Consider the following 288358-nt stretch of genomic DNA (forward strand, 5'->3'; position numbering starts at 1 on the left):
AAAAAGTTAGTTGGTCCACTCACGTAGTAAATGGATGACATCTTTACTATTGATGAAAGAGCACTACAACTGTGCATAATCATTCCTTGTACTGAGTGACATTTACAGCCTTTGTCTTCTAGGAGAACTTACACTGAGAATAGTATAAAATTAGAGGAACTTCAGTGTAATTTTGACGGCAATGTTTGATGTAAGTAGAAGCAAAAATGTTCTGAGGAACATGTTTGCAACTACCTTTTTGTTTTGCTACTGAAAAATAAAAAAAAAATCTGTGATATTTGAATGATCCAAAAGTGACTCACGACATTTTCAAAATCTGGTAGAAAGAAGGCAGCTCTTTTATTAGATTAAGTGATATATCTTGAAAATGCAAATATTTTCGTAAGTACTTATTTGTTTTCTAATAAGAGATTCTGGCTTTGCCAAGAAATTTTATCTCTGGTGTTATTAGACCATCATAGCTACTGCAGTGATTTATACTCCTTTGAAAAACTTTGAATCATACAGAATTCTAATGAAGATGTTTTGATATATCTTCACAAAGTATGAGTTTAATCTGCCTCTTGCAAAAAACAAATATACTAGGATAATAAAATCACTGAATTACTGAGAAAAATGCCACCAATCTCATAAACTCACTACCACAAAATTACATGAACTTTCCTGTGGTTGTTGGTATATGCTTGTGTCTGAGCACTGGGTATTCATTTAAATTATTTTGAAAAGTTCTGAACAAAAAAATAAAGTTAGGTATTTTCGAGATATTTCCAAGAATTGAATGTGTTTGATTTCAGCAAATGTGTAGGAAACCTAAAAAATTGTGAATTTAGCACACAGTGATTTAAAAAAAAATCCTGATGTTACTGCTGATTCCCAGATTAAATGAATCAAACTTTTTTTGCAAATAATTAATTTCGACTTGACCATAATATTCAGTAAAACTCATAATGACAATTTCCTATGCCTTGAATCACAAGATTTGTATTAGTTCATCTGAGTGAATAGATCTTTAGCTCTTTAAAATACTATTTTAATAATGCATGTATTCTACCACCTTGCAATCTGTATGCTTGGATACTGATGGCTTGGCACATCCAGGTTTGTGTTGCTGTTAAATATTAGGAGAGAAGCAGAAATGTCAGAGGAAAGCATCAGGGACAGAGGTTTGAGTATCAAGATCCTGCAAGGTATGCTTGACTTTATTGCCTTGTGTAGATATCAGCTATATTCCTCTTTCCTGTTTATCATTTGGAAAGTAGGAATGCAAGAGTAATAAAAATATGGCTGGCTTAAAGGAAAGGTTAAGCAATAATTTATTCAGTGGATAAACATCCACATTGTGACCCTTATAGAGTGTGCTTTGCTTGGCAGCTGAAGGGATGATAAAAGCCCATCATCTCTTAGAAATGAAATTACACAGGAGGTACGAAGCAACGCATTAACAGTGAAGGTAATTAACAGCTGAGTGCAACAGCAGCTGACAGGGTAGTTTCCCCACTGAGTAGAATTTCAGTTTGAAGGTGAAAGTCCTATGAAGCTTTGCTTCCACTCAAACTTGTGAGCCTTATAAATAGTGGATTCAGAGCTGGACCAGCCATGTGAAATCCTCTGTTCTGAGTGTGTGTACGTAAGATGTTAGTGGGTATCTGATCATCCCTTAGGGGGGATCTGTGAACATGAAATCTGATGCCTAATGCTTGTAATGTGTTCCAGGAGCCTTGGTTAAGAGACACAAATAATCTTTCATTGTGATTATTTAATCTACTTTATATCATACTAGATTAACTAGATCAGCTTGCATGATCAAGCATGATTCATGATTTCAGTGATTGCATGAAAATTAAAAAATGAAATCACAGGATAAACTTTGCTTCTTGCATTTAATTTCTTGATAAACATGGATAAAGGGGTGAATTCTAAAGACCATGGACAGAGTTAAATCCTTGCATTAGAATGAGGATGGACTTCTGATCAGTTAATTCGGAAAGATACAAAAGCACCAAGCACTTGCTGATTCTGGAGGTTTTAATACTGAGAAATCACCAAGGATGTTAGCAGAGTCAAGTTCTCAAATATAACAATTGCATTCAGAGAACGTGAATCCAGCTGGGACGTGAGGTTGTTTCCAGCAGGTGGAGTTGGTGCCAGCAGCATGTTGAGATGGGAGTGTGTTTGGAGTGGCTGGCAGCACGAGTTACTCGTGGGTAAAAACAGTGTTGTCTTATGCCAAACCTTACAAAGGTCTCTGTGTGCCAATGTTCTGATGTCCCAAAAAAATGTGGGGATTCCTTTGATTTTAAACAATCCAACAAGCTGCCAGCAGAAGTGCTAACATATGTGGTTTATTCTTGCTCTCCCCACCTCCCTTCTTTACTACAGGAATTACTGTAATGGAGAGAGATCACCTATAGGCTTCAGAATCCTCCTTCAGTGGTTTTGACCCCCAAATGAAACTTAAGTGGCAAAGCAGCTGCTGCACGGTCTTCCAGTCGATGTTCAGCAAAGAAACCCATTCTCTTATAAATAATATAGATAGGGAATTTTTACAGATGTTTTTATGTTTCTGTAAGTGTTATCTCTATTATGTTTTTAGGGAATTGTGCTATATTCTATTACTTTCTTTCCTAAGCACCAGGTATTCTCTGCTCCAGATTTGAGAAGATGGCAAAACGCTGCAACAGAAGAGAATCCCAAGAGCAGAGATCTTGGGCAGAGCAGAGATCAGTGACTTGTTCCCTAGCACCAGTTATGCTGAGACTGTGCCAGGTAGTAGGGAAAAGGTGAGTGTGCAGCCCAATGCAGCTGCCAGCAGCAGGGGGGACTCTGTTAGAGATCTGCACTGAGCAACAAATGCACGTGAAGTAGCAGGTGGTTATCTGAGCTAAGTTAAGAAAGATGTGCCTAGGCACATTAAATCCAGCTCGAATAATCTTCATCAGTGAGGACAGCAGATTTATGTTCCTATGAACAGGCTGTGTCTGAAATAGCAGACACGGCTCCCAGAAGGGATTTTCACAGGCTTTGGCAGGCAGTCTCCAGAGGGATTTTCACTGGGTGGGTGTTCCCAGAACAGATCGTGCGCATTATTTTAAGGGAAAGTTAAGAAATGAAAGCATTTCCCCTCTACTCGAACACTTGGCCAAGTCCGAAATCCTTCCTAGTCGGGTTCCTGCTCTGCTGACCTGCCTGCAAGATGCCTGACAAGTGTAGATGAGGCTGGGGAAAGTTCTTGCAGTGTAATGCTGGCTGTCCTTGTGTTAGGTATCCAGGGACTGTGCTGTACCTATATGCCTGCGTTTAGGCCCTGTAAAGCTGAACTGAGGGAACTGGATGATGCTGGAGGAACGGCAGCTTACTTTGCTCCCTGAACCACAAACTGGGTGTGCTACCATAACCACACCCCCCCAGCTCTGTCCAGTGAGAGCACTGAACATGACTCTATTCTAAGCCCACCAGCACAAGGAGTCTTGTGGCTGAACAAAAGGAAATCAGTCTAGCAGCAGCACCAAGCACAGAAGCAGGACAGAGGGAGGGCATCTTTCCAAAGGTCACAGCCTCCCTCCTCTGCCCTAAACACATGGGGAAACTGTCTCTTCCAGTAGCTTCTTCCGTGGCTCTTGCAAACCAGTCACTGTGCTGACGAAGGAGGAAGCAGCTCCTAAGGAGTTTATTGAGTGTCCTCCTTGCCAGACCCCGTGCTTCTATCATATCTGTCTGCCTTCAGGCCAGCTGGGTTCTGCATCTTTACTGTGCAAAATCGGATCTTGCCCTGGGAAGTTAATGTGATTGATCTGGCAGGTGATTTTCAGGATCAGTTCCGATAATGCCAGGTAGGTGAGGCAGGACAGACTGTGAGAAGCCACACAGTCCCACATGTGTGGGAATTACAGTGGGTTTTTTCTCCAAGGCCTGAGGAAAATCATGAAAAACTCCTTCAGCCTAAACGTGGCTGCTTTTTAATCCACTCTTTCTTGTCTACACACTAATTACAAACAATCCCTAAAACAATCCCTGTGTCTGGTGTCCTGGAAGTGGAGTGGCTGGTACATGCAGCACTGGTAATTCCTACTGCAGCACTGCCCCAAGGCACAATATCCAGGAAGGATGTGCCAACTCAGAGTGGTACAATGCTCCATTTTTCTATAGTTTCAGAAAACCTGATTAGTTTAAGATAGAAGTAAAGAAGTTTTTTGGTTTGTTTCTGTAATGACCTGCTGTGCCATCTGCTGCTTTTTATTCTTGGGTGCCACTCAGCTAGCCAGCAGCTCAGGTGCCTGCTTTTGCAGTAGCAGTGGGACCTGCAGCTAAACATCAGTGGTCCTGTGCCCTGGGGATTGCATTGGCAGGATCCTGCATTGGCAGGATCCCCTTGCTTCCAGGGAAAGGTGGCCAGCTTTCTCTGTGCTACACAATCCATATCTGTGTCATCTTTCTTAGCTGTACTTTGAGGGTCTGGTACATACATTCATGCTTAAAATTATAGTGAACAGTACCCTAATGATGTCAATCGGCTCGAGTCTCTTGGAATCAGTGAAAATTATTTTATTCTGACTGGCAAAAAGGTGCATTAGAGTTTGGGATGTTGATAGCCACAACCACAGGCATTTTACATCCTCAGTGACCAGTGGAAGTGAGATGAGAGGCTTTGTCTCAACCTTGCGCCTGTTTAATATAAATGTAGTGCCTCTGGTTGTGGTAGGACTACCCCAGATTTGTGTGTGAGGGTGGACATGGGGGCTTATGTTCTGCCCCACATCACTCAGTGACATTGGTACCCAGATCTGAAACTGGGAAAGCAATGGCAGAACATTCATGGCACCACACTGCCCATTGGGGTGGTTTCTCACAGTAGTTTTGCAGCCTGGTCATTTCAGGAGACAGTTAATTATTATTATTATTATTATTATTATTATTATTATTACTATTACTGCTATTGCTATTATTTGTAATTATTTATGAATGCACTGTTGCTTAAAGAACACCTCTGGATAATCAGGTAAAAAAAAATCTTCTGAACACTGATGGATAGTCTCTCATAACCGTATCTTTCCAGTTTAGCTAACTGGAAATATTAGAAAGCCTCTGCACTCCTACACAATTTAAGTTTTGAATCAGTTTAGTTTTTAACAGTTGTCTTCACCCGTATTATTATTTTTGCTATTCTGATCTAATATTCAATGTTTTGAATCTCCTAATAACTGAGGGAGGTCCACAGAGAGTGTTAATGCAGAAAATGTGCTTTAAGGTGTATTATCAATATTAGAAAAATCATCTTGAAGGTATCCATGCCAGTTGTTTGTGTTAAAAATCATAAATCAGTCTTGGAGAATACAGGGTTTAAGTTTTTTATATCTGGATTTTGTCTTCTGGACATGCTGCTCAGTGAAGTACTGCAGTCTTTTAAGCTGGAGGTTTTCAAGCTCCAGTTCAACAAAGCCGTGGTTAACGTGTTCCAGTGTTGGAAACAATCCTCCTTCAAGTGGGAGATTAGACAGTCCAGGAGTCTCCTTCCAATCGAGATTTCTGTTATTTTGAATCTGAATTATGTTTATCATCTTTTTCTACAGTCATGAAAACTCAACTTTCACAACTAGATGAAGTCATGAAAGCATAAAGGAAACCTTCTAAAGCTGAGACTTGAAATAGCAGGGATGGCAGTGCTAAAGAACAGCAGGGCCTGAGAGTTACTTCATAGAAAACTTGAAGGCAGTCTCAGCAAGTTTCTGACTTTACCTTGAGAACTAGCCTGAAAAAGATACTTTGAGACCTTATTTTGGGAATATTGAACACGACAAAATGACACCCAATACAATAATAAAGATCTGTCCCAGCTTTAGGATTCTGTCCAGTGGTGGATTCAGCAAGAATGATTCCCTGAGTAACATGAATATAAACACTTTGCTCTTTATAGAAGTATGTGGGAAAGTAAGGCTGTCGGCTATATAATGTGCTGCGGAATCACCAGCATAACAATTCTGATCAGACCTGACACCTCCCATCTGTTTCTATATGCAGTCTGTTCAGCATAAATCATAAACAGATGGTGTCATGGTGTCAGTGTCTCACAAGTCATGCTGCAGTCACCGGGTGTTAGCTAGGACTCACTCAATGCCTAACTTTGCCACTTTACCCTTAACTGTTGAGTGTGTTTCATCCATAGAAATAACCTTTTATCCCTCTGAAGCCAACTGCTTGCTGGTTTCCATGGTGTGGGTGGCCAGAGAACAGGTTTTTCCACCAGCCAAGCTGTTCATCTTCCAAAGCTCCCTGGCTGCAGCACCATTGTCAACAAGTTTTTCAGAGGATCAGGGGCTGGTAATGCATACTGACTCCCTCCAACCCATTTCCCATCTCTTTGCCACCCACATAGTTAGCCTGATTCTCAGAGCAGCACATGCTTTCACTCTCTCATCTTACTAATTTGTTAGCTGAGGTAGCCAGTCCTTTTGCTTTACTCCACTTGATCTCACAAGCTCTAGGCAGGGCTGGAAGAATAGCCTACCTTCCTGTAAAAAGCCTCCCATCAGTCAAGGATTTTGAAGGATTGGATAATGGTGATGTAGGGCTTAACCCTTATTATTTGTGACTACTGTTGAACATCTGGCACTTTAGTGGGAGTTGTTTCTGGTTCAAAATCCAATCAGCTAAATTCTTCCTCTCTGATTTCTCCCTGAAGTTGCAGCTGAGCATATTCAACTACATTTGAATGACTGAAATTAATTTTTCTCTTCTGTGGTTTCCTCTTTGGTCGCATCAAGGATTGAGTTTGAAATTTATCTTTCTAATGCTCTGACTTAGAGCCCAATCAGCAAAGCTGTAGGAAACTCCAAATTTCTTAATTCTTCTTGATATTGTTGAGATCCAGAGTCCTGGCTGTCCTGTTCAGCAAGAGACTGCTGCTTCAAAGCTTGGATCTGACCGGTTCACATAGCTGGGAATCATCTATGCCTCGGTTTAACTGATACCTCTGTCAGACTCCTGGGCAACTGCTTTTAGCAATGCAGCTGCAACTCTGGGATGGGACATCGGCTATTGATGGCTCTGTCCCAGAACCCATGACACAGGATGGACTTTGTCCAAGGGGGAATGACTCTTAGTTTGCAGAGGCAAAGCTCCAGGATATTAATTCCTCACCTCAGCAGCAGCTTTAGTTCTTCCTGGATTTCTCCAAAGTCCATGTTTGAGAAAACCACCATGTGAGAGTCAACAGCACCTGAAAGTCTTGCAAATCAGAACAGCCAAAGTTCATCTGCTGTCCTGTCACTTTGACATGTGTGTCTGTGTTCAGAAGTGAGGCACTGCATTGCTGATTTATTTCAAATCAAGCAACAACAGACAAAACTCCAAAGCAATTTTAAGCCTGAGTAATCACTGCAAATTTGCTCCAAATGTTGAACAGATGGAATCTGTATATGACTTCTCTGAGTATAAACACAAGCACCCTCTCATATTTCAATTGCTGATGTAACAACACAATGTGGCTCTTACTAAAGGGAAGGTACATGAATTTGGGGGTCTGATTATTTGTTTTCTCAGTGTGCAGTAAAAGATCTGGTGTATTCACTTGCAAATAACACATGACACTTGCCAATTGATTCCTCTCCATTCAAATATTTAATCAGCAAAGCAGTAGCATGAGTTCATTGCAAAAGGAGTATCACTGATATCAAAACAAAATTAGGCTTAATTTGGCTTCCTCTTGCCACATTTGGTCACTTCTGATATGCAAACTGGCCTGAAAACAGAAGTGGAAGAGAGGGTGTTCTTTGAGTTGTGGCCTCCTCCCCAGCTGAAGAGGAAGGACCCTGGCAGTCCCCAAACAGGGCTCATCTGCAGTCTCCTCACTTCCTCTCTGGCTTTAGGAAAGTCTCTTACCTATTCATGGTTGTATCTGTGAACTGAGAATAGATGGTTTGAGATCTGTTGACAAAAACCATACAAGTTAATAATCTGACTGTAGTGGTTTAAGATGGGGATTTCAAATGGGACAGTGAGGCTTTGTTCTACCTCTGCTGCTGGTGTTTGAGGCCCTGCATAAACACTGTTGTAGCAAAGGAGGAATAGGGATAAGACCCCTCTACTTCTCAAAGGAATGGCTGGAGACCCCACAGTCTTTTAGTGGGTTGTCTGGGACAGGTTACCCTGACTCTTCAAACGTGTTCCCCAGAAGGGACCTGTGCCCTCCTCCCCAGTACCTCCAGAGGTGTTTGGGATCACTGTTTTTCTTTGAGTGTGTGGAAACCACATTGCTGCTCCCTCCCTCAGTACCTGGCTTTAACGTCTCTGTTTTCCTTCTACTCCAAGAAATTAGCTGGAATATTCTTCTCACCTTCTTCCCTTTCACTATGGTGAGTCTCTGATACTGTTCTCACCTCCTAAGCAGCTGTGATTGCTACCTTTTTCCCTCTTCCCCACTGTCACCTCCAGACCTGTGCATGATGGGAGGTATCCCAATACTACCCAACTTGTTGAATCCCCAGTGCACCAGGACTCTTCTTTCAGAAAACTTGAGCTACTGCAGACAAGTGACCTGAGCTTTTCCTGCCACCTTTTCCCAGTCACATAAATTCATTACATCCAAAACATATCCTGAGTGGAAGAGGGGCCAGGCAGCCTGATGATTGCTGTAGCTGATTGCAGCATCTGCTGGAGCCTCATTAGTGTTTTAGCTTTCGGACATAGTTGTGGGATAGATTTGCTATCTTCATTTGCTTCCAGCAAAAGCTGCTTTAGGCTTACACATGAGGCCAAGTACCCCAAGGGAGGATTTAACATGGCAGACCTATGTGTTAATGTTTTACATAATGCTTGATAAGAAAACCAGCTGTCATTTGCTCTTAGTCAGTTGACTAGATCTTCAGTAGATTCCAATACTTATGGCAAATTTCTTTCCTGCTGAAGATGCAGAAGGTGTCAAAACCTCACACATAGTATGATGTTTGTCAACATGCTATATTCTGAAATGTGTGCAGGATTTTCCAGCTTCTGCTCTTTCCTTTTAGATCTTACTATTATCATCCATATAAATATAGAGACATGCGGATTTTCACACCTTAAACTTCTTTTTACTTCTCTGTTATCCTTCTCTTCTGTTTAATAGATGCCTTTAATCTCTTCACTGTTGGCAGGTTCTCATCACCAGCCTTCACTCTGGATCTAGTTATATCTGCTTGAATTTTGTTGGAATCTCTCAGCACTGCCCATTGCTGTCATAAAGTGCAGAAGTTGGACTTCTAAGCTTCCTATGGTATCACTTGCTGACTCTGCTGCCTTGTTTGTGAGCTCTGGCTGATTTGTTGTTTATGACAGGCACTTGCTGTCTCCCCTTTGAAATCTATTATACTGATGAGGTGTCAAAAATATATCAATAATATTTTTAAATGAGAAACTATAATCTAGGAGATAAATAGCAATTTGTGATTTTGTTTTTTCACCTTTGCAATTCCAAGTCTGTCTTCTGTGTGTGTGTGCCCTCTGAAATGTGAGCAATTACTTTCAAATGTACAGATTCAGTCAGATTTTTGTTGCTTTGACTTATTTTTTAGTGTTGAATGCTGTGTCATAGCTTGTAAGTCACAGGATGGTCGCCAGATTCTCACATGATCAAGTAAAGGAAATTTATTTTAGTGCCCCAAAGTTCCTGCTAGTCTCTGCATGCTGTGTACCTTTTTCAGTTATGTGCTGAGAGGCTGCATAAATCTTTTCAGGTCATACCATTGCTGAGCCTCAATATCCTTTAACTGGAACCTCATCACCCAAAATGGGCTTTCATCTTTCCTGGCTGCTTTCCATTTGATGTTCTGCTGCTGTGAATTTGGAACTGATGAGTTTCATCACACTGTTGCTATTGGGTGGATTTAATAACACTTTGCAGTCTGATACAGCACCTTCCCTATACTAAGCTAGGTAATTCTTCCAGTAGTGCTATTTATGAGAATTAAATGAAAGTACATTCAAAGATATAGGTATCTTCCAAGTGATGGAAAAAGATAGCCTTGCTTTTCACTCCGGTCCATGATAAAGAAAGCTACAACTGAAAAAAATGCAGACTTCAGAAAATCAGGATAATAAAATCTTGTCGAAAAAATGATCATTCATTTGTTCAGGGCTGAGATTTGTCTTGGACTTTGTGTAATGAATTCTGTGGGAAAGGTAGTACCAAATGTTATTGCTCTGATGCTGTGCTTTAGAGCTTTATCCCTCCTCAATATTGCTGCCCAAGGGCAATCTACAATATCATGGGTTTAACCCAAGCTGCTTGCAGCAGTAACAGCCTTTAACCCTGCATGTGTTTCACCCTGCTCCCAAGGGAGAGGACTTGTCTTGTAGGATTTGTCTGGTTTAATTTTTCAAGACCCAGGTCATGAGCAAGCATTTTCCCTCTTTACCAGTGTCACTGAGAAAGTGCTCACTTTTCCTTTTACAGTTTAGTATCAGATGGAAAATGTTTTTCTGAAGAAAGGGCAAGGAAGAGCATGTCCCTGGGGACCTGACCTCAGTCAGGATGTGGTACTGCAGATGCTGCTGAAAGAATGACCACTTGAAAGATCATGAGATTTGTGTAGTGTTTGAAAAGCTATCTGCTTGCTCAGCCAAATGAAACATAAGAAAGGAGGTCATGCTGTATGTGATCACATTGTTTTTACAAAATCAGAGTATGTTTTTTCAAATGAGGTAAACTGCTGTACGTGTGTTTTGTCATCTGAATAATATTTAGCCCCATTGGCACTTTTTAACTTTCTGCGTATTTTCAACTGCTGCAGAATTTTAAATCCTATCTATTTAATATAGCTTTCACTGTTTGAATCCTTGAAAAAACTTGAAGTGTTCCCTGTACTTACACTTTTGAGAGCTGAAGCTGTGCCAGAATGCCTTCACAGATCCTGAAAATGGTAATTATAGACATGGAAGTTAGATGTATGCACCAGGAACCTGGGGAGCTGCAATGTTTCTAGTTGCAAATATATCCATGGCCTAGGAAAGTTTAGCATGGTGATTCTTGATAACAGAGAGGCATGTAAGAAATGAGGACCAAAGCAAGAACTTTTCCTTCTTTTCCCTTTATTCTTGTTATTTGCAGTATTACTTTAGGGCATGCCAGGCTTCTCAGAGGAAAGCCCCCACTTAAGTCTCCCACTGGTCTGTGCTCTCTACAATTTTATGTGACAACTTGAGCTGCGGAAGGCAATAAGAAATAAGGGCCATACTGAGGAGAATAGGACCAGAAGGCTGCCAGGTAGGCAAATGACAACTTAGACATGGTGAAATCTTCTTTTCTCTACATGAAAAACGCTAATTAAAAATAAAATTCATAAACATCAAATTCATAAACATCAGTGAGATTTTTTTTTCCATTCTCAGCAAATGTACTCCAGGAAACTCACCTTAACCAAATTTGTCTCTATTTTTGCTTTCCGAAAGAAAAATGTACTTTTTAAAAAAAGAGTACCCAGAAAAGTATTTGGCTGAAACATGCTCTAGTTTCTCTTCAGATAATAGAAATCTTTCAGATAAAGGGTATACTCTCTGTTGAATAAGTTTTGGAATAAAATTTCTGGCCAGCCTCAGTCTTTATAATCAGCACTGCAGCTGGTCTGCAGCCTCAAATCAAGTGAAATGTAGATTGTAGTCATGCTGCAAACGACCTTCTTCCTCCAGTGTTTCTGAAAGTTGCTACTTTTTCACTGAATATTTTTGACTTGGTTGTTCCTGGTGTGTGGCAGCTTTGCATGTAACCAGAGCACTTCTCCTGTGCTGTATATAGCTGGTGCTGCAAGTGCTGTCTCTCCAAAGGCAAGCAGGCTGCCTGGGAGGATGAAAACCTAAAGCCTGGGTGTCAGGCTGCGTTGTACTCTCTACAGGAATCTAACCTGCATAAAGAGAGCCCAGCACAGCTTTGTGGTTCCCAGGGTGTTGATGTTCTCCTGGCAAGTGTTAAAGTAGTCTCCGACTTGGCTTTGTAGCAGATTTACTCTGGTTAGATCTCCCCAGGGCCCTTCTGCAGGCAATTTCTCTCTGCAGAGCTTGTACCCTGGGCAATAACAGCACACAGAGTTTGTCTTGTCTTCTCCACACTGCCTGAAGATTTATTTCTCCATGCAGTGACAATGTGTACCTGCTTCTTGGAACAGGTTTGTGGCATCTTTGTGTTCCTGGAGCTGTACATGGGCACTGTTTTGGCAGCCTTAATCTAGTCCAGAGAAAGTTAGTAAGAGAGCCATGAGGTCAGCTTCTCTCTTTAGTGAGCTATGTAATGTATTATGTGACTTAGAGTGAAAGGACACATTTAGCTTATATGATATCTCAACAATCCTGTCTTTGTTGGGTTGTGATGTCGCTGGAGATGAAAGTGTTGCACAGCTGATCTCAAACAAGGGCATTTTCTGCAGCTGATCTTTGAATAGATGAACAGATACTCTAACAAACACCCTGAAGACATTTACATATATTTTGAAACAAATTTAGTTCCTAGATATTTTTCCTAACAAATGATGGCTTGTTTATGATAATTGAAGTGATTGTTTTTTTCTTCTTTCTGCATCATCTTGTGGTAAATCGTTTCTTTAATCCGTCACAAATCTGTTGAGAACAATTGGAGAAACACAAAAATATAAAAAGCCTTCACACCCAAAGTGCTGCTCTGCCTCCCTGATTTTTCTCACAGCCATTAGCTCCTCAGTGCCCCAGTTCAGTGGAGATGGCATCTGAAAAGATTTCTGTTGTTTTCTAGAAACCTTTTTGTATGAACAGTATCAAAAAGATGACAGAGAACATCCACATGTATTATTCACTGTTAATACCAATACTCTCTTTTGGTCTTTTTATAAGTGACACCAGGTGAAGGAATCTGTGCCGACCTGCAACAGAGCAACCTACTTAGCTCTGCTTTGTGGTACTAAGTAAAGGACTGCTCAAAACTTTTTGCAAAAGCTATTCAGTAACTTTTTTTTTAAATCAAAGAGACAATGTTGGGTTTTGTAAATGCCTTACTTGCCTACAATTTCTAATAGTTTTTCAAATTACAAAAAATGGGATTGTTTAAGAAACTCTCACATCCTTTTCTCTCTTTATTTTAAATTTTACCTGGGAGAAAAAAAAAAAACCTGATCAATTTTTAAAATTTTTTGAAACAGCCTCTCTGTGGCATAATTTCTTTACAGGGCCATATACACTGGTGCATTTATGTACAGCATGCTAAAGGCTCTGCATAATTCAGCTATGATCCTTTGTCACCCTGATTTTCAGCCTTCTGATGATTGTTTACATATCTCTAGTGGAGTCTTTCACAAATGTAACATAAACAAGTAGATTATTTTCACATACCAGTCTGTAATGGACTTCTGAAATGACCACTGAGGTCAGAGAGGTGTTTCTTTTGTCCTCCAATCCTTGATCAAACTCCAAATCCTATTTAAACCCCAAACCATAATAAATGGCCCTTCTTTTCCTCACTTCAACCTGTCAGGTGAGTGTGGTTCTTTCGTGTCTGTAGTAATGACAGTCCTTCTCAGAAAAAAACATTTTGATGGGATAAGTTCCACTGCAAAATCAACCACTTGTAGATTTATCCTTCTCCATTGTAGGTAACTAACCTAACTGAGGTTTTAGGGGGATCTTACAAAATTGTACCTCATTTCTCCCTATTATCAGTAGAATCCAGGGGTGGCAGAGCTCTTAACTTGTTTGGCTTAAGTTACATGTCACGAACACAGAAGTGTGGTGGGATGAATCCAGGTTACTGCCCCTTGCCCTTTGTCCATCTGGAGTGGAGTTAAAAACAGCATCACAGAGCACAGGGCCCAATCTCATGTGTTGGAGGCTGCTGTTGTTATTCACAGTAGGGTTTGCAGCAGGATTTCCTGTGTGCTCTTTGAGTCCCCTCTGAAAGCGGAACTGGTGTTTTCTGGACAGGCTTTTTCCTAGTGCTTAATGTCCTCTCCATGCTCTGTGGACTGCAGTGAATTGATTGCTTCATCCCTGATTTGCTATTATTCACCTTTTGCTATTGGAAGTTGAGGGGGGGAGGGGGAGAAAGGGCAAAAATACCAGTAAGATTGGGCTCTTGGGGTTAAAAGGTTATCTGCACTTTTAGAGTTAGTCCCCCTTTTGCTGACATACAGTCCTTTTCTGGGAGGGTGTTTGGGTGTAAGAGTCTGTGTCCACATAGCTAAATAAACCAACATCTGGTAGTGAGCTTAAGCACTGGACAGTAATTATCCATGTCACGTAGTTGGCAGGTTACTGCTGTCTGTGGCTGGGCTATGCCAGTTGGCATGGCTAAGGGAAGATGATGCTCCAGAGACCATCCCTTGCAGGCATGATGGAAAATACTGTGCAGTGTCTGACCCCTCCTCTGTCCCCTGACATGCTTCAGCAAGCTTGGCTTCCTCCAGCACTCTTGTAATGCCCTGCTGCATGGCATAGATATTTCACCTGCACTTTCTATAAAATTATCACTCTGCTGAAATCACATAATGTGTTTAAGTCATGTTATTTCAGGCCTTTTGAATTAAACACCATCACCTGTCCCAATTCTTAAGGACACAAAGCTGCAGAGGACGTTTATGATCTGGTCTATGCAGTGTGGATGTGAAGGTGAGCAGAAGGCTGAAACACCTCTCCTGTGCAGAGAGGCTGAGAGGATCGGGGTTGTTCAGCCTGGAGAAGAGAAGGCACCTTCCAGTACCTTACGTGGCTCTAGAAAGGTGGAAAGAGACTTTTTATAAGGGCATGTAGCAACAGGACAGGGGGAGAATGGCTTCAAACTGGAGGAGGGTGGGTTTGGATTAGATATAAGAAAGAAATTCCTTATTGTGAGGATGGTGAGGCCCTGGAACAGGTTTTCCAGAGAAGCTGTGAATGCCCCACCCCTAAAAGCCTTCAGGGCCAAATTGGATGGGACTTTGAGCAACCTGCTCTAGTGAAAGGTGTGGCCCATAGCATGAGAGATGGAATGAAATCATCTTTAAGGTCCCCTGCAACCTAAACTGTTCTATGATTCTATGACCCACTGTGGTTCACTTGGCCCCAGTCCCAGTCCTGTTGTTGTTTAGGCAGAGAGGCTAGAGGTCTGGAGTCAGGTACCTCTTTGGGGAAGGGCAAATGACAGGTGACTGTAAGACCTGGGACTGGGAGAGCTCCTGGTGTTCAGGAAAAATGGGGAAGAGACAACTTCAACACAGAGGCAAAGGCAAAAGGCTCTTTTTTGGGCCAAAAGGAATGTCATTTTAGAATTTATGAAAGCCGATTGTGCAGCCAAAAATGTTGCTCTGAAAAGAAGGTTGAAAGAGCCTCTTTCTGCTGGGATTTATCTGTGCTGTTTGTCCAGGTGTCCAGCCTATAGTCTAGGGCAAAAGTCACATTATTTATGTGTCCTCTTTTAGGTTTCTAGAAGATCTTTAAATCCTAGTAAATAAAACATACCCTTAAATCAGGTAGATAGCTACACATGGATGAATGACTCTTCCTTTGGGGTGGGGCTTCTGGGGAAAGTTGGCAGACTAAGTGTGTGGGGTTTTTTGTTTGTTTTTCCCCTTTTTTTTTCTCCACAATGCTATTTGGTACCAGAGTTAAATGCAGAAATTGTGCCCACTGGGAACTTGTGCACATTTGACACTTCTCTGAGGTCTGACACTGACCACTAGAACAAAGCTAGAGTGAACGAACTTGAAAACAGATGTGAATTTATCTATCAGATATCAGAATCTGTTCAGAATAACAAGAGGAAAAAAAGAAACTTATTTCTGACAATTTTCCTTCATGCGAGTCTGTAAGCCTTTTTCCCATCAGAAATAGAAAATGGGAAGTACTTTTTGGTCAGACATGTCCTCTAAATTCTGTGGTTTGTTCTTATAACTGCAGTTGCTGACTAGAAACAAGTGATTACTGTTTTCTATTGTTATTTTTAGAACATAGATATAAATGGTGCAATAAAAGCAGAAGGGACAAAATAGTGTACTGCTTCAAACTTTCAATGTTTTGAAAACAGCTACTCAAGTCAGGCTCATGCACTAAGCTGTGGTGTACCTGGTAATACTGTCAAGAGTTGGGTGTATGTGTCTGCAATGTGTTAACAGCAAGTCTGAGGTGACAGGTTTTACAAGTAAGCCAGATAATTGTAGATCACAACCTGTACCAAAACACAGTGCCTGCATTTCCTAAGGCTCACTAGGAGGCATGAGTCTGAAATTTTCAGTAAGCCACTAGCCATAGGCTCCAACAGCTGGAAATTGTGAAGAGTGTTATCAACTAATGAATGCAGAGTTTGCAGCTCATTGGATGCTAATACTGCAATGCTGGGCAGCCCTAAAGGTCCTTCTGCAACCAATTTAATTTTTTAAACCTCTTATTCTTGTCTCCAGTATAGGACAGGGGGTGATCATATTTGCAGAAAAGATCCACTCATGAAGAGAACCAAATTATAACTTGGGGATATGGTTGTTTGCCCATAGGCTGAGCAAGTGTTTTCTTTGCTCTTGTTTTGCAATGGCCTACTTGTCCTCCCCTTCTCCTTGTGTGTGGCATTCCTTTAAAGGGATCCCAGTGGGAAGGGCTGTAGGACATAGCCCCAATGACACCTGTATTCCTGTGCTGAATATCTCCTGTTGGCTGATTCTGCAAGAGTTCACAGTAGCCCAGCGGCAGGCTCAGCAGTGTGTGTGCCCAACGTTCTTCATTGGCTACATACAAGAGCAGTTCATTCCCTCTGAACCACAATGTCCAAGCAGAAGCCAGTGCCTTTCTTTTGCTTGTTTTATGAAATTGAAAGTAATATTTATGTGTTGTTCATTTGGACTCTGAATTCCTCTAGGTTCACTCTCTAGGTTTAATCAGCATTACTCAATTTTAGTAGCTTTCTACTGACCCTCAGGACTATAATAAAACCTGAAACAGAGCAATTTATTTGCAAGCCTTTAGGACAATGCAGATCTTTTCTGAAATGCATCCTCCAGGAGCATAGAAAGTAATAGTTTTCCATTTCACCCACAAAGAAGAATGAAGTTTCATTTTTAGTTAGACTTTCACACATTCACAACCTTTCTCTCTAGGTTTTACTAACAGCCACAAAGCTTTCCAAGCTTTCAGAAAAAAGCCAGAAAGGACTGTAAGAGGCAGAGGTTTCCACAAGACATTTGGGTTATGCATGGAATGGTCTTTCCATAGCTCAAACATTGTACCAAATCCTCCTGGTTCAGCACTGCAGCTTCCCTGGGCAGGAGCAGAGAGTTTGATGGGTGCTTGCACCACGGTGGGTTGGTGGGATGCACTACATGACACCAAGCAAAACTCAGCTACTCTTCCCCCTCAGTTCTGCCACCATTTTTGAGCCTCACCTGCAAGAACTTCTGCTCTAACCTTTGCTGGGATAGCAAATGCCACTGCCTGAAGTTTTATTGCATTAGACAAACATTCACTGATGACTAAGCACTCTGTCTACAGAGTCATGTAGGGCAGGGACATCTTCCCACTAGATCAGTTGGCCTAAAGCCATTTCCAAACTGGCCTTGAACACTCTCAGGAATGGGGCATCTACAGTTTCTCCAGGCAGTGTGTTCCAGTGTCTCACCACCTTAATCATAAATATTTTTTGTCCTATTGCTAATCTAAATCTAACTTCTTATAATTTAAAACTGTTGCCCCTCATCCTGTCACTACAGGCTCTGGTAAAAAGCATCTCTCCTTCTCTTGTATTAGCTCCCTTTATAAAAAGTTGCACTAATGTCTCTCCGGGTTGAAGAACCCCAACTCTCTCAGCCCCCTGACAATTTTTGTGCCCATTTTCCATTTCTTACCTAGAGTGGAATCTGTTTTGCCAAATACAGGAATTACTAAGTGATCTCCCTGTCTTTATCTCAACACATGAGATTTCTTGTTCCTATTTTTTTTCCCCTGTTTTCTACCCCATCCTATTGGGTGTGTGAGGGTGGAGAATGAGCAGCTGGGTGGGAGTTTGACTGTCAGCCAAGGCTAACCCACCAGAGGTAGCATCCTTGAAGCACATTTAGAATACAAATATAGAACGTGTTTCTTCCAAAATGATGGCTCTAGTGTGGAGTGTTTGCCTATTACACACTTTCACCCCCTTTCTCTGCTTAAAAGGAGTAAAGTTTTTACCACCCTTCCCTCTTGGCTGTGTAATACTCTGGCTTTCTTCCTTCCCTATTATAGCTGTGATTTGTGGAAAACAAAATTAAGTATTGGCTGGACAGAGAGAGTAGGAAAGAGTAAGTGGTGCACTGACTTGAAAGACTGGCACTGGCTACTGTCCTGACCAACTGTTTAATGTGCGTATTTCATTAGAGGAAAAGTATAAACAGCCCATGGAGCAGGAATCAGGATCTGGGGAACCACAGAATTCAATTCCCTTTTTGTCTCTTGGGGTTTCAAGGATGTCAGTCTTTAGTTTGAGAGCCAGTAGTGTATGGAAATTATTTGGTGAAAAAGGACTCTGTCTTCTAGGGACTAGAATTTCCTAAAGTATCTTTGGCATGCAGCAGGTCTCCAGAGCTCAAATGGATCATGAAGGCTTGCATCACAGAGTTCAATTCCTTGATCTAAATCAGCCAAAAGTGATGATTTGGAATTATCTAACCATCAGCTGGACCTGTTTTGCCCTGGCTTTGAACAGGCAGTTTCAGAAATGGGCTCACAGCTAACACCTCTAAGCAGACACAACTGCATGTTCTCCTTGGTGGCCTTTGCTGTTGGCTTGGCTCAGCCCTTTACTTGGTGTGCCCATTTTTAGTGAAGCCAGCCTCCCCTTTCTACTGCTCTGTGGCATTCCCTGGGGAGCCCCAAACACCCTGTCCAGACCTGTGAGCTCTCTCAGGCTCTGACAAATTCAGGTCCCCTTTGGATTTAGCTCTCAGGTAAAAATACTGAGTTTGTCTACTTTGTGATTGATCCTAATTTTTAAAAAAAAGTCTCTAGAAAGATGAAACATTAGTGTGTTGTATCCTCTAACTTGGCATGTCACACCGGGGCAGGTTGGAGACTGCATGTTTGAGCTAAACAAATCTGAGACAAACTTCTTCAGAGATCTAACAGCGTTCCTAGCATTCCCTCAAGTCCTCTCTTCCTCTGCTAATCCAAACACCCTCTTTTATAGAGTCAAGAGGCTTGTGCTCTTCATAATCCCAAAAAGACACTGCTAACCTTACTGCATTTCAATACTCTGGACACTATCTGATCAATTGTTTTCTTATGGAGAAAAAGCAGATTTTTCTAGTATTACCATCACTCCTGGAAAATAAAACATAGAATGGAATGATTTCAATTGGAAAGGAACTACAATGATCATCTAATCCAACTGTTTGACCACTTGACGGCATGTTGTTAATGGAACTGTCCAAATGCTTCTTAAACACACTGACTGGAGACATCGACCCCTCTCTAGGAAGTCTGTTTCAGTGTTTGACCACCCTCTTGTTAAAAAAATACTTCCAAACGTTCAGTCTAAACTTACACTGGAGACAAAATATGCTAATAAACTATTTTTGCCATGGCTGTAATGGGAAATACCTCTACTTAATTAGCTCAGTGTATTAAAGGATTTACTCACAATCGCATATAGAGAAGCACTTGGTCTGGGAAAAGGCTGTATTGTAGGTGGAAGGGTAAAACTGGACAAGTTCTTCCTGCAGAGTAGCCGTGTGTGGCAGTTTTCCTGTCCAGACAGACAAACCCAGCAGTACCCCTTTGAGGATATAAATCATGAGTTTCTGTGAAGCTCTGCAGTGCGGACTGTTATGATCCCAGTTTCATCTTTGATCAGATGTGAAGCTAAGTCTGGCAAGGATATGGTCATGTTCTACGTGAAAGGCTTGTTTGGAGGTTTTGGGTGATTTTTTAAACTTCTTCATGCCTTAGTTCCAAATTCCTTAGTCTGCTTTAGTTGTTAATTGCAGACTGTTAAGTGGTGTAATAAGTGTCTATTTTCTGTGACTTTCCTCTGAGTCATGAAGAGCTGGACAGAAAAAACAGCTAGAACTGCTGGAAATGCTGATGGAAAAAATAATCAGAGTCCCAGGTGCTACTTATGGCCTCTTCAGATTAATTTTTCAAATTGTCTTTTTAGAAACAATCAATTATTCAGATACTAAAAAATGTCATAGAATATATTTTAAAGGTTTGAGTTCTCTGTACTTTTAGCAACAATGGCTCTCTGTACCTATAAGCTTAGAGAGATTGGGTGAAAAACAGTGCAAAATACAACATTACTTTTCAGTCACTGGTGACAGATCAGATCAGGCCCAAGCAGTTGGTCCATTTCTGCTATCATTCTTTCTTAGCAGTACTATATCTTATTGAAAACTTTGTTCTCGGGTTTTGAGTATGGCTTCAGTCTGTCTCACCAGGAATGCAGAATATTGAACAATTCAGCAAATTTTCCCAGTGAATCTAGTCATATTTTCTACATCCTAAACTGTCCTGATGTTCTGTATACCTGCTCTGAGGTCATTGTGCTCTTTTGCATGACTCTGACCAGGCACACATGCTCCTACATAAGCAAATGCCCCCCCTAGAGACTGTTACTCAAAGTCCTGTTCTCTTCTAATTTCAGAGAAAACCAAAACCTCTGTGACATAAACTTGGTGAAGTTTAAATTCAGCTTAAACTTTTGTTTAAGCTGAATTATCTTGAAAGACAGAAATAAGCTGAAATTGAAACTTCGCAGCTAAAATACTTTGCTTATATTTATTTTGTTTGGCTGTACCTTCCTTGAAGATAACTTAGAGCCACTGCATTTTTAGTTTATACTGAGAAAGTAAGAGTTATAGCTATCTTGTAGAAACACGTATTTGATTCAAGTGATAGTAGTATTTCTCTTCCATCCTCTCCATCTCTGGCTTGGTTGCAAACTTCTGTTATTGGTCTGAAAGGTTCAGTAGATTGAACATTTCTTTGGTACATCCACTTGAAGCTTGTGGATGTTATTTACTGCTCCTTAGTTTGTAACAGTGATTATATATCAAATGGCAGAGTGGAGCCTCTAGAGACTGGAATTTCCTCTGAAACATTAAGCCTGTGACAATGTTTTTCACCTTGTCTAACCACTTACTTCTTACATATGTGTACATAAACTTCTAATTTTACTTATATCTTAAAAAAGACTGTTTTAAATCTTGTGTTGATTTAAGCATTAGTTCTTAGATGCTGTTCTCAGAGATTTAGTCCTCATCACACTAGGAAATGCTTTTACCCCAAATAACTGATGGAAACCTGCAGCGAGGAACTCCAGTGTGGCTGCCATAGAGAAGGCATGGTGAATAAAAGAGGCCATGAGGGTGCAGGCCTGTGCCCAAGTCCTGTCTAACCAAGCAGAGCTAATGGGTTTTGAATTGAGGTTGGGGATCGTTGGTTCTCATACTGCTTATAAGAGGAAACCAGGAGCCTTCACTCTTTGCTCTTCAGTGACACTTTGTAAACACAGCTTGAGGACCTGGAGAGTGCAGAGTTGGGATGATTTAAATTCATCATTGAAATAGATACAATGACTATCTTATTGACTCTCAATGTCCTCTTTGTGTAGGCACCCCTGTTCGGAACACAACCCCTAATTAAACACCAGGAGAAAAAAACCTTTACATTTTCATTAAGCTCCAGTCTTATTTCATCTCATAATAACTGTTTTGCTATTTTATTTCCTTTGTATTGAGCCTAAGATCAAAGCAATAACTTTGTTAAAAAGCAATCAATTCTAATGAGTTTAATAAGCAGCAGTGGAATTGCTTTCACTAAATGAAGAGGGTGTAGCCAGATGTCTGTGGCTAAGAGCCTGTGCCTGCTGGCACTGTTCTGTGCTTCATGTCTCAGCCTCCCTTGGTCCCTGACCTATTCAGTCCCTGTCCTGTCTCATGGTGTTGTGGGTATGTGCCTGCTTTTCCCGCTCTGGGTGCTTGAGCAGCTTTAGTCTGTTCAGCTCACATGAGAAAGGCCTGAATAATTACACCTTGGAGACTTTCCTGGAGCTGAGGGTAAACAACAGTGAAGCAGAATTTTATTCACTTCTAAGCAGAACTTGCCAAGCTCTTGGTATCCAGTGTGGAACATACCAGTTTCTTTTTTCACTTACCACTGTCCAGTCCAAAATGAAGCAATAAGTTGGTGCATATGCTCAGGCCATTTACTTCCTTTGGCTTTCACATGCCAGGGCTACATTTCTGGAATTCCTCCTATTCTTTAAAACATAAAGCTCCAGTGATCTTCAAGCTCCTGGTGTTAACAACTTAATTTACTTTTCAAATTGTGCCACTGATCTGGAATGCCAGGGAAGAAGGCAATGACTGGCACTGGCATTAGCATTATCCCCAAGATGGAAAGCAGTATTCTTCCAGTCCCATTTGGCTTTTTTAAATAGATGATAGAGCAGAGTATACCCTCAGCAAACTGGGAAGAGTGGCTGATATAACAGAGGGTTGTGTGAAGAGACCCTGACAGGCTGGAAAAATAGGCTGACAGGAACATCTTCAAGTTCAACAAGAAGAGCAAAATCCTGTACCTTGGGGACCCCCCCAGCTGGAAAGCAATTTGGAAGAAAAGGACCTGGGCAATCTGGTGGATGCTAAGTTGAACAGGAGCCAGCAATTTGCCCTTGGAAAGAACGGCTGATGGTATCCTGGGACTCATTAAGCACAGCCTCACCAGCAGGTTGAGGAAGCTGATCCTGGCCCTCTGCTCAGCACAGGTGAAGCCATACCCGGAGCACTGTGTCCAGTCCACTGGATGGGCACAAACTGAAACACAGAAGGTTCCTTCTGAACATCAGAAATTACTTTTCCATGTGAGAATGACTGAATACTGGCGCAGGTTGCCCAGAGATACTGTGGAGTCTCCATTCCTGGAGATAATCAAGAGTTCTGTGGATTCAGTCCGTGGCAACTTCCTCTAGGTGACCTTCCTTGAGGAGAGGGTTGGACTAGAGGACCTTCAGAGGTGCCTTCCAACTTCAATCATTCTGTGATTCTGTGATATTTCCCTGTTACAGACTTTAAGGCAGGGGGTGACCTTGTCACTCAATTTTAATACTGAATGTTTTTGCTCTAGCTCATGTAATACGTGAGAACGATTTCTTGGTGCAATTCTTTTCTGAAATCAAATAGCTTGAGCTAGACTGTAGTAAAAGGAATCGTGTCTCTGAGACCTTTGGGATTAAAGGAAGGACCCACAGGAAGAATTTCTAAAAATAGACGTGGCAGGTAAACCTGAGTATCTCTGGGTGCCAGCTTTCACATCATTCATGTTCTTCCTTTGCCATCCACAGCTTCCTCTGGATGCACCCTTTGGCTTGGGCAGCATGAAAACAGCCCTGGGGATCTTACATTCTTCTTCAAAAGTAAAAGGTGTGAAGCAATTCAGCAAAGGGTGACTCTCAGGCAGCAGGTGAGCGGGCGGGCCCAGGTACAAGAGGGTGCTGTGTGGCAGTCTCAGAGAGAGCAGAGCTGTACACAGACGCCAAGTTCTTCTTTATGAAAGGTCTCACCACACAGTGCTTGGACTGTGCTTTTCAAAGTACACTCTGTATGGTTGTATTTTTCATTGAGAAGCTCTATTAAGCTTTAGAACAAGACTCTAATCAATCACTAAGGTGTTTTCTGATGTTGATGATGATCAGCTGGAACATGCTATTTAATATGAAAGCAGTGTATGCATAATTTCTACTATAGATTGGCACTGAATAACCTCACAGATATATTAAATTGTTAATTTGACTTTAGTTTGTCTAAATGCTTCAGTCTAGGCTGTGAATTCTTTTACTTAGAGAGCATTCATCCCTTTTAAAATAGAGCACACTGCTTGCCTTCCCTTGTAAATACCTCAGCTATAAAACAGTTGCAAACACTAAAACACTACACCAGCAAAATACTGTGGGAATCATCAGGTGAATACTATTATTTTAAATTTACTTTCAAGTACCTTTCCTAACAATATCAGGGATATATTTCTTTTATTTGATGGTGCACATTTGCTAGTAAGTCAGGTACTAATTAACACGCCCTGCACTTAGGATTCCCTAGTGACAATCAAAGAACAAAGGTCTTGGGAATGATTAACAATTAAAGCTAAAGATAACAGCTGACTTCAGATCAATCTGATCTTTACCAGAATGCATTTGGCTACAAAGACATGAAGTAACCCCTGTAATCCTTTAAGTGAGGTTACTCCAATCATACAGAGGCCATAAAAATAGCACTTGAAATTTAAGAGGTTTATGATGGCCAGCGCCCTACATGAAGAAACATCAAAAGAAAACATTCATCAGCTGTTAAGTCTGCTTAGGCTCGAGGAACCATTTAACAACTATGGCACATCCTTCAAGCTGGGAAAATGCGCTTCTTTTTCCTATCCCGTACAAAATCAGTTAACTCTGTTCTGCCTCTCCCTCTGTCCCCTCATCTTCACTAAATCCAAGTGATCTCCTCTTACACAACATTTAGGTGACTTACTTTCTTTCGAGTGTGCTGTTACACTCCACTCCAAATATGATCTGCTCTTTGCTTTTTCACCTTAATATTCTGCTTTAACTATGCTGAATCCTAAAGCATATTCTATTTTGGGAGCATCCTAGCTTTTGGCATGTTTATAAATCAAGTCCTCAGCAACCTGAAAGTAGAGTGATGGTTAGTGTCCAAGGCTGCAAATCAGCTTAGCTTGGTTGCTGATAAATATGACAGAAACACGTGTCTGTAACTAGTAATTTTCTCTTCCTAGGACATTTTTAGGGGCAAAAAGGGAAGATTTTAACACATCCAATTGAAAACATCTCCCAGACATGTTATCTATATCTTCTTAACACACTGTTCTGGGGCTGCTGCTGTAGAAAGAGCAGGGAGAACAATTTAAACCTTACTGAAATTGAGCAAATTGGATTGTGGCGGCTAAGTTCAAGTGAAAGCTTCTTGTAAATGAAGAGCTTACAACTATTTGGCTGGCAGAAAGCCATGTGATCTTACTCATCTAATTCACAGGAGACTTTGATATAGTGACAAATCCTACTGCTCCAGTGGCTGCACGTGTGCAGGTGCAGAATCACAGGGGTACTCCCATGAATAGTGAGACATAAACAGCAAGAAGGGGAGACAGGATGCTGTTGCTCTGTTGTCAGTGCTGCCACTTGCTCCCTGTGACTATTCTGTGACTGTAATTTCTTATTTATCACCTTAATGTCAAAGAATCAGGAATGATGGAGTCAGTTCTTGGTGTGGTAGGTACTCTGCAAACACAGAACAAAAAGGCAATTTCTGCCTCTAACCCCAAGCCTGCCATCTAAGAATAAGATACAGCCCAGCAGGATGCAGACAGCTTAGTAGTAATATATGGGATCCAGGGGAGACATTATGCTCAGTCAGAGGCAGGTTGCTCCAGCTACCAGCAGCCTGGTGGCATCATGGCTTTAGAGATTTTAGGAAATGTTCGATGGCACACATAAGCATAAGTCTATGGAACTTCATTGACCACTGATGTTGTGTGAGAGCAAGATAAAGAAAGATGACATGGGCTCCAAATAAGTGGGTCCTGCCACAGTCAGTTTAGAAGCATATTTTAATCCCTGTGAGAATGACCAGAACACAAGAGCTAGACAAGGATAGAGGTTTGAAGAGCTGGGAGTGAAAAGATGAGAAAGAAAAGACATTGATGCCATGCAAAGAGAGGAGAAAGTGAAGGATCCAAATAGCATCAAAGGAAAATAATTTTCTAGAAGGATTTTGAATGAGACAAATGGATAGCAAGGATATTGGTAAAAACAGCCCGTCAGACTGAGATGTCTTCTGGCCATGGAGACAAGATAAGACACAGAATGGCAGGGATGAAAGGCTAGCACTGTTTCCCAAGCAAACTGGAGAAAAAAAAAAAGGAGACAGATGGTAACCCTGTTGACTCTGTGTTAGATACCACATGTGTATAAGCAGCTATCAGACAGATTTGCATGTAAGTGAAAGGCAAGGCCCAGGTGATGGAGGGCATCATTTTTATGGACAGAGGACCAGAAGAGGTTGAGAACTCTTAGTTTTAATCCAAATCTGGTTCATAGTGAGTTTTAGAGAATGTCTTACCCTCCTCTACGCTCCCTGTCATTCAGCTACCTGTATATGGCAAGGGTAGTGTTAACTGGACAATAAGAGATTTAACTGATACATGTACAGTGCTTAGAAACCTCTGCATGATTCTGTTATCAAAGTGCAAAATATTATTTACCCAAATCTAGAAAATTCTTTCTTTCATCACTTACTTTGGTGATTTCCAGGCACTTGCTATTGCTTCATTGCAGGTAGAAGAAAAATCCCACCAAAACTATGCCTGTGAGAAACCACTAGGTTCAAGAAACCACTGCTCTAAAGGAACAACCTTAAGACCATGTTGTGGTGGGGGCTGAAGCTCTCTTCAATTTCCATTCTGAAAGACTTCTTAATCTAGCCAAACTTCTCACGTGCATTAAGCCAAGAGACTTGCAGTGGTTTCCCAGGTTACAATTCATTAGTGGCTGTATCACAGAAGGCCAGGAAGCACACTGAAGTAAGTACAATGCAGGTTTCATTGTGGTGTGGTGCTGACAGAGAACTTGCTTCTCACACAGAAAATTAGACAGGCTCTGGTACTTCAGGTATTTTTAACTCGTGTTATGATGAGGGTTTTAGAAATAGGAGAGCTGGCATAAAGGGCTGCACGTAAATCCACAGTTCACAGTGTAAGGTGCTGCTCTTTCAAGCTTATGGCATCTAACAGCCACTGTAATAAATACCCACATGAGGGAAGGAACAGTTTGCTGAACACTCTGCTGAACTTTGCTTTCTAGAACATGCATGCTGGTAGATCCCCAACTACTGGGGGGATGGCTTGAGGCCTGAGGGCCTACCCAAGGGTTCAATCACAGAAAGCAAGCACCCTTAGCACTCTCCTAACCCTACTCCAAGGAAGTATCTCCTTTAGCTACGTGACAATGTGCTGCTTAAAGGTCATGAGGAGACTGGGGAGATTTTCTGCATTTTTATGCATTCACAGGACCTGACCTTGGAAGGTGCTTCCTGTGGGAAAACCACAGTGTCTGCACAGGGCTCCAGCAGGCTCAGTGGTCACCTTGTACATGCAACATTCCATGCATACAGAGCATTTTCCAAGGACCAGGATCATCAGTAATCAGGATAGGAGTTGGGACTGCTCATCTGCTAGAATCAGTGCTTGTCATACTAAATCCTGCTGCTTCAGTGGTCCCTGTACTCTGCTCCTTGGGTGTGTCTCTCCAGCTGTCTTGTTCTGGCTTCTAGGGGGATGCAGCTTTGGTGGTCAGTGTTTAATACTGCCCAACACCACTGGCTCCAGCACAGTCTTACCACAGATTAACAGAAGGAACAGGAACAGGCAGAAGAGAATAGCACCTTCTGTGCTTGGTGTTGTTTCAAAAGAACTGCATAGCAATATACACCAAATGTCTGGGGTCTGACTTCAGAGACATAAAAAACTAAGTTTCATTGTGGTTAGTAGCTACTGAATGAAAAGATGAGCCTGGAAAATGAAAACAGGTTTCCTCATTCCATTTTCCAATTGTCCTGAAAGGAGGAAAATGATCTTTGTAGAAAGCCTCTAAGAATATATTCCCTTCCTAGTTACTTTCCTGGATTTTCTGATGGATGGGACAGCTCACTGAAGACGTTATTGGTACATTCAAACATCAGTTTCATAAGCCTGTTATTACTAGAATCTGTGGGATAATTAATGCTTGCATGAGAAGTTAATGAAGGACAAAGATTCTTTACTGCTGATAGTCTCAGTGAAACAACTGTCTGGAACATATGAAAGAGCTATTGTCAGTAACGAATTGCCATTACAGAGAGTCACATGAATATAAATCTTTCAGAAAAGGTGACATGCTCTTTATTTTGTAACTCTTATTCTAGCAGTGACCCTACTGTCCATGTGCATTATCTCTCTGGTGCACTCATTTGGCTTCTTGGTGGGCGTCTGTACATTTGAAGGTCTCATCATTCTGCAGTTCTGACAGAGTCCCATTTACCTGAGTTTTGTTCTTCCGTCTAAAAACTCCTCATCTCTTCTCAGTCCAATTTAATTGGCTTATGTGATCCCTGAGCCAAATACCTAGATGTAGAGGCCAGTATTTTAAGCAATATTGATGTCATTGTTGTTTCACTGAACAAACAAATGTCATGTACCCTTCACCTTTGCACCATGCTCCTTTACAGTGCTGCTAACTTGAGCTTTCATTTGGGTGATAGTTTTCTCTCTAGTGGCTGAGGGCCAGCAAGTCTTTGGATACAAACTTGGAGGTAATTTAACTCGTATACAGTAAATCAACTGGGTAAGAGTGTGCAGAGAAGCACAAATCCTGATTGAATTTAGGCAATATAAAGGTAACAGGATAGAGAATTGTAGGTCTGGTTAACACTGTTAATGTCATCTGCAGACAGGATCGTGTTTGCTATTCACTTTAAATGAAATGTGACCTACAAGCTAGATGTCACCGAAAACTACAATTTCAGTGCCTTGCAACTTCTCTTGCATATTTAAGAAAACAGTCTATAAAACAGAACTGCTTTTCATTCTGAGAAAAAAAAAATCTTCTGAGTTCTACTTGGCTGGTTAATGAAATGACTTTCCATGTGGGTCATGATCATCTGGCTGATTGGGTATGAGTTGATCCTCATCCCATCAGGTTGTGATTTTTCTGAGATTGCTGCAAATCCCACACAAGTGCCTAAAAACTGTTAGTTTTCCACTAGATTTAATTTAGTTTAGGTTTGTAAAGCTGCTGGGGGAAAGAGAGCTCCTTGTGTATTTGGCTGCTTGGAAAGTTCTTGTACATTGTTTATCCCTGCTGGTACCTACAAGGACAAATTGGTCCATGGTTTTGCTCAAGATGTCTGTGCATTGCTTAGGCTTAAACCCTGAAAATGAATACTGGCCAGGGGAAAATTCCTTGAATGAGGCCAATGAAGCTCTTATATACAAAACTAAGCCTAAAATAGAGAAAAATTGCCCATCCTACAAAGCCTGGTCTGGTACTTTTAACTATAGGGGATCCCTTATCTTTCTCATTCTGTTTTGGGATGGCAGTTCATGTGTTAACCTGGATTCTGGATCAAACCTTTACAGTGTCACCTCTCTTGGTCATTCTTCATTGATCTTGCTAAGACAGGAGCCCATACCTTGTTTACAGAGAGGTTATTTTTATGTCATTACTTCAGAGTGGTTACTGTTCAAGAAATAAGTGTTTTTACTGAAGAGAAGGGAAAGGCTGCAATGCTGGCATCTTCAGCCAGGTAAGAGCCCAAAATGTGCCAACACAATCCCATATGTATGGAGCATTCTTATTTATATATCCACACAGGGATAGCATCATAGCGTGACTGATGTTTTATTAAGATTGTTTTGAAAATATCTTTACTGTAATAGTGAGCAAAACTGGCTTGATCTCTGTTTAACCTTGAGGAGGAAGAAGGGGAAAAAATGGGATAATTTTTTTCTGTCCTGCAATGGATCTATGTCTTGAGGGACAAGATACCGGTGACTTTTCTGCTGCAAACTTTATCAACCTTATAATGGTCCCTGTGCATTTGTATTGCTATAGACCAGTCCTTTTTGACATAATTGCAACAATTAAATATTTAGTCATCTTGGACAGAAAAGGTGAGTGAACCCTCAAAGGTCATGCAGGAAGTCTAGAACTGAGCAGGGTACTGACCCGTGGTTTTCAATAGACATTACTCCCTATAGGTGATGCTGTTGAATGATTATACCTCAAAGTTCAAGGAATTCTTCTTTCTGGAAGTGCTAGATGAGTGGCTGGAGAAAGGATTTGCCTGTTGCATGGTGTGGGATGTCTCTCTTTCATAATACTAAATAGCATACAGAAAAAGAAGAAAAAAAATGAAAGAAACATATTTATAGCAACACTGTTCATTTTCTATCCTTGCAGTACTGGACTTAAGGGAAGATCAGTTTAGGAGCACTTGTCGATAGACATAACGCAAATCACAGTAAACTCAGCCACACCATCGGCTGCAACTGGTAAAAACAGCTACATGTGTTAGCAGGAGCATCAAAACAAGACAAACCATAAAATCTCAATGATGCTTTAAAAATCATTTAATCTTTAAAAAAGATGTCATAAAGAAAAGGTTTCTTCGTGAGAAAAGATCTGGAAAAACAATAAACCAGCATATCACAAAACAGTCAGCTCCTGTGCTGTCATTTCTAAGAGGTGAAAGTGTCAGAAATTCTAGGAAAAGACAAATGTGCTTTACTAAGACTGTTCAGGGAGCTCTCATTAATTACTAACAGCCATAGACAGGCACATGTGAACACATTCATCTGCAAATGCAGGACGTAAGTTGTGAAGAGACTCATGTAATTTTCTCATGAAAAACATAGGAAATATACCAATACTTGTGCAAATGCAAATGGCAGAAGCAACTAACTGAATATAAAGAAAAACATGAAGATATGATGGTGAGTGATGGAGAGTGGAAAATGTTTCATGGTTTTGGTCACATGCAACAACAGTTGCAGAGTTTGCGAATAAATAAAATGAAAGATAAATAGCACTACACTAAAACAAAAAGTAGCAAATTCAAATGTGAGACTGGTTATGTCTCTGACATGATGGAAGGAAAATAGTTTTCAAACATTTGACTGGCCTTAACTGCAGCGGTCAGACAGGGATACACAAGTAAAAGCAGTGTAACATCAAAAGAGAGCGTACAGTTCCTATATGATCAAGACGAGAAACTGGATCACCCAGCAAAAATGAGTCATGTAATAGAACCTAGATTTGGAACCACAATAAAGATGGGTAGCTTTCACATTAAAATCAAGCAAAAGCAATCTCTTAGGAATGCTAAGAATCTCATGTGATCTCAGCAGAAAGATGAAGACATCAGGTTCTGTCTTGCCAACAGAATAAAAACACCCTTGACACAAAGGAGGGTGTCCTGCAATAATGTAAGGACTGTAAGGATATGGAAGGACTTAGATTCAAAAATCTAAGGCTGGGGAGAAATTCAAAGCCCTTCAGTGCTGCCTTGTGGAACCCAAAATATTTTTGGCAAACTGCAAATCTGCATTACAGGAAAGAGAACGACAGGTGGACAGACAGACAACTGTTGCCTTATCTAGAAGCAGCCTTCTAGTATAAAAAGGCAGCAACAGAAAATAAACTAAGCAAACAATACAGACACACCTCTTGTGAAACATCACTGAACCAGTGAGACAAGTACAACATCTGTACAAATACAACTGACTCTTCACACCCAGGTCATTCTTTCAAATATACCTGCAAATCATCCAAATATTGATACTTAAAAAATGAGACTATCAGTTTTCCCGGTACGTTGGTACAATGGTACCTGGAAAAAGAGAGAAATTCTTAACTGAAATAAGATGAGCACAGACCCACACAGAGATCTAACAAGGTAGTTATCCATATCTGACACAATATTAAGGCATCTTTAATTGCAAAAAATGAATCAGAAAAAAAACCCTTAGAAGAACGGGCAAAGCTCAACAGAGAGATAAAATTGCTAAGAGTTTAAAAGAGGTCTGCAAAAAGCAAAGAAAATGGGCAGTAAATTGTTCCCAGATAGAATATTTTGAATAGTTCTTGGTAAAAGTAACCTGTCACAATGTCTGATACTGTAGCTGGGATTGCAGTACCAGCACTACTCCAGCTCACAAAAATGGAAGAGAGACACTTACCAATCAGAAAACTCAAGAACTCTAAGTACTGTGAGATCATACAAGGATCTAACTGTTTTGGGGCAAAAAGGGCAGACTTCATTTCATGGGGACATGAATATGAATATGTACAGTCAGTACAAATGTGAAGCAAAATCACAATGATGAAAGATGGTGAAATATTCAAATCTTGAGATTTGAGCATCAATTCTTAGAAAAGACGTAGATCTAACAACAGCTATTGGAGGGAGCACTCAAACCTGAATTGCAGTGGCAGGAACAACCGCCAGGGATGTCCTGCATTTCCCCGAGGCATGCACTCTTGCCACAAGTAACTTCTCTGGAAAACTACCGGGTAATAAAGCATGAAAGAGCTACTATTCTAAACTAAGAGGAAAACATTCTCTGTTGCTAAGGGAAGTCAGGGCTTAGTTAACTCATCACTTTTTTCATAGCAGATACACATACGTATGAGTACAGAATATGCCTCATGATGCACATTCATGGAATGATCGCTCTATGAATTGATTAACTCCTTTCATAGACACGATTCTCAGATTTAGTTTTGCTGTTTACATTCTAGTAAATGCCATTCTTGATTTCAGCATGGGGAGATACTCCTTCTCTACCTTCTGAGCATTGAATACTCTTAGCAACCCAGCATACCATTTGGTGACAGCTGATAGGTGTTGATTTCTGGCTTCTTATGCAGGTGACATTTAGCCACTGGACTATTCTTACTGGTGTTTCTTCTTTAACTCAGTCTTCATAGACACAGAAAAGAATTTTTCTGTCTTTTACATTTTGTAGATATGCCAGCTTTAACAATTTAGCTCTTTCTGGGACAATGAAGTATCATTTGGTGTAGTGAAAAGTCAAATGCACTGGTACTGTGATAACTCTCCAGATATTTCTGGTTGTTAATCTTGGATTTTCAGTCCCAGGCAAAATGCACACACATCATAAATATAGCTACAATGTAATGGCAACACTTGTCTTTTGCCTCCTTGGTACTGAGAAGTTTGAGGCTTAAAATAGTGATGTGCTTGCCACATGGATAGTATTAGATAGACAGATGGTACACTGTTCTCACTTTGTAATCATACAACCCATATTTCCATGGACCTACCTACTGCCTGATAAGTCAGTATGTGAATACAAAAGGTTAACCTGTTAGGCGTGCCCCGGTAATTGGAGAATTGTCAAGTGTTTTCTGCACTGCTGAGCACACTGGTGCATGGTGATTTTCTAGGGTTTTAAAATATATCTTTCTCCTACTCTTTTAATAACTCTTGCTGGAATGGAGAAACATAACAGAAACTGATGTGCCTTCCAAAGAGAATTCCTTCTCTCTTACTGTTTATATATACACAACTGGGAAAGTCGTGTTCCCCTCCTGCGTCACAGTTGCTGACTTAGTGGCATATCCTATAAATGGGGTCCAGTTTTCAGGGGAATTCCTAATTTTCCTTTGAGGCTCCTTCTAACATACAGATTCATGTTGTAAATGTCCTAGCTTGTTCTTTATCACTTTTTGTTGTTGGTGGTGGTGGTTTTGTTTGGTTGGTTGGTTTAGTTTTGTTTGGTTGGTTGGTTTGTTTTTTGGTGTGGTTTTGGTGTGCTTTTTTTTTTTGGGCATTAAAAGTTCAATTCATTTTATAAATCATTCACAATAGTGGCCGCAGTGGTATCACTGGTTTAAGGACCTTTTTCCATTTAACTTTGCCAGGATTATATGACTTTCTATTCCTACTGTGTAAGCTCTGTGGCAGTTGTTCTGGTCCCTTTGCAGCTAAGCTTATCTCAACATGATTTCTGTTTCTTTGTTTCTGAAATATTACCTTTATTAAACTTTTTCTTTCTTAGATAAGGTATGAAACAAGCATTGCAGAGGTGCATAGGGAAACCCGTTGTATAAAAAAGCAGTATCTTTTTATGAAGATATGAAAGAAACTCTTTATCTAGGAACTCCTCAAATATACAGAGAACGAAACTCTGCAGTTTATCTCCATGCACAGTCTACTGGTTTGCTGGGGTTTCTCCAAATAAAAAATCAAATGTCAATACTGGATTATTACCCAGAAATATGTTCACAGGGCACTACGTAAAGGTTTTCCTTAATTTCTACATCTCTGAAATAGTCTTTCAAGCCTAAAAAATGCTCTGGGAAGGCTTAGTGAGGCATATTATCTTTGATCTTTTCTGTTGCCCTGCACACAAGTTTGTCTAATCAGATGGTGATCGCAGAAGCCTGGATCCATCACAGTTGTTAACATCAACTGAGGCTTGCAGAGTCCTTCCTTTCATCTCTCTTAGCTTGTCCTGAGACAGCAGTTCCCAAATTGATCAAAGCAGCTATTGCTGGACTGACTATAAGAAATAGTTGAATAATGATGATAGGGCAGAATTCATTTATTATTCTTATTATTTTCTGCACGGTCATCTCTTTTCTGTGGCTCACTATGGTGTAAGGAAAAGATCTGATTCCTATTAGAAAAGGAAAAAAAAATATTTGCATTGATTTCCCTAGACTCTTATTCAGGTTCTGTAGCCTGTTTTAGTCATAACCTTGTTCGGGTCCTGATCACAACAATCAGTGCATTATACAATACAAAACCAATTTGAATGCTCAGAGCTGTAATAGTTGGCTAACTGACAGGAGAATCCTCAGTTTACATGTTCAAAAATTTTGTTCTATAGAGCTGGGAGCCATTCAAAGTTTTAGTGTTTTGTTGTTAATGAGAGATTTTTATGGTTTTATGGTTGTGTGTATACATAATAGTATGGGCCAAAGAAAATTATCAGCCTTGTAAGGGACTGAGTCCCATCTGTATTCTGCAGCACATAGCTTTCATTCTCTATTTGTCTTTTGTAGGAAAGAGTTTTAATTCCTACAGGAATTCCTACTGTGAAATCACATTTGGAGAAACAGAGAAACTGATACTGATGCAGAGACTAATACATATGCCTTGAGGCTATTCTTTGTTTTTCTTTTTTTTTAGCACAACCATCCTAGCCCAGCAAAAGGAAATAAGATGATAGAAAAAGTAAAATGGTTTCTTCATACTTTCTTTTTCATAAACAAACAAAATGTACTGAAGGATCAAACTGCTTCAAGTATCAGTATTTAAACTAGTCACCAGCTATCTGGCATTAAAAACAAGTCTGCTTGCAAAACCTTGTTTTGCAACCTCCAGTACTAATTGGTGCTCAAGATACATGGTGGACTAGCTGGCTTTTGTATTTGTTTTCATCAGCAAAGTCTCTCTATCTTCAATAAATTATTTAGTTCTTTCTGTGTATGGAAGATCATTAATACTGATTCTTACAAAGCCTCTACATACACACATGCATACATATAAAAAATGTTTTGCTCATTTTACTTAATGGAGTTATAGAGTGATCTATTGAGACATGACACTGCGTGCAGGTTGTAAATAATTCAAGAGTGAAAGAAGCTGCCTGAGCCTTCAGAATAAATATTGCACATCACCTAAAATCAGACAGACATTTGATTTCACTTCTTTAACATTCCTTAGGTAGCAAAAGAGATATGACTGAGAAGTCTGAAAGTACTGCTGAGGTATATCTAAAACATTTTCTTTCCCTCCCTCAAAGTATGCTTCTCAGTGAAGTCTAAGACTTTAAAATATTTTGCTTGCTAAATAACACTAAATTTTTAAAAGTGTGATCATGCCTTAGTATCTTTGAGTTCAACAGAGAAATCATGAGTATTTATTCTAGCCAGATATTTTATCAAGGCAAGGAAAAGATTTTCAGTGTTTTGGATTCTGTTGCAATGATTTCTGGTTGAGGCTTTTTCAACAGCCTGTAAGTAAAAAAAATAGCAGTTAGGATACCTATTGTAAGTTAGCATTTGAAAATCACTGGTGAGCGTGCAAATGCTCGGTCTCTGTTGGTCACAGGTAACTCAGTGTGATCCCCCCACAAAGCTCTCAGTCAGGGGCACTGTCTCAGGGACAGCAAAATGTCTGGATTTCATGTAACTCTAGGCACATAAATTGATTCACCAGCCTGTTCAATTATGAAAAAAGTATCAGAGCCTGAGCATGATTTTTATTTTGTGTGTGTGACTTTTATGTATTTTTTTTTTCTAGATGACTGGCTTGCTTAGAGTTTTGGCAACAAGCTGGAAGAGGTTTTTCCCTTAGGACTTAGTCCAGGGTCCATCACTAGGGAAAGAGTGGTGTTTGTGCTTATTAGCTTCCTAACCACCACAAACCATGCAGCAGTGCAAATCCTGAAAGCTGGGCCTTGCTGCATTCCCACCCCAAACAAGTGGCATCACAGGATGTCTGCCATAGCAGCTCACACAGCCATGGCACATGGCAGAGTCAGCTGTGCCAGGCACGGAGCAAAAGGAAAGCAGGAGGCAGCCTGGCTCTTGAAGCTTCTGATCTCTTCTGGGGGGACAAAAACAACTAAAACAGAGCTGTGCCCTTTTACTTGGTTTTCTTGGCTAAGCCTCTGGACACTTTGTGGGTATGCTCTGCATATAATTAAAAATTCATTAATTAGGGTTAATTTAAAAACTGAAAACAAATTTTCAGGCTAGTTAAATCATCCAGAATTCTTGCCTTTATAATTTATTACAGTTTGGAAGGCTGACATAGGAAACAGTTCAATTACACAATAGCTTGCTACGAAACATTCACCTCAATGATCTGATTTATTTCCATCTTATCAACCACCTTGGTAGCTTGGACAGGAAAATTACAATAGGTTTCCAACAGCAAGAACAAAATATTGCATAAAACACAGCCCCACCTCTGTTCTTTTCTTTTTCATAGTCAATGCCAACAACATAACCAATTCTGTGAGACTTTATCAGTCCCAAGGTTAAATTCAACTTTTTAAAATGATTGTGAAAGGACAGCAGATCACTTTTCTCCAGATAAACATTTATTTCGCTGTATTTTCATGCTATTATTGACAATGTGTGTGCATAGAAATAATTGTATAAATTATTTTTTTTTAAAAGCTGTGGTGTAAATATATTTTATGATGATCATTACAACCTGTCTGATGCCATGGTGCTCTGCCAGCCAGTTGTGAATTGGCCCAACTGTTTGCTTCCATGTGCCTCTAAGCCAGCTGGGTATGGGTAGAATCTGTTCCTCGGGGTTTGCTGGGAGCAAGGTCTTGCCAGTGTTCCAAGTAGACCTCTACTACCAAGTAGTTCCTTCCTCAGTAGACCAGTTCCCTCATGATCTACTCATAGCTGACTGAGGTTATTGGCTGCGTCGAGATCTCAGTTACCATCTGTGTGACCCTCCAGGAGAAAGGTGCTCTCAATACTGCAGGGTCAAACCAGTGTTTCAGGCTTGTAGGATCTGGTCTGCCCTCCTTCACCTCAAAATTTTCCTAATGTGCGGTGGTTGCTGTTTACCTGAGCAGAAAATACTGACAAGTTTGCAGCAAGAAGGTCCACCAGTAACACTTCCATCTTCTTGTGGATCCCTATGAAGAAGAAAACCATTGTTTCAAGGAGGAGGACTTTGGAGGAACTGAAAGTCAGTAAAAACCTCAGTTGGTCCCAGGCAACACCAGAGGCGACATTTTGAGCATATTCTTGTACCTTTCCTGGGGAAGGCAGCTCTGGAGTGGATCCTTTAGGCCACCATGGGCACCAACATGTAGGTGCTTAGTGTACAAGTCAAACCAGAGGCGGTGGTTTCCTAGAGGTGTACCCCACTCTACAATCTGCAATTGCAAAATTTTTCTAGTCGCCACTGATGGTAGGAATGATTCTTCTTTTAATCATCAAGACAATTTCCAGCACAAGGAAAGGTTTTAGACATCTCCCAGGACACTTCCTTTGCCCACAAGTGAAATTATGATGGTCTTAAACGTGGTTTAAAAGGCTATAAAGAACAAATAAAACTCAAGTCTCCAATGCTTTGTTTCTGAACCTGTTCTGAAGAAAACATTTTTTATGGAATATTTAAATGTATTAACTGTTTCTGTGGTCAATTTGCTGATGCCTGAAGTGAGTACGAAATTCATTACAAAGGTTTATTTGAGTTTTTTTGCCCAGAACACTGGATTGAAAACATTGGCTTTTCCTTTGTAACCTTCATGACAGGCAACACATAGTTCAATGAAGCTAAGGCTGAGTAAAGTCACGGGGAAAGGTTTTATGATGCGAGCACAGGCAAAAGCCACGAGTTGTTCCTTCCCATGCTTGAGAGAGGTAATTATGTATTTCAGGATATACAGTGACAGATGGACAAAGGTATGCTTTTATATTTATCCACAAGTATAATTTAATACCTGCTTCTGAGCAGAATTGCTCTGTGCAATTCATTTGCATAATTGGAAGGGGCTTGACATATCTAACTTCATTTTCACTTCCAGTAAGGCTAATCTTCTTTTTCCCATGGTCTGATTAAACTTTGCAAGTATCTTGTACCACAACCCTCCAGTGTTCACACTGCTATCAGGAGGGAGTTTTGATTTGTTTGAGGAAGCTGGTGTTGCTGACCCTTAACAATACCATTTCAATTGCCTGACCTTGCTGATTAAGTAACTCCAGTGGTCATCTCCAAAGAGTGGTACTATCTCTTGTGTCAGAAAGGACTTCAGCTACTGAAAAGTTTGTACAGGGAAGTTTTGTTTTCTTGTCACATACAAAAAGGTGAACTGTTCTCACTTAGAAGAAAGAAATAAGGACAAACAGATGCTCAGTAACAGCCCAATTAATTATCCATTTTATAATTTCAAGTTACCCCAAAGCATGTCTCTGGTTTTACTGACAGATGACTTACTTTTATGTTTAGCTACTTCCTCACTCCATTGTTTCCATGGTAACACCTCTGAAACATTGCTTCTTTCTGAGGAGATGAAATGTAAAGTGGCTGGAATATCTGAGTGTTTAAATATTAAATGAAAACAACAGAAAAATGGTGGAGTGAGTCAGACATTACAGGCAGGTGACACCCACAATACCTGCTAGTAAATTGGACTATGGGGTAGCGCTACCTTTACTCTTCTCCTACTACAGGCTGAAAACATCAGCCAGCTCTTAGTTGTCCTGAACCTGAGCTATCCTGATGTTGAGAGGCAGTTGAACACACTTATGACCAAGCCTGGCTAAAAGATCCTGCTGCTAAACTCTGCAAGGAGTTAGGAGCAGCAAAAAAGTTATTTGACATGAGTGCTGTATTTATTATTTGTCAGTGATAAACATTTCTTGTTAAAATTGGCAATAGGTACAAATTTTCTTGGTATTTTGCTGTAAAATCTGTTAGGAAGCTAACATGGAAATACTGTAAAAAGTGTTCCTGCCAACATTTGAAGATACACCAACATTTGCTTAAACCGTGTCTTTTCACTAAGGCTAACAAACATCAAACATCAGTTATCTGGATCTGGGGGGGCTGTGCTGCAGATGTGACCATTTTTGTAAACTTAAAGGGAACTTCTATGGAGAATTCTTAATGTGCTGCAGCTACAATGATGTGTCTCTCCTGCTACACCAACCCTTTTCAAATTCACAGTACAAGACTTGATCTTCAAAGTAGACATAGTGGTGCTCATTTCCCCAGTCTAGTTTGTTTCACTCACCCTTCTGATCCACTTTGATTCAGGTTCCCTCTGACTGCTCCCACCAATGACTGTGGCCAGCCCACTGGCTTAGATCTCCTGTACTTGAGTACCAAAGCTCTCCCTTCCTTTCCTTAAATGCCTCCTTAGACAAAAACCCTTCTCCTTCCTGTTCTGAACCTGAATTTCAAATCAGCCTTTTCAGTTCTCTCCTCTTGTCTGAACATAATGGGGAGCAAATTAACCCCCCTTTCTTATCTTTTCCATGTGAGACAACATGAAACAGCAATGAAATAAAGGCCCTGAATTCCTCATACAAAATGCTCCATTGAGCACTATTCCCACACACTTGATTTCTCTGACTGCCATTCCCTCTAGACAATCATTTTACATGATTTTATACACTGATTTTATCTTCCTAGGAAAAGGTTGTTTTCTTCCTCCTGCCTATAAAAGAACCTGATTTCTACTAACTTTACAGAAATAAATGATAAGAATATTCTTCCCCTTCTCTGATTGACAGTCACAATTCCTTTTCGCTTTAACATTAGAGATTTTCAATAGAATAAACTTTTGTTTTTGAAAATAAGTGGTCATATGAGGAGGAAAATTCCCAGAACTACCCAAGCTCTGCTCACTAGCAGTGTTAAAAAAAGATGCCAGCCAAAGTAGGAGGTGTAAATTTTCTTAACATTTTTCACCATAATTTTATTTTAAAAGCTTTGATAGGCAGTCAAACAGCAATTTCAGTATAAAAATGGGTATTAAGTTTCAGAACAAGCCCACTCAACATTAGGGAGAGTTGGTGTTGCCTTAGGAAAAGGGACTTAACAAGATGACCTTTCCAGGTTCCTTCAAGCAGGTGTTCTACAAGTCACCGAATAAAGTCAGTTCTCACCTTTCCAATATTGTTGTTTCAAGGACATCAGTCATCAGGACACATGTTCCTGCGCTTGTATATACAGTGTTTGGAGTTGCAGGGTTGTTTTTTTTTTCTGTAGTCACTAAGGATGAATACTTGCTCTTCTTCTCTTTCTAACCTAATGAGGGAAAGGAGCTGTCCTGTCGAATCTCTCCCAGCTACCCCAACAGGAATTTAACTGGACCGCTTTGCCCTTCAGGCTTTCAAGCACTGACACCACCTGAGGGGTTTTTTTGGTGAGAGAATTTTCCAAATACATAGGAAGCCTCCTTCTGTGTATTCATAACATCACAACAGCCTGTGGTTTGGGCTAACAACACATAGCTGTTGAAAGTTTTTCTCACTGTAAGGAATCAGTTTTTGCTTAGTTAATGATCCTTCTCATTCTGAGGGACTAGCAAAGGGTTTTGGAAAGAATTCCCAGTTGGTATGAAAGCTGAAAAAAAGTGTGGTTGACTGAAGTGTGTGAAGATGTCTCCTCAGTAGCTGTTTTGAATTTCACTTATTTCAGACATATTAACTTTCCAGAAAAAAAAAGAAAAAAAAAAAAAAGAGAGCATTTTATGGAGCTGAATTTAGTTCTTCTATCTGGGAGTGGAATGAGATTATGAAGAACAAACAAATGTGTTTTATACTGATGGGAAAAAGTGCTGTGATTAGCCGCAGTCCCTTGTGTTTAGCATGATGTCAGCTAACCTCATTCCTCACAGTTAAGGGTAAGCACAGTCAAACTTCCCCAGTCCTCTGGGACTAGGGCTTAGAATCAATACTAAGCTTGAACCCACGTGTAGATTTGAAGAGGAGAAAAGAATTCTGTTTACAGAGAGAGGAAGAAATGAAAAATTTGCACTGGGCCTAGAAAAATCACGAAGTGGGGAACAAAGTTGTGTAGCAAACAGAGGAAAAGCATAGGGGAAGAAGAGAAATAGGCAGAAGAGAAAGTGACTCTGAGACCAGAGAGGAATAGAAAACCAGTTGACACTGGAATTCACTGGAGACAGCAAACCTGAGAAACTGAGAAAGACAGCATGTGTGTGGAGAGCATATGCTGTGTAACAGTCCCTGCAATTTAACCCCCATATCAGTATGGCTTTATGCACGTGCGTGAGTTCTTCAAATCTGGCAAGGATTTAATCAGATGCCTATATCCCTGAGAAATCTAGAGGACTTTAAACATAGATGCTGTGATGAATTTGGAGGGCTTAGATAATATTGATTTAAGGGTGCAAATATTGAGGTTTTTCTAACAAAATCCCTATTTAGCTAGATGTTGATTGAAACCTTATGAGCAGGACATACTGAATACCACCGATATGCATAATGTCTCTCCTTCTGTCTGGCAAGAAGACATTTTGGTGGGCTTGAAGAAATGAATAGAGCCGATGTACCTAAACTAAAATTTATTAACAGCACATGTGGGAGATAAAGAGTCAACTGACCTTGTTTTATTGTACTTTAAAGATCACATCAAGTGTACAGATCTGGTTGGTACCATTTGTACTTACTGTATGGCAGGAAGATTATATGTATCATCTTGGCTTCTTTCCTGTGCTCATGTGAGGCTGCTCATGGCATGAAGGATATAAGAAATTCTTGCTTGTAGCATCTCTGCATACTGTTGTTAAACTCCCAAGTGGAGTCTTGGTGAGTGTGTGGGTCCTAGTAAGTGTTGAATGTGTGGTGTAACCACAGATGCTCATCAGAAATACAAAGTAGCATTACCCAAAATTATTAAAGAGAAAACAGCAGTAGGAAAACTGCATGACATGAAACACAAGGGAGGACTTGGGTAAGTGAAAGGAAAATGTGGTTCCATGTTACAATGAGAAACTGACTTCTTCATAGTCCTGAGTACTACAGCTGGAACTTCTCTGTAATGTAGTGGTCCTAGTTCTGGGTTTACCCATCAAAGGCTCTGGCTGAATCCACAGTGCTGATGCTAAAAATGGATCTGCTTTCTAAATTTCAAGTATGGTTCAGCAAAGCGTCTTTCACCAGTGCTTAAAGAACCATCTTGGAATATATGTATTTATACCTAAGGAGGTAGGGTGCCTGGAGTTACAGTTCAACACTTAAATATTGATATGCTTTCTGCAAGCTTGTATTGTCAGATCGTATTTGTGTGCCCTTCTTTGCCAGGGACTAAGTCCTAAGTAAACACAGGATTGCTTCTTCCTTAACAGTCAGGTGATTATGGACAGTGCCAAACTAAGGTTCTCTCCATGGTTCCCTCATACAAACCACCTAGGCCAACTAGCAAAGGCAGGATCCCAGACTCTTTTCTCACCAATGCCTTTCCTCTCAGTTAAATTTTTATGGCTTCCTTTTTAAAGGGACCATTGTTGGCTTTTCTTTGATATTACCTCTCTACCTAGCAGACAGGACAGAGGAGCTGATTCTGGGATGCCTGTTGTATCAGTCAGAAAAGTCAGACTTGAAAAGGCTTCTAGGGCTGTTTGGGTACCTGTCACAAACAATCACCTTCTAATCATCCAGAGCTTCATGGCCAACTAACAGGGCCTCAGCTTCCAGTAACCATGACATGCTGCTGCTTTTTCTGCTCCTTTTAGGGGGTGCCATAGAAAATTAATCCAAACATACTTCTCCTTCAACTCTCAGCAGCATCAATATTTTCTTCTCAGATGAGCTGCTTTCATGGATCTCCTGTGAGACACTTCCCTAATTTAAAGCCTTTTGGCTGTTTCTCAGTTCAAGATACTAATTGTGCTTGAGATGAAAAACAAGCACATTTGGCAGCGCTAGATGAACTAACATTAGTATGTGCTTCTAGTGAGACATTTTGGCGTGGGACATACACAAAAGTTAAATTATCACAATGATAAACACAGCAACAAGAAAGAAGATTTGTTTCTTGTGTTTGGCTTAGAGACAAGTGCTATTTAATATTTTCTTCCTCTACATTTTGTTTTGATGATATTTCTCAAATACCTTTAATTTTCAAAATGTAATTCTTTCAGCAGTCCTAGACCTAGTCTGGAAAACATTTTGTTCTGATTATACTGGAAACAGAACATCTGAGGTATCACCAAACCACTCACTGTGAAAGCATCACTCAGAAAACCATGTGTGTCTCACTCTTTTTTTTGAGACTATTAATGGAAGGCTTCACTGAATTTATATACAGTTGTTCTTCTTGCAGTAAGAGATAGCAATAATTTAAGATTTGAAAAATAAATGCAAATTTCTCTAATGTCACCTTATGTGGAAAGCATTTGCTTCATTTTTACCCCCAACACCGTATCACTGTACCCTCATACACAGCATGGATGTCTTGAATCAAAGTGTTGGGACATCATTCCAGTAACAACCTCCATGTGAATGGCTCAAATGTACTCAAACAGACCCTCCTGGTGAGAGGTAACTGGAGCTGAATTCTGCAGCACACCTTTTCCCTCTGAGACATCCTACACAAAGACTTACTTGATGCATCTCTCAAAGAACCCTCAGCAAAATAAAAGTGATTCGGAATTCTGTTCTGAAAGTATAGTATTCAAGAACAATTTTGAGGCTGCCCTGTGATCACCAGACTGATTAAAAATGCTAATCAGAAGCTTGTATGATTAGGAGATTAGTACTGTCTGAACTTTGATCTGCCTCATTTGTGTACACAGGAAAAGGGAGAGACACACACCATCAAGCTGAGACCTGCTTTCATGGGTAGCAGATTTCTCCTCTGTACGGGATTCACAAAAGCACCCTTCACTGTTTTTGTTCTTGTTTCTTGCTTTCAGTGATTCACAGGGAAGGCCTCAGGGTTTCTATAGTCACTAACTGTTAACTCTAAACCAGATAACTTTATAACAGCCAAAAAAAAAAGGAAAAAACCTCTATGTCAAAACAGGCAATATTATAACTGCATTCCTGTTACTAACCATGTGGTTTGGTTTGATCCATGTGATGTTCATAGGATCCGACAGAATAAATGAAAATCCCTCACATGTGAAACTCAGGACCTCTAACAATGGTTCACTTCTATGGTCTTTGTGTAAACAACACATTGATACAAATATGGAATATCTGTGAATGACAGCCTCAACTCCAGACACAAATTTACCTCAATTGTGGCAAACTTGTCATTGTATGTCTTAATATCAGTACCTCTTCAGATCACGCGTGACATGGCTTTGAAAATATCTTCAGTGTAAAGAGTAGATAACTGAATAAACACAGTAAACATAAAAATCACAAGCAACTTTCATCAGTTGTGGGTAGAGACCCAACCATTAGAACAGCCTCTTTGAAGCCCTTGTAAGTGAAGAATGGTCAGGCATTGGAACAAGCTATCCTGGGAAGTGATGGAATCAAAAACCCTGGAAGAGTTCAGAAAATGTGTAGATGTGGCACTTGGGTACATTGTTTAGTGGTGAATTTGTCATTGCTGAGTTAATGGTTGAAACTGATGATCTTACAGGCCTTTTACAACCTTAATAATTCTATTATTCTAAGCAACTTATAAATGTATTTTACTGAAAACCAAACAAATCTCAGCAATCCCCTCCAGTGTCACCATCCTTCTATTGCTAGATAAAATCTTCATACAGAAAACTACAGTTTGTCAGCACTGCAACTCTCATTAAACACACAAAAAGAGGACAGGAGACTAATATTTGCATTGCCACTTTGAGAGGATGGGAAGGTTTTAGTCCCAGAAAAGAGGTGATGGAAAACCATGTGAGGAATTAGCTCCCATCTATTAAGACAGCTGACAGGGTATAAAGTGGCATCTCTACTGACACAGCCAACCAACACCTTCACTGGAACTTAAAGGTCTTCAACAAAAAAACCAAGTCCACTATAAATAAAGGTGCCAATCTAAAGGCCTTCTGTCAAGTTTATCCAGCTTCCATTGCCTCTGTATCTAATTAGCCTGTAAATTCTTTTGGTCAGGGAGAGCTTTCACTGTTCCGGGTTCAACTTTGAGATTTCCTGTCTGGCCATGGAGAGAAATCAAGAGACATAACCTGATTTGTAATATTCTCTACTACCCTCTTTGTAGTAGGCAAGAGCTCTCAGTTACTTTTCCTCTTTCAGCAGCAATAAAGGGAATGAAAGAGAGGAGACTGGAGTGTGTCTCTGCGCCATTCTTCTGACATGCAGTTGTTTTCCTGCTGTAATGTAAATCAGAAAGTCAAAAGCCCACCAGAGCCTAGGTGCCGGTGGAGCTTGGACAGCTAAGACACACAAGTTCCTGCAGCTACGTGCATGTAAAGAAGCAACAACATTAACACCACCGTTCCTCTTCGATTCTCCAGCTTGAGTAACGCCTTTTGCACTTGAGACAATTGTCAGTCTTCAGCATGAATCCAGAGCAATTTCACATGCAGTACCAGAGCATCATGAGCATTGTGATTCTGCATCTTACTATAGTGGACAGGATTCACAAGCAAAACTAGAAAACACATTTGAATGATGGGAAAACAGAGGATTGGTGATATTTTATTTGTGGTTATTTGTTTAGGTAGGCTATTTGTATTGTAATTATGATACCATGACAAACAATGCCAGATACGTGTTGTATGTTCTGAAGAATATAGACAATGATCCAGAGGGAATCACCTGAAAGGCTTTCTTTCGTAAACCACATGCTGTATCGAAAAGAAGATCAGATGAGTTAATCCCATTTTGTCTACATGCGCTTCCTCATGCGTTTCTGGGAGGAATACAGAACCGATGCGTGTGCTGAAGGAGGAAGTTCCCACCGCTCGTTGGCTAACAGTAACCACTTAATTAATGTAAACATAAAATTTTAGTTAAAAAAAGAAATGAAATCGCGGTGGCACAGCCTGGAACTAACCAGCATTTCACAAAATGGGTCATTAATTTGTCATCCTGAACACCACGCGTTCGTTGCAGTGCAAACTGCGCGCAGAAGCGCCGTTCTCCCCACGGAAGCCCCTCTTGAAACGCATCTCCTGAGACAGGTGGAAGAGCCCCGAGACATCGGCGCTCCCCGCCAGCCCCGGGGCGCTGCTCGCGTTCCAGGGCGCTGCAGCCCCTCAGGCGACCCGGCCCCGGCCCGCACCTCTGCACCGCGGCACCTACCGCTGCCCGCTGCCCTCCGCGCAGGGACGCCAAGCGCGACACCGAGAGCGGGGCATTCCTGCGCCGTTTAGGGGAAAGGATTAATTTCGCCAGTTAAATCCTTCTCCCGGGCCCGGCGGTGGGGGAGGGAACATGCGCGTTGCCATGGGTGCCGGAGGAGCACCCAGAAAGTTGCGGGAGAGGGGCGGGGAGAAGGGGCCGAGCCGCCGGCCGGGGCTGAGTGCCCGCTCGGCGCCGCGCTGAGATCCCGCGGGCAGCTGCTCTCACCGCGGTGGCCGAGTCGCCCACCTGCCGCCTACGGCTGGCGGCGGCGAGGGGAGGGAGGCAGCAAAGAAAGGGATAAACTTCAAAGTTGGCCGGGCGGGCAGGGAGCCGCATGGATGTTTCCGTCCCTCGGCGCTGAGTCGCAGCCCGCGGCGCGCTGTGGGGCGGCCGCTGCCCGAGGAGCGCGGGGCGCCGCCGCGCCGCTTCCTCCGCCGCCGGCCATGGGGCGCGGGGCTCAGCCCGGCCCCTGAGCGCGACGCCTCGCCCCCCCGCTCCGGGCTGCCGCCGCCTCCCCGCCCGCCGCCACCTGCCTCTCCCTCCGCTGCGCCGCTGCCGACCTGAGGGCCTGGGCATCGGCTTCTCTTCGCGCTGCAGCCCGATCGAAATGGAGCCGTCCGCGGGAAGCCGCCGGGAGTGATCCCCGCTTTCCCACCGACCCACTGGCCGCCCCCTCGGCGCCCGCGCTCGCTCCGATGGAGCCGGAGGAGACGCCACTCGCCCCTCCGAAGACCATGCTGCTTCTGCTGAGGAAAGTTCGCAAGAGGCGAGAGATGCTGCTGCAGCAGCTGGGCTTCATCTGCGCCATCCTCTTCTTCGCCTGGTGCATGTCCAGCCTGCTCTCCAGAGCGGGTGAGTGGTAGCGGCGGCGGGACCGGCGGACCCCAGCAGGGCCGGCCGGGCGGCTGGGGCGGCCCGGGGGGCTGCAGCCGCCCCGGGGCTGCCGGGGTTTGGCGGATTCAAGCGGCGGTGGCTGTTCCCCTTTGGGGGTCTCCCAGTGGAAATGGCCCGGCGTGCGGGCGATGCGGGGGAGCAGCGCGGCTTCCTCGGGAGAAAGCCCCGCGCCGGGCGGATGCGCGGCCGCAGCCCGGGGAGAGGGGGAAGCTGCGCCGCTGGCGCCTGCTCGTGCGGGGCTCCCCGGCCCCGAGCCCACCGCGCCTCTCGGGTCGGGGACCGGCAGGGCATCGCGGGGCAGCTCTGTGCCTGGGAGCGGCCCTGAAGGAGTTTCCCCCCTGCCGTTGCATCGGAGTGGAGTTCTCTCCAGCCGCCTGTGGTCCCCTCTGCAACTTCGGGCTGCCTTTCGTTTTGGCCTTAGGCTGTAAGCTAAGCTCTATCAGCTATAGCTGCCTCCTTTCTCAGTCTCACACGCACCCCCAACACCTCTCCCCCCCTACAGTATAGATTTAACAGAAAAATCTGCATTTTAGGCTAGGAACGGTGCTAATCTTACGTTTTATGGAGAGAGTATTATAACAGAGTCTTTTGCATCATTTGTGCATGTGCTGTATTGGTAAACTGATGCATTTATAATTAACCATATAATTGCCATTTGTTCCTCTGCCTGCTGGCACAGTTTGGGCTGTAAGTGTGAAGCTTCAAGCCCTCATCCTACAGTGTGCTTCCCATCCCTCAAATACAAAGTCGAAGGTTGCTGCGAGAGCACTTGGGTCTCTAGGTATGGCTGCCAACAGTCCTTGAAGATTTAAGAACAAGATCGACTAAGCCCATCACTAAGCATCTACATTTAATATAAGAAATGCAGATTTCAGCACAATTAGGATGGGTCATCTGCTTAAACTAAAGCAGAAGTTCAAGTGTGTGCTTTAGGGAAGAAAAATCTGCAGGAACTTGTCATAGTTTGTAATGCTCTTGTGCTCAAATTATTGCCTGGCTTGTTTGAGCTGTATCTAGGATGGCAACAAGCCATCCATATAAGAATTTGGTGTCTTAGACCATATTAGCATATTGCTCATCTTATAACTTTCAACTTGTTTTTTCAACTTGGAAACAAGTAATGGTATGAATATGTTTGCATAGCTTGAAGGTTGTTTTGGTTGCAGTTGTTGTTTTCCACAACTTTTTTTGGTTTTCATGAAAAATGTCATGAGTAATGAAAGTTTTTAATCTCCTGGGTTATCAACTAAATCCCTCATAACCTAATTTTTGATAGTATGCTGCATCAGGTAGGGGTTTTTTTCAGCTGGCTAATTTACAGAACATATTATCCATAAACACTGGCCATCTGTTGTCTATGTTTCTTACAATTGTGGCTCAGAATATTTTACTCTGGGAAAACTAACTTCCAAACAAGATTTCTTTTTCCAGGAGTCACTAAGAAAACACAGGCATTATGTGGTGACAGTATAAACTCTAAAATGGCCAAGGAAGAATTTTTGTTGTTATTACAATATGTTCATTTGAAATGGATAAGATTGAGGTGGAAGTGATTTAATTAAGAGGTTCCATTCTTTCTTTGGTTATTGTAATTGCATGAGGTACATGATCTCACAAGTGCTCCTGTACTCTGTTTAACAGGTTTTGTTGAGAATGCTTTTGGAATATGCATTTTGCCAAAAGCTCCATTGACTTCTAAAAAAGTTCTTATTTTTTTTAAGATTTACGAGAATTCACTGTGATTTCCATTTTCTTTGATAGTTATGAATGGTTTAATATTATTAAGCATACCCAAGAGTGAAAAGTTCAGAATAAACTAAAATGTAACTAGAACAGATCCATATGCATTTTAATTTTTTTCATGAAAGCAGTAATGTAATATGTGCAAGTACATGATGACTAAATGGAAGTGTGATTTTTGCTCATGTCAGCATAGCTGGGCTGGTTTCATATATACGAACTGCAAGTGTTGACTTTCACAGGTACAGGCTTCAGCATTTGCTTGCTGCAGAATATTTTCCTGATGTGGGTCACAGCCAAATGTTCTGATAGTTCCGATAGCCGGAACATGCCAACTGCTCAGATGTGGCGCCTAGTTGCGCCCTTTGGAGCTTGGAGCACCCAGCACATGTCTGTTGGCACGTGCTCCAGTCACGCCTTGGATTTTGCCCCATTTGCATTCTGATGGTCTGTCCATGCTCCTTGTTTATGGGCATGTGTGGTCCAGCTGGGATGATGCAGGAAAAAATTGGTGCTGGTGGGCATAATGTCTTTTTATTTAATATAGGCCAAGAATCAGCTCGTCCAGACAGAAGCATTGTATCAGGAATGTGGAGGAATAGAAGGTTGATGGCATCACCTAATGGGACACATGAAGAGAAGAACTGTACAGAGCCAGGTAAGATGGTTAAACTTTGCAATGTCCTATAAGTTTTTGAGATGTATTGGGTAGTTTTGTCATGACCAAGCTGCAGTGATGTGTAAACATCGGTGTTAAACTTTAAAAACCCCAACAAACCTGGACTGTTCTGTGTAGAAATAAAGTTTATTGTGTTACATAATGACATGATTTTATGTATCAAAGGCAAAAGGTAATGTTCAGATAAAGGAATGTCCTGGAGTCATGGTGAAACTAGTGCCGACCATTCAGTTTCTGTAGTTTTGTTCCTATGGTGATTATTCATTTCTGTCCAACTGATGTGTGTGTATTGCACAAGTCATGAGAGGTGTGCTCCTCTTAAAAACATGGGTCGCTAAATATGCAGTGTTTTAGATGTCACCTGGGCTCAGTGATTTATTTTTATTACCTTTACACAGTTAATCATGGTTTACTAGTTTAGTGATAAACTGTGTACTCAGAGTAGAAATTTATGTTGTGTGGAGGGGGTTGATGAGGTAAGTGATATGGAAACCCTGGAATCCATTTTACTTCAGGATGTCTGTCTTGGCCAGGCAAAAAGAATTGACTGAGGGCAGGAATGGATGATGCATTTTATAATCAGTGTTAGTCCACAATGCTTCCATCTTCCCATCTGTCTTTCCAGTGTGTATTTCCTTTCTCTCTCTCTCTCCTTGCCTCTCTGTGGTTTATGGTGTGTGGGAGATGAGACATTTTGCCAATGGCACCAGCCAAGTTGATTTAAAGTTCAGATTTATTTTTTTTTAATGTGACTCTTTGATCAACTCTGTGATAGCAATGGAGTGTGTGCCTTCTCTCCAGCAGTGTCAGCATGAGTTCTAGGATACTGTCAGCCTCAGGCACCAGGAGATTTGGAGCAGAATTCCTGCTCTCACTTACATGTTTGTTGTAATACTGAGGTTCCAGTTTAGACTATTTAGTTTGAGGATCAGTAGTGTGCTTATACACTCCTGAGAGAGGAGTGGAAGAACATAGCTCTAAGTGTGTGGGTCTAAAAGTTTTAACTATATCCTCTGGATGTCCAAGAGCTTCCCCATGCTTTTGTTAAGAACTTTGTAGGTCAGTTTGCCGTGTTCTGCATCTGTAACCTTATGATGCTCTTGATTTGTCTGTCAAAGTTGTTCACAAAAAAGAAAGAACACAAAAAGGACTTTTTGGAAACACATAATGATTCTTGACGAATAGTCAGAAAATACTATTCTTTCCCACTCTCTTTCATTTTCCTCCATATATGTGGATGCATCAATGTGATCATGTCTGAGCACAACGTTGGCAGCCCACTTGGTGTCAAGGCAATGGAGGCCACAAAATTATAGAAGCTAGATCAGAAAGATACCTGTCAAAGTTCTGATGGAGACTTTCATTTAGCATGAATGAGAACTTTTTCACAATGATATGATAAAACGACCAAGGCAAAAACATGCTTGCATGTGAATTGGAATTCCAGAAGCAGTAATGACTTCTTCACATGTTTAAAACAAATAGTTCCACTTCCTCCATTCTTCTAAAGTCATAAGATTAGTTTAAGAACAATTGGAATAGATAAATACAGCTGAGTCATTTTGTTGTGCTTTCTGAAATTTAGGTCTCTGAGGTGCACTTTTTTCTTTAACCACAAGAGATGGACACAAGGGAGGCCCAAATATTCCTCAGGATGCTGAAGTTTTAAGAAAAATATCACAAGACTTACATTAAATTAATAATTTCTAGAGTAATGGTAGTAGCTTTTCTTTTAAAAAGTGTTTCTTCAGTTAGAAGACAGATTTACAGATTAAATCTGTCTCAGGATTGCAGTTGTAGCATTTTTAATCACTTCCTGTTATTCTGCAGCTATGTACTGCTTATCATTGTGTATCTTCTGCAGCTGAAGGAGGAATTGAGATGCTGTAGAAGTGACTAGATGTAAGCTGCAAATAAAGGGAACATCTGAAAATAGCTGACGTTGGTGTTTGTGGGGCAGGAATGGGTCTGTAAGAACCCAATATTTTTATTGCTCAGTAACAACTTCGGTAGATTTGAGGTAGTGTTCTTTGTTGGCTTTGTTTTTTGTTGTTTTCTTTTTTAGTGTATGGGATGTTGACTTGATTTTTTTTCTATTTATTCTTTTTCATTCTTGTCTGGTTGCCAGGGGTTGAGATTTGTCATGTAACGAGAAGGTAGCAATGATCGAACACCTCTGAAAAAGGAGCAAGTAATATAGCTCATCTCTGTGGGAATGTAGCTTGTGTAATCACATGACTACAGAGAGAAGTCCTAGGAAAGGTCAAGAGACGTGATGGAGATTGCATAGAAGATTGGTGAGAGTGTGGATTTTCAGTTGGACAATGAATGCATGGTTCCCTGTAGGCTCCTTTATGAGATGTACTTATTCCTACCTATGTCATTTCTGTGTCTGCTCTATGCATGAGGGGCTGTACACATGCATGGCTGTGTGTATAGCAGTTTCCTTTTGTCGTGTGGATGCTTTTATATTTGTGTTTAGGATATGAGAATTTCAGCAGGTTCTTGTTGAGAGCCTGTTAATCCCTTGTGTCATTGCTGTGCTCCCTTTTCATTAGCTTCCCACACAAGTCTGCAGCTTTACCTCCCTTTTCCAAAGGCTTTCAATGAAATGAATATATTTACCACTTCACTCGATTTTCTTATGTGTAGGTTAAAAAAAAAATATCCCCACTGTTAGAAGTTTATAAGAGCAGCTATAGAAGTTTATAAGACCATGATATCCCTGCACTTCATGACACTGGCAAGAAAGGCACACCCTTTGTAATATATCTTGGGATAAAAAGTCGATAATCTTCTAGAAGTAATGTTAGAAGCTTGTGAGAACTTCTGTCTTCTAGAAGCTCACATAGTCTACACTGTTTGAGATTAGTCTCATTTGCTGAAGCAGATAATTTTGTATTGTGTATTTCTTGAAACATTGATAATGTTTCTGGGACATTTTATCAGAAGAGAAAAAATTATAAAATCACAGCAATGCTGCTTTGAAAAAGAACCAGGGGACTCTGAAAGAGGACAAGAAAATACATGTATGTGTGTGTATGTAACTAGAGAAGAAAAGTTGGGGTTTTTGTATCAGAGGAACGATAATCATGAATGCCTTAAGACGTGCTCCACATTTTTTTTCTAATAGTAATATTCTGCAGTCATGAAGAGCCATAGGTTGTCTCTGTCCCATAGCAGCAAAGGAACTGTAGGTCAGCTGCAGAAAGGAAGGGGAGCCTTGGGGGCATCAAGACAACCTCAGTTCTAGTCTGGACTGAGACCAAATCCTCACCACAGTTAATGTGTTCTGTAGCATTTTTTTATTAAAGATCGTTCCTGGTTTAAACTTCCCCATTGTTGAAAGCTTCTCTGCTGTGATAAGATATTGGTCTTTATATTTTCCTGAAGGTTAGAGGGCTGAAAGATTTTATGTAGAAGGCTCTGGACTTCCAAAATTTCATGAGAACCTGGGATTTTTGAATTATGGATCTTATATTTATTTGGTATTGAGTAACTCTCTGCATGACTTCCTCTTGGAAGGAAACCGAGCTACCTTTTCTTTATGGCTCAGGGTAGGTTTCTGTGGGAGGAGGAGTTGACCTGACCCTCACTTAAAGCAGAGATCAGAAAAGAGTAGTTGTCTCTAACATCTTAACATACCTCATTAGTTTGCAACCGATTTTTTTGCCATATCCAAGCTCTCGCTTCCATCTGCCATCAGCTTGCTGTGCCATCTGCCCAGAAAGTCTGATTTGTAGCTTCTCTGCTCCAGTGGCTTGCTTCTTGTTTCAAAATGTTCCTATGACTCCATGTCCTCCAGAACTCCAAGTAACGTTTCCAGGGCACATACAAGGTGGGGTGACTGGGTGTCATGAGATTTCTTACCACGTGCCTCCACTGTGGCATGTCAGGCTGTTAAACAACTGATCCAGGATTTTTGCTGTTGTGAATATTTTCAAGTAATCCCTGTATATGGATAGATTTTTTTTTTCTGTGAATTAGGCAGGTGGGAATATATTTCCATTGTCTTCTGACACTAGTCAGGGAGGGGCCTTGAAACAGGCAGTGGGATTTTTTGCCTGTGGTTTGTCAGCCATGGACAGTTCATGAGCTACACTGATTTTAAATAGGTGGCGATTTGGTTCAAGCATGTTCCTCCCATTGTTATTAGTGGGTAAAGATGAATTATGGACTGGAGGAACGACAGGGTTAGCATTTCTTCCTGACCCATGCTGCATTTTTAGTTTAGCATTACAAGGCATGTTGTAGGAATGCTTTATGTTCCTGCAGTGAGAAAGAATCAGTCCTCTACAATAAAGTGTTTCCCAGTAGCATGTGTATAAGTGAGTTTTGAATCAGGATCAAAGTCATTAAGTCTGTGTATATTTTACACTTTTAGTTATAACCTTGGGGATTTATGTAAGATTTGATACATTGTAGAGAAACTATAGAAGTCTTAGCCAGTTTTGCTTGTGTATCATGGAGAGAACAAGAGCCTGTTATTTTTTTCTGCAAAAACTGATGATGACTAGAGAAGACAATACTGACTCTTCCAAGGAATTTTCCAAAGGGGCAGAAAGCATTATTTCTTGAACAATTTTAGTAAAGACACTATAGGAACTATTGATTTCTATTAGCTGTATTTAACACAGTGCTTCGTTAAATGCATAATTCTTCATGTGCTGGATTGATGTATCTTTTTTTCCTTAATCCTTTTAGACACCTTAATATATAAGAGCATAAACTTGGAGTAATAAATGCTGGTGGAATATATAATTTTTTGCTGATTTAATTTTTTTTTAAATGATGTGATAATATGTATTTCTTTTAAACAATGTGCTCGTGAGCTTCCCTAGATCAAACTTCCATTTTGTGGCAGGGATAAATGCCTTAGACCTCCACTTTAAGGATGTGGTATTAATGATTTCACTGTAAACCCTTGTTTCATGAACAGCCTAAATTAGTAAGCTCAGCATGACCTGCATGTGCTCTTGCTATGCATTCATGCAATACCTAGCACAGAAGGACCATGGTCTCATTGAGACACTGCAGACAATTATTGTGTTCTGTTATTTGCAGATATTCCTCACATGCATGTTAGTTGGGCTTCCTCTCTGTCTTGATGCATAGAATATGTGAAACTGTTTTAGTATGATACATTTATTGATAGTGCATGCAGATAGATTTAAAATATTTTGTTACTCCCATGTGTTATGCCCTCAAAGACCACAAAAGTTACCAGCCATAAACATTCTATTTTCATGTCTGTCTAAAAGGAAATTAAAATGAAGAAAGATTTAAGAAAAAGTTTTAGTTGCTTTATGCATATGGTATTCACATAACATATAGGTACAGTGTCCTGTGAATGTGTATTCATTTATGTAGTTCAAGGAGTTACTAATTAGCAAGCATGTAGCTTATTTCTGTAGCCACTTGTAGTGTGCTGGTGGGGTTTTGTTTGTTTTGGGTTTGCTTTGGGTTATTTCCTCTTACCCAGTGACTCCAGATTCCCTCTTGTCCCTGTAGATGCTGAGTGGTAAACTTTATTGACTGTGATCTCATTTGTATGACTTCTGATTCTGGGGAAGATAGATGTGTGACAGTTTAAAACCCCTTTGACAAACATTTTATCACAAGTTTTTCTTATGTGACTGCCAAGATCTCCTAAATCAGAATTCACACCTAGGTTGAGGTTGATCTTCTGACATCTTTGCATGGCCTTTGTGTGAGTATTAAATGGTTGTGCACGTAGGTGTAGTTAGTTGGGAAGAGTGGCGGGGTTTTTCTTTGTGTTGGTTTTTTTTTCTTGGTTTCTTTGTTTATTTATTGTTTTGGGTTTTTTCTGGGGTTTTTTGTGAACCAGTGTAGGAAATGTGCTTTGACTGAACATAGAATGTGAAAAATAAACATCCTTCTTTCTGAGCTGTTCATTTTCTAGCAGCGTATTAAAACTGGTATCCAAAATACTAGAAAGAAATGAGAGAAACATCTCTCTGTGCTTTGACTCAACCTGCCAGTAGCATTCCCCGGAGAGCTGAGTACAGAAAATGAACTCCAGGGTAATTTATCCATTTTGCCAGGTCTAGGGGTCTAGGTTGTTGGAAGCAGTTTAACACACTGTAAAGTAAGGTCTGACTAAAATGCAATGTAGAGATGTAGTAAACCCAGGCAAATTAAACATATTAAATGGTATTTTCTTATGTTACTGTATATTCTTAAACATAGTAAAAATATTACTTAATATAATCTTTATTTTATATGACTCAGATTTATTTACAGTTGGCTTGGGTCCAGTTGAAGCACACTGTGGATAAAGACTTTTACAAGCTAAGTCTTTGCTTTGAAACCAAGAAGCAGGCCTGAAACAAAAATCCAAATTATTAAAATGTAGCCACTTCAGAACTAAATTTAATGTCTATGGACACAGGTTCACACTTGAAACATCCAGGTTGAATGCTCTGGAGTACTAGACTAGGATCTCAAGTTTCCTGTATTAGCCCAGCTCTAGTATTTAGATATCTGATTTGCCTGTATTTCAAACCACGTTAGCTAAGCATTCATCAGATATTAATGCAGTAGTAGTGCAGCATTTCTTTTTCTGCTACTGCAGACAACTCAGGCAGAGAGCAGCTGTGTAAATTATTGGTCTGAGGTCAAAGACGAAATATGTGAGAATCAAATCCACTTTTGATTTAGGCTCCTGGAGAAATGATGTTTGGACTAATATGACCTCCTGAAGTTCCATCCAACCTGAGTTATACTGTGATGGAAATGGAAATCAAATGGATTACATTTCATTCAGGACATATTTGAAATCCTGAATTAGGGATTTCAAAATCAAAGTTAATAAGACTTGGACATGCAGCTCTCCATGGTATTGATGACTGACTCAACTTTACTGGGGGATAATGTGTATGTATTTGGATATGTTCTTCTTCAGTATGACTGGGGAGATAGATCATTTTGTAGATATGTGCTCCATGTTCCACTTAGAAAATGATGCTGTTGGTAAAAAAGCTGTGTTTAAATGTACCTATCCTTGTCCATGGCAATTTTGATTTCTATGTCACCTTGTACTGCAGCTGAGACTGAAAGCACTGTTGTCTTGCCTTGTATCACGTGCAGTTGTTACCAGACCTGACTGTGCTGTTGTAGGAAGTGGGTTGAAAAGGCCTTGTACATCAGCCTGTGAGAATTAATCCATACCTCAGGGGTTGGCCTGGCACAGTCTTTATGAGATTCTGGGTTTCTTGACAGATGCTAAAATGCTGGATTCATTTCTCATCTCTGTGCTCTCGGTGTTTCATCAATCTAACTTGGACCACCAGTGTGGAGAATTCAGACAAAACTCTACGGGCGCAGAACTGGGCAGCAGGGAAGTAGATTGTGAAAAGCACCTGGAGGTAGAAGATGGTTACCAGAAGCTGCAAGAGGGATAGAGAAATTTTGGGGTTGGAACAGTGTGGTAGGAAGACAAAGATTATTCTGTCAGGCATCCTGGAGCTGGAGGGTAGATGAAAGAGACATGTGAGTGAAGGGACACTGAATTTGGATGGTGAAAGGTGGGAGAATCTTGGGAATTGCATGACAAAGAGGTAGGCCCTGGGAAGTAGTAAGCAGAGAAAGTGATAGAAGAAAGTGAAAAATCAAAATGTAGAGAGAGGTTGGTTTTGGCTGGGCAAGAAATCTAGAATTTTATTACAGTAAATTAGTTCTAAACTTCGTTCTGCTAATATTTCTGATAAGAACCCTTATTGTTTTTTTCTGAACTAACAAAATTTTATTATATGTATTTATTTCTGTATTATGTCAATGACATTTTACAGAATAGATGTGGTTACCCACCTAGCAAGCTGAAAATACTGCATGAACCTGCTGGCAATTCAGCTGGCATCAGTCCTGTTCTGCAGGGAGGCAAGACCTTCAGGCAATAAAGAGTCGTGGTTTTCTTTATTCTTTGAAGTTGATAGACATTGAAGACACTCCAGTAGAAATTGTAATAGCCTTAGAAACTGAGTCAGATTAATTCTTGCTGGAACTCTACTGGTAAGCTGAAGTACAGCAGAGCAAACGCTTCAGATGGAATGCAGGTTACCATGTGTATGTTGTCAGCCAATTGATTCTTTTTTTTTCAACATGAGATAAACGGTTTAGTGTTAATGACAGGTGCTGCATTAATGGTGCTGAGGGTGAATTATCTACCCATAGTGAGGAACAGTGGTAAATGTGCCTTCCTGCTAGCAAGAAGACGATAATTTGGACTCTGCCTGTTCAGTTTCCACACATACACACATATGTGCTTGCTGGAAAATTCTCAGAGATTGCCTAAACCTGATGAATTACTTTTCCCCTGCATATGATGCATTCAGTTGTTTAGTGGGCTGAGGACAATATGATTGAATCTATTGCTATTCAAAGGTATTTAAATCTTTTAATAGCAAGATGTAAGATATTCACAGATGGTGGGAAACATTTAAACTTCTGGAAATAAACTTCTGAATGAAATTTACGGTTAGATGTTTAAATTGACTGAGATGTGGAAAATAGGTTTATTACCCACTCCTCCCATTTACTGTGAATCAGCTTGTGCTTTGAGTTTTGTGAGCTCCTAAACCAAAACTGACTCTTTGAGAGAGGTAGTTGTTTAGAGCCTCTGGGAACATTTCTGTGCTCCTTTAACTCTACCATCAAACAACCATGACACTGCACAGCAGCTGAGGCTCTGCTCTACAGATTTAGTGCTGGATGGTGGGATGATGTTTCTGGTTTAGTTCTTTGAATTCTAAGAGTTTTCTCCCTTTACTTTTAATGCCTCTGTAAAGGTTGCATTCTTTACTTGGTTATGTTACATGTTTTTAAATCCCTCCAAAGGATCTTTGACTGCTGTTGCCTAAAATTGTAAGCCTTTTTCTTACCTTCTGAAGCCTTTTGCAGGCCTTGCTCCTTCCTTTTGCAGCTACGCTTTGTCTGCTTCCTTTGCCTCCACTGATGCTGTGAGATGTTTCCAGTGTCCATTTACCTTTTCTTGTTTTTTTTATGAACATGTTTCCAGAGCAGAAGGTGAAAGAAACTATCTGGAATATTATCGCTCTCTCCTTTCTTGAGTCTCACTTCATGAGCCATGTGTACCACAGTTCTCTGAGAAATTGGCCAGCCAGAATTGGCTGGACAGGGAAGAAGTCAAAGATAGCATATGAACTCATTCTGTTTCACTGATGTTTGGCTAGTTAGGGTGGGAGGTTTCTATAGAGCCGTAGTGTTGTCTGTCCTTGTTATGAGATGCAGTGGTAGTTCCTAAGAGTGCCTAATCAAAATGAACAAGGAAAAGGAAGAGAAGACTGAAAAAAGGCAAAGTGACTTACCCAAAGTCTGCAGAGGTCAGTAGCTAAGCTCCATTCTCCCCCCCACATAATCATAAATTGTAGCCATATTAAGTTCATTGAGCCTGGTGCTGTTGCTCCTGCCTGAGCACTCCTTCCTGATCAACTCATGATTTGACTCTTTTATTTGGCTTATTAAAATGAAAGATACAACTTTTCACAGTAAGTAATGTGTTAGCACTTCCCAACTAGTTAAAACTGGTAGCTCAGTGCTACACTGCAGATCACTGTGATTTGTTCATGTCTTCCACTTAGAGGGAGAGAAGCCTTGGAATGTATAGTTCTGTTTAGTTGCTCCCTAGAAGGGGATGAGTACATTCCTGCCTGACCCATATTTGGGCCAGCTGCTCTCCACAGAGAATGGAGATGAATTGTGACCAGGGAGGTTGCAGGTCTCTGCTATGGTGATGTTTCTACCACTGGGGAATGCTTTTTGGGCCTGCTGTGTGAGAGGGGCTGTGTAAAATGCCAGCACCTGTGCCCTACCAGGAGTAAAATGAGGACCTCTTGCTGCTTGCAGGCTGAAAAAGGAAAGAAAATGGTCAGCAGTATTTTCTCATGTGTGAACAAACCTGTGCTTGTGCCTGACTCAAAGCCCTTTGATTTTTATTTTTTTTTTTAATTTCATGGAGAGTGTGGGGAGGGTTTATTTAGGCCAATTAACTTTTGAGTGCAAAATATGTACTTCAGATTGGAAGGTAACCAGTTAATCAATTATGTTTTTCAATACTATATGTGTTTACTATAGTTATTTGGTTGTACAGGATTGTTTAGTAATAGCACGTGATGAGGGAGCTCTTACTTGGAAAGACTATCTGGGATCATCTCCAGAACTGCTTTAATCTGTGGATATTTAGGGCAACTAAGTTTAGTAAGTACTACTTAGGTAATTAAAGGTTGGAGCTGGGCTGCTTTCTCTGCAAGACAGCAGACTGGTAATGGGAAATTAGTCAACTTGGTTCAGTGTTGTCTTCTGAACAGCGCCAAGCCTGGTCACCCAACTCAGTTTTATTTTTCTGTTGTCTTGGGGATGGGGTTGGAAAGTCAAAATAATATTATGTTTCATGTAGTCTAGAAGGTAGCAAAACTATCTCAAATTGCTTAGGCTGAAAGGAGTACTTACAGCTGGAAACAGTCACAATACCCATTTTGCACTCTGGACTCTAATTTGCTGTAAAGAAAAAATGCAGACTGGCTAAAGAATGATTAAGTCTCTGCTAAATAAGTACTTGTGAAATTCTTTATACTCAGTGTTTCACCAGTTACTCCTTAGATATAGGTTCAAAACCAATTTGCACATGTAAGAAAGATGTTACATTGAAAAGGGACAGTTGCCCATATCATACAAGCTTTTCTGGGTCATAAAAAGTACTATATAAATTTCTGTATAAGCTCAGTGGCTTTTGAAGTTGTTCAGATTTGGTGGAGTACATGAAGTTATTTGCAGAACCTTTTGGTTTTGTTGAAGACTTTCAAAATTAAATGTTTTCTCCCTCATTCTACCTGTTGCTGGTTTGAATACTACCCAAATGCAACTACACTAGCATTACTATTATTTTGGGGTGAAATTGCAGATGGGATGGGAATAATGATGCATGTGCTCTATGCTCCTTACAGCTAAAGACAGCTAAACTCTATGCTTCTTACAACTAAGACAACTGTAAAGTTCTTACAACTTCTCACAACTAAAATTCTTTCCTTCCATTCAGTGATCAATTCCAAATATTTTGGTTGTGCTGCATTGCTGTCTCCAGGGTGGACTGTGAATGGAGCACTGCAGTACAGCTCTTGAGGAACCTCTGAGGATACTTCCTGCCAGGGTCTCAACTCTGTGGGTTAATTCCGTCCTCCAAAGGGTTTTCAGGTGTAAGAGGCTGCACATCTGGTAACTTGCTGAAGAGATGAGAACCTTCTGTATCCAAAGTGCAGAGAGGAAGTGGCTGTGTTGGACAATGCTGGCTGTGTGCCTGTCTGTGCTAAGAGTTGTGGTATCTCACTGGGCTCAAACGTAACAGGGTGGTATGTCCTGATTCTGGTGTGCCTACAGGCATAACCCCAAACTGAGATCTTGAGCATTGTTATGAGAAACCAGATTGTCATCTGTTCTGTATAGAAGACACAAAGTACTAAGTACTAAGTGGAGACTGGTTTTTTGTTTGCCTTCTTTAGAGCTTTTTAACAACAAAATCTTGCATCTCTTTTTGTAAGTAATAGATATTTTGTAAATCTCTTGTTTCAATGGCAGTTTTAGTATAGGAGCTGTAGAATCAGTAGTTCTGTGCATTGACATGAAATGTACAGGGCTGCATAATAACCCTATACACCAGTCTTTACTGCAAGAGATTTAGATCCAGTGTTTCAGTGTAATACGGGGACCAGAAAGTCCTCAATTCTAGCTGTGCCTGCAGCAGTGGATTTCTTTGGAACTTTACCCTGTATTCCTTCACTCCAGAAAAATACTTTTTTTATTATTCCCCAGGGAGCAAAAATATAATTCAACACTAGCAGGGAGCAAAACTATAATTCAACACTAGCGGGGAACCTTGATCTCTATTCCTTCTACAAATATGACCTAATTAGATTTGGCTCTGAACGTGGAAAGCATCTTTATAGTAGTAAGCCTTGTTCTCCATAGAAAGTGAGTATGATCTTGGACTTCCCAATGGTAGATTTGCAAATACTTAGGTGCCACAATATAAATTCTGATTTAGAATGAGTGTAAATATGGTATAGCTTGTCAATGAGGCACCTGTTTCTTGCCCTCAGATTATTCAGTTTATTGCTCTGATTATTTATTTCTTTACTCTGCAAAAATACCTTTCCCTCTTTTCTTTCTGTAAAATGGATCTCTTATATGGGAAAAGCAAATGGATTGTTTGTTTTAAAGTAATGTGATCATATGAGGCATTTACAGGAGTAACAATTCAAAGTTACAGTCATTATGTTCCCAAAGAATGCATTTCTATTCTACAAGTAAACTTACTTAAATATTAGGGAAACAATAGTAATCTTTTTCTTCTTTATGCAAATGGTGTAACATACCCTTTGGTGTCTTCCTCTTTTAGTTGTACAGTGACATTATATGCTTAATCTTGAAGAGGCATTTGGATCGTATTATTTAACAGCCGTGGGTAAAAGCCTCTTGCAATTATGAGATTAACAAGAGTTACACTATGTTTTGATTCTTCCTGAAGACTGATACGTGAATACATGTGTGCTTTGACTAGATATGTTTGACTTTATTTTCTCTCTCTTTTTGGTTTTTTTTCCCCCCTATTTTCCCTTTAGAGAAAAATTCTGTTAGCTAAAAGATTTTCAAAGAACGGAAAACGCTTAAATGCCATAGGTGTTCCTTCAGATGCTGCTCTGAGTGCCAGACACCTTTACAGCTGCAAAGTAACAAAATCCAAGAATAGAAATTTGGAATTTAGCTTTACTGGCTGTTGAGCTGTATGGTCTATGTTTTACGAGAAGATAATTTGGATCGTTTGATTTTCTTAAGACAAACTTGGGAAAGTAGTTTGTGTTTTCTCCCTTTTCGGAAAACATTCACTCTCCAATACATGAAGTTACAAACACATAATTAAAGCTGTAAGAAAAATCATACTGTTGTAAGGTATTAGTTACTGGTAAGTTTATGCTAACTAAAATAGCTCTGGCTTTTTAGGACATCATGCATCACTGTAATTATTAGTTCTTAACTAAAATATTTAACTTTATGATGTTGAATAATTTTATGGGGAAAAATATCTGCTAATTCAGAGGCTTGAAAATAGCACCAGGTTGGCTTTCATAAATCAGCACTAGGTCCTATTTCTTGATGTTGTGTAACAGCTGTTGATGTGATGCTGCAATTTAAACTTCAGAAAAAGCTGATTAGTGTAAACCTCCCACATAGCGTTGAGGACAGGCTGGAGGCACAGCTGAAGTGAAATGACCCACGCAAACATGGTCAAAATTCAGTATTATGGGAATAGTCCAGTCTCACAAACTTAATCGGAATATATGTCTACGTTTAGATGTTTGTATTTATTTACTTTAGGTGTTCGCTTATTTTTTTGTTCAGTTGACATTGAGGTACTGGCACACACAGCAGTACCTGGAGGGGCCATTTCTGCTTCAGGACAAAGCTGTCTGGAACTGGAAGTTTGTAACAACACTCCATGCTACAGTGTGTTCATTTTGGTTTGAAGAGCAAACCAAAGATTTTTAAGTAAGGTGGATCTAATTCATTATTTCACTTGGCTCACTTGAGCCAATATTCAGATTTAGTACAGCATTTATGCAGAACTTTAACACTGAACATGTAATTGACCTGAAGTTGTTGATCTTGTCGTGAGCTGAGACCTTTCCTATGCCTTGAGTATCCATTGGGAAGGATCATTATTGTTTCAGACAAAACAGGGTCTTAGGCAGATATCAAAGGTTTTGAGTTTGTTGGAGTTTTTTCTTCTTCAAAGGAGTATTTTGGTGTTGTACTCTGGTAGGACCCCTACGAACACCCCCTCCCAGCAAATTCAGCACTGGACTGCCTCATTTAGTGGAAGTTAGGATCTTGCAATTGTTGTCTGTGAATATTATCTGCATGCAGGTTCTATGATTTACAGGAGGGATGATATGTTCTTAAGAAGCACTGCTACTCAAAATGGGGAATGGAGATTTTACATGCTTTTTGTCTATTATATTTACATGGTCTGTAAATCTAGTGTGTGAGCTGACCATCTAATGACCTTTAAAAATGCAGCCTTTGGAGAGATGAAGAGGGATTTGTTAGTTGGCAGATTTGTGCTAGCAAGCTTCAGGTTATTTACGGAAGTCTGGAATTTTGTGCTCTTGGATTTAAAGAATACTGTGTAATTCAGATCAAAGGCAAAGTATTAAAATCTTAATTCCACTGGGAGGAATATCCTTTATTTTGGCATTCTCAGACATTATTCTCGATTCATGTTACTAATGTACCTTATAAAGAGGAAAAAGTTAAAGTTTTCTCATAATTTTCTGTGAAATCATTTTTCTTTCACAATAGGACTACGTGGCAGTCTGTGAAGGTTATTAGTAAGTTTAAAAAGTGAAACAGCTCTGATATAAAGTCAGACAAAATCATAATTACTGATTATATTTTCCCCCTTAATTATATAGTGAATAAATTGATGTGCTCAATTTAATTGTTAAAATACTGAAATATCCTTGTGCCATCAAAGCTATTAGTGTATAGATAAGGAGGAGAAAGGAAGGGAGCTTATGGAAAGGACATTTCAAAACTATTACAGTTGCTGTTCTAGAAGAGTGTTTAAATCCGTACAGATGGAAGACGCTAAATTGCATTTCTGTGGACTTTTACAACTGACTTAAAATTCATGGGTTATGCATCTGAGAAAGATCACAGTGAAACTAATTTGTCTAGTGGAAAGCAAACTAACCATTGCTTCAAGTGTTTCCCTCTCAAATGATGAAAACTGATCTGATTGTTCTGTCTAGTGCACAGAAGTACCTTGAATCTTGTTAGATGACTTCAGATGGTAAAACAGAAACTGTAAATCTCTGTATTTTAAGGCTGTTTGTAGTCCTTGGCCTGTGGAAAAGTGCCAGATGATGTTAGAAAGTATTCTATGTGGTCTGAAAACACTGTCATCCTTAAAGTTTAATTTCTTTGCCTATTTCTGTGCATCCAAACCTGTGGAACGGATACTGGCAGTGTAATAAAGCAAAATGTTCTTGTAGTGTGAGTTGCACCCATCCATAGAAATTGTATCTCTGACAGTGAAATAACTGGGTATATTACTGAAAACTAACAGTTTCCATTCTCATAAAAATCAGTAAGGAAAATTCTCTTGAGCAGGAAAGGGAAATGAGATGTAGAGTGGGATTTTAAGGACCTCAATACTTAGGTATAGGCAGATTATCTATGAAGTCTTTGGAGTAAATGTGCTCAGTTCTCTGGGTATCAGTTGAAGATAGATGTCTTCGGCAGTCTCACTAAGTGCATCCTTAGGTACCTGGATATCTTGGCACCTCAGCAAAAGGGGTTAAGTTAAATAAAACTTTCTGCCCTGTTTCAGAAGAGCTGTATTTTCTTCCTGAAATGATGTAGGCCTCCAAACCTGAATCATACCTGCAGCGCATCCACTGAAGTTGGTGAGGACTTTTGAATGCAAAAGGAGCTTTTGCAAGTGGATGAGTTGCCAGCACTACAGAATTTTTCACAGTAAACACAAGGAACAGGTGAAGGACCGTGAAGTAGCAGAGAGCAAAAGTCTCTGACTGTAGAATACCCATATTCAAAAGTTAGCAGTTCCTGTGGGGCAGGCTGGAAACTGTGGAGCTCTTTTGCCTTGCTGGCAACACTTTCTCACAACTCATTTTGGACTGATTTATTAGTAAATGTGCAAAGATGCAAAACTGCTCTGCCGTATGTATCAACTTTAGGACTGTAGTTGTCCTAAAAGACTGAAGTCTGTACCTTTTGGGTTTTTTTAAGGAGAGCTGATACTTCCTTGATTTAGTGACCAGTGAGCTGTGAGAGAACTAGTCTGGAAGTAGAAGGATTTAAGTTTATTTTTAATTAAAATGTCTATGGTAACAGTGGCTTGTGCTGAATTCAGTCTTACTGAGGTGTATAAGGAGTGCTTTGAATACTCCTAATTGATCTAGTCTCTCTGGAGACTTTGGCAGATTTCAGTGCTGTTTCACCTTGCTACTGGAGTGTAGTGTTGCTCAGGTGGAACATAGTTGTCTCTTTCCCCATGAAGGCAGTAGCTCTATGCAGGTGAAAGTGCCTAGGGAGCTTGCAAGATAAATAGAGGGGTGCTGTATTCGTGCTTCCTCCAGGGATAGGTAACTGCTAATGCAAACTTTCTGGATCATTTCTTTATTTACTCAAGTTCTGTATTAATCCTGGTTTAGCCCAAAATTTGGTAGTGCTCATCTAATCCTCTATGTTTCGGGCCTCATTTGTGGACTTTGACTAAAAGTACTCTTATGTCTCACGAGCGTACAATGAAGTTTCATGCTTTAGACAGAAATGCTATGCTAGAGTGATGGAAGCTGCAGAATACTACAAACTGAAAGACAGCCGTAACCACAGAAGGCTTGATACTAGGCAGTTATGTTATACCCAAGATACACTTAAATTGTTTCTCAAATGGAACATTGCATTTGAAATAAATCCTCCCTGAAAATACTTAATGACAAAATTACAGACTTTTCAAATTATATACCACATTTTATTCTATAGTTATTTTAGCTGCAGATTTTCAATAATGATCACGTGTTCAGAAACAGTGGTGACAGTGTTGTTGGATTTTTTTTTAACCTGTTGAATATTTGGCTCTCTAGACAGTAGTGAACACTTACCATTAAAAGTCTGGTTCCCTGTAGTGCATATTATGTTGGTTGTTTATGGTGAGAGTAGTTTGCAAGTGACATTAACTGTTTAAAATTGAGACTGTTAGTCATGTAGACCATGTTTATCCTCAGTGGAGACAAGCATTCCAAATGATTTGTACACTGATAGATGAATTTGGGGTCTTACTTTTCTGTTTTTAAACAAGGATCCTTTTTGTTATGTGAGTGAAATTCAATCTCCAGAGTCACAGTTCTAAGTACGTTTGGGTAATGGCCCAGCTAAGATGGTAGAAAGAAATGTGACGCTTAATTTGCTGTTGCATTGTATTCCTTTATATTTTGCCCCTGACTTTTCATTTTCCTTTGACTTGTCTTAGGTTTTTGTGGGTTGCTGTCTTCAAGAGACTCTTCTATGTTTTTAGAGGAATCTGTGTATATGTGACTTTGAATGATGTTTTGTTGTCTCATTTGTTGCTGCAGCAATCACTAATCTGTCTCATGGAAGTGACAAGAGATGTGTCGTATACCTGGACATTTCCTTTATTCATTTCTTATTGATTACATATAGTAGAGGGAGGTAATTTAGGAGGTAAGAATTAGTATATTATGCATACTGTCACCACCTGCAAACAGAGAATGTGATTTAAAAATGGCAGCTGATGCTTTCTGCCAGATTTGGATCTTGTATTGGACACTAGAAATGATTTAAGACTCTTGTGATCTCTTTGCTCTTCCAGAGTGGAAATTCATCCTCTAAGCATTGTTAGTATAAAATGCTCCAAATCTGCTTTTCTCACCAAGCAGTCATTGCTTACTCCCTCCTCAAATGCTGCTCATCACCAAATCTGTCACACAAGCTCCTTTCATCAGGCAGCCCAGCCACTAGTGCTGCTGTTGCTCACTGCCCCAGGCTCCGGCTCAGTTCTTTGCACTTCTGATTGAAACCTGCACTGAAAGATTCAGTTCTTTAGAAGACTGAGTCTACAGAAGCTGAGACTGAAGCCCTAGACACTGTACTGTCCATCATCTTACTGGTTATCTTCTCTCCAGTGTACCTTTGAGTGTTTTTTTTTAGTGATTCTAGTTCTTCTGAGCGTGCACACATGATCTGTCAGTAGCAGCATTATATATCTTCTTCATACTATATATTTTTCAATTATGTATTTAAGTAATTCCCATTGTACATTATCAGTAGGTCCTGTGTGAATGTCACTAATATGTGTGGACTGCAGGCTTTCTCCATGCTTCATTACTTACTGGTTTCACTTGCAAAGTATCTTTCAGCTGAGTAGGGAGTAATTAGATGTCAGAATTTTTAGGCACACATAGTAATGCTTCTTCCATTCATAGAATGTAAACTGTATTAAACTTGGGGCACTTACTTTAGTGTGGATCTCTTTTTAACTAGAGGAGTTGAGAGAGTGTATTTGTGGGAAATCTAAAGAAATCAGTCCATCAGAAGAAGCTGATGTGGTGTCATTTGTGCCTCTCTCCCTCTACACTTACAGCTAGCTCCCCCCTCATGTTCAATTATTTATCTTATCCCTTTTGGGGGAATGTCCCTCACTGCCAAGAGCTGTGTATCAAAACTGGCATGGTTCTGTCTGTTCAGTAGTATGGATGTTCTATATTCTGATTCAGTGTATTTGACTAGAAAACAAATGTTGATGTGGGGGTTTTTTAATGTAAGGAAATGTGTATGTTTGTTGAAAATAAAAGCTGAAATACTTTGTTTTCTTTCTTTATAGTCTTTATAGTTCTACCATGTTTTCTGTTCTCCTTTCTGTGAAAAACAAGTCCACCTGCCCTCAGTCAGATGGGTGCAGTGTAGCACAGGAAGTCGAAATTCATCTGACCAGCCAAACGAGTAAAAAGGGAACATACAGTACCTGAGTAGACACATACAAGAACAGTGCTTATAGCCATGTTCCTCTGCTATAGGAGAACATTTCCGTTATGTCCTCTTACCTTTGGAACTGCAACCAAGCCCGTCCTTTTCAGACACTCAGTGGTCAGCATTACTTTTATGGTTTTGGACACTTGCATGTAAATTGTATGCCTTGAAGCACTTGTTAGATATGGATTTCTTAGGGAAAGAACTCAGTATTTTGAATTCTGAGAGACAAGATTGCAAGAGCAAGCCATGTTGCTTCACCCTTACAAATTAGTGGGCCCTGACAGTATCTGCCTGGGGATGTTAAGGGAACTGGCTGATGTCATTGTGAGGCCACTCTCCATAATCATTGAGAAGTTGTGGAGATCAGGGGACATCTCAGAAAAGTGGAAGAAGGGAAAGGTCACCCCCATCTACAAGAAGGGCTTGAAAGAGGATCCAGGAAATTGTAGACACATCAGTCTACAATTCAGTCCTTGGGAAAATTGTGGAATGAATCCACCTGGACCCTGTCAAGTCAGATGAAGCACATGATTGGGAAAAGACAGCATGGATTCACCAAGGGCAAACTGTGTTTGACACACTCTATCATCTTCCATGACAAAGTAGTAACCTGCTTGGCTGATGTGGGTGGGGGTCACAGCAGGCATCGTCTGCCTGGATTTCTCCAAGGCTCTCACTATGGTTTTCCACAGCCTCCTTCTAGAGAAGCTGGTGCATTGGGGTCTGAAGAAGTGCTCTCTGTGGTGGGTGGGGAACTGGCTGCCAGACAGCAGCAGGGTTGGGATAAGTAGCTCCTTTTCAAACCAGCAGCCTGTCAAAAGTGAGGTCCCCTGGGATATTAGGGACAACATTTTAGTATCTTCAGAAGTGAGCTGGAAGATGGGATCAAGTGTACCCTGGTGGCGATGGCTGATGGTACCAACAGTGGGAAAGTAGACACATGAGAAAGGAGAGCCACCCTGCAGGGTGACTTGGATTGGCTGTGGGCTAACAAGAACCTTAGGAAGCTCTGCTAGGCCAAGTGTTAGGTTTTTGCACCTGGGAAGACATTATCCAGGGCTGCAGCACACATTCGGATCTAACTAACTTGAGAGCAACTCTGTGGAATGGCCCTGGGGATCCTGGTGAACAAGCTCCGTATGAGTGAACAGTGCACTGCTGTGGAAGCATAAAGATGACAGGATGCTGGTTTTCATCAACAAGGGCAGCAGCAGAGGTAGAGATGTCACTATCCCACTCTAATCAGTGATTTTCAGGTAACACCTGGAATAGTTTGTTCAGTTTTGGTCTCAGCTATAAAAAAAAAAAAGTTGTGCACAGGCTGCGGAGGGTCCAGAAAAGGCCCACGAAGGTAATCCAGGGACTGGGAAGCTGGCCATATCAGGAGGGGCACAGAGAAAACTGTGTTCAGCCTTGAGAAAGGAAGACTTAGGGAAGACCTTATCACCACTATTTAAACGGTGGCTGGAAAGACAATGGAGACTCACATTTTACAAGGAGTCATGTGAAAAAGACGAATGTAATGTGTAAAGGTTACCTGAGGAGATGCTGATTGGATGCAAGAATGTATTTCACATTGCGAACAATCAGCCACTGGAAGCTCTCCGGGGATGTGGTGAATTCCCAAATGTTGGACCCTTAAGATTTGTCTGGACAGGATGCTGGGACATCCATCCTACATTATTTGTACCATGTTTTTGCCAAAAAAGGTTGGATCAGGTTCACTTCCAGCCTGGTTCCTAAGATTTTATGTTCCTCTGACATAATTGTCTAAAATCCCAGAGGGCTAATTTGCCCACTTGAGAGATCCTGCAGTGTATGTAACATGCCTACTATCACCAAAATATGCATGTGTGGTGAGTGATCTAAGCAAGACCAGACTATGGAGCTGTGTTTTGTCATGTGAACGTTTTGTTAGTGTTTGCAATGTTTGGATCTGCTAGTGGGAAATAGATGTCATCCTGGGTGGATACAAATAAAGCCTGTGTAATATACTGCATCCTACTCTGTTTTTGTTTACTCTACATATTAAACCAAAATTGCCCTAAAGGAAAATGTTTAGAAGGTGGTATTTTTTCCACAAATATGTATTTTCCTGTCTTCATGTTCTACTAAGCAGGCAGCCTTAGTAACCATAAGTCCAAGACCACAAGCTTCCAAGTGATGAATTACCATTAGTGCATTTTTGCAACCTCATTAAATAATCTAAAAGAGCTTAATTATATAAATCTACATCTGTGGATGTTTTAAGGAAATATTTCAAAATCAGCTGCCAGCTTGATTTCATGCAATAGATGATCAAGTTGTGGCCCTAGTTCAGGAGAGCATTTAAGCATGTTGTTAACAGGGTCTGCTGAAGGTAGAAGATTTAACTGCTCTTTAACAGAGGCCTTGGAGAAAATATAGTTTATATTTGAACTGATGTTACTATGGAAGAGGGATGCTCTTTCCTAAACCAATGAAAGGTGAAGCAGTACCCTTGAAAAGAAAGATTTTGTTTCTTCTTATACAAGCAGTCTATCTTGTGAATATTAGACATTTCATGCATATATTGAATTATACTCAAGATTAGCAAAGAACAGTACTTTTAATCTTAAGAAGTGAGCATCATGCCACCATTTCTTCTGATCTGAGTTTACAGCCAAAGCTGGAGGTTTCTTCTTGCATGGACTATTGATTTCATTCCAGCTATTCCCCCCAGGTCCCCTGGCCAAGCCCTTCTACAGATTATGAAGCATCTGCAGAATTGGCCAGCAAACAATAAATCAAACATTTGGAGCTTGCAGAAAGAAAATAAAAATGTTGAAAGAGTATGTACCTTACCCTTTTTAGGGATCACCCTATCAGTATTTTTGTTTTTCTTGGTGATCTTTCTGTTAAGCAAAAGTATTAAATAAGTATTTGTCAGAAATTTGAGTCATCTGTGAACACATGCTAAAAGAGAGGAAATTGCAGAGTACATTTTGATCTAAACCCCATTGTAATTGTGAACCATTTTCCAAATGTCTCTTGAAACAGTGTACCTGCTGTACTGCAAGCAAGATAATGCCTGCTGTTTGTTACTACTATGGATTATTAGATGTGCTGTCTTAGAGTGTTAAAGCACCTAGGTGAAATTTTGCTCTCAATATATTATTTTCCAGCTTATAAAGGGGGTATTTGATTCTGTTCATGTTGTGTTTTTTGGTCATATATGCAGCAGAAGTGCTGATAGTGAAAGAAAACGGAGTTCCCAATTACTGAAATGCACATTAATTGCATACACGTGCATGGATGTCACACATCCATTACACAATTACAGCCCACACACATGAGATACGATAGAACTGAATGAGAGAAGAAAATCCATCTAACCTAATAAAAGAAGGTATGGAGATCTATAGCAAAGCTTACTTTTATTTTTATGGCATTTGTGTCTGTATGGGTGAGTAAGGGGATTTATACAGCCTCCCATATGCCAGTTCAGGCAATCTGTCAGAACCTGGCCTTAGGCAAGAGTAGTACGCTCAGGCTACTGCTCCTGGAGCAGTGCAGCAGGGTAGGAATTGTCTGTTAGCAGATGAAATCTTAAAGCTCCTTCTGTAAGATGCTGGTTCTTGTGATAAAACTGACTTAAGAAGTCCTTTGTCCGCTTGTTTATGACTTGTTACTCCCATTGACTTCTATCTTCGTTGTGCTCTAAGGCAGCTGAGGTAAAGTTCTAGGTAAAGAGCTATCCTTATTTGAAAGTATCTCAAAATAGATGTACATGCACAGCTTTGATGCTAGGGAGAAAAAAACAGGAAAAAATGGAGTGACAGGGTACATACAAGGCAGGAACTTCTTCCTCCAGCTTTGCCACCACCTGAAACTCAGTGGGGTTTTTTAATTGTATGTGGATTTACATCAGTAGTGCAGCACCACCTAGGAAGGCTCATCTACTCTCCAGCCCTGCATAGCTGGGGAGTGCAATACTGAAATGCCCACAGTGTGTCCTCAAAAGTGTTTTGCTGATTCTGGAACTTCCAGAAAACCTAAGACTACATGTGATTCTTCCTCTAGCAGGATAATACCTGCCTCCCTGCCCCAGATGAACCAAGGACTGGCAGACACTTTGTATGCTGAGGTTTAAATCCAGAGACATTGAAAGCAAGAATTACTTCAGTGTCCTAGAAGGAGAGTAGATACTGAGTTTGGATCTGACAAATACTGTATTTTGTATCTGAGCATACATGTGCAGGTCAGGATGGCAGTCATGAGCCTCAGTTATCTTACTGCCTTAATCATGAGTACTTCAAATGTGAACTGTTTCTTACTCTGGATGTATTTTTTAAGGTTTAACATTTTTTCAACAGCTCTGATAAATGTAATAGTGCAGGTATATCAAGTGACCACGTACCTAGGGCAGTAGAGCAGAGCTGTTTCTTTATCCCTCATTACTATGATACTTTATTTTCCTTTTTTCTCCTACATGGTCAATAAAGTTTGCAAACTATTTACCCTTCTCTAGACTCTAGAGCTTTGAAAAGTTGTTCTTTTCTTGTGGAAATTAGCAATTAATTACTTTTTGTGCTGTGTTAAAATCAGTAGTCCTGCAGATAGTTTCTTTCTGATGACATGAAAATTTTCCACTTGAGATTGCTCCATGACAATATGAGGAAGCTCTGAATATTGAACAGTGAAAAGTTTGTAGATGTGCTACAGGCAGGTGTGTGATTTAGTTGAGGCCATTGTTGCCATTTTGAAGACAAACTTAAGGATCGTGTTGGTCTGGGAAGTAGTCTACTACATAATCGTCTTTTCATTCTGGGTATAGGTGTTCTCTACTCAAAGGAACTGTCTTAGGGCCCAAAAAAAGTTTCTAGATATTATTTAAACTAATGTTATTTAGCCATTTTAGTGCTTTGTTGAAATGGTGTCATAAAGAAATGAAGGCATAAAAGTGATATGCAGGTGTCTGCACTCAAATTTTTATCATTGAAAACTGTTAATAGATTATTTCTTCTGTTGATTTAACACAAAATTCTATACAGTTCGTAATAAAGTCAGTCAAATCCAACTCTTAATTTTGCTCTATGATGGCACACTGATTACAGCACTTGTCTTCTGGAGGATGACAGTGCATTTCAGAGACTTAAAAATACTGAAATTGCTACTCTATCTGAGGTCCACTCTAGTTTTCTTTCTTTTATGGACCAGATTACATTATGCACGGTACCTTTTGCATTAGATAGGATCTGTCCATGGTCGTTTCTCTCCTGCCTTTTAGAAAGAAGTTGGACTCCAATGTCTATGAAATTGAGTCTATTTTATATTGTATTCAAATTCCATTTTGGCTACATTCAGCCTGGGTTTCATGTGGATTTTTTTCATGCCTCAAACCTTACGACAATGGTGGTGGTGCTGTTGGGGTATTAAGATGAAACTCACGTTGTAACTAAGGAACATTACTGATTTATTTTGTCATCTTGTTCCTAACTTTACCACTGTTGGCCATGCTGTGGCTCTCACTATTTGGTTGTATGTAGTAATGGAGGTATGTGCATAAGCATTTTGTTTAAGGAAACAGCTTGCTCTTTTTTCTTAGTAGAATGCTGGTACTGCAGTGATAAAAAGTAACTGCTTGTCTACATTATACATGCTCTCTCTGCAATTAGAAGTATTTTTAATTTCTGGAATAACCTGGACTTCAGTGCTGCATGTATGCTTAACTCTCTTAACTCTTTTAAATTTATGGGTATCTAGTTGAGATGTTCTAGTAGCTCTTCAAGCTTATATATTTCTCCCTCTGGCCCGTAAGTACTTCTCAGTATGGTCTCTTCACAGTAGTGCCTATTTCTCACTGAACACTGCAGTTACTTCACGGGAGTTCCTGTACATCCAGCCATCTAGCTAAAGAGACTAGGAGGAATGTCTGTGCATGAGGAGTGAAGAGCAGGATCTCTGCATCTATTGCTCTCTTAAATGCGTATATTTAAAGGACCTTCTCACAACATGTAAATGACATTTTTTCTTGTTTTGAAGTACTATTAATTCATGTTTTTTTCTGAAGTCATTTGTTACTGCTGTCATCCTTAGGGATCCCTCAGGTGTCTGTCATTGGTATTCTTTTTTCTCTTCACTTCTTCGCTGCCTTTATAACACGTCTTTCTTTTCGTGTTGTTTCTTGACTGTCATAAAAATGAAACTGCTCCTAAGTTGTCTCTTCTCCAGCAGTGTTGGAAACTTTGCTTTTGTTCACTGAGGCTGTCACTTTTGGTGAGATCTCAAGAGAGAGACAGCTTATTGTTTCATCTCATATAGCTTGCAGCCAAACACATATTATTATTATTATTATTATTATTATTATTATTATTATTATTATTATTATGTGACAATAAGAAGTGGGGCATGGGGAAGGTAAGCATGCCAGTAAATGTGTTTGGAAGGCCCATTTTCCAGCAAGTCTGTGGCTCTTCTTCTTCCTCTCCATGCCCCAAGTTGTTTTCTTCACTGTCTTTTCATATCCCTGCTAATGTAGATACAAGTGATGAGTTGCTGAATCTGACCATTTCCCTGTTATTGCTGAATTTTATCCTTCTTTTCGTTCCCAGTATTCATTCCCCCTCTACTCTTTCTGGGCTTGTTACCATTCATGCCTGCAGCTTCAGCACTGTTTTCAGCACTTATTTTCAGATATGGAAAACAGCTAGAACATGTAAACACAGCAGTCTCCTGTTACATGGGCATGTTTTTGATTCATATTAGTGTATTAGTATTAGCATATTGGTAATTAGCATATTAGTATATTAGTATTAGCGTATAAGTAATTGGTTCGTAATTAGCTACTATTAGCTAATTCAGATGTATTTTTTCTCTTGGCATTGAAATCCTCACTCCTGAAATGTTCTTGTTGTCAATATATAAAGTTTGTTAATGATGCACAATATACCCTACCTTTTTCTTATTAAAATAATTTATGTGCTTGATGGCAAAATTTGGCATTTTATTAAAAATAAGATCTTTTAAAGTGTGCCATTGTCACACCAGCCTGAGATGACACTGATTGTAGAAAGTTTTTTGGATCCAGTTATTTTCCTAATTTTTCACAACTTGGATTCAGTGCAGTATAAACTATTCTGCAGTTGTGACACTTGAGTGGTGCATCTGGCATTCAGCATCTCAGCAGCAGCCTGACAGGGATCACATGGCAGCAGCAGCAGCACTCCCTGACAGGGGAAGCTGCAAGCCATGGACTCCTTCAGTCTTAGTCACTGCACCCATTTCGCTGTGGTTACTCTCCATATCTGAACTGCAAATCAGAAGCAGTTATCCAGCTGAGGTTTTGAGGGTGTTCTGAAAATATGTGTGGGATGCTGCTTTCACAGAGCAGGTGTTTACCTCTGTGTGGAATGTATGGGCATATGAACCTGGCAATTTCCCTTCTGAAACAACAAAGAAGAATGCAGATAAAATTATCTGCTTCATGTATATAAGACCTAGGTAACTGTTAGCTTGCCTAAAAAACAAGTGAATTAATTTGCTGCATTTGATAATTGCTTTATGTTTGTGCAGTGATGTTTAAATATGGGTTTGGAACTAAGTTATTCTAGTGTAATAAGATTTTATAGCAGTAAAATGTAATACTGTTTGTGTCTATAGTATGCAGATACACTACATTGGCCACCAAGAGCAGGAATAGAACCTGCTTTTTACAATTATATATGGATATAAGCTTGGGTCTGCATCTGTGACTCAGGAACACAGGAATACCCATTCCTGACCAAAATGGCTCAAGATCTCTTTTTTCTTTTTCCAGAACTGAATACTTCAATGAGCATATGCGCATAAGAAATTTGAAATAATTAATTTGATAAGTTTTTGAAAATCCTGCTGTTTTATATCTCATCATGTCTTAAGGAGTAATGATGCAGAGCTATACCCTGGGATATGAGATCCTTACTTGATAGAAATGAGTATAACTGTCCTGAAGTCTTTGAAAAACTGGCACTTTTATCTGCCTGAAAATGGAAATTAACATCAAGTCTATGATAATTTCACGGTGAAAAGCAAATGAATGATTTAACAATGAGCATAATCCAGCTTCAGAATAGATTACTTAGCAATATAATGTATTGTCTTTAAATCCCCAGTGGATTAATAAAAAAATGATTGTGTGGGGTTTCTTGGCATAACCTACCCTGCTGTAGGCTAAATTGAAGATTAAGATACCTGATTAGAAAGGTCCTTTCTGGCTCCAAAGTGCAGGTCTATGAAAACTAATTGGAAAGGGAACAAAAAATAGCATTTGCTGTGATAGAAACTTACACTAGCATATCACTTTACTAATTTTTGTATGTGTTTTATAAGTTGTTATGAAATATTCAAAGAACAAACAATACTGCATTTCTGATTTGAACACTAGGAGAGTATTGAAAAAATAAACCCCTCTCAAAGGAACCATTTAAAAGAAACCACACCAGTTGCTCTTTGGAAGAAAAGTAGTTAGCATTTAGAAGCTCCATTGTAAAAAAAAAAACTAAATCTTGTCCAACATGTGAAAATTGATCACTGCTTGATATTTTGTCTTCTTTTTAGTTTTTTGACTTTGTTCTCAGGAAATGGGAAAATGCACTGAAACTAAATTAAAGAGTAACTGAGGAAATGGGCACTCTGCTGCTTCCTTTTTGAAGACTGTGGGTCTTCAGATTCTTGGACATACGACTGCAGTTGACTTTTTTGGGGTTTTTTTTTTAAGGTTTCCGCCTTTCTGAAGCAGCACCGCCCACAAATGGAGCGTGTAATTCTTGTATGAAACTAAATGGATTGCTTTCTCTTTTCTAACATCAAAAGTAGCGATGGGTAAGCTGGAAGACGTTTTTCCAAGCTCCTTGTGTGCTAAGAGTGACCAAGGTGTTTCATATGGGTGACTTTAAATCAGTAGGCAAAACATTATACCACAGCAACTGGACACCTTCTATGCAGTTCCATGAGACTTCTCTAAACCTAGTTTTGCACATATGTGATGTTTTTAGGTAAATGTTTATATTCTATTGATAGATAAGTAGAATGGAGTTTGTGATTTTAACCACTTTTCAGGCAGTTTGTACTGTTCTTGGTTATAAAGCATTCTTGAGTTATTTTTATGGTAATTTTGATTGATAAACTGTAAGTTTAGATTTAGAAAATTTATACTATGGTTGGGAAAATGATGTACATTAGTACAAGTCCAAAAGCACTTCATCTTTCATTTTCTCCTTTTTCTTTCTTTGCTTTGTGTATCAAAAGAGAAATTAGAAATTTCCAAGGCAAATTGCATCTTACAGAGGAGGTGAAAGGTTCTTGTCAGCTTACTTTATCAAAAGCATAGACCTAATTGTTTTTTCAGTACACTGACAAGGATTTACAGATACTTTGTTCCCTTCATTTTCTTGCAGAGGGGGTAGTTTCTTTGAAAATTATTTTCAAAATTGCCTTATATTCTTTTACCTGATTTAATTGCTGGCTGTTGATGGTGTTCTGGCAACACATACTTTCTGCCTCAGAGGAAGGAAGCTGAGAAAGTAAGAATAGACTGGTCCCAAAGGAAACTTTAATGAGTTATATATACATAAAATTAGACATGAAGGGGATAAGTAAACAGCAAAATGAATTTTTAATTGCCACTTGAGCGTAGTGTGTATTTGTGACTAACATTCATGATTTTTCTTTCTTTGAAACATGCTCCTCTGTATTTCAGAAAAACTTGACAGGTGGTGTTTTTTTTGTGTAACAGATCTCCAAAATGAAAACTGTTCTAAAGGGAATTTACTGGTAGCTTAAGACTGTTCCAGCTTGAGTGACAGTGTTAATGCTCAGTGTGTTTTTATGGGGTCATCTTACAGGATAGTGGGTGATGTACGTGCACAAGATTTTTGCATGCAGACTCAGAACCCGTGGAAGGGATTTAACTTAGGTTACTTTTTGTAAAAGCACTGCAATTGCAAAAGAATCTATTTAAAAATTGCCAAAAGTGTCTGGCAGAATTTGAAAGGTAATTAGAAACTTAGCAAGCTTCTGGTTGTAAAGAAAGGCCTGTCTGCAAGTTGCTTGGCCTTTGTTCAAGCTTTTGACAATGACAGCAAGACTGTTGATAGTATTACTGTTGAGTGTTTTAGAAAGCAGCTCTGTCCATCCTTCAGTGTTAGTTTCACCTTCCCTTTTGTTTGTATCTCTAGTGAGATATACCAGCTTATTCATGGAAGTTGTGTTATTATTTGTTGTCAACAATGCTCTTCCCTTTGCAGAACTGAGGACAGTGGGTTACCGTGTACAGGAAAATCCATTTTACAGAATATTTAGGCACTAGGATTTGGCAAGAATAAGTAAGATTTGTGTTCTGTACTAAATCTTGGCACTTCTGTTTGACTAGACAGATGCCAGCTTGCTCTGTACCTAGCCAGAGATGCACCTCCCTGCCAGTAGCCTTGGACAAAAAATAAACATAAGCCTCGAGCATGTGCAGGACAAAGAGAATCCAACAACTCACTTCTTGTCTTTGACGAGAGACTGGTCTGGTTGATGGAATAGAACCTTTTGGGGCAGATTTTCTGCTAAACTATAGCAGTTCACATTCTATTGAATTTCATACACTTTGTCATTTATGACAACAAAAGACATAAACAAGGCCTTTTGCTTTTTGGATTATGTGTGTCATAGTAACTTTTCTTTTTTAACAGAGAAAGCTAAGGGGAAATGGAATACTTTATAATGCAATGTGTTGGGTGTGCCAGACACTTGAGACATACTTAAGACATTTTAGTGTGTTCCTGACCTTCCTTGCTAAGGCTGTCTATCCTAATATTGATAGAATAACTGAAGTATTAATTTATCTTTTATGACTTGCCAAGCAGCTAAGCATGTAAACAGGTAAGCACAATGCAATTAAGTGTGCTGTGTAATCCTCTGTGTAATCTCAGCAGAATGCCCCTTCATCACCTGATAGAAAGATCTTCTCTCGTAGGATTTGAGGGGTCATGCTGCTTTGTATCTTGATCTTTGCTAATCCACCTTACATTTTCACATTGAGATTTCACATTTTTCTGCTTGCAACACTTAATCAACTTATATTTCTAAGAAGATAGTGGCATGTTGTCTTGCGCGCTAGACAGTCACCCTGAAGTGGGAAGTCATGGAGTCTATGAACAGCTTATTTGTTAGTTAAAACTGAACTATCAGTCTTGTGACTGGAATTTTGTTTGCTACTTCTGCATGAAATACCGCTCAGAAATCTGATTAGATATGAATTATGTCTTCCAGAATAAGTAATAAAGAGAATTAAAAGCATGAAATGTATGTTACAGTGACATATGCTGCACTGGTTGACACGTAAATTAAATGACCTGGTAGGTTTTGTCTGCTTAACATCTGTATCCATGGCAATCCACACCAGGTGGTGCTGTAATACATAAGCTTTGCAGTTCTTATTCCTAGCGAGTTAAGGCTTTCTTTGGAAGATAGACTCTATATTGGCACTTTATTTTTTATTCCAGATTCTCTCTAAAGAGAATAGTAGAAGCAGTAAGGGAATAATCCTGAACCTTAATTTTTTAATCAGAGATTCTGGTTCTTTACATAAAATACTGGGAGCTGAACTCTTAGACTGTCAGTATGGCAGCTTCTTAGCTGGAAATACTTATTCTGTTTTACATGACATTTTCAATTGTATTCTGAGATGATTGGCATGTTAGAATTGTTACTTGAAAACTTTCAAAGTATGGTCTTAATGAAATTTCTTGTTAGATCCACAGCTTTGTATCTTGCATTACAGTGCACACGGTAATTAGAATTTTCGACATTTTACCTCTAGTATCATGGAATCTGAACTTCCCAGATGAAATTTTAACAGTTGAGTAAGGGGTTTGGATACACAATTTGAATAAAGTCAAAATAGGACTAAATCATCCAGTCATCTTTGAAAACTTGCATCTTCATTCTTTTGCTACTAAGTTTTCCTCTTTTGTCCTGAAGTATTTTAATGGCAAGAATCATGCTTCTGCCTTCTTAATTGCTTTTTTTCATTGTTTCTCAGTTCTTCTGTATCCTGTTGTGACCAGACTTAAGATGACTGGTTTTGAGAACTTTTAAAAGGTGGAAGTAGGAGGAGAAGGGGGAATTATTAGATATCTGGGGCTATATTGTAGTATAAAAGAGAGCTGTATATTGAAAAGACTAGGAAGAATATATAGGAAAGTGTTACCCTTGCTCTGGCCAACAGTCTGTTAAAATAAAACGCCCTAAACCAGCCCCCAAATGCAGTCTCTAATGTTTTCTTACAGCTGTGTTTCATAACCACTTTCAAATATGTTCTAATTCAGTAAATTAAAAGCAACCTGAAAATTGTTCTCTGATGATTTTTTTCTTCTAAGGGTCTGTAAGTTTACAAGATGTCAAACAGGGTACCTAGAGAGATACTTATTCCTGTGCCCTGCTGCAGCTTTTAACATGAAGCACAGCCCCAGACTTTAATATCATGTGTTAATGTCTATCCTTACTAGAAAAGGCAAGTTTAACCATGTTTAAAGGTGGCTCCCGAGATTAGGATCTAAAATAAAAAGTTGGAAAGTGAGATGAAAGAAGGTCCTGTGAGGTCTGGAGAGACAGAAAGGCTGTGGATTAGAAGTGCAATTAACGAGGGGCTGAGAGCAAGTTTGGTGCAAAGAGAGTGAGATGCTGAGGTAAGCATGGGTGGCAAGATGGAAATGTGAAGCTGAGAGCTCAAGAATTGACAGCAAATGGTCAGGTTGGATAATTACCCAGAGAAAGGCATTTATCATGATGCTCAGACTTCATTTGAGGCACCTGCATTTGAATAAATTAGCCAGATAAACCTTCCACACCCCCAGTCACAGAAATACAGGGCCAGAAGTCAAGTTTTGGGCCATCTAGACTTTGTTTTTGGGACCAAACTGGAACAAACACTCATTTAGGAGAATCAAGTCTTAAAACAGTATCTTCTGTAAAACAAGCACACCCCCAGCCCTGAAGTTTTATGATGGAGGTCAAATGGAGCTTAGCGGCTCTTTCATTGTAAATAATTGCAAGATTTCTAATAATTCGAACTTTGGAAGTGGTATTTGATAGTCATTAAAAATGTTCACCCTACGCCTAAGGACGTCTTCTTTCTTTCTTTCTCATTGTGATCTGGAGTTGATCTGGAGTATTTGTCATTCAGCACAGCACAGTCTTCTAATATTCTCTGGCACTCCCTTACATTGCTTGTTTATGTATTAATAAAAGCTAGAATGCAAATTATTTTACACTCTTCAGTGGGATTATATAATTTATATGGTTGAATGGGAGAGGGAAAGTAAATTAATATTGACTTATTAATATATTAATATAGTGAGTTAAGTAGGGGATTACTTGTATGTTGTAGCACAGGTGTTTCAAACCTGAGCTAACATGCTATTTTACCTGGCTATGCAATTCAGAGAAGTCCAGGTAGAAGAGCATGCTTCCCCTTTATCCAACTCCATTTTTCACGTGATGTAGTCCTTCTGCTTCAATCCACCTGATTAAAAGCAGTATTGTTTCTGCCTCTGCAATTCAGTGATTCTTTTTGCTGCTGGAAAGGCAGATGCTAACAGGATCAGATAGTCTCGGACTTGATAGAGTTTAAACCTTCGAAGCATGAAATGTAACATTGTCTAATAATATTTTCTTTGAGATCACAGTGGCTATTTTGTGACTCCGCACAGCATGTACTCACATTGGAGTGGGTTTTTTTTTTCCTTTCCTGAATTTTTGTTTAAGAGGCAAAATCTTGAGACTGCTATGTTTGGTACCACTAAAGTCTGAAATATTTTCATCAAAATCACCTAAATAATGCACACACATAAGTGTCATAGATGCATTTATCAAAACTAGAAAAACATATCTGTTTGACAGTGTTAACTGAGCTTTTACAAAAATTGAAGTAATAGCAAGTCCACCTAACAAATGTCTAAATGATCTAATCTCCAGCATCTCAGTAGATCTCCTGAAAGTGTATTCCTTACTCTTACTGGCATGTTTAATAATGAGGAAGGTATTTTTGTAGCTCATCCTTTCATGTAGACACTATTATTTACCAAGTCTTCAGTTGTGAAAACTCTTTGTGTCTCTGTCATAAAAAGTGACAGAATGGTGAGATGTGAAATGGGTGACCTGAATGATCTGAATCCAAACGGTTTATTCAAGATAATATGTCGGGGAAGTGCCTGAGTTGAGGACAGAATAGTAGCCTAACTGTTACAGTTTATTAATTAATGCTGTTCAAAAGTCAGCCAACAAGTAATTTAGATTTTGGCAGAGAAAAGATTCTAAAGTCTAAAGAAAAATGATGAGCTGGGCCAAAACGTGCAGTCACATTTCAGGGAAAAGCCACTGTGAAAATAATTGGGCTTAAGTAAGTACTGCTGGGTTTAATTTACTGTGTTTTAGAAATCACTTTTGGAAATTATTGAAGTCTTTCTGATAATCTGATCTGAACTGCAAGTTTTACCTGACTGATACTGTTTGGTCAGGCTCTTTACACGTTAGTTTTTTTTGTGGGTTCTTTGATTGGAGTTACATGATTGGTGTGTTGTTAGAATGTTTCTGTGGTTCCCGTAGGTTCACTCCTAATGAAATATGTGGGGTAATAGTGATTTCTTTGTGTGTCTTTAGTGAGATCCCTGGGACAGTTCTTGATCTGTCTGTATGTTTCTGCTGATACTGTTTTCACTGTTTATTCCTTTCGCTTATCTTCTTTGGTGTCATGCTCTGTTGGATATCATATGCTTGACTTGCCCTCCTTTTTATTTTTCTTTTGGTATAATTCATGTTCCTTCTGTTGCCTTCTTTATAACATCTTCATCTCTGCTGGTTTCAATCATCACTTCATTGATGGTTAATTTCCAAATGTGTGTATCTTTGCCTGATTCTCACACATTTTTCTGTTCTCAGATCTTTAGACTTTTCTTCCTGGCTGTCCTTGCGTCTCATTAGCACATCCCTGAATGTTTAGTCAAAAACGGCATTTTGCCTCTTAGTAATTTTTCCTTACTGTGCATGTTTTGTGTAATTTCCCGCTCCTCATTTAGTTTCCTATACTTCTCACTCTATGTTCTGCACTTGTTTCAGTCTTCTCTTTCTTAGCTCTTTGTGCCTCTGTAAAAAGTCTTTGATTTCTTCTTCGAAAACCCTGGATGTACGGATGGATGGAGGAACAAGATGCTGGAGAGTAAGCACTATGGAAAGGGACCTGGGGGTCCGTGGCAAGTTGAACATGAGTCAGGAGGGGCCAACCCTCTCCTGGGGTGCATCAGGCCCAGCATCACCAGCTAGGCAAGGGAGGGATTTGTCCTGCTCTGCTCTGCACTGAGGCAGCCTCACCTTGGCTGCTGGGGACAGTTTTGCGTGCCACAGTATAAGAAAGACATCGAAGTGTTAGAGAGTGTCCAAAGGAGGCCACAAGGATGGATGGTGAAGGGCCTCGAGGGGAAGCCGTATGAGGAGGGGCTGAGGTCACTTGGTCTGTCCAGCCTGGAAAAGGGGAGACAGAGGTGAGACCCCATTGCAGTTACAACTTCCTGAGAGGGGACAAGGAGGGGCAGGCACTGATCTCTCCTCTTTGGTCCTCAGTGACAGACAGCACTGAGGGAATGGCCTGAAATTGTGTCAGGGGAGGTGAAGATGGAGGTTGGGCACTGAACAGGCTCCCCAGGGAAGTGTCACAGCCCCAAGCCTGACAGAGTTCAGGAAGTGTTTGAAAATGCTTTCAGGCACATGGTGTGACTCTTGAGTATGGTCCTGTGCAGGGCCAGGAGTTGGACTCTGTTGGACTTGGTGATCCTTGTAGGTCCTTTCCAACTCAGAATATTCTGTGATTTTATGGTTCTTACATGTTTTGTTGTTTTGTTTGTTTGGTTTTTTTTGGTTTTTTGGGGGTTTTTTTTGTTGTTAAAACCCTTTACTCTTGTAGCATTTACTTTATCATAATCTCTTAATCCTGTGTAGTGTTCTCTATGGTTTCTTTTTGGTTTTATGACGTTAACTATTGTGCTTTGTTGTGTTACTGTGTACATAAGTTTTATAAATAGTGTATTTGGAATAATGAATTTTAAGAATTCTGTGAAGATAATCCACCACTTCAGCTGTTCTTAACAAGGACAACATTCCATCATGGTGGGATGTCTTCTGTGTATACTGTTTAGCAGCTCTACTTTGTTGGACTCAAATAGTGAGAAGTTCTTTCCAAAATTAGGCTATTACTTTGATTATTTATTGATTAATATATACAGGCCTGTGATCTCATGTTCATTTCCCTAGGATATCAGTATGATAGTATTTAAAGGCTTGTTTAAAGTGCAGCTGACATTTAAGCCAAATGCACATAAACAGGCTTTTAAACACTTCCCCTAAACACTTCCCTCCTGTATCCCTTAACCCAGAGCTATACCAATGGGGTGGCTTTTTGGGTGGTTTTTTTGTTGTTGTTGTGGTTTGTTTTTTTTTTTTTTTTTCTTTTGGTGGTGGTTGGGGGGAAGGGAAGAATTGGGTTGGTTTTTTGCTTTTGGTCTTTTTTTGGTGTGGTTTCTTTTGTTTGTTTTGTTTTGGGGGGCTTTTTGCTTTAGGGTTTGTTTTGGGTTTTTTGTTGGTTTTGTTTGTGTTTTTTTTTTTGTGGGAAAATGAATGTATGATTGCATATCAAATGTGTGGAGAGCTTCGACTTCATAAAGACTGTGGTTTTATTTTTTTTTCTGTAGGCATTGTTTTCTATCATATATCTAGTTTTCCTACAGCACTCTTACTGTCAATACCTATACTCGTACTTTATTTGGAAGGTTATTCGGTGTTCTAATTCCTTTATATGGCTGCATTTATTATTAGGGAAAGGTTCTACTCATCTTTTGACGTTCATGTCAGTTATTTATGGTACATTATTCCCTCTTTACATGTTAATTTTAGACAATTACCACCTGCTCCTCAGCTTCTTCCAGCTGCCACTGACACCTCCTGAGCCTGCTGGCATAGCTGTGCAATCCTCCTTTCCTTGGAAGCTGTGCCTTCTTTAGGTCTTCAACCAATTTTCTTCCAGCTTGATGAGATGGCAGAGGAGCCCTGTGGAAAGTACCCCATCACTCTTCCTTGGCTGCAGCCTCTTCTATCATTACTAACATAGGTTAAGGTCTACAGTTATTAAGGTATGTGTCAGAATGTGTCATTTCCTTACATTTTTACCATTCACAACTCGGTCTTAAGTGTGGTATGTCACACCCAAAAACCAGGGCAGGCCTCTTCCAGTGTGAAACACCATTTGCATCTGAGTCCTCTGATGATCTCCTGTGTTCCAAAAACTTCCACAAATAATGGAGTTTATTTCAGTCTGGCAATCATTTTCCTAAGCGCCACAGCGTCCCTTGAGTAAAAGGGGCTAGGCCAGCTTGGGCTGCTGTCACTGTATGTTACAGGGTATGGCTGAAATTCTCTGACACTGAGGCGTTATTCTTGCTTCCTTAAGGGGGCATGGTCCAGCTGCTTTCCATGAGACATTCATCTTGGGTGGGGCACCACATTTTATTAAGAGTGGATGAGCAATTCAGGGTTGTCACTGCTTCACCATGCAGGCAGCAGAGCATAGTGCCCACAATGCCTGGGTTAAGGGCTGGAATAAAGAGCCCAGTCTGACACAGATGTCTCAGTGCTTTTCCCCCCTCAGTTGTGTGGAAAGCCTTACATTATGGCTTTGAACATTATGGCCTGTGTACTAGCTCAGCTTTATTCTACAGTCTGTGCTGGTGTGTAGCTGCATGGACTGTTACTGGTGTGAATCCATTGGAAAAAGGGCACCTGTGCCATTGAGTATAATGAATTGTCAACATATGTTTCTCAATATTTAGAATTTTGGTTTGCCTACCAGTGGTATATATAATATATATAATTGGTGTAATATATAGGTATAATTATTTCTCAGTGTAAATAGTGCTGTCTAGCAGAATGTAGTTTTGCTGTTTAGTTACAGCTGGAACTGTCCTCAGTGAAATAAACTGCAAATATGTGTTTGCTTGGTGGCTTTATTTTAGATAAGATCATCACAGGAACTTTATCAGAGTAGTTAAATAGGTGCCTGACTCTAAAAAGAAGTAGTTTAATTGAAATGAGACCAATCTTAATAGGAACTTCTGTGACTGGTGGGCTGGATATGTGCTGGTGGCCTTACTTGGATAGAGCACTCAGCCCATTATGGAGTCTAGGTCTTTGATTTATACCATGTAGTTGCTATGAAGCACCATAAAAACTTTTTCTTTTTTGAAATGTATTATCCAAACAGTTTCTCTACTTCAGAATTCTCTTGTCTAATTCTAAACTCAAACTTGAGAGCAACATCATGCACTTACAATATTTGCACTGTTTATGCCTCTGTACCTTTCTAATTAAAGCAAAATATGTGGGCTGGAATCTCAAACTGATGTAAATCAGCAGAGCTCCATTAACTTCTGTAGAGCTATGCTTCTTAATTTCAATATTAGCTTTTTAGCAAAAATGTGCTTAGGAAATGAGAGTTAAAGGGAACCAAAATTGAAATGAGTTTTACTCTAATTTGTGTCTGCAAAGTGCAAATATGTTAAAATCCCCATGTCGACCAAAAAAAATCCATACAATTATTTTGCTCACTGAACCATTTAAGCTGTTGATTCATCTGCAGGCACATTTCAAAGTCTCCCAACTGTTAAATTTAGGAAGAAAAAAACCAAACTGATAAAAACAAGCTGTTACTTGGTTAGCTGCCCAGCCATGTATTAAACCACAATATATGCTTTCACTGAAAGAATGGGAAGAGGTTTTTCTAGTGGATGGAACAACTGCTGGAAATCAAACTGGTACATATCATTCCCAACTGTGGCATTAATCACACCATGCAGTTGGGGAAATCATGTCCTATCATTCAGCTTGTGTCTTCACTGCAAAATTAATTTGAATGATCTATCTCAAATTAGTTCAACATCGATGAGAGGAACTGCACTGGAAAATAACGCAAGAGCTTCACACAGTGATTGAATGACTGCAGTGTTTGTATCAGTGGCTGATGAGAGGTGCTGAAGTAAGCAGTAACTAGTGCTTTCTGCCAGACTAGCCAACTGGAATCAAAGCACTGCCATGCTCAAGGATTTTAAAAGGCATAATCCATTATTAAGCAAGAAAGGTTCATCAGACCTTACTGTTTCACAGACCAGGTGCAAGATTTTATGCCCAGTATTTGTTGTTTTTCAAGTACCAGAAGAAGCATTTTCACAGAACAGGAGACTAGAAAAATGGTGCTCATCTGGTGGCATCTGGTGTTTGCAAACCCTTGATTCCAGGTAAATTGAAATACACGAACAGGTCAGTCAACTTGCTGTCTTCATCAGCTACGTTGTGCCAGGCTGTTTAAGGGAGTTACAATGACACTATTAAGTCAAGTTAATAGATTTAATAATCCAAAATGGGCATATAAAGAAGTTTTGAAATGTTAGGTCTGGCTCTCTGGGCAGATGAGATATAATTTTTCAGATCAGCAGTTTAACGCTCTGCTTGCCTTACATCAGGTGAAAGCAGATGAAGTTTGTGGTGAGGCTCTACTGTCTTTAAGTACTCACTGTCCTAGTCCACATTTCGTCATTTTCTGACCACTCTTTCAGCCACCTTCTGCTTGTGCAGCCATATTCTATCAGATTTCTCTTTGTGACTGTCTGTTTTCTGGTGCACAGCAGGAATACAAGTAACCATCTTATTTGTGCATGTTGGGTTTTTTTTAAGTAACTGTTTGAGGAAAATCTAAATAGATACATATAGAGAGGATGTGAACAGAAATATATATGTATATGTTCTGTGTATTTCTAATATATGTTAGGAAGGTGGGGTTTCCTCTTCAAGTCATCTAAACTAGTACTAAGAGAACAAAATCAGTTTCTGAACCACGTGATGTAATGAGATGAAGATGATACAAGCTTATTTTAAGGCAGAAGAGTAGTACACTGTTGTTCCTATGTGGGCAGAGGTGAAAGCAGTTGGTATGTTTTGCAGCTGTATGTTCAGATTCCTTGAATGGCACTGTAGAGTGTGATGTTGGTAGCACAGGAGTCTTGCCTCATTTAGACAAGACTCAAAAACATCTTTTGAATGAACAATTTCCACGTGTGTTTTGTGGGCACCATCATGGTGTGATGTTTCTTAAGAAGATTTTGGATGGTGTTCTGAGAGGTTTTTTTAATTCCACGTATATGGTTTCAGAAAGTGCTTTATAATATATGGCCTAAATATGGGCTACTATTTGGTTTGATTAAATGAATATGTCATTTTCTTATTGCTCCTCTTGTTGAGAATTTTGTGCATATACTTAACTGATTTTTTTTTCTGCCTTCCTTAGCTTTCAGATGCTGATTCTTTTCCTGCCATGTTCTGAGACTCCATAATTCCCAGACTTTATTTTTGTAGTTATCTCAGTGATATTTATAGACAGTGATTATTTTCCATGCTGCCTTTCTGATGGTCCATGTAAATGTACCCTTCTTGCTTCTCAAGTTTGGACACTGTAGTTTGGTGCTTGCTAAGTATTTTGTGAGCATCCATCAGATACAAATATATTTTTGGTGTGCTGGTTTGGTATTTTCTGCAGAATGGTACCTCATAGTCTGTATGCGGATTGAGTAATACACCAGTGCAGAGTAAGCTGGAGAGAGCTCATCAATTTGCTTGTCAGGCAGTGATGTTTGGAAAAAAAATAAAATCTGCTATCAGTCTTTAAATTGTTTGCACTATTGATGGCTACTTTGGCATGAGCAGGGCATGCACACAGTATATGCACACAGGATAGTAACAGTGGGATGACTGGTTTCACAAAGCAACACTTCAAACTTGCAGCTTGAGAATTTTTGTAGAAATGGAGAAATACCTGAGTTCAAGTGAGCTATTTGTAGTACCAGCAGCAGTGAAGCAGGAGCTTCAGCTATGACCTATATATCCAGGCTTCCAGCTGGGCTTGTGCCATATGAGCTGAAGCTCGTGTGACAGTAGCTCCCCTTTTAATGGTATCTGAGCTGGCTGGATTAAAGAGAGATGTGTGATGTTTAACTGTACTTTCTTCTACGCTTAACTTCTAAGGTCTAAAAACAGCCTGTACAGATCTTTCATGACAGTACTAAATTGGTGTACCTTTTTCCCCCCTTCCTTCCTTCCTTTTGCTCATTTTGCTTTGGTGGCTTTTGGCCTTGTATTCCGCTTTGTGTAGCCTTGCTCTAAGTAGGGTTTGTCTCTCCTCCTTTCTGTGAATTACTGTGAGCAACATTTCATTGCGACATTTATTTACAGATACTGAATAGCCGTGGAGTAGCATTTCATGTGATTGAAGACAGTGTGAGCAAGACTGTAATTTCAGATTGTGAAATTATTGTAAAGTTTATCTTACTACTTTACAACAGTGGAAAACTCTCCTGCTTTTTGCCTCTATTCTACATCAAGATCACTTTTATTCTGGAATAATTACTATGCATTTAGGAGATAAATCAGTTTCCCTCCCTCAAATCTCCAGTGCTGCTTAATAGGCTACTAGTATGTGGAAGTCTCCATATCTTCTAAGAAGCTGGTGTTTACTTACCAGATTTCATATCAAATGTGAGGGTATTGAATAATGTAGTGGAGGCTAGAACTTAAAAGAGACTGTTCTTGAAGTACTGCAGTACTGTTTACAGCTTCTTATTGAGTTTCCAATGAGAAAATGCTCCAAGGGATGTTGTCTGGGGAGGACAGTGCAAATCTGCCATTTGAAAAATTATTTATGCAGTAAATGAATTGTGACATAGGAGCTGGAGGGCTGAATCTTGGTTGCCTTGGATAGGATTACTTATGTGGAAAAGGTGAAATAGATTCTTTGTCTGTGGCATAAGAAACATGTTAACGTCATTTTTTATTATTGAGCAGAAACTGCATGCTGGAATATTCATGTATTTGTGACTTTGAGTTAAAGCATATGAACTGAGAAGTAATGCTAGTAATCTTGTGTGCTCAAAAAGTGTAAACCTGGCCCCACAAAATTGTGATGTTTGTTTAAAAGATAAACAACAAGTCTGGGTCTCTTTTTTGTTTGTCTTCTGGATTTCGTAAATCTTTTAGGTTTTTGGGCTCTTCTACAAACACATAGGCTAGAAGCAGATTTTTTTGTTTTAAGTGAAAGCTGATGTTCTTACATAATTGCATGATTTCAGGACCATGGTTTCAGAAAAAGTAAAAAACCAAATATTATATGTTTTACAAAGAAGTAATGACTCTTGGCTATACCACATAAGCGTGACTCACACAGAAAAACTGTTGTGCTTCTGATTTCCATATGAAAATGAGTCTTTCAAAGCACCCAGGGGTATGTGGAACCAAAAATTATACTTAATGTTTGACTTCAAGGCTTGACTTCATCCAGAGGTTTTTAACACTGTTGGAGGGTTTTTTGAGAGCTTAGTTGGTGCAACTTGAAATAACTTTTCAAAATTCAACTTCCTTCCAAAATAGAAGCAAAATATGGAGAACTAACCAGCAGATCACACTTGTGGCATCAACAGCCTGATTTTTTTAAGGGCTGGGTAGGATGTCTGAGTTCCATGAAAACGTTGGCTTGCCTGTACTTCTTACCTGTATCTCTTCAATATTCTGACCTCAGCAAGGTCACCAAAGAGGCCTTAAGGCCTCTGCCTTATTGCAGCATCTTTGAATTTTACCTGTTCATTCTTGGTTAAAGGAATTTTTTCAACAAAGTACAAGAAAACTCACTGTTGGAAACAAACCTAAATTGGCAGGGGTGGAATAAATATTTGAGTTGGTCTTTCTACAACTGCCTTCTGTAATTTTCTTTCTATATCTAGAAAGAGAAGCTTCTAAGTTAGAAAAGTTTAAATAATATCCATGCCTGACTTCACTGGATATCTTTCTCTGGTCTTTGTAGGCCTGACTTTAGGTCTGCTGTTGCTCTGCTGTCTCATGCCCATTTGATTCTAGAAAAGCAATTTGTTGAACTTAATCTTACCCTGGTAGAATCTTAGCCAGGTATAGTCTTTGTACTATTTCAACTTGAAGAATATCACAATTTTTCTAGATGGTTAAAATCCCTGCTTGGATGGAGTATATTGTGAGTATTAAATGTGGTTTCCTTTTCTATGCATTTGGGGGAAAAGAATGGTGTGTGCCAATACAGCTGCTTTTAAATGAGCCATGCTGAAGCTTTTACTGAAGTTGAAGGGATTCAAAGGCTTATTATTATGCATTAACTGTACTGAAGGCACAATAGCACAGTTTCATTTAAAGTGCACTTCTGTTCTGAATGATAGCTGCTGTGGCAGCTCTTGTGATAGCTTAATTCTTTCTTCTCAGTGTTTTCTACATGTGATCTGTTCAGTTTTCACGTAGCCTGGTAGCTTTTCTGGTTGGCAGCAGTTCAGACTTAATCTGTGGTCTGACTTAGATCAAGCCAACTTTGCCAGTCATTTTGCCATTTGAATGTGGTTGTCACTTCTACTGAGGGTGTACCTGACAGGTAATAGCCTCACATTCTGTGTTATTGGAGGTCTGTCTCCAACATATATAAGGAGGTAGTAATCACCTGATTTTATTCACTGAAGAAGGGGGGGTAGAAGGAACTTGGTTTTACAGCAAAGTACTTTTGTAGTCATTTTACAAGCAGAGATGTTTTTCATGGAACAGGGTCAGTGATATTGTATAAGGAAAGAAGTTATTTCCTGTGACTTCATTTATATCCATTCTTAAATGTAATTGTCTTTCTTATTAGCTCTGCCATGGTGGCCAGCTTTTACTTTTAAAAGGGCAGTTTTGATCCCATTGTTCACGTGGCGTCAGTGGGTATTGTTGGAATGGACTAATAATGCATCCCTGTGTCAAATGTGGTCTTCAGATGTTCAGAAAAGAAGATTGCTACCTTGGACCAAGTTCACTTAACTGATCCCTCTTGCTTGCATATTCAAGCAGCACAAGGAAGATTTTCTTCCTGCTATGAAATTCTGTAGTGTGGGGAAATCTGCCAACGGCAGCTTCTGTGATGGTTGTTCCTCGTATACCACGTGCTGACAGAGTAATTTTGGGAATCAAGGAAGAGATAGTGGTCTGCTCTGATTGTCAAGCTATTCATTAGGCATAATACAACAGTATATGTAAGAGCAGCTCCAGTGCATACTCAGTAAAAAACCTGGGAAGTTAATACCCACAATGTGTAAAAGTGTCCTTTTGTGTCAAATGGAGTGGGTCATTTCAAAGGAGGTCACTAGTCCACAGTGTCTTAAAATCATTTTACACTTTTCATAATCATTTTAGTGAGGTGCTACATCTTGTCTGGTTGATTTCAAAGCCCACTGAAATCAGATTGTCATTTTCCCCCTGGCAATACAGTTTATGAACAGACCTGCAATGAAATCCCCTTGGAGATGCTGTTGACATGTCAGACAAAGCAGCCTCTTCCTGGTGTTATTGTGAGGTGAATAAACTGAGTTTATAAGTGATTAGGCTGAACAATTAGCATTAATACTTTCCATCCTTTAGTTCTGGAAGAGATTTTTGAGTCTGATTTGGGAGTAAAAAAATTCAAAACAAGACCTCATTGAGCTTGAGCTGAGGATACCAAAACCTCATAGTGTGATGTTTGATTCTCCAGCTTGTTTGCAGCTGGAAGGCTTGCCTGTGAAAAACATAAAGAATGATTCTTTTCTGTAGGGATGAAAAGTTGCCTGAACTTTAAATAACTTCCCTTTTTATGTGAGTCACAGTATTGATTGTTAATCCAGTCATTATCTTTTTCCCAAAAGATAGTGATCTTGCCAGGGGCATGACTTTTTATCTGTATTTAAAAAGAATACAGCCAAACTGACTCCAAAACCCAGCTCAGCCAGAAAACTCTCTCCTTCAAATGAGACAAGATGCTGTAGACCATAGAAATTACAGACTTTCAGGAAGCAAAAAACAAGCAAAAAAATTGGAGAGGGAATGTCAAATATATGAAGCTTAGAATGGGAAACTAGAGGCAAATTCCATGCAGAAGACACAATTATTTACTGGTAACTGATGTCCGAAGTTAACAGTCAAGAGGTAGTACAATATAAACCATTCACATTATTCACGGTGTTTATTCAGTCCTGAGAAACAAAATTATTCTCCCAGAGCCTGGAAATGACATGTCGTATCTGATAAAGCTGCACCAGTGCTGGACCCTGGCAGTGTTTGAACTGCTTTGCCAGCCTTGGCTCAGAGTAGTGTAAACAGAGCTGAGGCAGTATGAATCAGCAGGTAAAAAAGGGGAGAAGGTGAAAATTATTTTAGTGCCCTGGTTTAGGAATGTGACGTGTAAAATAAAAGGGTTGGTGTCGATAGGTGGTGTTTTGAAGACTAGACACATTCTTTGTGGAAAACCAGTGTCCTAATAAAAGAAGATGTTAGAAGAGTTCAGATATCGTGTGAGTGGCTTGGATGCCAGGGAGGAAAAAACCAAACAAAACATGATTCCAAACCTTGGGAACCTTTTTGAGTTACTTTGAGGACAGAAAAACCATTAACACAAAGCGTAATACATGAAACGCTGCTCTCTGGTATGCGGATGCATCCTCGTGTTGTAATCCTTGTGTATTCTTGTGTCATCACGGAGTCCCTAGATCAGGAATTGGGATTTCATCATGCCTTTCAATTTTTTGGTTGATAGATAATGTGTTTTTGCATTGTTTGACGTTGACTTAATGAGTGAAAATACTTATCTTTTTTTATAAGAGACAAAAGAAACTCAGTGTAAGTCTAGGATTTAATAAGGTATTAATTCTACTTTTTATTGTAGCTAATCCAGTTTTGTATAGATACTTTCATAACTTCATACTGATGGGAAGAGAATTTTCAAGCTATCTCATAAATAATACCATTCTTTACAATCATACATTAAATGGATCTCATGGTTGAGAGTTGAGTCAGTTATTTGCTTCATAAGCTGTCAGTTTTCCATTGCACATATAATTGCACTTGGGAGTCCTCTTTTGGTTGAGCAATGCAAATTGAATTAATATACCAGAGAGATAAAATTTGCTCATTATTCTACTGTTTATGAGGTGAGGGGTATGGAGGAGGATGCTTAGTGTGCCTCTTGCCAGATGGTACTTTGCCTGCAAATAGAAAGTTTGATCTTCAGCATCACAGTTTTACATGGATGCACAAATGCTCTTGAAGAAGTTGGGTGGTGTTTCAGATAATTTCATTGCACTTCATTTGGATTACTGTTATTGCTCCCTTATTGTTGCTTAGGTAGTATAATCCATGAGACAAGTTTACTAAGGAGTTACCTCTACTAAAGGGTCCTTGCAGAATTTTTCAAATAAATGTATATTTCTTTGAATAAGCCATTTCTGATTTGCTGTAAGACTGCTGTCTAGGTTGGTATCCAGCAGAAGCTGAACTGAGCATGGGGGAAAACGCACAAGTCATCCTGCTACAGAGAACTGGAAACAGCTGTCTAATGGGAATAGGAGCTTAAAGCTTGATAACTCCTACTTTTTCCAGAGGGTGTCCAACATGATCAGTGAGCTATTTTTTATTCCTTCTTTGGCCCTTTTAAGACTTACATGTTACCGGCTTTCATGTTTAAATGCGCTTGCTGACTGTACCATTTTACTTCACCAACAATTTAGAGTTAAGGGCCTGTTAGCTTGTGGAAAAAAAAGAAAATCTTCAATGTACTATGGCACATTTATGCTATTCTAATGACTACTCAAATCCATTACATCCAATTTAGGAGCTATTATTGTAAAGGAGGTCTTTCATGTGACACATTTTATATTTGAGTAAACTGGTTTCACTGTGATGGTAAGATCTTTGGGTTTGACTTTGTTTCCAGCATTAATACTACATTACATAATTAAAGGCAATACTTTTCTATGAGCAAAAGCTATCTGCTATCCTTTTCTCAAGTACACAGTAACCATCACAATATTTACAGTGCACAGGTTGTGCAAGAGAATCAGCTGTATGTTATGTCATTCCCTGAGACTACCTACATTATCTGAGGTCACCACTGTCCTTCTGAGACTGTACCATTTCAGCACCTGAAGAAGTACGTGAAACATGACAGGGGTCTGAGCCTTTTGACATTCATGATAAAGAAAATGTGGGAGGATGCTTTCAAAGTTGCTAACCATCTTTCTGTAAAAATCTTCCTGGTGCACTGACTTTGAAGAGCAGTATGGGCTAAAGTCACAAATGTTTTAAAAGCAAGTGTAGTTCTAAAACTTACCTTATTCATTGCAACTCAGCTGATACTGGACCCTGACATTCAGGGAGATGTTGTTGGAAGGAGTGATCATTTTCTGACTTTCAATCAAATCTGCGGCAGATTAATACAGAATTATAAATCAGTGCAATTTGCATTTGTACTGAGTACCATGAAGTCTGTTGTAAATTCAACTCCTGTCACACAAACTGTTGACATTTTGCTGCTGACACCAGGTAATGATGCATCAATTCACCTGACAGGTACAAAGAAGCTCACTTCTGCACACAGTGATGGGTTTGTTCCCTGTCACTGAGGCACAACTGCATGTGTATGAGCACAACACCAAGCCTGGTGAAGATCAGGATCTGGAGTGTGAGAAGGGAATTGCACACAAGCAGAAATACACTTAAGTGCAGAGGTGCCTAAAGCTGTTTGCAGTGCTTAAACAAATGCCACAAACTTTAAATATTCAAGCTGGCTTGTGAATATGATTATTGAAGGGGTAAAAGTGGATGGATGTAATTCTGTCTTCTGTCTATCCTTCATCCCCTTACACATCCGTTCTGGGTGAGCCTGATGATCAGCAGGCCCTGAGTGCCAGTGTGAAGGGGCAGACATTGCAATCTGTAGCTGTAATGGGTCCTGGAGGGACTGAGGAGCAAGATGTAGGCATTAAAAGGGGCACTGAGCTTTTATGTACATCATGTGCCTAACCCCCTTCCTGCAAAGGCAGAGCTGATTGCACATAGCCTTCAAAAATCTACAGATCCATTTTCCCTGTGAGGAAAAATGTTGAGAGTTGTAGCAGGCTTGAACACTTAGCAGGTGTTAAGACTTGGCATGTTTGTTGTGAGTAAATCAACTGCTAATAAGGTGAAGAAATCACATGTCAAGGCAGGTTATAAAACCAGAGATCCACGTGGTTGTTGAGATGCTTGTCAGGCTTAGGGGATTCTGAAACTTAACTTTATTGGCAGCCTGCCTGTCAGAGTATGGGTAGGGCATGTGAGAACAATGCTCTCACGGTCCCAGAATTAATCCCTACCAGCCTACGTCAGGGCAGGTGTCACCAGCCTGCCGGGGTTGCCCCAGCTGCTTTGTGCCAGCTCTTTGCTCCAGAGCCGTGCAGGCAGCTTATGCTGTGCAGCTGCTCTTGTCTTCTGTTCTGAGGCATGCTCTTTGCATGCCTTATAGCTCTTTAGCCACAGACAGCTCAGCCAGAGCTTTTTATCAAAGGTAAATCATCCTTTCTGTCATGCCATAATCAAGGATTTTTTTATGTCCATGACTTGGAGAAGAAGGTGGTGGTGTCCCCTTCAAGTCCTAAGTGGATAAGCTGCTTTTGTTTCCCCACTCATTTAATGATTGGAGAGAGGGAACAAGCTACCAAATGATGGCAATTTCAATGTAGGCTCGGCTTTCTTGGTGCCCTCCCTTCCTCCTGGGTAAGATGAGCTGCAGGACCCATGAGTTTGCAACAGTACCAGCAGAATAAATATTTTTGTATTTCTATCTGGTTTTAAGATGATGGGTGTATGTTCCCCTCCTTTTTTTTGGCAAAGGTTAGCCCCATTAGATGTACTGCTCTTCATTTCATCTCCTTCTCCCATCTGTTCTGTCTCTTTTCAGTAGAAACCAAGGAGTTTTATCTCCCACTCAGGCAGCCAAATAACTCCATCTCCCATACATGAGAAAATATCTCTGTGTGAAGCAGAGCAGTGCCTTGCTGTGCGCACACATCAGATTGTACCACGAGGGCAGACTGCTCTCTCAAACTCTGATAATGTTGTATTCCCTCTGTCAGTTTATACAGATGAGGGAATGCCACTGCCCCCTTCAGTTAAGTGTTGTTGAATTCCCAGGCCTAAAATAGGACCTAAGGGAATCCAAACAGCTTTTTCCTGAGAAACCAGGTTATCACAGCGGTAGGTAAGAAAAGCAAATAGTTTAAAATACTAAAGCCATGATACAGCTAGTAAATAAAGAACAGCGCAGGTAGATAAGGCATACAGAATTTATAGATTTATAGACCTAACCTATGATTATTTGGATAATAAAGCCATAAAGACAGTAAATGTTTTTACAGTAAAACTCCATACTGTACCTTGAAACTCACTGGGTAGGTGGCCATGTCATTAAGGAAGATATCTTGCCTTCCAAGCTCCAGAGCTTTGTTTAATTTCCCTGACTTTTAAAGAATATTTTGAATTGTCTCATTGTGAGAAAGACTGCACACCATGAGTTCTTTGTAGAGAGGAGAATTATCTTTGAGAAAAGCTGTCTTCATGTTAATTCATGTAGTATTACCTCTGTGAGACAAGCAGGTATTTATTACAAGTAGTTATTTATTACTAATGCTGTTATCACCAGAATATACCGTTATCACTGTCTATGAATCAAGGCAGTTTCCAGTGAAGCTGCTTTGCTTTTGGTTTGTGACTAGATGTCTACACTTGGTTTTATTTTTTGGCTCTTACCTTTGATGTCCTCGGGACTTCTGATTTCCTATTTGGTATTAACTTCAGATAAGTAAAGTCACCTTAGAAAGATTAGAAAAAATGGTGATTTTTCTTCCTGTTTCTTAAAACTTCGGTTTATACTAACTTCACCAGTTTTAACATTGTACTGTGAATATTATACAGTCATCTGAATGAGATTACCAGGTAGATAATGGCTTTCCAGATGTCCCATCCAGTTTGCCACGTTAGGGGGCAGTGATATATTCTTTCTGCCATGTGGTGGCAGTAAGGGGATGGCACAAACACCTGTGATGGGAGGTGCACACCTTTGCATCCAATTATGTGAAAAGATCTGCCCCATGTTCAGGGTCCTGTTATCATTGCTAGAGACTCAGGCCAAGGCTCTGTTCTTTGCTGTCCAATGTGTATTGTCACAGCCACAGCTTGAATGGAGGAGACAGAGGATAAAATGGGGGTTGCAATGACAAAAGTAGTATGTGTGTCCTGAATATATCCATGTGGGCATGGTATTTTAACCAGTGATGTAAGAGCAACCGTCTTGTGTAAGATGCCAGCAGCTGTAGATGTGGATCTTTTCTCCCACAGGAGAAGTTTCCTTAATGCGTTTTTAGTTACTAACCACTTCAGATAATATTGGTTTTTAATAGGCAGAATTCATTAAAAACATGTGCTTTGTGTGCTTACTAATTTTTTACTATACATTATTTCATTTGGTAGAGAATAACTTCTCTGAAAAAGTTTTGCTTTTGTCACCTGATGTGACTGACAAGTAGTTCTTAAAACTGGTGGTATTTCAGTACTATTCCAGAAGAGTACTCCACTCTCGTGGAGGGAATGGTATTATATGGAGGGAATGGTATGATATGGAGGGAATGGTATTTTATTATACTAGATATTACTATGTTATTATATATAGCAGTGTATTACTACAAGGAACCTACTTGGCTGTTACATGCATGTATGCTTCTGTTGACATCTTAAAATGTTTACAAAACATCCAAATAGATTAAAGCATTGCAGATTGCTGCAATCTTGACCAATAGTTTGTGAATTATCCTGTACTGTATTCCTGTAAGTGTCAACTGTGATTACACAGTGTCTCAAAACTACAGAGCACTAAAGAAATTCTGAAGTGGCAAGCTGTAATGTAATACATCAGAAGAGGCACTTATGTTTGGTCATATGTTTCTACAGATGCTTCCTTATTTTTCATTCTTCTGTTTATACACGCTGTACATTTGTTTTTTAAAAAGTATGTTTTTCTTTCAGCCATTAATGAGTTTCCTGAAGATATATTTACAAATAAAGAACGCCAGCAAGGAGGAATTCTGCTTCATATCATTGCTGTAAGTTTTTCTCTACTGTGCTTTTTGTTTTCCTTTTGCGTTTCTTATTCTATTTTTTTATAAGATACTAATCATCATAGTGATCTTACTAAGTAGAGTTCTGTATATATCAACAAGTTTTTAATACTTTGTTTTGAGTATTTCTAATATGTCTAAATGAGTACAATTTCTTAAGAGGTAACACCTTGGGGACATGGTATAGTGGTGGACTTGGTATTGTTGGATTAACAGTTGAACTTGATGATCTTAAGGGTCTTTTCCAACCTAAATGATTCTATGACTCCATGATTTAAGAAAATGGTGGAAGTCTGAATTTGTAGTACCTATTCATTCATCTTCTTGGAGATAAAATCCTGGCAGAATGGATCACATGACTTGTATATCATGTTGTAAAGACAGAGTTTGGGATTCCTTCATTGATGACATTGAGCATGATGTGGAAGTTTCATGAGTCTCTTTCTTTTTTTTTGTGCTTCTATGCAATAGGTGCAATCATAATTTAAAAAAAACCCCAAACCAACCCTGAAGAAATACAGAAAATATCATGTGGAGTTTTATTTCCTATTGTATTAAAAACAAAGCAAGTGAGGCTTGCAGGCTCGTTTTTCATTCCCAGCTGCAGGAAAGTAAAGTATAGAGGAATTGTGTTTGATGGACAATAGCAGGATTAAGTCCACTCCATGGGCACAGCACACAAAGCTGCATAAGACAGTGGGAGAATCACATGTATGCAGGGAACCAGGATCATTTCTAAGTGTTTTGGTGCAGTGATCCATGGCCAGGGCCCATTTATTTCCAGGTGTATATTATTTCCTGAATATTGTTAATCAGCCTGGTTTTACTTTCTATTTAGTTACTTGGTCTGATAATTAGATAAAAATGTAGAGGAAGACTACCTAACTTTGTAGGTCTACCTGTTACTTTTTGTTATATGAAATCTGTCATGGCATCTTGTTCTGTCAAAGTGTGGTACCTTTCGTATGGGTCTGACAAACATCCTTGTTCTAAATGAGATCTTACATTCAAAAATCTGGTTTTATGTCATAAATTTATCAACAGGGAGATTTTTATTTGGAATGGAATAAAAATTGAAGCTGTATATTTCTGCTAGTTTGAATAAAAGTAGCATTGCCTTTTTTCATCTTTTCATGTACAGGAAAAATCTGAAGTATTCTTTGAATTTATTTTCTTTACAGGCTCTTTATATGTTTTATGCTTTGGCCATAGTATGTGATGACTTCTTTGTTCCATCCTTAGAGAAAATCTGTGAGGTATGTTTACAAACTTTATTACTATTTTAGAAATTTATTTAGAGAATATTATTTAGAGAATCAAAAATTTTGTATCATCATTGTTCAGAGTTCTTTCCTGTCAACTTTTTGGCTTCAGTCCTTTTCAAATGATTTGAGCTTCCATCAAAAAATGAACAAGTAGCCTGTGCAGTCTTGTTTCTTTGGCCACACTCAAGGAGAAGAAAATCAAAGATTTAATGAGATCAGATTGCAAAACCCACTCTTAAATACCTGAAGCATGTAACTAGGAGAGGTATGGGTTATGGATGAGTTTGGTTTATTATTGTGCTCCTTTTTTAAGAAGTAACTTGTGGAAAGATATAGGTAGAAAAGGTAATGTGGTGGCTACACAAATCTTATGGCACATCTACCACTGTGTCAGCAAGGAGAAAGGAAATATATGTGGTCCTAGGATAAAGTGGAAAAAAGAGAAAATGCATGAGAAAAGTATGTACCTTGGATATGGGATCAGAACTCATATTTTATATGAAAAAAAAAAAAGAAAAAAGTAATGTAATGCCTTTACATAATTTTTGAGAAGACTTTGCAAAATTACTGTAGGATTCTAATTGAGTTGATTGTGACTGAGGAGAATTTATACACGGCATGTATATGTTGTATTGAGTATGACTTTGGTGACCGAAATAAATACATAACACAAATGTAGATTTTAACTCCTTTTTAAAGGCAGAACAAAAATCTCATCTCCTTTGCTTTTAAATAAAAATAAGAGTGGCCTTTTTCTGAAAAACTCCTGGGGTTTTTTGTAGCTGGTTTAAAAGTCTGCATTGCTGTTGCTAAATGTACTAAATATCTGTAGGTGTTACTCAGAGTTGTAAGCTTACGGTTATCAGTAGAAGAACAAATAGAATAATAAGGGATGGGATCAGTAGTAGTAAAATACTCAGTTGGGATCTTTTCTCCCACTTTCCTGATGTTCTGTATTCAGCATGTACCTTAGACACCATATTTAAGTTATACCAGTTGGTTGTACCAATTACTGGTTACTGATCCTTCATAAAATCTTTGTATCTTATCTCATGTTCTGCTGAACATTTAAACAGCTACTAGGAGTTCAGATAGCACACTTAGGTTTGAGCTCCTGCCAGCAGTTCATTGTATGACTGGTAATAGATTATATTTGTGTTTATGTTTTGTCAAAGTGTGTAGGACGCCATTGTTATCAGCTTAAGATGTTATCAGACAAACTGCTTGAAAAATACAGGATTTTTTTGCTTCTTCTTTTGTCACTATTTACTTTTCTTTCCTTGAAAGAAAAATAATATGCTGAAGATGTGCCTCGAGACTCTGAAAAAGGAGAAAACTCCTCCATAAAACTATGTCTATAGTTCAAGGGAAAGATCTTCAGACCGCTAAATTGATGCAACCCACTTGTGCACCTGCATGTGTTTATGCTGGTCTGAGAACTCTAAGTTATCTATATCCTATTAGAGCTTAAGAGACCCCGTCATAAAAATAGATCTCTCTACCATACACAGGCCTCTCTGTGTGTAACTGGACTTCTGTGTCTAACTGAACTAATTTTATCTGTGTCAGCGGACTCACTTTTGATTAACACCGTTGAAAAGTGAAGCCAGAATCAAGCCTGCTCTTTGTAGGATTTATTCACAAAGGTTATATTTTTCTGTTGCTGATTTTCAGTTTTAAATTTTAGAAGCCCTAAGAGTTGGGGAATTGAATGACTGTGTTTAAAGTTATAGAAGTAAATTAAGGAAAACTATTTGAGATGTTTACAATCCTTTTGAATCTGCAGAGATACTTGTAAGCCACAATTGACTATTCATTTACATATATAACTATAGAACTCCACAATGTAAATACAGTAGCAGTGCTGAAAGTACTGATTGTGTTCTTCTAGAAACTACATCTGAGTGAAGATGTTGCTGGAGCCACATTCATGGCAGCAGGGAGCTCCACCCCAGAACTGTTTGCATCTGTTATAGGTATGGAGCCCACATACAAGCTTTTTTGAGATCTGCTGTTAAAAAATCAGCAGCAGATCAAGCACAGGTACCCATTCTTCTGACAATTTATAATCAGCAATTGCAGCTGTCAGGTAGTCTGTGGTTCATGGTATAATTAACTACTCAAAATATCTCATGAAACTGTGAGTCTTCTCTCAAAACACAGAGGGGAATGTCTGATTCTGAACGCAGGGCGCAAAAGAAGAGATTTATTAAAGTCCCTTGAGAAGTAATTTGATATATTTGGAAATAGATTAAGAGCAGCCCTGAGGAGAAAGACTTGGGGGTGTTGGATGATGAGAAGCTCATCATGGTCTGTCACTGTGCAGCCAGTGCACTTGCAGCACAGAAAACCAGCTGTATCCTGAGCTGCACCGAAAGCAGTGTGGCCAGCAGGTTGAGAGAGGTGATTCTGCCCCTCTGCTCCACTCTCATGAGATCCCCATCTAGAGGAAGAGACCTTTGAAGGTCGTCTACTTCAGCTGCCCTGCAGTGAGCAGTGACACTTCCAACTAAATCAGGTTGCTCAGAGCTCCATCCAACAAACCCTCAATGTTTCCAGTGGTTGGGCCATTTTTGTGCCAGCGTCTCACCACTCTCATTTTAAAAGATGTATTCTTTTTTTATCTAGTCTGAATCTTTTGGGATTTTATCTTTTTATTTAAAAGATTCATTCTTTTTATCTAGTCTGAATTTACCCTCTTTAAGTTTAAAACCATTGCTCCTTGTCCTAGGGGTCCTAAAAAGTTTGTCCTCTTTCCTGTAAGATCCCTTTAAGTGTTGAAAGGCTGTAACAGCGTCTCCTCAGAGCCGCCTCCTCTCCAGGATGAACAAACACGACTCCCTCAGCCTTTTCTCATAGGCAACCACCCCCACCACTGTCCTCAGCTCTCCCTCTGAGCAGCCCATAGCCCTTGATAGCAGCACTCCAGCTGTGGGATTTGTCCTACCAAATTTCAGTAATGTCAACTAGGTTGCAGTTTTCTAGCAGCAACAATGGCCTAAATTTGTTAAATCTTTAGTAAAGCCTTTGTGGGCTTTATCCCGACTGACATTTTTACAAACTTCAGGAAAATACTGTCCAAAGGAATGCACCATAACCTCTCATTCACCTTCTTGAAAAGCAGTGAGTGTAAGCCATTAGTGTTAGCCTTTCTCCCTTTAGAAATCAAGTAACTTTAGCAAAAGTTATCTGGTTACTCACCTTGGAGAAAGATTTCCGTGCTTTAAATAAAATCCATGCTTCTAATGTGATTGGAGATGTTTTATGCTCATTTGAATGGATTATTGCACAGCTAAAAACTAAGCTGTGAAACAGAGAATTTACTGGTGAACTAACTAGTTAAGTAATTATTTACTAGAAGTATATACGTGGAGGTTTTAAGCCACAGCTGGGGAGCTGCTAGCTAGACTAAAAGCACAAATTACTACACAGAGAAGTGAGTCTTAATTATGAAACATATTTTGGTTAATCTTTGAAACAGTCTCTACTTTACAAGTCATACATGTTCTGAGTGACCTAAAATTAGATGACAGAGGTAGTTATGTATGTTTTGCTCCCTCTGCAGGTGTATTTATCACTCATGGAGATGTAGGAGTTGGGACCATTGTTGGTTCAGCAGTTTTCAACATCCTCTGCATTGTTGGTGTTTGTGGGCTGTTTGCAGGACAGGTTAGTAAGAGACTTGTCTTTATATAGTTCAATTGCTTACAATTTAGGGGTTTCCAGGAGCATATATTAAAAAAACAAAACCAAAACCAAAAACAAAACAAAACAAAAAAACAAACCAAAAACAAACAAACAAACAAACAGAAGACAAAATCACAGACAAAAATGATGTTGTGATAAACCTCAGAGATTGGGAAGAATTTACAAGTAGTGAAAAAGTTTCCAAAAAGTTCAGCTGTAATGTCAGCACTCTAAACATGTAGCATACAGAGGAAACTGGTTCCTCTTCATACAATACTGTGTTTACAGTCAACTGGTCAGTGGCATCTGCTGATCCTTCATGGTACTGATGACAGTCAAAGAATCAGAGACAAAAGCATGAGATTGTCTCCATTTACTCAAAAGATGGCTAAACTGTTTATCATATTTTGTCAGGTAGTTAGTCAAATCTATCCGCAAACAAAAGGAACAAGGAACAATTGATTTGCTGCAGGACAGTGAATTGTACTTTACAATTGAAATTATGACCAAATCAAGTGTCACTAGTAAGAAATGTATTTCAATTATGGAAGTTTCTAAATGATTTTTATTACTGATGCTTATTATAGATCCATTGTTTAACAGACTGATACTTCTTCATGGTAGCATAAAACTGCATTTGCTTTCAGAATTGTTGCTAATAATAATAATTACTCTGCTCACACACTGAAGTTATTTTAAGATAGGAGCCCTTTTTTTGTTTGTTTTTGAAATTCCTTTTTTTTTTTTTGACTGAAGATGTGGTATTTTTCAGGTGGTTTGTCTCACCCAGTGGGCTGTGTTCCGGGATTCTGTATACTACACAATATCTGTGATCATTCTTATTATTGTAAGTAGTTCTCTTATCAGCTGCTGTGTTTCATTGCTTGAATTTTTGGAGGACCAGCCTGTTAACTATTGATGCACACTGACAAATAATTATTTTCCTAGCTAGTTCCGGTGACATCTGGAAGTGAGGGCTGAGCTCCACAATGTTGTATAAATATGAAAATTTTATACAGCCCCATGGAATATGTTCCCACCATGTCCATCAGTGTCCATTCATTTTGTACCTAGGGTTTGTAAAGTTCTGCAGGCTAGTAGGATACTGTTACGCAGTGCATATAGCACTCTCCTCAGACCCAGGAGACTGCCTGTTGTGGAGGTGAAAAAGTTTGAGCTACACATCTATTTCAAATAGAGAGGGTGGCTGTTTCTTTCTTCTACACAGTAATTTTATTTCAGATTCTGGTGAAGTTTTTCCTTGTAGAGCACAGGTGAGATACCACTTTTTTCATCTAGAGCAGTGCAGTTCCTGAATGTACACATTTAATGGGTCTGGTGGCAAGGCAGGGAAGAATCCACTTAGTCTGCATTTTGTAATACAAGTGGATCACTGCCTGTGTGTTCAGTAACAGCAGCTACACAGGGTGGAATAAAATATATATAACCACTTCACCCAAGAGGGAAGTAAAATGTCTGCCTGTTCTGCTAAAACTAGTCTAGCTGTTAGATGGACTCAAGAATTAAGTTTTTTTTAAATAAGTGATTTTGCTGCTGTCATTTGCATAGCATAGCATGTGGGTACATGAGTGTGTATCTGTCTTTCACATGCTTGCACCATTTCCCTTAATAGTACTTAAAACAGCCACTGACAGGGATACAGGCCTTGTTCACAAGGTTTGTATTTTGTGAGGGGCCCCATCCATACACTGTAAGTTCTGGTTAGAAAGGGTCAAAACTTGAGTAGGTCTGTCTGGATATGGCTGATACCTGCTGAAAAAATTTGACGGTTTTTTGAGATTGATCAGAGAAATGGTCAATTAATGTGTTCCCTTTTTTTCCTTCTTCTAGTTCATATATGATGAGAAAATAGAATGGTAAGTTGTGTAAACTATTCCATGCAGTCCTGTATTTGCCATGAGGCTCACCAGTAAATAGAGTTGTAGTGTAATTGGCTTTCATTCTACACACTGAGAGTATGAGCTGGATTGAACACTTAGGAAATCCTATGTATTTTGTTTGGACTTAGTTTTTATGACGACCATGGAAAACTAAAAGAAAATGTAAGAACCAGGAAGCATTAGGGAAATACATAAGCTCTGTGTAAGGCCTGAAGATTCCCATGTGCAGAGAGAGTCATCAGAACTCTTCTGCTCTGATTCTGGCTGTTAACAGTTATGGGGATGCCAGGTGTTCCAAACAACACTTCAGTGTGAATCCTAGTGGAAGATCATATGCACCTTCTAATGGTGCTCTCAGAGTGCCTGTCCCGTGCTTCAGCATTGAAATGACAAAAGGCCTTGGTGTTATGATCCTCAGAGGGTAGCTGTGGTTTCAGTCTGCATAGCATATTTCTGAAATACATGCATTGCATTTTATTTGCATGCTTAGTGAAACTTGAGAGTCGGCTTCCCCTCTCATTCTGCTGAGACACCATCTAATCTTAATGATGTGGTCCTGTGTGCGCAAATCTGACTTGTACCAGATGTTTAAGGCACACTCCTGCATAAAACTTGTGAAGCATACAGCTGTTTGAACGGCCTTCTAACACTTCTTTCTGTCTTTTTGAGGTGGGAGAGCCTTGTACTCATCATTATGTATTCATTCTACATACTTATCATGAAGTAAGTATTTCTCCTTACCTTTAGATGTTAACTGACCATCATTCTTTTGGTCTTGTTTTGTCCTTGGCCTTCCTGCCTGAGGGCAATACAGCCAGCTGTGTTTCTGTGTAAGATCTGTTGGGTTTTATGCTTAACCAGTTTAATTCTAGGTTTGTGCTCAATCAGCAGCAAATACTTCCATGCATCCTTTTCACAGTGCACAGAGGTAAAGTAGCTTTCAGAAAAGGTTGAGAAAAATGTCATTTATACAAAGGTATATGAAAAGTTTGCAGGGTACTCTGGATTGTAATCACAAATTGTGTCAGCTGTTATACATATTTTTTACTCCCTGGAGAACAAGGTCAAAGAGCATTAGACAGAGTGCTAAGCATGTATTTATCTTCAGACCGTCTCATACGAGGCTGTTTACTGACATCTTCTGTTGTGTCACTGCCTCTGACAGGAGAGTCAGGGGTCTGACTGTTACTGCAAGTGTCTGTGAGTCCGCCCTTCTATTGCAAGTTGCTTAGACTTATAGCCCTTGGTGCCTTCCCTTCACAAATCACCCTGTTGGAACTGCCTTTTCTCTTACATCAAGTCTTAGCACAGTTCATTAACAGCCCTCTTAGATCCCACCCTTGTGCTAAAATAGATATATGCTGTCTTTAGAAGGGTATGGTCAGCAGTCCCAGAAATGCTCAAAAACCCTCTCACAGGGAACACAGTACTGAAAGGAACAGTGAGATGAATTGTGAGCTGATGCAGGAGGAAAGAAGCTGCTGTATAGTGAATGTCCTGGCTCCAAAAACCACGGCTCCAGCGTTTTTGCCTTCACTAAATCTGCTCTAGTGTCATTTTGCAGTTTGCTGTATGTCATGAGAGATAGGTGCAGTCCTTGCTTTCCTATCAGCTTGCCACTGAGTTGGACAGTCCTTTCTGTTCACGTCCTGTTAGTTGTCAGAGAACATGCATCTAGGCTTTACTGCTTGCCTGCATTAGTAGTTCTCAGATGACTTAAAAGTTTGCCAAGAAAATGCAAAAATCCAACCTTTTTAGACCTTTCCTTTGCACTTTCAGGTACAACGTGAGGATGCAAAATTTCTTCACCCTTAAAAGCAAGAATGTTGGAAATGGTGACACAGTCAACAATGAGCTGGAAGATGGTAATAAATGTTATGCCTCTAGTTGTGATGACCCATCTATTCCATTACTATGGAAAGGTAAGGCTGAGCAGACAGGACTTGGAAAAAGTTCACAGGATATCCTTTTTGTTTCTTTAATGCGGATCAAAACAGCGTCGCTATTCAATCGTAAGCCTGGTTAACTTGGTAATTCAGCAGTCAGATTGCCACATTAAAAAAAAAGTGTTGAGTTTTTTTATATATTCTGAAAACAAGCTGCTTTGCACATTGGCACTTTTGCTGCCTTTTTATCTCCTGTTCAGTGATGAGCTACATCATTGTGAAAGAAATATATATATTTTTTTTTACCAGGAAAAAGGCAATTTTCACTTCAAAAATTAGTTTGGAATGAGAAGCTGAAATGTGGATGTTGAAGGAAAGGACATAGGCAGATCAGTGGGCAAGAGGGGTTACATGTTGAGTTCAGATCCTCAGAACACTGGTTTTCACATGCCTAAATAGTCTGTATACATCACCAGACACATATGTAAAATTGAAAAATACAGGTTCTTTGCTATTTGTGTCAGTCATAAAGGAAAGAGGATGGTATCCAGCTTCTGATACTGAAAGTAAGCAAAAATACCTGGGTATTTTTGGCTTGTTTTCTAATCCTGTTTTTATCTTTGTCTAATCCCTCTTCTCTTCCATTCTCTCTTTTCTCTGTAGAGCAAAATCATTCCACTTTCAAAGCACAGACCATGTGATTTAGTGACTTGGGCTGCTCTTAAAAAGTGAATTCTCCCCACTTTGTTCTTGGCAAACATCTCCCGTTCTAGGAGACTGAGCTTATTAGCAATGTCGGTAGCATTTGAAAGGTCCTCATTTAATAACAAATAATGCCCAACAGAAATTTAGAGCAAACTCAGAGAATCCCACTCTTTTCTGCTTTTTAGTGTTTAGGCTGGGATTTCTTTAGGGTAGGTATAGGTAGCTACAGGTTTATTCAGTGACAGCACACTGCTGCTTTGGTCCTAGGGAAGGTGTTTAGACAATACTCTTAAACTTTCTTCTCATAGGACATTGTAGCATAATTAAATGGTGGTGACTTTGAAATACTTTCATCTCGTTTTATAATGAACTTTTGGGAGCATTGGCTCTGATGCAGTGAGGTCTGTCACTTGGATGTAGATTTGTGTCCATGCAAGTTTTCGTAGATGCCTCCTACATGCAAGTTGAGACATGGGAGAAGGGTAATCCAGTTAAACACCGCAGATATTACTGGTTTTACTTTTGAGGAATTTGCTGAGTTCTGGTTCTGATGTTACTGGTTTTACTTTTGAGGAATTTGCTGAGTTCTGATGTAATCTCCCAGCAGCCTCTCCTCTCTGGCCCTTGTGGTAAAAAGACGATAGCACAGAGTGCTTGCCTGTCCACCTGCTTTCCTTTCCAAGGAAATGTGTAGATTATTGAATGCTTGTGAAGAGCATGCAGAAAAGAAGCAAGAAAGCTCCACTAGCAACTTTTCACATCAGATTTCTTTTCTGTTTTTCCTCAAAGATGCACTGATACTGCAGTTTCAGTCAGATTCCTTTTGCCTTCTCCAGCACTCATTACACAAATACATGCTGCATTGGAGGGACAATTGTTCAAAGAGTGAGAGTGTAGATACTGTCATAGGCAAACATGCCTGGGATGAGAAAGTACAGAAAGAAGAGATTAAGGATTTGGAGTGAGCAGTGGGAGGGGAGGATGGCAGCGTTGGTCTACCTGCTTTATGTGTTAAGATTCTGTCCTAGAAAACTATCACATGGCTGCCTCTAGCTTCTTCCCTCCTGTTCTCTTAAAATATGCCGTGACCCATCAGTGACTCCCTCTTAGTTGACACATGCTGGCTTCACAAGCTGAGCTGCATTTTCCCCAGCAGCAGCTTTCAGAAAGGAGCACTGCTAATAGCAAGGAGAGAACTGGGGCTGGCCTCTGCCTTGTTTTCAACCACTGGTTAGCAGCTTTTAGGATCCACCAAAAAAACCCTCCCTTGGCTTCACCAAGGTGTAGGTTTGACCTTAAACTCATTTTCCACAGGAGGAAAGCCTGATTACTCCCCATACGAGAACAGTTGCTTTGAGTGAGGAACTTTGTTTCCAGGAAGGATAGTCTGTTGCTCAGGGTGCAGGTAAAAAGTGTAACACTGCAAAACGCTTTTATGCTTGTGAGTTTCATTACTTTCAAGAGCTTCCTGTGGTACCATATAAAACCTTTTATCACTCAAGTTTCAGAAAGAAAAAAGAGAGATTTTGGCCATAAGAAAAATTTCATTTCAAGGGTGAGTTCTGCACACACAGTAAAGGCAAAATGGATGTACTTTGTGAATACTTCTCTAATTTTCAAAGAACAAATTTGTATTACCCTTGACTTTTATTATGTTGATGCAAATTTCCACCAGGTGGCATGGTTTGACCCCTGCCTGAAACCAGAAATGTGGGTTTCTGTGGGACTGAGTTTCAGAGCTAAAGTCATTGAGAAGCTTTCTGTTGATTTTGACAGGGTTATTGGTGATGAACCTTTGGTGATGAGCAGTAAGTTTGTTGGAAATAAAAGCTGTTCTCAGTAGATTTTTTTTAAGACATGCAGAAGGCTTTTCTCCTTTTCACATTTCTTGAAACAACTTTTAGGTGGAGTCCTTATTATATGGGGCTAAGGTATGTATTTTAACAGGCTAAGGGAGTCAAACTGAAAATAATAAGAGCAATGTGCCACAGTAAGCCAGAATAGCTGTTACTTATATATACATTTAGCATGAGGTATTCTACATCAGTGCTGAGTTTTTAATTATGGTACTTTTATCAAAGCTGAGCGTTTGCTCACTGTCTACACAGGGCTCTAAGAAACAGTTTCAGCGTAACTTTAGTGCTTCTATGTTTTTTATGTCCCTGTAAGATGAAGCATTTTGGTTAATCCTCTGGAGGAACTCACTTGGGAGCAGTTAATCTGATGAGACTGTTAATATCTGGCCTTTTTGCCTTACCAGCATTGCTGTCAAACATTTCTTTTTCTTTAACTAAAGCAAATGTACGACTTATGTAGTTGACTCCTGTTCTGTGAGGGCTGATTCCTAGGAAACCTGACTGGCTATATATTCCTTCACAGGAAAACTGCTACACACCAAGAGTCACAGGAGTGGATGAGCTCCTTTGCATCATCAGTCACAGTATTCAGCGAGGTTAATTTAGTTTAGGTGTTGGGATCGAGGAGGATAATTGCTCCTTTACATTTAGCAAATGTAAAATGATTACTAGTTCTGTTCTGTATTAGAGATGTTAAGCTGGAAGCAAGACTGCAGAGTGGATTCCTTGAGTAGGGCACATTTCTTTGTGAAACCAGAGGTCTCATATTTATGACACTTCAGGTGACCCCAGTGTACTCACTGAAACCATTTTAGTGAAACAAGGCAAGACACTCAAATGCTGAAGGGTAAAAGTTACAGATGTTTATTGGTGATTTACAGGGTTACTCTTTCTTTCTTGTTGAAGCATTATGGAGGATGTATTTCTTCAACTGCAAATATGCTAGAAGATACTTGAGACAGCAAAGCCTTTATTGCATGATGTGACTTAGATGCATGCATGGATCCAGTCTTCTTGAAAAACAAAAATATTTCAACACCGTAACAATGCAAAAGTAAAAATATAGACTTCTCTGTGTTTAGAACAGGTCCATTTTAATTCCACTGTTTGAGTTGAATGTTTTCTTAGATTTCCTTTGCTTCCTGACTGGAACCATGCACTAATTATCTTTCACTTCTACCTCCTAAATTCTCCTCCTCTTCCTAATGTAAGTAACAACACAAAAGGGGAGGGAGAGGGGGAGGCCAAGCTGAGCAAAGCAGAAAACAAGCAGCAAAAGAAATTTTAATGTACATAATATTTTATGTAATAATTAATATTTATTACAGTCATGTATGTATTTCCTGCCCTGCTTTCTAACACCACATGGGTATGTCTCCTGTCTGCTGAGCCTTGCTCTGCTTGCTGTGTGTAGTCTGTAGCATTTGTGAGAATATTGGTTTGTTGGTGAGCTCCTAAAGTCCCTGCCTGTACTTGTGTTGATTCCCAATAAAATTTTGTCTCTACATGTTCTTAACATGGTAGAATTTTGTTAACTTTGTAATTCTAAACTTGGTATGGGTTCCTTTATATTAACAAAGGCTTACTTATAGCATAGATTTGTTCTTGACAGTTGTTTTTTTTCATCCTTTCAAATCTTTTCATGTGAGAGATACTGGTAATATTCTGGGAAGGTAAAGTGAAGATTTCCCGGAGGAGGGAGCACAACATTAGGGCCATTTGGATGTGCAGCACCTTGATCCAATGGAATCGCTTTAGAGGTTTCAGGAGTGCTGTCTACACTGCCACAGTGCAAACACTTCTAGAGAAGGGGTACAAAACTCTAGTGGGACATAAGCAAAGAAAACTGGTACTACAGCATGAACAGCTGGGGAAAAACTGCTCCCACTAACCTGACAGTGGCTTGGTAACTACCTTAGTAGAGTGAGATCCCTTTCCAGCATGTGATCTAAACAAAGCGCACAACTGACGAGCAGATTCACCAGACTGCAGAAATATTAAAGGAAAATAACTCAAAAATTCAGGCATTCACATCAATATTTCCCCCACCTGGGCCTGAAAATACCTGAGTCTAGGTGATGGGATGCATGGTAAGGTCAATGACACTGCTAACTCTGTCCATTGTGGTCATTAGTGAAGGGGATACAGCAGTATGGCAAAAACAGTGTTGTGATGGTGGATGAGATCATCTGCTCCAGTCCTCCCAAATACCGGTTCCCTGAAGCTGGATTACGGATTATGATTACAAATAAATTTGGACCACGCACCAGAATGCGGATGGCAAGCCGACTCATCATTAATGAGGTACGTTCATTAGGAAAACAGAAAATGGCCGTGAGGCAGGGGGGTTACCCAAAAGCTGTGCTCAGAGTGATCCTGGAATTTATATTCTCCCATGTTCCTGCAGCTGGGATAGAACTATGTCTTTCTCAAGCAGCTCTATGGGAACAGATTTGAAGATTGATTCTCAACTAGTGATGCTGCCTGTTTTAATGGGAGAGCAGTCAAAAAGGAGAGACTATCTTATCCCCCTGACAGAAGATGTTTATTTCTCTGTGTGTGTGTGCATATGTGCACGTTTAGGTTTAGATATAGCAGAAGAACTGGTTTTGATTTTTACAAAAGTGGTCAGGTTAAAATAGGATAATGGACAAAGCAACCAAAATTCTTAAAAACTGCTCTTGTTGTATTAACACTTCAGGATCCCTTCAGAGATTTGCCTATCTCTTTAGTATTGACTGTAATCCTCAACTCAAAATAAAAATGGACCAAAATATTTTCATGAGGGGAGTTTGCTCTGGACAGTTTCAGTTATCTCTTACTTGTTACATTGTCACACTGTATATTGCTTGTTCCATACCCTGCAGCTGAAGTGGCAGGACTTGGCAAGTGAGGCTGTTCTGAGCTTGCTGAAGTACTAGGGGTGAAGTCTTTGGCCTACCAACTGTGGGTTTTATGAAGGCAGGATTTTATAGTTTGCTCCGACAATATCAAATATGAGAGGTATTTCCTCTGCCAAGTAAATAGATTTCAATATCATAACACAGTTCATGTGTTTAGCCAGCCTTATGAATACACAGTAAAAGAAAGCACCATTAATATATTTGTAACAAGAATCTAGTGAAATAGTGAAAGGTGTTATGGTCAGGAGGAAAAGATCAGATAGGGCACATGGCAACAGTTGACTCTGTAATCCTTGAAGTCAATTCATTGATCAGAGAGAAATTCTTAATGGCTGTGTGGATAGAAAGCTGACACTTGTCTCTTTCAGCATCTGCAAAAAACATTCTCCAAACTTGAGCATTTTGGATGTATGATCTTACGTATTCTCACTTATGTTTCACAAGTTTTGCAAAGGATTCTGATAAGATTTTTCTCTATTTTTCACTATAGTGTGTTGATACTGCTTTCAGAATTTTTTTTTTGCATGATGTGCAGTTATTTTATTTTTCAAGACATTTCAGAGGACTTGTTAGGAATTTGCTAGTTTGTCAGGAAAAGAGAACACTTATCAACCCTGAATTGCCTCATCTAATGAACTAAAAATATTTTTTTTAATATAAAAGTAAGAACTTACTGTTGCATCTAACATTCTCCAGTGCATGTTTTAAACCTATCCCTGTAACTGTTGTGCTGTGTATTGGAACTGCAGCAGTTCTTAGGCATGTTTGCAGGGCTAATTATGAGCTTCATGTACTTGGACAAGGGCAACAGGGATTAGTCTTGCTTTTGAAATTAAAAATAGGAAGTTCAAATTTACCTCAATAAATGGAGTTGAGAAGGAGGAAGAAGAGTTGGATCTGGAAAGGAAAACTCCTGGATAATGAGTCATTCATACGCCAATTCTAATTGTGCAGAGATGTCGAGTGTTACCATTTGATTATGGTGCTGTTGCTGGTTTGAGTGGGAACTGTTGAGTGAGAAGTTCTTTAGAATAGCCAGATTGGTTAAAACATGGTGTGGAACAACAAATATTACAACATTCTCCACCATGGCTTGAAAGGCTCCTGCCAGTAATTTTTGTGTGGATGGTTAACCTGGTGAAACCTGATGCCTGATGAAGACAGGTAGACCACTGGCAGGTTTGTTGTTCACTGGGAGGAAAGCTTTGAGGAGAAACTTCATGTCTTATGTGACTGGGACTGGACAGATTTCACAATGTAAATTGTGAACTATGAACTGCTTTCTGAACTATGGCAGTTTTGTGTTTTGACACTGCAGCGCCAGCGGTTGATCCAGTCTGCCAATGGCTCAAGCAAAGCACTTCAGAACAGGAGACAAGAGAATATTGAAAATGGAAACATCCCTGTGGGGAGCCAAGAGGAGGAAAATGAACAGGACAGTCTAACTCCATTTTCAGTGCCAGGTAAGGCTTACTTTCTAGATGTTTATAGAACTGAAAAAATAAGATATTTTAAATGCCAAACACTGGGTTGTAAGAAGGACAGGATATCTTGGGGGAGAGGAGGAAAGGGATTGGTTTCACTGAAGGATGGATTTGCTGACAGTAAAACTGGGCTGGAGGCTGGGTTTCTAAAAGCAGATCTTAGGAAAGTGTTTTGCAGTCATCATGGACAGCCATGGTAGAAGTACTGATTTGCCAGAGGTGAAGGGAAAGCAGGAAAGGGAAATTTAAATTGAACCATGTCAGAATGACCTGATGAGCACTGCACTAAGGTAATTTTGAAGTCAACAGTTAATAGTGACTTGCTGGAGATTGCTAGGTCAGAGGCACCTTGGTGTATAAATATATAAGAAATTGTTTTAGTGGCTGTAGCATGGGAGACTTCTTGGATGAAAAGTAAAAAATATATAGGGAGAGAAAGAGTGTTTAAAATTGTTAGAATAAGTGTATGCAATGGTATTCATCTTTTGAAATTTTTTTTTAAATTCTTTGGTGTAAAGAGCTATGTATAACCCACCTCTTGTGCTGGTGCCCTTGGCACATTGCAGGTTGACTCTTGCAGATGCTTTGGGGATTAGACAGCAGAGATTAGATCAGCCTTCGCAGACATGTAGTCTGTCACATAATTACTGTTTAACATCAGTATTGCTTGGCATGGATAAATACGACAGCAGTGAAAAAGAAGGGTTTTTCGTGTTTTATCTAATTTCTTAGCAATCCCATTGCTTCAGTTGCTATCATTGTAGAAGAAATGTTTGTGATTGAACAAGCATTGAGGCATACTATGTGAAGACTAGATGATACTGTGTGTGTTCCTGTGTTACTGTGCTCCCACAGGAGCTTCTTGCAGTCAGCAGTTATGGGTTGGAGTGAGGAATGGAAGCAAACTAATTCACTGAAGATAGGCCCATTTAGATGGGCTTCTGTTCATTCATGAGATAGTGATAAAAATATTTTTATTGTATGGTGAATGAACAGGATCCAAATCAGCAACATGTTTATGCACATGAGCATGTTAATGATAAGAGGAGTAGTAATAATAATAGTAATAATAATAATAATAATAATAATAATAATAGCAACAGAAGTTAATGAACAACTTCTAAAAGGAAAAAAAGTCTCCCCAAACCATCTAAACATCATCAAATTCTAGAATCATTAAGGTTGGAAAAAAACCTCTGACATTATTGAGTGCAGCTGTTAACCCAAGGCTGCCTTGTCCAACGCTAAACTTTGTTACTGAGCACCACATCTGTGCTGCTTTGCGTGCTGCCAGAGACAGTGATTCCACTGCTTCCATGGGCACTCTGTTCCAAACCTTGACCACCCTGGCATGTGTTGGCAAAGAAGACTTTTAAACTGAGATTTTTTTAACAAGTTTTTGGATACAAGTTTTGATTAGGTTAGGCGATCATGAATTTCTTCTTATGTTCCAGGCAGCTTTTTTATGAATAAAACATCGGTAAATTTCAGATTAGAGCTTCTCAAGTGTGTGACATTCACAATAGACAAAATGCTTTGAACTAAAAAGGGAGTTATTAGTTATGTCTCTGGTCTTCTTTAAGTGCATTTTTTCTGCATTTTTGAGAAAGTCTTTAGAGATAAAGGGAGGTTTAACAGGCCAGAGTGGAACCACTGGTGATTCAGTTCATACTGAATGGAGCAACAGTTCAACATGAGCTCAAGAGAGTCATGTGAAAGTGAGCAAGTGATTGTATAAAATCCTCATCATTACCTTCAGGTATTTCACTCCTGTTGTCTGGAGTTGGTTATCCATTGGTTGGATTCTCATTGCTCCACTCATGTATTCTGACCAAGAATTCTTTCATTATGCTTTCAAAAGAACCACTTTAATAAGTTTGGTGAAAATGTGAGGACCCAGCATCATGCTTTGTTGTTGTTTACATACTGTGGCACAATCAGTAGCCTAAAAAAATCCTGACATTTAAAACTGGCTTCAGGGGAAAGGTAATTTGCAGGCAGTTTCCAAGAATCCCCTCTGGTTTTCTTTGATATATTTTCAGTACAGGAATAAGGCACATACAATTTCTAAAGATCCGAAGTTCGTGTGTTTTTTCAGTACTGTAAAGTGTTCTATGAAGAATAGGCTTTCAGTTTTCAATAGGACTTTCCAATTCAACTTGTGTCCTAGGTAAAAAATCTGTTCTTGTATTTTAGGAGCTGCAACTGCAATGACTGTGAGTTGGCCCAACCCCTTTCTTTGTGCCGTTTTGTAGTCACATTTTTTAGCCTAATTTGGGATTTGACTTTCTTCCTTCAAATTGCATATTCTACATACTTTTGCAAGAACAAGTTTGGGTTTTTCTGAAACAGAAGTTGATGTAAGTGAAGCATAAAGTTTCATCTCTGAGTGATTCACAGTTATTATTTGTCATCTCAAAATGCGTCTTTTGCATTTTGTTCTTTTTTTATCCTCTGTCAACAGGAGTGCTCAGCAATAAGTGTAGGGCTTTAGCAGGCAGAAATAGAGAATATAGTTGTTGCATGAAAACAGTCTCAAACTCTTTCAGGATATATCCCTTTTGTCAAACATCCAGAGAGATTCATTCCTGGGTGAGGGTGTGGTTCAGGCCCATCCTGAAAAAGGAGACAACATACAGTTTTTATGGAAACTAAACATTTTATCATTCAAACAGCCTTTGCCTTTGGTTTCTGTGTGGGAAAAACACATTCTCTTTAAAAGAGGTATTTCTTTCTTGATGTAACCTTTAGACGATGATGATTATCTCCCAAGAGAAAGGCTCATTTGAAGCTTTACAATTTGATTACTCGACAGTTGTTTGAAAACAAGTATTAAACTTTAAAAAAACACAGATCAGAATAAAATAGGACAAAACTGGGCAGGCATATGTTGACAACAAAATGGTGTGTTAAAGCCCTTGCATAGGTCAGTGGTCTTTTAGAGCCCAGACTCAGAAAAGCACTTCTGTGCAGCTCTTAATGGATGCTTAAATCCCTTCCATTGTCACATGTTCAGCACCCTTTAAAATACTCTGTGATCTCAGCTCGTGATCATTTCACAGGAATGAAGAACTACTTCTCTTACAGAATTGGAGCATGGATGCTTTATATAAGTCATGATGGTGTTAGCTAAAACAGGAATAATAATTCCTAGAGCTAAAATGAGATGGCAATAAAGGAGATTAGCAATCCTATCCATTTTTGTTTGGATCCAAAATATAAAGATAACATGTAGGATAGAAGCAAAAAAAAAAAATAACAGTGTCTACTAAAAACATTTAAAATGTTTGTACTTGGTCAAAACAAATGTTTATCTCAATATTCTGACTCCAGCCATAATTTTATGAAGAAGCCTGGGGAAGAATGAGACAGGACAAGTTAATGTTCAGCTGTTTTCACCTCAAGGAACTTCCTGGACTGGATGTAAAATTTTGATCTAAAGTTCCTTGGCGTGTTTCTTCTTCATTAACCTAGTGTTAATGTCTAATTGTCATTGAATCTTCGCAAACATTTAACACCCACAACATCCTTTGGGAAGGAGCTTCGTGATTTTGTGAAGAACCTTTTACTTACTTTGAACCTGGCTCCTACTTGCTTCACTTAATGTCTTCCTTTATTGGGAAGACAGTGGACGAGGCAAAGCCAGTGTACCTCACTTGAACACTCAGGATGCTGTGGCTCTTTTTAAGACAGCAAGGTTAAAAGATATGAAATAAACCAGGCCAAAATCCAGCCAAGCCTTACAAGATATGGGGAGTACCTATGCTCAGTGACATCTTATTTTTGTTGAATGTTGGCTTGTGTAAACCTGTTCTAACTCTGAGAGTAAAGTTTGTTTCTGTGTACTGGAGCAAATTCTTTTTTATAGACCAGTTTTTGCTGTACCAAAAATGTCTGTTTAAGAAAAAATTATTGGCATAAATCCAAATGTTCGAAGTGTGGTAAAAGCACAGGCTGAAAATAGAAGTCTGAGTTGCTTTGGACAGATTTCACAGTCTGGAATTTGGAACTTGTATTCTGGAAAATGAAACTTCCGAGAAGAGTATCAGTAGGTTGAAAAATAGTCTGGTTTGGATGAGGATGAGAAGTAGAACCTTGGTATTTTCCAATAGAGAAAAAAAAAAAAAAGAGTTTCCAAAGGTCTTTTGCAGGAGACCTGCAATAAAAATATTTTAATATGTCTGCTGCCCACTTGGAAGGATGATAAAGACTGAACCTCTTTCCATACTGTTTTCCACACTGCATAGCCTTTTTCTAGTGTGCTCATACAGAGAATCTCTTGCCTCCATGATTTGTAGGGTAATTGGCAGAGCTGAAGTCAATAAGAATTTTCCAAGAAGTTGGAGAGCCAGCTGCTGTGTTAATTTTTCTAATGAAAAGTTGAAAGCTATTTTCTAACTTTTTATTTAGTATTTTGCAACAGACATTTTTCAGTGGAAAATAATTCTGATGGAAAATCCACAATAGATCTAGTTTGTTGGATCTGTTTCAGTTGTTTCTATATTGAGTACCAGACTTGGGAGAAAAATTTGGATTTCTCTGTTGTGTTTTAGATACTGCACATGACTAGAAATCAGTTAAATTTTCAGATAGTCTGACTTAGATTGAAGTTTTCCAATCAGTCTGAACTGTGATGAACAGCATTTTGTAACAGAAATTTACTTGCTCTGTGGGTTATTACAAAGCTCCTAGTGTAGAGGCATATGTGTTACTTTTACACATTTTCGGGTTGACAATTGAATTGATATTGATGATAATATGTGGGTGTAAATTCATCTTTGTAAATACAAAGCTTAATTAGAACCAAGGGGACAGGTGTTTGGAAAATCATTTTTAATTGGAGAAAAAACAAGTTGGGTTTTTTTTTGTTTGATTGGTTGAATTTTGTCCTTCCCAAATGAAAAATGATAGAGGTATTTATAAAGATTTAAAAAAGGATTAAAAAAATTTTAAAATATTAAATGAAGCGTGAAAAAAGTTTGCAGCAATAATCTTTTTAGGTGAGCCTGGATGTGCCTCATTTTTACTCTTAAGTTTACCATCAGCAAAAAAAGCCCCTGGAAAAATAGCGACCTATAGCAAAATTCAGAAAGCCTTTCTCATTTCAATTAGAGAATACTTTTCCCAGTTTTCAAGTTACCTTAAGTAAGACATTTACATGAATTCACAAACATACAGTTTTGAAGCTCCTGTGTACCAATTAGATTCATGCCTTTCAGGGATGTTATAATTTTTTTTATGAATTATAAAAATTTATAAAAGTCAGCTAGTCATTGCTTTGTGTAAGGAGATGCTTCTTTCATTTGGGAAGGTTTAGGCATGTTCTGAAGTAACAAATGAACGGAGCTGAGATCTGTGCTTGGCTGACATGCTTTTAGAGGGAAAACTAAAGGGAAAAGCTATCATATTTAACTAGCTACAATAACTTAGATGTGGTTCCTGATGGTGTAGTTACAGACTTCATTCTCTTTAAACTTTAAGAAGTGTTTTCTCTGCAGGTTATTTACTAGGACATGTGGGCTGTCTTCACTATGTACCTTTGGAAGTTCTGTTTCAGACAGAACTAGCTGCTCAGTTCTAGCTTGGTCCCCTGGACAAAATGCCCATTATTACTTGGAGCGCTTTTAATTTTGTGCCACTGGTGCAGCTTTATATCAAGGGAATGTTCCTGGTGTGATACAAGGCTGCTCCATGTTGCAGTCCAAAATAGAGTAAATCAATAAGTGGGGTCAATCAGTACATTTATTTCAAGAGTACACTTCTGATCTAAAGGTAAACACAAATGCCGTTTCACACTTTCATATTGAGCTCCTCTCAGCTCTCTGTGAGTGTTGCAAATAGGACTCTACTTTTTCTGTAAGAAGTGCTTTCTTTAGCGTCTTGAGGAAATACTTGTTTCTTCTCAGTGCTGTGATGTGTGTTGCTTAGTTCACCAGACACGATCTAATGTAAAAGTAATTATTGTGAGTATAACATCTGGAAAGATGACTAGCCCAGGAATGTATTGAAAATTAGCAGAGCTCTTTGTTGTAGGGCTGCCACTTCATTTTCAGAAACATTGTAATCAAGCTCTTTTGTAATGATACTTCTCTGAAATACTTGGCGTGCTTGGCTTCCAAATACCTGTGGAAACAGAAAAAATGGATGTATGAAGCAGTGAAAACAACTCATTGCAAAAAAACCCCTCATCATCTTGTTTTATAGCAGAGTGATGTGAACAGAATGTAGACCAGCGTTGCTTTCTGTAATAAAGCAATATTCTTTCATTATTGTTGGGAGGTGCAGAATACACCTTTCCTCAGTTCTGTGAGTTGCTGCAGGAGCCTTTAAACCCAGGTTTCACAGGAGTGGGTGGTAACACTCTTAAAACAACTGTGCTGGGGTCTTGTGATGGGACAGAACAGCTGTGTATTGAGTAATGGCCTAAATGGGAATGCTTATTTTCTTCCTTGCGGGTGTACTAGGGAGCTACTCAACAGTTGTAAAACAATTTGTCATGGACTATAAGCATACTTTAACATACTTCACTTCATCTTTACCATTAAATCTTTTAAATTATTGTTTTAGAGTGGGTGGTCAAACCCAAAACAACAGAACAGCAAAAGAAGTACTTTCAAAAGAACTAAAAAAATACATTTTTCATCTTCTAGCTGTGTATTCATAGTGCATTCACCTAAGCTAGGTGAAATGAATAAAGTCATTATTTCCTGAGGAAATAAAGTCTCACTTTATTGAGGTTGCTGCTAAATGTTCTTAAAGTCTTAAAAAACTGCCAGGTTACAGCATGAGAGTAGACGTTTGTGCCACACAGGTTCCATGAATAGCAGGAGTTGAATAAAAAGGCCTGAGGTAAAACCAAGGCCAGATATACTTTATATAAAAGTTTATAAAAGCTAGAAAACCAAAACACAAAAGAGAAGCCAATGTAGAATGTGTCGAGTAAGCTCCTTTGGCCATGCTGGTTCTGAACTGTTCCAGGCTAATTGCAAACGGCCTCTTGGCTTCTCTTGTTAACCCAGCAAAGCCCAGAATTACACACTGCTGTTCCCCAAAGTCTCAAGCCTAGCTGCCATGTAATGAATGCAAATGTCACTCCCACAAACTGTCTAGCTAAGCAGTTTCAACTCAAGACGTTGTGTGGGTAAAACATCACCACTAATAGAGCCAGGAATTTAAATCTGACACATATCCATTCAAACTCAGCAAAGATAATGGAAAGGCAAGTCCTCCTCCACTAGTACTTAGGTTTTCCTGGAAGTGAACAAACATAGCTGTGCCAGTGGTAAGGCACTATGCATTCTCAGTTAAGCATTTCTTTGAGTAATTCAGGATCTAAACAGGATCCCAGACAAGATACATATTCCCCAGCAGAGGCTTTATTTGTTCTTAAGGCAATTTTGTTTCTTTTATATGTGTTACTGGAAAGAGAAATGGGACTGCCTATGTGTAGCAGTACCAAAGGCAGTCAGATTACATCCACACAGATCAGAATTGGATCCATAATTTTTTCAATTAGTCATCCACTGACCCTGCATTTGGAATTACATGCTGAGGATATTACTGGCCTGGGCCATGCTGACTTATTGGACTATGAACCAAGCTTAGAAGCTTGAGTACACAGAGTACAAATTAACTATCTAGGAGTCTTTAAGTAAGCCAAACTGTAACAAATTGAGCAGGAGGAGGTATAAATTGCCATAGGATATTTTGTAGAATATTTACAGCCTTGTTAACAATTAAAGAGAGAAGTGAGCCAAGAAGTGTCATTTTCTGGACAGAACAGGTAACAGATAACTGTTTTAAAAAGCATCTGTGCAGAAGTATATGTAAGCAGAGAGAAAAAGGTCTTTCCTGTAAAATTTGTAATGGATCCTCAGTGATATGTAAAAGTCTAGAATTAGAAATGACCCTGGGACACTTCAGTAGTTTTATGCACTAGAAGTTCCACAGCCACAAACTAAAAATGGGAATAAAGAGCAAAGCTTCGTCCAAGATTTCCTAGTGAGTTGATGACATCTCAAAATTCAGAAGGAAATCTCAAGTTAGAAAGTTGTTTCATAACTCAAGCAAGAAAATTTAGTTCTAGAATATATACAAAAGTAAATGAATAAAGACTTACATTTGGACTCAACACGTTAAATTAGACTAGTAAGTAACCTCATAAATGATAAAAGTATTACTAATTTTTAAATGTTAAATATTAAATTTCATTGGATCCTGGTGCACATTGGCCCAGAGGACTGTGTTCAATCCAATTAAAATCCCTAACAAAAATTCCTGTTAAACACATCTTAAATCCCAGAGTCTTTGGTGAAAGAAAATTACTGGTGAAATTGATAGGAGATGGTTAGTAACTGTTCTTTATAATGTAGCTAAATAACTTCACTGGAAGATATACCTGATAATTTCCTTCAGTGTGATCAATGATTTTACTCAACACAGCTTATTTTAGTAGATCCCAAGCATAACATTATGAGTTAATGATGGAAACCCCTATTTAGTTCTAGTGTAAGTCTAACACAATGCAAAGAAAGCCCAAGCCAAAATGGCCACAATGTTGATTGTGATACTCCCACTTAGCCTGATAGACAAATTTGTCATTCTACTTGAAGGATGCCTCCTGAACCGTATAAATAGTGCCCCATTTACTTATGGTCTAGTTACAAAATAATTCTGTTTTATGTATTGAGATTACATTTGCAATACTGTAAATTTTAAACAAATGACGAAGGTATTCACCGGTCTTCAGCCATGACAGTTCTTGGGTATTTTGATTTTGGAGAGCTGTACAAGGGAAGTCACCACCTTGTTTCCTTTTCCAGAAGTTTTCTTTTACTAGCCCAAGGTGGTTTTGTATGCAGATGGAGAGACTTTACAAATCTAAATCTTCTAAGTATCAGTTTATTTAAACTTCTGCCCAAGTTTGAACAATGAGGCATGTGAAAAATATTCGCCATGTTTATAGGTTGGGTCTTGTGCTTCTGTTTACTGTTGCTGCATAAAATGTACAAGTTATTTTCACCACTTGGATTTTGATTAAGGTGAGAGGGTGGGGTTTTTTGGTTGGTTGGTTTTGTTGTTGGGGGTTTTTTTAAATTCTGGATTTGTAGTAATACATTTGAAAGATCAACAAACCTGACTTAATTTTGGTTTTAATATCAGTCGTGATTTTAAATCATTGTAATTCTTCCATGGATTTTCATAGCTCTTGGGAGGCTTAACTATAAGAAGATTCTGAATGAGTATGCAGAACTTGGCTGAAAGTGACGAGGCCAAGTATAGCTGAAAAGTACTCTGGAAAATGAGCTGACATGCACAATTGTAAACATCCTTCTGGGATCATATGTTCTGCTCAGAGGTGTAACTGAGCCTGGGATAGTGATGGGAAAGCTAAACTGTTTCTTTCCTTTGTCCTGCAGATGGAAAAATGAATAAAATTAAATGGCTTTTGACATGGCCATTGATATTTGTGCTGTTTGCCACAATTCCAAACTGCAGCAAACCACGCTGGGAGAAGTGCTTTATGCTGACATTCATCTTGTCCACTCTCTGGATTGCCTTGTTCTCCTACTTCATGGTGTGGATGGTAGGTGTATGTAGCAGGACTTCATACTGAGTGAAACGTGCATCTCAAAGTCTGTAAAAATCTTCTGTGCATTTGTTAAAGAAAGGCATATAATTGTAGTGCAGTCTCTTCAGCTCATACAATAATTATTATAATTTTAGATTTGCTGTCTTTTTTCTGCAGAAATAATTGAGCCTTTACTGTATAGGGCATGATACAGTACAGAAAGGTAGCAGAGAACATTTCTACTTTCATCAAATGCCTCTCAGACATTTGAAAACTGCTTTATGTTTCTTCTCATGAAAGATTGTGTTTTCTATACACTTTTTGCAACTTTCTATATAATTTTTGCATTGTAAAGCAATCCTCTAACATAGACTGTGTCTAAGAATTCCATTTGCCAGCCAAAGCCACACATTTGTATCATATTATATGTCCTTTGGAAGGTCATGCTCTGTACCTTGGTTCCATGTGTAGATATTCCCTTCACAACTGAGAGAGGTACTCATTAAGGCTGCAGCCCATAGTACTTTAAGAGGCAGCGGGACCATAGTACTTTGTTACCAGTCTCAGCATGAGAATCATGCCGACTTCTATTCCTGGGTGTCTGCTTGCCCCTGAAGATAAGATTTGTCAGTGAGTTCCTAAAATGCACCTTTTCTTTAGTGAAGGGTCCAATTTTCCTCATGTGATAGCCTGGCAAACTGTTTCAAGAAAACAATACATAGCCTAGAAGACTTCCATCCTTAGCAGCCTCAGCAGGGAAACAGCTGTCTGTCCCTGATTCAGTCTTCTCACTCTCACAAGCCTGTTTCCTTTTCAGCTGCCTTTTCTTGGTATTTTTTCAGCCCTCTTTGGTTGTTCCAGCCAAATAGAGTTCCCTGTCCTTTCTAAGAGCTCTGCTGCAGTCTTCAGTGATTCCCTAAGCTCTTTTCATGCTGCATCTGGAATATCAGGGGACAGTATAACCAGACATGCTCCCTTCATGATTATATGAGAAGACATGCAAGAAACTAGTTCCTTCTTTATGTGTTAGGTTATAATAAGTTCTTTATAGCTCTGCCACTATATTACTAAACAATCTTGGCTGCAGTCCTTTTGAGAATAGAACCAGTGAGAATCTGCTATTTGTGGAAACCAAAAATCCCTAAACCCACAGATTGGATTGTATCTTCTTAAAACAGCAGTATGTCAGTTAGAACAACAAGAAATGGATATTTTGTTTGTCCATAGAATGTTGAATAATAAGACCCAAAGTCTTTTTCCTTCACACAGGGTTGGTTTTAGATTGGTTATTCCAACCAAGTATTTAATTTGCAGAATTGGATAAGTGTTCTGAGTCTGTTCCTGTTTCCACACCAGAAATCAAAGTTAAGAGTATACCACAACTGTATTGGAATGAGGAGACTTTCCAAATATGATAAGTTTATCTACCTTCCTCTTTGTTCAGGTGACTGTGATTGGATACACCCTTGGGATACCAGATGTGATCATGGGAATTACTTTCCTGGCTGCAGGAACAAGCGTCCCAGACTGCATGGCCAGCTTAATAGTAGCAAGACAAGGTACTGTGTTTGCTGAAGCATAACTGCAATCTTACCTATATGCTCTGTGATTTGCTTCCTCCATACACACAAATTGTCAATGCAATTTTATAATTTTATTTTAATCTTTACTGTTTCAGCACCTCATTAAAAGCCAAAACAGTTTGCTAATTAATGTGAACCAAAAAATTATCTTTTATTTATTGGGATGGGGCATTCTAGCATTCTAGAAGGTAATTCAACCTCAGATGTCCCATGCATGGTATGTATCAGTCAGGGTAAAAAGACAGAAGTCATAGGCAAAACTAAAATATCAGCTAGTAAAAACTACATTGAAGAATATATGCTGACCAGCACTTCTCCATGTAAAACTTGTACTGATTTCTAAAAGAGCTCTCAAATCCAAGGAAGTGAAGTGGTTTGAGAGGATCTGGCAGAAGTGTTGTTGCTCCAAGCAGCATTCTCATTCAAATGCAGACCTCTTTCCCACTGGAACATATGAATAGCTGCTCTGGAAGGAGTTTTGGGTTACTGATGTCTACATCCTCCTCAGCTGTCCATTTAAAATTGTCAAAGGCTTTCTCATTCATCTTTAAATTTTGTTTAAGTTTCTTTATGTTTCTTTTTTTTATTTGTAAAATGCTGGTAGCAACATCCCTTCCTGTTGTTGAAAAACGTTAGAGCTGACTGTGATCCTCTGTACAGCAGTAGAATAAGAAAAACGTGTAATTTTATTCTTTTCCACTATTTCAATTCCCATAGCCTTTTTCTAATCAGATAATGACATCTCCAGCACACATCATTGGGCAAACAACAAGGGCTTCGCAGTGATAAATTAAGTACTCAAAAGCCCCACCTTTGTAATTTGAGACAGGAGTAGTGTAGTTTAATGTTACTTGCTTGAAAAGTGTTATATATTTAAAATATATGATTTTCCATGTTGCATTATTTGTTGTGTGCAGAATATTCTCACAAAAACAGTACCACAAAGTCTTCAGAATTATTATGGAACAACCTTCCTACTAAAAATACTGCAAAGATTGTTTGCTCTGAAAGTTAAGGTGAGCACTAGATTGACAAAAAGGAGCCCAATGCCCTTAAAGACAGTACAGGGACTCTCCACTGCTTGAATTCAAGAGAGTTGTTCACTGGCAGAATGCAGGCAGATATAGATGGACACTGGCATAATTTGGATCCAAAACATTACCTTTCAGCAGTAAGTGAACACTGGAAAGGAAGGAACTGAAAAGGAACTCTGACATAAATGGGACATGTCCCAAAAATAATTTCAGAGTAAACGGAGTGGAGATAGACACTACCATACTGTAAATACATGATCTTCAGGTTCCCTGTGGGTGAAGATTACCTAGAACAAGAGTTTGACGTAAGCCTCAGGTGCTGCATGGATACCACACACCCTGTAAAGTCTTTGCAAGACACAAGGAAGATGTAGTTGGAGTGAGCAATTTTTGCACGTTTTTTTCGGAAGTCAGGCCGATGTTACGGAAATTGTCTCCCTACCTCAGGTACTCTGGCCAGTTCAAGGGGGGTTGGATCAATGCAAATCATTCCCCTTTGGTTTCCTTCAGTACACAGAGTAATGGCCATATACTTTGATTTTATCAAAGAGTTGTTTTTTTGTTTTTTTTTTTCTCTGCAGGCCTTGGTGACATGGCAGTATCCAATACAGTAGGGAGCAATGTCTTTGACATTCTGGTGGGACTTGGTGTTCCATGGGGTTTGCAGACCATGGCAATCGATTATGGATCAACTGTATGTATACTTGGCAAATCTTTAATTTGCACTTCTTACTCTGTTTTTTTAAAAATCCTAAAGAGAAAGCATGCAAATAGAATGCAAATAGAACAAATTTAAAACCAACCTGTTGATCATGTTATTAGTTGCTAAATAAGATGTTATTTCTTTGCCAAGGAACCCAGTTAATGTAATTCTTCTTCCACAAGCTGCAATTAATTTCCAGATTGTCAACTAGAGTACATTACACTGTGTAGCAGAAAACTATTTCCATGGATGGTTCATGGCTCTATCATTTTTTTGCTGCACAACTTCCAGTAAATCTGTCTCCATGTACCTTAGCATTTTTGTCCCTAAGATCAGAATAACAGCTTATCTTTCTCTCTTCTGAGGATTTTTTACATAAAATCCATTATAAATACTCACTTCTTTTTTAATGGAGATGGGATTACTTTACATTTGGTTTGATTCCTTAATCTTCATTAGGACACATCTGTTACGGATTTGCATAGTTTAAAATATGTAAGGCGCTATTTAAAGCGGAAGGTGGACTTTAAATCAGTAAATTGATTTTTGATCTCCAAAGCACAGTTATATGGTCAGCATTTTAAAAGTCTTTTCTGATTTCCACAGGTTAAAATAAACAGCAAAGGATTGGTTTATTCAGTTGCACTTTTGCTAGGATCAGTGGCACTTACTGTAAGTATTAGACCATCTACAAGTATTTCAATTTGAAAATACTTATTAGGTATTTACATGTTACAGTAGGATAAACTAGAAATAGTTAGCATTGATTCTTGTGAAGTATCATTCTCCTGGTAATACCATGAGTTGAAGAGCTACTGTTGTCCTCAGTGAGGACTGAACTCTGGCATTTGGTGCAAGTGATGCTGGATATGTGTAGGTCCCGTGGATTTCAGTGTCAGTGTTAAAGCCGTGGAATCCAGTAGCAGTTCTGTGGTCCTGTGTCCACACCCTCAGCCCGTCTCTGTGCTGAGACAAGACCTGGTGTGCTTCATCACCCTTTGCCCTTGTCTCTGATTTCCCAAACCAGTCAAAATCAAGTGCTGTAGCCTAAACCCTTAATGAAGACTAGTCTGTGAGGACTGTGTACCCCAGGACTTGGAATAGACATGCTAAATGTCACTCAGCATTAAGACACCCTTGTAACACATGACTTCTCAAGGTGAAACAATAACTCTATTTGTAAAGTCAATTTTGCTGGTACTTAAGGTCTGATCCTGCTTAACCCCCAGGGAACGCTCTGTAGGAAGAATCAAATCAGATATAAGGAATCAAAAAGGTATAAAAATATCCACTTATACTAACGTCTTTCACTGATTGCCTGTGGAGGCTTTGTAGAGGAGATGGTCACCACTGGAGATGTCACACGGTTGCATGGCTAAGTCTTAAAAAGCTTCACATCACCTGTGCATGACTTAAGTGATAGAATGACCAGGGCTGTTCACTCTGATACTAACTTCCTAATGTATCTGATCTATAAGGTGTGTGAGAACGTGTTCTTTTCATTTCTTATCTCCAGCCTGCCACACTGCACAGTGCCTGTGAAACAGCACAGGTGTTCTGTAGACATTTGTATCTGATGTTGCTGCATGCATATTGTTAATCATCACTTTGGGAAAAAATGGGAGGATTATGCAGAGGTGTTACTGTGCTAGCCCTTCTTGCTATTCTGAAGAGAGTCTTCGTAGCAGAAGCCAGATCAGCTGAGTTTGAGGCATCTATTACTGTCTCATTTGTTCTGCTGAGTACCCTGATTTGCACAGACCCCCTCCCACAGCAAACTCAGTGGAAAGTTTTGAGCAAAATAAATAATAATTCAGAGGCACTGAACACCACGGAAAATAGATGCCTTCATGAGAACTTTGTTGCTTTGCTACCTGTACCTTGTAACCCTTTAGTTCCGGAGTTCAGCAAATAAGCAAGGAGAGCACCTCTTGAGAAGCTGTTGAAGGAATGAGCAGGTGCTGGTGTACTACTAGGACATCAAGGATTTGCAGGGGAACACTTGAGGGAGGGACATTAATTTAGTTTAGTTCATTGAATATTTTGTGAAGCAGTCAACAGACAACTGAGACTCAGGACAGAGTCAACATATGTTGCCTTTCTGGTCTATAAAATACTGAGAATATATTTTTGTCTTCCTGCAAGACCTCTAATTCAAAAGACTCTCATTTTTAGTTTATAATGGTTGTTTTCAAAAGTCTGCTTCAGAACTTAATTAACTGACACTCTGTTTGCTTGCAGGTGTTTGGAATCCATGTAAATAAGTGGAAACTTGACAGGAAGTTAGGCATCTACGTGTTGCTTCTTTATGCTATTTTCCTGTGTTTATCTATAATGATAGAGTTCAATGTCTTCACCTTTGTCAACTTCCCTATGTGCCGAGAAGAACTTTAAACTACAACAAGGAGAGAGACTGAAATTCTTCTGATTACACATGCTGTAAATGACAGGAGGCATTTCACATCTCTACCTTCTTTCCATCAGTAATTTGAGTGTCATTCCTGCTTAATCAGCTAACGAGCACTTTTACTTAAATGGAAGGAAAACATACCTTTCTTTTAACATGTTAGCTGAAGGCAACCAAAGCATTTTCCTCATCTTTGGATATTGCTGCTCAGTCATAAAGCTTCATGGATCTTATGCAGAACTCTAAAAGGACCCATTCCTGGGCATTCTGTTGTGGTTTTCATTCTCCTTTTGCAGACAATCAACCACCACCAAGGTTAGCAAGAGGATGGGAGAAAAATCTTTATAGTTCTTTTGGTTTTGACATTTACTTTCCATGGAAGGATAAGAGGCAATTTGAGAACCTTTCTTGGCTCAGTCAGAATATTTAAACTACAGGACCAGAAGGTCCAAGACACATATCATGGCATGCACTGTTGAGGATCATTTCCCCCTTCAAGTGCTCTGCTTATAGAGAAACTACACTGACAGTTTTTGATGGCAGTGTTGGATATTTATCACTCTGTTCGATGGACAATGTGGCAGAGAAAGAAGAGGAAATGGTTGTATGTTGTATCACTTGTGATGATGCACACTAGAAGTCAGAGTAACTGCATACTGAAGAAGAGAATTTACATGCAGAAATTCATACTTGAAATATATGTTTTAATGTTAATGAGGAATGCTGTATACATAGATATAAACTGACATTTGTGGAATATTACACCACAAGAAAAACTTTACATTGGCCATTGTAAGCCCATTGTGTAAATTTAGAAGAAACTAAAGAAATAAAATATAACTGGGTGCTCAGTAACTATCAGTTATTGTTATCATATGGGAGTTGTAGCTGAACATAAGCCAGACTTTCTGACAACAAAACCCACCCTGATTATGATTTGGTTTGATTCAGTTTGATTGGTGGGAGGAAGAAGCTTATTTCATCAGTCAAGAAGTTGGTGTATTCTTCACCATTTTTTCTTATTCCCAGAAGCTTAATGAAGATGAATGTCTGACATGGAGCAGTGCAGGTTAGAATCACCCCGACAAAAGCAAGTCTGTCAAGAGAATATGGTCCTTGATTTGATTGCATGCAAGTTTTGAAGCATGATATACTTCTTTTTAACCCCATGTAGAAACCAAGTTTTGATATCCTTTCCACCAGCATAAATCTGATATAATGAATTACTCTGGATTTAATTGACAGCAAGATCCAGCCCAGAGTATTAAAATAGCGGGTAACATTCCACATTTTACCACTGATATAATTGTAAATCACTGAGACAGCATATTTTGAATTGCTACTAAACTTTAAAAATATTTTGAAGCTGTATGTGAATGATCACGTAAAGTTTCTAAAGAAGCACAGTTACCTTTATACATAGATTTTTTTAAATTTTTTAATGTTTATAAGCCAAACCAAACCTATCAACTAACAGTTGATGTGTTTTTAAATATATTAATATTTTCCATTAAGACTATATATTAAAAATCGTGTCAATGAGAATATACTATAAAAACTTAGCAAATAAGCACTTACTCAGAAAGTTCCTTCTTTTGACATATATGAAAAACACTTATGTTTAGCCAGCTGATGCGCAGAATACTGTTTACACCAGGCAATGAGTTTACAATTAAAACTATTTTAAAAATTATTTTAGGGTAAATTAAAGAGTGTATGCTGCTGCTGGTGTATTTTTTAAGAATTGGGTCCTAAAGAGAAAAAGAGCAACACATTTGTTATTTGCTTTACATTTTGTTACAAATGTCAGTAGTAGTATCCATTTAGGGTTTCTTACCTTAATTAAATAGTTATGTTGTTAAACTAAGAACTAAAGATGGACACAAATGCAGCATTACTAAAATGCTTTATTGAATAGGCATGAATGGCAGTAAACACATTTTATATCGTGTATGCCAATGACCCCATTTCCAGGCATTCACAACATTTTTGCTGCAGTATAAAGCTGAGGAGATGGAATTCATGCTCATCTTTGAGTCTTCTGTTGCAGAAAGGCTGTGAAAATGCAGCATACTGCTGCATCACTGTAGGAATATCCCTCTCTAGTCTTACTCTCTACCCTGCTGTCTTTCAGGAGGATGGTTTACTGCTGAAAATCTGGTGGTGGCTTAGATATGAGACTGAAAGGAGCAGAGAGAGAGGCTGAGTAAATGTTTTTTTCCCATATTCTGTTTTTGTAGTCTTGGAGAACTGTCTCCAAGCAAACATTTGTTCTCCTGTGCACAGTTCAGGCAGCTCCTTATATAATAGAAGAGTAGTTCCAAAGTCTGGTTTTGAATGCGTAGTGATCAGCTGCATTGACGGGGATGAGGGCATCAAAGTTTATGGTGCCAGATCTAGAAAATAGTACTGTACCTTTGTATTTCTGAGCCAGGCAACTTTAGAAGAGTATGGGCACCACTTTTTTCCATAGCAGCTGACTCTGAGCCCAAATGTGCATGAATTTTGTTTGCTAATTCCGTAAGCCCTTCACACATCATTTAAAATTACTCTGCCTAATCTGAATATCACCTGCTCCAGAAAACCAGTGTTGTGTTTTAGTAAGAAACAGTCTCAGAATCCAGAACAGCCCTTAAAATCTGTGGCTAGTTCCTGCCGTCTACAGCTCTCCCTGTCTCACCTTAGGACAATTTATGTCGAATTCTAATGCTGCATTTCATGGGGTGTTCTCATCTGCGTCTACTGCTATGAGACAAGTATCATGCCGTGCTTATCATTATAAATAACATTTGTAGGATTCTCCTTTGACACCACCACATGACCAAGGATGTATTGTTTGCCAAAGAATAATGAGATGCTGTGTTAGGGCTTTGGTGACACATAATCATATGAAGTACTTTAGGAAGCTCCTCAGTAGTCCTTGTCCATATGCTAAAATAAATAGTTGTACACTGAGCCGTGCAGGTAAACTGAATGGTCCAAGAAAGATCTGATTGGCATATTGTTGTGTTGCAGATAAACCCACATCAGAATGTATCAGTAATTCAGGAGGCTGTTGCTGAGTAATAACAGACTAGTGCCTTTCACATGTATACAAAAAAAAAAAAAAAAAACAACAAACCAAAAACAAACAAACAAACAAAAAACCACCACCGAAAAAAAATTAGCTTGTCTGGTCAGGAAACCATTAAAAATTTTGCCATTTTCTAGTCAAGAAAAGGAGTGATTTGTGCTTGGCTCTCCACTGTTAGCACAGTTCTATACTGCAGCTGTTCAGATTGTATCTCTAAAATTTTGTAGCCATTTTGTTTCATTAACCACTGCAAAAGTTAGCTGGCTGAGTTTGGAATGTATGTCACAATGTTCCGTAAGTTAATGTTCAGCTCAAGAGTGAAAAGAAAGCTGGTAGATGTGAGAGAGAAAACTGTTAGTGTGATCTGAAATTTGCCAGCATACTAACACTGAAAAGTAGCACAACTCAGAAAAAGATATCCCATATCCAGCAAAGCTTAACTTCCATAGGTTTAATTCCACTTTAAAGCTAAGCATCTATCCAAGTGCCTTGCTGGATTGTGTCCTAAGAAGACAGCAGAGCATGGTATCTGGGTTTGTTATCATACTCAGCTCTTTCCATGTTCTATTGGTTTTGTAGTCTAGAGATTTCACTTTCTCAAATTAAAAGGTTTAACCAGAATCTGTGGACTTCTGCTCTGCTGATACCACTTTGGATTTCCACTCTTGTAAATAAGGAACACATTTCTTGTCTCAGACTTCTCAGCTGTGCATCCGCCCTTGTGTATGAGCAGGATCTAAACTGAGTTACAGCTGGCTAAGGAGGGCTTTTAGCAGCTCTTTTGTGCCGCTCCAGGGGAACCCGTGGAGTGTAATCCTGTCTGTAGCGAGGAACTGGCAGTGTTTCCATTGAGTTCAGCAGTGTTTGATTGCATTTATTTACCATAACAATTGTACTGCATTGTCAAGTATTGCTTGAGTGAAGATTTCAAGCTCAGGATCTGCATGTCTAAGTCTAAGAAGCTGCAGATATGATTATCTTAATGTCTCTTTGATGGTCTAAGGGCTTCTCTCTGGGTTGAAGTCTAGCCTAGAAGAGCACCTTAAGTCTTCCCAACAGGTACAGCATAGTCAACCATCTTTCTCCTGGCTCAGTCATTGGCGTGCCAATTTTTTTTTTTTTTATATGCTTGCTGCAGCTGTAACAAGCAAAGTTAGCTTCTGGTTTTAGATTATATTTGTTAACTTTCTGTCAACATGTAAACGAATGGCAAAGGTCTTTACTAACCTAATACTTAGCAATTTTAGAGAAGATTCTATTCTGTCTTTGGTTTCCCTTGTGACTCTGCTTTGATTACACTTGTTTCTATTACGTTTGCTGTAGTTGCACAAATGCCTCATGAGTTTTGTTGTCTTCCTATCTTTGACTTCTTGCAATTGTAATGGCATTTACTTGTGTCTCACTGTTAGTTGCTTTTGGTAGAGTTCTTTAAGCTGTAGAAATACTGTCTGATTATTCATGCCAAGGAAGGATCAGACATTATGTAATATGAAACAGACACTAAAATAATTCTGATAGCCAGGTGAAACCAAAGAATCTTCCTAATTGAAGTACCTTGGAGCATAATGTTCTGTCATTGCAAGCCTCAGATCTCTGTGTTATTTGTGTTCAAACACTCAGAAGAAAATCTCTACAGCTCATGCATTTTCTGCACAATTTTCTTTCTATTTCCATGAGTCTGAATGTCACATTTGTCATTTTATTGGATGGTGAGATTTATGTGATTGTTACACAGGTAAATGACAGTGTTTAGTTCCAGCAATTCTTTACCAAACCCGTTATCAACCCCTTGAACCATTTGGAAAAGTCTGTATGCAAGTGATCCCACTGAAGAAGAGAATGCCATTCAACTGCTGTGTGCATTCCAGTTTCTGACCTACCATGTACATGTTTAAAAGCCTCCTTTTGAATAATTTGAGCATACACTTTCCTCACATTTCCCCACATGTGAGGTCCTGATGGTTTCTCCCCAGAGAAGTCTGTGAAATCCTGTACATGCCCCCCCTGACACATGAGATGTGTGTGGCTGCTTCTCCACAGGCCAGGATGTGTAGTGATTGTGGCAATTTGTTCATCACGTGGTTCTGCTTGCTACCATACAGTGCACTGTCTGAAAGAAATGAATAATTATGGGGAATTAACGCCATTTGGATATTTTCTTAGAAGAATTGCCGGTTGGAATTGAATCCTGTTTTTCTTTTTCACTTGCACAAAGAATGTAGGCGATCATTGCTGTCCTATCACTGAGATGGTCTTGATAAACTTGAACAACAAGTAAAAAGATTGTTTTATAGCACTAGGATGGTAACAAATTCCAAAGGTATCAGAATATATGAAAACCAGACATAAAATCTCTAGAAAGATGAATAACAACTGAGACGCTTCCTTTCAGAGGGTTTTTGCAGAAAGATTATGGCCTTTATTCATATACCAGTTTTGTATGCAAAGAAAACTTGTAAATCTGCTTCCCCAGCAACACCTGTGTTTCAAATGGCTGTTACTGCAGCAAAGTTACGACCAAATTCTTGCCTTCATGTTCTTGGGAGTGGTGCCAGTGTCCTGGTAGTTGACACAAATTAATGTCCTGGTGGTTGGCACAAATTAGTATCAGCAGAACTGAGCATAGAATTTGGCTCACGGTATCTCCTCCATTGCCAGAAATTCTTCGAAATCATTTATGGTCACTAAAATAACTTCTGAACCTTTTAAAAACCTGTGTTTCATACTTGCAGGCATTTGCAGTGCACCCTTCAGAGGTGCAATACCTCTTTAAATATTATGAAAACTTTCTAGAACTGCTTGCTTTGAAAAAGAAAGGGATGGGTTTGTAAACTGTAAATAACAGAAATCTCTCATGTTACTTATTTTTTCAATGACTGTGACCTTATGCACTGTGAATGCTCTGTGATATGGGGTCCATTGTACAGATAAATATGTCATGAAATCCAGATGGATTTAATGTGATAATTTGTTACAAAATGTTGGCATGATATTGGATTATTTTTGTTGTGAGAATTTTAAAAAATAGTTAACTCAGCATTTATAAAGATTATAGCAGTCAGTATTATAATGCACTATATAAAAATATGTACACTATCAATAAATTATTTAAACAAGAGTGTTTGCTCATTTTTTTTCTCAGATGATGTAGTAGGGTTTTTTCTCAGGAGATGTGAAATGTTCTCGTATATATTGTTGAAAATCTAAAATTTTGGGACCCAAATAGGACATGTACACCTTTTTGGTGAAATCTGGACCCTGCTGAACTGAGTGACAGAATACTCCCTAGAATTCTGTGTATTCTAGGGAGTATTGTCTGGAGCAAGCCAGTATTTGGAGTGAGTTAAGTGTATTGGCTTGATTTGCAACAATTCTGAAACACACAATTTGCTCTTTTGGGACTAGAAAACTCAGTTTGCTGAGAACACATTTTGCTGTACTGAGGCACTGATCCAGAAGCAATTCTGGCATCCTCAGAAAAAACCCTGATCAAGAGCATTTTGGTTGCTTCATCATGTGGTATATTGGTGTCCAGCAGGTTCACACTGAGTACTGCATGCTGATGAGAGGCTGGAAATAAGTTCCAAAGTCCACACAGTACTATTTTACTTCCCCAGTTCCCTAGGCTCTGGAGATACTCCTTCTTACCCTTGACTGTCCTTTTCCAGGATCCCTGTAGTCCACTTCAGTGTGTGGAGACTCCTTGTGGGAGTATATTGTATATAGTTGATGCTGGGCTTAGGAAAAGCTTAAAATGCAGTTCTTGGAAAAAGAGGAGCTGAGAGTTTATTTACTTCATCTCATGGCCTGGTGTATTGGCAGTTTCATTAGACAAGAGTCTTCTCATGAATACTCCTAGCCAGTTTGCCACCAGGAGATGCAAGTTAAAACAAAGCTTGATGATCTTTTTCTTAAGCACTGTGCATGAGACTGGAATCCCTACTGCTGTATAAACCTGGCATTAGTCACTGTGGGGTTTTTTGCGTCTAGAGAAAAGTCTTATGCAAGTGGACAAAAAGGATGCATTCTCTGCATTCTCTGAATTTTGCAAAAGATTTCATTCTTTAGTGAGTGCTAGGCTAAAATTTTCTAAGTTGGGAAAGGAAAAAGGTTCCTTCTTATACACAGAATTAATTTCTAAAAATCAGAATCTGAATGTGAAAAGTGCCTCTTCATTTAATCCTTCCATCCTTGACACGGTGACCCGTCATGATCTGTTATGTAATAGGCTCTATAAAAGGCACATAATCTATGGATTAGTGACACAATAGGCATGACAGTTCCTAAGGGCTTCTTTCACAGGCCATGTTATTGATGCAGCCTCTCCCTGCTGTACGGAAAGCAGAACTGTCGTGTAATCTGGGCATATTCTGAAAGCCCTTTTTTGTAGCTCAAGTGCTCATTGTACTTAATGGCCTCCCCCATAAGCCATTTTTAAACCTTTCCAACACAGCTGCATAAAACTACAAAAAAGGGCTGCAGGATGCTGTGGCTTAAGATGGAAAGGGTGATTCAGTCCTAGAAGAGACATAAATTCCTCTCATTTGACTTGAACTTATAACAGAGGAATGTCAATTTGAAGTAACTGGATATTATTTTGTCGTTTAGCTTTTGTGTAATTTTTTCTTTCCAGAGCCTGATTCTAGAACATGTTGTCACATACAAAGCCTATCAAATCTCTGGCTCAAAAAGACACCTAGTAAAGCTTGGACAAAATCTGTCTTCTTTTTCATATTTTGAATATTTTACAGAAATACTGAGTATTTTGCAGAAAATATGGGACTTTTTAAATTAAATTGGGTCAATATCTTTAACAAAACAAATTTCAAAACTTCAAATTTCTGAAACTTCATTCTTTACATTGGAAATAGTGTGAAAGATTTCATGCAAATCACATCAATCTGAGATAGCACCAAAATACTGGAATTTTGTATTCTGTATTTTTGCCATTTTTTTCCCTGGACCTTTTAAATAGTGTTGGTATTTTTTTTTTCTTCTTCCCTAAAAAAAATTATTGTGATTGTCTAACTCTGTTGTGTTCTGCATTTGCAAAGTCTTTGCCTAAGATGGCTGCCCATTTGTGTGAACAGTTTTCTCTGTGGGAGCAGGTCCATGCAAGGCAGCAGGACTTCACAGTTTTTTGTCTCAGCAAACCATTTTTTCCAGCAGAGCGAGGGCAAATGCTGAGTGGGCCTAGTCCCTGCTGAATTGCAGGAGAGGGAAGTGGAAACTGGGGTAGAGTTGAATTTGTGTGGTGGATGTAGGCGATTGTTCTCATGCCAATACCTGAGGTGGGTTTCAAAGGTGCCCAGATGGTGAACAAATCTAGAAGATACTTTTTTTCTTGGACCTCTGAGCCCAGAACCCACAGAAGGATTCAGAGCTGAGATCTGACAAGTGTGCAGTAGGGGATGAGTGAATCTCAGCCAACCAGTTTGTCTAAGAGGACTAAATTTTTCATTGAATGAGTTCGTCATTGCCTGAAAACGACTCCAGGAGTAGGAGCAAGGAGATCCTTAATATAGTAGAAAAGAGTGTTACAAGATACAGTAGCTGAAAATTTAAAATTAAATCAGGCAAAAAATCAGGCATGAATTTAAATATTATCAGCAACTAAGCACTAACATACCTTACTTAGAAGGGTGGTGAATTTTCCACCATGAAGTCTTTCAATAAGGCACTTTCTAAGATAATAGTTTCTAAGATAAATCCTTGTAAAAGCTAGAAGATAAATTTCCTAACACGAACTGAATTTACAGTTTCTATTAAAAAAAAAGGGAAAATTTTGTCCTGTGTTATGTCGAAGGTGTGACTTTGTGGTGGTGAAAGTCTCCCTGACCCTCTCCCTAGCTCAATGCCAGCAGAATTGGCTCTGTGTTCCACACTGAGGTCTGGATTCCCTCTTTACGGTACACTGACAGCTCCCTGGCATTTGCATTTCCACTGTGGACTGTGTGTCACTGTCAAGTTTTTAGAAGGCTGAGAAATTCCTTCTAAAGATAAAAAAGGCAAAAAAGTTACTTTCATCTCCCACTCCATTCCATGCGGTTGCTTTTCTCCACCTCTTCTTTCTACTTCTGCCTTATTTTTTTCCATGATGTATTCTCCTCACATCAAATATTTCTGGAGCAATGGGTCTGCCAAACAGGAGTGCCACCAGCGCTGTCTGACAGCACATCTGTCAGCCCCCAGCCTCCACAGCTGGTGTGTGTTTGCTTGGGTTTCCCACACAGCAAACCCTCGATCCCTTCAGTGACTGCAGGTCAAACGTGCACAGAGCCCGACGGGAGCTTCCCAGCATGGATAGCTGTTCCTTTGCCAGCAGTCACACAAGCTTGCCATTAGCTTTTGCTTTAACTGGGAATGTTTTTGTGAAGCTGTCCTCTGCCGGCGTTGGACGTTTCGTTTTCTCCGGTCCTGTGTAAATATAAAGGTTTCCAAGCTCCATCTGGTTCCAGTTACCCAAGCAGTAGAAATACACATGCTTCAGGAATTTGCAGACGGAGACTTACTGCTTTGCTGCCTTACAAAATCCTTTACAAAGTTCACTGTGCTCTGTTGCCTCCTGATATACCTGTAGTCTGTAAAATGATTTCCCCTGAAAGTTACTTAGGTTAGAGAAACAAACTAGTTGAAAGTCTCAGGCCCTTCTTTCTAATAAGGTTAACCTGCCTGCACTACTAAATATGGCTTAATAACACGCACACACACACACACACACACTCACACGCACACCCTTGACCACCAAAGACTGCCTCTTCCTGAAATCCCCCGTTCATATAAATACAGGAAGTGGAAATAAGAGAGGCTAAAATCGGATCTTCTTGGTAGTTTGCTTTCATTTCAGTGCTTGTTTAGTCTCTGCCCTCTGATACTACTGAACCTGAAGCTGGTTTTAAACATCTTCCCCCTCACGCCCTTGAAATACCATCTTCAGTACAAAACCTGAGTATGTGGAAGTTCTGCTCAGCAATGGGAAGGAATTGCTTTTCTGACCGAGGAACTCTCAAGCCACTGTGATACAGAAAGTGACTTAAAGTTTGCTGTAATGATGAAAACATCAGCAGGAGAGAAAGGAGCCAGGGATGACTCAGGGTAAGTCCTGAATCTTTAGTGACTGTTCGTTTTTAATAACTGTTGCTTTCCTTTTCCTACTTAACAAAGAGTTCTCGGCTGCATTTGTGAGCTGACTGCTGAGTTACTAGTTACACAGTCACAGTGGTGTGGCATAACTGTGTTGTAATTTACAGTATTTCCTTTAACTGACATCTTCCAGCTAAAAACCAAATGGCAATACCTTTATTTAGCTTGAACCCTAGCTATTTAAGGAAGAGGGTTGAATCCCAAGCTGCAGTTTGGGGCAAAGGACAGAAGAAGGGACTTCTTTGGTTTTGAAAACGTGACAAAGCTTTTCTGGAAGACTTGCTTTGTTTCTGCTGAAATGCAGAAGTGGATTAGGGCTCATCCCTGTGATGGTCACTTCAGTGCCTGCACACCAAGGTGTACACAAACCCTGTCCCCAGACTCCCAGGAGACTTTAAGTGTACTTTCTGTCAGGAAAAAAATACAGGCTTTCCTTGTTTCTGGCTGAAACACTGCACCTTGCAGGACCAAATCCCAGGAAAACAGCGGGAGAGAAAGTGGGTTTTGACACGGAGGACAGTCAGCAAGCTACTGGGATCCCAGGATAAGGCTGGAATCTTCCCAAGGAAGTCGTATCATAAAGCCCATGCTGAAGCTGGGCATTTCTGTTTCCTGTTGGAAACAAGCAGGGAAAATTGCATAGCTGCTGAAACAGCTGGTCACACGACTCCCCACTTGGAAAACCATAATAATACCAGATACCGAGACTTTTTCTTATCTGTCTAGCAACCTTAGCCTGTTTTCCGTGAATAAAAGCTCCCAGATATTTCTGTGATGGATCCAGTAGAAGCGGCTGTGTGGATAGGTGGATAGATATGGGATACTTGCATTTCCAGTTGCTAAGGGTGCTGAGCACACTCATTCAAAAAGGGGGAAAAAGGGGGAGAAATTGCTGCTGCCAGGCCGTTGTGTGATGGTTTTACCATAGCACTGCTCCCAAATACATGCATTGGGGGGGGGGGGGGTGGGGGGGGGGTGGAGGCAGCCTGCATTGCAGTTGTCACTGCTTTTGCCTTGTTCAATTGTTTGCATTAAGTGGAACAATGCCACTCCTGTTTCAAGATATAATTCCTCAGTTCCATGGAATGTTAAACACTGAGGGACAAAGATCGCACAGTTGTCAGAAATAAATGTAAGCATCCAATCCCTGTAGACTGGCAAGAGGAACATACGTACTATAAGGTAAACCAAAGAATTTGCACTTTGCAGATATTCCCTGCATTTGTGACAATTTAGATGTTAAGTATGATAAACTGGAAGATATATTCACTTGTCTCTTTCTGAGATGTCTGAAAGGAGCCACATGCTTGCAAACATTTGTTTTCTGTCTAGAGTTTCAGAAGAAAGTAAACAAGCCATACACCCTGGATTAGGACTATAAATCGATCCGTCCTCAAATTGGAGGAATATTGAAGCATCAATGGACACGCTGCTTGCATTCTTCATAGGTTTTTGAACATCTGAACAATTTGACAGAATGACTTTTTATTTCATTAACCGATTGTCTTTATTTTTAATCTGTCTCCCACTCATAAAAAAGAACTTGGGTATTTTAAAATCTATTTTAACTCTTTCTGTTTACATGCTATAATATTGCTGAAGATTCTCAAAATTATATTTCAGCATGCATACGTTGTGGCTTCCAACACATTACAGAATTAGAAACATTTCTAAATGGTGTTTAGCTGATTTCCTGTTATGGTTACACTGAATTAGGCGCAAGTTACGCAAAGTCTTTGGAGTTCATACTTTTCAAAAGAAGTGGTAACCTAAGGCAAGGTGTTGCTGGAGAACCTGGACCTGATTTTAAAATTCTGTGCACAAAAATTGCATGAGAAATTGCTGAGATTGTCCTTCTGTTCATCATAGTTTTAACATTAGTTAAAAGGGAAAGGTTACTCACATGCACAGAAACTATGGCAGTGCAAATTATCATGGAATTACCCTAGCAACTTGGAAACATCCATGCATTCATTCCTAGTAAGGACTAGGGTCTATTCTGCATGTAGTAAATCCATAAGCAAGTTTTGCCGATTTATAACTGTCAAATGTCAGAAAGACACTGGGGAGAAATCTGCCTCCAGAATTAGTAGCTACTCAGAGAGGAATGAGGGAGAAGTGCAGCTAGGGGCTGGATAGAAGTCAATGTAATCAAACTCTTCCAAAATGCTATGAAGAGAAGCAGGGAAATTTAACCATTAATTCTCACCTAGAGTCAGGAAAACTCCTAGGAACATTAATAAGTGGTGAGATCACAAAACATCTGGAGAAATGTGAGCTACTTGACCATGGTGACCATGGTTTCATGTAAAGATATATGCCTTCACTCCAACATCTGCCAAATGTGCGGAGGATATGATGAGTAGAGCAGGCAGGAGCTGAGACAGAGATGTTATGTGCAAATATTGAATCCATCTTTGAGAAAATGACTGTTTCAGATAGCTGGGATGGGTTACAGTGGGTCTCATTTCTGGGACACCAGATTACCTAATGAAATAATGATTGTGCATCTTTTGGTGACACTTCTTTTTTGGCATGAAACCCACATCACTGTTGACAGATTCCATGTGATGAATGCAGCCATAAAGAGGTCAAGCACTAGAGGAATCTGTAAACTGAATCACTCTCATAGATTCACAGATTTTAGCTTCAGAAGGGAATGTTTAATTGTCTAGTGTGATCTCCTGTGTAGACCAGACCAGAGAACCTATGAAGCACGCTTTGAAAACCATGACTTCTGCTGAAATGGGAGTTTTCACAGAATCACTGAATATTCTGTGATCCCACAAGGATCATTGAGTCCAGCTCTTGGGTGAATAGCCCATACAAGGATCAAACCCATGACCTTGGTGTTATTAGTTGGCCACAAGAGCTTTGTGATCAAGGGATTCTTCTATGCAGGCCACACATACATCTCTGCAATGCAGTAAATAAATCTTATACCAACTTTTACCAAGTTCAAGTTTGAACTGAGAAAAAATTCTTTAAAACTTCTCGAGAGCCATCCTTTGTAAAGGGCTAAATCTCAGATTATTTGAATCAGTGGAAAAAGTCCTGTTGGCCTCAGGAAGTCTTGGACCCAATGCAAAGTACTCCTCAAAAAAAAAGGCGTACTCCCACCAGAACCTGTGAGATGTGGTGTTTAAATGGGGAAGGGTCAGTTCAGGCAACTGGAAACGAATCAGTGTTATTAAATCCCTGCTGTCTGTCAAGGTCTGATAAGGGATAAACTTTCCAGTTGAGGAGGATGGTGCTTATCAGGAGGGAAATCTCTGTGCTCAAGATGCATTGCACCAAGACTGGGACATCACTGTAAAGATACAAAGAAGGAGGTGCTCTCCAAAGCTACCTGAATTTGGTAGGGAGGAGACAAAAATCTCCTGAAATTTGTTTAACTAAAGAGCATGTTTACAACCACACTTCCTTGTTACATGGTTTTTCCAGCAGTTCCAGTACATGAGTCCTTGCCAAACGTAGTGGATGCTTGGAACACATTGTGCAGTGGTACTGGTGGTAGCAGAGAGGGCAACTGTCCTTTTGGTTCCTAGAGGGCTGACCACACTGGGAATATTGCCCCTGAGCAGGAACTTCTCATCACTGCAGTCTTATACCAGTGCTCACAGGAATGGGAGCACAAATGTCAGCAAAACTCTGATCATCTACTTTCTACTACAGGTACAGCTAAATATAGTTTTTCACTTCCTGTCCTAAATGGCTACGTGCTGGTTTGTGCTGCTGGCTTTCCAACCTAGAGGCAACACAGGCTGAAAAGTGTACACGTAAGTTGCACACATCTCCCTTGCTCTGTGTGCACAGGTAAAAGCGGTGGGTTCTGGAGACCAGCTGGGAGAGTTGCTTTGCACAAATTTGGGCTGTCTCTGATGGCCTGGGGAGGCTGACTTGGAGCAGAGACTGAACCGAGCTAGAGAATAAAGTAGATATTTATTGAAGGGCTGTTAAGGGTACACCTTGGGCAGGACAAGAGTCTGACCAGGGCTACACCCAAGGTGAATTTAAAGTGGTCACAAAATGGACGACCCATCATGAGGTCTCACAGTTTTCTAAGTTTGGGTACATTTGCATTTTGGGGTTTAATTGTCCAATTACAGCTTCAGGTCGTGAGGTCTCATCCTTCTTGTTTCTTTCTTCAGTCCACTGTTGTTTATGCTGTTGGGCCTGAAACTTGTACTTGTTGTCCTTGGTCTTCAGGAGGAAAAGGATTTGTTTTGTCTACCTACTCTGTGAAGAGGGCTTACTGGCACTTAATATGAGGCTCAGAACTACACCCCTAAGCAGCACAGAATCTGAAAAACGTAAAAGCTAAAATATAAGGCATCAGCTCCATCCCTTATCAAACCATGTGTGCATAGTCCAGATACTTTAGCAATTATCTATTTTATAGCATATTTCCAAATGATAGTAGGACTATGTTTCCACTCATTCATCAGTAAATATAGATGGTTTCTCTGATATCAACTATATAGGATTGTGAGACTCAGAAAAATCTCCAAAATTACCTGAATAATAGACATTAAAGAAAATACCTAAACTAAATCCATTAGGAAGAAAAAAGCTGGAGAGTTTTAAATGCTTGTCTGGATCAATTGATAAAGAGCACAGAAACCAAAGTGCCTTAGTGAGACTTGGACAAAATATTGTCCATCACAGACCTTCAACCTTTATAATTTTGAAGGGAGAAGGTTTTTTGCATTTGGGAATAGAAAGGAATAGCTCTTTGAAAGGTAATTAGAATGAACAGGCAGCTGTTTGGAATGGCTGGTCAAATTCTAGTGTAGATGGATCTGTGGGTAGAGTGAAGATATGGTCATCAAAAGCCCTTGGTGACCCAGAAGTTTGTGACAATTTTCCAGTTGTATCAAAAGGCATTCCTCCTGTGTAGGGAAGAGTGTCTGTATGTGTGTGATTGTTTCAGTTGCCCTTTGTGAGGAATTACAAACTAGTGACAATGAATTTAGGTATTTATATGTCATTATAATCTTTCTAATTAAATTTAGGATTAGAAAAACCAGGGGAAGGCATGTTTAGCACATACTCTGTAGAAGACCAAAGAGAGGCTATGATGCCTCTTGTGATAATGTCATCAGTTCTGGGTGGTCATAAAGTCACAGGGGATGGGATGTGCTGGGATGGACCTGGTCTTGGCAGTCCCAGTGTTCAGAGCAGCAGCTGAATCACAGATAATTTTGCGGACCGGGAGCCTTTAATTCCTTCTGAGGAATAAAAGCAGAAATAGTTACAAAGCTGAGATGTTTGATCATTATAAAAATTTTTTAGTTTTAAAGTGCTTATAGTACCAAAGAAGACTTTCCGATTTCTCTATACCAAAACTGAGAAAACAAGAATGAGAGGAGACTGTGTTTCACTGCAGAAGCGAGTTTAAGCAGGCATTCAAGAACCAGAGGAAGCAGTTAATGCAAAATCATGCTACAAGGGCAAAGAACTGGCCATTCTTGGATCTCAAAGCAGGCATTTGTCTGCAGTGGTCTGCAATTTAGTCTGTGTCCTACCTTTCTTCCTAATCCAAATTTTGAGATTAGTTTTTCTCTGTGGTGTTGGATAGGTGCTTCATGATGAGCAACAAAGAGGAATCTCTTGAGTAAATCCTCATCTGGAGCCAGGTAGGAGCTAGACAAAATCATGTGTGCCTGTCTGCCTGTATTAGAAAATATCTTTTTAAAAATCTAAGCACAGGTACATGAGAGGTTTAGTGAAGGTGCTTTCTTCTCCAGAATTTGCTGAATGAGAGGAGGCAATGCCCACACAGCCCTGGTAGGCATGGCCTGGGTTCCTGACTGTGTTCTCTGAGCAGTAGAACTTGTTCAAAGCTAGGTCAGGTTACCAGAAGTACTGGCCATGGACCTCTGAGGACATTGTATGGCACTTGTGGGGTGAAATCGCTGGGGGCCACACGTGAATTTGAAGAGCAAGGTGCCTGAGGGGGATGTATATGCCTGAATCCTGTCCTGCTTACACACCACTTGAACAAGGATGCACAGCTTTTCCAGCAGAGCCAGCCAGCAGTGGAGTACTCTGGAGTTCATTGTTACAATGTAGGACGTGTCTATACTGCAAAGTGGGAGATGTGAGGGTGCTGGGCACACCCTGGCTCTGACGCTGATCTAGCTACACAAAGGTGAGAAGGCAGCTGAAGAGGCAGGCAGGCATCCATGGAGAGCTGTCCACCAAAAAAGGTGCACGAGGTCAAAATCTGTCAAACTCTTTCCATGCTTCCCAGCCAGTGAGGGCTGCCTGTGGTACACAAGGAAGAGGAGGGTTGTCCTTGTGCAGTGGTTGCACGCTGTCTGCTGTGGAGGGTAGGGCTGCTTGTGTGTATGCTGTATTTTCTTGGCAGCCCACTCTCCCCCACCACTCTGGTAACCCTGATCTGCTCATACAATGCAGGAACACAAGTGCCATTCCCTTCCCCCCACCCTGGCAGAGGGAATTCCTAAACCACACAGATGCACATGGCTTAGTTGGAGCCATGCTCTGGTGTCAGTCTGGAGTAACTCTCCAGAGTTGGAGCTAAGTTCAGAACCCACCGCAGGCTGTCAGGTGGTTGTATCTCAGAGAGGCAAGGCAAGCTTTCAGCTGGTGTCCTTTAATTGTGAAGTTTGGTAACACAGCAGTGTGAAGCAGCTGTGGTCAAGGGAGCAGTGCTGTTTAACCTGTGCAAATGAAATAGAGCTACAAGCGTCACCCAGTGTGGTAAATATTGTAGCCACAAGCCTTTCCTCTGTCCATTCTGTACCTGTCTGAGCTAATTCTACCCACCTCCAGAAATGAGATCCCTCTATACTCTGCTGGAGGAGACCATAAAGGCAGTACTTCCCTCAAGATAATCAGTTGCAAGAGTTTTGAAGTGCTGAGCTCCTCTTCGCCTGCACCCAAAACGGTATAAATCTTTTTGCAAGTGAAGATGATTACTTGAGCAGTAAAGGATTAGCAGATGTGAGCATTGCATAGCTGGTTGTGCTAGTCACATTTTCCTAAATAGATATTCTGTTAGATACACGCGAGCCAGGGAGTGCTATGGAATGCAGCTCTTTTCAAATAGACGAATACATACATGCCTATGTGTGTGCCTTTCCCAGGCTTTCTGTAAGCTTTTTGCTAAACAGAGAACGTATTTATGTCTGAGTAAAGGATTTCTGCTTTCTGCATTACTGGTACCTTTAAAAGGGACAAAGCGTTTTCAGTAACTGTAATCATATTGGGTGATTAATATAAAGTCCTTGTCTGTATGAAAGGATCTCTGGGTGTTTCATGGGTATTAAGCCTCCCAACAACCAGCTGAAGACAGGTACTCTTACTATAGGAAGGGAAACTGAGGCATGAGTTCATGGAGCTGATCTTAGTCACTTACTTCGTAGCCCAATCCCCTGGGTTTTTGTTGAGCAGTGAAACTCTGGTCTTCCTCAGACCATCCTTTAAGTTTGGGGTGATGCTAGGAGCAGAATCCATTCCTCAGAAAGCCTTTTCTCTTTGGTGGATGAGTTCCCTGCTGGATTATGGAGCTAAACTAGCTTCCTCAGTGTTTACCGAGCCTCTACAGCTGAAGCAAAAGTGGTTTGTTGGGAGGGTGTGGAAGTGGTACTCTTCCTGCAGTACCTTCCATTGCCCTGGATGAGGAGGAGCACAAAACCCCACCCTGAGAGTTGTTCTCTGAGGCAAGCCTGGAATCCTGGCTCTGAAAATGATCCTGCAAGGCGTGGGACTGCTGGAATTTGCTCTAGGTGACTTGGGGTCTGTGTATCAGCACTGCTCCTGTAGGGTTGGAAGACCTGTCTTACTGCTTGAAATTAGCTCCTGACCATGTTAATTAGTACTTTCCCTTTGCTTTTGCAAGACTAATGAATTGTTGGGGAATTTCAAGTGCTTTGTTGAAAGCAACTGAATACAGACAACTTTCTGGATGCTGGGGAAACTTAGGTAAACATAGGGAATCCACACAGCTCATGTGCATCCCTCTCATGGCCCTTCTGAGAAAGCCAGTCTTTTGAAGTCTCTCTCTTGTAAAAGCAGTTGTTGGGCAGAACAGCTGCAGTCTCTTGTGAACTGGATTAAATTTTCTGCTGCTTGGAAAAATTCACCAAGGAAACAGAGAGAGACCAACAAATAGCAGAGTCTGGAGACAGACAGCACTGCTGGCTACCTGCATCACTGTTCTGCAAATTGCTAGCAGACTTCTAAGCAAAAAAAGGTTGTCACACATACTTGGCTAAATGACAGCCTGGGACCCAGCCCAGCCTTTCATCTTGCCTGCCAAGAATCTTTCTCTTCTCTCTTTTCGTTTTTGCCCCCCTTGAGTTCTCTTCAAGGAATTTGTCATTCCTGATACCCTCCACAAAACAAGAAACCAGGCAAAGCTCAAAGCTTATCCTGCTAAATCAACACACAGGAAAGATCTTGGCTTTGGCCAACTTTCTTTTCTGTCCATAGGGCAAATATGTAATACAGAATGTTTTTGTGTAATTGTGTTCTGAACTCCCATTCTAATTCTTTTTTAGGATTAGAAAGTAGTTAATTTTAAGCTGGATCTCACAGATAACCTTTCCAGCAAAAAGGGAAAATTACTGTTGCCCTCCCAGCAGAGATTGCAGGAGGGGCACTGTGAATAACAGCCTGAGACAGGGATAGATGATGGGTTTAGTTCCTTGGCCTGGAATTCTGCTGTCTCTCTTTGCTATTGGAACTAGCTGTCTAGATTTAGTCTGGGTTTACCCTGCCTAACTTTAGGTGTTTAATTGTTGAGTCCATTTGGGAACCTATGCACCCATGGTGACCTCTGGTCTTACTGGAGAAGCAGTTGTTCTGGGGAGTAGTTTGGGGTGACTGGTGCCAGTGGACTGAATCCAAGTCCTAAATTTGTTCATGCCTCACCAAGCTGTGCAGGGAGCCAGGCAAGAGAACTGTATCCAGCACTAACTTTCTTTCCCCCTCTGCCCCCAGAGTCAGAGTGCCCCAGTGTCAGACAAGCAATAGCAGCCTGGAGGTGGGGGTGGCTGCAGCACGGATGTGTTGGGCAGGACATGACCGAGACAGCCGTGTTGTGGATTGTCTTGTCTTAAACTACCATGACCACAAAGCCTGTGGCTCATGACTTACCTACATTTTAGTCTTGGCAACACAGTGACCATAAACACAAAGGAACAAGCCTGAGGTCCTAGAAGTGGTTTGGTGGGGTCTGGGGGAGCTGACAGGTTTGTCTTGCTGCTTGGCAGGATCTGTAGTCACATGCTGAGCTGCCAGTCACTGCAGGGACATTTTATCAGTTTCTGACACTGCTCCACTAACCAGCCCTTTGGTCCCAGGCTGTCCCACCAGCACAGGAGCATGAGGGCCATGCCCACCCACAAGACAAGTTGCTCAACTTAGCAAACTAGAACACCTCTCCCACCCTGAGTTGTTTCTAGGTGTTCTGGAGGTGTTGACCACTGGAAGATGACAAGGGACCATGTCCTTTCCCCACCTTTCCATATCCCTGATGTACCCAAATAAGCCCTTTTCTTCTTCCTCTCTTTCCCTCAGGAAGGCAGATCTCTAACCTTGTCCCAGTTAATGCAGGAAGGAATCCCATCAGGTAATAAAGCAAGAAATAAACATATTTATCTAATGCCTAATCAAAGTTAGAGACATACAAAATTGCTGGAGTAAGGCTTAAGGAGGACAGCCAAAAAGTAGGTTCACAGATTCAGATATTTGGGGTTTTTTTCACTAAGAGCACTGCATATTGAAATCCATTCACACTGATGCTGCGAGGAAATCTTACACAAAACATGAATAACTGTGTGTAAGCAAGCCACTTTGAGTGGTGCCTTATGACAGGAGAGACCTCCGAAGTCCTGTGCTCTGCTCCTTCAGATACTGCAGAATGAAAGTCCAGTGGATTTATTTCCCTTGGCAAAACAACCATTTCTAGTTGCAAATCATGACTGAGATAAGCGTTTGCAGATACTTCTTAGTACGGAGGAAAACTGCTCAGCATTACGCAAGTTTGTGTGGTTAGCCTCTCATGCCTTGTGTGCTTCATGTCTACACTCAGTCTACTCACAGGGTGGGCAAGGCCATAGCTTTTTGTCACTGGTCTGATGTTTCTCTAAATATTTTGCCCAGGTTTTTTGCTGTAACACATCACGCAGAATTTTAAAAATATATGGAGTTTGAAAGAGAATGGCTCTATGAAAGCTAAACTGCAGTCTATTCTTAATGAAGTTTGAATTGGAAATTTGTCCCTCCCCTCTATTTTCCGTTTCCCTTTCCCCTCTTTGTTAGGTGATTACAATATAGAAAAGCGTTCCCAGGGTTTCCATTCCTGTCTTCCTTCCTGTCCAGATGAGCTGGAAAGGGGCAAAACCTCTGCCCATCACCTTGACCCTGCAGTGAAAGCAAGGGTGCTCTGGGCTTGCAACATTTCAAGTGTTTTTGGAATGCAGAGAATAAGCCTTCCTCTCCGGGTCATGGCTCGGCTGGGCCCCTCTTGAGCACTGACATGGGAGGGTGAGGGAGGTCTGGGGTTTCCGTATGGTCTTAAAGCCTAGGAAGTTGTTTCTCTTCTTAGCATCATTTGCTTCCGGTTTCTGCACCACCCAAGCCTTTCCAGAGAAGTTGAATTATCCACCAAACACATTTGCAGTTTTTTGTTGAGGAAGATGTCTGTTCTCGAGCCACTCTGACCCTGCCTTTCAGCAGCTCTCTTCTCTTTGCACTCAAAGGGCCTTGCAGAGGTATAAATGATCCTTCATTGCCTGCACACAAAGAAAAATCTTTAGTTTCGCTGATATTTTGAAATTCCTAAGAGAATAATTTGGGTTTGAAATAGGCAAAGGACAAATGCTCTGAAAATCTCTGACTGTAAAAGTGGGGGATAACAACATCATGAACTGATTGTTGTTAGGAAGGGAGTACAGCTAATAAAACCTGCAACGTGGTTTTGACTTGACAAAGTATGTTTTGAGCGAGTAAAAAGAGAGACAGTTGATGTTTTTGAGGCAAATTGTTGACTGCAAAATATAGATGCAAAATAAATATAAAATAAATTTGCAAAAATAAATATGCAGAGTTACATAAAGGCAGCAGTACAGTTTGTGAATACTAGCCAAGACATGTTACACCAATAGTGTATAATAGCCCCAGTCCAGCGTGGGGCCACAGGCAGCATATTCCATTGGTGTTAATGAATGCAGGAAATGGCTAGACTGAAGGGGAAAGAAAAGCAGGGGGCCTTTGAAAGAAGGGCTCTTCCTTCAGGAAATTTTCGGATGTTTGTTTTTCAAGTTGTTTCTGTCCATGCCATGGCTGTGTGTGTGTGTGTGAGAAGGCTTGTTTGTCAGTAGAGCTGACCTGGGAACCATCAGTTATGAGAAGTAGCTGGTACTTTGAGGTTCTATGGATCTGCAGTTCTTTATAGCATACATGACTCTGTGTATTTAAATAGACGGACAGATCTTGTGAACCTAGGAAACACAGAGAAGCTGGGAACTCAGTAAACATTTAGTTGCAGCTCCCCACCCCATGAGAGAACTCTTCGCTCAAAGGTTGTTGACAAGGTCAAACAAGAGGGTCTGACAGGGGTATTGCTGCTGCTTCTCTGTAAGTACTTACAATTAAGGTTGATAATTTTAGGAGGAAGAAGCATTGGAGGGTTTATTGGAAACACTGCAGGCACTCCCTACTCCTCTGTTCCTGAGTTACTTGGCCCTGCTGCTCCTGCCCTTAGAGGACCACCACTGGTCCTGAACACCAGGTTGGTGCTCTGCTGAGGGACAGTGGTTACACATTCCTCACATCATCAGCAGGTCTCATCCAGCAAGGCTCCTGCAGAGCTGACCTGACTCCTCACCTTTCAGTGTGGGCAAGACACTACTAAGTTCAAATGCAGACAAGCTGCAGTCAAGTCCTTTGCCTGCATTATGGAAGTAATGAGGAAATACATGTGTTAGCTTTAAACCTGGTGATGGCAGTAGCCAGGGGACCAGGGCTTAGCACAAGTTCGGTCATTCTGCCAGCAAGCTCCATGTGTTTGTGCAGAGGCTGCTCCTGAGGCTTAGCTCCTTCAAGCTAGCCCAGCTATCCTTGCTGTGCTCTGCAGGCAACGGTGCATGTCCACACAGCTCCTCCAGTGCGCTGGGATCCATCAGACCTCCAAGCCAAGCCATGAATTCTGTAAGACACCAATCTGGTGTCATATGTGAACAGAAAACTCTGTGGCTACTTGTTACTTAATAAATTGTCACATGATTTAGAATTCTGCCACCTGCACACATGGCCATGAAAACTTTTTGCTCTTGAAGTATAGTATAACTTGTTCATGTTTGTGACTTCCTCTGTTGGTTTTCTCCAGGGTGGTGAGGGCTTGGTGAACTGATGCGTGGTTTAAGGGTAGGTGAGTTGTCCCACACCTGACCACCTGATTCCTCTGTGCCTTTAATGGACCTCCCTAGCAGGGTGATGACTTGCTCCACTTTGACAAACTTTGATGAACATGTGCAAACAGAGTCCAGCTGCACACAAAGCTGCTAGCCTTCACAGAAGTGGGTATTTGGGAATCCCTGACAGGTACAGAAGAGCTCACCTGAAGTGAGACTTCAATTGCAGTGTGCAAAATTCACTGCTGAAATGGACGGTGCCTGTAACAGAAAGTGGAGCAGGTGGGAGACAGAGAGTTCTTCTGAGCTATGAGGTGTCAGGATATTTAGGAGACCCTTGGTTTGTCTTACCATTTGGCAGCTGGAACAGCTGCTGCCTTGGCTATTAAGCTTGGTCCTTCCCAGGCTGAGCCAGAACTCCTGGACGTGCAGAGCATCAGCTGTAGACCGAAGACCAAAGAGTCGAAGGGTGGACATTTAAGTAGAGTAGGAACAAGGGGACCAGTGAGCAGGAGGAAGTGCTCTGCCAACCACAGGCTCTCCACAGACCACAGGCTGAGAAGCACAACTTCCTGAGCTCTAAACTTGTCACCAGGGTGGACTAGTAACAGAAGCATTCTGCAAGGTAGGGAGGACACTGGACAGGCAAGCCTGCCTCATGGGACACACCAACCTTCTCACATCATTTCCATTATCCAATTTTTCTGTACATCCAAGAACCTTACAATAGAGGAAGCTCCCATGGCTTGCTTTATATCCTACTACTTTTCCCCCTCTTTCTGCCTGTCAGACAACAAGAAACCTATTTATTTCTGACTAGAGGGTGATAATTAGCTGGGTGTGATCCCTGCAGATCTCAAGAACTTCTCTTTCTACTTTCAGGTTTTTCATTGTTGGCTATTTTATTTCAGGTTGTTGGTTTGACTTTTGTCAGATCCCTTGGCTCTGTTATGAAGAAGCACTTATTAAGACCTGAATTTTCCGCAAATCAGGGTTCACGTTTGGTGCACAAAATCAGCTTTTGTGCTATGGGTTTTCCAATATATCACTTTGCTGCATTCCCATCTTCTTAATACTCAGTTTTATGATGAAACAGCTCCAAAATTTCAAAGATGTTGGGGCTCTTTCTGCAGCTAGGTTGGGTTCACAGTCTCACTTCCACCATCTTTTGGAAGAAGGAAGAACCCAGCAAGGTGACTAAAGGCAGGTCCAGAGAGTAAATGAATCCTTCTCCTCCATCTCGGATTAATTTGATCTGGACTGATCAAGTGATCAAAGATGGGCTGGCTTATGAGAGTAAGTAGATGGCATCAAAAAATGGCCATTTCTAAGGTGGAAGCAAAATGAAGCTTGATGTCATCTAGCTGTGGCACTGCATGACTTCCCTCACAGTGAACTGGAAGTAACAGCACATGAATTCACATGTCTGAACAAAGATTTTTAATAAGTCTGTGTAGTTTGGACACCGAGCTACCTCCACTCAATGTGTTCCTCAACACCTGTCTAATCAGAAGTGATACCAAACCAAAGAAACCATAGGAAGCTCTGTTTCTTGCAATGGGTGAAACCTTGTACTTATTTGCTGTTCAGGTAACTCCAAGTATTTCTGTAAGGAAAGAAGGTGACTATGATAAAAAGGGATACAGAGATCTGCCTCTATTGCCAGTGGCACAGAGCCCTGCAGCTGAGTCCAGCTGGGTTGGTTGTAACACAGGATGTAAACCAACCCTGGGAGTCTTCTTTCAGTCTTTTAATCACAGTACTGTCATCCCACCCATGTCCATGAAGCTCCATGCTCTCAGCTGTCTCTTTTAACCACAAGAATTAACAGCACTGTGTATCAGCTTCCATCAGGACTGCTCTGTTGGCTCCAGCAGCTTCTGTATTTTTTTCCCGCTTCAGGTGCTCCTTACAACCACTGTGCTTGAAGGGTTTCCTCATGTCAGCTTCAGTCACAAGCTGGCTTGTCCCAAATGGTATCCCGTCAGGTACCAGGTAGCTTTGGTGCAAAAAGTTGCTCTATCACCCGGCGCATGGAGTTTGTGACTGTCGGTGTTTCGCCCTCAGCATCAAGCCAGATGGCACACATTTTAAGACCTGTGCCTCCTGCTTTGCTATAAACATGAGTTGTATCATACAGAGATACCATTGTATCTCCTTCCTTGAGGACAGCACAGTAAACATTTGCTCTTGCTCTTTCTTGATGTCTTCTCATTTTCGGAGGGGGAAGTAAAAGCAATAAAACATAATAATAAAAGACTAGCTCCTAATCCTTACATCTGGTCTATTTAAACAATACTAAGGCACTCAGACACTACTTATCAGTGCACTACAGAGCATTTAATTTCCAATTTAAGATTTAGTTTTAAAACACGTTATGTCTCTTCTAAGAGCACATGTGCAGGAGTGAAGAATTAATCTGGCAGTACCTGCTGCTGTTTCACACAATTGCTGTGTGTCTCAGCTGCCTCAGGGAAATTCAGTGATCAGCCGCATATAGTTCAGCCAGGAAGCCCTTAGTGTCAGAAGGTTTGTGACAATACTTTTAAAACTCCTTGCAAAGGTATGCTCAGGCCTTCTCCTGCACAAAATTCAGTGGATTATATCTCCTTGCCAGTCTGCTGATTTCTGGGAATATTCAATTGGCAAGTGTGGCTCCTGGTTTCTAAAGCAATGAGTCATGGCGGTCATTACGGCAGTGTACTGTCACTGTGCAATAATTCAAACCACCATTGTCATTATTATTGCTTCCAACAAGCAACCTGATACCTTCTGTAAGCCCAGGGCAGGTGTGTGAATGTAATCACTGTGCAATTAATTAGCTTGTGCCGCCAGTTAGTATGCAGCACACAGCTCCCTGCTTCCCAACTGAATTCAATTTAGCAGAACCACTGCAAGATTTAAACATATTTTGCAGTAAGAACTCAATAAAAGAGAAGAAAAGCAGGCAGCTCTAGGGACAGCTTTTCAGTTTCATGTCACACCTAGCAAAATGAGCACCTGCCTCTATCAGCCAAAGGGTTTTGCAGAGCTGTGGGACAAGAGGAGAGTTTTATGTTATTTTTGAAAACTGAGGCTTTAGAAATCATCTGATGCATGAATTCTGAGTGAGCGAAGCAGAAAGGGTGGCTGCTCACTGTGGTGGCCCTGGAAATCCCTTCAACTGGCAGCACAGCAAGAACCCAGGAGCTGCCTGCGCTCCCTCCTCTCTGTGCAGCCACTGAGCTACTGCAGAGCCAGATTAAATTGCTGGATTAAACATTCCCACAGCCCCATCCAAATCTTTGTGACAGCTGTGCCCAGGACAGAAGTCAAGCATCGGTGCCATAACTGCGTCAACTGGTGTGTCATGGGTCACAGCATTACAGCTGAAAAAGGTCTGGGAGGTCATTCACTCACATTTCTTAGCCAGCACAGATTTGATTCAATAAAGTATGTGCTACTGCTCCAAACACGGAATTTTAAGTGATTTGAGCATTGCAATTCTCTTCCTCTTCTTCTGGGAATTTATCCATCATCTCTTTTAACTCACTGACAGGAAACATCTCACCAAACATTCCCCTGATTCCATATGATCCCGTTAATGACTCTTCCTGCCTCTCCTTTTGCCAAAGTCTCCCCTTTCACTCATCTGTGATTTTCTCCCTCTCTACAGGTACAGGAGCCTGCTTAGCTCCTTTCAGGCCGGTCTGGCTCTTGAGAGGAGAATATCTCATCCCTGAGGGCCCACAAAATATTGGACTCCTGTTATGCCAAAAAAAAAAAGCTTTATCCACTCCCCTAAATTTTCTGCACTGAAAGACTCCACACACTCAAATAATGAGATTTTCCATTAAGGCAAACACTTTCAGGCTCTTACTTTTTCATCTTCTATTTCTGAGTTCGGAATTATTTTCTATTTTCTATCCATTCTTCAAAATTTAGAACCTAGATGCAGCCGCATGTACTGGAAGGTCAGTTCTGTTCTTTTTCTTCACCAGTCTGTTCTTGCTGCCAAACCCCAGCTGGTGCTGTGAGCAGGGCTCTCAGATGTTGTGCCTGTGGGAGGGAGCAGAGGGATGGATGCCTGCACCCCCTGTGGGGACCCCTGTGTCAGGGTCACTGTGTGCCTGATGCTCACCATGTCCAAGCTGCTTTAGCTACTTTCCTGGCTTTGTTGATAACCCTCATTTCCCTCCAGGCAATGGGATTCCTGAGCATCAGTGCTTTGCTGGCCCCACCTTACATAATTAATGGCTAACGAAGTCCTGCACCACAGGAACTATGGCTGTACATGTCACCTCCTGGTGCCACAGTAGGACATTATCAGCATTGACCTCCTTTTGATTTAGACTTCACGCGTCATTCAGATGTGATCAGGTTCATGCCTATGTGACTGATTAGGGGAGTAATTTTTGCTGTTATGGAACATTTCATTATATGTCAACTTTCTTTCCCTTCAATTCATTACTTCTTTCCCACTACTGAGTATGAATATTGCCATCCAACACATGTTTTCCTTTCACATGGTTACAAGGCTTTTTTTTTTTGGTTGTTTCTTCTGTAAAAAAAACCCCAAAACTAAGAGATGACTCAGGGTAACTTCCAAAAGCTGTCTTCCCTCACTTTACTCTTTATGTTCAGATTATATTGATTAAAATCACATGCTGTTACATCTGAAAGAAATTCCCTCACCCATGTGACAAGCTGGGCTTTTATTACAAGTAAAGGGAGAGTTTCACTTATTTCAAATTGCTTTTTTTTTTTTAAGAACAGTTCTCTCATTCCTTCTGTCTTGACTATGATCTTTAAAAAGTATTGATTAAAATCAAGATTCTATGAACTAATACCCTTTAATCTACAACTGGAATTACAGAGGCACCTGTATTTTATGAGAAAGCTGTCTGTGAAGGGTTGAAAAAGAGAAATACTGCTAAATATAAAATCTCTGTGTTGCTTTTGGGATTTGAAAGGCTATTTTTACACAAACTGATGTTTGGGACAGACTTGCTGTGTTAAGTTAGGCCTTTGAAACTACTCTCTTTTAGTAGTTAAAGACTGACCTTATTTGAAATGTAGCACCTTAAGATCTGGATCTTTAAAAATAAAAGGAAAGGAAAAATATTTGAAGTAGGACTGTATAAAAATTGAGAGTCCCATTTTCCATTCTGACATCTATGCAGAAAGTTAGAGCAGCAAAACACTTTTTGCATATGTTCTCTTACATTTTCTTTAAATGTAAAATAAATTAATCAAATTAATGACAAGCCTGTATCCCCATGAGTCCATGGTCTTATCCAGCAGAGCTCTTGTGACCAGACTATTCAGCACAAGTATTTCCACTGCCTGCAGCTGTAAACACATGTATGAATATTTCGTCACATCAGCACCGTGGCTTGAAGCCAGTATTTAACGCCAGTCTGCCATTAGACTGCAGGGACTTATTTGCTACATCGCTGCTTTTGAAGCCATGAAAACATCTGTCAGACCCCTCAGCTGTCGGGTGGCATCTAGGGGATAGGCATGCCCAACCCTCTGTGACTCTGGCCACCCCTTACCCATGTCTGTGGGCACCTGTACTTTGGTGAACCGAAACCAAGAGAGCTCAGCACAAGGCACCCTGCCAGCCTGCTGTCAGAACAATGTGCCCATGGTTTGATGCCCCTCAAGGAGCATTCCTGATGTCTAAGTGCCCCTGTGTCTGCCTCTGTGTTTGCACTTACAGTCCTTACTCCCCCCATTTTCGCAGTTCTGCTTACCAGGGACTCCTTTGCTGTGTTTCAGCCCTGACAGAGATACCACTGAAGAGGGGAAAGAGACACATCTCTGTCAGGCCACTGCTGTGCGAAATTGCCTCCAGCTTCCAGGGATCAGCATCCTTGACAAACTCATCAAGACGTGTCCTGTCTGGCTTCAGCTGAACATGAGCCAGGAAAGAGCTGGGGCCATCCTTGGCAAAGAAACAGCAGGGGTAAGTCCAAAGTGATTTCAGTTCAGACAACCACATTTCCTGTCCTTGGTTAGGAAAGCAATGCTTTTTTTTCATGTGGAAACAAAAATATTTAGCAGACTGTTCTCTGTTTCCATTGCCATTTGATGCTTTACCTCTCTCAACAGCATAAAACAGTTATATTTGCTTTGGGAAAACAAGGAATATTATCTCTGGTTTTATTTGCTTACCATGTAGATTCGTGGAGATGGCTTCCCATTCACCGCCATACCCACAAGTATGGTGATTATCCTAATCTGGAGCAATGAAAAAAAATCTGTGAAGGAGAGGACCTTAGATTCAGGGAGCTGCTGGGAGTCATTTTTATTGCAACAATGGGTATCTGGTTTGTATCAACTGAGTATTAGAGAATTGTACACTTGTGCAAAGCTCAGAGCTTGCTTAAGGAAAACAGATCTCTGCCAAAGGGAGCTGCTCCCCTTTCCTGAGAGGTCTGAGCTGTGAGGCATAGCAGGCTGTAGATGTGGATCCTTTGGAAAGGGCAGGTGCAGATGACCTGAGCTCACCTCACACCTCCTCTGAGGACGTTTGGACCTGTCCCTTGGCTTCGTCAGTCTATCCCAGGGCTAAATGCTGGCACAGCCCAGTGACACCCTCCAGTGGGAATCACCTGAGCAGCCTGGGCTGTGCAGTGCACCTCACCCTGAATCAGATTTCTCAATTAGATTGAGCAAGTAATTATCTTAGTTTTTCTGCTCTGTCTGTAAGTGGAGATGTGCGTGACTGTCTGTGATGTTGCCATGCGTGGCCCCAAGCCTCCTCAGCCATTATCCATTCCCAGAGGCAGGGGGTCCCCCACCTCTGAGTGGATTTGGGGAAACATCTTGCCTCTGTTCCTCCTGCTCACACTGCCCTCGGGCACAGCCTTCAGCTGCACTCAGAAGCAGGCAGGAGAAGAGGTGCTGTATCAGCGGTGTCCCATGGCAAGGGCAGAATCTCTTGCCCTCTGTGAGCCCCCCTGAAACTGGGCAGCACCATTCCCACGTGCGGTGAAAATAGAAGAGTCTGATTTCAATACCAGTCCTGACCCAGGCCGCAGGTTTAAGTACAGCTCACAAAACCCACCTCCTACTTCTCTGAACTGCCATAGTCCAATTTTAGCCTTTGGATCCATGGCAACCAGGCGTGCCAATCAGGAAAAAAGAAGTGATTCATTTCCAGGTTTCATTTCCCTGGTTGTTTAGATTAAATTTCAGATGTAGCAATATAAGATGGTGCTGTCTGACAGTCATGGATAGAGGGATGGCACTGCCACGTGGGTGATAGGACCTGGGCAAGGGAGAGCCTCTCCCTGCAGATGCTATCTGCCTCCTACCTGCAGATCCTTACTGTGACAGAAGGTGGGGGCTGCCTACTCTAGAAATCAGCCTGTTCAAGGCACACACCTGTGCTTATATTTGCATTTTCTCTGCCCTGATGGTGGACCTGAGCCCCTGGGGCTCCATTTCTTCTGAACTCAGAGGCCAAGAAGACAGCACTGTGTGAGGTTGTGAAGCAGCCCCAAAGCTGTGTGTTCAGCATGGGTGCTTCAAAGCAACTGGAGATGCTCTTATGACTGGGACTCATGCAGGAAAGGGTCCTGGCTTCTAGACAAGCTTTTAAAAAATTCCTCTGCCCAAGAAATTAATGATGTTTTGCTAGATTTCCATACATTACAGTTGATTAATGATTTTATCAACTCACACTTCTCTTTCTAATATTATCCAGGTTACAAAATTAATTTTTTAATTCAGTTTTTTAAAAATACCTTGGATCCTTTCTGCCCAAGCTTACTGTCAAAGAACAGATGAAGGTGAAGATTATTTTGTCTTTGTATCTGCACCTTCAAGATACAAGCTAAAAAAATCCCTGACAATGAATTTTAATTAGAAACACACTTAGGATCTCACACAATACAAAGAATGAAGCATTTTTTCCTTTTTCTTGGCGGAGCAGCTCTGTGGGAAAGGACCTGTATGGATGGTGAGCACTGACCCACTGAGGACAGGCTGTGGAACCAGGGCTTGTTCAGCCAGAAGACAACTTCAGGGGACCACACAGCAACCCCTGGTGCCTGCAGGGAGGTCACAGAGAAGATGAAGCCAGGCTGTGCTCAGCACTGCAGGGTGGGAGGACGAGAGGCAACAGTGTACATCGAAACCAGAGGGGTTCAGACTGGGTGCAGGGAAACATTTTCTCCCTGTGAGGACAGTAAGTGATGGGACAGGTTGCCAAGAGAGGTTGTACAGTCTCCAGCTTTGGACATTCTCCAGACTTGTACAGACAAATCCCTGAGAAACTTGGTCTGGCCTCATGGCTTCACCCGGGGGATTGGAGAAGGGTCCTCCCAGGATACCTGCCAGCCTGAATGATCTTCTGGTCCCAGAAAAAAAGTTCTGCCACAGACACTGTGACCACCAGAACCTTTGGCCTTATGTTCCACTCATGGACACTCAAATCCTTATCAACTAAATGTACAAGTGACTCCCTTGCTTTAGACCTGGACTGGTACATTCTAGGGTGATATCTGTAATTTATGACACTGATGTGAGGACCATCACCTAAATTGTGAGTGCAGTTTTAAACTCTTCAGTTAGGGAAATAGCTTGCTTTAGGCATAAGTGGGACATCAGTGATGCATAGAAACTTTGTGAGTCTCTTCGCAGGTCTGTATTTCACGTAGATGAAATGTCCCTTTCTCCATTATTTTTGTTATATAAAGCTTAACTAAGTGGAACAAAGCTAAAATAAGGCTATTTAAAGGTGGATTGTACTGATAAAAATCTACATAGCCAATGACCTAAAATAAAGTTTAGAAGCTCACATATTGTACCTGAGCTCTTGATTCTTTTCTCCTTTTTCAGATATTCTTAGTTAGGAAAGAGGGTAATGTGAACAACATGGTCCTTGCAGTCCGCCTGCCAGTGCAGAACGAGTCTCCTGGTGTGCTGGAGTACAACATTAAAGAAGAAAAATCAAGTAAGATCTTTATGTTTTCTGGTCTTGCTCTGGTTATTGTACTGAGTCTTCTTGTGATCACCAATATTTATGTAATTGCACTTGCACTGAACAGGTTCCTCTTGTGACCGGCAGCAGATCTTGCTTTTATGATGTAGTTCAGTTAATATTTCCTGCAGCTGCTTTACCTCAGCTCCTCTGTGGTTCTGCACCTTCTGTTACCATTTACAGACTAACAATAGGGAAATAAAGCACCTCCAGATGAGGAGGCCAGTGCTTTGATCGAGTGAGAGGACCTGGCTTTTACCAGCTGGAAGTCCTGAGGAAAGTGGAAAGCATTGGCAGACTAAGCCTTGTTAACTCACTGACTCTGTCTCTAAGCCACTGAATTTGGGGATCACCAGTCATCTGACATCTGCTACTTCGCCTTTTCATGCACCTCGTACAGCCACACTGAACAACAAGTTACTCTTAAACTGTTTTCAAAGCCAACCAGGGAAGCAGGTGGTTGGTGGTACTGGTGCTATTCCCGGCTGGGTAGCCAAGTCTGCCATGATCAAGTGAAAATTAACCCAGTCCACAATCGGCCATGTCTAATGCAGCCCCCTGTGTAAATGGATGTGTAAGGCACACGTTTTCCACTTTTAAAGGAATATTTGGAAACACCTGAGTTTTAGGGTAGTCATAGAAACACACACTCAAAAGAGTTTATAAAAATAACTTCACATTATTTATTTATCTGAATACATTTAAAACCTCTGCCACTGAGCTCTCTCCCAAAGCCAGCTCCCCAGAGAAACTGTTTTATTCTCTGCTAAAACACTTGTGTGTTTCTGCAGATCAGTGTTGCAACATTACTTTCCCCTTGTTCATATGAACTTTTACAGTTGCTCAAATAGTTTTTCCTTCTCCTATATTTCTTTGCATATCTCTGTGTTGTAAACAGACTTCAAAGCCAGAGGTACAACTGAACTTCTTAAACTGTTCTAATCTCAAGGCCAGACCACAATCTGTCACAGCATTGCTCCTGCACAGGGTGCAGTTCCCTGTCTGGTTGCTGCGTCCCCCTGGGAAATTTTCTCTCTCATCTGCCTGCTCCTGGGAGCACCCAGCTGCTGAGATGTTCAGTGTTCAGTGCTCCCGTGTGAAGGCAGGAACAGCAAACCTTTTGCCACAACTTCAGGTGTTCAATTAAGAATACAAGGGCAAGGGTTAGCTGCAGGGTAGGGAAACTTTTCTTTATTTAGCTATTTGAACTTGACCTAGGACTTAGATTTTTCATGGTGGGGAATCTGTTTTTGATGATTCAAGCTTTCCTTTGGATAAAAGTTAAAAAATCAAATCATGTCATCCTAAAAAATGTCATTTATAGAAACGTTACTTCTTGACTTACGTTCTGTGGCATAAAATCTGATTTCTTTTAGGACAGACAAAGTAAAATGTAGTACAAAAATGTCACTGAGCTAGCCTATCTGGAAAGACTTTGCTGCCATGCTTTTCCAGCTTCCTTGCTTCTTCTAATTTTTCACTACCTTAATGCAAAGAGTGTATTGGGAGACAACCTTTGTGGTAGAAACAAGAATTAAATCAGTTGCCACCACTTTCATACAAGTTGCAAAGTAAGTGTAGGAGGGTAATTAAAATTCAGCTCTCATTCATAAAGCAGGAGAGCTGCCATCCCATGCAATAGTCCCAGCAGCCATGAGGCTCATGCATTCCTATGGTGGATATTCACATTATTTTTAGCTTGAGTTCTGTCACTATTGTGTGTCAGTTGGTAGAAAGCCTCTCGGTTCTCCATCCTACACTGTGTTGACAAGAACACGCTGGGTACAGAAGTGGTCACTCTTTTTCTTCCTTTCTCATTTAGGGTAAGTACCCTGGATTTGAAGTTCAAAAGAAATTGAATGAATTCTTGTTAATAAAGCTGAAGGGCTGTACCTAGTACAAGGGGAAATGGTAAATCTTGTGTGTCACAGAGTAATCTAATACCTTAGGTAATTAATTAAGTCTTTAGCTTTACAACTACATTCCTACACTGCCTTCTAAACTTTTTTCAGAAATAAAATTAAAAGATGTCCAAATGCTTTAAAAGAATTTAAGCTTCCTTGACAAGTAACCTGGTATGTCTGGATTGCCTCTGATCAATGATGTGCCCTTCACTCATCCCTGGTATTCTTTAAGTGTCAGGGTAGGAGACCTCTAAGCACTCCCAGAGATACTCTCTTGCTGTGGAATACAAGTTGGAAGTTTGGTGTCACACTCATGAAAGTATGTAGAACACCCCAACTGCATAGTCTGAGGGCCACTGTGGACTGGCAGGGTTTTTCCAAACATCTATTCTTGAACTTCAGAAAATCTCTTTCCTTTCTGAGTTGACACATAAGGAGTGATCTGTGTGACGTGCTCCAGGGAGAGCTGTTTGTCCTTTTCTGAGAACTGGCTCCTCCTAAAGCGTTCAAAGAAGTAAGAACAAATTCTTCTTGCTACTGCAGTTCAACTCATTAGACTCCACACAGTTGACGCATTCAGATGTAAACTGAAATCTGGATTTGCCTTGACATATAGAGTTCTGATTTTATGGAGAGCCTTCCATCAGTTGAAATTCAAATTGCAACCCAGCAAAATTCAAGTTGCAACCAGCTTACTGTTTTGAATAATCTTGCCAGCTGCTTCTTGTCCTTGGCTGTTTGTAGAGCCGTTCTTATTCCATCTTATTTTTCAGTCAGGATCTGGGGAGACTTTCCCTGGTATCATGATGATGGCACAGAGGTTGTTGCCCAACCCCTGTGCTCCACATAGAGATGGCCATTCAATGAAATACAAAAAAACCCTTCAAAATCTTCTTGGCATTGCACTGCCAAAAAAGAGTGCTTCGTTGTTTTACTATTTCGTTTCCCCATATCAACTTTGTTGATATTTGGTGAAATATTTAGGGAAGTATGGTTTTCTGAAGGGAAGACTGCATTTAATTGTGATTTCTCTTTTTAACTGGAAATCCCCAATGAACCCACTAGGCAAGAGAATAAAGAAATGAAACCTCTTTCCTTTTTTTTTTTTTTTTTTGGGGGGGAAGGAATTTTCTCTCCTCTGTGAAGTAGTCTTTAGAGAGAACAGGAAAGAATGGAGTTTAAAAATATTCTTCTGGTTCTTTTTCTGATTCTTTTTGGTTGTAATTATTCCAGAGACAGGAAGGTTAAATCCCAGTGGTATGAGTAGCTGTAGAAGAGACCAAAAAGCTGATACCAGGTACCATATGGTTCATCAGAAAGCTGAGAAACCTGGCAAGTGTCAAAGCCTTGGATCTCTGTGGTTTTGCACTTGGCCTGCAGGATCCCTTACTGCTTACTCAAAGAAGTGGAAATCTCCCAGACCTAAAGCTTGTTACAAGATTTCTACCATTTAGAGATGCAGTGTTGGCAGCTGCCTCTCAATCTTTGCCAAAACCTTGACAACTTTGTGCACTTTCTGTTCCGAGAGTTGCCCCTTCTGTTTTATTCTGAGATGGAGCCCCAGCCTCACAAATTTGAGCACCCCTTCCTCAGCTGACTGCTGCCCTTGGCTCTCTCAGTAAACTGGTGGCAACCTCAGGCCTCAATTCCCCCTCCTTTTCATGTATTTCCTTCAGAAGCCATCCTGCTGACCTCAGCTCCATTGCAGCAGTATGAAAAAAGGAAGAATCAGATGTTTAAAGTACTTGTGCATTTCTGAAGTAGTGTATACTGAGAGCTGGGAAGAAGCATCTGAGTACCATAGACCATGTGGTGCAGGTAGTGGCAGTAGCTTTTACTTTCACAAGGAGTCATGAAGGCACCTGCCACAGGGGTAAAGTCCTTTAACAGAGGAATACTCTATCACCTTAAACTGAGGTTAGTAGTTTCTTTTTTTCTGGGAAATTTTGTGAATAATATCTGAAAATAATTTGATTTCACAAAACACATGAGTTGATCACATAATTCCCAGGAATCTTTTACATATGCTTTGGTGTGGGATGTGTAGTAATTGTTTTCCAAGCTCTTCTGTACCAAGAAAAAAGGATGTGATTCCTTTCCAAGTAAGCAAAATGGCACTAAATCAAAGTATCTGCAATTTCACAGAATAAAGAATATATTGTTCATATATTGTTAGATTTTTAAAAAATAGAAATAACAATAAAACTGATATACTAAGTCTGTCTTGAACTCTTCAGGTTCATGTTGTAAGGGCTTTGAGGCTGGCCTGATCCTGCCATAGCTGCCCATCTCCTGTAATCATGCTCCTGCCTCCCCCCATTGCTGCAACTTGGTTTAGCTCACTTGGAGGTGTATTTTCAGAGGCAGTCCACACGAGCCCATGTTGTGGAGTTGCTGTCCTTGATCCTTATTTAAGCTATACCTGTGGGGGACAATCTGCCACCAGACACAACTGTTCAGAAACATCTCCTACAACACATGGGGCCAAGGTTGGGTTGACCCCCACAAAATCAATGAGTGCACAGCTGAAGGAGGGGTTTATAGTGAAGTCTTGGCCTTAGTGTGGCTATTTGATTTATTAGAGGAAAATTATGAGACTTAAAGTTCTCTGTGCTCTCACCCTCCAAGCTTCTCTGCAGACCAACTCTGAACAAGCTGGAATATAACAGAGGTCTTGAAATAATCTTAGCAAAATCAAATGGGAAAACCAAAATAAATTATCTCCAAGTAATACAAAAATGTCCAGAACATGATTAATACCTCCTTTGAAGGATGAGACATGGTGCCATTGGACATGGTAGCTTATACTCAATTTTTGGTTTATGGACAGCAGCTGTACTCCAGGCTACGTGTTATGAGCTTGTGATAAGGACCCAAAATATACCTTGACAGAAAAGGTGCAGGCAATTACTGCACTCCAAAGCAGTTTAAGAGCAATCACTGAGTGTTGCTGCAAAATTGCAAGTCTGGTAGCAAAAAGGATGTTGATAAAGAAATCCAATGTCTGCCCCGGTCACCTTATTTGACCTTTCTTAAAGTCAGACTGAGCTCAGGAAGAGCAGACTGGAGTTTGATATGAAATGCTTGAGACAGAAGGGATTTAGGGAAGGATCACAAGTCAAGTAAAACACACAGCAGCAGTTTAACCTGCCTGGTTAATTCTCTAACTGCTTTTACCTGTTTACCATGAAAGTTTGTGAGGATCTGACCACTTTGTACACCCACCAGCAAACTCAATCAGGACAGAAAAAAGAGTTACACGAGATACAGAGGCAGCAGAAAGGCAGGCCTTCCTCAGGAGGCCAAATGGAAATTTAGATGAACAAAGGTGTTCCTTTCCATGTTAGATGTTAGGAAATGTGAAATCAACAGGAAAAGATTGCTGAAGGGCGAAGATTTCACAATATACTTCCTTGTCTTAATGATCCCAAATAGGTGCAGTCTAAAGATGTGAAAGGAAGCTTAATTCTCAAAATCAACTTTGCCAATCATTACAAGTCACTTCCGTCACTTCAGCACCGCCATTCCTCCTTCCCAAGTACATATGGGGAAAAAAACCCCACAGTTTTTATTATAGACTAATGCCGTTTGCACAGATAAAAAGGACATGTGCAGCCCTTCTGACCATCCTGTAACAGTAACAGATGGAAATTAAACGACAGTAATCAGGCAGCAGCATGTTTACAGAGGGGCATTAGAGCAACAGGGGGATGGACTTTGTTCATCTTTGCAGGCTTAGCTCTAAACAAAGCTGCTGAAAGCCCTGGTCTTTACATCCCAGCCAGCCTGAGGTGAGGGCTGTGGGCGTGCCTGGCATGATGGCAAAGCTCAGATATTCCTGTGTATGGGCCTGCCTGGGTCAGTGTGTCCCAGAGCTGTGCAAGGACTCTCACTCACAGGGCAGGGAAGAGGAGGCAGATTGAGTAGGAACAACTCAGTAGATGCTCTCTGTTGACTCAAGCACCTCCAGATGCTGACAGCAGACTTGTCTATTACACTTCTTTGTCACCCCAGCTCATATGGCCAAGTACAGTCATTTATGGCAGATTTCCCTGTTTAATTTTGTTAATTTTAATACATAATGCTGAGGCTGGATTAATGAACTCAGAGACTAAAGTACTTGCTGCTAACATGTCACAGTATGGTCAGGTGGTATTTTCCCACGTGAGCTACATTGTAGTTCTGCACAAATGAGGCCATAGGACAAAAATAGGATAGCTAGGTTACTGCAACCTACTCACAATTTAACTCCTTTAATGCGAGTGGCCAGTTGTGCAGATGAACTTTGTGATATGAATATTTTTGTGGAAGTGTTGACAGCTCTTGCAATAGCTTCTTCAGTTTTGCAAGTCTTTTGATAACATTCTGTCTCCTGGAATCAGGAAGTAGAGTGAAGATAGGGAGAATTTTATTTTTTTTTCCAGAAAGAAAAATAACCATCACAAATGCAGGAAAAAATCTTACAATTTTGGTAATAGTCTGTCTTGGTTTAGAAAAAACCCATGACATAGTCAGAAAACAGAAGATACAGGAAAACAACCTCTACGAAGACAATCTGCCATTTAAAAAATAATCTTAATTGCATTTATTTTGGATCCCTTCTGAACTAGAATGAAGATGGAAGAGATAGAAATCTGTGGTACAGACTGAGATCAGAAATATGGGATCCTTCACTTCATAGCTGAAGGGAATAAACTGGTGTATATGTGCTGGTATACCTGACTCTGACTTCTAAGATAAAGACATTTATTTGGGTAACACTTGCAGATTTTCATGGGAGGTTTTAAAGATTGGGCTGGATGAAGCCTTGAGTGACTTGGTTTGACCTCATGGATGGCCCTGGTTTTAGCAGGACTTTGGGTTAGAGATCTCCTACTGTTCCTGCCAGCCTGAGGGATCCTGTAAGTGATACTGAGTCTGGCTGTGGAAAAGCTCAGGGCAGACAGCAGTTCTCAGAAGGGATGTCTCAGTAGAGCAGCAAAAGCACTTCCCATTCTCTAAGGTCCAGGTTCTTGAAGAAATACTGCTATTCACAAAGGAACAGTGGTGAAAAATAAGTAAAACAAATATTTTGTGTACTAGTATGTCACCTGTGATCTCCCCAAAACCCGTAACCTTCCTTTCTTCAACTTCTTCTCCCTTTATGTATAGGGAAAGATAGAATGTGCTCAGTTCATTTAATCAGTGCAGATTTGCAGTTAACTCCTATCAGGTACTTGAATGTACTTGAAAAGACCCAGTAATGCCCCACAGAGGTAACCATATGCCCCTAGGCATACTGGGGAGCTGAGCTTGCTGCAGGCTGAAATAGACTTCATCATGTGCCATTAATAACACTGAAATGCCCCTGGACTGTTGTTGCACAGATATTAAAGGGAATTTTCAGTTGGCATGGGGCAATCCAAGGAGTAAATATATATTCCACACTTCCCAAGTTGAGCCTCTCAAAACAATCTCTGACTCATCAGACTGCAGGCAAAAGGGCCCATCAGAAGGTATATTTGGTTACTTCTGTTATCATTGTAATGGTACCACAGCTCTTTTTTAAGTGGTCACTTTAAACGAAGCAGTTGGCCTTCTTCAGTGGAGGCCCTGCAGCATTCAATACCGGAAAGAAGAATTCTTAATTCTGTAAACTAAGGTGTGAAAGCAGGGTAGGACTATTTATAGCTTTGATTTCCTCTGAATAGATGAGAGGCTGAACCCGACATTACAGAGTGAAAAGATCAAGGTGGTGCTTTTTTTGGTTTTTGGGTTGTGTGTGGGTTTTTTTGATAACCCATTCCGGCATTCAGCGATAAAGCAAAGAGAGGACTGATTTGGCAGCCACCTCATGAACTGCCCTGGGGACTTGTCTACTAGTCAGGAAGGTCACTAAGCATCTTCAAGTTCACTCCAGAATATGACTTTACTGAATATACATTTATGTGTATAAGGAAAAAACATCAGTTGTCCCAGCAACTAGTAAGTGAAGGTACTGCAGCCCCATGGGTACAAGTAAAATAGGTGGAAAAGGGCATGGGCCCTCTCCTGGTGAGAAAGAGTCAGGTTTTATGTGAGTTTAGGCTGTAACTTTGTGCTGACAGTGCTGCCACAGGAAGGGCTCTTGCCATTCCTCATCTGTCAGTGTCCCTGTCCTCCAGCCGCTCTGGTCCCTGTCTTTCTCTGCCTCATGAGGGTTATGGCTGGGAAGGAGTGAGCAATGTGGATGTGGGGGTGTGAAAGCAGGACAGTGTGGTTGGGAAATGCTTCCCTCGAGGTGTCACCATATGCTGGGTTATGTGGAATAAAGTCTGGAATGGAGAAAAAAGTGATAAAGGGCTGAGGGGCTATGGGTGACTTTGGGAAGGGTTGGTGGCAGGCTGGAGAGAGAGGTCTGAGAACAAGCTGGAATGGGGCAGCAGGTGAGCAAGGATGGGGTCACAACCTGTAGTGCTGAATAATTGTATGAGCCTCCAATGTGCTCTAGGCTGGTCACAGAGGCAGGAGCCCAGCAGAGCTGCTTTATGGTGCCAGGAGAGGAGGCTGCAGGCAGGGCAAAAGCACTGTTGGGATGGGTGGGAAGTCAGTGCAAAACTGTGGCCAAATTGCCCCATAGCAGCCAACCTGCCTGAGGCAGAGCATTGCTGGCAGCAGGATGAGGAACTGACCTTTCCCTTCCCTTCCAAGATGAATTCAACTGACTTTTCCAAAGGAAGTCACTGATTTTACAGGCTGAAGCACAGGTTGCTGAAGTGGCTTGGCCAGCTGTGCATCACCAGCCCTGCATAAAGACCTTTTGCTTGCTCAGCTCTTGACAGTGTCCAGCACTGAGATATCAACACAGCTACTCAGACTTTGGTATGCTTTTTGTATAGCCTGACAGGCAGCTCAGCTGCTGTACTGTGTGGAGAGTCAATTTTTCCAAATTACTTAAGAGGAATGTTTTCCTTTATTGTTGCATGATCAAGCGTGTGATTGAGGCAAAGCAAGAAACTGTTGTCAGCTCTGGGCCTGACAGGCCTGAAAAAAGAAGAAATATGCTGGAAAAAATAACAAGTTATCAACACCCTTGGGACAGAAGATCCCTCTTCCCTTCTTTCCCCAAAACTGGCTGATTCCATCTCAATTAAGCAAATCATACATTGCAGCAGCAAAACTTGTCCAAGACTACTTTTTTCAAGGATTAGCAAATTGATGAGTAAGAATTTGTGTATTTTTAGCAGGGGAGACTGGAAAAGCTGAATATGTAGTTAATCTTCAGGTTTGCATTTTAAGGAGTTCAATTGCATTTAAGGAGGCCTCTGAACACATTCCTCTTTGTCTCCTTTTCTCCTATTTTCCTCAGTGTAAAGGACTCTGTTCAGGGTGGCAACACCTTGCCATTTAGGAGAATAGACTGACGAATGCTGTTGCTTAACTCAGTTCCTGTTGCTGCATATAAAATGCAGAGCTACCTTAGTTATCTTCAGATTAGCCTCTCTCAGACATAGATAACAATCTGCCTGCATCACCGGGGGCTCTGCATGGGTTTATTTCCCCTGTTCATCCATGTTCTCATTAGCAAGAAGTCTGCCATCACCTACACAGCTTCTTGGCATGAAAAACCTCCCACTGAGCAAGCTGGCTCCATGGCATGGGATAACTGGGCAGCTCTGCCCCAGCCCTGACCTTCAGCTCTGGGAGGGCTGTTTTACTCTTGCTTTCTGCTGGATCTCATCTGCCTCCACAGGCAGTACCAGAGCAAAGGCCACCTCTGTGTGGGCTGTAATAAGGACACAGGAGACATTATCTTTGTCTAGTCTGCTGTCTGTGGTTTGATTCGAGATAAGACACTGAATGATTTCTAGTCCCCTAAGGATGTCTAAGCTAGACATCTTCCCAAGTTCAGTCTGTCTGCCGAGGATGAGCTCTCCATTATCCACATCAGTATTAACCCTGCAAAGTGGGTCAGAATCAAGGAGTTCCCCTTCAGGAGACTACTCTGAACTAGGAACCCCGAATTTTGGTTTGGCAAGAGCAGTGACGGTGGGCCTGGGGGATACTGTAAAACATGGCATGAGGACACAGTTTATAACTTGTGGTGCAGGTCCACCATTTCTCTCCTAAATGCAGACATGCACAAGGAAAGCAGAAAGTCTCACCAAGTCCTTCTTGTTTGAGCTGAGTCCCACATCACTTTGACACACTGCTTATTTTAAAACATAAAACACTTGTGCAGCTGCTTTTTCAAGATTGAACAGTGCCGGGTTTCTCTGTGGTTTACAAGTTGTTTTGGAAACATTCTCATTGCTCATAGTGGGTAGCTTTATTCTTTTTTTTTTTAAACTCTCATCCTGAAGAGTTACCTCCCCTCTCTTGATACAAATACTTTCATTTTTACTCTAAGCTTTAAACCGATGGGATTGTAGAGAAAGCCTTTTGGAAAGAAGCCCTCAGGGTCTTGCTAGCTTTGTTAATCCTTACTTTGACTTTTTTTTTTCCTTATTTTTCACTCTCAAGAGGCATAATGCAAAATCTGTGTGTAATCAGAGCTAGAGACTATGCGTGCTGTTCTAGGATAATATTGTCTTACCCTGCTCTGCTTAGTACCTTGAACACAACCCAAAAAGCTTACTGGCTTTAAAACAGCTACTCTAAATCAGTACTCATAATACAAGTGCCCTTGTCTCAGTAGCTAAACTGAAACAAATGATAATTTTTTATCCTTGGACAGTGCTATCTAAAGATCTTATAGTGAATAATAAATGAGAGTTTAGATTTGTAAATGAGGTAAAGAAGATACTGTTTGAAGTGAAAGGAGAGCGTTAAGGACCTCACTCTCTGATCCTTGAGTGGGACCCTCAAAGTCAGTGGCAGTGCAATCTATCCCACTCAGAAGGAGGAAACAAAAGAGCTTCTTTCACCAGGTTGGCAACTAGGTGGGATTAAAGCTCTAGGAAGAAGAAGTGTATTTTTTTTCCTGTTTTTGTCCACCCTATTGACCTCTGCCATTTCAAAGTGAGTTATTCCCTTTTGTCACTCACCCTTGGAAATTGTCTTGTTTGTAAAGGCTTTTTTTCCTTGAAGTCTCTCCTGCAGAATGTGATTCTGAATACTGGATGGCTTCCCTTAAAACACTCGGCAAACTTCCTTTTTCTGTATGATTAACCTCAGCACTATGGTATTTCACAATGTATCTCAGAACCAGAGAAATAAACTTTTCTCCAAGGTAAATGGAGAAAAATGCTTTTTAATAAAATACATCTGTATGATAGCATGCATTTTCACATAAGGATTTATTCTCAAGAGTTATCCATATGACCCGGAGACTGTTGCTAAGAACTAAATCCCCAGAATTTCAAATCATAGCACTGTTTCCTGCTACATGAGACACCCTTTATATATCTGAATGCTTTGTTTGCTTCACAAAGTTTTACCAAAGAAATTTGTCTTTTGAGATTAACTTACAAGTATCTATATCCAGTTTGTCTTGTCAGCCATGGGCCTCAGCCCTGACAGTTTTAATGGACAGCTGGGCAGCATGAATCTTGTACTGCCATCGTAATGTACAAGTGGATGCTGAATGACCTGCAAAAATGTGACTTCCCCAGCAATGATCCCAACTCCTGCTCTGCTGCCTAGTGCAAGGCCCACATTATTTGAATATGTTATCCTACTCCCCTGGGTGTCCCCCTCGGTCCTCAGTATTTCAGAAAGGCCATGTTCCCTCCCTTATTCCAGCAAAAACAGACCCTGTGTGGTTACATCTAATACTTCAGCTGTATCTCATATTGACGTCCGGTCCTGGGAATTCCCCTGGAAAGAAGTCCTGGATCTCCTCTGGCTGAAGAAATCCTGGAATTTCCACAGACTTTAAGGTGTTATTCCATACCTGGAAGGGGGATATGGGCTTGAGGACCTAGCAAGAAAGGCAAGGGCTTTGAAACTGAACAGCCACTCTCCAGCATGTGCTCTGCTCTTCATCCCTGAAATAGTTGGCAGTGCTATCCACATGGATACCTTTAAGGAAAACACTGAGGAGCTGTGACACTTTTCTTCTAGCTGAGTTGGCTGTGCTTGAAGTATGTGTGAGAGGCACCTCTCATCCCCTGCTGAAACACTGATTACAGTGAGGAGGAGATAGAGCAGCAAAACGCCTGTAACAGGTTCCTGCAGCATCCTGCAGCAGAGACAAGACCAGGCAGCACTGGGATTTTGAGCTGAACTAAAGGCATTAAATCTCAGTGGACACCAAGGTGCTGCCCATATGCTTGGGTGAATGTGGATGAGCCAAAGTACAGGGGAGTGGTCAAGACTCCTGTGGCTTTTAGGTGTGAGAGCAGTTCCTTATCTTAGGAGCAGAACAGGGTAGAGGGGAACCGTCATCTCTACCGAGTGTCCCTTCTACTCAGCTCCAGCCTGAGAAGAGTACAAAAGCCTGTGATTTGCATCGTCTTTAATGACACCTTGTTCATCACAGCATAATTATATTTAGTGAAGAACATAGTTTAAAAATAGATTTCTCTTATACTCGACTACCAAGCTCATTAACACTTTATCACTTTCATAATTCATTAGTTCCAATTTCCCAGGAACTGCCATGAGCAGTGATTTTTTTCATCATGGCCAGAAAGATTAAACTCGGTAGGAAGCCACAAAATTGAAATCTTTTGAAAAAGAATTAGTTGGATGCACAACAGGAGACTCAGGCAGAAGTTAAAGCCCTTCCTTGATGAGGGAAAAAAAAAACAAAAACAGAAACAACTGGTAGTTAAGTAAAGAACACTAGGAAAGACAAGAAAGACAAAACAGACATAGGCTGACCAGGACAGTCTAGAATTGTGCAACCTGTACTGAAACTGCAGCTTCGACATCATGTGGAAGAAACAGGCACCAGATTGCAGAATAAATAAAAAGAAGCCTTGAGAAGAGAAAACAGATAAACAGTGGCAGTTTTTTACCAAAACACAGCACTAGAAGGCCATACAGCACCGTCCACAAGGTCATCAAGAAATAACACAAGAAACAATGCTGAAGACAGATACTAGGAACTTCCAAACAGAGGTGTTGCAGAAAGGTACCATAAACACTCTTAGGACTTCTACCAATGAAGTCTAAATTTCCCTTCTTTAGCATCGTCCATCTGAAGCTCTTTCTCTTAAAACCACCACGAGCCAATTGCATGAACAAGGGTCAGAACTGGGGAACTGAAACAATAACCTGAAGGAATTACATCACACTCTCACACATTTCTGCAAAGTACAGTTGGTAGGACAAGCATAGTGTATAATGACAGACACAACAGCCTCAGCGCTGGGGCTATGGCAGTCACTGTTACACTCCATTAAAATACCCAGGGCTCATTCCTCAGTGGCAGGAAATGGCTAACCTGTAACAGCTTGAACTGTCAGTGTCTGGGAGAAGGAATTTTGGTACCTTCTGCCTTGGAGTAATCCCATCCTCATAGCAAGGTTTACTCACTAAGGGTAGCAAAACAGCAGCAAAGTTGGCCTGTGCTGCTTACTGCAAAGGTTGTGGCAACTGTGGTATCAAACCAGAGACTTATACCAAAGGAGAAAAACACCTCTTGTTAGGAGACTATGTATTTATAATCTGAAAATAGAAATAGAATACTGGAATCACATCCATAATGATAAATCTCACAGTTTTTCAGAACCTGGAAGAATGAGAACATCTAAGCACATCGAGGCAGGACTTCTGAGGATGGTTGTATTCTCAGTAGTCCTCTGTCAACATAACTGCTCCAGAATAAGGAATTCATGTCTTTGAATTCAGATGTCTCTGAAGGACTACACAGATACCAAAAACAAATGAAAAACCAAGTGGATAGTGCCAACAGTACCACTAGAGAAGAAGAAGCTGAAGTAATTGAGTCCCATGAGCCTGTGTAAGCAATAAGATGGAAATTGGCTTGGTTTGTCCATGTGACCAGAACAATGGAACTAGCAAACACAATTCTGTGGGGAAAAATCAGAGACGAAAGGAAGGCAGAATGCTCAGGGACAGTGTGACTCAAAGACATCTGCATCTGGATGGAGAAATGATGGGGAGATACAAAGAGTAAAGGGAACATGAATACAGATTCCAGTCAGTGCCTAAAGATGACAGTCTTGAGAGCATGCTGATGTTTGAAAGAGGAAAATGAGACAATCATAAATATATATAACAGTTCATAACCTGGCTATGTTCTGTTATTTTACTGAGTTGCCAAAGGACACCAAAAAAAAAAAAAAAAGTAGAGTCACCAAAGAACCACTAATCATGTTGTTAATGCTTCTGTCACACATAAGAAAAAATCAATCATTTCTTATCTCTTTGTTTCAGACTACTCAAAATTGCCCACTGATCTACACATTTCCCCTTTATTTCCTGAAGGTGACAGTTTTCAGTGGGGTTCTAAATATTAGGTAAACTCAATATGCTGTGGCAATATGTTTGGCTCACAGAACCCAGCGTATTTTTTCTCTTGCTTTTGATCAAATTCTTGACATTCTGGCACTGTTATGGTGAGATGTAGATATTTCTTTGCTCTTCAGGTGCTCTGGATCTAGTTTTACAAACCCAAGAAAGGTGATTTTTTTTCTTTGCACTTTTCATCAGGATTACAGCAGTCTGGCAGATGTCTGCTTGTATATTCTGCAAAAGTCATGAGTTCCTATAAATGGCAGCATCACGATCCCTCCCTAAGCAGCAGTTCTCATGTCAGTGAAATGTCCCGAGCTACCCACAACACGCCCACAGCCAGAGAAAATCACCTCTTCCTGATTGTTTTCTTGGAGCAGGGTGCCTTGAATGTAGCAATGGCTCTGGGGGAGAGAAATATTGTCCCCAACAGTCAGCAGAGCCCTTTTAGCTGCACAAAATTGCTATTTTCTGTGTCTTTCCAAGAATTAGAAACATGCAGCAGGATGCCCATAATTGTCTCCACAGGTGAATGACAACCATTGCCACTAGAGAGGTTCCTGTATTGAACCCATCATCTGCCGTCCAAAAGAAAAGCACTACTTATCAGTGATGTCTGCTGGTGCCAGCAGGTGTTTAGAAAAAAAAAAGTTTTAAGAGAGAAGTATTACATTTTCTCCCAAGGAAGATGTTCCCCACTGGAGTTTGCAAAGCTTCCCCCACGGGTGCTGTGCTGGGAGCAGATCCAAGTAGCCATGGCAACCCTGTGCAAGCTGCTTGACATGGCCACTGTTCAGAATAAATTTTGGGCTGAGCATTGGTCCTGATGGTGTTAGTACCTCGAGTAATGACACATCTAAAGCACTATTCTTACTATTCTTCCATCTGTTCTTACTTCTTTGCAGGCTGCCCAAAAATGTCCCAAGAGAGCTGTGGGTCTCTGTATGATGAATTCCAGCCTGCTGAGAAATATGCTTAGTTTTGTTACCTTCTATGACCTCCCAGAGCAGGGACAGTCCTATTTATATATACCACCTGCTGAAAACTTCTGTCTTTGAGCTTCAGCAGCTTTTTGTACCTAGTCTTCTTTAGTTGTATAATTCCTGGTGATTTGTGGTGTTTTATGCAATTTAACTATGTATGTGAGGAGAAGTAGCTATGCGGTAGCAAGGCACTTACGTGTGGGAACTCCTGTCACACAGCCACTCAGGCTAATACTTTGTTTTTTGTCTAACATTCAAGCTCCCAAGTGGCAGAACTTCCTGGCACAGAAACAATCAATAGTCCTAATCCAAGCAATTTGCTCATATATGTGAGCTTGTACAGGTGCAGCCTGGTCTCTTATGGATACCTGCAACTCAGAATGCCGAAGTGAACATGTGGTTCTTGACAGAAAAAAACTCCCTTAAAACCATCATCTGTACAAAGGGCTTTATTTAATAGCTGGAGATTCGAGTGAATTCAGACTCTTGGGTTTTGGTTCATTCTCCAGAACAGGACTGGGTTTTGTCTTTATTTTTGTTTCCTGTGTCAGAACTGCAAAGCAGATGGGTTTCAAACTACAGAAATTGTTCATGGTAGATGCTTAATGAAAATTCCTGACTGAAATATGATTCTTATTACGGAAAAAGAAAAAGCTCGCCAAACATGATTTTTCCAGTTGTGAGAGAAAAGCGAGGGAAAGGGATTGTTTCGCTCCAAGTATGTTTTAAATTCTACATTGCAGTCTGGTATGGGCACATACAATGAGGTTGAACTGTTCATGGTGATCCAGCATAAACTGATGTTAGGAATGACTGTGGAGAATTACATGGTCTTTGTCTCCGTATAAAATGCCTACATTGGAATATTCAGCCCAAAATAGCAACGTGCTGGGCCTGGGCTAGAACAAAGGGAGAAGCAAAAGGAGGAAATGCCTGGTTTGGGAAATGAGATATGAACGTGAACAAGAAACAATCTTGAGCATTTCCTTTCAGGAGGATTATCTGCTGGCTGGAAAACAAGAGGCAGGGCACAGAGGCTAGGGAGAGGAGAGCCAGGTGGATGCCTCCTTCCTGCAGAGGCTGGAGGCCCTTCTTTGCAGGAGACCAACCACCAGGCAGGCATGGCAAGGGGCTGACAGGGCTGTGAATCATGGCTGACTGAGGAAGCTGAATCACAATAGCTGAGCTTTGCATCCACAGCTCTGACCCATGGCCTAGAACAGTGTGAAGAGGATGCACAGCATCTGTGGGCAGTGCCATGGGGGGTGGGAGCTGGTGCTGCTCCCCAGGGACTCTTGGCATGCTCCTGTGGCAGCTCTGGGGTGCAGCTTTGGGATGGCTCTTTACCACCAGTAAATGGGCATTTCTGAGAATCCACTGCAGATTTCCTTACCCTTGCCAATGTCTGCTGTGGGGGTATGTTGTGCACAAACAGGCATCGAATTTGTGAGACTATAAGGCTGAAGCAAAGATGGACACATCTCTCCTGCAGATCCAGGTCTTTCTGCCTTGAGTTATTGGTCTGTGAAGCTTTCTCAACCAGCTAGTGAATTTTTTCTAGTTTGAAAGCCAAAATCTCTATAGTAACATGTGAGATTTGGACTACACAATGCCCAAATGCATGTTGTTATAAAGAAGGTCAAGTTAAAAAACTCTGCAATATGGTGGATTGTATTTTGCCACTTAAAAGAGAGTGCAGTCACTGAATAACACCATGGGAGGGAGAAGACAGAGGAGATACAAATAGGCTGTGCTCACACTGCCTGTGTGACCCAGGTCAGAGCCCACACACACAGTAATGAAACCGCAATTTCTATTTTTTTTTTCCTTCAAAGCACTTTGTCCATCCAGGCCAAACCAGATTCCAGCATGGGGAGTCACAAGGTCAGCCCTGAATGTATTGCAGATATGCACATCCTTAGAGACAGATGGGCTTGTAACAATCAGTTTAAAAGTGACCTGGGAGGATCTTTTCTTCCCATTGTTTCTATTAGTGTCACAACATTTGGATATCTTGAGCTAACTTTTCAGAAAGCCAGGCTGAGATATTTCTTCTCTAGTGTCTCCCTGAAGAATCTTGTTGCATTTGGCCACCTGAAGCCAGTTCTTTACGCTGCGTCATATTAGTCCATGCAATTACTGGACAGTCACAGAATACAAGATGTGTCAGCCAAACTTACCTGGAATTTTTATCATATAGCTCAAAGAAAACAGCTGCTGACTGTCTTTTCTGTTTTCCACCAGTCCTGTACCTGGAAGGATCTGTCCTTGTATTTGAGGATGTTTTCAAACTGGTTGCCTTCTACTGTGTCAGCAGGTGAGTTGGATTCATTGCTTCTATGGCACAGTCATTTTGCCCTCCCCTCTGGTCTGCTCTTCCCCAGTCCCCAGTCCCCAGTCCCCAGTCCCAGCACAGACTGCTCTGTTTCCTCTACTACCCTTCAGCCTGCCAGACCAGAAGGTATTTCAGATGCCTGTATCTACAATGGGACCAGATCACCCCACAAGCACAGCTGTTCCTGCAGCTGGAAGCTATTTCCATAGGGCTGCTTCCACAAAGAACAGAGGCACAGAACTGGGGTTAGGAGGGCAGGGAGGAAGAAGGGCTCCGAGTTAACTATTTATTTAAAGCTTTAAGCATACACACACACTTGGTAGCAACTCAGCAAACCTGCTAATGGACTGTTGCCTGATGGCGACTCAAAGCACTTAGTCACCTATGGGGAATCTGTCAAGGAAAGTAGACCTGAAACAATGTACATTCTTTAGCTAAAATTTAAAATGAAAACAAAGTGTTTGCTCAGCACAGAAATACCAAGAATAATGAGTACGGAGATGGGAAAGACCTGTAATGTCATTTTCACTAGCTCAAGGTTTGATCAGTGTCTGATGAGCCCCTCTGTGTAATTAAACCCACATGTCTGCAGCCTCCGCTAATCTGTGTCCTTCTGCTTAGCACACTGCAGCAATACCTCCACCTACTCACCCCATCCCTACTGCAGTAGGCCTGGTTGTGAGTTGATTGTAGACTTTTGACTTCCTCTGTATAAACTTACATGACTCTTAAAGTAGTTATTTCCTTTTAAGAGGAGAAAGCAGATTCAGGATATGTTTACAAGGCAGTCACATTAGTCACTTGGTTAGGTCACACAGTAGGAACATTCTGTCTGGGGTAGGATACAGTGTGCTACAGCTTATCCAGCCAGCCCCCCACTGTTCTGAGGGCTGCTTCTGCAGCCAGCTGAGTTCAACACTACTGAGCCACAGCTTCTACCTGCACACAAGAAACCATGCTCCACCTCACCCTCATCAGTTAATAGACATTTAGCCATCTAGATGTGTATAGAACCTATAGAATGAACACAAATTAACCCCTAGACCTTTATAAAGATTTTTTTTTCTCATCAAAGCAAAGAACAGCCCAAATGCAAAATAGAATGGGGTATTTCTAGTAAGTGGCTGGTGACCGAGAAAATATGCTCACTTCTGCTTTCCTGCAAAAAGGATCATGTCCTGAGAAAGTCTCAGAAAGAAAGAAAGAAAGAAAGAAAGAAAGAAAGAAAGAAAGAAAGAAAGAAAGAAAGAAAGAAAGAAAGAAAAGTTCTTCTATTAGCTCCTATTATAGATGTTATTTCTGAGTGTCAAGCACACATTCAGATGGTTCATGTGATTTTCCAGGCTACTGTCAAAAAACAAGATAAAAAGGGAGTAATTTTCTGAGGGAAACAGATAATAAAAAGACACTCACCTATCATTTGCTGGTAGCTCATAGGAGCTCTCTGTGATGGTGAATGTAGAGGCCTGAGAACAGGGATGTAGTAAATTCTCTATGAATAGCTGGAAACAGCTTTTCAGGGCTGACAGGCTCTTCTCAAAAAAAAAATTTGGCCTGTATATTTTACCTATCTGTAGTTAACAGGTGACTTGGTGGCTGGTCTGCAGGCTGCTGCCCCATTAATAAAACTGGATTTTTTCTATTAGGGCAGTGTCCTAATATTTGACCTTAATATGTTAAAAAAAAAAAAGGGAACTATTAATGTATTCATGCATATAAAATAACAAAGAAAGCAGAAGGTACACGGATCTTCTTCCTCTTTTAATCCTCATATCTGCCATAAAAACAATAATAAGCCAGGGATCATATCAGTTTATGTCAGTGTGACAACAGTCCTCTGCGGTGCACAGAGAACCCATGGAGAACACAAAACATCAGTAAGGTATGTATCTGTTAAAAAGGTCAGAAATAGGCCCCCTGCATTCATCTGTCAACCGATTAGGTCTGCAGTCATCTGCTTTATGTGAGGAGCACATTTGTATAGCAGAGACTTCCTACTTACAAGGCCAGTTTTTTTCTATAACGATTCCTTGTACCATGTAGAACATTTTGTAAAACTTTTTATGTGTGAAATGATCCTGCACCATTCCTTGCTATCATCTAGGGACTGACTTTTCCAGTCCTTGTTAGAATGGGAATTGAGGCAAGAACAGGATTAGCGAATTGTCACTGGGCAAGAGGCAAAACTGAACAGTTCACTGGCAGACACCGAGTGCTCTGTTAAATCGCTTGAGATTTGGGTGTGTTTCAGTGAAACCCAGCCAACATCCTCTGAGAAACTCTTATCTTTTTTTTCAGTGGAAATACACCATCTTTCCAGAAACCAAGTACTCAGAAGTCTGAGAGTGGAGAGTTAGAGGGATACGTGTTTTCTCAGTGTCATGCAGCACTTCCTCACTGTCTGTCCCTTCACCCAGGGGTTGCCCTTCCCCGGGCGGGGTCTTCCTTCCCCAGTCCCTCTGTGCCTTGCTGTGTACCTATGCCTTACACTTACAGGGATTTTTAAAAGAGGAAGCAGAATAGTGAGAGACAGTTGAAAACGGAAAGAAATCTTTCAGAATTTGCAGAATTCAGAAAACAGAATCAAATCCTTTAAGCATGAAAAAGATTGGCTTTTCTAATTAAAATAATTACAATTTGCAGCACCTGACTTTTAATGGAAAGATATTTCAACCCTTGTGGCCTCCCCTGAGGTGAGAGGCATTCCTGCTGTTTTCAGAGGAAAGAGCCCAGACACAGTGATTTAGTCAATGTTATGGCATAAAGCATCACCACAGAAGCTGGTGATCTTTTGTGAAATCAGAGCAATCCAGGCTGGCACAAAAAGTCCCTAATTGCTTACCAGCCACGACTTTGCAGAACACAGCTGAAAATGTGAGCCAATCCAATCACTAAAATCAAGTGAAATCTGGAGTTCCTAACAATTGTGGGGTTTATCCTTTTGCTATGTTTTCATTGTGTTTGTTTCTACAGGGATTTGCTGCCCTTTACCTTGAAGCTGCCACAAGCAATATTAGAAGCCAGTAGCTTTCAAGACCTTGAAATTATCTCTAGTCTGGGGATAGGTAAGTCACTCAAAGCAGTCAGATTTTCACTGGGACTTGTGAGAGCAATGGTGCCTTGCACAGACATAATGCAACCAGAAAATAGATGAACTATTGTCTTTGGAACAGCTAAAGAGGTCTGAATGCAAGAGGAAGATGTTTATGATCTTTATGTTCATAGCAGGATGCTGAGAAAAAGGGCACTTGCCCCTTTGGCCATAAACCTCCACCTGGATCTCTGTCCAGGGTGTGGAACCTTTGTCTGGGTAAGCTGTGGCTTTCACCAGCCAAAGTGCAGCACGGCCTCTCAGGATAGCTTACGCACACTGGAAGTAGCTGGTATCTGAGCTATATGGAAAACACCTTTGCAACTTCTCCTTCTGATGTGTGGGGGCAATGCTGATGAAAGTGTGATATTTTTGAATTTTGATATTTCTGCTTCCTCCTGCAGGATTTCTAGTTGGTAGAGAAATATGTATCGTCCCAACATGTTCTCTCACCTCACACTAATCACATGCAAAAAGGAACATTATTTTTAGTGACAGCACCAAACAAGCAAATTTTAGATGAGATGTATAAAGTTAGAGTTAGAAAAAGCAATTCTGTCAACTAAAGGAAGTCTCCTTTCTATTCCTTTTCATTTAACACACTCCACTTGAGACAGCTACTTCAGTTAGCCACTTTCATGCTCCTTGGTTTTTCAGTTTTCTTTCAGGTGTTGAAAACAGCCAAACAATGGAAAAAAAACTGAAGAGTCAGCTCATTTAGAGATAGTTATTAGAGCACCCTCATTATTTTTGGATCTTCTGCATCATACCTCCCAGAAGACATGAGCAAACCCCACTCATTTCAGTTCAGGCAGCTTTTTAAAATTTCACCTACAGATTTGCCTCTAACACTTTCAGCATCCTCTATTTTGAATATGTTCCAATTTGTCAAAACATCCTTTTATATGGATGTCCAGCCAGCACTTATTGCTGATGAAATTATTGCTGATAAAAAGGTACTTTACAACTTGAGACAACAAGTTGCAAACTTAGTTTTTTATAGCAAGTCCAAAAATTTCGATTAAAATGTAGGAAGTGTACCATGAATCTGCAACCTTCAGTCTAATTTGAGCCAACAGAGGCAATCTTGATTCAGGCAACAATTTCCAGCAACTTCTGAAAGAAGAGGTTAGTTAAAGCACAAGGACCAAAGCAATATTGGTTGTCTTTTTTCCTTCTCTCCTGTACTGGTGGTCATAAAAGTAGTGAGGCTTGGAAATTAATTTGTATTACATACTAGACAAGTTTCTGACAACAGAAGAAAACCTCCCATTGAGTGCAGTCTTCCTGGGAAATGAAGCTAGCTTCCTGAAGTGTCATGCTGTCTCAGTAGAGCTGAACAGGCTCAGCTACTGGCAGATGCTGGCTATTACTTCCTGGAACAAAATTTTGTGGATACAAATGGGTACACAAACAACTAAGTGCTGCCCAAGGAGGCACTTCCAAAGGAAACAAAGCATTGCCTGAAATTCTCACATGTTGCTTTGTATTTATTTCAAAGTAATATGTGTTTCAAGGGGATAGAAGTGAGATGTCTATCTGCAAGCTGAATTGTTTCACAAATGATCTGGCTGTTCTGTATGTTGTCACAGAGAATGTACTGCAGGCCCTCTAGTCCTGACCTCATTGGTACAGAAGTTATTTTAGCAGGAGAATTAGCATGATTGCGCTGCAGAAAGAGCACATACCATCACAGACATGCCAATGACTCCAAGAATTGCTTCGTTATCTCTCCCAGAGTGCAAGATAGGGGAAGATCCAGGACAGCAATGGGAGATGATCAAATGGCCTTCTCTGCAGTGTGGGGCAGTGTGGCTGTGCTGGGAAACGTCTGTCTGAAGCAGCTGTGTTACTTGGTAGAACCACCTCATCTATTCCTTCCTAGCCTGAGTGGAGCTTTGCATTTTCATCACAGTGCCTTATCCTGACCACTACTAAGAAAAACGACCAACTTCCCCTCTGTAGATTGGTTTACTCACCATTTCCTCAGCCCATGAGACTTCACAGCATTATATTCTGATTTGAAACAACTTCCCCTGTCCTGCATTTGCTGATACCGAGTAGAGCTGGAGAACTTAAGGAAAATAGTAACCCAGCCAGTCTCAGATGTGAGGGGGTTGGCAACGTGGTGTTGTTAGTGTGTGTGGTTGCATCTGCATGTCTACTCCCAAATTCTGTTGTCAAGAGTGCTATTGTTCCTAGAAACACTGTTATTTTAAGTGTTCCTAGAAACACTATTATTTTAAGCTCCTTTGTTCTCCCCCCCTCTCACAGTAAGAAATCAGAGAACAAAGCTATTCTAATGTCAGTCACCCTAAGATAATATGCTGACATGCTTATAAAGCTGAATTTGCTATGGACACTAGCCTAGGTTGCGAGAAGCTAAATAGGCAATTTTATCCTGATGGGAATAGACTGTCTTTTAGCTCACCTCTTGGCCTGAGACCTGTACCCCATGCTCAGCACAGAGGGCCATGCCATCTGTGTGCAGCCCCATCCATCCTCTCTTGGGCTCAGCATGTGATGCTTTGGCAGGGAGACACTCCTGACACTAAGCACAGGACAGAGTTCAGGCACTGTGTGGCAGGCCCATTTTGTCCCCTGAAATCCACATAGAAAAGAGTGCCATCTGTGACAGCTCTCTGTTTGGGGACCAAGCATGCTGAAATAATTATTTAGTTGTCTGCATCCTTGTGTTTCCAGGATTTCCCCTCTTCCCCTTATCCCTAAATCTATGGGCATCTATATCTATATACAGTTGTCAGCCAGTGAATAACCTCAGAGGTTTATACCCTTTTCCTTGGTCAGAGCATATGAGGTTTGCTGGCTCCTGTTTCCTGATGCTTCCAGTAGTGGACCCTGGATCAGAAACTTTAATATTGATTAAAAGCAATCAGACTTGTAAGACTTGAACCCTCACCTTCAAGGAAAAGGAAAAAAGTTGGATGTGATACTGAATCTATTAAAAAAACATATCAGTGCTTTGTAATTTTTTAAAAAAATGTTATTAAAACACAAATTATAGTAAGAGATTTCTGACAGAAATGACTACATGAATGTGAAACACCATATTTCTTTTTCCGTCATGGTTGAAGGCACTGAAGTAGTTAACTATTAGTAGTTAACTATTCCTTAGTCCTTCATCCTTCCTGTGTACAGTCTTTTGCATCATCTTTTCTCTCTGACGCCTGCAGGCAGACAGTCTCAAGGCCAGGTGCAAGGCACAGTGGCCATGGCGGTAGATAACAGTCATCCAGAACTGTAAACTTTAATGGTAACACTAATCTGGAGAAGGTATTTAAAATCATATGTTTCCAGACAGACAGTCTGGAAGGATCAGACCTCTGTGTAGAACAGACGTGTTCTACATGAGCTTGTTGCATAGTAATCTTCAGCTGTTTTCTCCTGGTGCATGTTGGATCCTGTCTGTCTATCTCATGCCTACACCTTACTGTTGTGAGCAAGAGGCAGACACAACTTGCCTGAGGTCTTCACATCCTGTCCCCAAGTATACAGAGCTATTTGCATTTGGAGGGCAGTGATCACTGAACAAGTATAGATCCCTTTACACAATCATTTGTATTTGTTACTTGCACCTTCCTGCTCATATGGAAAATACTGAACAACCTTCACATCTTTCACTAGGTAAGTGTCCTAAAATTGACAGGGGAGAGAATTCTGGTGAAGCTTCTGAGCTTATCCCCTGACTTGAAGAATTTCACATGCATAAAACAGGAAACTAGGCAACCCTTTCTTCACACTGTTTTTTGCAGAGGTTTGAAATTTGACATTGAAATTTGTGTACCATTTCTTTTAACAAGAAGTAGGTTTTCTACCTATTGTTAGCAGCTAAAATTCTCTCAATTTTTTTTTTCATTTTTCTTTTTGTCTTTTTTTTACAGATTTCTGGGACTCTTACTTAAACCACAGAAGACAGGACTTATCCCACCCTGCAAAAGACTCTGCTTTCAGCACTGCCCAGGCAGACAGTTTAAGATCTACCCAGTGTTTTGCAAGTAGCACAAACCACTGCTCATGTGAAATTGAGCTGTCAATAGGAAATGACAGGCTGTGGTTTGTGAATCCTATTTTTATAGAAGAGTGTAGTAATCCTTGTCCTCCAGATGTACCTTCTCCTAAAGACCACTCTGGGAGCACTGATCTCCCCCCTGCCACCATGCTTACTGGAAGAGGGTCTCCTCGACGGCCTCCTCCACCTCCACCTTCTCATGCTCTCATTCAGAAATCTTCCCTGAAACTCCCACAGGACCCCATGACTGCCGGTGAAGAAAACAAGCTACTTATTAAGCCACTAGGAAAGAGCATCGAGGAAATGAAAATTGAGGGCAGTGCTGACAAAGAAGAAAGGAAGCAGAGCTGCTTGGCCAATGAGCCCTTGGCAGTGAGCCCCAAGAAGGGTTCCCAGCCCTCTGTTCCCCCACGGAGGCGGGTGAGTGAGAGGACCTCAGAGGAGAGCTGTGTGGGTAATTCTGAAAGTGGTGAAATGCTGAAAGGGGAAGGGACAGAAGAAAACCAAGATACAAGTGCAGAGAGCAGAGAGAAAACGTTGCTGTGCAAAAAGGCTGTAGAAATGCCTGGGGAGGTTCCCAAGAGGGCTGTATCACAGTGTCAGGAGACAAAGCCTGAACCTGCAGAGAAGAAGGAGGACATGCCTAAGATACAAAGCAATTCCATTGAGAAAGGAAAGCCACCTCCTATCCCACCACCGAGAAGGAAGAGGGTTTCCCAGGTACCAAGGATCCCTAGCTCCTGCCAGCCAAAGCAAAAAACAGTGGGAGAGATGGCCGTGGTCACAGGGCAGGCTGTGTGCAAGAGCAACCCAGCTATGGTGACGGGTGGAGCGGCTTGGACACACACCAAGACGGAACCAGGACATGGCCAGAAATCCACCAGCTCAGCTGAACTGGAAAGTTCACACTTGTCCCTGGAGGACCTGGGAGGCAGCACCATGGCTCAGGCATCAACATCTGAGCCAGACTCCTACTCCACCAGCAGCACAGAGGATGACCTGGAGCTACTGAGTGGCTCATCCAGTAAAAAAACACGCTCCGTGATCTTGGCCAAGGCCAAAAACAGGCTGTCCTTGGTGAACCTGTCCAATGTCTTTACAGTCTTTTTGTCTAGTGACAGGAAGCTGCAGAAGAAGATAGTGGAGCTGGCACAGGACAAGGATTCATACTTTGGCAACCTGGTGCGGGACTACAGAGTGTACAGTTTAGAGATGATGGCAAAGCAGAGCTCCAGCACGGAGATGCTACAAGAGATCCGGCTGATGATGACACAGCTGAAGAGTTACTTAGTGCAGAGCACTGAGTTGAAATCTCTGGTAGACCCAGCCTCCTACACCGAGGAACAGTTAGGTAGGTAACTGTGGTTTATTCATCCCTGGGCGTGGTTTTGGAAGGTGAGGAGGGAGACAGAATTATGCAGACACAGGCTCTGCTTTACAGAATTATAAACCATCTCCTAAAACCTGAGTGGCATGAATTGAAGTCTGCTCTGTGGTTGCCAGCACTTGGAGGAACAGCTCAAAAAGCTGGAGACCAATGAGGGAAAAAATCCCTTTATGAATGTTTTAAAGGGAAGAGTTTAAGCAGAAGAGATGTGTGTATGAGAGACACACATGTGTGTATATATGTGTGTGTGTGTTTCTGAGTACACATAGGTTTGCACACACAGAGCTGAATTCACTGGAAACATAAAAGGCAAACTTTCCCCTTCACAGCTGTATTCCCATGGCCTTCCATGTCCATTGCTCTGTTACAAGGGTGGAGAACTCCCTGCATGTGACATACAGTTTAGAGGTCAATCACTGTCTCACAGGGAGGGACAAGACTATGATGACTTTGAGTGGTAGGTTGGAGGAATTTCTTGATGCCTTTTTGTGCTTCTCAAAGCTCAGAGGTACAGAAAAGCTGTCTGTTGCAAGACTACTGCCCAGCTCCAAAATGAAGTGTTCACCTCTTTGCCATAGACACAATTTGCTTTTGGGCAGAAAAAATATTATTTGTAACTGTTTACAGGTGTTTCATTGCTTCTCATTCATATCCTGTGAGGGAATATTGTGCTACTTCTCTCCTTGCATAGGATTGGACTGGTCTGTTTAAAGTACATCCATGAGGGAATATAAAAAGAATTGTAGGACTTTTTATCCCATGAAAGATGTACAGCCAGAAAAAGCATGCATGCGTGCACACACATGCTTCTTTGAAAGCTTAAAACTGTTTCTTGAGGACCTGAGAACCAATACAGAGCTATTTGTGGATCCTTAAGTTGGCTTAAAACAAGCTGGGAGCTGGAAGACCCAGATAATGGAGTGAACCACAGTGGTGACCAGGGATGCCAGGAGACCCTGCTCCAGTATTAGGTGGGACTCAGCTAAGTGGTGAGCCAGGAGTAAAAGGCAATCCACTGTTGGTCTCAGCAGGGTCTGCTGATTTCCTTCTCTCTCAGCAAAGGCTTCACATGATCCTGCAGATCCCCAGCAGAACAGACCTGCAGCCAGCCCTGCCACAGCTAGGAAAGGGAACTTGCAGTTTCACTTCTCTTGCACTTTGTGTAACACCTTCAATCTTTGTCCTAATAACATCTTTCTTCAAGGTGGGGAGTGTGGGGCAGCACAGAGAAGTCTGTCTTGAATTTTGATTAGTGAAAGCGGAAAGGAAGAAGAAAGAATTGTCCTTGTTATGCTTGGTAGAGCTCCATGTGTGGAAGTATCCCACCACCTTCCCACAGACATGCCTGGCTCTAACCCTGTATCTAACCCTGTTCACTGACAGTTCCTCAACAGGATGATGTGGCCCAGTCAACCTTGATAGGACTATCTTCTTCTGTGGAGGACAGGGATTCCCACTGGAAGATTTACCACTTGAATTTGCCCTGCTTCAGGCTCATTAGTTCTCTGGATTTTTTAAAATAGTTGCATTTTGAATACATAAATATTACTGCCCTCTGGTTCATTCCTCACTGCCTGAGCAGATGAACTCTTTTGCCAATGACCTTTTTGCCTCAGTGCAACAAGAGGATCTCTTGCAGTCCCTCTAGTTCTGTAGGAGTTGCCTCTGGTTTCTAGGAGTCAGACAACAGACTTCCTCACAGTCTCTTGTGCTTCTTTTCATCTTCAGCCAAATGTTAAGCAAATGCTCAACCCACTCATACTATTTCCTCCTCCACAGGTGGCATAAGAGGTGTCTTATAGGATCAGTAATTTAGACTCCCTTGAGCAGTAACCATGAGAAACTTCTGACCAGATATTGAGGTCTGTCTCTGAGCTGGTGGCTGCAGGTGCTTTGAGGAAAGAAAACGGTGCTTTGAGGGTTCAAATAATTTCATCCCAAAGTGATTATCTCAAACAAGTCAGAAGGAGAGGTCAGAAGGGACATGAGATGAATTGCATCTGGGCATCTGTAAGGGCAGGGCTATGAAAAAAATCAGTTAGGTGAGATTCCTCTTCTCTCCCCAGAGTTGGCTTTCCTGCTGCCTGGCAATGCCATGCTGGTCAGCCAGGATTCAGGCAAAGAGGGGAGGGCCTGCTGGTAGCAAGAGATCTCCTACAGCTCCAGTGACAGAGACCACACACTGATGCTCATCTCAAGCCCATCTAGGACTTCTGGATAGTGTTGGTAATGAGATGTTTACTTTCTGGGATGTAATTTCTGTTTCCTTCTCACAGCTATGTAGTAGTGCTTGAATAACCAACCACATGTTTCATTAGGACTTTTACTTGAACCTGTACTACTGTATTGTTTATTTATTATGTGCTTTTGTGTTCTCCCTTCTCTCTGCAGAAGTGATTGCTGAGACAGCTTTGTACAAGTGTGTCCTGAAACCTTTAAAGGAAGCCATTAATTCTTCCTTAAAAGAAATACACAACAAAGATGGATCTTTACAGCAGCTGAAAGAGAACCAACTTGTGATACAAAACACAACTACCACTGACCTGGGCATCACAACCAGTGTGCCTGAAACTGCTGTGCTGGAAAAGATCCTTCACAAGTTCACAACCATGCACAAGACCTACTCTCCAGAAAAGAAAATTGCTATCTTGCTGAAGACCTGCAAACTCATCTATGACTCCATGGCACAGGGAAATCCAGGTACAGGAATCCTACTGCAATGGTATCCACCATGGGTCTTTCTTCATGTATCAAAGGAACAGAGTTTATGATACAGCTGGCATGACAATATTCATTCTGGAGGTAGCAGTGATGGTTGATGTGTTTGGTATCAGATGTCCACAGGTTGTTCAGAATGGAATGGTTAGTGAAGTTCTCTGCACTAATAACAGGTATAAGATGTTATTTGGTTAACTTTAAGCTCCATAGGACCAAAAACTAGTTACCTGTAAGTGTGTGTTTCATGGATGTCCTTTTTGCACAGGTCTTCACACAGCTCTCCAAATATCCTCAGGGCTCTGTCCCAGCTTGTAGCAGAGTAATGGTAAATTCTAGGAATGGGTCTTCAGGAAAAGACTCTTGATTTGGCCTTTACAGAGTTTTGCCTAAACTGAAGAGGAGATGTAGAATGCTAGTAGTTTGTTACTAATTTCTGATGCTCCAGTAAATTCTAAAAGCCACTTCTTCAGTACGAGGCATTATGTGATCTGAGTACAAACAGAACATGGGCCTCAGGCCAACCACTAATGCAGAAATTAAACCCTTGGCCTGCAGACAGGATGCATCTTTGCAGATAGACCAGCAAGTCCCTTCCTCCAGCAATCTGCTTTGCCAGTTTAAGAACTTTTCTGGTATACTGTGAGCTGATGACCAGCCGTGCCTGAATTTGGAGAAAAGCCAGGTATTAATTTGCAATAACCTGTGGTTGTTCAAGATCCCACAGACACCAAAGGTGCTTTTAGCTGTTCTGCTTTATTTTGTACTGGCAACAGCCTTGGAGCACTCACACAGGGATAGTTACATCCCTGCTGAGCCTCACCCCAAGGTGAACTCTTGGATAGTAAGCAGCAAGTTTCAGGGGCCAGTCTAGGCACATTAACAGCAGAGCAAGAAACCACCCCCAGGGCTGAGTCTTAGCTGCAGGGTGGAAAGGACCTCTCACACCTGTCTTCAGGTGTTATGAGATATGGACATTTGTAGGGGAATTTGTTGTAATGTTGTTAAAACAGTTGTGTGAAGTTGAGAATAAATTTGAGAATAAATTTGGTTTAGATCAAGGACTTGCAAACCTCATTAAAACCCACATGGTCTCCTTCTGATGCTGGTGGTATGTTATGTACACATCACACCTTAGTTAGCTCTGGGCTGGAATTTCTCTGTTGAAGGAAATATTGCATCACTTTATGTAACAGAAATGAGAAGTCAGGGAAATAATTCAAAAACCCTATATGTTTAAAATATTGACATTCATGAAATCAGATGGTTTCATTGCGGTTTTCTACACTAACCAAAGAGCTGCATTTCAGCCAGTTCAGTTGTTTTCTCATCCTGAGTACTATTGCCAGCAGGGTGTAGTCTGGAAGCTGATTTCACCCCTGTGCATCCAGTCCCCTCTCCCTTATATGCAGTTCCCTCTCCCTTATACATGATCAGTGATGCATATCAGAGCTTGGCCAGAAGGAAACTGGCCTGGAATTATGGAAATGTACTCCAGTGAATTCAGACCTGAAAAAGGGGCTAAGGGGAGAAGAATGCTGTATCTAACTCTTGGAAAATAGCAGACTTGGAGAGAAATAGAGTGAAATGCTCTGTTGACCCACTTAGAAGTGAAATGTGTAAAACATCTTCCACAGATGAACCACTTTCATTTTCCAGTGGCAAAAAGAAGTTATCAGCAACCTGAAATATTTTTCTGACAGGGAATTCCAGCTGGTGGCATGCAGAAGAGCATGCTGTGGGCTGCTCAGAGCAGATTTCACCAGGTGGGAATTCTCCTTCTGCTCTCTGCCCATCTCAGGAGCAATAGCACAGGGGCCCTTTTGCTTTCAGCCAGACGTGAGGCAGCACAATGCTCTTGACACAGGAAGAGCAAAGGCCATGCTCAGCTTCCTGTGCAATAGCTTCTCCTTTTCGCTCCTTTTCCTCGCTGCTCAGTTAAAAAGTTCTCTCCTATTCCAAGATCAGAGCAGGTGAAACACAAAACTAATATTTCCCTCTGCTACAGGACCAAAATCAGTCTACCTCTGTCAGAAACATTACCTGTTCAATAACATGGAAACTACTTGTGTTGTCTGGATTACTTTGCAATTTGTCAGCTCAGGCCAGGTCTTTATTCACTTTAGGCTGGCCACAGGATGAACCGACCTAATAATATGGTTTCATTCCTCAAAACAAAATGCAAACACCACCTAATCAAGCACCTTTTCTTTTCAAATACATTTTTGTAGACATTTTAAGACCCACATACAGCAGCCCAGGTTTGGCCAGGATGTCCCAAGAGGTACCAAGTTTCCTTTAAAACTAAGGACAGGCTTACTCAGGAACATCTGTACCTGTGGTGCTGCCCATCTTTGCCCTGCTGAAAGAGTCAAGAAACTTTAAAGTCTGCCTTGCTTGACTCCATGTATATCAAGACATTTTAAGAAAGGAGATCTTTGGTTTGGTTACAACTGATATTACATGACAAAATCTGTCTGATAAATTTGCTTTGGTTGAAATCCCTGATATTTAAGACTAAGAACTGAATGGGTAAAATCCTGAACTGGTTTAAATTAGCATTTCTTCCTCAAGCTGAAGGCAATCAGCTTGTGGGAGTGATTCATCACAAGGGATTAGGAAGGCAAGATCACAGTCTTTGTCATACACCTTTCTCTCAAGAGACCACTGAGTACAGCTCCATGATAGAGCTGAAGTAGGATTAATCTCTGGCTACATCTTGCTGTAGGTGGCCACAGAGGGGTATCATGCCCAGCTTCCCATCACACACATTGTGGAGTCAGTCCGTGGAGTCCAGATGATTCATCTGGCTACATAAAGATTCCTGCTTTAGAGCAAGATGACTCAAGGCAAACTCCAGTGACAATACTGATTAATTCAGTACTGGATATAAAAGAAATTAAGGGGCCCTGGTTCAGATGCTCATATGTACAATGTAGGCAGTGATATTAGTAAGTGAATCCTCACCAAAGGCACAATTATGATAGTATTGAGGTGTCTCACTGAGCTTTTCCAACTTCTATGCAAACTTAAATAACTGAAACATGTGCCTCCAAGAATATAACTGACAATCTTAAAATATGTAACCTGCCTCCTAAAAATACTAGGAATGGTTAGTAAGAATAAAATGCATTTAAAAATAGAGTTTGGAAACCCATGCCCCACAAAATGGATGGCCTTTTTTTGGCACTAGAAGAAGCAAGAGGCAGGAATCATGCAGCTCTTACTTTTGGAAGGCATGCTGCAATATGCACAGGGACAGCTGGGCACATAGCTGATTTACGTAGAAACACAGTAAAGTTATATAGAAAAAAACACTTATTACGTGTCCTTCAGAAATACCTTTACTCAGATAAAAGTTTAAAGGTATATTGTGTGATATGAGTAGAATGAGAATCTCTGCTTTTCATCAAAAACACAGGGGACACCTGTAGAGTGAGAAACAATGCAAACCTGCAATATGTGAGGTGTGTACTGGCAGTGGTGTGCCTGGGTCACCCAGCCTCGTGCTGCCTGGGAGCTGCCAGTGTGGAAGAGAACTGATGGAAAAACAAAGCAGCAATAGGCATTGGCTTATGGAGACAATCTGTGGGACAAACAGGCCAAATTTGTTCAGTCCATAGGTGAGGAAGATCAGGGATGGAAAAGCTCTAAGTTCAGGCTGGAAGTTTGGAAGATGGGCAGACTGCTTTCAAAGGAGATTCAAGAAGAATGGATGTAAAATTTTCTTACTGCAATATTTCTAACTTGTGAACTACCTAAGATTATGAAACTTCATTTTTGGACTACCTCTGAACTGCACAGGCATCTGGACTATATAGTTCAAAACTATAGTTTGTACTAGTTATGGAATTGGCTAAGTGACCAAAACATATGACTTAATAATTTCTTTTTCATAGTTTTACATGGAAATGTGCATAGTTTGCTTTTGGAAAAAGAGGATAGATAGGATATATATTCCATTAGAATATTTCTCTTCCTTAGCTTTTAGAATGAAATCTTTCACCCCTACAGAACTGAGCAGCCAGATGTCAGCTGCCTGATGCACTCCTATAAGGCTCTGCAGTTGGCAGAAAGCAAAGCTGAGTCTTCAGTGGGATAGCTGAGCTTGTAGAAAGGAAACTGGATTCCACCACTTCAGCAGTCAGTGAAGAGCTCATGCTAGAAGCTCCTAAAGCTGTCAGAGAAATCCCATTACACTGCTTATTATTATATCTCACTTCTAAGAAGGAAAATAAAGCTATAAATAACAGGTTTACTTTGATATCTTTTGGAAGAGAATATTTGTATTTAAGTTACTTTTAATGAAGACTGATGGACTAGAGATTTTGGGTTTTCTGCCACCTAGCACAATTTCTACATTTGAATCAAAGAGCCAGTTCAAATTTTTCATGGGGAGTGAATTCCTCTGATCTCTAAACCATACATTTTTGAAGTGAATTCATGCTGTCTGCATCTATTAACTCAATTCACTATATCACAAATTAAACCTCGCTGAAAGTATGGGATAGACAAGAGACAGCAAAATGCTAGTGTGTGGAAGGAAAGTCACAATCTTTTTTTATGATCTTGAACAAATCCCAATTAACCTTTCTGCACCTCAGGTTTCCCAGCTACAAACTGAGGCTAAAACTCATATTTTGTGGAGATCTGCTTCTAGACATCAAGTTAGTGTTTGTAACATATTAGAGCAAGGTGCAGGACATCACCCCGTCTGCTGGTTTTCGGAATACACACAGAGAGAAAACAAATGCATGAATGTGTTAAAATGGGCTGTAATTTCTTTATGGAGGCTTGGGCAGAATTCCAATTGCTTTAAACCATGTATTTAATTAATACTCATCTATTCAAGTGCTGCATCCCAGCCAGGAGCTGACGTTGTATTTGCTTTGCTATAAACATAATAGGATGAGTTTGTGGCAGAAGAGAAAGCTTATTTTAAGCTTCTTAGAGATATTTATGAAATAAATGTTTCCTGACCCTGCAGGGAAGAAGGGGAAATAAAGCAAGCAAGTCATATCTGGAGTAGGACACCACACCTTGAATAGGCAAACTCAGTCTCACTGTCACTGAGAGCAGTGGCAGGGTCAGAAGTAGATTTAACTCTGTCAGCTGCAAAAATTCCCCTCTGTGAGAGATCACAGATGGAGCAAGCCACGCAGGTCTAGGAATTTGGCTCGGGCCCAGCTTGAAAGTAGGGATGAGGAGGCAGCAGCCTGCAGAGAATACCCCTGCTGCAGCTCCCAGATGAACACTGGTTAGTGCCCTTGTGCCTTTCATAAAACAGGAAGCACGTGGGTTATACAGTGCTGAAGCAACCTCTCAGGTATCTTGGTTCATAGGCATTATTTCATCTGTCTTCGTAGACTCCTTCTTCTGGTTATATTTGAGTTGCTGACAGCACTTTTTATCTCCATGGATGGACTGAGATACAGAGCACCTCAGGGCCATGCTTGGACTGATGGCTGTACATGTCAAAGCTCAGGTGCTTCTCCTTGGCTCCATGTGCCAACAGTGAGAGATGCTATTGAGATGCCTACAAGGTGCAATATACCATGCCTGACCTGCCCCTGGCCACACAGGAGGTTTGTGGCAACACATGGAATCAGAGCTAGATCACTGGTGATTAGTTTTGCTTTTCCTTTGTTGGCATATTGTGCTCCTGCTGACTTCAGCTTTTGCTACAGAGGTGGGTATTTAAAATTGGATGTTGTATAGTCACAGGTGGATTAAGATGGTGTCTAGTAATTTACATAGGTTGTGAGCAAACAGCAAATGGAACATGTGTTCTTCCCATTACTTCTGTCAGACATCCCTGCTCAGCACTTACTACTCAAAGAGAAATTGTCGATCAGATTTTCAGATTTAAGGCATATAACAGCTGGGAGTCTAACAATATTTCTATGAAGACTTAAAGTTGAGAAGACTTTATACCAAGGACTGGAGGGCAGAGCAGCTAAATCAGCTTATAGAAATGAAATAAACAGCATGAAAAAGAATTGTCTCCATGCCTGATTGTATGTAAAACCACTTCTCAGACAACAAAAAAGAAACAGAGATACTCTGAGAATTTTCCTCTAACTTTCACTTCTGTTGACACCAGAAGTTGATGAATGGGGATATGGAATTGTTTAGTTCCAAGCTGCTGTTTCCATCCTGCATTAGTTGGTCAGTCTGTTCTCTGTTCATGATCTATTTTGGTGACACGTAAAAAAACACCAACCAACCAACCAATCAACCAACCAACAACCCAGGGGTTTTTTTCCAGTGAATAGGAATTTATAGTGTGAAATAGCAACTTTCTTGGATGCCCTATCAGACACGACATGAATTAGTCATGAAAGAGAAGTAGTAAGGGAAATTCTGCTATTGCTGTTGCACTGGAAATTCCTTGGCCTTCAGGAAATTAGAATAATTCTCTCCATGCCATTGGTCAGTAACCACTAGATCACAAAGAAGAAGTTTTTAATGAAGGGAAAAATGAGCCTAACAAATCTTTGGTACTTTGGTATTTTGTATTCCTTTATACTAGTTTGAATTAGAACTAACTCTGCTGGCTTCTGGTGTACCTGGAGTAAAAGGAGAATAGGGCTTTTTGCTGCAAAGTTTTTCTACCACATTTTCATGTCTCAGTTTTGTAATCTTTTTTTTTTTTTTTCCCCTGGAAAATATTAAACAGCTGTAACATTAAGCTGCTTGTATTAAGGTATGGTATATAACAGTAATGAATTAGACCCTTCACAGAGCTAAAGCTTTCACAAAGACATAAGCCAAGGGAACAACAGACAATAAAATGTCCATCCAGATATTAATGGAACAGTGAAGTTCCTTTATAGTTTCACTGAAGACCTAAGGCTGTGTCTTTTAACTAAAGGCATCCATAACAAAACAATCAGAACTGAAAACGTTAATCCAGCTTTCATTAAATAAATAGTCTATGTTGTGGCATGTGTGGGCTCTGTTAGAAACAGACTGAATTACAGCCCTGACGATCTCTCACTCTCCAACGCTTTGTTTTAAATGGATCAACTCTCTGTTCACTAGATGTATTACTGGGTTTATTTCAAAGCCACACTTTTTTTTTTTTTTTTTTTTTTTAAATCAGGGGCTAAGCTCGTGTTTATTTGAGGCTTCAGAAGAATATCTTTCTTTGCCAGTGGAGAATCTGCGTCAGCTATGAATGACAAAAAAAGAAATCTGACTCATGGCAAATATTTGAAATAAGTCAGTGGGAACATTTGAGAAGTAGGAATGTATGCCCTACCATGGAAGTGCATGTGTGCTATGGGCCAAAAACAGCTAGAGCATAATTTCACCAGAACTGCATCAAGGGTAGTTTTGATTCCTTGAGGTGAGACAACCAGTTCTCAAGTGAGACACACACAGTCCATGAAACCAATATATCCAAGTGCACAGGTGAGAAAAAAATCCCCACAGTCTGAGGAAAGACATTCAGAAGGAAAGCAGATTAGATTAAGAGGAATGGTCAGCTCTGAGTGTTAAGAAGATAGGTCTTGTAAGAAACTTGCTATTGTGGGTTTTCCATGATGAATTTATGACATGTTGGTTGAAAGTGAAAGTATCTTTCAAATGAGAAAACTTATCCTTGTGTTCTTTGTGGTTTTACAGGGAAGCTTCGGTTTGGATCCTATTTTAAGTAGTAATTATTTATAATGATGACTGTTAGCATTTTTTTTCTGTCCTTAGAGATCCCAAAGAGCTCTTATGGACTGTATATTAGATCATTTTGTTAAGTTAGTTGATATGAATATTTTTAGCACAGAAAATATTGAGCATCTGCTGCACACCAATTTCAAAAACTAGGTTTAAGTCTAAAGTGAAAATCTTACTGTTTTCTTAGCTAGGAAGCATAGTTAGAAAGATGTTTCCTCTCGGATCCTAGCTCCTGGGACACTATGTTAATTAGGATCAGGTAGTGTGATGTTTTGCCTTCTGAAGGGACATAAACATTGAAGTCAGAAGTCCTAAAACCACTGTCTCAAAATCTATATTTTGGCTTTTAGTATTACACACAGAGTAAGCCTAAGAGAATAAATACCCCTAATGCATGTAGACAACTTCCCTTCTAATACTGCCAACCTGAACTACAGTTGTGATGTCAGTATCAAATTAGAGCGACAAGCTGGAAGCCCTTGCACTCTTCAAAAATTGCCAGTTGTTTGTGATCAACGAAGTTAAGTTTATATTCCTCCAGAAAATTTTCAAGATCCTATTTGGGGCTTGAAGCAAGTTCATTTACTTTTCCAGTGATCTAAATTTCTGTTTTCAGCATTTTTTTCTTTGCTGGTGCTTTTGAGCTTTAACTCTTCAGCTAACTTAAGCTAAAGTCTGCAAAGGACTCCCTGTGTGAGAATCTGACACTGTGGCGTGGGAAGATGACTTTGTGGTGTTATTGGGATCACACTGTGATTCTCTTTGCCCAGGGAAGCCGTATGGTGCAGATGACTTCCTCCCTGTGCTCATGTATGTGTTGGCCCGCAGCAACTTGACAGAAGTCCTTCTGAATGTGGAGTATATGATGGAGCTCATGGACCCTGCTCTGCAGCTAGGAGAAGGTAAGAGTACAGTGTTTGCTAAAGGGATATGCACTTCGGAAATCACCATTTGTCTCACTACAGTGTTTGTGAAAGTGGGGCAGCAGGGCTCTGGCTGGATTTTGTGGATAATGCTTTGGCCAGTCTTTTCAAATCTGAAGCTCTAAAATTTTTGCCAAACACTTTAACTCCTTTTAGTAGTACAGTGTCTTAAGACACAAGGTAGAAAGGCAGGGACTCATCATAAATGGTAACTGAGGTGCTAGATTAGCAACCTAAACAGAGACATCTTGTGTTCCTTGGCCCAAAGACTGAAAAGCCGGAAGGCTTTTGCTAAAATTAAACAGCTGCTGCAAACAATTGTGCAGATACTTTTATTTTTTCCAGTGAGAAAAGAGCACATTTCCTAAACTGCATTGTATGCCTGAGGGCTACATTCTCATGATCACTCTACTCCTAAATTTGAGTGCACCCTCTGACAGTGTTCTCTGACTGAGCATCATAGCAAGACAGAGAAAATAAAGTTAGACTGGTTAGAGATGAATATTGAGTTTGGAAGTGACTAAAGACCTCTGTTATCAGAGAAATAAATACCCCAGGGAACTGTGGACCTCTAGTTTCTTAAATATAGCTTGGAAAGCATATACTTCCCAAGTGACAATTACACACTCTGAATTAGGAACACAGATCATTTATCACCAAGAAGACACTAAACCAATAAAATGGGGTTTATTTTAGACTTTGCTTTGGTAAGTACTGAGAAAGGAATCCTGGATGAACAACAGCAGAATAATTTTATTTATACTAAATGAGGATATGAGTCTGAAACCAGGAATGTCATCCCAGCACAGTGCAGAGTGGGACAAAAGTAAGTACTAGTAGGATGATTAGTAGCAAAACAGGACATTAGTAAGGTGTTTCTGCACAGGCTAGTTTTTCTGATGAAAAGAATTCTTAGCAGAAAAAAATGTTAGCTGAAGCACTGCATTTTGTGGACATAACCAAGCTTTTTTTGGTGACTACTCCGCACACAGGTACTTCATTCCAAAGTAGCATACTACCAGGCTAGCTACTGAAGTCATCTGCGCTGGGGAGCTCAGGATATAGAAAGCAAAGCTGGCTGGAAGTTCTCTTAGCTCAAAGATGCAAAGACTCTGAGAAATGTGCACTCCAGCCAAAAGGGAAAATTTTGTGAGGGAGTTCCAGATCAAACTGGCTGAATAATCACATCAGAAAGAACACTGAGAGTAACTGCAGATATGAGGAATGGGGGGCAAAGAAAGAGCATTCCAGTGAAGAGAGTTCTGAAATTACAAAGTGTAGAACTGGCAAAGGTTTACCTGTAGGTTAGGCCTTTCAAAGTTGAATAGCAAAAGGTATAGGTGTTCAGAAATTAAAAGGAAAGAAATAAAGCAGAAGTGATAAAACTGTAATTGCATAGGTCAATATACAAAATCAATTTTGCCTCCAAATGAAAAATATACTTTGAATTCATTTAATGGCAATAGTGATGCTGTCTGCTGGGGCAAAGGGAAGGACAGATTATGGGGAACAACTGGATGGAAACAAAGAAACTGGAAGTGGGAAAAAACTTAATTCTTAAAAACATTGTAATGAATTCCTGTTGTGGGGCACTCAGAACTCTTCCTCCATGGGTTCTGAGGGAAGGGATATACCCCATCCTGGGTCCCATCCCAGCTACCCTCTGACACAGCCAGAAGAGGAGAAACATTGAATGTCAGACAAAATAGGGTAGGAACTGTATTTAAGAGGAGAAAAATGGCACTTTTAGGCTTCTTAGTCTATTCTCAGCACCTCTTTGTGGGAGACTGTAAAGAAAAATGAGTGTTCTGGGCACAAACCTTTGAAACTGTAGGACACTCACTGATCCACCAGAGTACAGGAAGTCAAATGGCAGTGTCTTGGTCTCTCCTCTCCTACGCCAAACTCTCATGGTGCTCTAAAAATATTGCTCTTAAATCAAGTGCTACCTTGGCCTCCCTGAAGCAGCCAGCCACGCTGACCATGGGCTGAGCAGCGCCCGAGGAGCCGCCGGGAACCGCGGGCTGCCGGAGGGAAGGGTGATGTGCGAGTGCCATCTGGAGGCGCTGCAATTGCTGTGAAACTCCGTCCCGACAGGAGTTAGCTGTCCCCGTTTGCCGAGCAGGGGATGTCCCCTGTCGCCGCTGCCGCTCTGCAGCTCCGCGGGCTGACTCTGCCCGAGCCTCCTGCTTCCCAGCCAGGGCGGAGCTGGGAAACCAGCACTTCGTCAGCCCCGGGGCTGCCCTGCGGCCAGAGCAGCATCTCCGGCTTTGTCAGGGCTTATCTCTGCGGCTCAACCGGGTTTTATCGTGGCCCCGCTGCCACCCTGTGGCTGCAGTCGGTTATGTATTCCCTGCTGCGAGCAGCGACGCGGCAACCGGGGCGTTCGGAGGGAAAAGGGGGTTTGTCACTTTACCCTGTTTCTCTGCGTTACCAAGATTCCTCCCGGAGCCCTGAACAGTCCAGGAATTATAGCTGAACGCCTGGGATGGCTGTGGAGTCATTAGAGAATGGAGGGAACACAGGATGAGGACTTGTTCCTGCAGGTCTGAGACATCCCTCAACAGTGTTGAGCCCACAGGAGCCCTGAAATCCAAATATTCGAGCAGCGTATCTGGAGCTGGGGGGCTGGATCCGGGCTTTGTGCTTCTCCTACAGTAATGTACTATTATTTTTATTTCCCTGCATTGCAGGGACCGCTCAGGATCCCAAGTTACAGACCTGTTGCATGGGCCCTGTCAAACAAACAAAAGATGGCCATGGCCTCAAGAATAAACATTTGTGGCTTGGGCTTGTTTGTGAAAGCAGTTTTTGTAGCTCTTTCCTTTCAGCCTGTGCTCTCCGTCAGGACATCTACAGCCCCAGCAGCCTGGCCAGCAACACTGACGTGGAGCAGGAGGGGCTGGAGCATGCTGTTCATTAGGTGTCCTTCACTGGGTTAACCCCAGTGACCCCTGCAACCCCTCCAGCAAGGCACAGGCAGTGCGAGGGCCAGACAGCTGCCCCTGTGTGGGCATCGGCAGGCACGGTGGGGGCAGGACTGAATGGCCCACGAAGGTGTGATGTTCATACAAGGCTTTCCCCTTTTGCAGGCTCCTATTATTTAACCACCACCTACGGGGTCCTGGAGCATATCAAGAACTATGACAAAATCACTGTGACACGGCAACTGAGTGTGGAGGTTCAGGACTCCATCCACCGCTGGGAGCGACGGAGAACGCTGAACAAGGCCCGGGCTTCCCGCTCATCAGTGCAGGTAGCTGACATTATATCCTAGGGGAAAAGCCTACATCCTTTCTCCATACTTAGAAATTATTTTGGTAATTATTTTAAAATGAAATTAATTGAAATTACTATTAAAAAAGAAGAGTACATCTGGGCCAAGATTTCCAAATCTTAAAAAAACACACTACATTTGAAATACATACTACTTATGAAACAGATCTTGAAATCTTGAAGTACCCATATAATATTGTAGTTTTAAATATGACTGCAATGTGATTTTTTTCATTCTCAAAGGAGGTGTGCTAGGAGCCTTCACGTGTGGGAGCTGTGGTGGGGACCCAGAAGCCCCTCTTAGTTTAGCCCCTCTTTCCCCACCTTTAATGCCTGGGGAAATCATGGGCTAAACTAAGATGTGAGCAGGCAATGCAGGGGTGCGTCTAGATGATGTAAAGCTATAGGAGGGTCTGAGACATCCCAAGAGCCAGGCAGTCGAGCATCTTCCTTTGCCTGTCCAGCAGCAGGAAAGACCCATCAAGGTCTGGTTAGTTTTGAAGCCCATGCTGTGCATGGCCTGGCAAAGATCTCCCTGTGCTCCAGTGGGAGAGGGTCCCAGGACAAATGGGTGCTTTGGGCCTCCAGCCCAGGTGAGGCTGGTCCAGGCAGGCAGGATACCCTGCCAGCCCCATGTGCTGTGATCAAACTGTCACCCACAGGGAGGCAGCAAAGGCCACGTCTCACGTTCTGCAGAGCTTTCACAGTGCAGAACTGAAAATTGCGCATGCAATGGAGTTGAACAGATTTCCCATATTGCAGTCAAACCAGTCCGTGATGATCTCAGAAACTGAATGGTGGATGAGATACAGCAAATATCCATCCAGCCCCGAATGCTGCTCTGGCAGTAGCACATAGCATGGAGCATAATTGCTGAACAAGCAAATGACATATTTTCCAAGAAGATTCCCACCACCTCCAGCAGCTGAAGGGCCTTTGAATGATCGGTAGTATCAGAGACATGAAAGTCCATTCTGTAAAAACTAAACAGCTTGCTGATATGTTCAGCAGGCCTCTGTCCATCCTTCTGCCTGCCTTAATCAACTGCAGTGATACTCCTTAAATGTAGTTTGGAAGCCCATAGTCCACATATTTGGAAATTCCCCTTCTGCCAGGGAAACTCATTATTTTCGGAACAAAATGGTTGGGATTTCGTTTGAAGTTCACAGATGCAAATTAAACACACAGGTTCCAGTTCTCCAGATTCTGTTAGTTATGTGTTTGGCAAGATGAAAGTTGTCACAACAATCGTTACTGCCTGAAACAGTAAATCAACCTTCTCAGCATAACTTCTGCTATTTCCTTACTGACGGAAGGAAGTTCAGAGGACACTCTCTCAAGGTGCTGTTTGGGTGACAGTGAAGTTGCAAGGTCACCACACTGCTAGTCCTATCCCATTTCTGGGAAACAGGGGGTTTTCAGGCCAGATCTCTGACATTTGTCGTCTGTTATTCTTGTCTGTCACATCTTTGCAAACCCTGTCTTCAGGCGCTGTAAAAAAATGGGAGAATGAACCATTGCAGATCATTCCCTAAGAATATTCACCAAAGTCAGAAAAAAGTGCTTTAACTTCAGTGTCTTTATGGTGGTAATTATTTGGAAAAGTGTTTAAGTATTTGCTGATTCAGAGCCTGTCAGAGGGAAGAAAGGAGAGAATAACTAGGTCATTGGAGAATGACTGGAGGGTATGTGGGAGATCTAGGCACCTAGAACTTTGTGACTGAATTCTTCCTCCTTCAGTCCTAGGTTACTGTGTTAACTGCAAGGTCTCTCCTCATGTTTCTCTTCAGGATTTCATCTGTATCTCCTTTCTGGAAATCAGTGGTCAATCAAGGACACTTGCTTCCCGTCGCGACACCTCAGCTGAGCAGCTGAGCCAGCAGTGTGCCGAGAAGTTTGAAGTGCCCCATCCCAAGGACTATGGACTCTTTGTTTATGTTGATGACCAGTGGCTGCAGCTGGATAAAGATGCCCTTCCTCACCATATCAAAGCCTCCCTGCTGAAGAGTGAAACCAAGAAAGATTTCCATTTTATTTATAAACCAATAGACCATAAAACCCCACCAGTTCCAATTGTCACAGAGTCAGACTTTTCCTAAGGGCCATGCTGCTTTTCTTCTGGTTTTGCTGTCATCCTGGAAGAGCTGGATAATTTACCTTGTGAGATCCTCTGTTATCTGCAGACCTTGGAAGTTCTCTGGCATGTGGTTTTCAACAAACAGCAGATGGGCTAATTGTAGATGGTGTCTGAACACATGGCATTTCTCGGTAGAGGTCATTTGCAGAAGTAAAAGGAGCATTCAGGAGAACATTCATCCTCTGGAAAACTTGAAGTATCAATCCTCAGAACCTATCAGCTGCAACCAGCCAACACTGCAGAATGTAAATGAACAGTAGAGAAAATACAGAGATCTTGCAAAAAGGTGGTCATCTACTTCATAATAAATGATGGCAGGTGTGAATCACATCTGTGCACAAGGCCTTTGAAAGGCCTGCACACATCTCAATCTGTTTGAAGGTAAGACTGTGTTTGTGCCTTACGGTATCTGTTCACCCAGTTTGAATAAACTGGGTCTTTTCTGATGTATTCAGTGGCATAGGGTTGCCACCTGTAGCAGAACTCCATCTCTGTCTTGCTGTCAACAACATATCTTTGCCTTTGAAATCCACATAATTACAGACAGTGCAAGATGACCCTGTACTTTCACTAAGAATATGTTGTTTGCCTTCTATCTATTTGGCACTCAAATCAGGTAGCATAGGTATTTTCATCAATGTATTTTTCCTAAAGATTGAAAATCTTCACCATTGGTTTTACATGTACAGCAGTTTTATTCACGTTGGTTGTTTGATACTGTCTGGTTAATTTTATATTTATTTCAATGTGTGATATGGTGCAATTATTTTAAAATAAGCCTTTGTAAAGAACTTTATAATTTGCCAAGTGTATCAAACCAGATTAAAATTTGAAAGTCAAAAGGAATTAGAATTAAATACCAATCCCTTTTTACATGGTTGTCATTTCCACAAGTGTTATCCTAGCTATTAGTCCCACCAGGTTATTGCTTCAGTAAATTCAGGCTGTTGCAGACAGAACTTTCTAATTCTCCTTTCTACATGTGCTTTTCATCATTCAGTCATTGCAGACTTAAATTTCTCTGAACAAACAAATTCCCACAGAATATATTGAATCAATGCAAAAATGCATTTCATTAAATTTGAAAACAATTTTTCAGGATAGGATAATGGAAGCAGGATCCTTAATTGCAAGAAAGGTCCATGTCTTCTGGGTGCCTTCATAGAGGCAAGATTCCCACTGCAAGCACAAAACACTGGATTGTTTGCATGCAGGAAGCCAGTAACCTCCATTGTAGTTTCACCAACTTGGAATCAGGCCTATTAAAGCTCTGATTACAAAAAGGTGTTTTACTCTGGGTTTTGCTCAAACTTGCTATTTTTTTCCTCCCAATAACATTCAAAAGAGATTTAGGGCACCTAGGGCCAAGTTGCCCAAGGTCTCTGACCTATTCCTGAAGCTCCAAGGATGAAAGGGAGGTATTACATGTAGCTGAACCCTCTCTCAGTCTCTGGGGTGTGAAATAAAGGTCCATGTCTGTGCGCCTCAGCTGCAGCCAAATCTGCATACAGATAGCAAACCAGTGCTGTGTATCTGCCAGCATGGGCTGTGTGCACATCTTGTTGGGAAGGGACAACAACCAAGAATGAGGAACAGTGAATAACAGCAATCTCGGTTTTGAGGATATCATGTGCAGAGCTTGCAGTGTGTGACAGCTGACTCCAAATTCATGGTTATTTCTGCTACGTGCAGCTGTTGGCATCTCTGCCCTGCCTCTGGGCAGCACATCTGCAGGATGCCAGAGCTGAAGCCCTCCTTCATGCTGCCATCACCCTCCTGCAGGGCTGTGTGCTCCTGCTGGGAGCCTGGGCTGCTCTCAGGGATACACTTGGGATGCTGGGGCTAAACCGGAGACAAAAGTTTCCAGTATCGATCTGGGAGGTGATGCTGCTCTCAGGGCCCCGAGGGCACTCACAGGTGTGGCTGTCTCCAGCGCCTCCCCAGTGCCTCCCCCGTAGCTCCCCACCCTACCCATGGTCCGGGACTCCACTTCAGCCTCCCAGGGCTGTCAGCCCCTGCCTCAGTGATGCTACAGCAGGAATAGTCTCCAGCTCCCCTGCCCTCAGCCTGTCCCCCAGCCTGTCCCCACTCCCAGGGAGGTGCTGGATGTCCAGGACTGGGGCTTCCACAGATGCTCCCGTGATCCTTGGCCTGATCAGATTATCACTATACTATAACATTCACAGCCAATGAAACCAAAAGTAATTGGATGGGTAAGAGGTTCAAGGAGAAACATGGAAGAAGCTAGGACTGATCTGCTGGGTATTTGTGCAGAGCAACTGGACTTTGCACCAGCCGGGGTCAAGCAACTGATTAAAGAAGTGAAGCACTCCAGCACTTCACAGTGTCCTGGGACATCTGAGTCACCAGCTGGACCTTGGGGCTAGGGAGAAGTACAGGATATAGAGGTGGTCAGTGGAGCCTGTGGAAACGGTGCTAAATCACTGCAATCCAAACGGGCGCAGACCTAAATTTACTAATGTCTAGACCCAAAATCAGACCTGCAGATTCCAGTTTTTGAAGTGCAAGGAGTGCTTTGAATCTTTGAATTTATGTGGGCTTTTCTCAAATTGCACATGCACGATTTTCCTCTGGCATAACAACTGCAAAGCTCCGATTTGATTTGCAAGAGTTGTCATGGCTTTTCCAAACCCAGAGATTATTGACAGTAAGGTGAATTACTGTGCCTGACTGTGAGAAAATCAGGAAGGAAATCCCAGTGCTAGGGCTCAGTGCGGAGCAGAGTGTGATCACAGGCTGTGGGGAAACTGGCTTGTTTGGTCCCATCATATAAACCACCAGAAACATTTCATTAAATATACATTTCTGAGGTACGGGGGTGAGATGGCCACAGCCTTCCCTTATAAAGGAATATAAGCTGGGAAATGACCTGTATGATGGTATTTTGGATGACACAGGACAGAGAAGGATGCTGACTCTCCGAGCTCACAGCTCAGTGGTGGCACTCAGGTTCTGGCTGCCACCATGGCCATGCAGACACAGCCTGCCTTGAGCAAACATGCCGTTGTTTTGATGACTCTGGCAAAGTGCTGATTCTCCAAAATGGAGATTGCTGGAGCAGTTCAGCATGTCCCTTCCTCTGGATCCTGCACTGCCTTGGGCAGGTATCTGGCATTTTGGATGGTGTGAGAAAAAGAAGTCCAATGTGGGAATGAAATGGGCAATTTTAAATGCTCCATGGGATTTTGTTAATTGGCTATTCCATGGGGTTTCCTCATGCTGCAGCCCAGGTGAAGAGGAAGCAGCCCAGCCTGGTGATTTGTGGCCTCCCCTGGTTAGTCAAGATGGTCACGCTGTGACTCACATGCTGGCCCTCATGTGAGCCCTCAGCAGACAGAAGTGTTCCAGGACTTTTTGACTAAGTAGGGTTGTGCAATCCAGCCAAGGCCTCTTCAAACACTCATTTGCAGAGAAACGTTGTGCAATGATCACTCATTGACTCACAAGGAAAGGATCCCAGTGTGGAAGAGAGGAACAGGGAGACCTGCTGAACCCAGCAACTTCTGCAGAGAAACAACCAGCCTGTGTCCACTGCACGCACAGAGCTGATTTAACGCCAGTTGGCACTCAGTGACACGATCTGTCAATAATTCACTGAAATAATTATACTGGCAGGTCAAGTTTATTCTAAAATAAAAGCCATTGAGATCAAATGGAGTTTCCATGATGAATTCAAGAGCTTTTGGGCCTCCTCATGCTCCAGTCACCAACTGTACTTTGAAACCTGGCATAAGACTGGCTTTTTACTATGGCCTTGTAGAATGATTGAGGCTGGCAGGGACCCTTGGGGATCACCAGTCCAATCCCTGTTCAAACGGGGCTGCCTCCTAAGGTTGTTCAGAGCTTCATCCTTTCAGTGCTGCAGTCTCCAGGGTCATGCAGCCTTCCTGGGGCCCTAGTCCAGTGTTTTAACACCTTGCAGTGTGGAAAATATTTTCCTCCTATCCAGCTGCTGTGCAGGCCCTGCCTGTCCCACCAGAATCCCTTCTTGGATGGGTACTGCTAGTGTGGGAGGGATACTGGCCAGCTCTGCCTGTGGTGCAAGGCTTACAGAACTGTAGGACTTTTGTTGTCTTCTTTCTTTTGGGTATCGTGCCTCTAGGAAGGAAACAGCTTCCGATTCAGAATTGCCTGAGCTCTTGGCACAAAATGCTGCTTTAAGTCAGCACTTTAGCTTAAGCTTCCTTTTCCTCTGCTGTCCCTCCACCCCTGTTCTCACAGGCAGACGCTAAGCACAGGAATTAGAGGCCTTCAGCCTCCTGCCCTGAGATGGCCACAATGCTCAGCATTTACCCTAAACTGTCCTGATGAGACAAGATGCAACTTGGTTTGAAGAGAGCTAAAACAACACTAAAAAAGTGCATTATCTTCAACTCAGGTGAACTGCTTTCTGCTTCATTGCTGGTAGGGAAGGGAGGGTGGTTATCAGTGCTCTGAACAAAGCTGTGTCCATCTAAGTTTGCATTGTACAGAAGTAGCCAGCACACAGTGTACCGTGGAGGCTGATCATGGACCTGCCCTCCAGATCCTCTCCAAGGAAAGGTGGTGAACTCCTGTCCTGTGCAGCAGGATGTTGGGTAGAAACACAGTGGATTTGGCACATGGGGCGGAAAAGTGCCTTGGACTCCATTCCTAGCAACAAGGAGGAAGAGAGGAAACCTTGGCTGCAGTGAATGACACTCCTCCCTGGGGCTATGGATATACACAACTCTTCTGCTGTTTTTGTAAATAACACAGCCTCAGCTTTGCCCTGTTTTGCTTGGTGGTGACAATTTGCTAGAAACCTGACAGTTTTTCATATTTTGCATTCCAGCATCCCAACATTCTAGGAATGATAGGCTGAGCAACTGCATGCCTGCAGGAACAGTGAGGGTGTCTGTACTTGCCCAATTCACCACAGGATATTCTGATGTAAGACTGAGCTTGCACAAGCCTAAAATTATTTTCTCATTAGATTACCATCACAAAATAAACAGCCTGCCATGCAGGTACTAGATCTGTGAGATGTTATTTGGAGGCCTTAAAACAAATCTATTGATCAGTGCAGGTGAAGGTTATTGGTTTTTTCTTTTGTGGGGCTGTTCCCTGAGTGACTGAAAAGGAAATGGGTCTCTGGCTAGGAACAGAAAATTCAGAGCATGGATGACAACCTGCTCTATCTCAGAGAGCATTGTGGGTGCAGTGACATCTTCAGTGTCTGTCTTTCAGTTTGTCACACACCTGAGGGAAGAGGTAACAATGCCATGTAGGATGGTGAAGCTATGGAAATCACTTGCAAGAGGAACACAGAACAAAATCCCACTTGCACGTTTCGGCTTTGCATCGTCAGAGCTAAAAGAGTCTGCAGGAGGGTTAGGGCACATGATGATAACAAGTGCCACCTGGGTGTCAGTTATGTGTGAAAATAAAAACATGCTAGCAGCTGATTTCTCATCTGATAATTGCTTTTTGAAGTCTACTTACTATGGCTGGAGACTCTGGGTCATAACATGACACTATCTATGAGGAACATGGAGGCCTTTTTTTTAACCTCTGCATTCTAGATGTGAAAATCCAAAAGAAAAAAGCCTCTTCTGAATACTTCAGCAGAAAAAGGGGCATATATAAAGGGTGAAAAAAATGTTAAACCTATGAAATGATAATGCTAATTGCTAGAGAAGCAGCCTGGATTTCTAAGGCAGAGAACAACTCTAAAAGCAGAAATGAGTAAAACAGCGGACTGAATGTATACATTCAGACAGGGCTTTGAAAGAGTAATTTCTCCTACTCTTTCCAAGTGTTTGGGAGCTCTTAATGTGCTCTTTCATGATAGCAGGCACAATGACTAAGAGCTGTCTGTGAGGCCAGCTCTTCCTCCTGCCATCAGGGAAACAACTGCAACACATTCAGGCAGTCATGAATTTCATACTCTTATTTTTAGATTTCTGCTAAAAAAACCCCAGCTTTACAGCCCAGAAGAAACAAGAAGCAACTCAAAAGCAGCACATATCTGAACTTTCAACAACCCCCAAGGTGCAAACTTTCATCATTCAGTAAAGCCTACTTCCACAGGGTTTTACCTTTTCAATTCATCCTGACACTAGCTGTGCTATGGGATCCATCTCTCTCACAGCAGACAGTGTTCATGAAGCTGTTCATGTTCCCCCTGGCTTTACCTAGCTCTTCTTTATATAAAAGTAGCAGTTACATCTCTACAAACCCCTTTCCTCCATGTGGAACGACCCAGAACTCTCTCCGTCCTGGTGATGTTGGTTCAGTTTTTGTCAGGCTTCATTCTTTTCGCATGGAGATGAGGTAATTTCACCTATTTTAACATACTGTTAGAAAATAACTCTGAAATATTTCTGTATCCTGTCTCCACATGTAAAAAGGTGAGGGCAACCTGAAACTTTTGTGGATCACCTCACAGCCTCCAATTTTGCCGTGCTAGTCCTTCACTGAGTCACCTCCAAGGAGTGGCACCTTCAAGTGTGATCTGGGGCTTTACATACTTTGTTCCTGCTTTTAGGCTGGAGTTTTGAGGTTTGTTTTGTGTTTTGTTGGTTTGCTTGTGCTGGTTTTTTTTTTGAGATGACCTGCCTTATGAAAGTCTTACAGGAACAGATTAACTTTGTAATCCATATCATAGAACTAATTAGCTCTCCTTCATTTTCAAGACACAACATGTCCAACACTGCATTGCACTGTGGGTGGATGAAACTGTCAACTTTATTTTTATTCACAGGCCATTCTGGTACTCTGTGACTTCCCATAGGTTTGTGAGTATACACAATTAATTAGAGCATACTGGTGCTAAATTTACAGCATTAGATATTTCTGTTTTTCTTTGGGAAATAGTGATTTCTACTCACAAAGATTTTTACTGTTCAACATTTAACTATGCCATCCACATCAAATAGCTCCCAATCGCAACTCATTTCTTTAAACTGTTAAGGAGTTAAAACTTAACGAACAAACTTTGGTTTCTTCACTCTTCAATCTGCAAATTAGTCACTGTAATGGAATTCATTAACTTTTTCTTTAAAGTTAAGAGTTAGCAAGAGTATTAAAAAAAATCCAGAATTAATGACTCAATGTTTAGATTTAGGATGGACTTAGCAATCACACAGGTAGCTTGTAGTGTTCATCCAGAGATTCGTAAGAGTATTGTGCTTTGAAAAAAATTATCCATCTTGAAAGTTCCAGGTGGTCTGCCAAAATGTCTTTCTCAAAGCAGCAGGCTGTCAGCAGGTGGGGATGCAGGGGAGAGCACTGGCAAGTGCTGTACTGCTCACGGTCTGGTGCCTCAGCTCCCAGCACAGTTCCAGTACAGTGGCTGACTCTCTCCAGGTTGCATGCACATAAAGTCTGGATTATGACAGCTATGAAAAGTTATCACTTGTAGTAAGGGTTACATTCAGGACTGTTGTTTCCATCAATACCCAAGGCACACTTGATTCATGGCCAGGCATATTCTGCAACAGAGAACAGTAATGATGAATAACTTCTCAGGTACTGTGCTCTCAAACTATTTCCCAAACTGACTGCAGTGGGCTGCCACCAGGAGTGGGGGCAGCAGTTCTTCACCTTCTGAGTTGCATGTGCACACTGTCTCAACTACCAGTCCATGCTCACACTCCCTACCTTCCTGCTTTCTTCTCTCCCTTTAACTTCTCTTGCATGACTCATAAGCTGGGATCCCAACCTCTACCACAAATGCTTAAGACAGAATTCCAACACCGCGCTGCCTTTGGCTCCACTGCACCACCACCGGGGTCAGCCTGGACTATTACTTCCCTGCTTTCCTACCCCACACATGAAGGACATAGCACCATATTCCCTCTCATCACCAGAACCCAGCAGTGCTGTGGTGTTTTTAGCCAGCAGCTGAGGGGGTAGCACAGAAAACACAGCAGTTCCCAACCTGGCTTCAGTCTAAGCTCATACAGGAGTTACACGGCAACGCCCTTGCACCAGTCATGCTGTTTTGTTTGACGCTGTGTGGTGCAGTGGGATCCTCTGACTGGCTGTCATTTGCCCTGAGGCTCAGTATGGAAATTAAAGGGTTATGGGGACATGGACTATTATGAGTTCGAGGGAACTAATAACAATGTTTGTCAAAATAAACATTTCCAACTTTAGAGTGATTTACTGACAAAATGATAACAAGTGCAGAACAAGTGAGAAGCTTTTAGGATTAAGCTTTATCTGCCTATTAGCTTTTGTTCTTTTAGCCGCAGTTAAAACCACAGGGCATATCTGGGAACCTCATTACCTGTCAGTGGGGTATCCTCCTTCACAAAGGTTGACCAAGGCATACAGCTGTCTCAGTGCATACTCATACTGAAATAAATAAACATTGTTAATAATTTCAGTGATGAAAAGCAGGTATTGTTTATCCAGACTAAACAGTGGAAATAATTTAGAGAGGCTATAATATCCAAGGTGTTCAACTGATGATCTAGTACTGGGCTAAATGGATCTTTGTTCTGCACACTTCGCTCTTTGAACTTCAGGCAATCCAGCAATTCAACTTCTTTGTACTTAGACAAATTCAGCTGTGCTGTACACTGGCCTCATGTGCAAGACCATCTAATCCATTACATTTTTCAAATCCCACAGAACAAACCCAAAAAATCCACTCAAGAGGACTTTCTTATTCTTATCTAAGCAGTCTAACAACAGGACTTGATCCTCAACCGCAATCCCAGGAAGAGCAAACAGTAATAAAGCCCCTAAACTAAAAAGTGGTTCTCAGGAATTCAGCAAGATGATGGAAACAGCAGTGAGGCTTCTGCAAGGAATTTATACATAATACTATACTGTAACACAGAAATCTCAATGCACCAAGATTATGAATTCACAGTGGTGGTGCTTGTGTTTCTGTTTTGTCAGCAGAGGTGTTTGAAGCAGAAATGCAACATGACTTTTTTAACATTGGGATTTCTGGGGAGAGAACTGATGCTAGCAACAGCACTAACTAGCAAAAATTACAGATTATTTTTGGGGTTGTTTTTAGTAAACTTCTTACTTACCTCAAGGTAATAGAAATGGTCTCCTGCTTCCAAAAGCATTACTTACCCTTCCTCCAAATCTAATCTGTATGACTGCCCCAAGGTAGCTTTTTAATAAAAGTTGATTTTTGCAGATGTGCCTATGACTGTGCTAGTTTTTCCAGCCTGTTTATCAGGTTATATCCAATGAGTGACTTACCACAGGTAAGTGCCAGTTGAAGCAGTGAGCTTTGAAGTGGTTCACTGCTGACTGGTAACAGTCATAATTGCTGATGGTCTGTTTGTCTGACAGAATCTGCTTGGCCTGTTCTGTTGATCCTGTTACTACGGTGACTATCTTCTGCATGGATTCTTGGATGAATTCTTTCACCTGTACATAACACAAAAGAAACTTAAAACATGCTTTTTCTAAATTCAATCTAAAGACTTTGAATGGAATTTCTCTTTCTTTAAACCTCCTTTAACTTCTAGGCTCTTTAGGGAACCAAATTTTGCCATTTATTTTTAGCACAGTCTCTTGGACTTGCCTCTTAACACTCAAATGAAAACTGACAGAAAGTCAAGATTCCTGGAACCCAAAATCACTTACTGTCCTTCTACTGTTTACCAGGTAAAGAAAGCACCACCAACACCCATACTGACTTCCATTCTGCAGGAGCTATTTGATTTGGGATGTTTCAGTTCTACTGAGACATGAGTTTCTCTAACACCTAAGATTAAGTCTTCCCCACAAGAATCCCAACGGATGCAGATGAGGAATTTCCCATCAATAAAAGCTGTGAGACTGACTTTTGCATTTGCTTACCTTTGGCTAGATAATCACTACTGAATGTGCCTTGTGGAACAGATCACTTTATTTTAAAGGAAGAATAAACCATCAACTAGAGGTTACCAGTCTGAAGAGTAATTTTATTGACTTCCAGGGATTTTCCTTCTGCCATTGCTTAGGACAGAAATTAATCTGGCCTGATGAGCAATTATTTTTTCTTTTCTTACCTCCAGGTACACCTTCATCTCTGCAGCAATCTTCTTAGCCTCAGTAATGTCATTAGTAGCCATCAGCTTTCGTTTCATGATTGCAAAGGGCACATCAGGACTAGGTGTCAGGTCATAGTGCTCCACAGGTGGCAGAGAAATGGGCATAGCTTTCTTCCCCATGCCCTGAAACTGCATCACCTTCATGGTGGAGATGCTCTGAAGGATAAAAAGTAAGCAGATGGAAACTGTTAATCACCCTCAATATGTAGTTCTGTCTTGGTCTGCCATGCAAACCTAACTCTCTAAACTTGTTTTATTAGAGAAAAGAAAGGACATCACAGAGTTATAGGTGTGTGTGTCTGTGTGTATGCATATGTTGGGTTTTATAATACAATGAGGCAAAGGCTGCCAAAAATCAGGCAACTTTTATTTCCAAAACACACTGGGGGGAAAAAGTGAGTTTTTCCCCAGGTAATGTAAATGCACCTTTTTTTTTAAACAAGTATTTAATCTGTTGCATAATGGAACTATTGTAAATGCTGTATCCCCTCTTAGCTCTTCCCATTTGAGGAATCATTGTATTTTTTAACATTTCACTAATATTCATATATGCCTGGAAGTGGTAAATACCTTTCTTATACTTTACTGAAGTGTCAAATCACTGGCAGAGCTTGGAGAACAACTTGTACCCTGATTTCTTGGATAAAGCATATGCAAGGCTGATTTCCTTTAGCATTAAGATGCTAAATTATTTTAAATTAAATAATTTAATTTAATTAATTAAAAACTAAATTAAATTAAATAAAAATTAAATTAAATTAAATAATCTTAAATGCTATGAGGTCTTCTAAGAGAAATACCTCATGACTAAACCAACCCTGCCAGTTTACAGCTCGTTTTTGTTTGGGTTTGTTTGGTTTAAGGCATGGAAGTACAGGGTACAGAAAGCCTGAAGATCTGTTTGAGCAGGAAGCCCTCTCAAATACATACTCTGTTTCCATACTGCATCACATGGCTGGTGTTGGTGCGTTTCTTCACCAGCTGAAACTGCTTGTGCAGTGTTTCTTTTCTCAGATCCTCCTGCATGAAGAAAGTTCTTTGAGGTCAAAGACAGTTAAACTCAGCTATTCTAAAAATGCTAGGGAAGCTGAAAAGGGTCTTAGCTGCCAATGGGTAGAAGGAAGTACAGGGTTAAAGCTATACAACCTTTGAAAGATGTAGAAATAAAAACTGAAAAGAAGATTTGACAGCATATTCTCATATTGCTTTTAGTAATTTCATCTCCCAGCAAATGGGCAAGAAGGGAGTGGATTAGCATACAAATCCCAGCTTTGTTTCATTAACACTATTCTCCATTATACTAACAAGTGGGTTAGCCACAGTTCAGTATTTAAGCACCCCTGAAGAAGACATGCAACTTAGTGAATTGTCCAATTTGTTTAAGACATTTGGAGATGTGGTCTCAGATTAGCAAATAAAACTTATGTGGATCTGGAACTGGAATTTAGGTATTTTCTATCCTATAAATAACAAGACAACAACATTTTTGTAAGTTGGTATTGGAAGTAAATTCAGTGGCCCAAACAAATAAAGATTATATATATGGTTCTGGATAGTAGATAAATACTTTTACCAACTTAATTTGTTGATTTAGGTCTCACATAAAGCTAAGAGTTATGTAAAGAGCTATGTTTAAAAATCCTAGTGATCTTTTTCATACATGAAATGAAGAAAGTTTGTTTAGGTAAATTACCATATCTGAATCTTCCATCCAATTCACACTGTACCAGTCCCCAAGATAAGTCTGCCTTTCATCATCATAGTAACATGCGTAAGATGACTCTCTGGGATTAGCAGCTGTTGTTGCATAAACTGTAATACAAATAGTAAGGGGTTTTTTATCTTTTTTTTTTTTTTTAATGTCCCCTCCCTCCTCCATAATTTGATGACTTAGCTGCACATGATATATTTGTCTAAATGTGGAGCAAAACTGCCTGGCAGTGGTGTCTCACAGCTGCTTTGCTACTCAATGAAACTGAGAGCAGGAATTTCACACCTATTAGCAGTGCTGAGGCTGAGAAATGTCTGCATCACCAGGGCAACCACCTGGTTCCTGAAAAGAAATATTTTTTCAACTTCTCATTTCCAAGAAACTGAAAGCCTCTTCAGTCTTTTGTAAGACTCTATTAACATGAACTTCCTGTAAACGGAAAGTATTACTTTCTGCTAAAATTCTACATAAACATACCTTGAATCTACTCTTGTCACAGTCAATACTTGTTTAGGTCTGTGACAAGTTGTGATATTTAAGTACAGTAAGTTAACTGATTGCTCACCATTGATATTATCAGCCAAATGATTCATCATAGATCCAGACTCGCATGCTTCAATGTAGAACACCATCTATAAAATAAAAAAAAAATAAACCAGAGACCTTAAGAAATTCCAAGAGGAAATGGACGGAAGTTGTTTGGTGCTTTTCAGCTACAGCTCGTTGGCCTATACTGCTATTCCTGAAACAAAAGCTATCCATATAATGCTACAAAACAAAAGACAATTTTTCATTTTCAAGAATCAAACTCTGTAGAAAGTGGAAAGAAAAATAATGAAAAGGTGTTATTAATCTCTACAGAATCCACAGGGATCTACTGGCTATTTTACAAAGCACAGATCAAATACACAGTCACACTACAGGCACAGCAACATGTTAGTATTGAATGCAGTATCGCTGGAACTGGTGCCAGCTGTGTGTTCCTAAACACAGCCAGCCATAGCAGACATTGCCACAAAGAACTGCTCAAAAAAAACCCTAATAAAATGTTCTAAATATTAATTTTTCTGCTTAACAGCACATGTGATTAAATAAATTCACAGAATTTTCTGACAAGAGGTAGTCTTTTAAACTATATAAGTAACTGTAAGAAAAACATGAGGTATATAGAAACTTCCTGTAATAACAGTGAAGTCTGAAGTGAACAAAGCACAGGAAGAAAGAGTCAGGTACAAATTACGAGGGAGCAGCAGTTACAGATTTTTTTTTTTCTAGTCAGAATATGCAGCACTAGCAAACAGCAGTTACACTACATATCAGCATAGATTGCAAAAACAAGTAAACTATTTATGGAAAATTTGGAGCAGATCAATCCTTTTAACTGCAAAATCCTAATGCAAATTTAACTGCATGAAACAGATTCTTCCTACTTTGCACCAACTCTCAAAATAAAAAAGCATCTCTCTTCCATGCCAGCTGCTCTTTAAATTTCAGAACTTCTTGTTATGCTTGGAATGCTTGTTTACCTTCCGGTATTTCTTGTGATGATACATGTACCAAATAGTCTTATTCAAGTCCTTCACATGAAGCTGTAAAATAAGAAGGCTTGTATTAAGACCACTTATGTTCAACAGACACACAATTCACCTAAGAATAAATACTAACTGTTGTGAATAGGTACACTATTTTCCCAATAAATTTATCCAGTCCTTTGCCCTTCTGAAGTATAACATTCTAGCATTTACCACTCTGGGAAAGATGAATAATGGTCCCAGAGGATATGCATGGTGCACCAGAAAGCCAAGTCACACCTGTGTGAAACAGTCTGCTTGGACCACCAAAGTCTGGTGAACTATGGAATGACATAACTTAAATTTCAACTAAATGTTACAGATTCTAACAGGAAAATTTCCAAAATACAGTGATGACAAAAATAATGCTCTTTTTCGGCCTCTCCCCTCAACATAGCAGTGCACTAAATGGTCTCATGTTTTACATTTATTAGTTATTATTTTAGTGTGTCACTAAAATGATAGGCTTTACGTTATTCCCAAAATGCTTACATCATCATCAGGAAAAGCCAGAAGTCCTGGAGCTCCGTGGTCAGTGAAATAAACAAACACATGGTCTTTGGGCCCACTGTAATGAAAAAATTACAAAGAAAGCCTTTTTAGCTACTCCAACCTAATCTTCATTACAACAATCATCTGCGCCCCAGTGCCAAGACATGTCAATATCTGAAAATAATAGAGCTGAAGCACCTCCTCCTCTTGGTAATATGTTTTTCTCCCAAGCATATTAGTTTGGATCCTTGTTAGAGGAGATGAGTGCCTGTAAAAGGAACGTGAACAGGGATATAGGCTAGTCCCTCAAACATGGAGAATTTGGCAATCACACTTCACGTTCCAAACTGCAAACTGATTGTGAGACAGGAGCTGTTGTGTAGGGTATGGTGGAAATAGAATTGGTTTTTAATGGCTATGTGAAGAATTGGTTATACTGTGTGGACATTTGTAGAAGTTTGGTAAAAAAAGAATGCATTTATAAGTAAGTTATACCAAGGCACCAATAACACAGGGATGAATCAAAAAGACCTCTTTGCTAAGACCCTCAGGTATGTGTAAGGACTACAATGGCCATAATCAGCCACACAGATCACCCAGCAGTGTCAGCCTACAGCTCCCTGAGGAGCTGCTGCATGTGCACACACACCCATGAGGCCAAACTGGCTCTGCAGTCAGTTTGAGCACTGAGTGATCACAGGCTTTGACACCCTCACCTCTGTGTACTACAGTTTGCTGTACAGTCTGATTCCACTCTAAATCAAACAGATCATGCTTGGGTGATAGAAATGTCTTGTCCTAACAGCCAGCTCTACAAAGGAATTTTCCTTTTAAATAGTATTCAGGGACAATTAAATATAAAATGTGTAAAAATATCAGGAGTGTCCAGGCCCTCCTCTTTTCCTCTGTACCAGAGTCCAGAAATCTTTACTTCCTTTTGCACTTTCCTCAGAGCAAACAAGTACAACTGCAGCTGCTCAATGGAACATTGTTCAGCCTTCTATTTGGCCAGTAACCTACTGGTTAGGGGGACCACCTGAAAGTCCATCTGGAAGCCTCCCAGGGAAAGGATAATTGAGTTCTTGTCCCACCCAATTGCAAAAGTCAGGCCACTTGAAAATTCAAACAGAGCCTAATAAAGAAAGTTGGGTGTTACTTTTTGGGTTCCTGCTCTTGATCCTAAGTGCAAAAAATCTGACCAAGGTGGAATGTAAACAATTAAGATTTTTATTAGTGGGTTCAAGTTGTCTTCCTGAGTACATCAAGAGACTTTGGCCCTCCGCATGGCTACTCCCTTATCTGAATGGGAACATCAAGTTTTCACAAGTAAGGTGTGTTCAGATGTACATTTTTTTAAAAGAAAAATTGCTTCATAGTCACCTCTTGACTCATTCAAGATACCAGAAGAGCACAATCTGGTAATGTGCAGTAATTTATTAACATTTTGCTTATATGCGTTGCACATATAATTTTCAACCTCAGCTTTTAAGGATGACGCTTAAACAACTCAGAGCAATAACTTATTTAACTATTGTCCAGCTCCTTCTTTTTTACTGTTCTCCTCAGTGCCAGGGTGGGATTCTTCTGTTCTGTTTCATTGCTAAGCCTCTAAAATCAACTGTCAGGTGAAGACAGACTTCACAGCTTTTCCTTAACAGGGTTAGTCCTTTCAAGTGGTTAGATTTAAATTCTTAAAGGTTTTACAGTAACTCCTGTACATAGAAAAATATAATATGATATAGCTGTTCACCAATAGCCAGAAACATAGTACAACTTAGTAAGGAGGTATCATACTTTCACATCTCAAGCTCTGTAGAAGCAAGATGAGTAACTGACATCAGGTATCCCTCCAAGAAGACTTCTTATTAGGCCCTGAAATATATTAACTACATTCTTGAATCATCTAAATTACGTAAGTCTTTATAACCGACCATGAAATAGAAATCTTACATTCCACTTAGCCAATCTATAACTTATTATTCTTCGTATATTAGAATATTGCCAAACTTAGAATCATTTGTGCAATTTAGTTTACAAATAATTTAAACACAATATATCACTTACAAGTTTAATTGCTTAATATTACTTTTTCAGTCACAAAGATTTTTTTTGGTATTAATTATAAACAATAGTTCCATTTCATTAGGAGTAGAATTACGGTTTATATTCAGCCCCAATAACTGTACAAAGACCAAGGTTGGGATTAGACAGGCAATTCTTCCAGCTGATAAGCTGGTTAAGGTCCCTCTGTCCCTCCGCCACTCACTGTGAAGCCTGGCCTGAGTTTGACCTAAATCTTCAGCTGATCAGTAAAACTGTTCGTGTACATTGAAACAAGCCTTGGAAAACCCTTTCCAGAGGTCTTCAAAGTTTGGCCACACTTTCCTCCAAAAGACAATAGTCTAAATAACAACTACCTTAATACAGTTAATACTATCCTCTAGAACTTTTATACCTTAATCAGTCAAATATCAGCAGTTGCTTTTCTGTGATGCATAGATTAAGAAACTAGAACCACTGTATTTGTAATGTAAAGGACCTGGAATTGCCATCAATAATTTTGCTGGATTCTCCAGTTGCTAATTTACTCTATTCTTTTGTTGAAATCAGCGTCCATTTACAACTACACATGCAATTATTTTCTAAATTAAATTTCTCTTACCTTTTCAATACTTTTCCTGATCCGACCCCCTTTACTGCTTCCTCATCTCCTCTGAGAACTGCAAGAAAATTCTTAGGAGTAACATCCTAAGGATTTGAGAAGATTAAAGTTAGTTCTGATCATAAAAACAACAGCAAAATCTTCATTTAGAAAGATAGCTTCTTAAAGCTAAAATCCATACATGGATGACAAATTTAGCTGGCCATCCTTTTCAAGACATGTTTATCTAATGAATCACTTGGCTGCTGAATCATGAAATCACTGAGTGAGTGGATTACTGTATTGATTTAATGAGACAATTAGTTTTACATAGCTGTTCTTTCAGATTGAGCTATAACTCTCACAATCCAAGACCTTTCTTCCTCTTGTTTCATGTGTCAGCTTGGAAACAGTGTAAAGGTTCCCTTTTATGACCACTGCTTTACTTCAAAGAATCTATTGTCTATATTCATCCTGTGAACACCAAACTTCATGCCAAACTATGCAGGTGAATAAACTTGATGCTTTATACTATGTGCATTTTGGAGTGTAAGTTACAGGGTGAAAGAATTTATTCAGACATTGGATAATGCTGAACCTTCCCCAAGGGCAGGAGTTTTGTTCCTACCTCCTTTGTATAGTCCTTGGGCACTCCAGCATACACATCTGAGCCATTAGGTCTATTGATGACAATGCCTTTGGTTGGATTTCTTAGAAGTAAATGGAACATAAACAGGAATAATTAGCCACATGCCATGCAATGGCCATAGAACAACTAGGAGCCAGCTCACCCCAGAGTACAGGAACTTGCACCATTTGTCATTAGGGATTTCAGAATATAAAGGGCTTGGCACTTCACTCAGGTACATATGTTTGTCTCAGGTGTCCTTACCCTCAGAGTACATTCAAGTATTCTACCTCAGATCATGTCAATTAATCTGAAGATGTAGGTGGATGGTCTCTCTCTCCTTGCAGTCTTGCCTTTATTCCCCTTAACACTTTGCTCCCACTGCTGCAGTGCCTGTAATGTCTGCTGATTTTGGGGGAAATTGTTTCAGAATTAGAGACTGTATAAATCAACTGTTTCACACAGAAAGCAATGATATGCTCTAGACAGTCACCCAGAATGGGACCTATCTTCATTGAAAGTACATGCTGGGAATTAATCTGATAATATCCTCCCCAAAAAAGCCCTGAAAGTCATACACAGACCTCCCCTGTGTTCAGGAGTTTAGGTTATTTATCTGCAGCACACTTTTATGCCTGGGAGTTAATATCCTTTACTCTCATAACAAAGCTCTGCAGTCCTCAGTGCCACAGCTGATGCTGAGCTCTGCACTAAGGCTTAGAAAGCTCATGAGCACATTTCAAAGGAGAATTACTGTGCTGATGGCTGACATCTCTATGTATATCACAGGTGGTTTTAAGGGCTTTTCTTTCAAAACTACTACAAACTCAAAACACACTGGTGACTATGGCATGTTTGTAGAAACCATATCGTTTGTGACCACTGTACATTCATCACTTACTCCTCATTATCAGCAATGTCATCATACATCATGACAATGATCTGCTCGTCTGGAATTCCATTTCGGTGTACAATCTGGTATGCATGGCACACATCTGCCTGAAATTAAGCAAATTTTCATTACTAGTTTTAACAGAAATTTTATCTCTGATACCAGAAGCAAAATAGCTTTTCAGACCTAAGAGCAGGCTATTGCCCAAAACAAACTGTGTTCCAGTATAAGAGACTGAGGGTTGCTACGGACAGGTTAAACCAGAGCTCATTGCCTTTCTCTAATTAGGAGCAGTTGCATTAATAGTAGATACTATGATTAATATCTCTCCCTCATTACCATTATAACCATTAATAATTACCAATTAATATTACCAAAATAATTACCATTATTGTGATTTCTTATTTAAACAGAAACCAGAAGTTACTTCAGACTTGGTAGAGATAACAAATTTTACATTAAGTTCTCAGCAATATTCTGCATTGTATGAGAAAATCAAACTAAAAATCATCTGCAATGACAGATAAATCCAAAGTGTGCCAAACAGACAAAAAGAGTTGGATTTCCACCAATTTTACTTAGTTCTGCACCAAGGCTGCACAACTAAGCATTGAAGACTGCCTTGACTTAAGCAAGTATTGTTTACCAATCTCATCTGTGCAAAGATTTTATTAAATCTTGCTTACTATGAGATGAAAATTTGGGTTAAGAAATACTTTCTTTTTAATTATGTAATTCTTACTCTGGAGAGCAACAACTTCAGGGCATAACAGATTTCAGTGGAAAACAGAATAGCAGAATTTCTATTCAGGCTCTTTTCCTGATTTGTACAGGATATGAATAAGCACATTTTCTTTGCACAACCATCCTCCTGTGATGCAGAAATAACAATACCCATTAGAGTGATATTACAGTAAATGAAGAACTCTATCAGAATAATAACTTCTTAGAAACCCCAGCCCAAATGATCCTCTTCTTTAAAACTTACAGTCCCTGAATGCCCTAATGATACGTTAACAATCATTCCTAAACTTGAGAACTACAACCCACCTCATGCTAGAAAAAGCTGTGCAGGTTTAATGGAAGAGATATCCTCTAACAAATGCACACTCCGAATGCAGGCAAGAAGCAAGTTTTAAATCTTACTTGTGTTGAACTAATCTAATTCGCTAATTTGGAAACCAAATTGACGTGGTTTAGGTGGACCAATGTCTGTTCATATTACTTGTGAGTAACAGTGATTTTGATTAGTTTAACCAAAAGGACACTGTAAAATACTGTAACTTATAATCCTTGGTCTTCTAAGTGCAGATGAAACTGAAAAGAGAAGATAGTTGTACAAGATTCTGTGAAGGGTGAGGTACATTCAATGCTAATGAACTCTTCAACAATAAAATCTCTTCATGTGACTAACCCTGAATGTTAAACTGTTCTTACTAAAGTAGTTCCACTTCCTGCTTCGCAGATCAGCAGCCTATGTTCTCTTCCACCTATCCCAGACAAGATCCAGTTAGTTTTCCATTTCCTTATATGTCATTATACCAGCTGCTGCCTCAACAAGTCAAAATGTTGAGGTTAAACAGAGTTAGGAAGGTATTGCATATAATAGGAAACAGAAGAGCACAAGTTTGATCAAGAACACATTTGATTTTCACAAGCAACTCAAGCAGAAGAAAACACTAATCAGGGCTTCTCTACACTGATTGACAAGTAGATCATAGATCCTTTCTCACTCTCAAAATATCCCACACCTCTGTGATGCTGACAGGAACCTTTACAGGCTGACAACACACAGAAATGCTTAGGCAAGCAGTGATACAGCATCACCATACTCAATCAGCAAGTGTCTGTGCTCCCACAGACGTGGGTGGCCAGTAGGGACTTTAGAGGTGTTTTTCACTGATGTGAAGTACCCAAAATGAGTTAAACTTTGTAAATGCATATTATCAGCTTTTTTGGTTTCCTCTCCTTCCTTCTGGTTCATTCGCTGTTTGCTCAGTATGCCCTGTCTTAGCAAATAGTAGTCATTAGTAAAATCCTTACTGTAAAAGAAGACAGATCAATGTAGACCATTCCCTTCAATCTTCACTTATGCCTGTTTGAGGGTTGTCCCACCCTTTTGAGGCTTTTGTTAAGGGAACTGTACCTGCTGGTAGCATAATGATATCACCAGCAAAGGCTAGAGCAGCAAAAACATGTTTTCCTCCTAAAACTCCATTGACTAAAGTAGGACAGTTGTGAGTAAACAGTTAGGGTTTATTGCATAGAATTAGCTGACCTAGTCACCTTTGATATTGCTCATGACTGGTCCATATGTACACATTAAAAAATTAAATCTCTATAAAACCAGAGTAAAAAAGTTGGCAGCTAGAGCAGGGAGGTGTGTGTGAATCTAGAGTATTTCCTGTTGATGTGTAATTGCCTCTAAATAGTGCTATTTCAGCCTGTTCCTCTCAGAAATATTATTGGCATATCTATACCTGTAAACCACTCTAAAACAGAAAGCTGTTCACTTGTTCCAGATATCTTATTGTACTATTCTTGCTGGTTTAATATGTGAAATGTAAGCTATGAGCATTTACTGCAAAAATTGTCACTACATCATGTTTGTGTGACTATTAATGCAACTAATTTGGGGTAGGGCATCAGCAGCCCCACACAGCACAGGAAAAGCTGCGGCTGTACAGCTCCTGCTGCACACTGACCTTATGGGCAGCTGCAAAATGGACACCGTTAAGGGCATGGTTTAGACCTTTCACCCCCTGGTTAATCTAAACCTTCTGCTACATCAGCAAATTTCAGTGGAAGATCTGATTAAATAATTAACTCCTAGATTTTGAAAGCATAGGGATCAGAAAGTGAATTACCTTGTCTCCCTGGCACCACCCCTATTTTCCTCTGCCACACAGCTGTTTACATATTTGAATGACCCAGCTTTTAAGCATACTGCTTGATGAGATTTTTGGAAAAATCAAGTTGTTTCTGACACAAGCCTGCATAAATAGTTCCTAAAGGGAAAAGCTCAGACCTGTGTGAAATTGGTTGACTGCTAGGCTCATGGCTGAAAGGAGCACGATTCCCACTACAGCTGTGCTGAAATGTCACAGCCTAAACAATAATGAACTCTAATATATAAACAAAGTAGAAGAATATGTCTAAAATGCCAGCCATGTCTTACTCCTTTGCTTAAACATACATCAGTGAATCTGCCCAAAGCTATAAGTCTATCAAGAATTTAGGAAAGGTTTCCTGAGAGTTCAGTTTAAATTTTGTAAGCACAGTGAGGAAATGTTAATTGAAGCCACAGCCACGCAGCCAAGGCATCCTTAGTGTCTGTTACCTAAAAAAACAGGTGAATTTACGACTCTCCTGGAATAAGATACTGCTCTGGCTGGTAGTGTCTGGAACCCTGAATAAATACTGTCTCTGACCCACAAAGCTCAGTAAGAACACGACTAAAAACAACAACTGAAAACAGACCCATGTATACAAATTCATATTTTTTAAATTTTAATTTTTCCAGACGTTTTCAGTCTAGTATTTCTCTTGAGGATGCACTCCAACTTTAATAAGACTCTTGTTTCACATCAGGCTTGTCCACAGACTATGTGGTTTTGAGTATCCAGGAAGCACAGGTCAGTCGGTTTCTTTTTCTGATCTGATGTGAAGCCAGCTTTAGATTTGAGTTAGCTGGCATGTCCATCTCACAGAAGAGCCAGACTATTTCTTGTAAAGAGGGACTAGTTTGTAGAGTCATTCTCTAAACCTGTCTAAAGCATTTAGTACTGCATTTGCAACTTAGCCACTGTGTATGCCACTAAACTTTCCAGAGGTGTTTTATCCAGCTCTTTGTGCAGTAGAGAACTGAGCCACTTTCCCTAGGAACAGGGGGAGCACTCTTGAACAGCAGCCAGTCTGATAATAGAAAAGCTGCTACAGAGAAGTCAGAGTAACCGCTGAGGAGCAGAGAGGAGCACACCGACAGCCCTTCCACAGCCCAAGCAACTCTAATCAAAATGCCTAAAATAAGGATAAAAACACCAAAGAACTAAGAAGCCACAAGGATAAAACAATATACAAGTTAGCACTGCAACGACAGTAAGCCTATCACACTGGGCTCTACACTACACAAAATACTTATTTTAGGAACTTAATGAGATAAATGTGTAAGACAAGTTTAGATCATCATGATTAGGAAGACATCCCAGCTCAGCCATTACAGTGGAAGCAACTGCCTGCAAGGTGTGAATCTTGCTCATATTAAGTGTAAAGGGTGGTTTTTTCCTATATTTTCTATCCTTGATCTGTACTGATAGTGGATCCTGACCACTGACAGTTAGATAACCAGTCTTACACAGAATTTCAGATTCCTTGAGGTTACGGATGCAAACTCAGTGTTTCCCGGGTCTGCAAAGTCTTTACAAACTTATTATTCCTGGAGTTTGTACAGCATTTCATGTATGGAATGAGACATTTTTGAATATGTAATCTATTTCTCCTGCTTTTGTGGTTGCTCAGTTGGATGAACACAATTACCACCAGATGATTACTGGGGCAGACAATACAGTATGTTTTGACTGTGTTAAAGCAGGCAGCATGCAAAACAACTGGAGCTCAAAAAATAAAAAACGTAATACAAACATGCAACATGATGTATTAAGTGTACCCTAGACGGCTGAACTGAGCAACTGAAACCCAGAGATGTGTCTGCTGAGTTCTCAGATTACAAAGGGACATTATGAATGTTTAGTTGCATGTAGGGAATAGCAACAAGTCCAGCAATAAAAAAAAAAGCCACATCGAATAACTACTTACTGGAACACATCTACAAATCCACTTGTACACAGACTACGCCAGAGAAGTTCTGGGGAAGAAGGGTGATGGCAGGAGTGAAATGAATTAGAGGACAATGTATTTTCCTCGGCAGTTTCTCCCTTAGAAAGCGAAAAATTACAGAGCGCTGCTTTGACTTCTTATAGTACAGGTATGATTCTATTGAACAACACCATGTGGTTCGTGTGTTCACTATATGTTCTGAAGCACAGAAGTGAAAAACCAAGTCCTACTCCTGGTTCCACTGTATGTGACTGGGCAAATAATTTAATTCCTTAAAATGTTCTTGCGTGCACCTTTGGAAGGTAGGGAACACTAACACACAAAGACATGGTGATCAGTCTGCATAATGTTTTCAAAAATCTGTTAGAACTCCTCAGATTTCTGTAGCATCTTTCCTCCTCTGAATAACTCTCCTAGAAATCTATCATTTTGCTTGTTTTGCTGGGAACAAATTTCTCCAATTTTTTAATACCCAAGGCACCTTTGTCCGGACAACGCTTCCTGGCATACACAAGAGGATTTCCCATGACTAACTGCTAGGATTGTCTCACCACATGGCACTCCTACCACGCATGCTCACTCCCACCAGGCCCTTAAGATTGGCCACCAAAGGCCACCAGGCAGAACAGCACAAGCAGCTGATGTGATGCATCTTATGGGAATCCAGCTTTTTCATAACAAGTTAAGTATCTTGCTCAGGACAGGCAAGTAAGAACACAGCCTCATTCTGAAGGATCCTTCATACAGACTCATTTATGATGATGCTTCTGTAACTTTATTAGGATTGTTCGAATTTTCTTATTTCCAAATGTTAATACCTGAAGCAAGTGGTAGTTTAAAACACAGAGATTTCTAGTATTTAAATTCAGAACAATCCGACATGGCAGATACTTTGCATTGTTAGTTGCCATTATCTTCAAGGTATTTAAAGAAATCCTGTTCCCATTTTTCTAAGACTGAAAAGGAATTACTTAATAGCTATCTGCAAGGTAGGATCACACTCAAAAGTTAATAGGCTACTGTGAAACTGGCATGTTCTAAAGACTCAATTACTGTTGGACACAAATTTGAAAGTGTGGGTTTTGTGTTCTTCATAACCCTATTTTACCTGGCAGATACACTTGCCATTGAAGGCTCACTGACACAAAGATAAAATCTGTGCCCAGGCAACCTAGAAAAGGAATTCTCATGAGCCACAGCTTCAAAATTGTAGTTTTATTTAAAGAATGAATGTTGTGGTATTAACTCCTCCTGGAATGGAAGGGAGCCAGCTAGACTGGTTATACAGCAATAGCAACAAAAAGAGCACAACTCAGTAATTAAATTTAGACACCCCAAGACAGGCAGTAATCAAGTACAGCAGTAATATTTTCATTATTGTTTCCCACTTTCAACTTTAAAACTCTTCTTTAAGATTTATTTTGGAAGAGGAATAGTTTATATTAAGGCAGTAATATTCCAACTATGATTATCAGGTGATATCCACAGTGTAAGGAGCTGGCAAAATCCCTAAAACCTGTTTGTCAAAGTGTTGAGCTAGCACTTGCCAGTAACAGGTTGTTCTTCAGATGCAACAAGATTGTCAGTCTGATTCATTTATTTTTTTAAGCTCATCACTGTGCTGGAAGCTACAAACTGATTGTGAGCTGAGAAGGAGCAGAAACATACACAAAACCCAGGGGGCCCAATATACAGAAGGCTCATTTGTTCCTCAGCTGACCAAGAGGATGAAGCCTCTCTATATTTTACAGGAAGTTACACTAAAAAAAAATAAATATTTTAAAAGTTCCAGCATTCAGCAGATCAGCCAGGACATTTCATACAACTCAGTTTTAAAAATGCTGATTTTGTACACTAGTATTTAACCAACAATACTATAATAACCTATTTTTCTAACATTTAGAAATATATAAATGTACACAAAAATCAGAATTAAATTGATCCTGTTCTCCAGGAAAGCCAAGTTGCAAATTTAGAGCAAAGATGGCATTTGCATAGATTAATCTGTTTAAGGGATTGTTCAGCAATTCCCCAATGGGAAAATGCTGCAGAAGTTTCCTGACTGATGACTATAAATCTTGAACTTAATCAGAGTTAAGTCATTTGGATTTATTCCTGTCCATAGTGACACCCACACTCAACCCACAATTTCACAACACACTGGCTTTCCCAGCAGTGTTAGACTCAGGAGTTGCAGTTCCCTTTCCTCCTGTTTTTGCCACTCACTTTGTTCCCTGCGCCCTGGTGCACCGTATTTTTCTTGTGCCAATGTAATTCTGAGGTCACGCTGTTGAACACAGTCTGCAAATTGGTTCAGGTTAAAAAGAACCACCTTCCACATGTCCTCCACTCCTCAAAATATATAGTGCATTTGCAGCCTTCAGAGATTTTTTAACTAGAAAAAATAGAAGCTTTTCATAGCATAATGAAGAGAGGAAAAAAAATGAGAAGAAAGATGCATGTGTCTCAAAATGAGGTTTACCTCTAGATATCATTTGTACAACTGTACGGGGTTAGATCCTCTAGCTGACTTAGTAATAGAGTATTTACCCTAAAACCACAGGTCTCCCAGGATGCAGAAGTGTGATTAGAGGAAGAATACTTCTGTAATGACAGCTTTTTCAAGAGGTCTGAGGCAGGAAAAGGTTGTATGCAAAAACAAAATCACATAGTGAAAGGAAGCAGTGGAAGAGAATTCTTGGGCTAGTAATAAGAACTAAAAGCAGGTTCTGAATGAATCTTGCCGCTGTTTGCTTTGAAAACTTCACACACACCTGGGAGTCTAGAAGTAGAAGCACTAGCTCAAATGACAAAAGGTCTAAACTAGATAATAGGCAGTTATCACCTTCCTGCAAGTCTGGGAGCTGGCATTTTCTGGAGCATGGACAGCATCAAGATGTGCAACCAGTGGTCCTTACCTGGTGGCGATAGTTGTACCAGCCATTCGAACCTGCAACAATCACCACCCAGTGCTTGCCTCCATCCTCAGGTTCTTCCATGGGGAATGTGCTGATGCCCAGAGCACAGCCCAGCAGCACAACTGCTTTCAGTATCATCTCTCTTCTTTATTTGCTCCACAAATACGAGAAAATTTTCCTAATGAAGAATTTTGAGAGACAAAAATGAGAAGACATCAGTCAATAAACAAACACAAAACATCAGAAGTATCACTTCTAGATGCTTTTCTTGCTTGTGGAGTTTCCATGTTTGTTTTACAGACCATTTAACCCATAGTACAATTTCTGGTTATATCTTTCTTTAGCACCCAGCTGCTACTAGTTACAATAGTTTCTCGTCAGCTTTCAAATCTGACTGAAAGTAATTCTGAATAGGACAACTAAGTTGTTCAGCTCCCTCTGGTTGTTTTGCTCTATAATAGCTGGCAATGAATAAGTCTCAAACACAAAGCAAGCCTCGCTATCAATTACTTCACAGATAAAACTCTTTCAGATTAAAACTATTCTCTTGGTCTCTGCTTTATGTGATTCCCTGATTTCCACTCACTGGCAATTAGGCCATTATTACGGAGTCAAATCCCAGGTGATGTAGGATACTAAAAACACGGAGATGTCCTGAGGAGTTAGAAGGTCAGAGTGTCACAAAAACTCTCTGTGCCCACAATACCAAAGAACATAAAAAGAGGACGTGCCACTGCTCTGCACAAGATCCAGCCCTAACTGCTGGGGCTGGGGGGAAGTACAGGCTGTGAGAGCCTCACACTATTTGTGCAACCTGTTACGCTAGGGGAGAGCAAATGTTAACCAGTACCACATGAAAGAGAAGCATTTTTGCCTCTTTTGCTCAATGGTTAAGTGTTTGCACAAGGTGCACAGTGAGAAAATTGCATCTGAGCCTATGAATGTCAAATTTAGAAAAACAGATCACAGGGGAGGTTTGAGGCCACATAGAAATGGCTTCTACTTTCATGAGAGAACTAGAAGTAGGGTCCTTGCTCGTGAATGTCCTGAGCACCTTGATTGTCTGATAAAGCATTTACTCTACAAGCAAACTATCTGGCCATTTCTAATCACAGGATTAAGGTCTGCTTTTTGAATTGGAGTTATGGGGGCAGGCAGGTTCCACTTAGTGGTCACAGTCTCAGGTCTGCTGCATCCAATGTGAAACTCTTAAAACAAATTCCCCTGACGAATTGCATGCTCCTGGTCCATGCATGAAGATTACACATCTCCGCATGCACTGAGAGATGGAATTTTACACCCACCTACTCACAGAAACAAGACCCTGGAAGTTAATCATTGCTGCTAAGTATGGAAGAGGTGTTGCAGTAAGAGGCAGAGTAGTCCTCTTTAATATGGCTTTCTCTGGATTAAAAGCTGGAAACCCCCAAGCCATTTAACATGGTTGCAAGGCAAAATGTCAAAACTACCACTAAACCAAGTAAGGTATCTAAGTCAGCCTCAGCACCCCAGTCAAAACCACCCATCTGCAGCCACTCAGATGGGGCTGAAACAGAGAAACAGCCAGTTCCTCTCCAAAGCAGATGTGCTAAACTAGCACAGGTTCACTGGTCACTAAGATTTAGTCTTGCAGGCAGTAGTATGAAAAATATATATATGCATATATTACACTATATATATATACACACATATTTAAAAGTTGGGGGGTTTTATCCTTTTTAGTAGAGCTAGCACCAAGTAAAGGAAGTCATGACAGTCAAGACAGAACCAAACATTAACGGTTACAAAATTGCTTCTTCCAAAAACTTATCTTTCAGGAAGAAGCCACTCCTGTCACTGCCTGTAACACTTGGAGCAAGAATAAAACACAGTAACTTAACAATTTAGGGTTTGTTGAATTATTAGCTCCTTCAGCAGTCAAGCAGATATGAAGGAATAAGCAGATTTTTTTCATTAGATGATTATACTCTACCATGTTGAGCCGGAATTGTAAAGCTTTGTCATTGTTGCCAAAGAATGTGGCTCTGTATGGCAACTCTGCCTGATCTATCTTGTCACTTCTTCAGATGATAAGACAAATAACATACTAAGCTAAAGATGCTCCGTGTGTTCAACGTCCACAAAACCTGCCTATTATGTTGCCTACAACCTGGCTAACGTTCAGAGCAACCTGCTGAGAACTTTTGTAAAGTGTCACAACATGACACAGGCCAATGAGCCCATTCATTTCCAACATTCAATTTCATGTACACCTAACTCCTGAAATATTAGGCAAGAAAATTGTCTATTGTTTAGACAATCTGCTTATAAGTCTTAACTGAGTTTAATGCACTGGAATATTGAGCTGAATTTCCTGCAAACAGATCCCTCAGAGCTCAGTGTCAGTCTCATAATATTTCTCCAATTATAACATGAATTATATTTACATGAAAAAAAAGAAAAAAAAAAAAAGAAAGTTAATGGTTCAAATAATTGCTGGAGATCCTTTCACATGATGCTTAGCTCTTTGAGATACCATTCATTAGAATCCAGGGCATATCAGTAGAAACTGTATTGCTGCCAGCTCTTCACTGGGCCACATAACATGATGGCTAATTTCCTGGCACACAGACATCCATCACAGGGAAACAGTCACTGCCACTATCCGTTACTGATATACCAGGGAACTGGAAACAGTTTGATGGGATTGTCTTTCCTGGTGAGTTCACACTCCTGACTATACCAACAAGGATCTACAGTTCTCAGGACCCCAGCCAGGACCTGCGAGTGGCCCATGCTGTGCCACACACACGTACCACACATGTACCACACACCAGCACTGCACTCTGCCTGCAAAAAGCCCCACGACAGAAAATCCCTGGGGCAGACCAGGAACAGAGACTTAAGCTACCAGCCCCTCAGGCAGTCCCTCCTGACTTCAAGAGGGACTTGATTCTAGAGACTTCCAGCTAGTACAAGGGTATCTAGGTCCTCACCTTTCTCTCCTCTGCTGAGACAAAAGTTGTGACCAATGCAGAACACCCAGGAAAAAAAAAAATAACCACCAAGAAACATTGCACTGTACTAGCAAATCATACATATTTTGTCATGGATTATTTAGAATAGAAAAGAACCTCCTCTTTGGCACAAAATAATGACATATAATCTCTCTTATCTGTCTTTTCCTATACTATAATTAAATCAAATTAATATCAGAAAGAAGGGAGGAAATAAAAAAAAAAAACCCAGATATACCACAATGGACTCCTAAACCATAACTAATAAATGCTCAGCTCCCCAAAGTTTTCTAAGCAGCGCTTGAAATAGTTTTAAACACATGTGCAGTGGGAATGGGTCTTCACTGTTTGTTTCTAACTACTGCTTTAAAAAAAACCCAAACCAAACCCAACAAAGTACAAAAAATCAAACAAACACACTCAGTCACACACATATTTCTACTCGTTTTAAAGAAGGCCTCTGAGTGCAAGTGGGCAATTTAAAAGGCTGCGTTCAGGGTTGTGTGGTACGAGTTCTTGATCTACAGTTGAGAGGAGAAAGTTTCCGATCACATGCTTTGTCTTCAAGTCATATTAAGAGAGCAGCTCAGCTGACCAGCTTACCACAGGTACAGAAAAAGCCTCTCTCTGAAGATCCGTCACATGCAATCAATCCTAAATCACATGCAAGATGAAGACTGTGGAAAAACTAAAAATTCACTACAACACCATCTTAGAGCTTTGGTTCATGCACAAAACATCATAAGATTTGATCAGCTCTGCCTAGTCTTTCTGACACAAGAGTTAATTAACTTTGCCTTGAGACCATGCCAGGATAAAGACCCATCTCAGATGCAGTGGGTTTAGCATCAAACCACCACATACACATGCAGGCAAGGCTGCTACGCAGTTTGCACAATCTGTGGAAGAAGCACATCCAGAATTGTGTAGCTCTTGCAAGAACAATTCACTCTTAGAACTAGACTATCCTGACAGAGGTACTTTGACCACTGCCCACTAGATAGCTGGCATACATCTCTAACTTGGTAAGAGAGGGATGCTTAAGAAAGACCACATGTGGAAGTGACTGGCTGCTGCTAGAACAACTTTTCTGGCCAACTGCCTGTTCCCTGAGTTCACAACTTTCCTTTGGGAAACAGTTCTTTAAGATCAATACTCTTAGGACAGGACAGCACTCTAAAGAAAGGGCTTTGAGTTGATCAAAGTATTTTCCACTAGCTTTTAAAGCAATATTGACACTTCAGTAGCTTGCACTCCAAATACCTTCAGCACATTCTCCACGAGCTATACAAACAGAAACCATATCTCTATTTTACTTGCTTGAGAAGTACACTAACAGTAACCTTGCTGAAAAATAACAGCCTTAAGCTGATCAGACGACCATTACAGCTTCTCTATGAAGTCTTTCTTAACAGCTCACTTCTTACAACTACTAGCCTTTCAGATTGCTGAATCAAGCCACAGTTTCTTTCTCCACAGAGTGCTTCCATACTGCCTGCCACTGTAATACTTAGATGCTGACTTCCAAAAAATATGTGGCAGTCTTCCTCACAGGAAACTGATGTCCACAATTCTGTCAGCAATGTTCCACCTACATGCTGTGCTGGCTGCTACACAAACAGAAGCACCTAAACCTGTGATTAGGCCCCTGCATAAATAATCTGATTTTCTTTCTGCACTTGTGTCGTAGAAAGAAAAAAAATCTTTATCACTATAAATTCTGACAAGGTACATTTTGAAGGAGATTATGGTCCCTGTTGCAAAACATTTCCTTACAAAGTCTGCTAGTAACCATTCTATGAACTGGCTCAGTATGATTAGAACTTGTAGTAAAATTTCTGTTTAACTCCTGAAGACGCATAAGCCATTTTTACTGTAAAAACCCATGAATCTGTAGTTAACTCAGAATGATTCTTGAGATTTTAAATGCATTTAAAAGTAATTATAAATAAAGTTCATTCTCCTGTTAGCAGGTTTACTTTTCTCAGCAGCAGAGATGGTACTACTTACCTGAGGGTAAAAAAAAACTCAAAATCATTCCTAGAATAGTGATAAGATAATACACCTGGTTTAGGGGATTTTTTTTTCTCTACACATTTCAAAAAATCCAGATTCAAATCCTGCAAATCTTAAGGCTTCAATAAAACTATTTCTGCTATTTACTTCCTTATCTGTCTGCAGATGTACAAAGCATCTGCCATCACATTCTGATAGCAAGAAAAAATAGATACTGCAAAACTGCATGAGTAACTTTAGTTACATCGTTTGAATTAGCATGGGGGGTATAAGGGTAAAAGAGTAAGTTAGGTAAGGGTAAGAATGTCTGCCCAGCAAACATGGAAATGTTGGGAGCACGGAGAGAATGAAATTCTGCAGAAGTTATTACACAGAAATTCCACTGTGAGATTATACGAGATTCCCGCACTTCACATGGCTTTTACTATGGTTTATCTTAGCATTTCAGATCTTGGCTACAGTATTTATGTTAACCGCCAAATCCAGACACCTAAAACAGTGTTGTTCCAGCCTAACTGGGAACTAGTGGTACTACTACCTCCTAGCAGAACCTCATGTTACGGCAAGGCTGTCTGCCAGCTATAAATAACCAGCCACAGCGCAGCACCTTTCAGGCATCACCAGCTCTCTGCAAAAACCCCGTAGTTTCTCCATTCTTTTCTCCCGTTAAAAACGTATTACGGGTGATTAAACCTAAGCAGTCGCCACTACATCCTCCCCCACTCCCCCTGATCTCCCTCCTCTCCTCTGCCAGCCCTGGGCAATGCCCCTCGGAAGGAGCCGCTCTGACTCCGGTCTCTCTTCCAGCACGGAGGGAACAAACACCGTTCCCGGGCCAGCTGTGCCAGCCCCAGGGCCAGACCGGGAGCCGGGCGAAGCGGCGGGGGCTCGGCAGCGCCCGGAGCCCGGGAAGGAAACCGGCACCCTCGGCCGCTCCCCTGGAGGCGGCGGGGCCGCTCCCCCGCCTCTGCGGCCGGGCAGCGGAGCGGGCCATCCCCTGCTCACAGCTCCCTTCGTTCAGGCGCACCCCGCGTCCTACCCCCCAGCCGGAGCCCCCGGACAGCGCAGCCCCGCCGCCCTCACCGCGCCGTGCCGAGGAGTCGCCGCCGCGGCCGCTGTGATTGCGGCGAGCCCCGTGCGGAGCCAGGCGACCGCGGCGCGCGGGGGGTGGACCCGGGCCCGGCCAATCGCGGCCGGGCGGAGGCGGGGCCGGACATCCGCCCCGCCACACTACGAGCCCCAGCAAGCCCGGCGCCCCACTGGCCCAGGCGGTCGCGGGCCCTCCGCGCAAAGCTTTTCGGGAGTTGTAGTTCCACGGCTGCGGGGCGAGTCGCGTGGTCCCGGGTGTCCCAGGAGTCCCGGGAAGCTCCTCTCGCGTAGCCCGGGACCGCGCTGCGGGCGTGTCGGGAGCCGCCGGGAGCCGCGCGGGCCGTGGCGTTTGCGCAGGTTGTCCACGGGAGACGAACAGCGGCGGCTGCGCCTTCCCGTTGGAACTGCCCGGTGTCTTCGGGGCAGGATGGAGGCAGAGGCCCAGAACGGAATGTGCCAAAGGGATCCATGAAATGACGGAAGAAGGCGAAGGGCCGCACGTGATCCTTGCGAGTCGCGGCAAGGACGGCCGGATGGCGGAGCGCTGGCTGCCCGCTGCGGGCTGCCCATTCCTGCTGCCAGCTGCGCGGGGCGGGGCAGGCGCCGTCCTGGATCGCACCCACCAAGGGGCTGGGGCCGTCGTTGTGCACTGACACCCCTGCCAAGTCTTCTCCGTTTTTAACGAGGGAAGAAAAAGCAAAAATCCTGTGTGAAAAATAGAGCGTCATGTTTCTTCGCCTAATAAACGGCATAGAAAGAAGCACATCAGCTTCCTCATTGCATACTATAAAAACCATTTGCATATCTGTAAAAAAACCCCAACAACTAACTTTGCATTTTGTGACCAACTGACTGTTTCTGAATGTCTGCAGAAAGTCACGGGTTTGCCCTGACTCTGGTATTTGCATTGTCTGCACCGACTCAGCTTTGCTTATGGTCATAAATGTAAAAAAGGTCATTACAGGTTAATCATCAATACTTTTCTGGAGCTGGCGTGCCCAGTGACCTGACATGTCTCCTGACGCAGTCAAGCTGTTGGAATTTGAGTCGCTCCAGGAATCACCTCTTTGAACCGACAAAGATCACCGTGCTGATTATCCAGCAAGAAAAAAACAAGCCAGAAATCTCAGGTTCACCTCATTTAATTCCAGCCTAGTACCCAAGTGGGTTATGCTTATGTTTAATTATCCTCCTGCCCTAAAAGATATTTAATATCACTTAAAAGCATTGCCGACCCACCATCCAAGTCCAAAGGTGTTTCTCATAGTGAGGCTACATGAGATAAGTACACCTTGTGTCAGCTGTCACTTCTGAGAAATCTAATACAGTCAATGCCAAGTAACTTGTCTCTAACTTCTGCGTTAATAAACATCAGCAGATTGTTCCTTTTTGCGAGATAGATGGGAAGACTGCTACAAGAATCCTAAAGCTCTGTTGAAACATATCAGGCAGGTACTAAAGACACTTGAGTAATACACAGATTTTTACTACTGATTGTGCTAGAAATTTAGGAAGCCATCCTGGATTGAGAGGGAAGTCTGTCTAAGGGAAAAATAGGAATGGTTTTGCTGGGTATATGGGCTAACATAAGCAGAGAGATTGGTAAGGTACAGTTGTGTGGCTCAAACAGAAGCAGCTACATCACCTGCAGCGGGAATCCAGCACGATCCTTGTAACTGCTGCTATCGTGGAAGAGAGGAAATGGACTATGATTATATAAACAAATGTACATATCATCTTTTTCAAAACAGAAGAGCACTTAAGTGGGTAAAACCATGATGGATTTATGAAATTGAAATGAAATGTTATTCAGCCTGCAGAAGAGAAGGCTCTTTGGAGACCTCATAGCAGCCGTCCAGTACTTAAATGAGGCTACAAGAGAACAGAGAGACAGACTTTTTTACAAGGATATGTAGTGATAGGACAAGGGAGAATGGCTTTAAACTGAAAGAGGGCAGGTTTAGATTAGGTATTAGCTGCTTTGCTGTGAGGGTGGGGAGGCCCAGATTGTCCAGAGAAGCTTTGGATCCCTGGAAGTGTTCAAGGCTGGGTTGGATGGGACTTTGAGCAACCTAGTCTAGCATGGCAGGGGGACTGAAACAAGATGATCTCTTAAAGCCGGAACCATTCTGTGATGCTATGAAACAATTTGCTCTGGCTGTGACAGTGCTAAAAAGCAAAAGTAACCACCACCCATGTCTCATAACAAAACTTTGACGCTGTGGAAGGCAGTTCCAGCAACCCACCAAAGCCACATGCTACAAATGGTATCTAAGATGCTACCAAATTCTGAAAGTGTTTACTAAATGAGAACCAAAAAAAAAAAAAAAAAAAAAAAAAAAAAAAAAAAAAAAAAAAAAAAAAAAAAACCCAAATGTGAAACTTCAAAACTACAAATAATGTAGTTTGTTTCTTAATAGCTTTCCTACAAATCAGAAAGCTGCCATAAGCTAAGGATGGGTAGTTTAGCCCCAGTTCTGTTTTACTGAGAGTGCTCTGAGAGGATTGTGACTCCTGCTTCCAACATTGCTAACACCAGGCTGGAGTGGTAGTGCTGGCGTTGCAGTAATAGTTCTGGTAATGCACAGGTTTCCCCAGAAGAGATTTTCCAGATTTTTGGCACAACTCTGGAGATGTCTTAAAACAGGTATTTGTGGTTCCATGCCACTAACTTAGCAGCTGACAAAATTTGGACTGCAAAGTTGATTTGCTTTTAATCTAGCAGAACAGATACTTCAGGAAATATATAGGAAGCCATTCTGGACTGCACCTACACTTTCTTGTAAGAGCAGCTGAATAGACCAAGAATTTTTTAAATAACTCAAGGACATTTTTTAACTGGGGAAAAATGGACTGGCATCATTAATTGATCATATTTAGGGTGTGTGCCTTTTAAGCTTCCTTAGCCTATTTTAAACATTTTAACAAATGCTTATTCTTTGTAGTTGCACTAACTTGATAACTAATGGCAAAACAAAACAAGAAATTCTCAGAGGAAAAAACTAATATTTAGGGTGAAGAGTGGAACAGGTTTATGATAAATGAAACAGTGTGCTGAGCCTGGTCTTTCCACATCTTCACTAGCAATGAGATTAGATTAGTCAGTCTAGCACTGACAGATGACTAGCTGCCTTGTAAAGGCAAACATCAGACATGGTTGTTCTGTACATTTGAAACAAGGGAAGAGTCTCATTTTAGCAAAATTAATAGACTAACCATGGGGTGATCTTAGCTCTCAAATGATTAAAGGAAAAAGCAATGTTCGTCTTTATTTTGGGAGGAAAATCAGAAGATACTTACTTAAAGTGACTTTAATTCAGAAAGAAAGAAAAAAAAAAGAAAAAGTTAATGTCTGGGAAAAGGGGATTCAAAGATTCAGTTCACTTACTTCCCTTGGGGAATATATACGCATACATTTTGAAAGTGAATGAGAGAAAATCTTATCCTTATAGCTTTGTACATGATTTCTTCAACTGTTCTGATAGTCTTGACAAACTACATTTGACCATGTTCAATATAGTGGGTTTCTATATCTTTGTTGAAAGTAGTGGAAAAGTAGAAGGAAATACTTGAGACAGCACCAAAGAAAACATTGTTTCTTTCAAGACCAAAAGAAGTTAGGTATTTTTTGTTCTTCCTGTCTTCTATGGGCTTTATGAGGAAAGACAACAATATCCCAGGAAATGTAATGTTTCTATCAGGTTGTTTCTCTGGGCAGAACTCTGCTGGGGAAGGAGAAGCTGAGATTTACTCTGTGAACGGGGGAGTAGGAACATATACAGGCACATATGCTGAAGACAGATCTTAGAGACATCCTCATCGAGGAACTGTCTGCATGTAGCAGTTTTATATTTGTGTCTGGGGAAGTCTGAATAAGTATTCCAGAAAGTATAAGTGCAGGACTGTGTGGTCAATGCATGCAAAAGAATGTCAGTTGCAAATGAAGAAATGCTTCCTTGAGCACAAGCTTGCTTGGAGAGCTGAGAAAAGGCTCATCAGGAAAGCTAAATGCACTCAGGTTAGGTTTCTATTTTCAATCTACAGATAGAATGAAAATAACTTTTAATTTTGTGCACATCTTCTGCAGATGACACTTTCCTACTTTTGTAGTGAAGTGTAGTCAAGGGAGTTGCAAAAAGCAAGAGTTTGGTGTAGGATAAAGTAGGTGTGAGGTGATATCCTCAAATATCCCTATGATCAGGAAATTCAAGGGAATGACAATGTGTACTAGAGAAAACAAGCAGGGAGGAGGAAAAGGGGAAGAATCTAAAAGTTAAAATACTACAAACAAGTCCTTACTGGGAGTGGCTTCCAAATAACCTGTGTGACTATGCCATGGGGAATGTATTTTAAAAATTGTGAAATAAGATAATGGCCACCAACACTTAATGGTGTTATTTATTGCAAATCTAGTTCACCAGCATTTTCATACCTACAGAATATCCACTGAAAACTGTGGAGGAAAAAAGCCAATTATAAATAAGATAGCCAGAACGGGATTCTCTGAAATTGACTTCTATTGTCTATTTAGTTCATTGCAGACAGTTGTGGATATCCTCATATCTGACCGACATATTTCCTAAACCTGACTGCATGCATCCTCTTGATAGTGATTTTTTCCCTGCACACAATTAATGCCTAAATATATGATACGTTTGCAGTATCACTGTGGATATCTTCACTTGGATTCCAGACAGTTGCATTACCCATTGCCACTATCTGGAATAATGCTCTTTTCTCTCTCTGTTGGTAAACTATGCTTCCCTCCATTATGGTCAAGTTTGCCCTGCTAATCTATACATTTGCAACCCCAGGATTAATCCATGTTATCCACAATTAGCCCAGGATGTTGCCAAACTGGCCCAGTGAAGATCTTTTACCCAGCACTCACATCATGAGCTGGTCCTCCATTCTTTACATCAAAATGCATCTTCTTGTTAGAAGTAAACCTCTACCCTTTCAAAGACCTATTCTGAGTACCTTGAAATCATGAAAATGCATGAAGAAAGGCATATGACATATTACTAATAACCCCCTGAATCCTTAAATGGCATTTTACTATCCAGACTTGGTATTCCTTAAGCTGCTAATTTTTAAACATCACTAGACATTTTTGATGTCCTAACTTTGGTAATTCTGGCAGTGTCTAGGAGGGCTGGCTTTGTTTCCTGTCATTCTTATATAGAGGAATGTTGCCTTAACTTTGCCTACTTTTCAGAGTTTGCATTTTGTTCTCACGCAGTTTCAAGAAAACAATGTATACTTTTAGAATTTATCTTTTTGTTTACATATTTCTCCTCTGGGAGGAGAAAGGTGACTGATAGTGGTCTTCAGCGAGGTCAAAGAGGTGGCAACCTATGAAGCCAATCTTGTGCCTTCTAATAATTTTGTATAAAAAAAACAGAGTCAGAAAATTAAAGATAAATTTTTCCTGCTAGCCCTCTTGCTGCCTACCTCATTCTTTCGTGTCCCAAAGTGAGACAGAGGAAGGAAATAAGGTAGTGAGGACAATGTAGAAAAAAGTGTCACTGTGATTTATTACAGGAAAATAAAGAAATAGGGGTAACAAAAGACAATAGAAGCAGTAACAACAGAAAGATTGAAAGAATGTATGTGTGTGTGTGTGTTCCTAATTCTGCTGTGTTACACTGAGGAAGAAGGAATCATAACTTTGTGTCTTTCATTTTGACACAAAAGTGAGGATGCAACAGTGGAGACAGAGCAACCTTTCCAGGGCAAAAATGAGGAGTGATCTAAGTCCAAATATTTCAGCCATGAGTCAGCTACATGTTCTAGCCAGGGTCTATTGCTTTGCACCCCTGCACCTTGTGTAGACTCCTGTGCCAACAGTTACAGCCGCTAGGCAGAGTTAAGAATTTCCATCATTTCATGTTAAAGTGGAGTTCTTATAAAAGTCCCCCTCAAACTCCTGTCAGTTTATCCTAACATTTTCCATGCTATATGTTTATGGAAGAACTGTTTTCTGATAATTTTCAATTTATAAGTCATTCAGCGATACCAAGGAAAATAAAAAGGGAGGGAGGTGGGGATGGGCTGTGGGAGTCTGGAGGATTTAGCAAAAGAGAACAGAATTGTGCCTCTGTTTACAAATTCTCTAACTGAGATGCTTTTGCACCTGAATGCTTTGAAAAGTTCTATTAATTATTAAATAAATAAAAATTTTAAAACATCTTTGTAAGCCTTTTAAATGCAGATACCCCGTTTGGCTTTGGAAGTCCCTGAGTCAGAATTCTAAGGAGAATGTAGCTGAGAAATATGTCCAGTCCTGTTACTGTACCTTCCCTCACTACTTGCAGTTGGCCACTTTCAGAGAGGGATTTGTGCTTTGACTGGCATTTCTAACCAAGCAAATGGTTGTGTTCAAATCATGGCTGTGACTTTTTGCTTGTTTGTGAGAGGCCAGTCCCATCTGGACAGGTTCCATACCTTCAGATCCCAGAAGTGCATTGAAGGCTGATGATTGAAATTCTTACACATTCATTAGCACTGAACATGATTCATCCCCAGAGTTTGTACCTTTTGACTGGACCAAACCTGCTTTGCTCTCTTCAGGCACGGATGAGGATTTCGTGTTTAATTCCTCCTCATTATACCTCCATTCCCCCCTGGAATGTGAAGATAGTAACAGCAGTTGCCTCAGAGGCTGTGGGTGTGTGAACTGTGCTGTGACAGCTGGAAGGTAGACGCCCCTGGGGACTGTGGGTGAGGCCATGCCAGGCAGCTAAAGGAGGAGGCTCTGTACCCTCCTTTACTATGGGCATCTGAGCCAGCACAGAGCTGTTTCACAGTAGCTTTTCGGGCAGGACCTGATTTCTCTGCCCCCATACAGTCAGGCAAAGTCATAGACAATAGTATGAACTTATGGGCAAGTTCATACCATTTTATTCAGTGCTGCAGTGAAGTGATGAATGGCATGAGGCCACACAGTGAATGCTGAGAATGAAATAGAAGTTTAAATAGCAACTCATCCAGTGACCATCGCCTTGTTTTGCAATACTTCATATTTGGCACATTTCCAGTATACTGCATTAATCAGAGACCTTAGACCAGATACGTTGCTGTGTATTAATATATCATGACACATGAAAAAGAAGGCTGAATGAGGATGACATAACCCATCTTTTTTTTTTTTTTGATGCTGTATTTTTTGTGATTTTTATGGTTTTCAGCACAGTCTTTTACAGAAGCTAACCACCAAAGCTCTATTTCAGTATACTTAGAGAAGAGATTAACTTAGTACAAGTCACATGACTACATATCTCTTTTGTCTCTTCTATGTAAAATTTACTTTAATGAGCAATGAAGAACCTGTGAATCAGCTCAAAGTGGGAAATAGTAATTAAAAAAAATTTTTTTTTCAACTGCAGAGTCTGCCTTTTTTTTTAAATTAAAAAAAATCAAACCTAAAGCCCCAAATGATATTTTCTAGCTTCATTACTTAAATTTCCTTACAATGAGATTTATAATAGGCAAAAATAATGTCTGTAAATAATAGCTTAAAATTACTTCTACTTTGAGTATGAATAGGGATCTAAAGGCTTTGTACAGAAAGTCTAATTTTTTGTCTACAGCTAGATATGAATCTCTCCCTTTTCGTGCCTGCAGACAGAGAATTGCAGCCAGACCCTGTCAAACTATGCAGCCAGAAGTGTAGCATCTCAGATCAAGGCCTGGACCCTGGGGAGGGCACCTGTAAACTGAAAAGACACCTGTAGAGTTTTCAGTGGTAGTTAATGAAGCTGTATGCCCCTTGTGACAGAATTAAATATTCTCACCACTCAGCCTAGCAGTCACACAATTCTTAGAACTAAATGCCGATACAGCAGACATAAGGGACTTTATAAATAGGTCAGTGGAACAAGCAGCAGGTTCTCTTTCATTCTTCTATCTTCCTCACCACCCTGCAAAATCTGAGAACATCAGTTATGGGAATAAAAATACAGATCTTAAAAAAAAAGCACCAAGGAAAGAGATATCATTACTTATTCAGGGTCTCAGCCAGTAAAATTTCTGCTATTTTTTTTTCTAATTTTATAAATGGAAACATTATTTTTGGAGACTGTCAGTGATTGTAAAAATGTAAATAGAACAAATTTTATTGTAATTTGTAACAACTTTGCTGTAATCTTTATGTCTTCTAGAAATCAGGCAATTGCAAAGATTACACACCACATGTGAGACACTAAATAGAGGGGGAAATGTAGTGGAGTTACTACATTTTATCAGAGCATTCAGAGGGAATAACTGTTTCCCAGTTATTATAAAGTATGATTTCTCTTATGGAATGATTCTATAACTGAACAATTCAATATAAAATCTATAAAGGACTTAAAGGATTTGTTTTCCCCCACTCTTAGCCAATCCCTTTGTCAATACAGGATCCCTGTTTTAAAGATTTTGTATGAACTGGGAAAGGGAATTGCCATGGAATTTACTTTGAGGTAAATAATGATGTCCTCTGCAAGAAGTGGAAATTCTTAGGCTGTGGACACTTCAGATGTGATCCTAGGAGTCTGCCTATGTAATCTTGAATAAAAGGCACTTCTGTCCAACCATTTACTTATCAAAACTGGTTTACACTTGTAAGATGATTCAGTCAAACAAGGACCATGCAATGGCTCTAGAGTGGAATGGGGCGTGTTGAAATGTGAATTTAACTCCTCTTGCTGGTTATGCATTTTTGCTGTGGGTATATTTCCTAAACAGGTTTTCAGACTCTAATGCAGAGAAGGGTTTGTTAGATGCAGTGGTGCAATCGAATATTTTCTGGGTTGAAACATCTTTGTTTCCATCCCCTCTGTAAAAGACAGAGATAATCTAGGGCATTGACTTTGGCCCTTCACGTTACTTTTGAACATTGTTCATGTCACTTTGATGTGCAGTGATCAAATTCTTCAAATATTCACAATCATATATGAAATTTCCATTGAAGGGATTTGTAACATGTTTTTATAACTGAACAAGTTGAGTAAAACAAGTATGAACTTGTAATTAATAAAATATCTTTTAAATCTCTCCTTTTTCTTAGTGCCTGAGAAGGTGATACATTCACATTAATTGAAATGATGCTTATGTGCAGCTGATTCACAACATGTAAAAAAGGTTGTGAATTCATTTGGTTTATTACTATTATTTCCAATGTGTTGCCTAAAGGCAAGATGGATTTTCTATTAACTCATGCCAGTATTAGTGCCATGAGTATGTTCTGAATAGGCAGCAGGGCTGATGTCTCCTGCTTGGGCTTAGGTCCTAAGGGTGCCCAATGAAAATTGATAATTCATATCTGTAGACAAACATTTTGAAGCCTTTGACCTACACAGGAACTCTACATAATCTTTCCAAACATTTTATGTTCCCCATTGGAAGAGGATTACCATGATAAGATGTAAGGAAACTTCTGTAAACCAGGTAACAACATTCAGACAACTTGATAACAGCACACCGGTGAATTTAACCAGAGAGTACTTGCAAGGTGTGATCTGACAAGATAACTAGAGCTCTGGGGAAATATGAATGTTGGTCACCACCCGTGCATTCAGCATTATAACCAGGAGGACAACAGGTCTTCAACAGAGAGGATCTGAAGTGGCAGGAGGTGTAAGTGTTGTCTTCATTCTCATTCTTGCTGATACTTCAGGCATGAGTAGAAACTCTGTGAAGCAAGTATGGTGGTTAACTGTGATCCATTGGTATAGAAGGTTGAGGAAACAAAGGGGATGAGAGGATGAACAACAGCAAAACTTAACCTTATGTAATGCCTTAAGCGTATCTTAAGTGTAGCTTATGTACACTTTAACAGCTATCCTTGCTAAGAATAAGCATTTAAAGAAGAGAGTTAACAGCCATAAATCTTGAAATGGTTGAAGTACTGCGGGTTGCAGACACCGGGTCACAGATGACAGGGAAGGACGTCACATTGAGAAGTACGCGGCACCTGGGAATGTGGATTTACTGGTGGATTTAGCAGTGCTGGGATAACAGCTGGGCGCACTGATCTTTGAGATCTTTTCCAGCACAGATAATTCTGTGATCCTGCGGCATTGGCAGTTCCTCTCAAGTCTCACCATAAGACGACCGAGAGCACCGCCGGGGGGCGAGCGCGCCCGGCGGGGGGGCGGAGCCTGAGCGGTCTGGGGGCGGAGCCTGAGCGGTCCGGGGGCGGGGGCTGAGCGGTCCGGGGGCGGGGCCTGAGCGGTCCGGGGGGCAGGGCCTGAGCGGTCCGGGGGCGGAGCCTGAGCGGTCCGGGGGGCAGGGCCTGAGCGGTCCGGGGGCGGGGCCTGAGCGGTCCGGGGGGCGGGGCCTGAGCGGTCCGGGGGCGGGGCGGCGCCCCCTGCGCCTGTGCGCGGCGGCCCCGGAAAGGCGGCCACGTCTGCCGGAAGCGATGGCGCTGAGTCGCCCGGGCCGGCCCGCCGCCCCGCGCTGACCGCCGGCCCCTCACGGCGGCCCTGGGGCCGGGGCGTCCCCCGTGCTTGCAGGAGGTGAGGCCGGGCCGTGCTGAGGCTCCCGCCGCTCCTGAGTGGGGCCGGGCCTGGGGAGGGCGGCGGACAGGCGGTGCTGGGGTGGGGGGCAGCGGCCGCTCTGAACGTCGCCTTCCCGGGAGCCGGGGTAGAGGCACACGCCGCCGCTGTGGTGTCGCAGGCCCGTGGTGCAGGTGAGGGCACCCACCTGTCCGCCGTGTTGGTGTCACGGGAGAGACAGCGGGCTGCAGAGTGTGTGAGGGAGAAGATCTGCCTGAGCCAGGTTGGGAATTTGCAGGCCAAATGTCTAAGGCATAGTTGTTTTCTCTTTGTGATACTCTGTAGCGGCTGATCGTACCAGAAACCGATGTAGTGATCCGTTTTTAATAACCTTGATTTAAAAAGTTTTGTCTGTTTTCCTCAGAAACTGATTTGGTGTATTTCCATTAGCTACCGAAACAGCAAAATAACAAATGACTAGAAGAAAAATATTATAATAAAGTATTATAATAAAATAATCACGGCACTAATAGCTTAACACTACAGTTGTTTAGGTAAACAGTACATCCTGCCTTAGCAGCAGCAATCTGATTTGTAATCCTTCTGTCTTTCACAGTATATGGTCCTGAAATTTTAGTTGTGCAGAGTTCGTCAGCAGACACTCATCATGTCTTGGCTTGCTGATCTCGCTGGAAAGGCAGAGGATCTACTCAACAGAGTTGATCAAGGAGCTGCATCAGCTCTGAGCAAAAAAGACACATCAAGCAGTGCAGTTTATGATAATAAAAACTTGGACTCTGCCGATGAATATTCTGAAGTGCGCCAGCATACTGGAGAACTGAAATACCAGACATCATCCAAAGCAGCCTACATCTCCTCAGCAGCTGAAAATATTAAACACCAAAAGGCCACAATCCTGGCAGGAACAGCAAATGTTAAAACAGCACGTAGGACATCCTCAGAGGCAGCTTCTCCAGTAGAAAACGCTTCCGCACCCAGAGCTGCCTCACATTTTGTGAGAAGAAAAAAGTCAGAACCTGATGACGAGTTGCTGTTTGATTTTCTCAACAGTTCGGAGAAAGAACCTAATGGAAGGATAGATTCTAAAAGGGAGAAGAGCAAGGCACCTGTTCTTCAGAGTCACTCTCGGACTTCAAGCATTAGTTCTGTGTCTGCCAGTACGCAGAGTGCCAAAACTACTGAAGAGAATTCCATCAGGAGCCAAGGCAATGGTAGTTAAATAGTATTGAACCTAGAGATATTTAAAAGCCAAGTATGTCTAGGGTGAGGCTAGGTAATGCATGAAACTCCATGTCACTCCATGAAACATGTAGTGGTGGTAGTATGTCAAGTGGGTGAGGTACAGCAGGGCCTTTGACGTTTTTCCCTCCCTGGGATAATACTAGATACCGTGCTAATTTGTCAAACTGTGTCATTTTGTGCTCTGGATCTCCCTAGTTGCTACTGCTCACCCTGACCTCTCTGAGCTGTGGTCTAACCTTGTGTCAGCCCCATATGTCCCCTGTAGAAGCACAGGTGCTGCTGCTTTTGTTTGGTCACTCGGGCCCTCAGCTGTTGTTGCCACGTGGGAGGGGGAGTGACTTTCACCCAGGGAGTGATGGTGTTGGCTACTGCCCAGTGCAGCACATGGGGTGAGGTGTTCCTTGTTCCACCGTGCAGGAGGAGTCAGCTGGCAAAATTGCTTGTCCTGCAGGAAGCTGGATGTGGACAGGCTGGTGTAGAGCTACAGGCATGAGAGAGCCAAGAGAGATAAAGCCTCTGGGTTTGCCAGTAGGAGTTCATGACTTCAGTCTGAATCCAGAGGCCTGAATAAGCCTCGAGGGCAGACAGTCAAAAGCTGGGGCTGGGCTCGTCAGTCACACAAAAGAGCATGTGGCTGGGAAGGGTCAGGAACTTGTGTTCTCTACCAGACTGTCCAGTCTACTCCATCCTTGGAGCTGTGCTACTTTGCTGCTAGTTATTTTAGAAAATTGAAGCAAGTGGTTCTGTTATTAGTAGTGTAGTTAGAATACTTTATTATTTGTTTAGTACTTTGAGCATGTAAAGTATTGTAAATGCCAGTTTTTTACTTACTACATTAAGTATGCTGAAAAGCTTTAGACATAAAAAGGGATAATTTCCAAATGTGAATATTTTTCTATTTCTGAGTCCATGACTTTTTAGTATGGTTTACTACTAGTAATAAATAATACAGATATGTTAGACCTGGCTCTATGGCCTTGCTGATTGGTGCTTAAGAAACGTTTGTTCTGCTCAGTGTGGCTTGTTGAATTTTCTTCTGAGGATTTTTGAGCTGAGTTTGCATCGTGGAGCTGCTAAATAAGAAAGACTGCAGTTACAATACAGGATTTGCACATGCTGTTTTCTGAAGTCGATTGTACAGATATATCTGTGTCATTTAAATATTCAGCACAGAATCTGTTGAAGTAACTTATGATACATTAGCTATAGACAAAACCAATTAACATTATACTTTGTACATTGCCATGGTTATAATTAATCTGTGCAATAAATGGTTCACTTATTGCTTCATTAGCTTAATTAATCTACTGAGTTTTTCAGATAAAGAAATGAGCCTAAATTATTTCGTAAGTTGGAAACTGTAAATAAATCAAAGGAAAGATAATGACACTTCTTAGGATTGCCTTAATTGGAAAAGGGCTTGAGAAAATGTGGAAGAAATCTTCCTGTCACTGCTGCTACTTGGTGGGTGTGGTGTTGCTCAGAATTAATGGTGTGGCCCCATTCCCTGGGCTTGGGTTGTTAGGGGCTGCTGCAGTGGAAAGAAGAAAGGTGAAGCAGATTGCTTAGTGATCACAAGGGCAAGTAAATAATGTTTGAACAATTGCACTGCAGTCTTGCTTAGAATTAGTTGCAGTCTGGCCCCAGGGATTTTCAGCAGTTACTCCCCTGAGACATTCTAAATTCAGCAGTAATATGTTTGGATTGCCTGCTTGTTTGTTCACTGCTTGCTATGTCATTTTATCTTAACATTGCTGCAAAGCTTCCAACTATCTGCATGGTGGAATCAAGACTCTTACAGCTTTCACAGCATTAATCAAAGATACTGTGTGTATGCATGATGGGAAAAGGCTGTTGGTTCCTCCTTCCCTCCAGGGGACTGTTGTTCAGAATATCACTAGGAGTTCTTTTATTGTTCTCTCTTTTAAAATAAAATTGGCACTTGCAGAATCTGAATGGAAACCCAGAATGATTTTGTTCTAAAAATTTGTGCAGTTGGTTGCTATGTATGTCTAGTGTTTTCTGTTATTCTTCAGCTTTTGAAAACTTCTCTGAACAGCAAAGTCATCAATAGTGTTAATATTTTGAAATCCTAAAGCTGCCATTTATGTAATAAGAAATTTTATAACTACTATGTCTTGTCTTGCAGTGTTAACAAAAACACTGCATGATGCATGTAAATAGTCCTGTTTTGTGCAATCCCTTGGGAGAAGGAGCTCCATATTCCATTTCAGCATAAACTATTTTTATTTATTATCACTGTTGTTCCTTAACCATTGTTGCAGGACATGAAACTACTGTTTATAGAAAGGCAGTTTACAAATACATGCATTTGTTCTAAGCTGCATCTCTCTGTGCAGAAACTCCAGACAGTTCAGACTCTGGCCTGGGAGCACAAGGGAATGGCCTGAAGGATTCATCGCTGAGTGCAGTGACCAGCCCCAGCCTTTCAGCTAATGATGATTCCAAATCACATGAGCTGTCCAACCTTCGCCTGGAGAACCAGCTGCTGCGAAATGAAGTTCAGTCTTTAAATCAAGAAGTGGCTTCATTGATACAGAGGTCCAAAGAAACACAAGAAGGTACTTCAGCTATAACATTAGTAAAATGCCACTGATTGAGGAAACAATGCTCTGTGTATTTATAATAAAAACTCTCCAGGTATGTTTGCATGTATGACTTCCCATGTAATGAGATGGGAGAAAATAAAAGGCTTCTTCAACTACAAAGATAAAACAAATGTTGATTAAAACGATGTGTTCAAGTTAGTTACAAAGCTTACATCTTAGTAAAACGCTGGCAGAAAATACCATGTTTAAAATACTTTCCTTGCATTTTAATGGCTTTTGGAAAATACTTATTTTTAAATGAACAAATTCCTTTGAATACTTCAGACTGACTACTTTCTGCCTGTAGTACACTATAGTCTCTGATGCCTAGAAGCTGACAGCAAAAATATAAAACTAGTATTTTTAATATGGTATCACTGGCTTTTTCATAGCCAAGTGAAGTGGCAAATGTAAAAAATGTGAGTACAGATGAGACAATAAAACAGAGAGCAAACTGCTACTGTTAGGCATAAAATCAGGGTATCACATTTTTTTACAGGAACTGCATAAACCAGATAACTTTTAATATCCAGTGAAATCTAATGTGTGATGTTAGATTAAAAACAGAAGCTTCTAAGTGTTCAGGCATTAGTCAGGACTGGTGTATTTTTCTATTGTTTTTTATGTGACAATAAACTCAAACTAGAATTAAACTAGATGCTTTATGCAAACATTTCTCTTGGCACAGGGGTATTTGACAGTAGGCCATAGCAGGGGGTGGGATGGGTGAAATCTGTCATCTGCAGTGTGACTCAGAAGGAAATGCCTATTTTGAGATCACCTCCAAAATTTTCTGGGTTGTGCTTTGACAGCCAGTCTGGCATTTGTTACTTCCCAGTAGCTCATAAATTTTCAGTTTTACTTCAACTTGGTTGTATTTAATTTTTTTCTTTAAGAAATGAGATAGGTGCATCCTGACTGCTTACAAGACCTTGCAATATCTACTTTTGTAAACTTCAAAGAAACTGCTTATTTTGTAGAGCTGAACAAATCCCGGGAGAAGGTGGAGAAGTGGAATGCTGACCATTCAAAGAGTGACAGGGTGGTTAGAGAGCTTCAGGCTCGAGTGGATGATCTGACAGAAGCTGTTGGTGCCAAAGACTCACAGCTAGCTGTGCTGAAAGTACGGCTGCAAGAAGCTGATCAGCTCTTAAGTGCTCGGACAGAAGCTTTGGAAGCACTGCAGAGTGAAAAGTCACGGTACTTCGTAATTTCATACTTTGGAATTCTGCAAATAGTAGTAAGTTTGAAAGAATCGAGGTAGATGATTTAGTGTCTTCAAAAATAAAAATTAATAAACTAATGAGGAAAGATTTGAAATACAAGGATTAAAGTTTGCATTAAAACTGCTCTATCGTAGTTGGCAGTGGGAACGGGACAAATGAGTATTAAATAGGGCATCTGTTGGTATCTGATCATTGAAATCCATTTTGTGTAAAGTATTTATGTTTGTGTCAGAGGTGTGAAGCTAAAGGTCCCAAGACTTTTTTTTTCCCCTTGAAAAATGGACTTGCTTATCCACAAATATAAAGATTCTTCTGAACTTATCTCACTGCTAGGATGTGGATATTCCAGAATATAGGCCAGGGAGAAGTGTGAGTCATTAATTCCAGGCCTCACACCTGTTGTCTGTATGTAGTAATCCACTGGGCAAATTTTCAAAGCTGGTCTGGAAGCCAGGAGGTTATATTTCTACATGAAAAATCACACTAGCTTGCTTCTTTTCCAATTAATGTGTGTCTCTGTTTCAGGATAATACAAGACCACAGTGAAGGAAGTAGTTTACAAAATCAAGCCCTTCAAACTCTTCAGGAGAGGCTGCGTGATGCAGACTCTGCACTCAAGCGAGAACAAGAGAGTTACAAACAAATGCAGGTTAGCCATGAAGAGTAAGGAAGACTTTAAGACTGCTTTTGAGATTAGATCCATAAGGTTCCATGTGCTCTCTCCTCCCTTTGACTTCAGTTCCTGTTCAGGGTACTAATTGCTTGGAAGGATGCACTGTCTGCTGCACTAAATTCCCTTGAGATGCTAATTTATTTCTTACGTTATTTTGAGTAAAAGTTTTTGAGGATTAATGTTTGCAATTTTTATTGGTTTTTTTTCATGTTAACTTTAATGTTAATACATGTTTTAAAAGTATATCAGTAATCAGTTTGATTTTCCATGGTGTGTTATTACACAACATATTGTTACACAATTTTACTGTGAGATCTTAAGATGAAGGATCAGTTCTGTGGTAAAGATGTGAGTACATTATTGATAGAGAATGTTTTCTACACTTAATTTGGCCTTTTTTATATGTAGTAGCATCTCTGAAAATCTTTATCAGTGTCTGTTTTGGGTTTTTTTACAGTACTTCAAAATATGTCATACTACAATTGATAATATTTTTTGAGGGGCAAGCTTGCTTTTAATTTGCTAAATAAATGTGAATAATAGGAAGATTGTTATTCCCTCACTATTTGTGGTGAGGGAAAAAAAAAGCATATTCTTACTCGGATTATTTGCCACTTGCTTAAGCAAGCAGAGTTTCTTTCCACATAGCAATAGTGTGTCTTTAGGTTGGAGATGGTAGGTAGGAAGTGATGTGCTCCGTGTAGCTACTTTTAAACTTTCTTTTTTCCTTCCTAGGTTAAAGTTGAGACTGTGTTTAAACACAAAGTATTGTTTCTTTATTGCTAATAGAATGAGTTTGCTGCTCGTCTGAGTAAAGTGGAAGCTGAACGTCAGAGCCTGGCAGAAGGGATAACTGCAGCAGAGAGAAAGTATTTAGATGAAAAGAGGCGAGCTGATGAGCTTCAGCAGCAGGTCAAAGTAACTAAGAGCCACCTGGAATCTGCAAAACAGGAACTGACAGACTATAAACAGAAAGCTACTCGCATTCTCCAAGTAAGCATTGTTGTGAAGAAGTACTGTGTGATTTGTATGCTTTAACTGTTTTAAGGTGTTTTGCTTCAAATAATCTAACTTGTGGTATTTTTTTTTTTTTTAACGTGACCTGTAATGTGTTCTGGGGCATGTCTTTAATGTTACATATATAGAGCAGGTACCAGTCTGCTTTTTGTAAACTTAAGTTTATAGATGAAGTTATGGAATTGAAATGATAGTTCAGGTCCTGAACCTGAAAAAAATCCAGGTGAACTGTTGTGTTTATTGTGCATCATTTGTCAGTGTGTTCCTCATCCAGGAGTATAGATAGTTAAGTAGATGAAACCTACAATTTATTCCATATCCAGTATTCTTGATTCAAGAATATTGCTCTGTTCTGCTTGAGGCTGAAGCATAGCATAGAATGGATATTTAACATGTAACCAGAGAATATTTTTCCATGTCCTGAAAGGTGGCTTGTGATTAATGTTAAATGAATAGTGGCAAAATCAGGTATTTTGTGCCGACTTCAGTACTATATAAATGGTCAAAGATACTATGTCCAGATGTGGTTGGTTTGAGTCTTGTTTATAAATGTTAGCAAGATGTTGAAGATAGAGATCTCTTTTTAGAATAGTTAATTTAGTAAAGTGTTCAAGGACAGGTTTTAAATCATCTTGGTAAGTATGAAAAGCCTAAAATCACAAGTCGATGTCGAGGTAAGACTAGGCTGACTCTGAATAAAATGGTTTATTCTCTTTCCTGGAAGAGTTGTTGCTGTATTTGATTCTTGATTTTGTTGGCAGGAGAAAAAATAGGTCAGGTTTGTCTGTATTGTCTGTTGGTGTGCATCTTGTCTGTTTGATTACTGAGAGGGCTGAAATTGTTTTCCATGACAAGTTTAACATCCCAGACACCTGTAAAGAACAAAACTTGTACTCTTTCACAGATAACACAGGCTTTCAGTAAAACTGGTCTTATGGCGTACAGGAAGTCAGAAAAATTATCAATATGCAAGCGTTTTCATTTTCAAATGTCTAGGGTCATTACTGGATAAAGAACAGAGAAACCAGTCATTATAGCATATTCTAGTTGAGCACTTCTCCAGTACTGCTAGAAATAATGTATTGACTTTTTTTCAGTCTAAAGAAAAGTTGATAAACAGCTTAAAAGAAGGCTCTGGTATTGAAGGCCTGGACAGCAATGCAGCAAGCACGGTGGAACTGGAGGAGCTGAGACATGAGCGAGACACTCAGAGAGAAGAAATACAAAAACTAATGGGGCAAATACAACAGATGAGAACAGAGCTGCAGGTAGCTGTGCCCATGTACACCTGTATTTGCAGTTAGCTGCGACAGAGGACTGTTCTCTTGTATACTGTGCGTCAGTTGTTTCTAGTATTTATTACCCTACTTCTCTCTGCCCTCACTACTGTGTACTCCTTTTGAGGGAACCATTTCTTTCCTAACAATCACAGTGATTTCTCTAGCCATCACCTATATTATTTCTTGCAAAGAGCTACTAATCCTTGAAGCACTGTAATCCAAGTCATCTGCTAGTATAATGGGCTCAATGCAACAGCTGCATGCAAAGCCCATTTCACACAGTTTTAGCCTGTGGACAGTAGAAAGGAAGAAGTAGAGGCTTTTTGTGTTCACAAAATGCATTTATTTTATTACTGTGTTACTAAAAATATTCTTTATAAAATGACCAAATGTAATTTATCCAATTCACCCACACCTTCCTTTTCCTTTGAAGAAATATTGCATGTATTACTTCTTTTGCTGTTACCTGTGACTGATTTGCAGTAACGTCTGAATGTTAGTGAAATTGTTATGTTTGTGTTCATTTCAGGATATGGAGACACAGCAGGTAAGCGAAGCTGAGTCAGTGAGAGAGCAGCTTCAAGACCTACAGGAGCAGATATCAGCACATAAAATGGCCAAGCAAGAGGCAGAAGCTGAACTAGAACGGCAAAAACAGGTAAGGAATTCTTGAAACCTCGATCTGTTTTTAGGCCCCATATGGTGCCATCAGCAAAGCATTTGGCTTAATAAGAAAATATTTGGATACTTGGGCAGTGTTTGATTAAATTTTTGTCTAGTACTACAAATCCCCAAAAGCTTGGTAAATGTCACTAGGTCAAGGAGATGGTCAAGGTCGGGGCCTTCTGGATACAGCTGATGAACAGAGATCCTGCTGAATAAAAGGACCCTAAAGGGAATGCACAGAATTGTTCAGGATCTTGAATTTTATTCAGCAGGGAAACAATCAAATAACAGGGATATAGTAACGTGTAACATTTTTATATCAAAAAACCCTAATACTGAAAGTGGCTACTGTGAAACTTCCTGTGCTCAATTAATACCTAAGTTGTAGCTTGTAAAACAATGTCATTGTAGTATCAATTTAGAGGTAATTCATTTAGTCTATTTGTTACTCCTAGTTTTGAATCTAATTGTCATTACTTCTAAACTGCTCTAGTAGAAAAGTTGCTAATAAAATTATGTTAATGAATTCTGTCAGACTGTGTCATCTGTTTGAAAAAAAATTCTGCCTTGATTTAAGCAGTTTTGTGCTTTAAAGAGAGCAGGGATAAAAGGCAAACACGTATTTCATGTGAATAAACTTACTATGCAGTAGGACTTGGACAAATACCATGCACCCTGTTAAAAATTTTCCTTGTAAGAAAAAGCTCATGTAAAGAAAATTAATAACAAAGAAAGCATGAGTCCCCAGTATCTGCTAGGAACAATTTATCTTACAGGATTATCTATCCTTTCCAAAATTACATTTTAATGGGGTGCTCGCAGCTTGAACTGATTAAAAGGCAAAAGTCGAGGTCTGCTCTTGATGGGTAGCTGATGTTTATTATTTCAAAGCAGATGGTAGATTGTATTTTGTTACTCCTGCCCTTCTGAGGAATATGCTTGAAGTCAATAGAAAGAGTGAGGTGAATTTAAAAAAGCATCAGTTACTGCAGAAACTGAAATCTTCCTTTTGATGACACCCATTTATGTGTGCTTTTAACATAATTGCTTGTGTTGATACTTAATGTAATTATGGTTAGTTCTATCTGGGAGCTGCTTTAACTATTGTCATAAGGTTTCTGAGACTGAAGATGGAAAATAAGTAGAGGTGTTATTTTTTTGTGCATCTGATGGTTCAAAGGAAGAGCAAGATTATCTGTTTTCTGTAGCAGCTGACAGCTGAAGTGATAGTGATTTGAAGATTGTCTTAATTTAAAACATAAGCTTGGCAGGTCTGTAAGTGGGAGCTAAAATAGCCACTAAATCATGGGAGTAACAAAATTTACAGTTAGATTTACTCTTCAGTAATTTTTTTTAAATAATATTCCTTGTCCTTTCACATCTGTTATGTTAATTTATGCTAAACTTTAGAGGAAGATGTCATACAGAATTATAGATAGCTGTGCCAAGGGTTTTCAAACATTTTTAAGGAATGATATTTTGAATTAATGAGTTTGTTTTAGGAATACAGATACCCCCTAAGTATTTTGTAATTGTTAGTTTTAAGATTGCACTACAACAAATAGTGAAAGTGTAAGGAAGATAAAATTGTGGTCCCAAATTGTGTGACTCCTAGGAAACTAGTCTGGATTGATATTTATATTAGGGCAGCCTCCACAAAAGAATTTAATTGGCCTTGTAGGTTGTGTCTTGATACTCAGCTCTCTGTATCCCCATACCCTCCATCCTAGCAAGACATGTAACTGGGATAATATTTCAGTTTGTATTTGATTGCAGCATATTGCTTTCTTGTGTTCTGTTGTGCAACTCTAGATAACTAGAGTTTGTCTTTGAAAATACATATGTGTATAAAGTCTTCTATGTGTAATTGTGATAAATTTTATAGGAACTCCATTATACTGAAGAAGAATTGTATCGAACAAAGAATACTTTGCAAAGCAGAATAAAAGACAGAGAGGAAGAAATTCAGAAGCTCAGAAATCAGGTGTGTATAGAAAATAATTTTATCACTTTCAGTTATGAAAACAGTGATAGGAACTACTCATTTGACTAAACTATCCTGAAAAATCCTGTAAGCATTCTACCAGTGGTATGCAGTGTACTTGTTTTCAATAAAGAGTAGAGTTTTGAGAGGAAGGAATACAAGAAGGGAACCATGTAAATAGCCTGTTTTATACTTGTATGCACTTTTATATAAATGGGGAGAAAAATCAACCGCTGTCCCAACCAGACCTGGTGGGGAGTGTTGGATCAGCCTTCTTCTCTTTGCAAACTAAAAAAACTCATTTTAGTTTGATTAGGTCATTATGAATTCTGCCAAGATCTTTGTAACTGTTCAAAGAACCTAAATTACATCCTGCAGACTCAGTGATCCATCTGGTCAACTGTTCTATCTTGGCCAGTGGCAGTAGGGGCCAGCATGTGAGCCTGGCCACTTTCTTCACTCCTGTGTACGTGCTCAACATCAGCAGTTGAATTAGGATTAGTGTTTAAGTCTTTACTAAGCTCTACTGCTGTGTTGATGGACCTGTTTCCCTTTTATCAGTCTAATTACCCTTTTGGAACCTCCTCATACTTGTAAGCCCCCACAGTCTCCTTGGGCAGCATGGAGGCATGGGCCTTGTTCTGTTAAGTTAGTGAGAAGTAAGTTGTTTGTGGAGAAATTGTTAGTCTGGAGTCAGGTGTGGTGAGCTGAGCAGTTTCAATGTCAGGATTTGGAAATGGTTGTGATGTGATACAGATTTCTTGAGCATATTGGCAGATGAATTTTCAGGACTACCTACACCTGCCTGGTTGCAGGCACTTAATTGTACTTTGGATATCTGTAATTACTGACGATTCTGGTTTTTTGGTAATGAAGCTGCGTCTTTGTGGAATATGATGCCACAAAGCGGCTGAAGTCCACGACTAGTGAATAGATGAGCTATTGCACCTCTGGCAGATCTGGTGATGCCCATTTGCTTGAAATATTTTCTGCAAATAGAATGACTTCATCCGCATCAAATGCATGATCCATTTGCTGGCCTTGCAGTTTCTATTTGCTAGTACATTCCTGTTTTCTGCCTTGGTGCTCCTCAGTTCCTTTGCAACATGTCCTGCATTTTCATCATTTCATTCATGTTTTCCTGTAAAATGGCATTGGATTCTCCCCTTTTGTACTGAGTTTTTCCTTCCTTGCTTGAAAACATTTTTACATTCTCAGTAAGTTGAAAGTATTGAAGCCAGGCTGGATTAGCTTGCTATTGATTGCTGTTTAAACTTGTCTCTCAATGATGTTGTGATCAAATTTAGGCTTATACAGAAACTACTGTATGATTATAGGTGGAAAACAGAAAGATACATTTTAACATAGAGTTTCTTGTGTAAAGTAAACAGTTAACAACTGTTGAAATTGTTTCCTCTATTGCACTCACCCCTGATAGTTTTGATAGCATTATCCTATAGAAATTCTGCAGTGGAGTCACTTGGTTCTTGAAGGGCTAGGTTATTACAGAGCTTTGTAATGTGTCAGTTGGTCAGAGTTTGGATTTAGAATGATTTTTTTTCTTTGCTTTATTTTAGCTCACAAACAAGACTCTAAGCAGTAGTAGTCAGACAGAATTAGAAAACCGGCTTCATCAGCTGACAGAAACACTAATTCAGAAGCAAACCATGTTAGAGAGCCTGAGCACAGAGAAAAACTCCCTTGTGTACCAACTGGAACGGCTCGAGCAGCAGCTGAAGGCTATCCAAGGCACAAGTGCCAATGGACCTTCCATTAACATGGCAGGCATTGATGGTGCTGAAGGTAAATAGGAAATGCAATACTTAAGATCGTTGTCTTTACTGCAGTCTAGGCATTTTTGTCTCCTAGTGCCTTTCCCTGAAAGTCTGAGTTTGTAAGGAAAAATAAGTGCTGAAAATAGACTGCTTATTCTAGGGACCTTCTCTACAGAAGCCAGTATCATAAAAAAGAGTTCACTAGAAGCTCCTTTTGTAAGCAAGTGACTAATGTAAATTTAATAAAACAAATTTAGTCTTTAATTCTCAATACTATGGCACTATTGGAACAGTTCTGTCACAGGTGCAAATAAACTTGTATTTTGGGGTTTAAACTGAATATTAGAAACAGGATTTAAGTATTTGCTTGCCAAAAGGATTTGGGAGGAGAATAAGAATGGAATACTTCCTTTTGAGAACTGATCTGGTTGAAATTAATTTCTTCCTTGCTTTCTGTTTTTCTTGAAAAGCAGCTTAAAATTTGATGGTTTTGATGAGGTTGGTTTGTCAGTCCTGTATCTCTGGGACATCCTCAGCAGGTGATCCAGGGTGTTGAGATGTTACTTTTCACAGTCAAAGTTTGTCATTTTGTATATATGTTAAGTAACTTTAACAACAAGGAACAATCACCAAGAGTTGTGAAATAACAGTCCAGACTTTTTCTCTGCTTATCAAAGCAGCTGTTTGTAAGTATCTTCAGAAAGCTGAAGTTTTGTTGCACAAAAGTAACATTATCAAATCTCTTTCTAAAAATAAAATTGATACATAGTAAAAATGTAAATAAAGCAAAAAATTGTTAAATGTACAAGTTAGTGTCAGAAAAGCTAATCAGTTTCACTGTATGAGAGTAAAAGAAATTTGAGAAATTGTGCCAGTATGAAGCCCATCATTTTATACACCTAATAATAGTTATTGTGACGTGATGGAATTGAATATCAAGAAATCCATTCAGTAAACTAATGCATTTTAAAAATACACTAAGTCGAAGAAAAGTTTGACTTAATTGTAAGTTTATCAAGGATTGATGACACTACAATCATACTGATCACTATTTTTATATTATTTTTATATATATTTGTTATATTTAGGCAACAACTTGTCTCGTTTTTTGCACTTTTTCCCATCAAACAGGTGCTCGTCTGCGCAGTGTCCCTGTCCTGTTCAGTGACACGGATACCAGCGTGGCAGGAATGTACGGCAGAGTCCGCAAAGCTGCCAGCACTATAGATCAGTTTAGGTGAGAGTGTCCTGAGGGAATACAAATAACAAATCGGAATTGTCATCCTGTTAGAGTTTTCAGGTGACACACTTTGATGTGTATTATTCCCTTTTATGAAGGGAAAAGTTTAAAATAATGCTGCTAAAGTATGGTATAAAATACTAAGTATTGACCCACTTCACTTGTGCTTTTTTGTGAAATTAGTTTCCATTTATTAATGTGCTTTTGAAAATTATTGTCAATTATTGTCAATTATTTAAACAAAGCTCTTACAGATTTTGTTGCACGAGGTTCCCAAAATTATGAAAAATCTAAGTTTGTTACCATCTTCTACATTTTTTACTTTCAGAAGTTTTGACTGTGTCTGTGATAAACACTGTAAGAGTGTATTAGTGGAAGAGTATCATCTGTACTCTCTCAGTCCTGATGAAGACAAGATTTTGTCTTCTAAGCCAGTGCAGCTGTTTACCTTGGAAGATAATCTGAGGAATTAGTAAATAAAAATCATTCAGGATCCAGCAATAAATTTGCTTTGATCCCTTTCTGAGAATTTAAGTGAATTTACAGTATTCACAGCAAAGGTCTGCTACAAAACTTGAAACAAATACCAACAGAAAAAAAAATTTGGTAATACTTCTTAGTTCTTTAAAAGCAAGATACCTTGATAGAAAGTCCTTTGTGCTTCCATGGTACTTGAATTTCATTGTGAAAGGATTTCTGTGATTGGGAAAAAATTAGGAGGATACGTTTTATGGTGTGAATTTTCTCACCCCACTTAATGTTTTGAGTTCATGAAGTAAAATTCAAGACAACAAAGCCTTGTGTGTATTTGGAAAATTCAGGAGAGAAACAAAGCCATGATGTTTGAGTTTGTGGTGACTGGGATGAGAGGAACAGGAATTTATTGCTCAGTGTTGAACTGTGTGTTTTGTTTTCTCTTGCTACCTGTGTAGCATCAGGCTGGGAATCTTTCTGAGGCGATACCCCATAGCAAGAGTCTTTGTAATCATTTACATGGTGAGTCTACTTTCTTGAATATAGCCAGTTAATATGCCAGCATGTCGTAAATGGCAAGATTGATGTTCAAAAGGCTATAATTTACAAGTCAGTATGGGTTTTTGGAAAGTGATCCAAATAATATTTATACAGCAGCATTTTTAAATCATGTTCCTTGGGAGTTTTCAGTTTTCCCCACTGAAGAGTATAGCAGTCTTAAAGACACTTATGTATCTACCATTTAAAGGCCCGTGAAAGTAGATTTCTAGTAGTAAAATATGGAATAACAGTGACCAGTTGCCAAGGTTAACCTGCCATGCCTGCATGCACTGCATTTAGGAAAATAACATTTTTTAGAGTTTTTTTAACATTTGACACTTCACTTCGGGTTTGGGGTTTTTTTTTTTCAGTGGCTAGTGATTGCTCTTCTCTAGTAGCTGAAAAAGTAGCAAGACAAGTTCTTCTTGGTAGACTTAAATAGTAGAAAATTGCTCGTCCACATCGAGCAAAACTGTCAGGCTGGCAATTGCTAGAAGTGAAATGCCTCCCTTATCCACTGGAGGGCAGGTGCCTGTTGGCTGCAGAGGCCTGTGGAAAGGCAGGCTTTGTAAAAAACGCTGAAGACTTCTGCTGCCTAAGCTACAGTCTGAAGGGGAACTTGATGGTGGTTGTATAGGAGCTGGGCACTCAGTGGCAGTGTTAACCCTTTTCAGCTCAAACCTTGAGCATGACTACTATAACTTGAATTTTTAAAAATATTTTTAGCAGCTGTTTACTGCTGCTGTGGGTGGTGATTGTCAGTGTTAAATTTATTTCTTTTCTTTTCCCAGGCATTGCTTCATCTCTGGGTTATGATTGTTCTCCTTACCTACAGCCCAGAAATGCATCATGACGGTCCCAGTGGCAGGTAGACTGAGACAGGACCAGATGCTGTGCTAATGTAATGTGGACTGGCAATGCCTTTGAAGGATCAGTCCTGAAACATCAGCAGACTTTTCCTCATGGTGTTTCGGAAGGATGAAAATCATCATGCCTGATTTATCACTACCTTTCAAATACGTGTATAATACTATGTAGCTTTTTCAATTTAGCTAAAAGAGCATCACTTACCTGGAGAAATGAAGCTGTTAAGCTAAGCTCTGATTAGCCTTTACATTTTATCTAGACCCTCTCATGGTTGGAGTGAAAGATAAGGCTCGTTCTGCAGAGAAATGCAAGGATTTCTGAAATTGCAGATATATCTGGTACAAATTCTTTTAGGTCATCCTGGATGTGGTCTATGGTCAGGTAACAAACTGTATTTAGCATTTTAAATAAAATTCTTTCTGGTTTCTTTCAGTCTGCTTTTGCACTTCTGTTTTAAACTTTGTACATAATAGGCTTTTCCTTGACATTAACTGGAAAAAGGACAATGGATTGGTGCAATATATTTTTGTAAATAAGTTTAAGAATAAAATATTATGCATTCTTCTTAGCTTTGTACTTCTAGTGCAATAGATGTATCTTTCCTACCAGCTGAATAGTGGGGCTGCCTATTGAAAGGCTGGTATTTTAGCTTTATTAGAGAAAGATGGGTTTTGAGAAGGAAGATTTAAACTGTTGAGAAGTAATGGTGTTTCTTTTTGCACTTGAAATTTGTATATTTTAACTGCATTTTCTTATACCTCTCATTAATACATGTCTTAATTAGATCTTATTGAAACATTTATTTTCTAAAGCTTTGGGTACTTAATTAAAACTATTTCTATATGAAATCTATCAAAACATTAAAAATTTCTGATGTCTAAACACTCAGCAAATATACTAATAACCAAACCTCATTAAATATTTATAGTAAAACCCAAAATACCAAACCTACTGTAGGAGTTCTGGATTATGGCATTCTGTAATTATGAATTATCAATAGACAATCACACAAGGTCACTTTCTTTCCTGAAGAAATTTCTCGTTTTTTTGTGTGGTGCTCTCAGCTGGGTAATGAAAAGATGACTGCAAGCAATTTGTCACTCTTGCTCTTAAGGATGTGGTTCAGTTTTCATGTGGCTTGAACACACAGCATTAGGTCCTGTGAGTGAAGTCTCTCACACTGGCTCCTATGGAAATGTTACAGTGGACAAATGACTGTATTGCTGCTCTGATTCAGATCTTGCAGAGAAAACTGAAGTATTTGGATAAATTGAGTAATAAAAGAGAGCATTTATTCTAAGTTGTGTCTGCCCTTTATCACATTTGTTGTATTTTGCCTAATTCCTGTTGCCTGTTTTTTCAATTCTGGTGCTAAAGCCACTTCTGAACCCCAAGGGGAGCTGATTGGTATGGAAGGAGATCAAGTAAATGACCTTGGAACACTCATTTTCTACATATGTGCATTTTTTTTTATTTAAACACTTCCAAAACACTGAATCTTTGGATATTTCAATATATTGTGATATTTTGGGGGGAGCACTGGTAGTGGTATAAATGCCTTTCGGCTTTATATCCATTCTTACATCCTTTTCTCTTTTGGTTGCTTGGGGATTTTTGTGTGTTTGGGGGTTTTTTTGTTTTGTTTTTGGTTCGGTTTTTTTGGTGGTTGGTTGGTTGGTTTGTAGGGTTGTTTGGTTTGGTTTTGGTGGGGCTTGGTGGTTTTTTGTTTGGGTTTTTTTGGGGGGGGTTTTGGTGGGTTTTTTTGTTTAGACAACAACTCTGGAATGCACAGATACTTTCTTTTTGGTGAAACTTACTGAAGTTACAAAACCCTTCATCATAGATTAGTATTCTTTTCTTCAGTATTCCAGACTTTCTGGTAGAAGTTTCACAAGGGTAAGCACTAGAAGATTTCTGCTAACTTCTGCCTATTGGGCTGAGCTCTTGTATTCCAGTATCAGTTTGGGCTTTTGTAGTGGTGACTCTGTGATGAGGATGAGTTTAAAGTCTGATGCTGGGCACTTGAATGTCATCAGCCCTGTGTTCTGGACTGTGCTAAAGTTTCATAGCTAGACAAGAAGTAACTACTCCATAAAGCTTTTGTTCAAACACGCTGAAATTTCTGTCCCACAGTTCATTGCCTGCACCGATACAATGCAAGAATGTGCAAGACCATGTGCTGGAATCTCTCTGAAGATGAATGTCCCGTTTTGAGTTGAAGGCTAAGATGTGCTTCCTGCCTCCCATCTCTGGTGTTGGTCCACAGTGTTACCTGTGTAGATTTGTGAAGTGAGCCACAGCTACAGGTCAAATGTGACATAAGGACACCATTCTGACAAGCAGGTCTTCATGGTGGTGCCTTTCTGTTGGGAGGTTGCCTCGCTGAACAAATGGCTTTGCAGTGAACAAGACTCTGCTGGCCTCTCTCCTAAGTGGTGGGAAGATATCCCAAGTGCCAAGTCTCTTCTTGAGGGACTATCAAACTACTGGGCAGTTAAACTACTCCCACTTCAGAGACCAGAATAGCACTTTAGGGGTTTGAAAATATTTTGCAAATGCTGATTCTCTCTATACTCGTTCTGTAGCCTAGCACCAGAAATAAATGGTTGTCATAACTCACAGAAAACAGGAATGTCGTTTCCCAGCTGCTGTATCTCACTGCCTTGAGAGCACAACGGGCTATTTTGTGATTGGAAAGTCCGGTCTTCCTTGCTTCCTTTCTCCCTCCCTCCTTGAAACTGCTCCAGGTACCAAGCATACAGTTTGACTGAGTGAAATTGATGAAAAATGAGGAACAGGGTTGATAGGGAGCCCCGCATTTGTTTGCCCCATCCCCATTTGTGCCCAGTTTCCGGGCTGTGGTCAGAAGGACAGAGTGCCTTGTGCCGCCTTTTGGGAGGAGATGAGAGGAGCTGTTCCCTCCAGGCTGGCTGGCAGCGGTGCAGGGAAAGCGGCTGGCAACTGACTGAGGGGAGGGCGGGAGATGCTCAGGTGCAGGAGGCTGCAAAGGCAGGCGGGGGTGGGTAACCAGAGCAAAACTACTCTTTCCCCGATACTCTGCAGCCTAGGAAAGGCCTGTTTGTTTCAGACTCTGCTCATCTCGGTACTTGTTCAATTAGGCAGATGTACTTGGAGACAGATCTGGGTTTCTGCGAAAGAGGGCTTTGTGTGCATCCTCACAAGCCCTCATGAAACATCAAACTCTTCTTTGCTGCCTGGATTTGCTGATACCTGATCTGTGCTTTATTTGCTGTGCCAGGTCAGCCACATGTATACTAAGACCCTGTGCAAAGGAAGTGACTTTATTGCTTGATTGCAGATAACATTAACAAGGGGCAAATCAGAAGTGGACGGTAATTAATCTGCTAATTTCTCATTAACATAGATGAGAGACATATTGCTTCACCAGAGAGAATGGCTTTTTTTGCTGACTGACTGCAGCCTGATTATAAAATGTGTTGCTAGATATTTAGCTCTGAAACTGGAAGAATAGTACAAAGAATTCATCAGAATTTCATGTGCTTTCATTTGTATGTTATCTTCCTGCCCTACAGCTTGAGTTTGAAAGCCTTGACTTGGAAACAGGCAGACAGATGTCAGCAAACCAGAAATTGTGACAGATGAATAGCAGCTCCCAAAATTATCTGCATTATTCTAACAGGCATCCATGTGCATGCACTCATATAAATAATCCTCTTAGATACAGTTTCCTCTCAGAAATACACTCACTAATTTAATCTCTATTCTAAGGTACTCAGTACTGGGCTGGTGGCAAAACTGGATCCCACCGCTGCATTCCACAAATAGTGGAATGATCTTTTGAGTTCTCCCTATGTAATGTTGCCTCCTGGCAATACTGTTTGAATTAAATGCTGTTCATCAAGGAGTTACTGCAACCTGTTTGGAGAAAGTATCTGATGCTCCAGGCAGCTCAAGGAGCTGGAGGGATTATGAACCATAGACTGGATCCTAGGCATAAGTGAATCAAAATAGGCAAAAAGATTGGGCTGGTAACACAGAGATACTTTTTCAAATTGGAGGGAAAAAAACCAAAATTGCTGATTTATGATTACAAATGTTTGCTAGTAATGTGGTTAAAAGTCTGACAGGTCAAATACCATGTAAGAGACTTCTTCTGAGAGAGTAAAAGAATAAAAGAGAAGCAATAGCCTTTTTGTGCCATTAGTTAGGCCTTTTTAGTCAAGAATCAGGAACATAGATGAGTGTTTTGTCTAGAATTGACCTTTCCTATGCTGAATTTTACTTTTTTTCCAGGCAGATGTCACATGTGCAGGTGTTTATGTTTGCATGTTCTGTTCATATCAGGCAAATAACAAGAAAAGTATTTTGAGTCCACATTCTTTGAGGAGAAACTGGTGGAGAAAACAAATAAGCAAGAGTCTGAGCTCTGTAGCAGCAAAGGGATGGGCTCCAGATGTTCTGCAAAATCAGGCATATGTGTTTGGTAAAGGTCTGTGATAAGAAATGGATGTTCTTATTTGCTGAAGTTAGCAAAGCAGAAATAAATCAACTGCAGCAAAATGACTGATAGGGTACAGGGAAGATCTGAGCTGAGTGGAATGGGATAGAGTAAATGTTGGTTTTTTCCCACAGAAAAGGAGTCTGTTTTGGCATTCATAGTAAAAAGAAACATTATCAAAGACAGCACTTTCTACAGTTTAGTGCTAATATACTTGATGTGTTTTCTCAATAGCTTATTAAAAAAAAATCACCTTAAGACTAGTGTCTTGCAGCAACCTGGAATAGATGTAGTCTGCATGTGCAAATTGAAGAAATAATTGTCCTAAATTGCTCTATTAAAAAAAAAAATAAGGTGCTTGTTGAAAACATTTGTGTTAATATCTTTAGTGACAAGAAAACACGGTTCACAATTAGTGTTTAATTTGTAGTTAGAAAACACATTCTGCTGAATGAGAAATGGGAATGCCATTTTTCTGCCCAAACAGGTGGTTAGCTGCTCAACAAAGTCCCTGCCCATGAATGTCCCATCTCCCCTGCAGCCTTCCAATTTCTCTCCTGCTGCAACAACTGGGGAGGCTGCACAGCTGCAGCAGATGAAACAAAGAGCAGAAATTGGTATTTCCCCAGTGGTTCATGCTGATGTTCCAAGCTTCCCTGTACAATAAAGCTAGTTTAGCTTGAATTGCCTGTCAGTGTCTGCCAAGTGGATATGCAGATCGAGACTTTTCCAAGTGGGATCTCCTAAAAACACATTTATGTACCTGAAGGTAAGAGTCTGTATTTTGTTTTGCAAAGCCTTGATTCTTCTGGGCCCTATTATCCTAGTGAACCATGACTTTGACCTCTGTGGGACACTGAGCTGGCCACAAAATGTTGACGCACAAACTTTGGTAGCCTTTCCTCCCCAAAAGTAGCACATGGTGTGCCTTTGCAGAGTCATGTGTGCCTCCTTCTTCAGGGGTGGTGGAAGGCACGGTGGGCTGCAGCTCCATGGTCCTGGCCCCCATGGAACCTGCTTTTCCCAGGTTGCTGCCTGTACCCTGCAAGGAACCCCCATCTGCAGTCACGGAAAGGGAACATCTGCCTTGTGCCAGGCAATAGGATATCAAGGACCAGGATACGCCTGGTTCATCCGTGATGTGTGTGGCCATAACACCTCACCTTGGCTGGGGTTTCTCACTGCATATGGCATTTTTGCAGGAGAGCAATAGGGGAAGTTGTCCAAAATTCTGCTTCAGAGCCGACACAGAAGCAGGGTTGCCTGTGGAGATGGTGGGAGTGATGCTGCCTCTGCCACCAAGCCAGACACAGCTGGGAACTGTTTACAGGCCAAAAATCCTGTGTCTGCCTGTGGGGATCAGGGAGGGAGGAAAGGTCGTCTGAGGACTGGGGGCATGGCTTTGCAGCCAGAACAGATCTTTCCAGGGGCATAAAGCAGAGTGGTGTGATCACCTGTATCAGCTATCCATGACTATTTATCATTAACCCAAGGTTATTGAAAGCATTGGTTTGAACTACCTGCACCTGCTGCTTCCCAAGGGTTCACACAGATATAAATTATGCAACAAAAGACTTTAATAAAAGTGAGCAATACAGCTGCTGCTTTGTAGGGGCTGGGTCCTCCTACCTCGGGCCGTGCTCCCTGCCAGCCACGAGGCCCATCACAGCCACCTCCAGGCAAGTGTAGCCCTGCCCTGGCTCTGCCCACCTCCAGCAGGGTGGAGGCAGTGGGATGAGATGGGGCACGCACTCAGACACATTTACCTCGTCAATTCTTACAGCTCATACTGTATTTTTTACTATTATTTTTACCTGGAACACTATGTGTTTTAGGGGGAGAAGATGTTGAACTAAATACCGCTCAGGTTGTTTCCAAAGGACCTTAGCATGTGATGTTGAAATACAGTTCTAGGAATCATTTTCCTAGGATAAAACTTATACCCAGAGCTGAATGTGAGGAGGAGGCTGAAAAAACCTAGGCTGTGACACAAAGGAAGTTTCTGGGAGGGTCAGGAACAGCTCTCAATAGCACTGTGTTCCAGCAATTCTAAGTTTCTTTGCCTCAATTTCCACTTGGATAACTCAGGTAGTTTCAGGAAGCTGTGCTTTCTCTGACCTCTGGAATTTCGATAAAAGTCTTACCATTTTCCTCATTTTACTCACAAGTTACCTTGCCTTTAGCTGCAGGGCCCCACAGCTTTACCACGGCCACAAGGCCCCTACTCCAACCTCCTCCCTTATGACAGGAAGACACAATGCTCCATTTTGCCTTGATGATGGCTTCAGGTCAGCAGCAGTGTGGTATATTTTCCTTCCTGGACTCTGTGAAGAAAAGCAAGGAGGATGCTGTTTGCAGCATCCCTGTTGACCTGTGGAAACTGAGTTTCCATCCACCTCAGCTCTGGAAAGAGGAAACCCCTCAGCCATCACAGCAGCCAAACCAACACCAAGGACCTGGTCTAACCTTGAGACCTAGTGACCTCAAGTATGGGAGCTGTTGAAGCCCAAGGTGCTTCTAAGCAAAAGCTTCCTCTGCATGTCCTCCCTCAGGAAGGCTGCTCTTTACTTAGCCGTTCAGATATTTCAAGGCACCTTCCGAGTGCCTAAATGGGAATTCTTTCAAGATTTTTGTCTTACTGGCTTAAGTCCAAGTTGGGGTATTCCCTGCAATAAGGGCTTACGTTTATGAAAAGTTATTTTTCAGTGCTTGACCATGAAAAGTTCTGGCAAGAGTTGCCTTGATTTCAGTGACTGATACAGTGGTATTAGGAAAGAGATCTGCTGTAAAGCAATTTCAGCTGAGCTGAGGCTAGCGGTTGGCTCTGTCAGTTTTCCCCCACTGAGCAGGTATAATATTAGTTCAATGAATTTCTTATGGCCTGGAAACTACAGTTTGTCAGAGAATACACAGATCTTGTTTAACCTGTGGCAGATCCTGGGAAGATAAGACCCAAGTTTGTGTTTGGGTTGAGGTGTCCTGAGGGGCAGCAGTGGGCAGGACGCTGGTGCAGGGCCCAGGCCATATCCTCCAGCACCATGTCCTGGGTTACAGTCAAACCACAGGATTAACACCTCCCCAGTGGAGGATTTTCTCAGATGCAGGTGTGCTGAGTCCTAAGGAAACTTACTGAAGAGGGATTAAAATGGATCCACTGTGTCCTAAAGCTGCTCCTGTCTGGAGCTGAAGGCGGAGCAGGCACAAGCCTCGTCACGGTGGCTGCTGTTGCAGAGGGGAGGAGAAGCCTGTCCTTCACAAGGCTTGGAGCTCATCTTTCCCTCCTAGTTAGGATCAGCCGGGTCTGGCTTTTAGCAGCAGGGTTCCTGCCTAAATCACTGGCTGGTAAATTACATTTTTCTGTCTAGAATGAGGTAAATGTGTATTTTATCTAGGTAATTAATCTGAGGGATAGAACTAACATGATTATTGTGTTTTCTTTTCCCTCGCTCCTGTCAATATGGCCATGTGGCATTTTTATCTCGGAGCCTTTATTAAACTGGTTTATTTGTAAGCAATCAAACAAGGAAAATTGTAAGGACAAGGATGATTTTGTTCAGACTGTCACCTTTATCTAGCACTAACAAGCTAGGAAATGACATTGCCTTTTATTGTCTTCCTATCTCTGTAAACTTGCTTTTATTAAAAAAAAAAATAAAGCTCTTAAATAAGCAAAGACGAACAGGCTTGGAAAATACTGTGGACTCCAAGGTGCTTCTCTGGTTTTCCTCTGCAGGAGCAAACACCACCCATTCCCCTTTTCCCATGCATGGAACCTGTTTATTAACTTGTCAGGAAGCATGACTCAATCTGCAGCTTTGTCAAGACACAGGCAGGAAATCTAGGTGCTTGCATTACCAACTGCTGCTGTTTGATAAACCTTTCCCCCATAGATTTTGACAGTTTGGTGCCTTACCACAGGCTGCTGCTTTGAAAATAGTGACTAGTAAGATAGTCAAAGTTATCGTGCCACTAGAACTTCATTGGGAGGGCATTGAGTTATCTGAGAGGAAAACGCTGTATATTACTGGAGGCTAGAATCAAAGAAGTAGGAGAGTGTCACAGCTGTAGCTCTATAGCAAATGTCATCCATAGGTATCCATCCATAGGTACCCATTTGTCCTGTGTTCCATGTCTCCAATGACCATGCACCAAGTCCCTCCCATGTCCCCTTGAGTCAGAGCAGGCCAAAGTATAACCTGAGATGGGCCACTGGGTCACTCTTTGGTCCTGTTGATGGACAATGCTGGGGTCAGACATGGGCACCCAGGGTAGGGGCAGCCTGGCTGGACCCTGCCTGCGCCCTGCTTTACACTTGCAAACTGTCTGACCTCTGGTGCAGCTGCAGCACTGGGACCTGGCCACTCACATAATCCAGTCTCACGGGTTTTTATAGTGGTTTTCTCCTTGGAATTTTATGGGTTTCAGTGTGTGCTTTCCAAAGACTGAAGCCCAGGCACAGATCCCAGGTGCCTTGTGGCCAAGAGCCACCTGCACCACTGCAGCAAGCACTGCAATCCAGCAATGATCTACCAGCTGGGAGACTGGAAAAACTGTTTTCTTCCAAGTTCCAAAAGCTTTAGGATTTGCTCAGCACATCTTTTAATTTTCCACACAGATTTAAGTAACAACTGAAATTACTGTTTAGTGTGGGACTTGAGATGTTTTAGAAATGACCATTCTGACTCTCAAAGGTTTTAAATTTCATGATGAAGCAAATTAATTCTATATTTTAATTTCTGAAGGAGAAAAAGAAAATGATGATATTGGACAAAGCTGGCTGCTTGCCCAGGATGAGCTAAGTTACCTGGCCCAGCATGGACTGGAGAGCTGGCTGGTCATGTCTGCTTTTAATGAGGGCTGCAGCTTTTAAAAATAATAAAATGCAAGAAAATAAAATAATAAAATACAATAATCATGTAAATCAAAACTTTTACAGAACCTCTTTTTGATCTTCTCTTTCACGTATGAACATCTTATACAGATACATGCTGATATGAACAAGAGTGACCTCAGCAAAAGGAGTGCTCATCTTCACCATCCCAAAGACGGTTCTATGTTACAGTCATTTTATAAAGCTAATAAAACCAGCACACTTTTACTTCCAGTGTTGCATTAAAACAAGTCAAGATAACACAGATGTTCAGATTTCATTCTTACTGTGTATAGTTTGGAAATCTTGCATGGATGTCTGCTGTCCTCTTTAGAGGAAATTATGTTTATATGTCAAATGCAAAGAAAAAATAACTTCATTCTGAAATGAAGGGCTGAAAACCCCAATACAGTAAAATATCACATTACAGGAGAAAGTGGGACTGACTGTCAGAAATTAATTCATCCAGCCTCTGGTCATTGTTGACACAGGGTTGAGACAGACAAACCCAAAAGTCGAATTATTTCTGAAGAAATAACAGCAATAGTACGTTAAATAAGTGAAGGAATTACTTAGTGCACAGGAGAGAATTGTAGAATGTGTTGGAGGTTCTTCAGATCCTGTATTTTTCAGTCTGGAGGAGTGGAAGAAAGAAGTTTAGAAGAATCAGTCCAGAAAACCAGCTGTATCTTAGGCTACATTCGAAGCAGCATGGCCAGCAGGTTGAGGGAGAGGATTCTGCCCCTCTTCTTTGCTCTGGTGAGACCCCACCTGGATCACTGTGATCCCAACACAGGAAAGGCATGGACCTGCTGGAGCAAGTCCAGAGGAGGACACAGAGGTGATCAGAGGGGTGGAACAGATTGAGAGTTAGAGTTGTTCAGCCCGGACAAGAGAAGGCTCCAGGCAGACCTTGTTGCAGCTTCAGTAATTGAAGGGGGCTTATAAGAAAGATGGGGACAGACTTTTAGCAGGGTCTGTTGCAACAAGACAAAGAGGAGTGTGCTTAAACGAAAATAAGTTAGATTTAGTATTTAGATATAATGAAGAAATATTTTTAAATGAGGATAGTGAAGCACTGCACAAGTTTCCCAGAGAGCTGGTAGATGCTCCAACCCTGGAATATTCAAGGTCAGGTTAGATGGAACTTCAAGCAACCTGATCTGGTTAATGATGTCTGTGTTTGTTTCAAATAAGTTGAACTAGGTGACCTTTAAAAGTCCCTTCCAACCCAAACTATTCTATGCTTTTGTGATGCTGTGGTTCAGTGGGGTGTATCTGATCTACATTACACAAGAAAGTGTGGTGTGCCTGGTTGCAATCCTAGTGTGACCTGTTCCTGTGCTTGAGGAAGAGACAGGTCAGCAGTGTTGGAACAAGTGGACCTGAGCAATAGGCTTTGAAGAGGAGGAATAATCTAGAGGAAAAGGTTCAGCCACATGCTCGGGACCTGGGAGGGCTGAATCTGTTCCTGGTTAAACCTGTCTCTTTGTATCAGCACACTGCAGGCATTTAAGGATATGGACTCTCTCTTCCATCTGTTCACCAGACTTTATTCCAAATTTATTCCTTCATGATACTGAAAGCAAACAGCAAACATCTCCTACCTGTAACGATTTTAATCATTTCCCTTTCCTTGAAAATTAACATTGTATTGCAGAACCTGAGGTTTAACAGCGCAAGTTAGGCAGAGAGTGGATATAACTTCATGCTTTTAAATAGTCACCTTCATGAAGAATTTCCCAGTAAAAGATATTTTTGCCTGAGTTTTTGATTAGCAAGAAATTATTATACACTTGCAAAGAGATCAGGCTTTCTTTTGTGCCCTCTTTGAGGGATGAGAGGGCAGCTGGTGTTCTGGAGCACTGCTCTCCATAGAAGCTGACTTCTACTGTCCTTCTGAAGGACTGTCAAGCACATGTTACTGCTGATTGCTACTTTCTATTCCGGTTTCAAATTAAGTCAAAAGTGCTCCATTTAATGCTGGCAGGTGGTTTGTCCTCAATAGGCATGGCTTGCCCCAGCCAGTTTGGAGAACATATATAATTTTTTAAAAGGTACTGCTCCAAGACAGGTTTTATTTTCCCACCTAATCCTGAGCCTTGAGTCCTTTAGCCCCCCTCATCATATTCCTTAGCCTGAATACTGCCTCTCCAAACCAGTGGTGGTGTAAACAGTTAGACACTCCTCTTTTCATCCACATAAATGAAAAGGAAAGGAGTAATTCAGTTGATACCACCCTCTTTGATAGCTGCTCTTATGACAGTCACCAGTTGCAGGGACAGGTATAGAAGTGGGCGCATCTGTGAGAGGAGGATTGCATGGGCTTCCCAGCAGTGGCTCTGACCAAATAGCAGTCACATATATGTTGCCACATGCTCATGATCTCCTGCAAAATTTGCCACCCATGTGCTCATGGTCTTTCCTCTCCTGGCTCACCAAGCAGCCCTAAAAACATTGGAAAGCAGGGACCCAAACTCCCACCCTCTAATGGGAGTGTCCCTGCCTTCAGCAGGGCTCTGAGCATCCACAGTTCCCTGTGCCAATAGTTTCAGTATCTTAGTGTGTACAGTAACATGGGCTCAGACCCTTTTAATGGAAAAAAATAGACAGGGTAGCACTTGGGTTACTTGGGGAAGCACACAGTGTGAGGGGAAGAGGTGTTTCCAGTAGCTGTTGTGGAGCAGTGTGAAGGGTACCCGTCAGCAGGGAACTGCATGTGAATGAACTGAAATGAACTGAACGAACTTGAGCATTAGATGGCTCAAGCCAATGTGTGTGGAGAAAGCACCTGACACCTTACAAATCTGGGAGAGCAAGAGGAAACCTGCAGCTCAGGGGGTATTGCAGAACTTACTGGCCATGTGATGATCACATTGCACTTCCACAAGGTGAAGGAAGAAGCTGGCAGCTGCAAATCCCTGCTGGATGCTGTCCATGGTGATGGAACCACTGGCAGTGCGGGTACCCACACAAGCCCCCAGAGCAGGCACAGAAGCAGCCCTGTCTTGCGATGGAGCTGCAGCACAGTGTCAACACCCAAGTGTTGCAAGAAGAGGCCCACATTTCTCAGGGGCCTTCTGGTTTTCAAAGGGCATGAGGCAGCATTGTAGGACTGATGTGGGTACACCGAAATCTGAAGGGGACACTGTCTTTTACAAAGCTGCCTGGGTCTGGATAGAAAATCTATGTAACATGGATGTTTGCCAGTCTGGGAACATTTTGGAATCAGTTGTGAGGGCAACTTCCCTCTGTGACCTACTCCTCTCTTTCAAGTCTGACGTAAAGATGGGAGAAGTCCAAGTCTCTGAGTTTAAGTCCAAACTAGAGCGATTCCTGCTTTGTTGTCATCTGGCCTACTGGTTTGTCAAAAAGGTGGAGCAGTTGGTGGTGAGCTGTGGGTGTAGTGGCTCAAATCACATGGTCATCTGTCCACATGGCAGCTCACAGCTGGGCCTGGGACCAGAAGTTTGCCACCTTACCACTGCACCAACTCTAGAAAAATCATGGGCTCCAGGGCCAATGCATCCATTCAGCTGATAGTCTTCTTTTTCCTCCACCCCAAAGCCAACAGACAAAAAGACCAAAGAAACAACTCCCAACCTCAGAGCAGGACTTTGTGTCCTCGCTCTGAATTCCCATGCTTGCACCATTGTCCCTTTGCATGTCAGAGCAGAAGGACAGCTGGCCCCGCCACAGGTGGCACATCCAGGGCATGGCACGTGGATGTGCAGAGCTGAAGAGCCCCAGGCTGCGTGCCCCTCACTGCTGCCTGCCAGGCTCCTGCCTCCCACGCTGCCTAAAAGGCAGATACAGCCATGGAGCCTCTTGGCAGGCTCCCACAGGGCTGCATCTTTCAGCACCCAGGAGGAGCAAGCTGCCTGCTTTGGGCATGGCTATTGGGACAGGCTGCCCTGTGTGGCCCCTGGAAAAGATGCAGCACACGTCCACTAGCACGAGTGGTAAGTGCTGTGCTCCTGCCCCAGTCTGCCATGCCCTGGTGTCCCATCCCCCACAGCACATATCCCATTAAGTACCTGCTTGTGGCGGGGAACTGTTCTACTGTGCCGGACTGGAGGAGGCAGAAGGGTGTGGGTGAAGGGTGCAGCCATGAGGCAGTGCTCTCACGGGACCATAAAATAATGCATTGCACTGTATTGCTGGTGACCCACTTCTGACCTTTAGAAGTCAGACCTGGAATACTAAAGCAAAGAATAAAACTCACCGCCTTAAGCATGAGCTCATTAGTAACTTACTGAGAGTTGCTCAGCCACATTCAGAGCAGAGGGCAGTGACCCTACCATGGCTTTGATGGGACCTGAGTGATTGGCAGCTTGTCTGAAACACTCAAATTTCCCACATTAACCAATACTCCAGGTCTGCCACGCTTCAGGTCCCACCCTCACCCAGCAAAGTCACCTCACCAAATTAACACAGCTGCGGGGGTGGATAAAAATGTGGACCTTGACATGTCTGCATTGCACAAGAGTTCAGTCAGGCCTTAGGAATCACACTCTGGCTAATCTGCCAGCATTACCCCTAGAAGGCCAGAGGTCTGAATGTGAATGAGCAGTTGGGATTGTGACTTAACCTTTCCCAAAGTATTTTAAGCTATTTTAAACAACCTTTCACTTCGGAGCTGTTGGAGTTCTCACAGGAAAAGTACTCTAAAATAATTCCAACTCTCCAGGAATGTGCCTAGGATAAATCCTGGGATGCACATTGCCCATGTTGTTAAGGAAAAAAGAAAATTTTCTGATTTGTGGAGTCCAACTAAAGTGAACAACTATCAGCATTACTGCACCATGGAGGGTCCTGCTCATCTTCTCTGGACTGGTGGCTGTCTCCACTTAGCATCGGGCATCATGAGCCCTGGACACAGAGTCCTCAAATGGAGGCATCCAGAATGTAAGCTGATTTTTTAAAAGCGTGGTTTAAGCTGTATCAGCCTCTCTGCACCAGGTTCCTTACCTGTTGAAAAGAAGTGTGATACCAACACATTGATGATGTGGTACTCTTGCATTTGAATAATACAACGATTCAGAAAGTTCAGAAAAATGGCTTTTTAAATTTCATGTTGTTTCTTTTGGGGGAGGAACTGAGAATGGAATTTGGCATTTCTCTGGCATATCCCACTGCTTTGCCAGTACACCCAGCAGCCTTCCCCCCACAGCACCAATGAGTCCAAATCAAAGAACAGAGGATTCTCACTAACAGTTCTCAATCCCTTTCTTTCAGTTTCTCTGCCCAGGAGCTCCCTTTCCTGTCTGATCCTCTAAAGGTCTCCTGCTTGACCTTGCTTTTCTTCTGTGAGAACCAAAGCTCCTTTCTGCCTTGAGCTCTGGGGTTTGCCTCCTTAATGCCTCAGGAGGGGGAGGTGAAACGGGTTAGGGCATGTACCCAGAGATGAGAGCTGAGAAATGGTCTCAATTACAGCGTTTTAAGTGTTGTCAGCAGCTACTGCACTGTTGAAACTACCCAGCAGTGTGCAGTATGAACAGCCTGTCCTTCTGAACCCTTTAGCAAAGTCAGAGGCAGATGCATTTCTTATATCTGGATGAGGATGTAAAAGAGGGATGTGAACTTTAAGGACCTCTTGAATCCCATAGACCTGCTAAAACTCTTTAGATTATTTTGTAATATTATTGTCAATATATATGTACATCCTGCTAATATCTCCACCAGTGTGGACTTTCTTCCTGCCTTTCTTGTATGTATGAGTTCATGTTCAAACACATAATTTATCTTCTGTACCAGGAAGAAGCTTATTCTAATGCTTTTTTCACCATGTTAGTAATTTGATTTGGGAGTTCAGAATGTCACAAAACCCCACAAAATGTCTGCATTTACAGGAACCATGTCACCTTTCCAAAGAAGTGCTAAGCCCATCTTAAACCTTTTTTTTCAGAATCTCTTTATTTCCTTTCTCACTTGAATTCCCACTTTCCTTGGACTGCATTTGAACCCATCTGTTTGGATCCTGTGACTGCAGCACACACACACATACCAAATTATCCTGGGATTAATGTTAGAATGCACTTACTTCAATTGATGAGATATCCAAGTATTGACTGGAGGCATGAGTCAATTTCACTGTTAATTCATGCACCTCATTACCCTACTCAGTCAGAGTGCTCTCATTCCACTGGGGAGTGTTGCTGTAATTAAGATCTTGGAGCTTTTTGAGAAAAAGGAGTAGAGACAAAATAAATTAAAGGAGAGCTGGTCTCACCTTCTGTAAAAGCTGTAGTTGCATTTGAATTTTCTGCCAAGCCAGAAGATTGGTGTTTGACATATGTCACTGGTTGCTTGGAAGCAAGTTATGGATCTAGACCCATGAGTAAGTGCCAGCTTCAGTAGGAAACTACAACGTGCAACAGCTGAGGCCTTGAAGCGATGTCTCAAAGACAGACTTTCTTGAGCATTGAGATTTCTTTCATTTTCTAAAGTTGTTTTTCCTCCTGTGTGTTATGTTCTGATGCGCATTGAGTTTGGGAAGAGGATTCACTTACATTAGGGAAAGAATTTCTGGGCAGGCATTGGGAGCATCCATTTATCAGTGCAAAGGGAGGGAAGGTCTGCTACAAAAGAGTGTGCAGTCTGATTCAAAAACCAGTCCATATTGCGGAAGCTTTGTGGTTGAAGTAGGGAGACTCCAGATGCAAGCAGAATTACATGCCTCCAGCATGGTCTTCCAGTCTGCAGAAGGCAGTACATGTGGGAAGTGCATCTGAACCAGCAGAAACTGGCAGAGATAAAATTGATAATTAATGCCCTGTATCCTCTCACTAAGATCCCTCACTATCCCACACCAGCTGGCATATTTGAGTTTCTTCCTGGTGTCCCAAACTGCCCTATAATTTAACCTGGATACTGCTTAAATAAGTAAATATAAAAATACTCAGCCCATTAATCGGAAAAGGCACTTTGCATCTTCTTCCTCCTAAGCCCTTTCCTATGACCTTTGTTCATTTACTTGATATTGTATTAGCAATCAATTAGATAAACCCTAATCTGGATTTCTCAATAATCAGTATTTGCATGGTACAGCGAGCAGCTGGAGATGGAGATGAGGAGGGAAACAGCTGTTTTCCCTGTCAACACGAGATGTTCAGCATTAAAAAGCAGATATTGAGATCTGGCCGGACAGGGCTGGTATAAGGGTCACACCTTGGCAGGGTCGTCACCCAGCCTGTAGCACTGGCCTGTAACTGATAATCTCCTGATACTATTACAGGCAGTGCCATTATGACTGTCAACTTTAATTAAGCACACTCCCATTTGCTGTTTCCTTCTAAACATCACTCCAGGGCCACAGCCAATTCAGTGTACAGCCAAGCTTCACCAGGAGGGGTTTAGCCTTGTTTCCATCAGCCACGAGTGGGGTTAGCCACTGGTGTGCCTGTGGTGAGAAGACTCTTCACAGTGCAGGAGGGAACTCTGGACACAGTGGATCATCCACTTTCTGCCTTTCTCCAAACCCTTAGGTGCTGACAGTGCTTCTCCAGGGCTCTCAGCTCTCACAGAGGCTCAGAAGCAGAGCCCCCTCCCCTCCTCCAGGCAGGGGGAAGCCATGGAAAAGGGTGCTGAGCCACCACAAAGCCCCTTCACATAAAACCTTCAACAAAGTCTTCAGCATTTGGTGTCTTTAAGCCTTGGGCTTCAGTTTATTCTGCAAACGTGAATTAAGTATTAGGGACCTCTGTTCTGCAAGGACACTGAGCACTGATATAGTCCTGTGTTTTATTCATTGTGAAGGACTGAATCCTATTGCATTAAAAATTCAAATATTGAACTGTATTAAAAGGACACATAGGGGATATAAGTCTGTATATCGAGACATCCATTTATTCATAGGTTCAGTAGGGTCTTAGATATAAGTAAAAATAAAGGGAAATTAAGTTACTCATCCAGTCTCATAGAGTAAATTGGTAGCTGAGTCAGGAGAGGTGCTTAGGAGAGGTTATTATTTGCTGTTGGTTACAGAGGGAAGCTTAGACCCTCTGTCCAAGAATCAGTTTATATTTGCAAACTACAACTGTCTTTCCTGAGGTGTCATTTGTTTAACACTTTGAGAATTCCACTGTCAGCTACTGAGAAAAAAAAATTATGGCTTCTTTTCTATTCTTCCATGCAGTTCTATTTTAAATTTATCAAATTACTTGTCCTGCTTTTCGTTGCATGTGAGCCTCACTGACCCTTCCCAAGCGAGCTTGGTCCTGCCCAAATGGGCACCCAGCCCCTGTCACATTAAGAGCACAGCTGGAAGGACATCCAGGGGTGCAGAGTCTGGACGGTCTGGGCACCTTCTCCCCTCATCTCTCGCTGCCAGGAGCAGGAGCCAAGTCAGGTTCTTAAAGAGCTGAGACATTTCACCTCTCAAGCCTGGTCAAAGTGTGGATGTGCTGGACTGCCCAGAGAAACCTTGTGTGTTTTGTGCACATCTGATTCATACTCTCAGAGTGCGTTAACAACCCGTTGTCTGCTCTTCCAAAGCATCAAGGAGTCAAAGAGATAACACTACTTAAAAATTTACCTTCCTGCATCCCAGACTGGCCACTGCCCTTCCCTATCCAAAGTGTGAACTGTTTTTATCTGTGCCATAAAGCTCTTTCAACTCTGACTCCATCCAAAGTCACAGTAGGAAATTTACCTTCAGCATTGGTCTAAAAAAGCTGTTTTCTAGAGCAACATGCTCTGATTTGAAGATTGCTAGCCATTAGTGGCTGCATTATCTCTTAGCCAGCTTTCCCAAACAACATCCCTGGCAGCGATCTTATCTTACCTGAACACTGAAGTGGGTATTTGTGGAAAATAACCAGGGGGTAGATGAAGGTCATCACTGTCCACTTACTTAATTATGGACTAACTGCTATAAGGGTGGTAAACAAGTCCATTACAGATGGAGCTAATGGCTTCAACAAAGTTTCACACATCTGTGAGTGGAATGGCAGGGATAACATGGACTTTATGAGCTGGATGTATGGTGTAGTCTTCTCTTCATTGAGATCAGGCCTGGATCAGCCTCTGAAGGACCAAGAACTGTGTATGTCTAAAAGTTATTAAAAGGTGCACTGACAACATCTCCTTGTCTCTTGTGGTGTTCCAGTCTTCTACCTGTGGAAGCTGGACAACATCATTCAGGGAAAACACTCTGCTGAAAAAGCTTTATCCATAAATATTGAAGCTTATAACAAAAGAGAATGTGTGTAAAGGACCCTGCAGTGCAATCTCAAAACTGGCAATTTAATGTCTTGTCCCTGGGGCAGCTGAAGCAGGATGATATGGGATTTTGTCCTCCAAAGGCATCTCTAAGAGAGGAAGGCATAGTTGCGGCCCTGAAGTTTGAGGTTCCCCTTGTTTAGCCCACTTTTTAAAATGACGCTCATATTTTGCCAACAGGGTACCTACAGATTTGTGGATATGGATGTAGAAATAGGATCACCAGAGGCCCAGTACGGATGGAAACCTCATTCTGCTCCATCAGCCATGAGACAACAACTGGGGTACAAACTCTTCAGGGAGCTTGTGGAGATTGCCCTGTTGTGTAGAAGTGCAAGGGCCTAAGTACTGTTGTACTGCATCACTGATGTGCAAGAAGCTTTTCTATTTAAGAAAATACCCCAGAGACAAAGAGGCTTTACAGAAACGATAAAGGATAAATTCAGAATAATAAATTTAAAATATGACCTGAATCTCTCATCGCACATCATGGGTAGCAAGAGCTCATTTTGTGTTGCTCAAAAAATACAGTTACCTGCAGTGCAGGGATCAGCACAGCAACATAATCTTGAAGATTAAGGAGGGATTTGTTTTATAGTTCTGTACTGTGACTTGGGTGAAGCATCCAGGCAACAAGCCAGTCTTCATGATTAGCAATATAATAACAACAGGCTAAACAAATATTTCACACACACAGATCTAATGAGGCTGGTGCTAGGGAAAATGAGTATTAAAAAGTTAATTAGGATATACATTTTAAAAAACCACATTATTCCTTAGTGTTGCTGGTATATCACCTGCAACACTCAGCATAGTTCAGGAAAGGCTGGAGCCAGATATAGCTGCAGAACATCTGCTGAAGAACAAAGTGTGAGTGTCCTCCTCAGAGAAGTCACACTGCACCAGAGGGAGGTGTGAGGCCACAGCAGTAGCCTTGGCTATATCCTCACATGCAGCACATCTTGCATAAGAGTGTGGAGGTCAATGCAGTATTTCATAGGAGCCCAGAGCAGCTCTGGCCATTCAAACTTCTCAGGGTCAAACAACATTAATTGTAGGTAGCCCTATTCTAACTCTTCCTCTGAAAGGCACGTGGAGAAACACAGTTTGCCTCCCAGAATATGATTCTAGTACTGGACCACCTCTTACCCTGCCACCTATACCTGCATGATAGCCAGGAGACACAAGTATTGCCAGGCACCAGCCTTGTCTGAAACATCAGCCGATGTTTCCTCTCTGCTCTCTTGTCACGTGGGAAGGAGCTGCACAGCAACACTGTGTAAAACCCCTGTGGTGATAGGCTGTGGTTGTGCTACATAACGTTTGATCAGACATGGGCTGGGATAAATGCATCAGACTACTTACTCATCAAGGTGATTTTTGCCTTAGTTTCTCTAAATGATTTTGCATGTTTGCTTGACTTTTATGTGTATGGTGACTACTGAATTTGAAAGGCCTGTTGGGCAAACATGCCCTAACAGAGTCTGTACAAACTGCAATAGGTGGATTAAATCAAGTTTTTGCTTTGGCAAACCAGTAAAGTTCTTTGCTCTCCTCAATTAATTTCACAGGTACTCATAAAGCAAAAGATTTAATTAGACAGCCCCTTATGTTAGTTGATATTTACTGTACATGAAATAAAAAAAAATAACGAGGGTAGATGTATACTGAGAAGATCCTGCCATGAATACTTTATTAGAAGCAAAGCAAAAGTGAAGCTACTAGGCTGTATTTATGAGTCTGTAACAACTCTGCACCTGAGCCATGGACCCTCAAGGCTCTTAATGTGCTCTTAACGTTTAAACTTTGCTACAAAGGGAGTGGTTAGGATGCAAGTTTCAGCAGCTGCTCAGCATTTATTTGGACGAACAAAAACTTTTGGTGCAGTTCTTACATGTCTGCTTCAGAAAGGTCGGTGACACACCTGCCAGCTCTCTCTGCTTTTTCCCCAAGAAGTGCGTCCCAATTTGTGACCAGAGACAGAGGCTCTTGATAAGAGAATTCATGCAGGTTTCCTAATGAGAAGCATTGTTAGTTTTAGTTTGAGTGTTTTAAACCAGAGAGACTTTTCTCAGATCTTTAGCTATGAATGCTAAGGAAAGTTAGAAACTCCAGCCAAATGTGAATTTCTTGAATTCTCTACCAAATGCCTTCAAAATCCTGGTGTGAAAAGCTTGGTGAGAGTGTGTGCCCAGAGCTGATGGCTGCCTCTCCACACCTGCTCCTCACCCAAGAGAACTTCTGGTGAGCCTCTGCCCAGAAACCACAGCAGCTCTCACAGGGACCCTGTTGATGTGGATGTGCTCGGGAGCCAGGCTGTGGGTCCCAGGGGAAAGTGGGTTTGTTGTACTCACATGCTTAAATTGTTCTTGCTACCTCCACAGGCATGCCTTGCTTCCACAGGAAGGAAGCTGAAGCCTGAAGAAGCCTTAGAAGCCAAACAGGAAGGTGAGAGCCTCCTCGTGATCAGAAACAAAGTTCCCAGACGATGGTGTGAACCAGCAGTCTGCAGCATGAAATCAGGCTCAGGTCTTGGGTTCCTGATCATATGATCAGATAAAATAAGTTCCTTTTTTTCAGTCACCCAGTGACCTTGAGGCATTTTAGGACCTGGAGGAATGACTTGTCTAACCAGTGCTTCTTCCCACAGTGATATTCCCTGGACATCTGTTCGTCTGTACTCATACCTTACTCTGTGTGTTAAGGAGCAGCAGACCCCTCTATCTCATCTCATTGTTCTTCCATCTTAAATCCAGCTCCTGCTCCATTTCTGATACAAATGTCATACATGGTGTCTTTCTCTCTCTGCAGGAGCTTCTTCGAATTTGTGCAGCAGCCCTATTGCTACTCATATCCACTCCACCTCCCAGGTTCCAGGTTGCTGGTGGTGCTCTGGAGAGCCAATTTATGACAAACCAGTACTATAAATGCTACACTTGGCACAAAGGCAGCTCAAGGCACCTCTTCTTGTCTCCTTCCTCTCCACCCTGCCTGCCAGTTACATGCCATCAGTTCTCAGGTGCCTCAAGATATTTTTGGACTCAGATTGTTTCATGGTTTTGATCTTCCACATTTTACCCATATATACACACATTCCTATGTTTTCTTTTGCTCCCCCCCCCCTTTAATTCTACCACGCAGTACAGCAAAACAAATAAAAGTGTGAAATCAGCTTAACCTGTGCCAGATAACCTCTGTGGTAATATTCCTGCCAAGAAATGTAACTCATCATCAAACCATCTGGTGCTATACCATGCATAGGGGAAAGCTTATTTTTTGAGTCCTGGAGGTGGCTTCTGTTTGGCTCCAAAATGCTTGAGCTCCTCCTCCTGATTTAGACCACTGAGACTGGCACCTTTTCCTGAAGTGGTAAAATCCAAACCCAGCACTCTCAGGAGCCTGGTTCAGAAGATCATGCCCAACCCCTGAGTCATAGTTTTAAGCACCCACAGTCATGTTCACAGAATGAGGAAGGCCAAGCTCACTTCTCCCATCCAAGTGCCCTAAAAAGCAGACTAAGAGTACATGTTCCTTTGCACTCATTTATTCAGGCTCCAGTTGCATTGGGGACAGCTCAGGCAAAAGTGAGGTTGCAGTAGCCGTGGCCTGCCATGGCCAGCAGACCCTCAAGGGGATGGGAGTTATGGCTTTGAAGTCTATCAAACTGAGAGAAGCATTAAACCTTGAAATACTGCTTTCTATTTTTAGGAGGGAAAGGTGGGGATATGCTCTGAATATTGTCTTGGTAAGAAAGAGGCACTGCACTACTACTACCTCATTGGTTCCTGTTTATAACATGAAATTGTGATTCGTGCTCATTCCCTTCCACAAGTAGGCACCTTCCTTGAGGAGATGTTGCAGCGCCTAAGGCTCAGGCAGGTAGAGGGTTCTCCTTGCCTTGGGTCAGGTACCCAGGCTGACTCAGGGATAAGTCTCTCTATAAAGCTTCACACACCGCTCTTAGACACCTGAACCCCATCCCATGCTTTATATCATGAGCCCACCTCTATCTCAGGAGCCCACCTCCATCTTCTGGATTTCATTGTGGGGCCAGTGTGTAACACGGAACGCTAAGTTATATACCTCACCTAAAACATGTCTGCATATAGCTCTGAGCCTATACACAGGGAGATGAGGTGTGGGAGTAGGGGTAGATCCTTAGACTTTAACTTTGGAGTTTTCCTGAATCATTTGTGTTAATAAAATAATGGAGTATCCATTGCATGTCTTTAAGGTTACACCTTTCTCAAGTCCTGAGAGGAAATCTAAGGAAGTCATAGGGAAAGGGTTAGAGGCACCACAGCCTACAAGGTTGTGTTCTGGAGAGGTGACACACAGCAGAAACTGAAACATCCACTGTCACTTTCTGCTTCAAACTTCCTAAAAACCTTTATAATAACCAGATGTTGAAGACAACTGAAACATACAACAAGAGAATTGAAGCCATGGAATGGAATAAGGAAAGAAGAGCCTAAAGAACATTTAGATCAGTGAGATATGTTCCAGCTTGCATAACCAGATAAAATCCATCTCTGAGAGCTTAAGGACCATCCAAAGCCATTTCCAAGCTATTAACAATGCTTTGGAGTAGCTGGGGAATAAGAGAGGAATAACAGGGGAACACTTAGTACCTGCATTGCAGGGAAAATCAAGGAATTTAAATATATTTCACTTTAATTGTTGGAAAGATTGCCAGAACCTATTATGAAACCCTCTAATCATAATCAGGTACAAATTAGTCAGTTGATATGAAACTCATTGCAGGAATTTGTCAAGAATAAACTGTGCCAATTTTTTTCATTTTTTTTCCTCTTTGGTCAAGTGGTTAAGGGAAACAGAATTAATTCTAGGAGTTTGGACATTTTCCTGGTGGATATGTTCAGATGTGCACCAGAGAAACACAGTACAGACTTGACTGGGAGAACCAAATCCACTTACATGATAAACTGGAAGAGTAAAAGGTGGCTCAAAGCATTGCAAGACCAAGGGACTGTGTGTTCAGCCTATGTCTGACCACTGTGTGGAAGAATGGATGATGGGGAAGGGAATGCAGCTAAAAGATGTCTGAATAAAGCCAAGCTGTTAAAGCTTGAAAGACACTGGAAGGTAGGCTCAAAATGACTGTGATCACTAGGAAAAGTGTTCTGATACCCTCAAAATAAAATTGGGCAAGTACAAAGGCAAAGTGCTGCAAGCAGAAAATGGAAATCAATGTACAGCTACAATGAGGTCCACAAAGAAAATTCAAGAAAAATAGCAGCAAAAACCTGGAGATGAAGAGCTGTCGTGCAGCAATTGCAAAAAAAATCCAAAAACCAGCAAACCAAATTTAAACAAACAGATCAAGAAATGGGTTTAAACTACCTGTGAAAACCCATGATTTGGAAATTAGAAGGGTATCTGTACCAGAGGATGAAAATCTGAAACAGCTTTCCAATAGATGGGAGTAAGTCAGGAACCCTTACAGGGTTGAAGATGGGAAAGGGCAATTTTAACTCCAAAAAGGAGTTATCAGAGGCGGTTGCAGGAACAGAGGCCCTGTCTGTGTGACCCAAGAGCTTCCTTGCCAATGTCTTTCACCTGCTTCTCTGTAAGACACAGGGGGGTGACGGTGCTCTTGCAAGGCTTCAGCTAGAACTGCTGCCTTCAGCCTTGGGAACCCACTTTGTGGAAGAAAGAGGAGATGGAAAGGACCCAGGACACAGCACCATGAATGACAAGTGTGGAAAATAACTGAGTGTGAGGAGAGTCTTGGTTAATTCAGAATAGAGAAGACTAGGGAGCAGGCTGGGGAAATGTGACAGCAATGTTGCACAGAAGAGCCACAGAGTGTGGCACCTTCCCATCCTGGACAACCTCATCTGAAGAAAAGAGCATGGAAATTATGAGAAAATTGTAGATTTCAATATTCAAAATACAAGGACAGCCAAACATTTAGATGAGCTCCTTTAAGTGTAAGATTTCATGTGTCCATCAGGCACATGGCTGTCAGTGCTGGGTCCCACATTACCTAATCCACCCTGAAGGCCCGGGCAGTTGAATGGTCTGTAAGAGATCTCTTCAGCCTAATGCTTCTGGGAGTCAGTCTTGTCAGAATCAGAGAGAAGCTGGGTGTTATGCACCTGAAACCATGACAGTGTCGATACAAGAGATCTCCATGAAATAAGAGTGAATCTTCCACCTTCCTCTCATCCTCACAGCTGTACCAGGCGGTATTTTCTCAAAATTTGTTCTCACAGTGGTGCATAGGCAGTAAAAAATCCAATATGTTCTCGGTCTCCAGTGGCAATAACATGGTACTGCTTTCACTCTTTTCTTTCAGACAGAGTTTGAAGAATTATTATATTAGAAATAATTTTCAGAGACATATTAACCTGTAGTCCTGCCCAGTACCCCAGGGTGTCTTTAGGTTTCTCTCCTGAAACAAATTCTTTTGGAAGGGTAATAACTGGCACTGAAATGAGAGAGAAAAAAGGTTTTGGGTGTGAGGAAGAGGGCACAGCAGGTGTGCCCATGGCCAGAGTGCTCTGCCATTGCCCTCGATAAATTCCGAAATGGAGGCTAATACCTGGAAGGAGAACAAGGTACCCAGGATTTAATAGTAAATGACTGTCAAGAGAAGAGAAAACAATTATTTTATTGTTTGCAAGACTGAAACCACAGTGGATGCTAACACCAGGCTTCAGAGTGTAATGATCTCTGTTCTCTCCCCCAGTAAATGATTTTCCTCATTTAGACTGCCCCGTGGAAGAGCTCTGACTTGTTGGATTCCTTGAATGTGCTGATGAATGTTCTCCCAGCTTAATGACTGCCTGTAACCTTGCTACTCCCTCAACCAGTTGTTTATTACTGCCAGCTTTTTCCCCCTCTAGGAGATTGTTTATTCAACAACCAGGGCACTGCTACTGGAGCATTTCTAAAAAGATCATTCTGCTAATTATTCAGGTCATTAAATGAGAGGTGAAGCAGGCACCAGCTCTCAGCTTTGAGTTCCCTGATACAAGAATGTTCCTGTTACATAAACCCCCATATTTTTAAATTCTGCTGCACTTAACCTTTTTGCAGCCTTTGAAGGAGAGTTTCAGCTCCAGCAGGTGTGGTTTGTTTGTAAGAAATGGAATTTTTCTTCTTTATTATCAAAGATACATTCAATAATCACTGCATGCTGAAGATAT

General features: G+C 40.8%; 4 protein-coding genes across 8 annotated transcripts; 3 read left to right on the forward strand and 1 right to left on the reverse strand.

Moving 5' to 3' along the window:
• Window positions 1–46974: 46974 nt before the first annotated feature.
• Window positions 46975–133379, forward strand: SLC24A4 (solute carrier family 24 member 4). Its single transcript, XM_066188692.1, has 17 exons — window positions 46975–47131; window positions 49461–49571; window positions 99183–99259; window positions 100456–100530; window positions 102431–102515; window positions 104105–104208; window positions 104999–105073; window positions 106078–106103; window positions 106797–106850; window positions 107907–108049; window positions 112709–112878; window positions 114796–114940; window positions 124381–124547; window positions 125977–126091; window positions 127731–127843; window positions 128459–128524; window positions 130094–133379. Exons 1-17 carry the CDS (start codon window positions 46975–46977, stop codon window positions 130244–130246), a joined length of 1836 nt encoding a protein of 611 aa, XP_066044789.1. The 3' UTR covers window positions 130247–133379.
• Window positions 133380–140073: 6694 nt separating this feature from the next.
• On the forward strand, window positions 140074–214570 carry RIN3 (Ras and Rab interactor 3). 3 transcript variants are annotated; one of them, XR_010721934.1, is made up of 11 exons: window positions 140074–140427; window positions 158628–158814; window positions 161697–161811; window positions 179354–179426; window positions 182418–182509; window positions 186438–187916; window positions 190344–190652; window positions 199112–199243; window positions 202357–202520; window positions 204331–205058; window positions 214200–214570. XR_010721934.1 is itself a non-coding variant. In XM_066188693.1 (10 exons), the coding sequence occupies exons 1-10, from the start codon at window positions 140381–140383 to the stop codon at window positions 204637–204639; spliced, it is 2907 nt and encodes a 968-aa protein (XP_066044790.1). In that variant the 5' UTR covers window positions 140074–140380; the 3' UTR covers window positions 204640–205550. The 3 variants fall into 3 exon arrangements, 1 of the variants encoding a protein (XP_066044790.1); XR_010721935.1 differs by having other exon boundaries at window positions 214302–214570; XM_066188693.1 differs by lacking the exon at window positions 214200–214570 and having other exon boundaries at window positions 204331–205550.
• On the reverse strand, window positions 211389–236602 carry LGMN (legumain). Of its 2 annotated transcripts, XM_066188694.1 has the most exons (14): window positions 236514–236602; window positions 230419–230596; window positions 222674–222771; window positions 221773–221854; window positions 221166–221251; window positions 218504–218579; window positions 217967–218029; window positions 217006–217072; window positions 216423–216541; window positions 215660–215749; window positions 214688–214885; window positions 213891–214061; window positions 212953–213020; window positions 211389–212152 (listed from the first exon to the last, which is right to left on the reverse strand). In XM_066188694.1, exons 2-14 carry the CDS (start codon window positions 230554–230556, stop codon window positions 212113–212115), a joined length of 1296 nt encoding a protein of 431 aa, XP_066044791.1. In that variant the 5' UTR covers window positions 230557–230596; window positions 236514–236602; the 3' UTR covers window positions 211389–212112. The 2 variants fall into 2 exon arrangements, with proteins under 2 accessions (XP_066044791.1, XP_066044792.1); XM_066188695.1 differs by lacking the exons at window positions 230419–230596; window positions 236514–236602 and having other exon boundaries at window positions 221773–222177; window positions 222674–222743.
• A 10306-nt stretch (window positions 236603–246908) lies between these two features.
• GOLGA5 (golgin A5) lies at window positions 246909–263911 on the forward strand. Of its 2 annotated transcripts, none has more exons than XM_066188697.1 (13): window positions 246909–247018; window positions 247614–248229; window positions 250621–250842; window positions 251850–252069; window positions 252621–252744; window positions 253558–253761; window positions 254883–255053; window positions 255595–255723; window positions 257617–257715; window positions 259293–259518; window positions 260622–260727; window positions 261663–261726; window positions 262536–263911. In XM_066188697.1, the coding sequence occupies exons 2-13, from the start codon at window positions 247665–247667 to the stop codon at window positions 262614–262616; spliced, it is 2211 nt and encodes a 736-aa protein (XP_066044794.1). In that variant the 5' UTR covers window positions 246909–247018; window positions 247614–247664; the 3' UTR covers window positions 262617–263911. The 2 variants fall into 2 exon arrangements, with proteins under 2 accessions (XP_066044794.1, XP_066044793.1); XM_066188696.1 differs by lacking the exon at window positions 246909–247018 and adding an exon at window positions 247047–247191.
• The last annotated feature ends 24447 nt before the right edge of the window (window positions 263912–288358 follow it).

The sequence above is a fragment of the Chamaea fasciata genome, unplaced genomic scaffold, assembly GCF_029207755.1.
Source record: "Chamaea fasciata isolate MVZ Bird 193981 ecotype frontalis unplaced genomic scaffold, bChaFas1.0.hap1 SCAF_7, whole genome shotgun sequence".
NCBI classification, from domain to species: domain Eukaryota; kingdom Metazoa; phylum Chordata; class Aves; order Passeriformes; family Sylviidae; genus Chamaea; species Chamaea fasciata.

What these genes read in the sequence shown, in the direction of transcription:
- LGMN (XM_066188694.1), bottom strand. Translation starts at nt 230,556, where the DNA reads ATGATACTGAAAGCAGTTGTGCTGCTGGGCTGTGCTCTGGGCATCAGC. An exon ending in ATCACAAGAAATACCGGAAG is followed by an intron (nt 217,073 to 217,966) that starts GTAAACAAGCAT and finishes TTTATTTTATAG; the next exon opens with ATGGTGTTCTACATTGAAGC. An exon ending in TTTGGCTGATAATATCAATG is followed by an intron (nt 216,542 to 217,005) that starts GTGAGCAATCAG and finishes TTTGTATTACAG; the next exon opens with TTTATGCAACAACAGCTGCT.
- SLC24A4 (XM_066188692.1), top strand. Translation starts at nt 46,975, where the DNA reads ATGGAGCCGGAGGAGACGCCACTCGCCCCTCCGAAGACCATGCTGCTT. An exon ending in CTGTGATCATTCTTATTATT is followed by an intron (nt 105,074 to 106,077) that starts GTAAGTAGTTCT and finishes TCCTTCTTCTAG; the next exon opens with TTCATATATGATGAGAAAAT. An exon ending in TATGATGAGAAAATAGAATG is followed by an intron (nt 106,104 to 106,796) that starts GTAAGTTGTGTA and finishes TGTCTTTTTGAG; the next exon opens with GTGGGAGAGCCTTGTACTCA.
- GOLGA5 (XM_066188697.1), top strand. Translation starts at nt 247,665, where the DNA reads ATGTCTTGGCTTGCTGATCTCGCTGGAAAGGCAGAGGATCTACTCAAC. An exon ending in AGAGTTACAAACAAATGCAG is followed by an intron (nt 252,745 to 253,557) that starts GTTAGCCATGAA and finishes TATTGCTAATAG; the next exon opens with AATGAGTTTGCTGCTCGTCT. An exon ending in TCTTTGTAATCATTTACATG is followed by an intron (nt 261,727 to 262,535) that starts GTGAGTCTACTT and finishes TTCTTTTCCCAG; the next exon opens with GCATTGCTTCATCTCTGGGT.
- RIN3 (XM_066188693.1), top strand. Translation starts at nt 140,381, where the DNA reads ATGATGAAAACATCAGCAGGAGAGAAAGGAGCCAGGGATGACTCAGG. An exon ending in CATTAAAGAAGAAAAATCAA is followed by an intron (nt 161,812 to 179,353) that starts GTAAGATCTTTA and finishes GTTTTCCACCAG; the next exon opens with TCCTGTACCTGGAAGGATCT. An exon ending in TATCTCTAGTCTGGGGATAG is followed by an intron (nt 182,510 to 186,437) that starts GTAAGTCACTCA and finishes TTTTTTTTACAG; the next exon opens with ATTTCTGGGACTCTTACTTA.